We start from the raw sequence: 209,309 nt of genomic DNA on the forward strand, positions 1-209,309 counted from the left end.
TGGCAAGACAAAGAAACGAGAATAATGCTTTAGCTTCTTTTCTATTCACATTCAAATTTATAGAACTTTTTTTTAACACGTTGCCTGTGAATCGACGAACTGTCCTGTAGTGTAACGTTATACATATTACGCTTCTGTGTTTTCTATTTTACGTACGCAAGGCCTATTAACAATTCAATTTACAATTTTATTGTAGTCTTTTAAAAATATAACTATTCACACTTTTAGGAACTTTTTTAATCAAAAGAAAATATACAAATTAGGCCTCCTAATGAAAATATTAAATGCTGACTTTGATAATAGTTCATTCTTATATAGCGCATATAAGCTCTCAATGCGCTGTACATTATAAATCCACCCCTCCCCTCGCCATCCCCTCCCCCTTCACCTCTCCATTAAATATCATTTTTATTATCGGAACGGGTAATTGCGTTTCGTGGTGGTGGTTATGGGAGCGGGTTGTGGTTTCGTTAACATGATAACTTTTATTATGCCTACGTTTATTACATAACACTCTGTGTTTTGTGACACAGCACGTTCTTAAATAGGACGTTCTTTTAAAATATGGTTTAGTAAAGAGCGACACATTTTTTACAACATTTTAATGTCGTTGTCTCCATCTGGATTGCATGCCCGGTTGTTTTTACATATGGGTCGGGTCGTCCAGGCTAAAAATCATCTACAGCCCCGAAGAATTTATATTTTATGATTTACAGGCGGTCTCTATTTCAGGCAGGCCTGGCTTAGCACCACGCTGTCTTTCCTAATTTTAGGGCCAGATCATATAAAAATAAGCAGATAATCAATAATTCCAAGACAGTGATATTTTATTTCAAATAATAGTCAGATGTGTGGTGGTAGTTTTAATAGATATAGATCCGGCCAACGGTGGCTAGCTACGTGTTTTAGAGACAGTCTCCGAGAAGGTTACGCCTATAGCCCTCAATCAATCCAACTGGGAGGACTATTCTTCCTCTCCAAAGGGGGTGAGGCCACCCTACACACCGGGCTAGATATTTAACGTAGTAAACGCAATATTGTTCGTGTTCATCACGTGATTCGCCTTTTTATCCATTTTTCACAATAGAAAAACACCTGGCTCTAATATTTATTAACGATTTGATTTTGAGATGTTATTTTAGTTCATTTGATACAGTGTCCTGTGGAGATTACGGTATGAATGAACAATGAATTAGTTGAAGTTTTAGGCTTTCAGTTTATTTCAAAGGCAATATTGCCTTCTGAAACATTAAACATTTGTTTTAAAGATATTGTCACCTGAAAACATAATTTTTAAGTAATTTCTTTTTTTTTTCAAAAGATTTCCAAGCAAATTCTATTTGAATAGGTTCATGTCATTTTAATGTAAAGGTTTTATTTTCAATTTGACGAAAAATTAGATCGCAAAATAAATTATATTATTATTTTATTACTGCCTGAAACCCCCGTTAAACAAGAATTAAGCCCATTCTGCTGGAAGACGCATGTTTCTGTAATCGTTTTTGTCTTTTTATAAGCAAAATCAATGTTTTTGTTTTTATTGGCGAAAATTAATTTTATTACAACTACAAAATTATCTATTCAAAATTGATTTAATCCATTAGTCAGATACCAAAACAAACAAACATACGGGATGAAAAGTCACGGTGAAGGGCAGAATTCAAGTTGTGTTAAGGTATGGTTTAAAATAGTTCTCTAGACAATATACCGGTATAATTACAACCACTGGCATTGGCAACGATAGCGGCTGTAGCATCAAATGAGGGGTTTTAAAACAAAAACAAAGGTTACGTTTCACACGTTTTCTTCCTATTCAAACTATTTAACAAGCGTACTTTTCATTTTCAAATTAAACAACAAAAATATTTTATTGTATAGGTACAACAGTTAGGAACTTTATAAATAAAAGTTGGGTTTAACTGATAGCAAACATCCCAATATTAAGCCTAATAATATACTACGGAAATGATTGAAGTTAGTAATTATAGAGGGCGCCCGATCATTAAATCGTGTTATGTGATTGAAATTCGTATTACGGTTTTAACTGAGTGATAACTCACGAACTACATACAACCCCTTTCCGTGCCCGTTTCATTGGGCCAGTCACCTCTATTAAGGAACACCTTCCCGTGAAACAAACGAGGGTAAATATCGTTTTTAACACTACGACAAATATTAGGGGACACTTTATGCACCGATTGGATGCCGAGAGGTGTCCTCTTTATTGGGACCCATTTATTAATAAATGTATCTATATTAATACTAATATTGAAACATACAAATGTGTGTGGATATCTTTTGTTGTCATAACATAGGCCATACTTTCCACCAGTTAAAAGCAAAATTTATATCTTCAAAAGAATCATCGAACTGCACTTTTTATTCTTTTAATATGACCGTAGCCCATATGAGCCTAAACCCACCGTAAAGGTCCCACCGAGCGCATAAATTGGCCGTATTCAACAATAAGTGATTATTTCCTTTAAATATTAAGATTTCACTTAACTTAATAAATATTTAAGTACTGTAATTCACTTAAATTGTATTCACTTAGAATAGGATATATTTTTAATTAAGTGTGTCTAAGTAAAGGTGAATACGGTCACTACTTCATTAAATATATGGATGTTATTTGAATGTTATTGTTAATGTACGTAAAGCCATGTCCACACTATCAAACTAGTTTGACAAAAATATGCCGAAATATGGTAGGGATATGCCCAAATATGGTAGTGACATTATCATGTCCATATATGGTAAGTCACATTTTGTTTTGATAGTGTAAACACAGCTTTAGAATCGCAATCGCGCCAATCTCATAATAAAACCACCAATTGGTATGTAAAGAAAACGAAACTGTCACGTAACATGTTTATTCTATTGTTAACAACTGGTACCAGCTAATCAGCTAATTGCGCATGCGTATTTTTTAAATCAATAAATTGGTTGTGTGAACAATATTAATAAGAATACGTACTACGATAACTATTATATTCCGTATTTCATGTGTGAAACGTTTTGTACATGAACAACGTTATTTAGAATTAGAATGACTTTTTGTCATTTTGAGAAACTTGGCTTCAGGGAAAATCATGTAGGACTCACTGTATAGTTGAAGGATAATATATATTTGTAATGATCATGGAGTAAGGTATACTGATGGTGTGGACTTTAATCTCGGCGGTGTTTGTTAGTCATGTCCAAGCTGAAAACATGCTTTGATACTTGTTATGGATTTTATGAACGAAAGGTATGTCAATGTACTCTTAGCCCGCCGCCGCCGGTATACAATGCTATTTTACCCAAGTGGTACATGCCGCCGCCTGTTCCCCCAGAAACCTCAACCAACGACAGCAATATACTTGTAAGGATTTTAGTTCCGTTATTTGTATTTCTTGTGTTATTAGGAATAATGATTATAATGATCATAAAACGAAGACGAAAAAAACAAGGTTCTTACAATATAGTACCACCAGTTGAAAAGCAATCGGCTGATTGTCATGATGATCTTTATGATCATCATGATGATGATACGAATCAAGAACAGTCAAATATTAACGGACAATGCCGCAAAGAAACGAAAATTTGACCAAAGACTAAGAATGTCGCCCATGTAAGCAGTGGTCAGTTTCTTGTGTATACATATATTGACAGAACCGACCGTTGTTGAGACAGTGATGTGGTGGTCACCGTACAGTATGTTAAAGCATGGAGTTTTATACCTCCATGATCAAAATACTTGTTCTAGTTATAACATGACCGAGATGTTTCACAATCCATATCAACATTAATATATGATCCGGGTCTTTTCATTGAATAACAATCATTTTATAACAGTCATCAAGCATCCGTGCTAAAAATATAGAAAGGACTGGTGTGAACAATACGTTAGCCAGACATGTGGAATGACATCATTATGACGTGATCATCTTATGCCATCTTGCCTGAAATAGTGTACATACACATCGGTGGCACATACATCAACCATGGATAGGCCTAAATACACGAACATACGTTTTTGTACTTTTCTATGTAAAGCCCTGGAACACAAAGATAATTAATGTATAATTCAAATGCACCATATAGGCCTACCAGAGGGACGGAACTAGGAGAAGGGTAGATTTTTTCCAGTCATCAGCTAATCGTCAACGTAGGCCTACAATACAGAAATATTATTATCTCTGTTTACAAATATCAAAAATGTTACTGATGAAGTTGATGAAATTGTAATGACATTAGGAATAAACAAATTGTGAAAAATAATATGATTTTATGTGATGACATGAAAGATAATAATGAATGTGAATAAAGGCTCTGTAATTAAGTGCTGTCTGAAAAAAACCCGAATGAATCAATTGTTTTCAATTTATTCAAAACGAGATGGCACATATCATGAGTGACGTTTTTAACGATCCATACAATAAACAACGAACTTAAATAATAATGTTGCGTGTTTTTAAATGATTATGTATAGTAGGTCTGTGTACCAGTTTGTTAAAATTAAAGAGCATTATGACACGATATAAACATTTGTAATGAAAAATAAATGTATATTCATCGTCTTAATCATGAGAATGATTTTACTTGCCTTATTTTGTGCATTTCAATGTTTAGGCATACTGTAACAGTTTAATACGTTATAATAATATCCAATATAATATAGTACAGTACCTGAAAGCAAAATGTAAATCACGCCCTCAATATTGAGCCATATCTCCCCGACGCCGCCGCCGAACGTGCATCATTTCAAATGTGCATCGACAGAGAAAATACAGAAACCGATCTGCCTAGCCTAGGCCTAGTAATGTTTGGTAATTTAACTTTGCAAAAAGTCTGTTCTTGTATTTGAAGTTAAGAGACAGTTTTAATATATTTCATTGTAGACAACCATGTCTTTAAACTTGGCTGACAGGTCTTATAAGTGTATTTTATAGCGTAAACATGCTTGTCGCTTTTTCTAACACGACGAGGTCGAGGAGGGCCTAGCCTAAGCTATAGTGTAGTAGGTAGGCCCAACTCTCGCCGCCTGCTGTGCTTATCGAGTAAACTATCCAGGCTTGAGATAATATTATTCTAATTGAGTTGTATTAGTAGGAGAATTCTATTCAAGACTTATTTATAAACCAAACACTGAATTCACGCAGTTTGCTACTTTCAGACAACATACTTTTTAAGGTCAACATCATTGTTGTTTATTTACTGCTGCTGTAGACTGTACACACATGTTTGTGGTTGTTTTTATGTTTATTATGTATGTAGGCCTAGCTAGGGCCTAGAGAGGATAAAGTTTTTCATCATAAAAGTGTTTTTCAAGTCATAATTTTGATGTGCTACAAGCTGAACTCATTATTTTTACTACTTATATTTGAAATCATCGCATTGGATTTATAATGTCTCTACAACGACCACAGTATTGTTGGGATGTAGGTAGAAGTGGGCTGAAATGTACATGTTCTGAACCACCACCGAAATTTAGTGTGAGCCTACCACCAATCCCACCGAAGCCTACATCAAAATTTCCTAGTATTATTAGTGGCACTGCTAGTAGTAGTAGGCCTAGTAGCAATCTACCTACAACATTTACTAAGAACATTGATACGGTTACTGGAAATTTACCTGACGCGAAGATATTTGGATTAATAATAGGACTTGTGATAATACTACTTATTTTATTTATTTTTTTAATTTGTTATTTCTGTAAACGACGTCGAGATACAAAGACTGTTAACAATGGAGATGAAGCTGTGGTGTCACCGGGCCGAGGACGTTTAAAATTAAGCCCGTCAAATTGTTCGCAAAAACCTTTACTGCGGGTATCTGGAGTTGATTTTATTGTAAATCCACAACAAACAAATGGAGAACCGATGGCAAACGATAACAAGCTGGATGTTCCAGTGGTTGGCGCTAATACAAGTTTTACCGGGGGAGATTTAGTTATACCAATGATAGATGAGATTGACAATGAACAAGAAGAGGAAGAAGAGGAGGATGATGATGCAGTTATTAATAGGATAATGTTTAATGAATCATCCTGTTAAAGCTGCATTCACACCAAGACCAAATTTGGTCCATTGACCAGTCGAAAATATTCTGTACAAACATGTGTATACATTATGGAATTTAAGAGATTGATGTACCTCCTTTTTTATCTCTCTCCATTATACAGTTTTACCTGATAGATTTTGCCAAATAAACATGGAATTTAAGACCGATTGATGTGGATGCCACCCTTTTTTTCTTTCTCCATTATATCTGATAGATTTTGGCAAAGAAACATGGAATTTAATACAGATTGATGTGAACGCCCCATTCTTTTTCTCTGTCAATTATACCTAAAAGATTTTGACAAAAAAAGTTTGTATGCATTAATATCAGTACTATTAATCTATGACAAAAAGAATGACCAAATGTCTGTGCAGTTGAATACTACCCACCAGGTGCAATACATTGATTCACGTGCTCAGACATCATTGGAATAAAAACATTAAAAAATTATTGCCATAAAATGATGTCAAACACTAATCTAAGCATCTGTTAAATTCTCTTACAGAATGCTGATAGTACAGTAGTGTTTAAAAAAATTTGCTCTGGGGTTAGAGAGACGACCTTATATACACTTTGGTCTCCTTTAAGTCTAAGTTTATTTTATTGAGTTGGTACATAGTAAAAACTTAATTTAAAAATGTGTTTTTAGTTACAGACCCTATTACAAATGTGTTATGGTATTATTGTTAACTCAACTATATTTTTAGTTCAAAATAACTTTAATAATTTAAGAAATTTGTTACAAGTTTTGGTTTTTAACACATGTTGTATTTAAAAGTTGTAATGGAATTGTATTAATGTGGTTCATTTAAAACTTATCAATGTACACAGTATTTTGTATAAAAAATAGTTAATACTTAACTTACTATTTCCATTGTAAATCAAAGTTGGTGGTGAAAATGATATCCATTGAAAAGCATTCCAATATAAACTATAAAATAGCTTTAAATGAATATGCACAGTTTGTTTATGATACCACTGCCAACAAACACAAATGCCTTGATTAAAAACATATTGTATGATTATCACTGAACTGTCAAAGTAAATGTACAGTACTATAGTATGTATTCACTGGGCTTTATCAAAATTGTCTACACTACCAAACTTTATATGACAAAAAAATGTGATGTGTCGTGTCCATATATGGACATAATGATGTCATATCACTACCATATTTGGGTACATCACACATTTTTTGTTAAACTCGTTTGATAGTGTGTAGACAGAGCTTAAGATAGTTACAGATCACACAATGTTCAACTTAAAGACACTTTCCCTGCAGTTTTTGACGTTTTGTTAAAATACTGCATTTACTTTAAAAATATTTAAACCATGTCATTCCTACAGTAGTCTTAAATGTATGTTTTGTGGTTAAATATGATAAAAAGTACAATATCCTCCTGTACAGTAGGCTTTGTTTTTTAGGCCTATCTACAGTGGTAATGTATGAATGGTCGTATCCTATATCGACTTATTTTTAACTGCTTAAAGGCAACAAAATTATCGTAATAAAGTCCATATAGTATTTAATTTTACATAAAATTCAGTTAGTTTGTGACCTTAAATTAGATTTTAAAATGTAGGTAAAGTGTCTTTAAAGCTCTGTTTACAAAAAAAAGTGTGATGTGCCCAAATATGGTAGTGATATGACATCATAAATGGGCACATCACATTTTTTTGTCACATAAGTTTGACTCTGTTTAAATCTACAAACAAGCGCTTGCAAACATAGCAACCTGTAATGTAAAGTTTGATGGGTTGATTAACCATTAAATCTCTGGTTAACCTCTAGGTTCAAACATTAATATGTTGTCTGTCTAAGATTAGGTGAAGGTGTGGTTTGGGTGAATAACCTGTAGTAGTTAATATACATTGTGGTATTTGGATTCACTGACATGTCTAGTTTATAATTGATAACAGTGATGATAATTGTAACAGTTCTTGTGGTAGTAGGTAAGGAGAAACATGATGTCATGCTCTAACTGATAACAATTAATTTAAGGTGCAGTACGCAGTAGGTTATTATCTTTGTACTGAATGCTATATCTTATACTGCTTTGTATACTGTACAGCTATACTCTGTACTGAACATGTTCCTTAATGACATTGTCCCTTGATAACAATGATAGTATTGTCTGGTGTCCATGTGACTAAAGCTCTGTGTACACTATCAAACTAGTTTGACAACAAAATGTGTGGTGTGCCAATATGAACATGATGATGTCATATCTGTCACTACCATATGTGGGCACATCACACTTGTTTTGATAGTGTAGACAGAGCTTTACAGATGACAGTACTGTACTGTAATAAAATCACTAATGTTATTTAAAATGACTCATCTATTCTATGAAATGTCACCCACTTCAACCACAACTGTCATTTTTTTTTAAGTGAATAGTTAAGATTTTAATTAATGCAAACTCTGTTTTGAAACTACATAGTTAATTTGAAAAACATAAACCCAACAATCAAATATGTGACCTTTAATGTGATTTGTAACATTTTAGGAAGTAAGACAGTCACATATTTGACAATTTGCGTTGATATTGCCATAGTTTGCCGTGATTAAAATTGAATTTTCTATGCAGACCAATTAATGGTAAATTTACCTGTAAAACAAAGATTCATAGTGCCTTGTAAATCAGTTGTTGGTGATCTGCGTGACAAAGTTAAATTCAATTTTTTATGAAATAAATAATTGCCTCGAATAATTCACATTTTGATGTTGAAAAGAAAAGTTAACTTCTACAGCTAAGTGTATTTTTAAACCACAGGTGTTCTTATAATGTTAATGCATTTGTATTTACTATAATTCAGAGTTTCAAAGAAGAAAATTCAAAGACTTTTTATATTTGAAATATTTTACACAACTGTAATTGTTCTTACTGCCTACCACATGTTATTTTTTTCTTTAAGTAAATCTGTATTTTTAAAAATAAATTTGCAATCATCTGATGATAATAAAATAATTGAATCTGATTTGAAAGTGTTAAACATTAACAATTTGGATGTTGTAAAGCTCTGTCTACACTATAAAACTAGTGTGATGTGCCCAAATATGGTAGTGAAATGCTCAAATATGGTAGTGAAATGCTCAAATATGGTAGTGATATGACATCACCATGTCCATATATGGGCACATCACATTTTGTTGTCACATAAAGTTTGATAGTTTAGACAAGCCTTAAGAAAGAACTTTGAGTAGATCCATATTTTGATGTATGAAGACATCAGTCTGTCCACACTATATTTACAATATAACCGGGCTGACTTTGTCATTTATGAGAAATGTACTGATTCCATGTAGTGTGCTCAGTGGTCACATGATTGACTTTTAACATCAGGACTCTGGGTTCAAGTCCTCAAATAACTCCTTAATGAAACAGCACTACCACCAAGTAACAAATCATTCAGTTTGTCTATATTCTATTTCACATATTATTCAAAATAAAGTACAGTAGTGCAAAAATTGTAAATGTAGTGTGAACAGAGTCTAAATGACTGATATACAATACCATTAATGTACAAGTAGTGTGAACAGGACTATTAATTGTTGGTTGAACTAAATGTTTCCTCTAGGGTGATTAACAGTAAAGTATAATACAAACACATGTACAGGAATTAAGATGATTGTATATGAGAATATATTTTTGTGAGATGTAAAAATCATTTAAAATGTATCTAATTTTGCACTTTGTAATTGCTTAGCAATCATATTGTATTTCTATTTATTAATTAAGATAGAAATAATTATAATTGAACTTTGAAAAATCAGTGTGAAATGTTATTTATTTATTTTTTGTCAAAAATAAGAGAATAAGTTGATTGTGTAGGATGCCGTTACGTCAGCATTTTAATAATCTTATTAGTGAATTGTGCGAGGATATCCTCCATGGTGGGTGGACCCAGGGAAGACTGAGTAATACTAATACAGTACTCTTCCCTGGTAGACCCTTGAAGCTCTGTCTACACTATCAAACTTTATGTGACAAAAAAAATGTGATGTGCCCAAATATGGACATAATGATGTCATATCACCACCATATTTGATCATATCAATACCATATTTGAGCACATCACATTTATTTGTCAAACTAGTTTGATAGTGTAGACAGAGCTTAATAATTAGCAGTGTTCTTAGGTATGCTAAACCCCCACAAACCTAAACAAAAATGGCAAGGCCTAACCTGCCACTAATAGATAAGTGTTATATATTATTTTCTTACACCTAACCATTTTGAATACCGATTGGAGCCAATTTAAACCGGTAAATCTTACTGGCAAACCCTGCTTCGAGAGAACACTGAAGGAATGTATAATAGACTCAAAAGTAGTATACATACACAATATAGTATTGAGAATTTAGCTGATGTGATCTATTGAATACCAATGAACAAATTCAGGAAAACGAATTATTTGAAGCATATTATAATTGGCATGCATGACCTTATCTATATATTGTATAGTAAGTTTTATTATACAATATTACACGGAAGAAGTCAATAGTTGATAGTTCATCCCATTGTTTAATTGTTGCAATATACTCCACACGATAACAATATGCTGTGTTGTATTATTTTTATATGCTATTCATAAAAAAAAAGATAAGATAAGAAACGTAGGCGTGATTCCACGCAAGGCAATCAAACACCTTATTCCAGGTACATGATATATAAAAATAAAATAATGACCGGCCATGTCGCGTGACTAACAAAAAAGGCGTCGATGAATAATGTTGTTGGGAGGGTGGAAATCTGGCATTTGAAAAAAAACCCAGTATATTTATGTATTACTGTATACTCTTTTATTGTCTTTCTTTCTCAAATATACATAAACAATAATAACTTAAGACAAAAGATGACTTCGCTTATCGAGTTTTTTCCTTTATTGAGGATGTTTGCTGTCGAACAGCGAGTGCCTCAGGATCGGTGTCGTTGTTAGTAACAAGTAATGTAACGATGAATTGGTCAGTATTACTGTACCCTGTGTAAATAGATCATGTTTTTTTTAAGTTATCAGGAGATAACTATTTTTGCCATCAGTATTTTAATCTCTCTTTCGATAATATGATCGCATTTTTAAGCACAAAACAATGTTTGTTTAATTATGATTTTCATAAAGCCCATTAAAATATGAGTGAAAGGATGGTTTGTTCGCATTGTGAACTATAACAAATGGTATATTATTGACGTATTATTAACAATCAGTGCAATTTTTACCGGTTTAACGCTATTTCTATAAAGTTTCGGCCCTCATGCGCAAAATGAGTGGCGTGCCATACTCGTATTCAAAATTTATTCCAATTATGTGTAATTACTCTATTATCGACCATGATGATTGGTGTTATTGATACACTAACAGCTTTTCCTCCAATGTAAAACCACATATGGTAGGGCCTACTGATAATCGACATTTTTCGTGGTAATCCATGTTTATTCCATCGAAAAATTATCGTTTTTTGAGCAATACGGCACTCCCCACCACCAACGATTGAAAATGCTTATATCATACCTAGTCTATAGGTTCTAGACCGAAACTAATAAAAAGATAAATATATTGGCACATGGCGTTCCATACGTATAATAAGTATATTTTATATTTTTTTTATATATTTTTATAATAAAAGTAATTTGGTTTGTGCCGCTGTTGCAAATGTGTCAATACAAATAAGTTATTATTGGAAGAATTTCATCTGGTTGTGGAATAGGTATTAAATAAAATTTCTTTTGAACAACCAAAAATAGTATAAGCGCTATACCAACTCATCGTCGTCATGGAATTAACAACGCTAGACGATGAAACGCCAGTTGAGAATGAAACCTGATAGGTTTCGAAACGTACTGTAAGTTCGCTTATACTATTTTTGGTTGTTCAAAAGAAATTTTATTTAATAAAGTTATTATTATTAGTACTTGAGCTCATACAGACTTGTATTGGGGCAAGGGTAGTTGTATCCTTGTATGCCATAAGAAAGACAGTTGTTGATTCGATTGTGAATAGATACGTAGATATCGTGCCGTACTTGTGTAGAGGGATGTTCACACAATAGCAATTGAATAATATATGGATCCATCCTGTTTAATGAACCTAAATTCCGGTAAATCCGGCAATACATTTCCTCTGTATATACTGACCACCAACAATAGTGATTCAACTTATTGTATTGTTTTCCTTGTTGACCAAACACAACAGAAGCCTACTAAACCTACCTAACACCATAGAGATATTATAACTGAACTATAATATCTCTATGCCTACACACAGGGCTGTAATATTACACAAATCAATTTTGTTTTATTGTTTTGACCAAAAAAATTTAACAAACAGAAAGCGAGTGATTTTTATATTTGTTTATGTTCGATGTTTATTCATATTTTAATATGTTATTTGTATTTTTGTATTCATGACTTTTTATTATATTTATTGTTTGAGCTTGTCAACAAAACGAATTTCCTTTTTGGACCAATAAATATTCTGTATTCTGTCTCCAAGCAAAAGACATTATGACGAACGCGTAGGCCTATTTGTTATGGATGGTATTATTTAGTCAGATTGTTAGACGAAATTCAACTAACAGCTAGATGAGTGACTACAAAACAAACAATACAATTCAAAGGAGAACAAATAACAATGCCCCAGAGGAGCAAGAGAGTATTATACACTGTTTACTAATACTTGGTTCCCACTAGAGACGCAACACAAGGACGTAACGCAACGTAAGTGATTTGACCAATCACAAGCGATGGATTATTCAAACTGTCGCTTGTTATTGGTCAACACGCTTGCGTTGCGTCTACGTTTTTGCGTTGCGTCTCTAGTGGGAAGCAAGCTTTAAGGTTTATTCTTAAAAGTTAGTGAGAAGTAGCCCTGGTCCTGATGAATTGTGTCTAGTATTTTCTACCTTATCCACTTCTTGAAGATGCCTTGGGCATTGATTTTAATCTGGTGAGAAAATTGTTTTTTCTAAATAAACGTTTCCTTCCTATACACCGAACACAATGTTTCAACATACAACCTCTGGTGGATTTCATGTGGTTAATGTCAATGAATTAATTAGAAATATCCAATAAAAATTGACATAATTTTAGCAAAAAATAACATATATATACGGTATTTGACAAAGTTTTTCCTTTTGAAATCACTGTGAATATAGGCCTAAATATAAAACCCTTATAAACATTGACTCTTGTCATGTTTATACAAAATGAGCAATATTGTAGGCAGCCTTAGAAGTCATTACGTTTTGTTTATCGCAGCGATTTGCAGACGAAATAATGCTCATTTAATGCTTTTATGACAACTGAATTGTTCTTCGTGCGAACATTATTTTGTTTTTGAACTTGTTTGCTATTGCTGCTGAGTTAAGTCGCTTTCGGCAATGTGATAAGAGGTCTGACATCCAATTAACGAAACGATGCATTCCGCTTGCCAGCCGCTATGCAGGCTGCTTGAACGGTTTATAATAAGGGAGAGTAGCAATTACTATAATGAAGTTCAACACTAATAATAACAATATAAAAACAAACTCTGCAATCAGTTGTCGTACTAGCGTTGGTTATCGTACCAATCATAATTCTTCCTGATCATGGTCACAATTCTTTATTGCCGTCGTCACGATTCTTATCATCGTCATCCTTATCGTCGTCGTCACAATCATATCGTCATCATCATTTCTTATCGTCGTCAACATTTTTTCTGCCGTCGTCACAATTCTTATCATCGTCATCCATAGTCATCATTCCTTTATAATCCTTATTGTCATTATTTCTTATCGTCGTCGTCATAATCCTTATCGTCATCATAATATTTGTTATCATCGTCCTCACCATTCTTGTCGTCGTCATTCTGTCGTCATAATCATTGTTGTTATCATTGTATTTATCGTCGTCGTCCACCATTCTTATCGCCGTCGTCATCTTATCGTCATCGTGGTCCTTATCGTTAGCATTGTCCTTATCTCGTCGTCATCGTGTCGTCGTCGTCATAATCCTTATCGATATCATTGTCCTTATTGTCGTAATCATATTTCGTCATCATCCTCTCGTCATCATCATACTCATCGTCAAAATCATTATCATATAATATCATGCATTCATGATGGGCTTTTATCATAATCGTACAACAACTAGGCCATTGTTTTTTACTTTCTTATACTGTACTTTACCAACAATACGCTAATCGATTTCTTGTGCTATAAAATTTAATTTTTATTATTGCAGTCGATATTATTTTCCATAACAATATTTTAATGCGCGACACGACTACAAGGCAACCGCTATTTAATCCTTCTATAACATCAAATCCTGGCTAAACAAAAATGAAAGCTCAAAGACCTTGCGCTAGAAAAATAACACAAGGCATTGTGGATTATGGTTACAATATCTAATAATAATCATAATGTATGTTACATGTAAGCTGTTATATATGAAATAATATTCATCCTTTATTGAAATATATACATGTCTTGTGAACCTCTGAGGGTCCCTAATGATCAGCAATTGATGGATGGATCACCCTCATTAAATATGGTAAAAAACAACAAACGAAAACCCTCCATTTGGACACTTTCCTGTGAAAACGAACATGGGGAAATAGGCCTACATGTTTCAACATTGTCAAGTGGACCCGTTGTCGAGTCTCGAAGTGTCTCTTAATAGGGGCTCTCTAAAATATATAGGCCTACAAAATATCATGATGTTGTCGACAGTATAAATTGTGAAAGTATAATTGTGTTCATCACCATGTCTAAATGACGAATTAACCGACAATAATTGTGAAAGCATCAGCCAAATTTCAAAGCTTAGAAATTGGTCTAAACCATGGAGTAATCCATGTCTAAACATACGTTTACAACTATTTTATGTAAACAATACATGTTACCGCATTATTAACCACTTATTTCAAAACACAAATAAAACCACCAACGTCTAAAGATCCATAATTCAATAAACAAATCATTTTATCCGGATTTACACATCTCATCTCTTAACCACAATTCTCTGTTACAAAGTCGTTAAAGTAACAATTCTATAAATTGGTAACTATTTGTTTCGTTTCTACGATCAGATACCGGTGGAATATTACTTAGAGGACACTTCCTTTCCTTTGAATTGAAATATTTAATGATAGTTCATTCTTATATAGCGCATATAAGCAAGCTCTCAATAAGCTGCACATTATCACCCCGGTCATTTTTTGGATCACGTATGGAAACATACTCCCATAAAAATTCAGCTAGTAATCAGCGCAAAGTTGTGTCTTGATCCCGGTCTTGATCTATCTATCCGGTAGGCCTACCCATTTTATACACATGGATGGAGAGAGGCAAATGTACCAAGAATACAAGCAATGCAACGAGAGTTGGATTCGAACCACGATCTCGCGATCAGTAACCCAACGTTTCAACACACTGCGCCACACGCCAAATCAATTGGAGAAATACATATTTCACACCACGACCAATTCCTATTCAAGAGGCATCTCTAGTATTATTATTAAAGGGACACGCTTGTTTTCTAATGGGGTTAGTGATATTTATAATAACAATATGCTCTGATGATGGCTGCATTTCCATGTTTACAATTTTCTTTTAACCTTAGCACCTAACCTGTTAGCGTTTAACCTGTATATAACGACACTTGTTCGTCAGTAAGTCTTATCTGGACTATAGCCAACATAGAGCTAAGCAGAGCTGTTGACATTACGGGAAACTTGGCTTCTCAGCTTCTCAATTCTCGATACGATTTGAGGGATTAAAATATGGCTTGAAGGACCCCCAAGAGTAAATAATATCATAGCAAGTTGTTACGACTTTCGATCTACTTAAAACAAGATAAAGATATAAACTGAACCATTGAACCTACGAGGTTGCAAAAAAGATTATCTCACCAACTTGGTAATTTAAAGTAAATTGTACAGTCGTATTTTCATTTTTTTTTTCATTTTACAATTTAAATACTACTAAACAAACAAATGCCGTGACATAGTATAAAGAACGACGTTTATATTAAAATAGGTCAGTGGCATTGCCTTTTGTTAGCCTGGTTTGCCGGGCTCTGAATGAGTTTCGCGATTCTTCGATATTAGTATTGTAATTTGATATCAATTCGATAATTTGCTAAATCATTTTTGTACAATACAATGATAAAACATCACACTTTGATATACCGCATAACTGCATGTATAAAACAATAAGAAACTGGCACACAGTCTAAAGTTCTAAATTTTATGCGACAAAAAATGTGATGTGGCCATATGGACATGATGACGTCATATCACTACCATATTTAGGCATATCACTACAATATTTTGGTACATCACACTTTTGTTTAAAAACTAATTTGATAGTGTAGACAGAGCTTACAGCTCGTCTACACTATCAAATTTTATGTGACAACAAATGTGAAGTGCGATGCACGATGATGTCATACTACCATGGGCACATCACAATTCTTTTTTTATCAAATCAAACTAGTTTGATTCATTCATTCATTAGTGGAAATCATCATTTCCTTTTATTCTCATTTGAATATACAGTAAAACAAAATATATACATAGAAATTGATATAGTGTAGACGGAGGTTTAGATAGCAAACAATTGTTCACCCATGGAGGAATTTACACAATGACTAAATTAATAAAAAGTATCCGATGTGGTCTTAAATGCTGGACTTAAAATGGCCGTGTTAACCACAACCACCACCAACATTAACATAAGTCCATATGTAAACGACAGGACGTCATATGGTAATAATTGCCAAATTTATATCTCCGAAGAAAATAAAGGCCTCTACTATAATATTCGCATATTAGATTTCATTCCCTAATGAAAAACAGCCTTTTCACGAACAAAAATACTATTTAGACCTACACATAATCATATTAAATATTTTAGTAACAAGTGAAACATTATTTGTACAAGTAAAGTACAATTTTACACAAATTGAATTTAATATGATTTACGATGTGTTTTTTTATATCGTGACAGTTTTAATTTCTCGTACAAAAGACTTTTCACGTCATAAATGACTGAATTTTATCCCAGAAAAAAATGGTGCTGAGTTATCGGAGGGCGGAAGAACGGTTCTATGGGAACACTTAAAATCGAATCGTTCTCCATCCACCATCATCTTTCATCTCCATGGTGATTTTTCATCCGCCGATCGTCAATTTTTTAATCAACTATAATATATAAACTATAAAACTAAAGCTGTCTGTAGACAGAACTTTTACTCATAAGTTTCTTCAAAGATGTATAATGATTGAAGATTGAAGTTTCAATTGCAAAGACTGGTGACGTATGGAGGTACCTCCGCGGGTGACGTATAGGCCTTGGCCTAATTTTGTTACACAGATACTTGCTATAGTGGTTTTAATTCTCAATATGAATATGGTCTCCTATATCACCACGTCATGCTGATTCACATTTTGGGATAGGCCTCACCTAGAAAAAGACCGAGAAAAAAATACTATGTATTGCAACTGGATCTGGAAAAGTGCCACAGTAATTCCTATTTGCAAGCCGGTGGCCTATATCCGATATTGTTTTGAAGATGATCAATTCTAACCAACATTTGTCCCCTAAGCCTACTTATGTTAATGTGATTCCAATATTAAGGAAGTAGGCATAAACCCACTTTGAAAATGTGTTTATAGTTTTTCTCTCCTCAAATAATATTAAAATAATACTCAACTTTAACGAAAACTCCAAATGATATGAATGATTATGCACATATATGACCAATGCCATTCAAGACAAATTGATTGACAAATTCATTATAAATGATTACGCAAGCAGTTTAATGTTACGTATTATGATGACGTCAAACCGTTCCACTTTACGGCGTCGTCGCGTATCATAAAACGCTTAATAATTTCTCTGGCAACGTTTGTTAGAATTGGGCAAATGTTCTGTTACATCACAACATGGCGTATAATTATCCGCAAGGCGGAGCTCCACCTCCTCAGGTAAAATAGATAATTACCGAATATTAGTAGTATTATCGTATATACATTAATTCTAAAGTTTTTTCATTAGATTATGGTATTTGTTTCCAATGCCTCCATTTATTTTAACAAAAACCATAAACCGTTTTGTCTCGAAATAAGTTAGCCCCATTCTTGTCATTCTCGCCTTTCTTCATCTTCTTGTTTTCACACGACGCTTCCCGCCTGCTTCTCCACCAATACTTGCGTCAGCCGTCGAAATGTAGGCCTAGCATACTTAGGCATTCGATTACAGTATCATGCTCGTCTATTTTGGAAAGCTGATTTAATCTACGTCACTCACAGCCTCATAGAGATATTGTTATAATATTTTATAAATAAAGATTTTAACAATATTTAAAAAAGCAATAGGCCTAACCTAGGCCTAGGTTATAATAATAATAAATGGCCTATGTTTATGTTTTTATGCGCAATTTGAAATGGCGAGAGGATCGCTCTTATATCAATGTGCAAGTGTGTCATCATCATAATCATAATACTAAAATATACTACTAGTACTATTTAAATAGAGATAGGCTAATCAGTCCTACATAATATTGAAGAGTTATTATGCAAAATAAGATAACTTACTGAGTTTTCACTTCCTTTAGAATCCATATGGGCAACAAACTGGGTATGCTCCTGCAGGAAGAGCACCAGCTTATGGGCAACAACCACCGCCTGGTGGATATCGACAACCACCACCACAAGGCGCTCCAGGAGGATATGGGCAACAACCACAAGGTTACGGAGGTCAACCACCTGCTGGGTATGGAGGTCAACCACCTGCTGGTTACGGTGGACAACCTCCGGCGGGATATGGGGGTCAGCCACCAGCAGGCTATGGAGGGCAACCCCCTGCTAGGTATGGTGCACCTGGTGGTCAGCCATATGGTGGTGGTGCACCTTATGGAGGACAAGGAGGTATGCACTTTATTTTCCTCACAATTTAGGATGAATGAAGTAGACTTTCGTTGTCGTAGGCCTCACTGGCTACTACTGATAGTATGTATACATTTACAAGTTATGTACTTTGGTAAAGACTGAGCACAGCAACATGTTGCCATATATAGCTCACTCGCTCCATGGTTCTGGTGGTAGAACGAGTATTCTCGGATAAGAATAAAAACATAGGTCCAGTGTACACATCTGGCTCATGTGCATTTTAAAGAACCTAGTACATCTTTCGAGATGAGTAGGGGAGTTACCACGGTGTACTAGTACATCACAGCCACTGATCATAACTGGGCCCAGTCTTTAACTGAAGAGGTTACTCAGTATAAATAAATAATAACAAACACTATATAGTATCAGTAGCGTAGATTTTGTTGAATCGTCATGAGCTGTATTTAATATTGTTTTTATTTTGTTCGAAGGATGTCCACCTGGCATGGACCCTACAGTCTACTCCTGGTTTGTAGCAGTTGATGCTGATAGGTCAGGCAAGGTCACGGCAACAGAGTTACAGCAAGCTTTGACAAATGGGAACTGGAGTCATTTCAATGCTGAGACGTGCAGATTAATGATAGGTAATCTGTCTACACTATAAAAAAAATGTGATGTGCCCATATATGGACATGATGATGTTATATCACTACCATATTTGGGAAAATTAGCTATGTCTACACTATCAAACTTTATGTGACAAAAAATGTGATGTGCCCATATATGGACATGATGATGTCATATCACTACCATATTTAAGCATATCACTACCATATTTGGGCACATTACACTTTTTTGTCACATAAAGTTTGATATTGTAGACAGAGCTTTAGATGAAAATATTCTCTGTGCTGTTGTAAGATTTAGGATGTGCCCTTTGTACAGAACTTGCATTATTAAACCTGACCTTTGTATCCTATAGAAGAGAGTCTTTAAGTAGATTGCAATATGTTGTTTGATCTAAGTTAAATAAACATAGTGGTTAGAAGCAATTTACAAACAGGATTTCATCAAATTTAAAACACACAGGAATAAAATATATAATTTAAAAATTCCATTTTATATTATAAGATTGTTAATAATATTTATGGAATGTGTATTGTTTTATTTAATGTTGTGTGTTTCAAAATTTTTATTTATTTTATGTTTAATATTTGTCCTGATATACATTATTATATTTATTCAATTTGTTGCTTAGCAGTTTAGCTTAAAGGCTATTTACAGGAACGAGCGGTAACTAATAATATAAATATAGAATCCATGTTATTCCTTATGACCTGCCATTTACACAAAGCGTGGAGCAGACGGACGGTTTCTGCTGTGGTTAGATTGTACGTGGGACAAGCTACGCATTTTTTTCCTGCTTATCGTTACTGCTCGTATTGGAAATTCTAAAATAGGATTTCGTAGAACCACTGTAGCTTGTATAGGAAAATCTTCACTAAAAATATGACGTTTTTTACACTAATTCTATCTAGTAGTTAGTATTCATTCGCATACTTTATTTATTATTGTAGGCTTATTCGATAAGGACCACAGCGGTACGATAGATGTGAACGAGTTTGGTGCTTTATGGAAGTATATACAAGATTGGAAAGGTTTCTTTGATCGATACGATCAAGATAGGTCAGGACGTATTGAGTCTAACGAGTTGAGTAGAGGTAAGATAAGCAACGATTACACTATTGAAATCAACCATTAATAATTACTGTCCCCCAAAAACATGAAAAATTAAGATTAATTAAATCAGATTTTGAATAGGTTATTGTGTAGTTTTAATCAAGTAAATCACTTGAACTTCCATAAAAAAAATGGGAAAAAAATAATGCTTTCACTTATAAAATGACAAAATAAATGGTTAAATTCAACCACAAAAAACCCATTGGTTGGCAGCCAATTTGACTATCTTTGCTTTAAATTACAGTTTTTTCAGGTAAATAATTTTGTTTTTTCAATCCAATTTTTTGTCAAAGTGGATAACTATTATGTGACATTAAAATGGCATATTCAACAAAAAATGTTTTAAGAATTACTTCATCTTTAACAATTTTGAATTTATCCAACCGCTTACTTCAACCATTTTTGTACAAATTTAATTGTTAGTGTTTTCTATGGAAGTAGCTATCCATGGCAAGTCAACCATGCCAATGCACGGTTAATTTTGCCGATAGGAAAGAATTAATTTCATGAACAGTACCAAGTATTAGCCACCAGACTGACCATATTGACTATTGCCACAGTTTACCTTGTTGTTAGAAACTTTACTTGCACAGTTGACTGTTGCAATAGCCTCATCTCTTTCTAATACAATATGCTATTTAACCTTTATTCAATAACCACATCTATACAGTAAACTCTCCAAGTAGAAACACTTCTTTGTCTTTGCTAATTCAATTATTTTACAATGACTTTATTATTCATGGTTTGTATTTTAAAATTTTAATAGCATTTTCCGACATGGGATATCGTCTATCACCACAGTTCTCGCAGTTGATCGTGGTCAAGTTTGACACCGTTGCGAAGCGATCGCTTAAACTGGACGACTTCATTCAAGCGTGCGTGATGATGAAGTCATTAACCGACGCATTCCGGCAACGAGATAGTAACATGAGCGGTTCAATACAAATCAATTACGAAGACTTCATGTCACTTACTATTTTGAACAGACCATAATTATTTGAAAAAATGATAATAATTCTTCCAAGAAAATTTGACCAAAAGCAGAGAAGGTATTAAAACTTGTGGTTGTTGTCATAATGATATTTGAAGACCGAAATTGCAATTTATGGAAAAGGAAAATATCCATTGGATTGATCCATTTGGGATGGAGGGGTGATTTGGAACAGGAAAACGAACGCGAGGTACTTTGATAAATCTAGTCTATTTTTTCACATCAACTAAGATAATGAAACATGTCAAATTAAAGAGTAGACAAGACATAGTATTAATTTATGCTGAAAGCAGTGTACACAGCCTTAATATTTAAAATCCTTTTCGTATGCATTATTGCTTTTATGAAAATAATAGAAGTGCAAAAATAAAGAGAGCACAAAAATTAAGGATGTTTAAAATTAAATATTGGATGATTGATGGATTAACGCAAATTTAATTGGCAACTGTTATCAACATTTATTTCACTTTGTTTATAAATCCTCCAAGTACATCCACACTTTACTGACATTTGTTTATAATACTCTGGATTCTTAAATAATTTGTTTATTCCATACAGCATGTCGAGAAAAGATAGCTACATTTAGTGATTTAACCTAAGCAGGAGGCTATTGCATTCTTTAGCTGATCCTCGGTCGTGTTATAATTGTCTAGTACCATTCTGTGAAACAATGTCACATATGTATCACATGTGATGTATGTTATCCTAACCTTATCATAATACAGGCATCACACCTGACAGGATTGCCTATGATACTGATTTATTGTTATGAAGAAATAAGAACATGTTTAAATTTATTTAAATCATGCAGCATGCACTGAATGAATTTGTTCTTTTATAAAAATCATGTCTGCCGCCCTCTATAATTAGTTCATTTAAAAATATTTTTTAAAGTAACCAAAATGTGCTAATGCATAACATGTAATAGAAATGATGTTTTAGTATTTATTTGTGAATAAATGTGTCTTTTTCCAAAAAATGAATAATTGAGGAACAAAATGAAATGTCAAGTACTGAAAATTTCTGAATTTAAAAATGCATACTGTAATTAGTTGCTTTCTTATTAGTAGAATAGTGTTTAATGGTGTAGGCTATGCTTGTTTACTTAAACTTAATTTTGATATGTATATGTTAATGATTTTATAAGATGTATTATAATTTTCAAATACTTGATTATCATTATCGTGGCAAAAAGGATAGAAATAAACTACTTTATTCTAGTCCAATGGACTGAGTATGCAAATTGTTTTTGTTTCTTTTACAAATGCCAGTAAACCACATACAACTCCTTAAAGGCAGTCCTCCCAAGTCCTTTTGATAATACAGTAAATATTATTTGAGGTACATTTCGTCGATGACAGTGTACCAGAGTATCAGACAGATGCACTGCAGAGGCAGATCCAACTTGTAATGCAAAAGATAGGACATCAAATTAAGTTCAGCCCTTCATTTCACCATTTTTAGGCCCTGGGCCCCCATATTTCAAAATCCTGGATTTGTGCACACAGGCCAGAAGTGTTACACTGGACCTCCTTTTTGTTTACTGTTATTTTAATATCATTACAATACATATAATACATAATAATTATAAATTTCAAATTGATGGAATGGTGTTGTATTTTCTCTGTCTAGACTATCAAACCAGTTTGAAAAGGTGTGATGTGCCCAAATATGGTAGTGAAGTGATATACCCAAATATGGTAGTAGTGATATAACATCATCAAGTCCATATGGGTACATCACATTTTTTTGTCACATAAAGTATAATAGTGTAGACAAGGCTTTAGTATTGTAAAATTATTTTCTGGCTAGCAATAAAATAAAATGATGAAAAGATTATTTTGATTAAAATTTGCATATTTGTACCCAATATTTAATATACATATTTACTGGATTTATCAGGAGTTTTCGTCAGATTTATTTTCTTCGTCATTTAAACGTTCTTTTCTCGCTGTTTTTACTATATTTTTTTTCCAGACTTTTTCTTGGACAAAGTTTGCCCAGTTTGGTACGCCAGCCGGCAATTTAATACCAGACATGGCTGCTTTTATTAAGTCATCATTCGCCATAAGTTCTCGTCTTTGTTTTAATGTTTCTGGTGAATCTGTGTGTGTAACAATTGTTGACTTATCAGGTTTTGGCATTTCTTTTGGTAAACAGTGAGCAAGTTGTGCGGATATTTCTGACTGTCGACTGCTTTGCGCACTTGCTGTAGCATCTAATGAACAATCGTCGTTTATGATTAGCTGGGAAAAAAAACAAGAGAAAGAATTATCATTTATTTTTATCTTTTTATTCTATTTCAACTACATCCAACAACACAAATCGCCAATTAAGGATGCCTTAAAAATAATTAGATATAAATATATACATAAAAACACATAAAAAAAAAATGAAACATATACATTTGGCAAAATTAAATAGCTTTAAGAACTTTAAATCTAAAAATTTACAAAAAAACACTGATGTTAAAAATTACATTACTTATTATTATTACTGTCTTCACTATCAAATTTTATGTGACAAAAAAATGTGATGTGCCCATATATGGACACATCACACCTTTTTTGTCAAACTAAGTTGATAGTGTAGACAGAGCTTAACAGACTGACGGTTGTTTAACCAGTGTAGCTAGTCATTTTCTGTTAAATCACCATCTTCATCTATCCTGAAGTCATAGCAAATACTGTATCAACCTACATCTGGTTCCTGTGATAGGAGTTGACACCCTTGTTGATCACCTTCTGGTTCCTGTGATAGGAGTTGATACCCCTGGTGATCACCTTCATCACTACTATCCTCGTCGTCACTATCTGTTGCATCATTCTCCATCACTACAAAGCCTGGTTCCATCAATGATTCATCATCATTACGACCAGGATCACTCCTATCCTCTTTAGGTACGGGTCCCATTGTTGTCAATAAATGAATCAAATCTAGATTTTAACAATAAAAAATAAATGCATTTGCCATTAGTGATGCCACAAAGTGCCATAAAAACAGCATTGAGCAAAAAACATGGTTTTTAAGTAGAGAAGTTGTTTTCATTAACAATTTATGAAATTATCCCTATTTGCGCAATATTTGAAATTTAAAAATTTAAACAGTATACTTTACTAGCTAGGCCTACTACAGTACTAGGCCTATATCATATATAGTATGGTCTTATTATTAATATATCTACTAGGCTAGGCCTTTTCTGGCTAGCCTAGTAAAGTAGTATAATATTACACAAGGTAGGGTATTCCTATTACAAAGTCCTCGGCCTAACGGAGCCTTTTCTTGACTGGGCCTAGGCTAGTTAGGCGGGCATATATAGGCCTAGGCTAGTTAGGCCGGCATACATAGGCCTCTAGCTAGTAGGCGCGGCCTAGAGCCTCCACTCCCTAGACTAAAAATTAACACACCGTATCCCCGTAGCGTAGCCTAACCCTAACCTGTTCTATTAGGCCTACCCCTAACTAGCTAGACCTAGATCTAGCATATAGCCAGGTAATTCTCTTTTAAATGATAAAATCATTATATTGACAAGCTTACATAATTATTAATTTCAGTACACAGTTCTGTATAAAAATAAAAATAATTCTTTAAAAACCCATCATCATAAACTAGGCCTAGTCTCATTCACCAGTGGTGTTGTTTTGGTGGTGGTCAATAAACAACTGCAACATAACGGCTGGAATTCTATAGTCTATAGTTCACACTAAATACGTACGTTTCACATAGGGGTACACAAATATTGGTGACGTTTTATGTCAAAATAAGGAAAATATACCAGCTAGACGTGAACGAATTGATTACGAGAGAAAATAAAACAAGACAAAATTCAGTGTTGCTTAAATTCGGTTTAATGCATATTGAATGAAACTGACCTAAACATAAGGTGAGATCTTCGTTTAATTTAGAATCACAATAATGTATAATTTGCCTAGTTATTTTTTAAATAAAAGTGAGTGATTTGACTGCCGGTGTGAGTTGTATGTATTTGTGTGTACTGTGCGCTGTGTACACTGTGTGTAGACAGGCTGCTTGGGAGGAGGGTGGACCCTGACTGGCCTGGTAGTAGCCCTGCCTGTTCTGGCTGCAGGCAGCAGGTGCATGTTATGCTTGGAACGTTCTTATATTTAGGCCTAGAGACTTTTGAATGGTAAGGTGTCATAACTGAGGTGTAGCCTAATTATAATATAATTTGTAAATATTGCATAAGATGAGACTAAAAATAAATCATATGGTTTATTAATTATTTGTGTTGCCTTCTTTATTTTGATCATTTATTAATATTTTTAATTTAAAAAGAGAGTATTGTGATTACAATGACCAGCAATTGATGGAGTTTGCTAATTTTTTTAATATTCAGGCTACATTTGTCTTTTTGCAATTATGTGTAGTTCAAATGACAATATCATTATCAATTCTTTAATTTAACTTATATACACCTTCCTTTCCAGCAGGGCTACAATTGTATTTTTTTTGGGAATTTTACAGTATGATGGACAGCATGACCCAGTACAATAAATTAACACGACCAATTAAATAAACAAACAAATACAAGCTGCATACTGTATATAGCTCAAAACTCAGTAAACTCTTCAAAGAGCAATTGGTTGCTTTAAATCATTGTCATAAATAGTTGCAAATGATATTTAAAATTAATAATATAATAATGAAAACATTTTAGTTTTTGTTTCCAGTAAGATCACATCTTACTGTTTTACTTTTGCCCCTAAATCTAATTGTAATTGACCCATAGCAGATATAGGTCACAATGGCTTATCTTTAGTCCAGATTGCTATGGCGCTTTGTTAATTAATACGCCAATTAAGACAAAAATATTAATCTTTAATTGCAAAATATTTAATTGCAAATTTAGGATACATTTCATGTACAGGTATTGGCATTGCTACAGTATGCATGTATTCTTTACAAATTGTAAATTTTACTGATTCTATTTTGAGGAATAATTATCTTGAATGTTTATTTATGGTTTGGCCCTTTTATCATCTTTCTTGTTATTAGTCAGTAAACAATGTTGTCATGACCGAATCTGATTTAACTTCAATTGAACACATAAATTGCTTGACCTGATTACTGATAGGCATAGTTCATTGATCTGCTTTTAGTTCTGGACAGCTGCCACAAATAATTTAAATGATAATTTAGCAATTCTTTCGAAACTAATCAATGTTAATAGCACTGTTTTTCAGGGACATAGCTAATAATCCATGTGTTGTTGTTAAACACTAGACAGAGGGAGACTCTACTGCTGTTAAGCTCTGTCTACACTATCAAATTTTATGTAACAAAACATGTGATGTGCCCATATAAATAATAATAATAATAATAGTTCATTCTTAAATAGTTGTGTCTTGGTCTAACCGGGTTCCCAATTATACACCTGGGTGGAGAGAGGCAAACGTAAGTAAAGTATCTTGCCTAAGGATACAAGCAATGCGGCGAGAGTTGGATTCGAACCTCGGTCTAACGATCAGTAGTCGAACGTCCAACACAGCGCCACACGCCCTCACATGATGACATGATGATGTCATGTTACTACCATCTTTAGGCATATCACTACCATATTTGTGCACATCACACTTTTTTTGTTAAACTAGTTTGACAGTGTAGACAGAGCTTAAGCCAATGTTATGCAAACTCTGAGATAAACTACTGACTATGACATATTCCTATGATTTTTTTGCATATCTGTCAATCTGTATTTTAAGCATCAAATATATGGGTGACAAAAACAGTAAAAACACTGTTAATAAATATATTGAAGTTAAATACGATTTCTTGGTTCAAATCCTTGATCCATGCTTGCCACTTTTGCACTATTTTCACAATTATGTCTAACTGTACACTATCAAACTATTTTGACAAAAAAAGTGTGATTTGCCCAAATTTATGGTAGTGATATGCCTTAAAAATATGGTAGCGATATGACATCATCATGTCCATATATGGGCACATCACATTTTTTTGTCACATAAAGTTTGATAGTGTAGACTGACCTCACATTCAGAAGTGAATACATTTTTAAACACCCATTATTTGATTACAGTAGGTACTGTATTGTTGTAGGCCTACTTCTACATTATTTGCTTATCACTTATCTTAGATTGACTGCTTTTATTTTATTTATAAATATTGCGTTCACTAATCCAGTCGTTATTTAATATTAATTTTCAGTTTTTAAATCTACAGGCTATTTACTACTAATTTTTATTAATTAAATGACAAAATGTGTTCTTCTTCAATACCAGTCCCTACAGTAGTGTGTATGTTCTGTATCACTTATTGACAAATGCACTCTTTTAATAATATAGTTTTAATATGACTTATGAGTTACAATTTTCAGAAATTCATATCTTCGGTTTCAGTACATATCATCTACAGTATGACAGTGTTCATTCAACAATAATAAAATGGCCTTTTAAAGAGAAAAGTGGTGGAATTATACTTGAATAAATGATTTGCATTAACATAGAGTTTAGCAAAGTCTTGTGGCCGAATTTAGCCTAAATTAAGGGGTAGGATTATACTTGGATATATTATTTGCATTTAACATTATAGTTTACCAAAGTCTTGTGTCCAAATTTAGCCTAAATAAAGGAGAGGGATTACAGTATACTTGGATATATTATTTGCATTAACAATAACATTAAATGTACAAAGTCTTGTGTCCGAATTTAACCTAAATTAAGGGGTGGGATTATACTTGGATATATTATTTGCATTTAACATTATAGGCTTACCAAAGTCTTGTGTCCGAATTTAGCCTAAATAAAGGGGAGGGATTACAGTATACTTGGATATATTATTTGCATTAACAATAACATTAAATGTACAAAGTCTTGTGTCCGAATTTAACCTAAATTAAGGGGTGGGATTATACTTGGATATATTATTTCCATTAACAATAGAGTGTACCGAATTTAGCCTAAATAAAGGGGTGGGATTATACTCTGCATGGGATTATGCTGTACCCAAGCATGGTATTATATCCCAGGTCACTACGGTATTGTTATTGTTGGTCTTTTATAAAGTGTAATATTTCTCATTAATATTATGAATAAGATAATACAGTAAATACATTTAAACTTAAAACTAATTTTTTATTATATCACAAATTTTTTCATAGTTACTGTATCATCAGTATTGTGTTGTTTTGATTTTGACCTTTTTAAATACGTAATTTGATTTGCAGAAGGGCTTTGCCCGTTGATTGCAAATTGCGAGAATTACAGAAAACCAAATCAATAATTATTTGCGCTGCTCTTCATCTGACCAAACCACTTGACGATACATCAACGATATCGTTAGCATCAATATTCTTCATGCACATGTTATTATTATTAAGGGCCCTTTATTGTATGGAAGGCAATATATGTCAAAAACATTGCATTGCGACTGTTTCATATATCATCAGTGATGTAATTAATTATCAAAGGAAATACCCATATGTATGGAAGGCAATATATGTCAAAAACATATTGCGAGTATTTCGTATATCATCAGTGATGTAATTAATTAATAAAAGTAAAGGATATACCCATATGTATGGAAGGCAATATATGTCAAAAATATTGCATTGCAACTGTAAACTTCTATCATCAGTGATGTAATTAATAGGAAGGAAATACCCATATGGATGGAAGGAATTTTTTTCGAAACTACTATTCATATTGAAATGAAATAACATGTCTTTAGCTTTTGCATTGACTATATTTTCAGAGTATTCACAGAGGGATATATGGTTTTTAATTTAAAAAACATCAATCATTACTCTATAAACAAATTCATTCAATTGTAGTTGAAAACAAGTTTTACTTCAAGCAATCTTAGTTGCTGTAATGTAGGCTAGGGTTTGTAAATCCATAATAGATACTTTAGCGTATAAGTGGCAAAATATTAGAGGTATCCAGTATTTTATTAGTGTGACAAGAGATTTTCACTGCAAAATGTAACAACTTATAACAAGTTGTAATGTAACCAGGTTTACATAGTGTGAAGACAATTTTGTGGAAAATCTCCTGTCGGGAGAATAATACACTGATGAGAGCCTGTTTTTGCTCTGAGATATTCCGAGTTTTTACTGCGTGTGTTTGTGTATTGTCCTGGTATTAAACTGACCAATCAGTAAAATAGTGCGCAACTACGCTTTCCTTCCGAGGTTTCTCGGGGCTCGTGTATAATATGAAAACGTGTAATAAGTCAGGAGATCAAACCTGGTTGCAAGCTGTTAGAAATTGTAATACATTTATGCAGATATGTAAAGGGTATACAGTAAGTAACATCTATCTAGTCTGTCCATCAGAACCTACTTGCTACAGTATTGGATGAAATCACTCATCAAATTCTTATCATTTTCTATTAAGACCTTTAAAAAGGGTGATAATTTACTGATAATATTCAGCTGAGTAGTTGAAGTACTGTAGATTATTGATTAGATGCAAACTATGATGATAGCATCATGGTCAACTACTCTTTACAATTATTCCTTGAAGTCTGGTTAATAATTATAGAAATTTACCCTACAGTATTTTAAATGTGTACCCAGAAAGTGCAGTGTGATTTATGTCAATTGTCATTGAGTAATAACAAAAGCATGATTTTAAATATAGGCCTTTAAATATACAGGCCTAATATACAGTATTTATGTCTATTTTGTTCCTACAGTAGCTTACCTGGATAAACTGACAATAGCCCATGCCCTCCAGAGGGAAGGCTTATAATAGATACGAAAAGTTAAAGTTCCTATGATGACGGTGACGTTCCCACATAAAGGCGTGGTTGTAGTCCATTATGGTCCAGTAGTATTAGGAACTTTAACTTTTTGTATCTAAGCCCTCCCTCTGGAGAGCATGGGCTATTGTCGGTTTATCCAGGTAAGCAGCACTTATAGACTACTAACGCCACTGTTGGTTTGTGTATTTTTACTAGGTTTTTCTATAGTCAATCTACTGTTTAGCTTGTTCTGTGGATATGTTAAAACATGTACTTTATTACTTTTTAAAATTATAATAATGACTGTAATAAATACTGCAGCAGAATCAGCTCGAATAAGTACTATGTTTAAAGCATTAATTTAAAGTACTGCAATATACATTAAATAAAGACCAACCTGATATTTCAATCATGTTTTTAGAAGAGCACAGTTTCTGACGGTTTTTTGACTTAAATTGCATTGTGACATTTTGATCTCTTTATTAATTTTAATGCACAAATATACTGTAGACTTGAATGTACTACAGAACACAACATTGAAAATCAGTTTTTCAATATTAGTTTTGGCAAATGTTTAGTATTTATCCAGACTGGTCAGTGATATCCAACCATTTTTAAGCAATACCATATCTGTAGATAATTGTTAAATTAATGTAAACTATTAAAGTACACGGACTAAAAATAACAACACAACAAAATGCAAATTTCCTTCATTACAATGTTCAACTTAAACTTGAGGTGTACTTGAATAGGTCACGGCTAAAAAACAGGACTTATTAAAATACACAAAACAAGAGACCTTGATGAGGGCATTTAATAGATTACCCATGATGCTTAGAGATTAGCTCCACAACAACAATGAATAACAGTGGACTATTAATAGTTTAACTGGCATTGGAACTAGTGCTTGAAATGCTGTTGTTGTTTCTGCTAAGGGAGTATTAAATGCATTTTGAGTTTAATGAATACTGTAGGATAGCCATAGGAAATAGACAATATGGTGAACACTAAGCAACAAGATTCAGGCTACCATTTCACAATACGGTAAGTAAGAAACAACACCACTTTTATTCTAGATTTAAAATTCGCTACTACCTGTAGGCAGGCTATTTGTCATCATTCCAAATGTTCATTTCCAATCTGTGTATAGCAAGCCTACACATATATAACATTTAACAGTTCAGCAAATACCAGCAAATGTTTGATTTTACAACAGCTGCTAATATGAACTTGTATTGAAGAAATAAATCGTTGTACAGGGAACAGTAAAGACCTTTCTTTATACCATACAGTCTTTATTATAATACTTTACAGTAGTTAAAAATTGTTATTGCAAAAAAGTCACTTATTTTATATAAAGTTAGCTATGTGTACAGTAAGGATGTGTTGACCAACTCAACACACTAAAGGAAACTTGATGTTGGCTGTTGCACAATATGTTTAAAAACATGTCCTCCAACATCATGCTCTCCTGACATCACTACTTTTCCCTAACATACTGTATACTGGGAGTTTAATTATCAGGTTTCATCATTTGAATGTACGTGTAGCCGACCAGATCTGACTGATTATTAAATTTAATTTGATATAATTTGGTTTTAGGATCCCCAAAATGTTAGCAATATAGTCGGCAAACTGGTTGAAGTCTGTAAGCTGTGATTCAGCAAACTTGAGTCGGGGGACACCTCTATTAAGGGGACATTTTGTTGGATTTGAAAGATTTTTTCTTAAATTCTCTACTGTAATTTGAAAATTCAATGAATATGGATGGTACAGTATACTAGTGTAGTTTTAAAAACATTTGATGTTTTCATTAAAAACTACAGTACCTTCATTTGATTATAACATACTAAGAGTGTATTTTTCACACATTTTTTCTCCATTTCAATTTACTGTACAACATTGAGAATTTTTTTTCACAATTAACATGGTCTTGTCGTTCCTTGAATTATTATCATTGCAATGTTTCTACTGGGGAAATCTTCTCACTTTGAAATTCCAAAAGTGTTTGATGATATGTCTCAAGAGAAATAGAAAATATCAATATTAAAATTGACTTGTTCATGTCATAAAAATAGGAATAAGAAGTAATAATGTTTAACGATAATAATACAATTCAGGGTTCAATTAATACTAGGCCAGAATAAAATGAGAAGTTTGAACAAAATTGGAATATTCAAATTTTATCCTTCTATTCTATTGTATATTAACAACAAAAAAACCAAATGGTTTTGTAATGTAAGCTAAAACTGCTGGCAGGCAGGCATAACAATTGTATGTTGTACTGTATAAAGCTCTGTCTAGACTATCAAACTTTATGTGACAAAATGTGATGTGCCCATATATGGACATGATGATGTCATATCACTACTACCATATCTGGGCACATCACTATCATATTTGGGCACACTTCAAACAGGAAGGTTTGAAAATAAAAAAAAAATAAATAGAAATTTAAAATATTGCCTGAATCTGCTGTGAACAAAATATTCCGATAAAAAAATAAAAAAGTGCGTAACTCATCTCAAATTTCTTGGTGGCAAAACAGGACAGATTTTCAATAACCATTAAATGGCAGTCTGATAATATTAAGATTTAATATTTAAATAAAAACATCCAAATTGTAAAGTTAGATTTAAATAACATAAGTACTTAAGTTATAATATTATATTAATAATAGCATGTTTTTTTCGCGCCGTGCTAATGCTCCTGAGTCCTACCTTGGAATATGTACATATACTGTAGTATAGTTTATGATTATATTTTTGTTCTGTATAGTCAGTAGACCAGATTTTGAAGAAAGAACAATAATTAAAACAGCGTTTTTTGTAAGAAATATTTCTTGTTTTAAACCTAAGTTCACAGCAATACTACTGATACATTCTTAAATACTGTTAACAGAATACAGTCAGACATGGCAGTAATGACAGATAAACTGTAAACAAAATCATTATGTTGTCTCACAGATTGACTCTATCATGTGAATGACATGCTTTGGACATGTGCATGGCTTAACTTGACCAATGGTTATTACAAATCCTTCAACAAGATCTTACTGGCCCCTGGATATGTGGTGAGCTCATTTAGCCCATTGTGCAGACAGAAGATCTTACTGGCCCCTGGATGAATAGCGCTAATGAGCACATTGATTTTTACATGTAATAGAATTAAAGGCATCTCAAATAAAATAAAAAATGATTCATTTATTCACAATTTAAACAGATTTAACTGTATACCCTGTTGTAAAAAAATGTAAATTTTACATCTCTGTGTTATTTACTTGCCACTCCAGTATCAAAATGACCTTGACCTTATTTTTTATTAATGTCAAATATTAAGTATGCTGAAAAAAAATAATTTTTATCATGACACACAATCATTTTACACGGAAGTTAATAAATATAATATAACATAGGTAACAAATCTAATGCTCTGTCTATGATTTTATTTATTTTATTTTATTTATTTTATTCAATTTTCAGGCACAAAAATACATGACAACAAGCACCCTGAGGATTGCCATGAGTGCAAAGCACTATCGAGATGGCTCTCCATATACTGCACTTGAACATATAAGTAAACAATAAAAATACAAAGATATAAAAATTTAAAAATTGCGAGGCATCAAATTGACCAATCGTTAAAATTGAATCTAAAAAATATATATATATATATAGATATTATGTACCTAGATAAAAATGATTGAAACATATGTGACAAAAAAAATTGATGTGCCCATATATGGACATGATGATGATGATGATGACTACCATATTTAAGCACATATTTGGGTACATCACACTTTTTGTTGTCAAACTAGTTTGATAGTGTAGACAGGGCTATACTGAGGTACTTTGTCCTGTTGTAAAGCTGTGTCTAGACTATCAAACTTTATGTTACAACAAAATATGATGTGCCCATATATGGACACAATAACATTATTTTTAAAATTTTTTTTTAGTTAAACTAGTTTTTGATAGTGTAGACAGAGCTTGAAACTTTCAAAACTTTGAAAAATACTGTACATTAACAATATGGTAGCAACCAGAGTAAAATATTATTGTACCTTAGATATTATTAAGCCTATATGAAGGAAGTGTATATCCTGGGATAGGAAGACCTATACTTAACCTCAAAGCCTATACAATACTTGGAATATATTTTTATCAACCTGTGTATCTACTCAATGTGAGTCATTAGATATTTTCCAACCGCAGTTGTTCCCTATTATTTCCTTTAATTCAAACCTCTTGCAGTTTGTGACCATATTGAGCACAAACTATATTGATTACTTTATACTAAGTGATAATGGCAGGGCATGTTATCAACTATCAACCAAGGACTTAGACTTCTTTTCATGCTCAGATTTTCTCATCTTTATACTAAATTATTCAGCATTTTCAGTGGTATGCCTTAATCCACTAACTGTAATAAAAAATGTATTTATCTTGGCCAGATTTTATGTTAGTATGAATGTTTTTGTTAAGTTTTTATGTTTTTAGAAATAACATGTTTATTACATTGCTATTCTTAACAATGTTTTATATGATCATAAGCCTGGTTTCCATAAAATCGCTACAGAGTTTCCATTGAAATCGCTACAAGCGCAGATGTCGCCGACGCGCATCGGGGAGGTCTCCCCGATTCATCGCAGACAAATCGGCAAAGTTCAACCATGTTCAACTTTGCCGGCGATGAATCGTATACGTGTGTACCAAAGAATATTTAGCGCTTGTGTACTAGATCCCTGATAAATTCTAGCGTTTCCATAGAATCTCTATGCTCTGTCGGCGACAGCAGTCGGCGACACGGTGTAGCGATTTTATGGAAACCAGGCTTTAGAGCATACTGTTTATGTACATCAAGATCTAAAATAAATCTTTCTATTTTATCCCACTTGCATTAAATAAAATGTATATTTTTGTTTAATTATCTTTGTTGCATGTTTATTTATTTTGAATAAAAATAATTGTTGCGGACTATACCATTTTTTGAGAAGGGCCTTTTTTTTTTACATTTTAAGTTATAGTAGTTGTTATATCCAGGTACTTTGAGCCTATTTTCCACTAGATGAATTTGTTCGCGCGAATCGAAAGCGTAGAGAGGGATTTGGAAAATAGAAACATGAATACGCATGCGTATAAGCTGATGCTTGTGATTTGCGCGAACAAATTTGCCTAGTAGAATATCGCCTTTTTTTAAGTGGCACTCATAGACTACCAATACCTCAGTTGGTTTGTGTAATTAACAAATAACAATAACAACAATTTTTTTTCTTCCTTCATAGGAACGGTGTGTTTACACTTCTTATTAAGAAAGATGGCTCTGAGATTTACCTGCCTATAACCATGGAAACGGTAGATGGTGCTGTAGCTTCACGCCCATTACCCATATCATCAAACCTTATTGATAGTAGAATCCGCCATGCTTCAGGTGAGACATAATAAAATAAATAAATAAGCATATTATACAAAACATTTTATACAGTAGAACACCTATAAAGCTCTGTCTACACTATCAAACTTTTTGCGACAAAAAAATGTGATGTGCCTGACATGATGATGATGATGTCATATCACTACCATATTTGGGTATATCACTACCATATTTGGGCACATCACACTTCTTTTGTCAAACTAGTTTGAAAGTGTAGACAGAGCTTTAATTAAGGAGACACCTTTGGGACCCAAGAAAGTGTACTCGCTAATAGAGGTTGACCTTATTGCAGTGTCCCATTTTAACAGTATGGGTGTCTTCTGAATATGGGAATCAAAGGAGGGGGTCTGTGTAATGGTACAAACTATGTCAGATGAGGATTGCACAGCGGACCTTTCTGGTTATATGAGAAATCCTGGTAGATGTATATTTAGCCATGAAGCATAGTACACTACTACTTTACATTCTAGCATAAAAGTGGTCATAATCGATCAATGAATATTGTTTCAGCATTTCTACTGAAGGGTTTTTTGACAAATAAAATGTAATACTACTACTGTAAAATACAAATTTAAATTGTTGTATAAATGAATTTTCTTAAAATTGTTATTGTATAATTTTCTTATTTTCAGATCCAGGAAAGTCAACCCGACCACCTCTATCAAAACGAAGAAGTTTGATTGATCAGCCGAAAAATACAATTGAGCACACGGTAAGTTGTCGACTTCTTGCTAGCAGTCCTTAGTATTCTCCTTCAACCATTAGACCTAGGTCAGGTCAACTCCCACAATGCCTGTTACAGCAGTACCATGAGCATGCCAAAGTAGTAGACACTCACTAAGAGTCTGTAAGTAATAAGGTTTGTAAATACAGAGGTTCATTTAGCATTAAGATGCCTATCAAATTTTCACCGACCATTGGATACAGAATCGATGATGCATGGGATATTCAGCCTCCTCTATTGTCCCTAAGGAATTATGTTAATCAAGCGGCTAATGCAACATAGGACCAACCACTTTGCAAAATACATCACATTCTTCCAGCACTTTATATTCTATATCTATTAGTATTACATATGAGTATAATCACATTGAATATATGACAAGAAATGTTTACCCAGAAGTAGCTTCATGTATTGGTCATTAGTACTGTACATACTTAATGTATAATAGTATAGTATGTTAATGCTGTGAGTGGCCAAGCGGTTAAGACAGTGGAACTGTAATACCATATTAACATCGGCAAGCTTCACTCGCTCCATGGTTCTGGTGGTAGAACGAGTCTTCTTGGATAAGGACTATAAACCGTAAGTCCAATGTACACATCTGGCTCATGTGCACTTTAAAGAACCTAGTACATCTTTCGAGACGAGTAGGGGGTTACCCCGGTGTACTAGTATACACACAGCCACTGTCACTCATCAAGAGGGCCCCTTGATTGTCAACATACGCTGTTTAGGGTCACCCTCTATAAATAAGGTGTAATAAAAAAAAAATGACACAAATGAAAAGCACATACAGTACAGTACCCATATTATAAAAAGGGTGAAATACCCATATTATATTATAAAAATGGTAAAAAAACACCTATTTATACATGCAGCAGTTTTGAATCGAGTGGGTTACTCACACACATTGTAATAAGTATACCCATGGGTACTGTGTAAAATGCTGCACTGTACTAAAAACCAAGCGGTCAGATAGCTACACTATGCATAGGTAATAAGTTATTAATGAGTCTGAACCTCTACAGACATATTACGTGTTATCAGGAAATCCTTTCATCTCATTGATATTAATCAATGCAAATGGAATGAGGACTTTATGCTAATTATCTCATTATTAAATGTTTTATTTGGATATTTATGTACATTGAAATTGATAGTATAATTTAGTGCTTAGCATGTCGATAAGCCGACATTATTAGACTCATTATTTCTGAACCTACAGTACAAACAATAATTGAAGTTAATTAATACAGTACATAGTTTGTGTATTATTACTGTACATCTGAACCTCTCAAAATAAGACAAAAGATTTAACTGTCAGCATATAATGTTTACCAACAATCTATGGTCCTGTTTCTTCTGCAAAAAATAACCGGTTGTTATTTACCGTGTAAATAAATTAACCTCAATTTCTTGGCAGCCGAAACGGGAACAATTTTGAGTCACCAGTTAAATTAAAGTCTGAAAATAACTCTTAAAAATACCCAATAACCCAACACGTCATTTAACCGGCAGCTTTTAGCGGCAACGCAAAATAACGGTTATTTGACTGACAACCGCTTACCTTTAGTCAACTACATTGCAGTAATGTTTGAATTATTGCATTTTGGGTAATGCTAACGATTTCTGTCAACGACCACCCACTTATTTAATCGGTTATTTAGGAGCAAAAATTGAGCAGAAATGCAGCCAATATAAAAATTATATTTTAAATCTATTTTGAAATAAACTGTTTATTCGGCGCTATGTAGCAGAAACAGACCCTTTGCATTTTCAACCAGTTAACTATGGATGTAAAAACATAATTTATTTTTTTCCTCCATGAGTTAACTAATGTACTCTGCATACCCAATCTTGTGTGCAGTATGGCAGGCATTTTCGTAAAAAGCTGTTATTAAATTTAGCCTTCAGCAGGCTGTGATGACAACTATAATATTCATTAAACACTTTGCCATCTTTCTCTTAGCATGGAAGGACCTATAATAGGTCTTAGGATAGCATTTCAGACTGTATTAATAGGAAGGTTAAATCAGTTTGATAATAACTATAAAATGTGTTGTTTGGTGCCTAATGTACAGTAGCAGGCGAAATTTATGTTAATTAATCTAAAGTGAGCCCTCTCTAGGTGGGCCTGATTTTTGCAGTGTATAATTAATGAAGCATGAATAGCCTACACTTTGTTATAAACTAGTATTATATTGTGATTTAAAAGTTTTTTACAAACATAAAGAGAAATTGTATACTGTAGTTATTCCTTGTTATTCCAAATGTATATGGTTACATTCAATGTAAGCAAGAAGGACAATACCTATCTCCCTGATAGTAGAAGATACTTTGTTGAAGAACTGGTCCATTGCATTTCTTTTGTGTGAGAACAACACATTCACATTAGCTATCCCTAAATGGAATATTTCACACTTGGAATAAAGTAAACAAGATCGATTTTCCGCATTTTTAGTTTTTTAAAGTTAATGTTCAGATACAAACAGTACTATTTTGGTACTATTTTTGGCTACCTATTATTTAGGCACATATTATGTGACCAGTATTAAAAGAAGTGGAGGACTAGTAAAAAACCAGTAAGAATTAGTCTAATAATGTCGGCTAATCGATATGGACCAGTAAAAATTGTCCTCTTATCTAGTTAAAAAACCAGAGACCCCTGCTACTAATGTCTAAACGTTGAAAGCTTTGCAGGAGAGTAGGCAGAATTCTAAAAGTTACCTAAAAAAAACCAACACAGTAGTACCTTCAATCACAACCTTCAAACAACTTAATTTAACTAATATATTTTTTTTTCTTCTAGTAATGTTAATGAATTTTAATTAAATGCGTTTATCTTTTTGCATTCTAAATATAAAAGGAATTTTCAAATTGTATCCATTTTATAAAAGGCCACTACACTCAAGCCGACATATCATTTTTTTGTTCAACAATTTTTCTGGGTTCGGTATGACCCTGAATAAATAGTTTTATTGTGTTTGAACAAGTAATTTATCTCTGTTTTTGTGGGCGTAAGTTAAAGCTTGATGCAATTTGCCCTCAGCTGACAATATGAATTAATTTTCAACAATAGAATAAGTTGGCTTTATGACTAATAATACAGTTCCACTCTATTTAGTTATGGATATATTCCAAATAGACTTCAACAAGTTTTTGTGTGTTGTCAACAGACAGAGTAGATTGCCACCCTTTAATAGCAGCTTCAGATGTTGTACGGTAATACTGTGTGAGAGAATTTGAAGAGTGAAAAGCTTTCTTGATGTGTTATTTTTATTTTGCTGTTTGCTTTGAAGAAGACCACTAAAAATCTGGAGATAGATTTTGTAAAATTGTTGGAATTATATAAGAAAATACATGTCAGTGACTAGTGTTTTGTTGTAAATTGTGACCTGTTAAGGATTGCATTGAAAAGGGATATCCAACAGAAGAGTAAAGAAACAGACCAGAATCGCGTTTGAATGTTGTGTTCTGTATTCACACAGTTCTTATAGAGTTTGAGCGTCGTGAGGTAGTTTTACTGTACTGTATGTAACTGTACTGCCAGAAAAGGGTTATTATAGCAAATGCATAACCCAAGAACACCTGCTTAAACTCTCGCTCACTTCATTACAAAATGATGGATGATATGGTGTATTTTTTTCCTATTTTTTTTAGCCTTTATATATTATACTTGTTGTTTCTGCGCAATAGATTTGTAACTATGGAGGTGAATCCGAAATAAAAGCAAAATTTAATTGAATTGATAAATCGAATGTATATCTTTGCTAGTACTGAAGCTTAGCTTCTGTTTCAACTTTCAATTGAATACAATGTATCACGTTATCAATCCTTTCACGTCGTAACATCTTTACGTTACGAAAAGAAATGATGATGGTGGTCTGTTGGAACGTTCTCACATGAGGGCGTGGTTGCAAACTAGTCCATTATGGTCCAGGAGTGTTCTAGGAACTTGTACTTTTCGTATCTAAGCCCTCCCTCCTCTTGAGAGCACAGGCTATTGTTGGTTTATCCAGGTAAGCGGCACTCATCATAGACTACTAACACCACTATTGGTTTGTGTACTTAAACTCTATGATGTTACAGTAGCAGTCTTATTCTTACAGTAATTTGTTGGCCTGATATTCACATCTTTAGAAACAGTATTACAGTATGTATTTGATTTTCTTTGTTTTCATCTTTGAGAAAACTCTAGCTGTGTTTGCTGTGTTATGTTTACATTTACATCAAGTATTCTTTTCTTTGTTACATTACTGATTTTAATAGAATTATTGCTATTGTTGTTACAAGGCTATTAATATTATTAGTAGTAAACCATCATTAACAATCTAGTACAAAAAAAACAACTTATGTCAACAGGGCCGTAACCAGGTTTGACGGCGGGGTGGATCGTTAAGTTCTTTAGTGGAACTCAGGGGCGGATCCAGGATATTGAAATAGGGGTGGCGTAGCTTTGCGAGCGAAGCGAGCAAACATTGGCTGGGGGCCGATCCGCCACTGGAATCATACAATCGAATTTTTTTTCTCTATAGGCCTATGGCCGCAAAACGCATTTCCGGCTATTCTCTTTTGTTTATGAACTATAAGTTGGTGTAATTTCCAGCCCACAAATTTCAATTGCCGACCTTATATTGTCAGAGGACGGCATTCTCTTGCCGACCGAAATTAGGCTAGATCCCTCCTCCTTTCAAGCCTCCTAGCAACAACATGGTACATTAGGGATCGTATCATTGAGACTTTAACAGGCATATTCACCATCATGTGGTGTTTAGGTAAAAAACCATGGAATTAAGATGATCTCTGAATTCACTCAACCGTTGCATCTTGCACTTGCGTGTGAGCTGCATGCTTTCTCTATCAAGCAGCTGGCTGGGCACGTCACACGCACGCGGAGACCTGTGTAGGGGAATACCCTGTTATGTCAAGCAAACAACTATGCTCTGTGTACAGCTCGCTAGAGCTCCAGAACCACGATGTTAAGCAGTTATCAAATAGAACTTATCTTGTAAATTTTAGTGTTAGGTTTTTATATTTTAGTTAAAATATATATATATATATTAATTAAATTTATTAAGGCTTGACTAGGCCTGTAGTGAACAATCGTCGTGTTGTGTTAGTATGCCCAGCAAAAAAAAAGTGGGAGGCCAAGCGGAACTCGCTGTTCAGCGGGGGGATCGTACGATCCCCCCGATCCCCCCCTGGTTACGGGCCTGGTCAAAGATTTATACTCTCGTATATTTGCATGGTTAGTTACAGGTCCAGAAAGTTTTTTTATACAGTACACTAACTAGCAAAACATTTGCTAATTGTACAAAATCTAACCAGACAACTCCCTGATCTAACTTAGCATAACAACTAACACACAAACAACAGTTTTGGTAAATTAATACAGTACTACTACAGAAATTGTGGAGCACTGTGGCGCAGTGGTTAGAGGATTGGACTTGCAATCAAGAGGTTGTCGGTTCAAGCCCCGGCTCGGTCACTGCAGTGTTGAGTCCTTGAGCAAGATTCTTTATCCACATTGTTCCTCCCCACCCAGGTGATAGAAATGGGTACCGGTATGTGCGGGAGGAGTGGCGTACCCCCCACAAACATACACACTTAGTGGAGTCTGGCCCAAACGCTAAAGAAATGAAGATGGGCACCATGGGCACCACGGCCGTTAGCATTAGCTTAGATTTCGACTTTACCTTTACCTTTACCTACTACAGAAATTGCCACGCCTCAAGTTACCATTTCTTTAAAAATGACCAACAAACAAACAACAAATTTCAAGCCCTGATTTTTAATAGGCACAAACATGCAGAAATGTCAAATTTAATACCAAATAATTGGCAATACTATATTATGCAGTCGCCTTATAAAAAAGGTAATGATTTCTTTGAAAGATTTGTAAAATATAAGATATGATGTCATCATCTTGAATCAATCTTAATCAATACTCATCTTTTGATACCTTTGAGCTAAGAATGTTCCCTGTAGGTACAGGATGTCCGCATGGACTATGTTCTGATTCAGGATATTGACTTGTGCTCATTTTAAATAGTTATATTTAGATTATAACTACTTAATGTATTTGACTAGATCCTCTTTCAGATAAATAAAAAAAAATGATTATATACTTTACTGCAGGTAATGCAGTAATTAAAATGTATGTGTACTGCAATAATATGATTTCAGTTTGTTTCAATGAAGAAATTGAGGTATTCGCTGTATGTAATATACAGTGTGTATATGCTTATTATTATAAACAAGAAATATTTACAGTATTACCAAAAACACTGCTTATCTCACGATAACTACCGTCTTCATGCATCTCAATATTTATCAGCAAATGTTTTCATAGACTCTTTTTTCCAATTTTTTTTTTAAATATGCCATTTTAATGTCACATAATTCAATTTGACCAAATACTGGATCGTCTGTAGACAATGGTTTCTGGTTAAAATTAAACGTTTCTTATGTCTTTTTATAAGTGAAATTATTTTTTTTTTTAAAGAAGTGAATAACTTTATTAAAACTTGCCCATTTCCCCAAAAATTGCCCATTTAAAGTCTGATTTTAGTAATCTTCATTTTTTGGGGGACAACAATACATATTTAATATTAAAATCTAAAATGTTAGTATTCTGTTTTAAAAATGAATTTTTGCATAATAATTGCTTAGTATTTGTTTTGTGTCAATTTGTTTCAGTTTTAGTTTCTGTTGGGTTCTATTCCATTGCTTCAACACATTTTATAAAAATGTTTAAAAACTACAAAGTGAAACCAAAGTATACTGTTAACAATTTTCATTACTGGAGAAAGAATGGAATATTTGTTGTAGACAATAATAGCAACTGTGCAGTATTTCTTTAATCTTAGCCAGTTAAATCTGCTAAGCAGGGAATTCCCCCCGTTTTAAGTGTTACTAAAATCTGATTGGGAAATCGTTGATACGGATTTGAAAAGAAAGGATCACCTCAGTGAGCACGAAATATGTGCTGGTGAATACACAGAATTGTTAGCGTTTTTAGGATGGCACAATTGAGCTATGGACAACAACTACAGTACTATAGTGTATTGTACATATCGCTAGAACAAAATAAAATGTGTTATTTAAATGCCTTATTTGTGAAATCTTTATCAAAGGTAAGATTACTGTATTTGAGTGTCATTGTTCTAGTAGCATTTTGGAAAGCTTTACTGTATATTCATCCACATTGTGCGGGAGTGACTACTGTATGTGTGCCAAATACTGTACACAATAATACTATTCAGTCATTAATATTATTATGGTATACAGTATGTATATTATTTTTCTCTTTCGTTGGTGTAGCCCACTTTTATTCAATCTATCATTCCGTTACAAAGATATAAACAAATTTTAAAAACATGTGTTTATATAACAAGTATGATTTTTTTTTAAACATAACATAATTTGTTATATAATATTATATTGTACTTATTTGTTGTAGGTTTGATGTGTTATTTTCACAAACTCTAGCAACAATTATTTTATTGAATAAATGCACAGTAGTGTTATTTTCCTAGTGAACTGTTTTACATTGTCAAACACGTAAAAAATCACTCAGAATTTCAATGTATAGTTTTCTGTAATGTTTGATTTTTTCTCAGTATATTAATTTTAATACTATAATCAGGTTGCACTGTGTTAAAGGCCAATTTACACAGACGAGCAGTAACATTTTGTTGTCACTCATAAAGTTTGATAGTGTGGACAGAGCTTTAAAGTTGTTAAGGTCACTCATAGAGTTTGATAATGTGGACAGAGCTTTAAAGTTGTTAAGGTCACTCATAAAGTTTGATAGTGTGGAGAGAGCTTTAAAGTTGTTAAGGTCACTCATAAAGTTTGATAATGTGGACAGAGCTTTACTGTAGCTACTGAAAATATGTCAGCAAAGGTGTGCCACATACTCCACCCACCTTCTCTCATCCCCCTCTCCCTTCTGTTTTTCTACTACCTGTTTCCCAGTTTTGCTATACATTTTATTTCATGCCTAGTTTACCTGGATAAACTGACAATAGCCCATGCTCTCCAGAGAGAGGGCTTTCAATAGGAATTGACAAGTTACACGTTGTGTAATATTGCAAGAAGAAGTCGCCAACCAATCGAACAATATGACAATACATGTTTTTATTCTCAGGTATTCAGTGCTGTCGTCTAGTTTGATCTCGGCTTGTAGTTTAATCCATCCAACATGACTTCTAAACTGACTATGACAGTTGTAAGTCTTATTTTGTAAAAAACTATTTATATTTTTTGCGTGGAGTATTATATCTGTAGTGTGTTTTTCTTTTCAGTTCAAAATATTACCTATTGTAGCTGCTTGCTGTCTTATATTATTCAGGGCTTGATTTATACACTAGCCCGGTGTATAAAGCCTAGTAAATTCTAGTCAGGGCTAGCCAACCTAAATGATCTTTGCGGAGTTATTAAAAGAAATATTAGTTAATACCACTTTGTATCTATAATTCTCCATATTGTGTATAATAATTTTGTTCAACAAAAAGTGCTGTTTTAGTTTGAGCATGGTTTGGGCTAGCAAATTGACATTGGCTAGCATAATGACATGGGCTAGTTACATTTAAGCCAACTAGCCTGAATGGCTAATAAGCAATGTATATTAAATCAAGCCCTGTTTGCTTAGTGTTTTAGTTGCAGCTTAGATAGTAATATCTAAATCTTAGTGCTTTTTAATTGTGAATTCAACCTTTATTGAAATTCAATTTACTGTAGCACATTTTATAATCTATCATAACATGTGAGTGAAAATTATGTTATTTCTAATGAGTGTATTTTTTTTAATTTACAATAAATCTTTATTTAATCTAGAAACTATACTAACTGTACAATGTAATGTTAAGTGATGCCCAGACAATGGTTTACAGAGTTGGGGAACATTAAAATAATAAATACAGTTACCTTTTTAAGATGTTAAGAAAACATTGAGTTAGTTTGTATCAACATTAAATTGAAAGGTGGTGCTGCCCCAGTAAACTTCCCTGCATTGTATTCAACTTTGATAATGCTAAAAAAAATCCTGCATTTTCACACGCTATCAGTTATAGTCCTGAAAACCAGACTCATTTAATAAAAAATAGAAATAGAACAATGCATTGATGAATGTTATTCCCTCCTCCTCCACAACTCTATTGAAGTGTGAAATTCCCAAATACATGGTAGTGATATGCCCAAATATGGTAGTGATATGCCCAAATATGGTAGTCATATGACATCATGTCCATAATATGAGCAAATCACATGAAGTTTGATAGTGTAGACAGAGTTTAAAGCTCTGTCTACACTATCAAACTAGTTTTACAAAAAAAGTGTGATGTGCCAAAATATGGTAGTGATATGCAAAAGATTGTAGTGATATGACATCATCATGTCCATTATGGGCACATCACATTTTGTTGTCACATAAATTTGATAGTGTAGCCAGAGCTTTAGAATAGTGTTCCACAAGCAATATTATAGGTATCTCTTGAAAACCAGACTTGAATATTCTGTGATGAAAAAATGCATTGATTGCAGTTTAAACATATAGATGGTTAAATGTGTTGCCCTCCTCCGATCTCTACTACATTGAATTAATCTGCAATAATGCTAAAGATATCCTTTTGAATGACAACACTGGCGCATTGATTACGTTTCAACATGTAGTGATGATTAAACATGTCATCTACTCGGCTCATATTATCCCTGTTGTTAGAATTCATTTTCTTTTTCATATCAGGTTCCATGGAACAGTTGCACTGATTGTAGACACCAATGTTAAAGCTCTGTCTACACTATCAAACTTCATGTGACAAAAAAATGTGATGTGCCCATATATGGACATGATGATGTCATATCACTACCATATTTGGGTATATCTCTACCATATTTGGGCACGTCACAAACTAGTTTGATAGTGTAGACACCAACATTTAGTCTAGCTTGCTTTAACATGGAATGAAACCGCTGCAATGCAAAGTTTCTTTCTACATTAATAAATAAAGTATTATGTACAGTATCAGTGTTCTTTAAATGTATATCACTATGTTGTACAAGTACTGAAGATGCACAGAAATTCATAAACCATAAGATCTACACTATCAGTATCAACCTTTATATGATATTTTAAAATGTGAAGTTCCCATATATGGACATGATGATGTCATTTCACAACCACATTTGGGCACATCAATTTTTTCGTCAAACTGGTTTGATAGTGTAGACAGAGCTCTACTGATCTTAAGAAAAGAAAAAATATATTTTCATTCTTTTTGCTTCTATATATCAGATACCTACCATTACAATACATGGCATTCACTGCAATGAGTATACTATACAGTGTAGTACTGTAGATACTGTAGTTTACTAATTTTTAAACAGTGCCACTGAATAATGCTCTCCAATTTTGTGAGGCCTATTACATTAAATTGATATACACTAAAACCCCAAGAGAGAAACTTTAAGAACAAAAAAGGTGTCTTGCCTTATATAAGGGTATATCTCCTAAATATGGATGTCCCCTTATCCCCTGAACAGGGTTTGGTTGTATGTAGTGTTAATGTATTTTTCCTCTTTCATTTCATGGGAAAGTGTCCCCTTTACAGGGTGTCCCCTGAATAGAGATGTCCCAAAAGACTTAAGAGAGGTTCTACTGTATATAATTTGATTAACACTTTTTTCAACAAAACCTTGTAAGAATCCAGGTGAAATCACTTTTAAAATATTCATTGGAAATCATTTCAACTGACATTAATTAATCTCTTTGTATTTCAGCAGCCTCTTTTGTAAAAGATGTAATAACTACTTAAGTATTAAGGTTGAGGTTATCCTTATTCATTCGCTACATTTAAATATTCTCCATCATTTTTTTGTCTCATAGGTCAGTTCCAATGATTCTTTGGATAAGATAGCTGTGAGGTTTGGTATCACAGCGTCAGAACTGGTACGACTCAATCATCTCAATTGTCGCATGATCTTTCCAGGACAGGTAAGCTAAACTTTAATCTCCTTTATCGTAATTTCAAATCCTTCTTGAGAAGATCATGTTTATTTTTATTACTGTAGGCATTTTGTCTGTAAATGAATGTATAAAATTAAATACGTTTTTTAGAAAATATAGAGACACCACATAAAATAGCACAAATTTTAATTTAATCATGTTCACTGATTTACGAGAAGTACTGTATATCTTTAAAAAAGTTGAAGATATTATGAAAGATCCTACGCACCCGCTACATTACTGGAACAATTTTAATAGATCTAGCATTAAACTAAGACCCCTAAAAGCCAATCTATGTAGAACTAGGAAGTCCTTTATTGTAAATAACATTAATGTACAATTCTAATGTTCAACGATAATTCTTTGTTGTAATTTTTATTTTCACTTTTAATCGTTTTAACAGTATTTTACAGAGCCTATGGCGTTTTTGCAATCTGCATTTTTAATAGATTTTTAACAGTATTTTAACATAGGCCTATAAATAGTATTTTAACATTACCTTTTGCAATTTGATTTATTTTTCTTTGTTGTTTTATTGTCTTAATTATGGCAAGCAAAACGAAATTCCATTTTAAATTGGACCAATATAATTTCTTGAATCTTGGAATATATCCTCTTTTTTTTCAGATTTTATTTGTGCCTGATCCAGATTCAGAGGAACCAGTAAGTCTGAGTCCAACATCTCCAGTTGCTAAAACGCATGTACAGGTAAATTTAATTTATTTTCTATTTCTGTATGACCATCTTGTCTTCACAAACTACTTATCAATAAGTAATGACTACTTTAAGCTCTGTCTACACTATCAAACTTTATGTGACATGTGATGTGCCCATCTATGGAGACGGTGATATAATATCGCTACCATATTTTTTTTGTCAAACTAATTTGATAGTGTAGACAGAGCTTTTAGACCTACCAATGTACTACCTAGTATGTGTTCTCTGGCAATATCAATATATTGCATAGCATCGCAAGTAAAGTAAAGGCACTGGTCTCCTTGCTAATGCTCTGTCTAAGTATCAAACTTTATGTGATGACCCCATATATGGACACGATGATGTCATATCACTACCATATTTGGGCATATCACTACCATATTTGGGCACATCACACTTTTTTTGTCAAACTAGTTTGATAGTGTAGACAGAGCTTTAGACTCAATACAAGAAAGAAACTGTAACAAAAATACAATTATACTGAAAACTACTTTCCAAATATATACAGTATATTTAAAATAAATAGTAATAAAGTTTTAGTTTCCATATTATCTCATCATCAACACATCTGTACAGGTATTTTGTAGTTTATTGTAAGCTGTCAAACAAAACTGGCTATCGACAAAATATTGTCCTATTATCAGTATTTATTGCAGACAACTACGATATATTTTACTATTTAAAATTTCATTAAAGCCTTTAAGTTTAAACAATTTAAATCGACCATTAGGACTTTGTGTTAACAGATCGGTAACAATTTTGTATCTTTTAAATTATATATTGATGTGAATCATAATCTGGTAGATATAAATCTAAAGCTTTAAAAACAGGTGTTTTTTGTAGACTATTAATTATGTTTTCAGCTTTAAATAACAACTTTTTAAGTTTAAGTCTATAGTAGTCCTAAAAATCACTAATTTTGGTGTCAATCCCTACCCCACATTAGCCTAAAAAAGGACAAACAAATTTGCTACTGTATGTTGAAATTCTCTTTTTCCCTTTTAAAATGTCGGCGAATCATGTAATAATATGCACCCATTTTAAGACTTTTTCAAAATGAAATCTTCTAAAATAATAAAAACAAAAAGAAACAATCTCAAAAAAAGATGAGGCAAGCCATTATTATTTAATATTTCAAACATTATTTGTTCATCTTCAGGAATAATTTTCTTTATATATGTTATTTTAATTAAATAGTAACGGATATCTCTTAACATAAGATTTGTACATCCTTCCTGCTAGTATTAGCTACCACTACCAGGTACACAGTATCTTCATGGCATTGTAATTCTTAAGCTTTCTATTTATTTAATCTGAGTATTTTCGCGCCGCGCCTTTAGGCAGTTATTTTTTTTTATTATGAGGACGGAAACATTAGGAAACTGTATCACGCAGAAGCTTTAAGTTTACCAAGGCTGAAAAAAATGGGAATTTGTAGACTCAGAACTTGGCATGCGAAAACCCCAAAGCACGTCTGGGATAAGAGAGTCTATGTATGAGATGTATGAAGACAGTAGTCTGTAAGACCTGTTCAATAAACAATGTGGCTATTTTAAAAATAAATATTTAATAGAATATCAATAAAAAAAATCATCATTTAATGAAGAAATAACAATTAATTAACTGTTATCAAAATTCGAGCACATTTCTGGTCCAAAGAATCTCATTACTGTATCATATTTTTCTAAACAATTTTTATTTAAAATTTTTCAGGATTTACCTGTTGTACGTGAGAAGCCGATTGATGTACCAGTAATTATGGCTAAAAGTAAAAATGATAAAGTTCCGCAATCAAAATTAAAAAAGTCCAAAAGTAAAGATGACCACCTATCCAAAAGACAAAAGTTAAAGTCGTTCCTTCGCAAAAATAGTGATCCGAAACCGGGCAAAGTGGTACGTGCTAAATCGCAAGAATCGGAGACAGAGATCGGAAGTAAACAGTTTTTAAAATTAAATGTGAAGTATATAACTGACGGTGAGGTAAGTGTTTGAAATATACAGTATTCATTCTAATTCATAATTCAAGAAACATTTATTGACCAAAAATATTATATTATAACATTGGTTGGCATATAATATATATAGTCGAGAGACTACAAAAGGCCCAATGGGCCTGTCGCTGTAGTCCCTCTTTACATTATACAAATAATAATAATACAACACTTAATTGTAATTGTAGTATTCTCAAATGTACTTAGTATAAAGTACAAATTACGTCAGAGTAGGGCAAAAACATCTAATTACACAACACTTAATCTTTACGTACATTATATAAATGGAAAAAAAATAGAATACAGTATCTTAATTAATTAGGTTACCATCTGATGTATACATTAATAAAAGATATTCTTTAACGGACCTTTTTAAACTTTTGCCATGCTTATGCATCATGTTTGGAATTTTATTACAGAAATAATTCTAAAGTTTAGGCCCATTTATATGAATAAAGTATTGGCCGCAAGTTAGTCTTGTAGAGCTTTCTATTAAGGGGATGCCTCAAAGCATTTTTCAATAAATAGGGATTTCCATCAAGAGAGTTGGCAGTAGTGTTGAAACATCTAGAGTATTTCTTGAGAAGAAAGTATCCCCTGATTAGGCTAAGGGTTGATTCTAGTGTTAATTATTATATTATTTTACCTGTTTCATTTCATGGGAAAGTGTCCCCTTTAGAAGAAAGTATCCCCTGATTAGGCTAAGGGTTGGTTCTAGTGTTAATTATTATATTATTTTACCTGTTTCATTTCATGGGAAAGTGTCCCCTTTAGAAGAAAGTATCCCCTGATTAGGCTAGGGGTTGGTTCTAGTGTTAATTATTATATTATTTTACCTGTTTCATTTCATGGGAAAGTGTCCCCTTTAGAAGAAAGTATCCCCTGATTAGGCTAGGGGTTGGTTCTAGTGTTAATTATTATATTATTTTACCTGTTTCATTTCATGGGAAAGTGTCCCCTTTAGAAGAAAGTATCCCCTGATTAGGCTAGGGGTTGGTTCTACTGTTAATTATTATATTATTTTACCTGTTTCATTTCATGGGAAAGTGTCCCCTTTACACATTGTCCCCTGAATAGGGCTGTCCCCTTATCCCCTGAATGGTTGTTGGTTCTAGTGTTAATATATTATTTTTAATCTTTCATTTCATAGGAAAGTGTCCCCGTTAATACAGAGTGTCCCCTAAATAGAGGGGTCCCAAAATAGAAGTTCTACTGTTGTTTATATACACTATATTAGTTTCTAAAGATGTTTTTTATATATAATATAGTTTTAAGCTACTCTGTGCGTAATGTTTGTGTCTCACATGTCTCGTATTCAAAATCTCTTATAAATTGTCTGGCTGATAATGAAATTCTTGTCTTGTTATTATCACATGTCAATTTCCTGTTTACTAAAAATAGTAAATAATATAAATGCTTCCTTTTATTTGTAGGGTGTTGTGAATGGGACTATGCTAGTTACACCAAATGCAATAATGTTTGACCCTAATGTGTCGGACCCGCTGGTCATTGAAAGAGGTACAACACCTTATGGAGTTTTATCACCGATGGACCAAGTACTAGGAGCTGCTATGTACAGAGATATAGCACCAATGATGAACAGGTTGGAAAACCACAATAAATAAATCATGTATTGAAAAATGTCTGAAAACAATAAGGAAAATCCTGCAAAATAACTTATTACTGATCTGAATTACAGCATAACCCCTATTGAGTGGGACAACTTCTGGACCCAACAAAGACAGTGTCCCCTGAATAGGGGTAGGCCGTAGTGTTTCAAGAATAGGGAAAGCCAAAAGGAGTGATTATACCATAGTTGGTATTTCTTTTTCCCTTCCATCGTAATAATAATCCTCTCTTTCTTTTGATTTTCCCTGGTCCCTGCTGTTTTTTTATTTATTTTACTTAACGTCTTAGATATTAATTTATCTAACCATTTTTTTCTTTATTTTGCTATTTTAATTTTTATTCAATTTTTTTTTTTTTTTACCGTCATTTATATTATATTTATATTATATTTTATTTCTGTTAAAGGAAAGTCTTTAAACAGTGATTGGGTTCACTTTTGACAATCCTGGCTTTTTGTTTCACTTTGTATTTTATGTATTCTGTTGTAATTGTAATGAGCCGATATTGAATAAATCAAATCAAATGATGTCATATCACTACCATATTTAAGCATATCACGACCATATTTGGGCACACTTTTTTTGTAAAACTAGTTTGATAGTATAGACAGAGCTTTAAATTGATTCCTAAAACGAACAATTGATATGTTTTTTACCTCATCTATACATTTATCTCACTATTCTTAGATACATTTATCTCAATATTCTTACAGGGATGGAAATCATGAAATCTACTGCCCTATGCACAATGAGCAGAATCCACTTGACCAAATGAAAGACCGCTCAGAGAGTGTCTGTTCATGCGGCCCAGAATCGGTGAAAACACCTGGCATTGATTCAACCTTTGACCCATTACCTGAATTATTTTCCGACCAAAGTAAAGAGCACGGACGTGACTGTACGAGGTGTCCCGATCACGATATGAACATCGAAGGAGGAGGACACTCACAAACTCTAAGTCATTCTGAAGGAATAAATATTGAAGAAAATAGAAAAACTACAGAAGATAAAGGAAATAACGATGGAATGAATACATCAAACGGCGTAGATGATCTTACCTCATCATCAAGCAATGTTTCTTCTAATGTTGTTGAGCCATTAGAACAATCACCAGACACTTTAGTTGATTGTGCTGTAGACATGGTTATGAAAGAGATATTAAACGCCATTGAGAGTAAAGAAACGACAAATAGCGATATTGGAATCTCTTCTCAAACCGATGATGATGATAAACTTTCAAGCCAAAGCAAGCAATTAGACTCTAATATGTGCACACATATCCTGCCATCTCAGTCAACCAGCCAAAACTTTGTCAATTATTCATCGCATATTTTCGTGACGGACTGTCGTCGGTGTTCCATGGTACCCGACATGAAGGAATGTATTCACGATACGTCTGCGACAGAGAAGGAGTTACACGAGTTGGAAGAAGTCGGGAAAGAGATCCGCAGCGGATCGACCTCGGAAGACAACTGTACAAGTCCGACTATCATTCCAAGATTATCACACATTCCTGGTGGGTTTAAAGGTAATTTGATTTTTATTTTCTCTTTTTTCAGTTTCTTACATTAAAGATATATTGTCCCCCATAAAGATTTTTTGTTGAATATGCCATTTTATTGTCACATAATTGTTATTCACTTTGACCAATAACTGGATCGGAAAAAATAATGTTCTACTGAATGAAACAAATGTAATTTAAAGCAAAAAATACCTAAATTATGGTTTTCGGTTAAAATTAACTGTTTTTTTGTCTTTTTATAACTGAAATATTTTTTTTTAATTAGACAACACAAAGCAAATTCCCTTAAAAAAATTGTTTAACTTAGAACATAATCCCATCAATGTAAGTATAGGAAGGAAGGAGTGTGTTTTTAGCGACAAATAAGGAAAATAGTAGAAGATAATAGTTAATACTGTATCCATCCTGTCTACTAAATAATTGCCTTCATAATTTACCTTAAGTTGCTATACCATTTGTGTCTATTAAGGTGGAATGTGTTTTTGATGTATCTTGCATTATTGCTGTAATACAGTGTATTAAAGTAACGATTCTAAGGTGCCTGTTATTACTGTAGCATGCTATCCCCGTTTTAACAGCATCCTTAAAATGATTTTACAACCAGGCCTTTGGGATACAGCACTTTTATCTGCTGTATGGATTACCTCTTTGAATGATTTTTTTTCTCTTGATTTATAAACAAATGAGGGTTGTCATTCAAGCATCATAAGCAATAATGATGATGGCCAACCAATGAAGTTTATATCAAATTGTCATCATAAGTTAGAGTTACATGGATAAAAACAGCTGTTTTTCACAAAGTATCATCAGATGATATGACTCAGTGTGTCGGTGAAAATATTACATTTCTTCTCATTTTCTGCTGGTAGTTTTTAAATTTTGTTATCGTGGCATTGTTTGTAAATAATGCGTTGTTTGTTTATATTATGAAGTGGAAACATTTGGTATGTTTATTTTTATTTATTTTCATTGATCCAGGTATTAGCTATTACTGTTATGACTTTCGTATACATTAGTTCAAAGGGACCTAATTATGAAATATGTAGAAAATTAGGGGGTTGAATTATACTCAGATTGTGAGTACACCAAAGTCTTGTGTCCAAATGTTTCTAAATTAAGGGGTGGGATTATACTCCGGTTGCGAGTACACCAAAGTCTTATGTCCAAATGTTCCTAAAGTAGGTGGTGGGCTTATACTCAGATTGCGAGTACACCAAAGTCTTGAGTAAAAATGTTCCTAAATTAAGGGGTGGGATTATACTCAGGTTGCGAGTATACCATAGTCTTGTGTCAAACATTTTGCTAAATTAAGGGGTGGGATTATACTCAGGTTGCGAGTCATAGTCTTGTGTCCAAATTTTCCTAAATTAGGGGGTCAGATTATACTGCGTAATATACAGATTTTTTTTTTTAAATACAGTTTTAAAAATCTGAGCTGTTGCTTGTAAAGAAAAATTAGCTTATTTTTTGTCGAGTAATTAGCAATAACATAACTAGTTTAGTAATTTTTAAATTGTGTTAATGGCCCATTCAGTAGTGTTGTTTACAGATATAAGTGGCTTTACGTACATTTGTAGAATTAGCTGTAACGTAATGAATTTAGCTGAGTGACGCTGGATAGTCACACCATATGGACAATGTGCTGTAATATTAGCTGTACACTTTAATGCATTCAACGAACAAAGGGATTTAGTCTGTTATAATAGTTATGTCTAATTAGTAATTTAATGTACTATCATTCACCAATACAGTAATCTTTTTTCACTGTATATTTTTTTGATATCAAAGTAAGATTTAAGTATCCAGCACTCACCTCCCCACTTCCCCTACTATACTACCTTACAGTATTGCAAACCTTATTTGGCAGTAATTGTGATGTATAAAGCTCTATCTACACTATCAAACTAGTTTGGCAAAAAAAAGTGTGATGTGCCAAATGTGGTAGTGATATGCCCACATATGGTGGTAGTGATGCGACATCATCATATCAATAGATGGGACATCACATTTTTTTGTCACATACAGTTTGATAGTGCAGACAGAGCTTAATTAGACCAAACAACTACATTTCTTATCTAGAGTATATACAGTAAAGTACTGTACTGTACTCATCTTCCACACATGACATACTCATCAATTCTTATTGTTAATAGACTGTGACACCTGTATATTGTTAATAGACACCTGTATATTGTTAACAGACACCTGTATATTGTTAATAGACACCTGTATATTGTTTATGAATGGATATTGCATAAACATGGATGAGTGATTATATTAATAAGTGTTAGTTTAACTACATGATGTATGTAATCATGTAACATGAGTTCCCTTGAGTAAGTGCTTACTTACATGCAGGTTAATGGATGGTATAAATGCAACTAATGGATGTAGAACCAATCAAGGGCTTTAATGTCTACATACACTTATATAAATTATAAATAGAAGATTTAAGACATACTAATTTACTAACATTAATGATATATGCACTGTAAATTGATTATGAGTTCCACTATATTATTATTATCATAATCCATCATCCATAATTGATTATCGCCAAATATTTCTGATTATCATCTCCATCCTTCATCAATGTTATCACCACCATCATTATCGCCATCATCATCACTATCATCACCATGATCACTATCATCATCACTATCATCACCATGATCACTATCATCATCACTATCATCACCATGATCACTATCATCATCACTATCATCACCATGATCACTATCATCATCACTATCATCACCATGATCACTATCATCATCACTATCATCACCATGATCACTATCATCATCACTATCATCACCATGATCACTATCATCACCATGATCACTATCATCATCACCATCATTATCATCATCATCATCACTATCATCATCATCACCATTATCATCATCATCACTATAATCATCATCATGATCAGCATCACTATCATTATCACCATCATTATCACTATCATCATCATCATTATCACCATCATCATCATCATCATCATCATCATTATCATCATTATCATTATCATCATCATCATTATCACTATAATCATCATCATGATCATCATCACTATCATCATCACCATAATCATCATCATCACTATCATCATGATCATCATTATCACCATCATCATCATCATTATCATCATCATCACTATAATCATCATCATGATCATCATCACTATCATTATCACCATCATCATCATTATCACCATCACCACCACCATCATTATCATCACATCATCACTATCATCATCATTGTTATCATCATCATCACTATAATCATCATCATCACTATCATCATCATCATCATCACTATCATCATCATCATTATCATCATCATCACTATCAACATCACTATCATCATCAGCATCACCATCATCACTATCATTATCATCATCACTACCATCATCATCATCACTATCATCATCATCACTACCATCATCATCATCACTATCATCATCATCACTATCATCATCATCACTATCATCATCACCACCATGTCAGCATCATCACTATTCTATAGTATCTTTATCTGAAAATTTATTTTAAAAAAAAGTTCTACACTTTGGAATGACTCAGTTGTTTACAAACCTACCCAATAATTATTTTTACAATCCCTTATAAAATAAAATTTTACTGTCCTTTAGTTTTGTTTTATGGAATTTCAATTTATGGTGTTTGTTTTTTATTCAGAGTAAAGTCCTTCATTTTTATTTTGTAGAGGAAATATCGTAATATATTATTATTAGGAAAAAAAAAATATTCAGTATATTATTCTGTCCATATTATCATAATGATAAATTAAACAAGTATTAAGTAATAACTACATTAAACTAACGGCCTGTATTTAATACAATTTGTAGATTATGTCACAATTTATCTTCAAGTGTATTTAATCACAGTTTGATTGTAAAATCTATGTTACATTGTAATGTGTAAAGTGTTGCTGATTACCAATGTATTACTAGTGCTACTACATAATCCTTCCTGATATTAGAATCACAGTGGGAACAATGCACTTTTGTTAAAGCTTTAAAATCAATACAGATTGTACTAGACAACTCAGCTAGGATACAGTACAATTTACATTCAATTGAGTTTGCAGAGAAGAGAGTACCATTGACAAAACAACAGAGTTGGTTTAATCTACTATTCAAATAAGTAAATGCCATTTTGGAATAAATTATGAAAATTTATATTTTTGTTTTTCCGGTTTCCAAGAAGGTAAAGGTAGTTTCATCTCGGCATTCAATTTCATCAATCAGTCATTCCGATATATTTATGATTTTAAGTGTCACATGCCTTTTTGTGGGTAAAAGTGAGATTATAATTTATTGCAAAATTCTATCTGCTCTTTAATTTTGATTAACTCTGATCAATTCTTTCTTGGAAGGTAAAAATGATATCAAACACTTAAGTATTAATCTTTCATTTTGAAATATTTGTCAGACTATATTTGTTTAATTCTTGCATAATTTCTCTTCCTATTTATTTTGTAGCTTTTGAACCGAAGCCATCTAAACCAAATGACAAGCCACCTCTGTACTTATGTCTAAAAGTTTATCGGCCCATGCAAAAGACGTTTGAGGCACAAAGAGATTCAGAAAGCAATAAAAATAGAGGAAAGATACCCGAGTATTGGTTTGCAATTCCACGTGACAGGTTAGTGCTACCGTTAGTCAATGTTTAGTTCTCTAAATTTTACAACCTTTTTATTTATTATCTTAAGCTCTGTCTAAAATATCAAACTTTATGTGACAAAAAAATGTGATGTGCCTATATATAGACATGATGATGTGATATCACTACCATATTTGGGCACATCACTATCATATTTGGGTATATCACTACCATATTTGGGCACATCACATTTTTGTCAAACTTACTACACTATCAAACTTGATGTGACCAAAAAATGTGATGTGCCTATATATGGACACGATGTCAGAGCTTTACATTGGAATCAAATTGTTAAATTGAAACAAATATCTTCTTTTTTTTATTTAGAGCCGATCTCCTTTATGACTTCTTCCTCCAATGGTCTCCGGAAGTTTACGGCAAAGAGGACGTATATCACAATGAGAAGGGCTTTGAACTGGTCAATCAAGAGGACATGTGTATGAATATTGTTGAAGACTTCTTCCATGACCCTATTGAAAAAGACTGGGAGGTATGTACATGTACAACTCAGCATACTTAAGCTCTGTCTACACTATCAAACTAGTCAAATATGGTAGGTATATGCCCAAATATGGTAGTGATATGACATCATGTCCATATATGGAAATCACATTTTTTGGTCACATAAAGTTTGATAGTGTAGACAGAGCTTTGGAAAAAAGAGTCTATGAAAACATTTGCTGATAGATATTGAGATTCATGTAGAAAGTTGTTGTGAGATGAGCGGCATTTTTTATAAGAAAGATTTCTCGTTATCTATATCTTACTTCTTTGTTAGATCGTTACCAAAGATGAAGCAAATCGTCGACGCATGACCATCCTGGAGTGTGAGAAGGACCTCCCCCTCCCGGCCATAATCGGAGAGAGCCGACTAATAAATATCGAACATATACGTCAGGTATGCAATTAAACGCACTAATTTTGATTTATTTCAGGATTTTGGCAAGTCGGTTTAGATTTTTTCTTTTTTCTCCTAAAGTTTGGTTCCCGATAGGATGCAACATAAGGACGTAAGCTATAATGCAACGAATTGACCAATCACCAGCGACAATTCGAATAATCCATCGCTTTTGATTGGTCAATTTGTTTGTGTTATGGTTTACGTCCCTACACTGCATCATAGTGGGAATCGAGCTTTACAATCATTATAATAATAGTAGTTTAAATTCTGTGGACGTCGACTTATCGGTTATAGGTGGGTCAGAAATCACAATTTACATTCTATTTATCCATACAGTTTGTTGTTGGGAAGCATATGCCAGCACGCATCGAAGGCCACTCTTGGTGTTTAATGTTTTGTACAGAAGAACATGGTTTTAGCCTGAAAAGTCTTTATCGTAAGATGCAAGGCACAGAAGGACCAATGTTAATTGTTGTTAAGGACACAGATAGCAGGGTAAACATTGTTACATCTAACAGTACAATTATCTACTCTAGGGCCTACATTTTAAGCTCTGTCTACACTATCAAACTAGTTTGATTAAAAAAAGTGTGATGTGCCATATATGGACACATCACATTTTTTTGTCACATAAAGTTTGATAGTGTAGACAGAGCTTTATATACTTTGAAATGTACTGTATACCACTGTCTTCATCCTTCATACTTTTTGTATAATTAAATTCTTTCCATCTTTACAAACTTTTTATTACTTCATATTGGAAAGCAGCATATTAAATATTTATTATTCTTGTTTCATCAACAGCTGTTCGGTGCCTTAACAAATTCCCCGATGAAAATCAGTGACCATTTTTACGGTACAGGGGAGACATTCCTCTTCAACTTCCTGCCAGATTTGACCGTTTACAAATGGACAGGAGAAAATAATTTCTTTGTGAAAGGCGACATTGATAGTTTAGCCATAGGCGGTGGAGAGTAAGTACACTATGCTTATCAGTTATTTTGAAGAAGACATGGTATAAAGATAATTTTTTCAGCATTTTAAATCTTGGATTATGTAGTTTCAGTATTTGTGAAAATCTCAATTTTGAAAATTCCAACTTATGTCTGAGTTCCCTTGCATGTGCCATAATTTCTGTGAAATCTTGTACCAACAAAATGCTATATTTGTAGGAAATTTAAAACATATTTTTACTTTTTCAGTGGAAAGTTTGGATTGTGGTTAGATGGTGATTTATACCATGGTCGTAGTCATTGTTGTAAAACATTTGATAATGAAGTATTATCACAAGAAGAAGACTTTACCGTTGGCAACTTAGAAGTATGGGGTTTTTGTTGTAACTGAACAATGTTTAACCAGAAACTAAGTAGCATGAATTATCGAAAAAACAAGCATTGTTTTATTACCCAGGGCGGTTATACTGCTCTCTCTGTCTACAATATCAAACTATGTGTGACAAAATAAATGTGATGTGACCATATATGGACATGATGATGTCATATTACTACCATATTTAAGCAAATCACTACCATATTTGGGCACATCACACTTTTTTTTTTAAAACTAGTTTGATAGTGTAGACAGAGCTTTTCTAAACACATCATGTTTGGTGTGAGTCTTATTGGATCATTTACAGTAAGGTATAAATATTAATGTATCATATGTAGATTGTGAATAAGTATATTGAGACTGTTAGTGTAAAGATTTCCTATTGTTGTAAAAAAGAGACATGTAAAGCCCTGTCTAGACTATCAAACTTTATGTGACAAAAAAATATGATGTGCCCATATATGGACATGATGATGTCATATCACTACCATATTTAGAATATCACTACCATATTTGGGAACATCACACTTTTTTTGTCAAACTAATTTGATAGTGTAGACAGAGATTAATATTTGATTGGACTTGTTTTGAGAAGTAATACCCCTAAGTATTCCAAGATGGAACTTGTAAAATTAATAATAATAAATATGATTACCAGAGAAAAATTACAAACAATTTATTTTCTGTTTCTAACCCTAATTTTAAGACCAAACTTTCTTTTTAATCGTCGTCATCCATCATGTCGTGATTGGTCAAATTACTCGACCCTTGCATCCTATGAGAACCAAGCTTTAGGTTACAAACATACTTCATATAATCTAATTTCGAATATTAAAGATGTATTGTCCCCCTGAAAAAATATTTTTGTAAATTTTGTTGTTGAATATGCCATTTTAATATCATATAATAGTTATCCACTTTGACCAAAAATTGGATCGAAACAAAAATTATTTACCTGAAAAAAATGTAATTTAAAGCAAAAAATAGTCAAATTGGCTGCCAGCCAATGGATTTTTGGTTGAATTTAACCATTTATTTTTGTCATTTTATAAGTGAAAACATCAATTTTTTCGGGTTTTTTTTCTATGCAAGTGATCAACTTGATTAAAACTACAAAATATGCTATTCAAAGTCTGATTTAATTAATCTTCATTTTTCATGTTTTTGGGGGACAATACATCTTTAAAATGATAAATATTTTTAATTAAGTTTATTGATAATTTGATGTTGCTTTCACGCTCAAACTAAATTGTAACAGAGATTTTAATTTTATTTTAAAAGAAAATCTCAAACGTCAGTCTATCCAATACTGATGGTGTCATTGGTGTATTATATATAATTGGAGTTTATCCCATTTTTGACATTAGCATATTAAGATTTTGTAAATTATTTTTAACTTATATAATTATGTTAATATTTATAATCCTTTAAATTATATACAAATGTCATGGCTGAGTTCTTTATAAATAATTTTTTTTTTAAAATTGATATAAAATTGTTTCTTTACTAAAGGTATTTTAAAATAGTGTAACGATTGTCATATTCCATACAAAATGTAAACTATTTTTCGAATTTTGGATTTTTTATTTTTGAAAAAAAATTACTTACAACAGCTATTGAATGCTGCCATCATATTTTTTGTGAAAAACTTTTGAATTGTTTTCAGTTTTAAATCTACCTTTCTCCTTTTCTAATTCCAATGACCAAATCCCACCAGAGATTTCATTTATTTAGAAATATAAATAAACAGTATTTCTTCTATTCCATTGTGCCTGTCATGTAGCCTACTTCTACTTCTGATTTCTGGCCTAGCTCACCAATAAAGGCCTATTTACACTAGGACGATAACGATCGACAATAAAAAGATAAATATGCATTTTTCATACCTAAAACAAAAGAATTGTTAAAAGTTTTCATCCTAGAACTATATGATTATCATCTATGCTGCCTTTGATGAAGATAATATTTCCACACGTCCAATCAAATGACGTCATGATTAGTAAGAGCAATAATATCGTTACAATACAACGATTTTATTGTTTTTATTGATCATGACGTCATTTGATTGGATTTTCAAAAATATTATTTATATCAAACACAGCATACATGATTATCCTATAGTTCTAGAACAAAAACTGTTCTAATTTCTTTAGTTTTATCAAAGAAAAATGTATGTTTATCTATTTATCGTCAATCGTTATCGCCTTAGTGTAAATGGGCCTTAAGACTGTCTTCTGTTTCGGTTTTTTCCACTTAAGTTTACGCTTTGATGTACCCCCACTCTCCTCCCATGTGAAGCTCAGCATACAGTATCATCACCACATTTACATATTGTACATTTTTACATTAGATTTTAATTTAAGAGAACTTTATTTTAAATTATCATTGAGGTATCCATAAACAAATTATATTGTTCAATAAACATTCTAGCATGTTATTATGTTATTTATTTAGTATCGTAATACAATCATTATTGTTAGTAATAATATTATTTAGTAATCATAAAATCATATGTACAAAAACCAGGAGAAAAAATTGGCGCACAAAAGTCCATGAACAGTGGTAAATATTGATAAAATTGCAATGGTTCATATTTCATAGTTTAGTTATTTGAAAAACATTACTTGTATTATTTTACCTTTGTAATTTGCCTATACTGTATTCATGCGTAATGTGAAAATTATTGAAACTTAGATCTGAGAGATGTTGACTTTCTCACCAAGTTCGGTTAACATTCTAAAGATCTGTCTACACTATCAAACTAGTTCGACAAAAGAAGTGTGATGTGCCCAAATATGGTAGTGATATGACATCATCATGTCCATATATGGGCACATCACATTTTTTGATATTATTATTATTATTATTTTATTTATATAGCACTTTTCCAAATTAGTGTAAAATGACCAAAGCGCTTTACATCAGCAGACCCAACAATGAGTTACTTCTTAGGAAATAGATGTGTTTTGAGGGCTTTTTTAAATTTTAAAACCGTGGTTTGTTCCCGGATCACAGATCACAGATAGTGTAAACAGAGCTTTAGATTGTTTCTCCCTCGTCGTTCAGTACCAATGGGCTAATAGCAATAATGTTGACAGAACAGTACAGATGTAATAACACTATTTAACCACTTTGTAGAACACTACATGAATTAGTTATTGGAATATTGCTATTTAAATTATTGTGATTTCAAAATCTTAAAGCTCTGTCTACACTATCAAACTTTATGTGACAAATAATGTGCCCATATATGGACAGGATGATGTCATATCACTACCATATTTGGCAATATCACTACCATATTTAGGCACATCACACCTTTTTTGTCAAACTAGTTTGATAGTGTAAACAGAGCTTACGATCGTTCTATTGTATTGAAATGGATCTCTCTTATGTATAAAACATCAGTGGTAAATATATTACTGTGTTAATTAATTGTTGGAATATGAATTAAGTATTGAATGGGTCATGAAATGAATGCATTGTGTTTTCACTAAGGAAATTAAAACTGTTTTGTAAGGTCCAGTGTTTTAACCTAGTTAGCTGGTAACTAGTTGAGGTCTTGACCCGGTTAAGTAATTAACCAGGCCTAATTTACTATTAATAGTATTTTAGCCTGATTCCTTGTGTTACTAAAGTTGAAATGTTAAACCTAGTTAACTATCGGTGAAGACGTAAAATTAAGTTAAATATTTTACCCAATTAAACTTGGTTTGTTGACTAATTAAAACCAGTTTAGTTTACCTACTACTACTTTTTAACCAAGTTTGTTACTTAAATACCAAAAACCAAATTGAGTAATTTACTCAGTTTTATTAGGTTTATTGATTTAACTTAATATTACAAGTATGAACTTAAACCTAGTTATGGTGATCTACAGTAACCCGTTTGTGTAACTGTAATCATTCTTGTTAGTTAATAGTACTGAAGATATAACCTGGTTAGCAACTTCTTAACTTGGTGTTTAAAACTTGTTCTTTGGTGAAAGCATACGTATACTATACAGTAAAAGTTTTCTTCAAGAAGTTCCAGTACGTTAAAGCGAACATATACAGTATTTGTTAATAAAGAGAGAGCCTTTTGAATATTGGTTAATATCGCGTCATGGTGGTTTAGGCAAAAAGTAAATTTTGTTTTGTGAGATTTTGTCTAATAATAGCAATGTAGTTATTATTATATTGTGATTGCTATCCGCTTGGCCTGAGTGGTTTATTTATCTTGTTAATAGATAAATGAAATGTTTTATTTCGGAATTTATTTCTCGAATGACAAGTACAAATAAAAAAAGTGTATTTTAATTAGGGTTGTACGAGGCATGTTTTAGTGAATGTTAATTAACCAAATCTTGGCCACAAATTCGTATATGGTAATAATAATACTTCAACTCGGTATAGGCCTACAATAATTCATTCGATAAACATATATTATAAATAGTGAATAATTTATATATTAGCAATTGTTAGCCATATATATATTTGACCCTCTGTTACTGAATGTAAACAAAAAATGTAACATACGATAAGTTTAGTGGTTAACTTCGTTACGTCATCAGTTTAGCGCGGGCGTCATCACGTTTTATGTGACGTCATGCGTTGTATACAGTTGATTGACTGTGTTTTATAACCTCCGTTCAGACTACTTAGTTTTGATGGTTTTTGTGAACTATGATCATTATGATGTTGTTCAATGTCAGACCTCAATAAACATCATCATTTGTCAAATGTGTTTATTCATAATTTTAATTTGAATTCATCTCCTGTGGTGTGGTTTTTTAAGCATTTTGTAGGCCCATGACGAATTCGTAACAGCGTACTAATTTAATGTTAAAGCATGTGCGATAACTACAGTAGGCCTACTTTCACAATCGATTGTACTATGCTATTTATTACACTCTTTTATGTTGATATATTTCTTCGTAACAAAAAAACTTTCGAAACTTTATCGATTTTTTAACAACAAAGAAAGTTTCCACGGCGGAATTATCAACGTGAAATTGTTCAAACCACGGGGGGTTCCCTTATAGTCCCTGTGTACCGTTTCTATAGCGACAGTTTGCCCTATTGTGCGACCTCTGTTCTGTGTACACCACACATTGTATCCGTTAGTGGTTGATATTCCATAATATGTACAGTAATGTAGTATATTACACTGCATAATGTAACTTGTCCACAATCAATGAATGTGTATGGCGTGCCAAGCTGTCATTTTTTAGTTTAAAACTAAGATATCTCAATAGAGATCTCTATTTACAACTAAGATATCTCTATTTAAAACTAAGATATCTCAATAGAGATCTCAATAGAGATCTCTATTTACAACTAAGATATCTCTATTTAAAACTAAGATATATTAAAATTAAGATATTTTATTTAAAACAAATATTTAATATTCATGGTCGAGGTGTTATACGGTCGACGTGTTGTGCACACATATTATTGTTGATTTCAGTACACCCGCGTCGCTTTTGTCTCCTTAACCATACAAGTAAATTTACACAGGCCCATTCCAATTAGGAGATAACAGTTCCAATTGTATTGTATTAACTTACAGTTTCGGTCAATAAAAGAGCGCCATCTTTACCAGGACCGACCACCACCGAGACTCAACGCCGTAACATAGGCAACGGATCGGGTGTGTGTGAATAGCTATAGGTGAAGTTTGGACTCTATTCAGTTTTACTTGGCCATGAATGGGATTAGTAATTAATGGTCGTCCGTATGAATCGGAATTTTTACGCAATTGTTCAATGTTCACCGTATTGGAATACTTTCTGACGCAACGAACGCTCGAGTTTTAATAATATTCTCGTATGGGACATCGTTACATTTAGACGTATGCCTAAATGGCGATCTTACTTTACCGGTGTTGGTATTAAATAAAACTCATTCGGAATAAAAACTATTGTTTTAGACGAGGTAATGTAAGGCGTAGCATCGAGAGAAGTTTATTATTAAATAATAAGGAGATGTTGGTAGGATATGACAGCGGCAGTTCCATTAATCAACTATCCTGGTGGATACAATGATGTGGTAGATTCTGGGGTAGCAAGTGAATGTGATAGCGTATTCAATCCAACAGCTGTATCTACGTACTCCGAAACAGACCACTATGATACCAGTGGTCATTATGATACATTTCCTTCATCGGAAATTTGCAGTTTGAAGGATAATGATATCGGATCTCTTCGATTTCCTAGTGTTGTGACTATACACGGAACACACCCCCGAGGTGTGAGGGGGAGACAGGCGAATCCCCTACTTGATAACTGCTACCAAAATGCGATCACACGGGCTAAGGAGAGGTTACTAAAAGGAGAAATACTTGATCAAAATGGCGAATGGAGATTACCTGGTGCACCTGTTCCAGCTAGGCCGGATTATTCGAAGGTTAAGCCCACCAAGAAAAAATATAAGCACAGAAAACATAGAAATAAGCATCAACGAAGTGAGACATTTCCCCAAGGAGTATTAAAGGTAGAGTATAGTCTGCTACTTAATAACTCATCATCATCCATCCTTCCTGTCACGTCCGATGTCGTAGACCTACATACAGTTCAAATTACAAATCTGTTAATGTCACGTTTAAACATTCAAAAAGTTTTCTCTCAGTTTTTTAATATGTGTTGAATGCATAGTCAAATATTAACTATGGTAGATAGAACAAAACAACCCATCGCCCCTTCCCCCGCTCCCCGATTCAATTTCAATCAAATTGCTTGATATCTCCAGATATACCGACATTCCTTTTGAAATCCGATTTAAATGAGTTCTTTTGTAGCTGTTTTTAACGTATTTACAACATAGACCGGCCTTGATACATTATTTTTATTCAACATTCATGTAAAGCGCACAGTAGGTTCAGATCTATTTCAGAACACAACAGCAGTTACTTTTAATCAAATAATTATAGTAATTTAATAAAGAAATTACGTTTGATTTCGTTGTTTCGTAAGGTGATTTCTTCGAAACTTTAACACAGTGAGCCCCTTTGTGCTGATTTTAAGTCTTCTAATTGCCATGCACGCATAACAATCGTCTGTGTGTAAGGCCCGGTGTAAGGTAAGCATGGACAATAGCCCTCCTTGGCGTGTGAGTCTCTATTATTTCTTCATAATAGGCCTACCAATGCAAAGTACACCCCTACAGCAGATTTACCTTCTGCAATCTGTGGGAGTTTATATAATGTTTGCATTGTCATCTTAGTGATTAAGGCACAATCTAGTGTCCTTTTATACCTCACATGTGGTGGTCAATTTGATTGTTGGTCGCGCTTATGTGCGTCACTATTAAAGTAGATTAGATGGGAATTTACCATTTTCACTAGAGAACTGCCCCACCGGAGGTGCTGACCGGTCGTGGGCGACCAATGTTGTTTCTTTTTTTGTTTTTTTTTGTACATCATTTTTGTTGAATGTTGTCTGGCATCATGTGTACATTTAAATGCATGCAAATGGTTACCATGACAAGCACGCTTCTTTTGGTATACTATTCATTTTCATTAATTTTTTTATTTCGGAATATCATGGTGACATAATATTATATCCATAGCAAAAGAGAGAAAAAAAAAATCTTAATCTAACAGCTCATAGAACAAAAACAAAGATATGTAAATATATAAAGTCAATGCAACAAAGCATTCCATTGTATGTGCATTCTTGACACATTAAGAACGTGGCTATTAAATATTGTAAATGTAATTGTAAATTGTGAGACATAAATGTCACATGGGACTTTAATAACTCTACAAAATCCTCAGACTCAAATATATATTTTTTGTAAGCATACGTGGATGTTATTTCTTCATGATTGCTATGCCGCACCGCACAGAATGAGAGGGCTTTAATTACCCGAATGACGCGCACAAGGCCCGGGACTCGACAAGGTTCAATGGAAGTAACTTTAATTATCTGTAAATGGAAATCAAATATCGACCAGCAGATGTAGGCCCACTCACAACAAACGTATCAATTAATTAGTATATCTTAATTTTCGACCTTTACTCGAAGCACCGCAACTGTAATATCATCGGTATGCCATTAACCGAGTAAAATGATAAATGTTGCTAAGGAAGGGATGCCGGCTAATTCCAATAGTACTGTACGTGGCCACTACGGCTAGAGACGCAACACAACGACGTAAGGGATTTGACCAATCACAAGCGATGGATTTATTCGACTTTCGCTTGTCATTGGCTCGTTTGCGTTGCGTCTACTTCCTTGCGTTGCGTCCCAATGGGAACCAAGCTTTACGAAAAGTCGTTTAAAAATAAACAAATCGTGGCCAGAATACTATTGACCAATCAGATCATTGGAAGTTTGTGGAAAGGGTTTTTTTTTTCTTTGTAATGTGATTCAATAGGCAATGTTATAATGTTTTAAGCCTAGTCTGACCAGGAAAATCTGGAAACGAAAAAAAAAACCCGAAATTTAATCATCGTGAAATCGAAAAGTGACACGTAGACCTACATCCTCTTAGCATAGATAAGAACACCGCTATCTATATCGATTCTTTTAAACCTGTCTATAAATTACTATACTATTCATTTTTGCTAGTGACTGGCATAAACAGTAAATGTGTGAATATCTAAATGTAACTTCTCCAATAGTTTAGTTAGCCTAAGTCTAACCAATCTTCTGTTCCATTCTTTAATTATGTCACCTTGGAGAGGTGGCAGCTACACCAATCGATCAGAATCAAATGACACACTTGGACAAAATGATAGGCCTAACAATAATAACCCGGATCGATATAAGTGCCTGTCCGTACGGACGAAAGCAACCCCGTCTTGATGATTGACATAATAATAACAGATAGCAAAATGACACAGTTTTTATTCATATGGTGTTCAACCAATGTAACTACTGTACAATCAAACGTTGGTTGCTACGATAAACTTGTGACAAAAAAATGTGATGTGCCCATATATTGACATGATGATGTCATATCACTCTACCATATTCAAGCATATCACTACCATATTTGGGCACATCACACTTTTTTGTCAAACTAGTTTGATAGTGTAGACAGAGCTTAAGTGAAATCGTCCAATCAATGTTTTAAGTCGATGATGAAAGACTATCAATTTAGGCCTACATTTTTATTTAGTAGGCCCTATATAGATCTTCTATTGGAATAGTTACCATAGGTACGCCTAACCATTGGACCATTTTTTAAACAATACAACAAATATGAATACTTCTAAAATCAATGAAACAGGATCTAACAATAAAATGAAAGTATAAGTTTCCGTGGAAACTATCAAAATAGTTTCGCTTGAATAAATACTGTGGCAATAGGGAAATTTGGTAGAAACCTCTTCGTTTTCGATCAAAACATTTCACTATGTGTTGTGGCAGAAATATGGGGACTCATGTGGCAGGTTTTAGAGGAAATAAGTACAAAGCCAAATTATTGCCTCATCGTAAGCCGCTGGTGTCTGCTACGAATTTCGTAGGGGGTGGATTCAGGGTAAGTTAGATCTTACTGTACCTTCAGAGGATTGGCCTAAGAGGAGGGACCTAGACCCGGCCTAAACCGAGATAGCTACCGTACCCTTGGCACCGAAGGCCCATTTAGGCCTAAATATAAAACAATAAGTTGCACACTTTGCATTAGGCTTTTCCCAATAAGTGCATCGATTACAATAACTGTCGAGTGCATCGTCGACATACTGCGCGTACTGTTCTTGTTGTCAGACTCATCAACTGTGTATCAATAAAGTCCATTTAGTTTGTTTGCTAAACTCTTCCTTGATTTGCTTAACAAATTCAGCACTACTTCGCAATGAATATTATATCAACTAACCACGAAGTATAATATTGACTTGTCAGGCATTTGATACGTTCATCCTACTTTTGCTGTATAAAACATTGGCATTGGCGGCCCAGTCAAAACGAAAGTGGTGATTTAATCGTATATTTATAACAATCCTTTGAGTTCAATAGATTTGTTGAAAATAGATTTTAAAGACTTTCGGATTTTTACAGTTCGTTTAAAATAGCATTGCATTAAATATGGTATGTTGATATACAGCATCAGTGATACCTAAGAGAGTAGAGACCAAACAACATTTGATGTGTGCGTTCAAAAGATGATAGCAAGCCTACAGCGACTTTCGTCGCGTGCATTAGGCGAAAATCTTCCTTCGACGCGCGCGTGATATCACTTTTATCAATGTATATTTGGCGTTTTAAGTTTGCAATTCAATAATATTTTAATGAACAATAATGGTTGAATATTTTGTTTTATTTATTTATTTTTTATTTTTACAGGAAAAACATGGATATGTAGACTTCAATAAAAGCCGTGTGACCATCGATGCATTAAACTCTAGCCAACCAGCACCTTCGAATGTTTCTGACATCGGAGCGGACTACGTCGGCAGATCGTACGTCCAATTCACGGGAACGGCTTCGCTAAACCCCAAGTACTTGAGCGCCGTCGATATCAGAACAAAGAATGAAGACACTCCAAATTTGTGCTATGGATGTCGGTCTGATGCTGGGGGTTACGGTGAAGGGGAACTTGTTAGTATTTACGGGGGATTGGGAGACGGTCTAGTGGAAAGTTATAATAGTGCAGAGGGCTCTGTGAACACTGATGTGACATTCAAATATCAAGGTGATGGCATATGGGGACGATCCAATAGCAACGCAAGATCACATACCTCCCAGTAAGTCGGTAACGAGTCTTATTAAGGAATTATGATATAATGTAACCGTTATTTGTTATGTTTTGAACACATACTAGGTGGCCGATACGATACAGGTTGTGATACCTTAGCGGACTACAATGATAAGGTTGGTATGATAGTGGTATGATAGTGATGAAAGGTGTTATGTTTTCAGTGACAGCGAATGTTGTGATGTGGATCCAGTCGTAAGCTCTGTCTACACTATCAAACTACTTGGACAAAAAAGTGTGTGTGCCCAAATATGGTAGTGATATGCTTAAATATGGTAGTGTTATGACATCTTCACTAAATCGAGTTTCTTTTTCAGAACTAAAAATTCAAAACCTCGTCGAGTAGGCGGAGGCTTTGTGTTCTACGACAGTGAAGGAAAACCTGAAAGTACCACTTTGCCAAAATGGGTTCGCATAGGAGCTGGTGAGCATTTACCATTTTTAGTATTTCAAAATATTGTAAATGTATAATTTAATTGGATATTTGTTTAACTTAACTTGACGAGCGATAATAATAGAGCCTTAAGCTTGGTTCCCACTAGGACGTAACGCAAGGACGTACACGCAACGCAAGCGTGTTGACCAATGACAAGCGACAGCTCGAATAATGCATCGCTTGTGATTAGTCACAACTAACTTACGTTGCGTTACGTCATTGTGTTGCGCCTCTAGTGAGAACCAATCATTAACTTGTGCGGTTATTATTACACCGTGTTTCTTCTTGTCATTTTCGTTGTTGTTCTAAATGCAATTAAACTAACATTAATCTTTTTTCTTATAGCTGAAACTGTATCGAAAGAAAAAGATTTCTTTCACGTTGATAAGCTAAAGGAGCCGGATGGACCAGTTTACGCACCAACAATTCCGCGCGAGACGCGCTCACCCGTGCCGCAATTTTTACGCGATAGGCAAGTTCATGGACCAGACATGGTAAAACCAAGTATATATGAAAGTAAGTAAGACAAAATAAAACGATTAAGAAAACCAAGAACAATCAACTTTACTTTATTTATCAAACTAATTTCACGCGACATTATTCGCACATTTCCTCAATTTAGGCGATAGGAATTGATATCAACTATCGATTTTCGATTTATTGATTACAATGTCCACGCATTGTCCACCACCTCATAAGTAAGTATGCATAATTGTTAACTATTGTTAAATTGCTGTATATAAAAGGTTGGTATTTTACTGTGTCTATACGTCTTTACGGTTAAACAATCTCAAGGAAAATGTAGCCTACATGTTTGTAAAATGTTAACATTTTTTACTGTTATATAAAGAATAAATGACAGAAGAAGGAGCGTAATTTTATCTTTAATAATTTCTTTTAGGTAAATGTATCGCTTGTCAAAAAGGTGATGATTTTATTAAGATTTAGATATATTGTGTAATTTGTGAGATGCATGCATTTCGATTTGCTTATGGTCAGTGGATTGGCTAACCTTTCAATTAACACTCTTTCCAAGTCCACAGCAAACCATGGAATAATGAATATTCATTAATCCATGGGCAAACTAATGTGTTCGCCCTTTATTCTTGGTAATCTCTTCTTCCTCGGTCACATTTGCTTAGACAGCAAAATATACTTAACCTAACCCTCTAAATAACATTTCTCAACTTTAAAAAAAAACCACGCTATTGGTAGACCTCGAACTCAGGGTTCCAGTGTCATAGAGTAAACACTTTACCCCTCGACCAAACATTTCGGTTGGAATAGTTACGTAAATTGTTGATAGCATGGTTGTTCAGTTTAGTGTGACCGTGCATTCAAATGAGGAAATGTGACCGAGGAAGAATAACTTACCTCAAAAACTTCACTCGACCAAACATTTCGGTTGGAATAGTCAATTGACTATGATAACATGGTTGTCTAGAGTGACCGTGTATTCAAATGAGAAAATGTGACCGGCCGAGGAAGAATAACTTACCTTAAAAACTTTACCCCTTTTGTATACATTCTTATAACATAGCTAGCTGCATAGCAGCCATTATAGCCACTTACACCCCCAAGCAGCCGTACCCCCAGAGCCCTATCTGTACACCCCCTCACCAAGCAATTGTGTATCACGCTTTTTCATAATTAATTGTGTGCGGAATCGTTTGAAAAAGAAGCTATTTTCTTGTTAAATTATATATTTGTGATATTAGCAATTGGTGTTTCTGTCATGTATATTGAGTAATTAAAACATTTCTGTCTTTATTTTCTTTTTAAATATCAAATATTCGCTCATCATTAATTTATTGACTTGGTTTGATCTGACTAACAAGCAAGATTTTTGTTCTTCATTTCAATATCATAAGCAAATAAACTATATCACATCATCTTTTTGTAATTGCATTAATAATGAATGATTTTTTTTGCGTTATCAATTATTATGTATTTGATCATTTGCTACATGTCTTATTCGAATTCAAAGTTGCATGATTAGTATTAAGGCCAACTCAGACAGCGTCATACGGCGAGTCCCGACGACTCATCTTGTCGGGAGAAAGTTAAACATGTTTAATGTTCTCCCGACGACCTAAAAACTACGCCCGACGCTATCTCAATACGACTCATCTCGTCGGGAGAAAGTTAAACATGTTTAATGTTCTCCCGACGACCTAAAAACTACGCCCGACGCTATCTCAAGACGACTCGTCTTGTCGGTATTCAACTCAGACAGCACCGACGGGTCAAGACGTTTCGTCGGGCCTTGTTGTACGACGCTGTCTGAGTTGGCCTTTTTAGTTGTTATTATTGAATAGATATTTATTATTGTATGAATCAACAACCAGTTTTTTTGTTGTATTAAACTTTGCCTTAACAGCTGTAATGAAGTACAACACGAATAAAGGTGACCATACTGATGACGAGTCTTCTATGACGTCAGGACTCGGGACATCAATTTGCTCAGAAGGTTACAACTCCGAATCCTTTATCTAACATTTTGTTGTGCTGTGGTGTCCACTAACGATGTTGTTAAATGTGTCTTGTTATTAATTGTCAGTTTGCATGGTTTTATGATCAGATATTTGAGTCATCTCTATCTCTTTGTTGCATGATTTCAGCAACAATCGAGAAAAATCAGTTCAATCCAGGAAAGAGTGAATTTACTCTTAATTAATTTCACTCTTCCCTGGTTCAATCCGTAACCTATGTATGTTGTGTCTACTAATCATTTTTGTTACGCATGCACACAGGAAACATGCCTTGGTCACTTGATATTTTGCAATTGGCATCTAACTGTGTACATTTTGACTCTTAGTTCTACAACGGCAAAGAGATGAGGAGAGAGAAGAGGCTAGGCTGAAAGCAGAGGCAGAAAGAAGGGCACAAGAAGAGGCGGCTAGGCGAAAAGTCGAAGATGAGCAACAACGCAAGAAAGAAGAATTACGGAAAGACCTTTACAAGGGTAAGGCGTACTTATGTGTGTTATTATGACAAGACACAATGAACGACAAGCAGCAGTAAAGCTCTGTCTACACTATCAAACTAGTGTGATGTGCCCAAATATGGTAGTGATATGACATCACATTTTTTGTCACATAACGTTTGATAGTGTAAACAGCCATCATTCTTTGTCTATCTGACAACAACTTTGTTATCTGTTTTCAATTACAGCTCCAAAAGCATTTAAAATCAAGCCGAATGAAACAAAATCGACTGTGGCCATTGATCCGTTCTCGAAGAATCGCTCCTATGACATTCCGCAATCCAAAGAGTTCGAGATCAAAAAGAGCTCAAAATCAGTTACACAAACACAGGAATTCAAGAGACGTGACTCCGATTGGAAAGAACCAAAAAAGTTTGAACTTAAAAAAGATACTGATAAGAAGACCACGGAGTTTTGGGAACCTCCCAAAAAAACTGAAAAAGCTAAGATCCCAGTTATTAAATCGAAACCTAAGCCGGTTCCATCTATTTCCCCGTCTCCTCCGCCTTCTCCTTCGCCGTCTCCATCGCCTTCACCTTCACCTTCTCCAATTTCACCAGTAGAAGAGGTCAAAGAAGAATTGTTGGTTGAAGAAGAAAAAGAAGAGGAACCAGAGGAGCCAGTAGAGTTTAGTCCTGAACCACCGTCACCACCACCTGTAGTCGTTGAAAATCGGGAAGAAAGCCGTGAACCCTCTCCAACTCCTGTTCAAAGGTAAAATATTCTAAAGCTCTGTTTACACTATCAAACTAGTGTGATGTGTCCAAATATGGTAGTGATATGATTACATATGGTAATGATATGACATCATCATTTCCATAAATGGGCACATCACATTTTTTTTGACACATAGAGTTTGATAGTGTGTAGACAGAGCTTAAGATATCTATGGATTTGCAGACACTATGATTAGCAAAATGTTATCGGTTGTTTTTAGTTGTTATTGGTAATTATACTTACTTTCTATTTTGTATGTTTCACAGCATTCCTGATTCAGAAGAAAAAGAGGAAGTAAATTTTCATGACGAGCCAGGTAAATAATCAACGTTTTCATATTGTCATCTACACCATAAAACCTCATATCAATTGTCCTTTTCAAATATATTATATTATATCATTTAATACTTTCTTTCCTTTGTTTTTTATCATTTTCGGATTCACAGACTTACTTCTTATATTAAACACTTATCATTATTATCTCGAAATTGAACTTTTTATAAACTTGTTATTAGCCGATTTCCTGATCTTTACAATGCGTTAAACAATATAGGCCTACTGTTGTCTTTATTAATATTTTGAATTTTTTTAGATTTATGGAATTGGAACTTTATTAATATCTTTAATTATTTTAGATTTATAGAATTAGAACTTGTAGTTTCTTCGTCACTATTTCTTTATACATAGATATTGAAACAAGGGTACCTTCTTCTACAAGCTCAGCTGACACACATCATAATGAACAACCCCCTACTCCAGATCGCTATCCAACACCAGACTACCCATCCGAAATCCCACGGCCACCTTCTGACAATGAACCAACTCCACCACCAGAGAAAGAACAAACGCCGATACCCCCGCGTGAACCAACACCACCACCCCCAAAGGATCCGCCACCAAAACCTCCTCCACTACCACAAATCGACGATACCAACCCAAGTAAGTCATCAAGTAAAATCTGGGTTAAAATCATGGAAAGTGGAAAGCTAATTTGATTACCAAATAGATGTTAATTATATTGTTAGCAACATCATAAAGAGAACTCCTTCACGTTCGCGTTCAAACGCTGATGTTTATTGTACGACTCAGACACAATGCTGGCGCGCGCGTGTGACTGTTGTACGCGCGCGTCAACATTGTGTCTCTTTGTTGAATGATTTCACAGAAAATATCTACTAATTGCAAAATCTAGACTATATTATCATAACTTCACTTTATTTTCTCTTACAAACATATTACGGCTTTTTAGATCACGTTATTTGTAGATATTTGCATTTCATATTTGTGTATATTAATTACTATCTATTTTGAATATTACAATTATATCATCATGACGTCAGCAATACAATCATTTCCTTATATCACTATCATAACTACTGTCATTAATATTACCAATCAATTTGTCACATTTGTCAAACATCTACTACTATCTTCGTCACCATCATCTTCATTTACAAAGTCATTCTTATGTTTTCATCTTTGCTTAATCATCTCCTATTATAGTGTTAGTAAAGCCAATCAAAAAACCAGAAGAAAAACATACTTTAAAAGAACTGCCGACTCCCAAATTACCGAAAGTAGAAAAAGCACTGAAACAGCCAGGTAAATGAGTGAACTAACACCATCCACCTATCCAGTAATCTCATGACCTTTGACGCCGGAATGAGAGACAATATATTGACAAGCATTTGTCAAAAGATGCGTCTCTCCTCTTTTTCTATCATTTTTGTTGCTTTTTAACTCTTTGGTGGCATTTAGACGTATTATCCTAATGAGGTTGTAACTAATTTGTGAATACCATTACAGTGAAATAATTTGGTTTAATTGGTAGCTCTATGGTTGTACAACTTCAACGAAATAGATTACACAACAATGTTATACAATCTGAGTAGGGAATTATACTCACTTGTAACGTGGATTTATATTAGATTTGAAGACTACAGTTAAAGAAACAAAACCAAAATATCAACAAAAGAAGATAAACAAAAGAAAGAAGATTCCTCCAGTTAAGAAGCCTAAGCAGGTATGGTATATTCATACAAGGCCTATATAAGATATTTGCTAACTATTGACATAATACTACTACATACACATACATACATATACTAAGACAGATAATTATGATAATTATTGTATTTCTCGTTCAAAATGAAAAGGTTGAACTACCAAAACTACCAATAGTACCAGAACGAATACCACCCGAACCAGAACCACCACCACCACCACTACGAAAACCAGTACAGGAACCGCTGGTGCTACCTCCCTTACCAGCGACGCCGATCATTCAGCCGAAAGAGGAAACACCCCCGCCCCGGACCCCAACTCCAATTCCCTTGCCCTCTCCTGTTGCTCCTAAACGAGAACCAATCATTTGGAAGCGTAAAATGAGGTAGGGATGATCGAATTGTATGCCTAACTGCTTACTATAGTGTTTCCTTTAGTTTTAGGCTAGTACTGGTAACTTCTATTTGTTTCTTTTCTAATTTAGAAAACTGAAAAAGTCGTGGAATCGTCCCAAGCGGACTTCCCTTCCAGAAAGCCCAGACCCTATACTCAGAGACCCCCTAGACTGTCTTGCCAAATATTGCATCGTTCAGTAAGTGTTTATTTATAACTTTTCTTTTCATAATCACCAATAAAATGGCATGGACAAAGTTGACGCGCGCGTAAATGACGTCATTAATTATCGATTGTGACGGTGTTTGAATTTTACTTCTAACAAAAATAAACCTGTTTCTAGAAGTACCGGGATGGTGTCCGGCGGGGGATAGTTTCACCATTTAGTTTAAGTTCTATTTATTTGTTGTTAGCCGAAACCGTTCAATTCATTTCAATGTAAATGTTTTTTATATATTTTAGGCATACAAAGGACAATAAATTTACTCACTTAATTTATTTTTATTGCCAATTTTAAACAGGAAAACACGAATCGGCTTTTATCAACGAGTTTTTGGAGAGTTTACAAATTCAAAGAAAGATAGTGAAGAATACTTTGAGGAAAATACATGGGACAGTAGTTTCTCAACTGCAGACGTTACAGCACAACCATCGTTCATTAGTTCCTCAAGTAAAAGTAACGACTTTCAGAACACTTTTGTAACTAGTACGGCAGAGTCACCAAATGCTGAAGAATACATTAGTCCAACTGAAATAGCAAAAGCAGAGCCAGACAATAGGAAAACATCAGACAGTCCAACTAGCGACCTTGAGCAGTCTACGACTCTTTCTTCAGGGGTTGAACCAAGTGAAGATTCCGTAAGATTCTTCTTCTTCTTCAGTTGCACTAATCAAAAGTAACTTTTTAGGCCTAGTTTTTAGTGTTTTTTTCAAATGAATACTGTTACTTTCTGATAAAAATTGTTGTTTAACTTTGTTTTGTAGATTTTGCTTCAAGCTCGCCTTGATAAACTCAACTTCATTCTGGACAACGTTTACTCCAAAATTGAGAAACTGTATGCCCAAATTTACGAGCACCAAGGTAACGAAATACTATACAGCAACTAAAGATCTGTCTAAACTAAAATGTGATGTGCCCATATATGGACATGGTGATGTTATATCACTACCATATTTAAGCATTTTACTACCATATTTGGGCACATCACCCCTTTTTAAAGTTTGATAATGTAGATAGAGCTTATAAGTCTGAGGAAATCTTTTAAACATTTAAGCACATTTTTTTTCAGAGCAATATCAAACGAGAGTTAAGCAGCTAGCTCGAACTGAACTTGAAAAGACAGTGAGAGAGCAGGAAGGTGCTGCAGCACAGAATGGAACTGGCAAGAAGAAGAAAAAAGGTAGGCCTAAGTAATACGGTACCTCTTAATAGATTCTTTTTGGAAACTAGGAGAGTATACTTCTTACGTAATAATTATAAATGTGTCTTGCATCTTTAGGAGGTAAAGGAAAGAAAAAAACTAAAAAAGATGACAAAAACCATTCAACAATCACAGTAGGTGCGACTCCTGAAGCAACACCTCGTGGTTCACCTCGGGCAAGTCCCGCCAAAATGCGTCAAGTTGACCTAGAACAACTAACAGATGATCAAATTGTTGCTCGCACGTCGTCTGCAACCATGCGTATGGTAAGTGTTATGTAAAGTGTATGGAAAATATGGCACTCGCCTCTTGAAGGCTTATAAGTTACCGTATTTTGACATTTTAGGTCTATTCATTTATATTTTTCATATAGATTGAAAACGATCCAAATGTCAGAAAAGCTAAACTTGCTCAAGGGCGTGCAAACGAGAAACTTGAGGATATGGAACGATGGCTGTCGGAGTTGAAGGAAGAGAGTTCATTAATTACTGCGCAAGTTAGTGAACAGAAAAGGCGCGAAGAGGTCAACCGGGCAGCGGCCAATCCTGAGTTTAGGCGCGCACAGAGTGGTCTGTATAATAAGATGAATCCGCTTGAGGTGAGTTTGGTTCAAAAATCATATAGCGCCACGTGGCGCTAGTATTTTTGGTTTGGTTCAAATCAAATATTTCAAACGATGACGTCATATACTGTGTGAAATGTTCATTCAAACAAATGATGCCGACTCGATAGTCGCGTAGTCGTACGTGAAAATGTCGGCGTACGTAGATGACGACCTATACCTACTCTATAGAAGATTGTATGACCTGTTTTTTTCTTTACAGGAACATGACATGAACATTTCAGACATTGAACCGCTGTTACAACAAGTGAACGGACAACTTATCACAAAGAAAGAATGCCAATATGTGTATCATGTGAGTTATGCAAGATCATATTATAATTATTATCGTTAATCTTAATCATACCAATGTTTGTATAATTTTAAGAGAATAATTTTTCTGTAAGTGAGAAACAACTAAGAACGCCTGGTGGGTATAAAGCTTGGTTCCCACTAGCGACGCAACGTAACGAAGCCTACGCAACGTAAGAAAATGCCCTTCCAATAATTGTGTTTTCCCCCGCCTGCGTGAAATCAAACCTAAAGATTTTTGCAGCACTGTTGCGTCGTCGGTTCCCACTTGTGATTACGTAATACATTACTTTGCGTCAATACGTCGCTGTGTTGCGTTCTAGTGGGAACCACGCTTAAGGACGTGTCTAAGAAAGCTTTATATCTCTACTTATTTATTATTATTTTTAGGTTTTAAATTTACCACAACGTCACAAGCTAAACTTCAAACTGTTTACGGTTGTAGCTGCCTTATCAGAGAAAGTTTCCAGACTAGAGTAAGTGAAAATATGTTTTTTAAACCATGACAATTAAGTCTGTAAACCGTAACATAATGCTACCTTTACATTGTGTTAAGACGTGTATCGAATCCGCACAAGGACGTAGACGCAACGCAAGCGAGTTGACCAATGACAAGCGACAGTTTGAGTCATTCTTGTGATTGGTCAGTTCGCTTACGTTGCGCTTACGACGTCCTTGCGTTGCGTCTTAGTGGGAACCAAGCTTAAGGATGTAGCTTATTTAGTTTGCACTGCAGTAGGCTTAAGATTAAATACATTTTCCATTCATTTTTACAGACCTTTCGTGAAGAAAATGATAAATAAAATGGATTTTGAAGCTCTTGATGTCAAGATGCAACGAGCCAAGGTAATTTATATATCATTATTAATTATTACTTTTCCCGTCGGAAGCAAATTCATTCACAGACTTCCGTGCTTGTATTCATGTGGTTGCTTTATACGTCAACCCATATGCCGTGGTTGCTTTTACGTCAACCCATACGCCGCGGTTGCTTTTATTCACCAGCCCGTCCGCCGCGGTTGCTTTTATTCACCAACCCGTCCGCCGCGGTTGCTTTTATTCACCAACCCGTCCGCCGCGGTTGCTATATTCATCAACCCGTCCGCCGCGGTTGCTTTTATTTACCAATCCGTCCGCCGCGGTTGCTTTTATTTACCAACTCGTCCGCCGCGGTTGCTTTTTCGTCACCGTCCGTGGTTGCTTTTATTCGTCCACTCATCAGTGTACTGTAAACTTCACTATTGATATATTATTTTGTATTTTGCAGGAACTTTTTCAACTGCTGGAAGATGAGGATGACGAGACGTATCCTGGAGAGGTTACCATCGATAGTCTATCAGTTGAGTTGCAAGCAGGAGGACTAAGCAAAGACAATATTAAGTTTGTACGTTTGCTATTTTTTCAACGATTCCATCGAGCCTTTTTATTGCTTTAGTATTTCGTCAGTCACTTATTTCGATCTATTTTCTTCTCAGGTTGTGAACAAGTTCGGTCGTGAAGGTAATGGTATTGTTGACTTCCTTGACTTTTTGACGTATCTTCCGTTATTTATTGACATTCATGGCAATATAATCAATGATCCTCTCAATCAAAGTGTAATGCACGTTTAGAGTAGGCCGTAGGTATGAACTTCATGCATTCAACGTGGCTGGAAATACAGGTCAACATACCCGCCGTATACCCGGGACGTTTGGGCGAAGTATTATGAATGGTTTAATGAAGATAGGCCTAAATATTTGAAATTCAATTATATTTGTTAGTTACATTTACTTGTTCACAATTATTAAGCAAATCAATTTAAATAAGTTAAAATAGCTTAATTATAATGGTTATGTAAAAATGAAAGAACAGAAAATTACGTTTATTTATCTGAATTTATTTATGTTATATAACATAACAATTAAGAATGTAATTTGTAATCATAAAAATAAATTGTACAGAGAATAAATTTATTGTTGTTTTAAATGTAGTTTTGTGTGTGATTTTTCAGTTATTTTAGCTCTCTTATGCTGTGTATCCGCGTCCATAACAAACAATTATCAATTATTTTGTTCAACCAATCAGATAATGATTTAAAAAAATGAAGTTGCATGATCAGTCATTATCGAACAACCAAGTGCCCAATCAGGTGAATGGTTAAAAAATAAAAACATTATCGCATTTATCCGATAATTATCTCATTTTAATGAGATAATTATTGGTTTATGTTTCTCGAGTGGAATCGATTAAAACCACAGGATCTTTATCGGTTAATTATAGGTTAATTGTTATCGTTAATTATCGGTTAATATAATTTGTGGGTGTTTCAAATCCTCACGACGATTAGTTTCTTCTGTGATTTGATTGGTTTATCCTCCGAGCACGTGGTTATAGTAGCAGACGATTCGAACGAACTACTGACCAATCACAGAAGAGCTGCATCAGCGGTGGTGGTGGTGGTCCGGCGCGGACCGGCGGTAAAAAGTTATCATCCAGTCGCGAAGTCGAGTGCACACACATTAGCCTACTTATCAATGAAATATTTACTGGACACATTTGTAAGTGCATCAGGATATATTTCTTAATACGTAAGCCTTTGCCTGGAGTTGGTAGGCCTATGCTAGTAGGCGCCCTTAGCCTAGTAGGTAGGCCTACTACTAGGGCCTAGCTAGGCCTAGACCTAGGCCTAGGCCTGAGCCTATAGCCAGGGCCTAGCTAGGCCTAGCCTAGAGTAGGGCCTACTACTAGGCCTACTAGGCTACTAGCCTAGGCTAGTAGAAGGCTAGGCTAGGCCCCCGGCCTGAGGCTATATCTTCTTTTGTAACCGTCTAGCATGTATGCTATGAACGTGTAGGCCCTATAGAATAGGCCTCTAGGTAGAGTGACGTACTTACCTTACTACCTTAATTAGGCCTGGGCTAGGCTAGGCCTAGGCCCCCTATATTATTAATTTAATTTTTTATTTTATTTTATTTCAATTCGCAATCAACAGCGCCGTGGCGGAGCCCGCTATTTACAGACTGGAATACATAAAACAAGACAAAAGAACATCGACAAGGTCCAAAAGAACCAATTACAACAATTCTTAATTTGGGTTTTAAATAAAGATAAACAATTATAATAGTGGATTCAATGGCAATACAGTATATGAATTAATTTAAGTAATCTCTGTAATCTACAAAAACAAGTAGGCCTATCCGTTTTATATTGAGTCTAGAAAAAGGCAAGTTCCTAGGCCTACTAGGCTATTGATTTTAAGTAAGGACAATGCTTTTTTTAATACTCTTATTAGGCCTAGATCATAAATGTGTTGGCCAGGCCAGCCTACTAGGCCTAGCTAGATTAAGGATTGGCGTAATATTTAATAAAATTTCCTAAATGTTAACTCTTTTTAAAAAACTCTCCTCTGATCCTAAATAATTTCGCTTTGTCGCCCTCAATATAAATATTCACATTTTTCCGGTGGTCCGTCGTCCATGCCAAACACGAAACCACAGTGTGTAAAGTGCGACGTGGACTCTTGTCGCGACTGTGTCACACCGGTGTTTTCCATGTATACGCTGACGACCTGGAGGGAGAAGAAGATCGACGAAAGAGTGATTGATAGATAGGCTGGATAGATAGTCTTCAAAAGAGAAATCTTCATTTATAATATAAAAAAGGACACAATAATAAACCATGCCACCTAAAGCAAGAAAACGTATTAAGGATAAAGCTGGTAAAGGTTAGTGAACCACTTTATTTCAACTCTTTTTCTAGCGTCCCTAGGCCTAGGCCTAGGCCTTACTTAGCTAAGCTAGTATCTGGCCTCAGTTGCCCGGCCGCCAGATGCCCTCACCCGGCAGGGCCCTATGCTAGTTAGGCCTACTAACTTAAACTATTAGGGAAAGGCTAGGCCTACCTAGAATACATGGCTAAAGACTACTACTACTATCGTTTAGTAGGCTATGCTTGCTAGGATTTGTCATAATACTATTATGACAAATATAGGCTTAATAGGCCTAGTTTTGATGAGTAACAATTTTGAAATTAATCTTAGGGCCTGACTATTTCAAATGAATCTTGAATCTATCAAAATGATTAATAATGATAATACATTATACAGGCTGGGCTGGGGTATTATAGTGTATACCAATCCATACCAATTATTTTGTGTTTTGTAACTGTAATTTGAAGTATTTTGTATATTTTAGGAGATGCAAGTAATTCACAAAATGGCAAGAGCAAGACAGCCAAATCTGACAAAGACAGTACTTCTTCAAGTAGTTTGACCAAGTTTGTAGTATTGCTCATTGTGGCTCTTATTGTCGGGTTTGGTGTTGCGGTGCATCTTGGTTACATTGATATTCAGCAGCTTCAACAAGGTAAGTAGAGAAACTTGGTCATGTATATCTCGTTTTAGATGGCAAAATGACAATAAATAAATATTATTAACATACTCTTTTAATAAAAATTTTATAGTAAAAGAATTATGTAAGAATTAATACAAATTTACAATGTATTTTGTTTCAAACTAAAAACATATTCGGTGTGGGTATATATTTAATAATATAATTTTAAATGCTGATACAGTGATAGTGTTGAAATATGTGCTTTAATAATATTTAGAATTTAATGGAGCTAGTGATTCAGAAACTGACAGAGTGGTGAAGGATACAGAGAAGGCACCAGAGCCAAAGAAAGAGAAAATCACAGAGCCAAAGAAAGAAAAGAAATTAGAGCCGAAGAAAGAAAAGGCACCAGAGCCAAAGAAAGAGAAAGCACCAGAGCCTAAGAAAGAAAAGAAGCTAGAGCCAAAGAAAGAAAAGGCACCAGAGCCAAAGAAAGAGAAGGCACCAGAGCAAAAGAAAGAGAAAGCACCAGAACCAAAGAAAGAGAAGACACCAGAGCCAAAGAAAGAGAAGACACCAGAGCCTAAGAAAGAGAAGGCACCAGAGCCAAAGAAAGAGAAGGCACCAGAGCCAAAGAAAGAGAAGACACCTGAGCCTAAGAAAGAGAAGGCACCAGAGCCAAAGAAAGAGAAGGCACCAGAGCCAAAGAAAGAGAAGGCACCAGAGCCTAAGAAAGAGAAGGCACCAGAGCAAAAGAAAGAGAAGGCTCCAGAGCCTAAGAAAGAGAAAGCACCAGAGCCTAAGAAAGAGAAGGTGCCAGAGCCAAAGAAAGAGAAGGCACCAGAGCCAAAGAAAGAGAAGGCACCAGAGCCTAAGAAAGAAAAAGCACCAGAGCCAAAGAATGAGAAAGCACCAGAGCCAAAGAAAGAAAAGGCGCCAGAGGCTAAGAAAGAGAATGCAGCAGAGCCAAAGAAAGAGAAGGCACCAGAGCCAAAGAAAGAAAAGGCACCAGATCCAAAGAAAGAAAAGACATCAGAAGCAAAGAAAGATCCAAAAGAAGATAATATACCGGAGTTAAATGAAAAGTTGGACAAAATGGAAAAAAAAGTACCTAAACCAATAAAAGAATCTGAGTCGAAGGAATCAGAAGGTCAGACACCAGAAGCAAAGAAAGAGAAGGCACCAGAATCTAAGAAAGAGAAAAAACCTGAGCCAAAGAAGGAAAAAGAACCTGAGCCAAAGAAAGAAAAGGCACCAGAAGCAAAGAAAGAAAAGGCACCAGAGCCAAAGAAAGAAGAACAACTGAAGGCTGAAGAAGAAAATAAAAAGAAACGAAAGAAGAATACAAAAGAAGAAATACTTTCGGTTGGGCGAACCAATACTTACGATAAAGCCATTGAAAAAGAACTGGATCTTTGTGAAGACCTTATTGTGCAGGTTTGTTCATTAAATTTCTTAAGCTCTGTCTACACTATCAAACTAGTTTGACAAAAAAAGTGTGATGTGCCCAAATATGGTAGTGATATGACATCATGTCCATATGTGGGCACATCACATTTTTTATTACATAAAGTTTGATAGTGTAGACAAAGCTTAAGAAAATATTTTTAAATGTTAGAAAACATTTCCTTAAAACGATGATTGTGGTCATTTTTTTATCTGAATAGAATTTCAAAATCCTGGATTATTGTCATTGAATTTGAAGTTCAAGAGTGTCAAAGGTCAATGACTCATAATCAGCTAATAACTGACCTTTGTTATTTAGCAAAAGGCCACGTAGAGTTGATGAATATGAATTGGAAAAAAGAACAAAGCCATTTAAATAATTTGTAGATAATCTTTTTTTTTTTTTTTTTTTTCACTAGAAAAAATATGAGTCTGCATTGAGACGATTTGAGAAGCTTTTAACAACACACCCAGCTAGTCCACGAGCACGTCTAGGTCGTGCTAACGCATTGTACTACATTGCTGATGAGCAACGTAGTAATGACTTATTAAAATCGTAAGTTGGTTAAATGTTTTTAGTCGCGTGGACGCGACTCTATAGTTCACTGTCGGTCGGTCTGTCCGGTATCACTATGCGTTTTAGCACGCGACTTATGGCTGTTGGCCTTGTTATCTACGCATACAGTGGCGTAATGCAGAGGCTTGAGGTTTAGGAAGCCTAAGTGGCCCTCCAAGTTCCAACGCTGGAGTTTTTAGCTTTTTTGGCATGTTTTAATTCCAGTCCTAAGGGCACTGCTCAGGTAGCCCCCATAAGCTTTGTGGCCTCTGGGTTTAGCTAGTAAGTGCTCATAGCCGTTACTATTGTTTTTATATGTCTTACAATAATACAGTAGTTTTCATATTGCCAAACATATTAGGTTTTGTTTTTAATTTATTACAAATTTTAATTTTTATAGTTGTATAAGTGCTTATGATGAGGTAGCCAAGGCACCAAACTGTCCTAATGAAGTGTTGAAAGAGGCAATGATTGCACAAGCAGACAGGCTACGTTTTCTAGGTAAATCAGTAATGATGACATCATATAATATATATATATATATATACAGTATAATGATTGTCTAGAGATACTACATACACAATGGCATTAATACAAACAGACTAATGGCCTCAAATGTACACAAGATCCTTCTTTCAGTTCTATTTACAATATTGATGCAATATCCCGGTTTCCTGTTGAAGGTGCAATTTCTCCTGGGACCTCTGTATATTCTGTTTTTAATGCTTGTCTCCCTTTCCCTATTTAGCTCCTATGTTTTTAAAAAATGTTACAGCACCTATTCATCATACTTATTCAGAGAAGGACTAAATCTCTTAATATACTTTATTATAATAGATTTTAAACTTATCCTCCTTCTTTAAAGTATAAATTATAGAATAAAGCTCTGTCTACACTATCAAACTTCATGTGACAAATTAATGTGCTGTGCCCATGGACATGATGATGTCATAACACTACCTTATTTGGGCATATCACCACCATATTTGGACAAACTAGTTTGATAGTGTAGACAGAGCTTAAGAATGAGATACCTATACTAATAAATTTATTTTTTTATTTCAGGAAATTCCATGAAATCAATATCTGTATTGGAAGATTTAAATAAAAGAATTCCAAATGATATTAAGGTTTTACGTGAACTGGGAGTTACATATTTGATAAAAGGCAACAACAATGCAGCAAAACCAATCTTTCAAAAGGTATTATTTGTTAATTTTCAGCCATTTTTCATTATACGACATTAGACTTTTTGTGTCTAAATAGCAATGCTCACTACTTGAATGTAAATTTCCTATCTGGTTATAATTTTCATTCCACACAATAATGTTCTAGAGTATTTAAATTAGAAACAAGATGATAAATAACAATGATAATAAATATTCCATATAAATATTTAGCAGCCTTATGTGGTAAAGGGTCCAAAGAGAATAGGTATAAATATTATTTTCATCAAAGATGTGTATAAATGGTTATCCTAACTGTATAGTTCTAGGATGAAAACTTTTAGAACTTCTTTTGATTTCTGTATTTTTATCTGTCTGTCGTTTGTCATCGACCTTCCTAGTATGAACAGGCCTTAAGACCTTTTCTTGCACTTGGTTCGTAAGCCGACGCAAGTTAGGTGATCAATCACAAGCAATGGATAATTCGAACTGCCGCTTGTCATTGGTCAACTAGCTTGCGTTACGCATACGTCACTGCGTTGTGTCTCTAGTGGGAACCAAGCTTTAACCGTATGTGTATATGTAGTGTATGTACTGTAAAATATGTATCTGTTTTTTTAACAGTATTCTCGACTTGTATTTAATTTTGTATACTTTTTGTCAATTGTTTCTCAGATTCTTGAAGTGGTTCCCAGTGACGGTCATGCTAAAGTCCATCTTGGGTTCATCCTCAAATCAGAGACAAATTATGAGGAAAGTATTCCACTGTTGACGGAGGGAATAGCAACGGAAGAAGAAGGAACGAAAGAAGGAAAATACTACTTCCATCTTGGGGATGCGTTATATAGACTGGGAAGAGTAGAACAGGTATTAAGTCAATTTGGTTTTTCTTAATTTAGACTAAAGCTCTGTGTACACTATGAAACTAGTTTGACAAAAAAAGTATAATGTACCCAAATATGGTAGTGATATGACATCATCATCTCCATATATGGGCACATCACATTTTTTGTCGCATAAAGTTTAATAGTGTAGACAGAGCTTTAGCAATACTATATCTTTGAATAATGTTTGATGATGATAATATTCATCCTCAATTGAGGACAATTGGATTAGGTTCTCACGATAGACGCACAGCAGCCACAATGCAGACCTATTATTAACGAAAGTGGCTAAGATGGAACAGTACACCTAGGTAACCCCTACTCTTCTGAAAGGTGCACTGGGTTTCTTTAAAGTGCGCACGAGCCAGATGTGTATACTGGACCTCTAGTCCTTAACCGAAGAGACTTTCTGTCTTTTCATGGTCGAGCCTTGAACCGTTTGGTCAAAATAAATAAATGTTTATTATTGTTTCTTTATAGGCTTACGAAGTATATAGTTCAGCTGCAAAAAAAGGCTTCTTTTTGTCTAAATGGCAACGGTCACTCTACAATGTGGATTCTTTAACAGCCAAGCCATGGTGGACCCCACATTCTGCAAAGGTGGCCAAGTTTGTCAAAGTAAGTGATTTCATATCATTTTTATGTTTTCTTTTATTCTAGGCTATGCTTATTACTGTAAATGACCAAGTATAGTCACAGTATCAAATTTGTGGGGGTGGGATTATAATTGCATATCATTAAGCTCTGTTTACACTATCAAACTTTATGTGACAAAAAAAGTGATGTGCCCATATATGGACACGATGACGTCATATCACTACCATATTGGGGCACATCACACTTTTTTTGTCACATACGGTTTAAAAGTGTAGACAGAGCTTAAGGATAGTATCAAATGTTTATTTTGAAAAGTTTGCAACAGATTATTTATAATAGTTGTTTGTGTGTGTTTAGCTTCTTGAGGATAATTGGCAAGTAATACGTGATGAGGGAGTTGCCAACATGGATCCTAAAACCGGCTCTTTCGTACCTGAGGTTGAGAACCTACGGGAGAGTGGTGACTGGAAACAGTTTACCTTGTACACTCGAGGTAACTAGATACAAGAAACTTTATTTGTCTTCATCAAAAATAAAGAAATGTTGGTTGTCATCAAATCCGATTAAAAGATACGTACATAAAACAGACTAAAAAATGACAATAAATGGTAAAAGTATAAAAGAGTAACATTAAAATCTTTAAAAGGTTAAATATAATTATATTATTTTTAATATATTTTATTTTGAATCGTTTTTGTGAGTGGAATCCTGATTTGAAATCATGAAATTTCCTTTTCTAAAAGATAATCAGTCACAACTATAATATACAGTAAGATATTTCTATAGAAAATTGAGAATTAAGTCAATATGGATAGGATGTCGAGTCAGCGTAACCAAAAATGGTTTCATTCAAAGATTATCCAAGCTTTTTCTATTAAGGATAAGACTATCGATATTTTTTTTTACACTTTGTCCAAATTTAAGTCTAAAATTCTTAAATCGATTTAAGTTTGCCATTTTGTATGTTTCATGTTTTGTATTTTAATGTGCTTTTAATTCTATATTTATATCTAAAGAGTTTTTAAAGGCATGTTGGATGTGCTTGAAATAAAGAAAAGAAAAATAAGAAAGTCCCGAAATCTTGAAATAACCTAGGTTAAAAGCAGAAAATTTTCCAAACCACCATTTTTGATGTGTTTGTCATAATAATAAATGGAATATATGTACTATTTATTATCGTAATACAACCGTCTTAATAACTTGTATTGAATCCTGATTGATGTACTGCTATTTTTCACTTTTAACAATAGGTAAACGAAACGATGCTAACTGCAAGAGGGCACCAAAAACCTGTGAAGTCATTGATCAGATTCCTATGGCAACTAGTAACAAGCGAGGTCAAGTGAAGTTTTCGGTATTGCACCCAGGCACTCACATATGGGCGCACTGCGGGCCAACCAATTGCAGACTGCGCAGTCATCTAGGGTTAGTGGTACCAGACGGCCTTAGCATACGGGTCAAAGATCAAACTAGGTAAGATTATTTAAAGCTCTGCCTACACTATCAAACTATTTTGACAAAAAAACTGTGATGTGCCCAAATTTGTTAGTGATATGCCCAAATATGTTAGTGATATGCCCAAATATGTTAATGATATGCCCAAATATGTTAGTGATATGCCCAAATATGTTAGTGATTTTCCCAAATATGTTAGTGATATGCCCAAATATGTTAGTGATATGCCCAAATATGGTAGTGATATGCCCAAATATGTTAGTGATATGCCCAAATATGTTAGTGATTTTCCCAAATATGTTAGTGATATGCCCAAATATGTTAGTGATATGCCCAAATATGGTAGTGATATGCCCAAATATGGTAGTGATATGCCCAAATATGGTAGTGATTTGCCATCGTCAAGCCCATATATAGGCACGTCACATAAAGTTTGATACTGTAGTATACCTGAATAAGTAAAGTAACTATATTTAGTTTGTAAACTTTTTTGTATTATAAGACAAAACTCAGATTTTTTAGATTTCTTATAGTGTAATTAACATGTTATTAGTTAACTAATTTGTTTAGGCTAAGCAAAATTCCATTTCACATTACTGCAGTGTCACTCTGTGGAATTGTATCTTTCAGCTTTAATTTAAACATTTTCTTGTTTTATAGGAAGTGGCAAGAAGGCAAGATGCTTATATTTGATGATTCCTTTGAGCATGAGGTTTGGCATAATGGTGACAGCTTTAGGTTAATTCTTATTGTAGACTTCTGGCACCCAGAACTTACTGAATCACAGCGTAGAAAATTAACAGCCATTTAAATCTCAGAAAATTAAATGACATCCATTTAAATAAAAAATAAAATGAGAGCCATTTAAATATCAGAAAATTAAATGACAGCCATTTAAATAAAAAATAAAATGAGAGCCATTTAAATATCAGAAAATTAAATGACAGCCATTTAAATCTCAGAAAATTAAATGAGAACCAATTAAATATCAGAAAATTAAATGAGGGCCATTTAAATAGCAGAACATTAAATTACAGCCATTTAAATCTCAGAAAACAAAATTGGCAGCCTTTTAAACAGGTTTACAAATTGATTGACAATCGTTTGTTAACCTATGACTTCACCATTACAATTGAGGGCGCTAAAACATTTGTTTTGTGTATTCAAAATATAGCAAGCCACAATTAAAATGCAAGGTATAAAATACTATAATGCATTACCATTGTAACCGTAATAATAAAAAAAATTTGTCTTCCGAATACTCTGAGTAGGAAGAGTGACATGAGAACTATGCTAATGTAAACATAGAATTAAAAAAAATATGTTTTACTGTTTTTAAACAATTTTTTGCAACATTAAGAAAACAAAATTGTAAAAAAAATATTCACTTTATCTTGGGTTTCTAACAGTTTGTGTGTGTTTGGTTGCTATGGTAGCCAATTGGCCTATAAATGTTACCTGATTTCATGATCATTTAACAGGGTGATACCATTACAGTGTAGGTAGTTTTAAGCAATATTTTGTTGTTGATTTACAATATTTGTTTATAATAATTTTGTATTTTTTCCCCCTTACATTTTGTTTAACTTTCATATTTGTGTATTTTAGGCCTGTATCTATTTTTATCTATTTTTAAGTTATTGTATTTTATTGTTTTTAGCCAATAATGTGTACTAAAGAAGTATGTAATAATTTAAATTTAGGAAAAATGTTTTAAAATAAAACGTATAAAGATTAAGATATAACAATAAGAAATTCATTACTTAATCATATATAACAAGAAAACAATGTACTAGTAGTTTTATTATGCAGCTAGTGTAAAAATGTTTAACAATGAATGAATTTCAGATACAGACTATTCCAATAGATGCACTGATTATGTTTAAATAACACACAGTAGTATAAAAACCTGACTTCAAATAACGAGAGGCAAGCCAATTTAATTTCACTAGCATATGTATATCTTTTGCTAACCTTAACTAATATTATAATAATAGTTATTGTGTATTGCTAAATGATCATGTCAATTTTCAACAACAAAGGCAGACTGACTAGCCTAAAACAGTGGCATAACGCATAGAGCAAAGACTCCTAAGGGCCCTCCAATGCTGGGTAGTTGCATTGGACTGCTCATTCTCTGGGGCCCCTTGTGTTTGGGGGCCCTGGGTTTAGCCAGTGAGCACTCATAGCAGTTACGCCGCTGGCCTAAAATTGTTTTGGCTAAACACTATGCAGTGGACTTCAGTTCTGAATTGTTACCATGAGAGGTACTAAAAACAAATACTCCTGTGTTTGAATTTATAGTTAAGAGTTTTATAGATTAATGTTTACAAAGAGTGCCTACTACTTACATGGCAACTACTTAATAATGAAATAAAAAACTATGCCAATACATTTTGATATTTAGTCCCTTCATCACAGTAAAACTGTAATTTTTAATTAACACATTTTAGTACTTAACATAATGTTTAATTTAGTCCATGTTACAGTACAACTGTAATTTTTATTTTTTAATTATTAGTTTTTTTAAATTGTTGTATTTAAAAAAATTATTCTTTGTGTTCTTTTTTAATGTTCATATTTTCTGTGTTCTTTTTTAATGTTCATATGCTAATGTTCTTTCTTGTTGAACCAGAATCCGTTCATGTATATAACATTTATTTCTTTTAAATACCGTATTTTGCTTGATAGTGTGCATTTCTTTAAGTAGCTAAACTTTATTCATTATTTCCCAGAATGCATTGTGTAAGTGTAGAATACTTGCCTAGTATTATTTTCTCAACATACTGCATACTGACTTGCCAAACATCTGCATATCCGTATGTTAAAGAGGTATTGTGTTCCCCAAAAACATGAAAAATGAAGATTAATTTAACAAAGATTTGGAATAGGCCATTTCGCAGTTTAATCAGTTTAATCACTTCCATAGAAAAAAAAAATGTCTTTTTTCAGGGGTACAATACATCTTTAAGTTTATATGCAAAAAAGGAGCGGAACTTAAATTTTGAATTTTGGGAAATAAGGTATATTGTATTCATAATTTTTTATTATGATATATTCTTGCGTTGTTTTATCAATATATTTGTATATTTTTTCCTTATGTAATATGTATACGTCATAGTGAGTGAATTGGACTTATTTTGTTACTTTATTCAAATTTTATTCATTTTTTTTTGTATAAAACTTGTTAATTTACTTATTCAACAAAAACATTTAAAAACATTTTCTTCAGAGAGACAATACAATTTTAAATTTATACACAAAAAAGGGACAGAACTTAAATGTTGCATTCTGGGAAATAAGGTATACTGTAGAACATATTCTGGCGTTGTTTTTTAAATATATTTGTATAGCAATACATTTTTTCTTATATAATATGTATCGTCATAGTGAGTGAATTGGACTTAATTTATTCAAATGTGTTACTTTATTCAAATTGTATTCATTTTTTGTGTGTATAAAACTTGTTAAATTACTTAAATCAACTCATTAAAATAAACATATATACGTATAGCTTAGTTTAGAAAAAATATGTAGTTAGAACTTAATTACCAAAGTGCCTCAAAAATCAATTATGCCTTTATAAACTTTCTTTTCATTTTATTAGTGTTCTATTTTAGCCTATCCCACCCATTAGTGTGTGTCCCCACCTGTTAGTGTGTGTCCCCACCCATTACTGTGTGTCCCCACCCATTAGTGTGTCCCCACCTGTTAGTGTGTGTCCCCACCCATTACTGTGTGTCCCCACCCATTAGTGTGTGTCCCCACCTGTTAGTGTGTGTCCCCACCCATTGATGCATGTCCCCATCCATTAGTGTGTCCCCACCTGTAAGTGTGTTTCCCCACCCATTTATGCATGTCCCAACTTATTGGTGCATGTCCCCACCCATTAGTGTGTGTCCCCATCCATTACTGTGTGTCCCCACCAATTACTGTGTGTCCCCACCAATTACTGTGTGTCCCCACCCATTGATGCGTGTCCCACTCATTAGTGTGTGTCCCCACCCATTGATGCATGTCCCCACCCATTAGTGTGTGTCCCCTCCCATTGGTGCGTGTCCCCATCCATTGGTGCGTGTCCCCATCCATTGGTGTGTGTCCCCACCCATTGGTGTGTGTCCCCACCCATTGGTGTGTGTCCCCACCCATTGGTGTGTGTCCCCACCCGTTGGTATGTTCCCACCCATTAGTATGTGGTGCGTGTCTGTTGCAGTGGCATAATGCAGGAAAAGGGCACCTGGTTCAGCACTCCTCCAACGCTGGGTAGTTGCATTTGACTGCTCATCTTCTGGTCCCCAGGGTTTAGCACTCCTCCAACGCTGGGTAGTTACATTTGACTGCTCATCTTCTGGTCCCCAGGGTTTAGCACTCCTCCAACGCTGGGTAGTTGCATTTGACTGCTCATCTTCTGGTCCCCAGGGTTTAGCACTCCTCCAATGCTGGGTAGTTGCATTTGACTGCTCATCTTCTGGTCCCCAGGGTTTAGCACTCCTCCAACGCTGGGTAGTTGCATTTGACTGCTCATCTTCTGGTCCCCAGGGTTCAGCACTCCTCCAACGCTGGGTAGTTGCATTTAACTGCTCATCTTCTGGTCCCCAGGGTTTAGCACTCCTCCAACGCTGGGTAGTTGCATTTGACTGCTCATCTTCTGGTCCCCAGGGTTTAGCCAATGAGCGTGCATAACCGTTACACGCCACTGGTCTGCTAATGTATCAGTTCTCAAGATAACTCCTAACACATTTGTATTTTTAACAATTGATGCTCAGAATTGTCTCAACATTTTTTTTTTATTTTATGCCTTGACTTTCTTATGTTGTCTTTGTCAAGTTATTCACATTTTGGTGATAATACTGCAAATGTTAATTATATCATTAATACATAATTGAATTGCAATTAAAACAGGTTTTCAGCCAAAATCTAGTATTATTATTTGGTTTTTTTGTGTCGTCTTAAGTAATTAAAAGTGAGGAGAAATGATATTGTTATTAATTATTGGTGTAGGATGCTAGCATCGTACAATATAATGATTTTGTGAACATGAAAAGGTAAAAATCAGGTATGTTAGTTTGATTAACGAAAGGAACCCGATTCTCAGTGCTGTATCATTCAGTATCACATCTGTATCATGTCTTAGCTATGATACAGGCACCATATGCAATACGTATGTATCACAGCCTATGAAACTGTACAGCTTATAGATACAGTGGATGTATAAAATTATAGGTCCATGATTATAGTGAATATTTATTAATAAAAATAACACACACATTGAAATTAGCTAAAAATGTTTATTGCATGATTCCAAATAAAAATTACAACAAATGTTAAGAATAAAATGCTATTCTAAAATGACAAACAATTTTAACAAAAGTGATATTTTTCCATAGGTACAGGAAGAGGTGCAGTAGCAGTATTTTAGTTAAGGATTTTAAGGTCACCATGACTCGACTATGATTGCACCATTACTAATTTTCGGTAAGTATTTATTAGTTGCAATATAAACATGTTACAAAAACAATTATAATCCAGTTGCTGTATTCATATTACACTTAGGCTAAGGAATTGTTTCACTCTTCCCTGGGTAAACACACTTAAAAATTCACCTATCTAAATAAATACCACTTAAGTGAAATCCTTATATTTATTAACTTATGTGAAATCAAACATTATAAATACTTTAAAAAAGAAAAATCTCACTGAAGAGCCATTGATTAATATTATACAGATATTGCCAGTTTAGAGGTTAAATATAAGATTTTACATCCCCGAGGGAATGATATTTTGTTCGATGGATTATATTTCCCGAAGCACAAAGGCTATGTAATATTGGGTTTTAAAACTAAACACATGGAGAGAAATAAATAAGTACTGTACAGTCTTATTTCATAGTTTATTTATAATACAGTAAAGTACTAATGCCCACTAGTACATTGGTAAGTTTAATGTTCGCTCTTCGCCTCATTTTATCTCGAAAAGATGTTATGACGACAAGCATAATACTGTACTAATAACTTTATTCTACTGTAGAAATTAATTTAAATTAACTAGAATATAATTTTCAATTAAAAAAAAATATTGTACTAATAAAATATGTATACTTACTTACTAAATATTAAAATGTGTACACAATAATTAAATGTCATTATGGTACAGACTTATACATTTCTAATAGGAGGGCAGGGAATAAATTTCAGACAGTACCAAGTTTATAAATATATTTTTTAAGCTTCATTGAATTTGAACAATTATACCATAACATGTCTAATGGTTAGGACATCTGCATATTATGCAGGTGGTTAGGACATCAGCATATCATGCAGGTGATTGTGGAAGCTTTATCTTGCAGATTTCCTCATCTTTCTCATTTCTAAATTAATCAATATATCACAGGGCGTTTCAAAATTTTTCTGTGCCTGTTAATTTACCCTTTATGTTTGTTCCACTATTTCGTGCCATTCATTTCTGTCATGGTCATGTTTAAAACTCTGTCTACACTATCAAACTAGTTTGACAAAAAAAAGTATGAGTGCCCAAATAATGGTAGTGATATCTTGTCCATATATTGGCACATCACATTTAGTTGTCACTTAAAGTTTGATAGTGTAGACAGAGCTTAAGTTAGAGCTACATTATTTCACTGTAAAAAAGGGTACATAATATTTATTCAACTGCATAATTCAGTCTTTATCCAATGAATGTCTCAATAGCTTCTTGTGTAATCTGTATTCCTCTACCAAAGTTCATTTGTCTAAACAATTCATTTAGATTTTTTAGTATTGAGGACTTGTCGAGGTTTTTATCACGTTTAAAGTACACATCAAGAATCTGTTTGGTAGGGCTGTAATCAGATGTCCTAGCTTGCTTATCTTCTAACAATTTAATTTGAGAAGAAGTGAGCTCCAATGAGGTTGCTAGGCCTCTCCAATCATTCAAGCCTGGGTCAGTAACATCAAGTGAGATACAGAGCCCCTGAAATTGCTTGGTGGTTAGGTACTGCTGTGATACCTCTGATGGCAATGCTTCTGTCAACATGTTGTTCAACTCTTCCGAGTAGGAACTACTTATTGAGCATCCTTCTCCTGAATCCTACAAACAAAACAAAAAACACTAATTTATTTGTATAAATGGCAATTTTAAGCAAACTAGTTTGACAAAAAAAAGTGTGATGTGCTCAAATATGGTAGTGATATGCCCAAATATGGTAGTGATATGACATCATGTCCATGGGCACAGTTTTTTGTCACATGAAGTTTGATAGTGAAGACAAGGTTTTAGAATATTTGATAGGGAAAATGGGATGGGGGAGCAGAGAAAATTGGGTTAGGAGAGCTGAAAAAATGGGATGGGGGAGGGGCAGGGAAAATGGGATGGGAACATCGGGTGTCTAGAAACTCAGATTTAGAAAACTCAGATCTCAGATATATCTGAGTTTTCTAGATCTAGAAAACTCAGATATCTGAGTTTTCTAGATCTAGCAAACTCAGATATCAATATCTGAGTTTTCTAGTTCCAAAATGGAACTAGAAAACCCAGATCATCAAATGGATCGTTCCATTATTATTAGAGGGTAGCTTGTTTGAAATACTACAGTGGACGTTTTCTTACTAATAATAATAATAATAATAATAATTATTGTAACTTGTAGTAGCAGCCTACGACTTAAATCATAAAGAAATATAGTATACACCTTTTAAAATGTAGGCTTAGCATTTAGGCCTAGCCTAGCTAAGCAAACTCAATTCAAGGCTCAACCAATCATTTGATGATCTGAGTTTTCTAGTTCCATTTTGGAACTAGAAAAGTCAGATATTGATATCTAGAGTTTTCTGGATCTATGAAAGTCAAATATATCCAAGATCTGAGTTTTCTAGACACCCGGGAACATCATATGTTTTTATTTGCAGTGTACATATTCTTCAAAATTTACCAAAGAATCAATCTCATAAGCTGGTGGTGGTGTAGCCACAGTGCCTTGAGCTGACTGGAAGCGGCAATCTTCTTGACTTTGTTTGAATATACGGGTATCTGTTTTTATTGATTTTTTCATCACATGTTCAAAAAATTCTTCATTATATTTGACATTAGCAATTGCAGACATTTCAAATGGAAGTAAACTGGAGTCACCAAATAATACTGGGATAACATTTAGAGATCTTTCCTCAATTGATTTTATTAACGCAATTTGTAAACGTTCCACAGCCCAGACATCCTCTTGAAAACAAGATGTGATTAAAACAACGATGTATGTACTATGATCAAATCCACGTTTAAATGTGGCGGATCGCCTCTCCCCCAATAACTTTTCCATAGATGGAAGGTACACTTTCCACTGTTGTTTACGACAAAACGTCAAGAATAAATCCCGTTCTTTTTTTGCTCTTTCACTGCAAATAAGGACAATGTCATAAAACTCTGCGTTCTGTTCTGATTCAGAAAGTGATGACAAAGAACTTGTAGATCTAGACACAAGGCTGTTGTAGGCAAACTCGCTATTAGAAGTACTGCTTGCCTCCTCTTGTGAAACTGGTCTATGAAGGCTGTCATAATTCCTAGAGGAACCATACAAACTGTCACCCATTTTTTACAAATTCCTGCAATAAGAAATACTTGAACTTTTAAATAATAGAAGAAAAAGGGGAAAATAATAATTTAAAAAAAAATGTGCTACTATATGGAAGCCATTCTGCAGAGATGAAAATCGTTGCGACCAGCCATGTGTCATATGAGAAAAAAATTACTGCACATGTTTGTAAAAAGCCTACATAACTGTATGATTTTTAAGAGTGCTAACATTTTCAGATTCACAAATCAATGTCAAAATTTAACTATACAGTGAAATTACTGTTCGTAAAGGATTTTTAAAAAATAACAATTTGTTTCATATCTCCTATTCCTATAACTAAAAAATTCAGGATGACAATAAATGTATTTAATTAAATTTGACTAATAAATAGTAAAAGGCATGATGATAAAATAAATCTGTAAACAAAATTAATTAATTAACCCTAGGAATCATTAGTGGGCTGTTCCTACAGTAGCCTAGGCCTAGCGTATTTAGCTATCTAGCTGAACTAAACCGTCCCGCTACCCACTCCTCCTTTTTCTAGTAGAAATACAGCAGCTAGCAGTACACTGTTTAGTATACTAACTAGCAGCCTAAGATTTAGAAGCCTGTGCATTGTCAGCAGCACTAAAATTAATGAAGAACACACACAAGAATCACAGAACTTACCTGTGATACTAGACGCGCCTACGTGTGTCGTGATATATTAAAAAGAAAAATATGAGCAGGCTAGGCCTATAGGGTAGGCTTACTTCTCTCGTTCTCAGACCGCGATTTGTGGCAACGACACAGCCGGCGCTCCGGGATATCCTACACGACGGCAGGAGGCTGGCTAGGCCTGGTGGTATGGCCAATGGGGGCAGTAGTGTAGTGCACGTGAGAGAATAAAGTAAAATTGATAAATGACACGAACCAACACGACATACATATTGGGAATACAAAACTTATTGCGATAATTACAATTTAATTGATCAATCTTACAAACAACAACTGCAACAGTTCCCTACACCACAGCAGTCAACAGTTTCAACCAAATGTCACACTGCCAAAGAACTCCCTGGCCAATGTAATTTAATTTTAGCCTATTGAAAATTGTAATCCTACTAATTGTTTTGGTGTACTGTAGGACTAGGCCCTAGGTTGTAACAACCATTATGAAATACTGGAAAGAGGCAGCCTCTCTCATTGTGGCTGCCAATAGAAGAAATGGTATATTCCATCCATCTAGTAGCAGCATTGCTGCAAAAGAACAACTGTCAAACAGAAACAAGATCAGAAATATCAATGATGGCAATGTTAGGCATCATCGTGAAAGCGACTTTTCGATTTTGTTAATGCAGAGAACACATTCGAGCTCCTTTTTTGCAGGAGCTGAAGTCTTTCCTGGAGGTGCTCTTGATAATGCGGACACTTCACCAGATTGGCTTGAATTTTTCGAAGAAGCAGGCATCAGTACAAAAGACTTTGGAAAGATGTTATCAATTCAGGGTCAAAGACCATTAGTTTTCACAAATAAAGAAACCTCTCCATTACCAAGAGAAGTTGCCTTCAGGATTTGTGCCATTCGAGAAACATTTGAAGAAGCCGGTCTACTCTTGCTCAAGTCGTTCAAAGATATCCCACATAAAAAAACAGAAGTGACATTTGCAAAGAATTACGAACATCCAAGTCTTTCAGAAGTCACTATCGATGAATGGAGACGCCGTGTACATGGAGATGCAAGTCAGTTTATAATGCTGTGTCGTGAGCTTCAGTGCGTTCCTGATGTCTGGTCTCTGATGGAATGGTGTGATTGGTTGACTCCAGCTACTAATAAGAAGAGATACGACACAATGTTCTTTCTCTGCTGTATGAATGATGTACCGCTAGTGAAGCATGATGCACAGGAAATGATTCAGACAAAGGTTAATAAAAAACATTACATTATGCCAAAATATGGTAGTGATATGCTCAAATATGGTAGTAGTGGTATGACATCATCATGTCCATATATGGGCACATCACATTTTTTTTTCATATAAAGTTTGATAATGTAGACAGAGCTTTAGTACTCATTTAATGAGAAAGATATTGGAGCTGGAATCCAAAAGGGTGGTGATGTCTCTTCACAAATTAATTTATTCATTTCCATTTGTATAATGCCAACAATGACTTTCAACCAGATGCCTCTCCCCTAAGAAATGTCACATCATGTCAGTCCTGCTAATTCTAGCACTCTCTCAACTGTCCTGACAGAGTGGCTTTGTGAAATTACAAGTCGTATTATACTGTACTATGTGATTAAGATCCTTTCCCAACCATCTATTCGTTGCTTGAATGATTCTATCATTTCAACTTTGTACTGTGGTGAAGTTTAGTGTTAAAAATACCACATCCCTCTTTTCATTCTTTGTTGAATAAGATTTATTCATTTTTATTATGTTCAGTGGTCATTACCAACAGAAGCTCTGCAATCATTTCAAGACAAACAGGTGTATCTACCACCTCCTCAAATATATGAACTAAGTCGTATTGAGAATTTTAAGATTTTGCAAGATCTGTTTGATTTTAGTTCTCAACGGGCATTTCTAGGCTGTGAAACTACATTTCCAGTTTTATATCTGAGTGAGGATGGTAAAGTAGTATCGGCATATCCAGGTAAGAAGGCAGTAGAGTATGTCAGTGTGGTTATTTTTTAGTTGAGCACATCTAAATCAAAAAATGTAATTCTCTAGCACTCCTCAATAGTCTTGAACGCTTGGAGTGGATTCTGGTCTGTTTTTCAAATTTCTTTGATGCTCTTGATCTCCATGCTCAACTGAGCCAGCCTCGCTCACTTTTGAGTTCATGTGTTCACTGTACAGTATCATGAGAATTTTAAGTCTTCTAAGCATGGTGAAAAACTTTAAAATAAGAATTCAATATCCAATATTAATTATGCAAAGCAGCCTTTTTATTCACTAGATTAGATTACGTACACCATTTTGGAAAAAAATATATATACTGATATGATATTACCAATAATATATATATATATACCCTCCTCTCATATTACCTGAAATTAATCCACTAAGGTTTATAAAAAATGATATATTTACCAGAGAAATTCTTTTTATATTTAGGTGATGATATTTATCCAAAAGTGCCAGAGTTTAAGACAATTAATGCAGGAGAAATGGCCGTTCTAAACAAAACTGCAGAACAATCATTAAAAGAGTCAAAACATGTAAATAGAATGGTGTTCATAGACTCAACAGAATGTTCTCTATATTATAATATTATACCAAGGTTTGGTCATGTCGCTCCAGCTCTATTTAATAATCCAGATAGTGATGTACAATCAAAGCTGTGAATAAATATTATAGATTTTATAAGCCGGACATAGTTTTTTAAACTACTGTACCATAAATATCAGCACATATATAAATATAAAAAATATAAAATAATAGTAAATTAAAATAAACAAAGCTAATATTAATACTGAACATCGTTTTTAAACTACTGTACCATAAATATCAGCACCCTCAAATAATACCAGTACATTAAAAATATATGCAACTACTGTACTCTGTATTACTACATTTCAAGCCGTCTGTCTAATGCTATCTATTATTGTTGTCATAAATATCATAATATAGAAATTGATTTTTTATCAAACTAGAAAATTAGACAGTTTAGTTGTTCCATGCATGAAATTAGACAGAATTGGCCATCCTAGAGGTCAGTCTGTCTAATTACAGCTTGCCATTCTGAAGCTGTTCATGAGTAACAAAACAGTGAAAAAGACCTATATACCATATTTTTTAAATATTTTACCATTGGTTTGAATTGATGAAAAATTAATTTCTATTCATTTAAAGGCCAGGTGCGGGCAAAAAATTTCTATTGATCATACATTCCAATAATTATCGATCTATAGTTTCCCCTATGTTTCATAATTTTTGGGATTTTATTTGTGTTACACGAGCTTGTTGAAAATAAGCACTTTCTTATCAGTGGGGGGATAGTTCAAATTACACAGTAAAATCTCTATTCTTTTGTACACAAATTTTGTAAATAGAGAGGCATTTTAAAAAGCTATGAAAAATAAACGGTATGGTAAAAAATGTTATCAGATGACTAAATATAGGTAATATAACTTGAATTTTACATTTCTGGTATTTTTATTCAACTTCAGATTTTTATTTTCATGCTATAGCAAAAATTATCCACCGTATATCCACCATCTTTTTTCACCTTCTAGGGAGTCATCAGACATGTTATTACATTAGGTTAAACTACCTAACTACTGAAAAAAAGTCTTCCTGGTTTTTATGGCAGAATTTTGCCAAAATTTGTATTTGACCATATTAGGGGAAATTCATGTTTTTTCGTCTTGATTTCTGTTACAAATATTTGATTTATGTACAATTAACCAGATATTATATTTAAAATTCATGCCTGTACCTGAGCTTTAAGATTACAAATAAGGGGACAATTAAAATTAATTACATTATGTTTTTCCATATCACTACTATGATTAATATTGAATATGATAGAACGACACAAATATTAACATATTATCATTATTACTACAATTCTACTAGCCTACAATTATTAGTTTTAATTCTGTATTTTAATATTTAAATATTAAAATAATACTCTGCTACTTCTATCATACACCATTCTACTTGTGACTACCACTGTATTGTTATTATACTTTACAGGGGTAGATAGAACAGTCGAAGATCGATTGTCAGTACGTCGTAGTCAGGGGTGCATATTTTATTTTTTATGCTCCAGTTTTTGCAATAATTCTGATTACATAATGCATAGTCCCACGCCCTTCGATTTTCCGGATGCAGATGTATGATTACTTCTAATCAAAAAGTATACAGTAATCATAATTTGAAGAAGTTAATAAAGAATAATATAATACCCTGGATTTATAAAGTACCTAATGCTGTTCAAACCTCTTTAGCTCTGTCTATACTATCAAACTTTATGTGACAAAAAAATGTGCCCATATATGGACATGATGATGTCATATCACTACCATATTTGGGAATATCACTACCATATTTGGGCACATCACAATTAGTTTGATAGTGTAGACAGAGCTTAAGCATACAAACTGAGGAGAAAAAAGGTTATCCTTTCAATATTGAACAAGGTATTCTGGGTACATTTGATCATTATCAAATATGACAAATATGCTGGGGTCAATTGTATTATCCACACAAGAATCATAAAGACTCTTTGAATTGCCAGCCTGGAGTTTTTCTGGTGGTCGTCTGTGGCTTGTCTTTCCCTTTGTGTATTCTCCTACCAATACTCTGGCGAGGAACACAAATTTGTGACCATCATTTGCACAAATTGCATACTTAGTTGAGAACTTGGCATCACGGGCAAAATAGCTTCCTTGTCCATAGGCTGTTCCAAAGCTTGACCCACTGCATCTGAAGTCAAAGTTTTGTTGACAAATAGCCTGGGTATGGTATTCTCTTGTTCCATGCCAAAGTCTTCTTTCAACAGTTGTTCCAGGTGGTAACTTTTTGATCATCCGTTCTTGTTTTCTTTGTGAATAAAGATAATTGTACATGTACCTTAATCATCTATTTATTAAGGTTTTATCAATACTACTACAGTACTACTTTGGTCTGGTACTGTTACAATACTCTATGCTGTATCTCATACGACAACAAATTTCCAAAGATTTAAAATTTTTTTTAAACTAACCTTTGATAGTCTTCCCACAATTCTTGGTTTTGAACTCGTTGTATCTTTAAAATCTTGTGGTTACAAGTTAGTTTGAAAAGAAGCTTTACTTCATTGTACTCTGTACAACCAACTTTTACATCTACTAACTGAAAGGATGCTTGTGGGTCAAACTGTTCTACTTTCTCCCACCAAATGGGCAAGCGCGTTGATGATGAAGCGCCAGCAATGCTGGTTGTAATCCCTTTAGAACTAAACAAAACAAATTATTAGTTTTACAGTGATTTGAAAATTTTTAACATAATATTCTTGGTAGAACCTGGTAGAATGATTCTGACATTGATAATGAACTCTACCTACCGGTTTAACTTAACATCCATCTTGTATCTCACTATGTCATGTTTGGTGACTAGTTTGGCAGGACGTCGGCGAACACATCTAATGGTTTTGAATGTAAGACTTTCTTGCTCCATTTTGTCAAAGTATAATTTGTATTTATGTGGTCCAACATTGAAAGTAATCGTAGAAAAACTTGAATCTTCTAAAAACATTTGATAACGTTTTTCTAACTCCTCACTGTCTGTATCGGACACTGTTTCAGCGGTGCTCTGTAATCAATAATTGTTGTTTTATAAACAAATCAACATTATATACTGTAGTGATGTACACAAGTATAATTTCAAAAGGTGTAATATTTGTATATTTATGTGTACTGTTTTACCTCCTTGTGAAAATCATATAATTATTCATATTTCTGAATTTAAGTAAAGATAATGATAAAAAAACACTAAAAATGAAATCTTTGGTTGTTTATCTCATAGGCAGATCCAAGTGGTAAATGCAATGCAAAAGATTGGACATTAGGTCATGACTTCATTTTAGAATTGTTAATGGCCCTCTCTCATACTACCTCACAATTTATATAACCTGGATTTGCCACTGTATCTAGCAAAGTTCAGGCAACCATGTGTAAATTAGGGAAGATTGCGAACTGCGTTGTACAGTGTACACTTTACACAAGTATACGAATATATTTCCCAGGAAAACCAGCTAGAAAATATTAGTACTCGAATGACTGTTGGTATGATGCATGAGCATTGCTCTATTCTAAAGACTACAGTATAACCTTTTGTGTGTATTCTCTCCAGTAACTCTTGGCATTGACAGAATTATCTTGCCAGTACCACGTCCATTTGGTCGTGAACGGATGGTTTGGTGGCTCGGTTACGCTGGATGATGTCGATAGACGTACAAATTTACTGTCCTTTCCCATCTTATCAAAATAAACTGTGACTTTTTCACTAATTCAAGGAGAAAGATTATTAAACTTACAGTCTTGGCATCTTTTCTTTAATGAAATCGTCAAGTTGAAGTTATTACATTCACATAACTGATTTTGTTAGTATTAAAGCAGTACCAAAATAGTATACTGTATGTACTTACTCCTTGTAGTGCCTTTTAGAAACATTACAGTACTCTTCTTCCAATTTAGTTTGAGTCTCTTCTGTGAATGGCTTCCACATCAATCTGTCCATGTAGAACCACTGGTAAGGCAACGTATGATGCTGTCGGATGCAGCTTTCATTGTACCTACATTTTTCTCGGATGTTATAGGTACAAATTGCTTCCTTTAGACTTGTGAGTTGCTTTGAAGGAGATATTGGAGGTGACATTGGTCTTGGAATTTGAAATAATGTTTGAGGTGACATTGGTCTTCCAGGTAATGTTGCAGGTATAGCTGATGGTGCTATGGTAGTGTTAGGCATTTGAATGTTTTGTTTAATATCTTGTATGATTTCAATAGGTCTCTGATCCACACAAATGCCATGCATTGACAAAACCCTTTTACAGTGAGTTGTAAACACATCATGGTTATACTTGCAGAAGGCTGCGCATTTGGTATCAACATATCGTCTACAAAAATAAAACCAAGCCATCAACTAAATAACAATTTTACTAATAAGAAAAAGAAAAATTACATGCTGAGCGTTTTCAAACCTGAATAAAAACTAGATTAATTGTAGATAATTTCCGGGTCTGTAATCTATATATAAATTATGGTTAATTCTGACATAGGCGAGCACAATGGAAAAACTTCAGGATAAATCTCCGCCTGTAACTGTAGATTTGATAACATTAGTTTCCACTATTACATATTTCTATCTTAGGAAGATGTTATAAAGGGTTTTGAAACAAAATTTCTGATTTCATCAGTAGATTTTCAACTGTGCGCTAGAAGTAATTTCCAGGTTCACGGTGAGTCCAGGGGTTCACCTTGCAACTTCCTACCAATAAACACTATACTTTAAAATTTTATTAATCATCTAAGACACTGTGAAACAGAGTAGGTTTAGTTTTACGAATATCAAGCATTTCAATAATGGTAACAGAACGTCCAAGCCAAAACGTTCTTCTAAAACCTTTTTACCCAAAGTCATTGTCATTCTGAGAACCATCGTCTACACTTCCTAGAGGGGGAGCGAGTGAAGCGTGCTCACCCTCTAGTAATAAGGAATTACAGTAGATGCTTACCTGCAAATGTGCAAGAAGTTGCAGTGATCTGAATTTCTACAACCGCGTTCACTGTTGTAGAAAGTGCAGATACTGAGTGATCCTTCTTTGAAATGAATTTTGAGAAAAATATCCTTCATGTCAACATCTTGTAGCCCACGATAATTCAGGTAAGAAGTATTACTGGGACTTGAGAGATCATGTGGGTGGGGGCATCTGACACCCTTTGAGCATCGGCCTAAAAAACAACATTTTAGACATTTCTATACTACTTCTATACTATTCTATTCAGTCAATATAATTGACCTCAGGTCGAGATCAAACTTCATGATAACACTGGATGGAAGGAAGGGAGACATAATATTTTAACATGCAGTAGTCATTTAGGTGCGAATACCCCACTTTTTAAGGGAGAGGGCTGGGTCAAAAATCATGATTTTCTTAAAGAATAAATGAGTGGAATGTGGGATGAAGAGAGTTTTCAACACATCGCCAGAACCACCATGGTAGGGGTGGCTTGAGACAATTTTGAAAATGGAACTGTATATGTTCCTGAATTTGGGCAGGAAGTGGTCAGACACAGAAAAGACTGATGGCTAAGCTTGAAGCAAGGACCTCTCAACTCTCTCGATAATGATGGAGTCTCCCAATATTTTGTCATCTCCCCATCTCCAACTAAAATACAATTAATTTCTCCCGACATATAAAAATAGATAATATATATAACCATTTATAATTTATTTCTACTACCTCTAGGCTCTAGCGATATTGATAATAGATTTAGAAAACATAATATTGTTCCATAATGTATAATAAATTCATGCATTGATTTATGAGTGAAATATGAAGTTGGTACCACACGTGCACTCACCCTTAACAAAAAATGTACAGACGTGACATGAAGTTTAATGCAACTGGGTCCTTGGTTGCAGTTTTTGCGCATACATACTTCTATATCGACAGGTTTGTACTTGCATATTTCTCTTCTTCCATCACGAACAATCCGCAATTCACCTGGATAACGATTAACCAACCTCAGTAAATGACTAGTACTAGTTATAATGCGACCTTTATTTGCTGCAGCAACCCTTAATTCTTCTACGCTTATCGAATTGTGTTTGAACAAAATCGCGACAATTGCACTCATCTTCGATGTTTTCTCCTTTGATTTTCCTTTGTACTTCTTTCCAGTATGCAATACTGCACTGTATATATCCAAATACAGGTACAGACTCTTTACACCAGTCGTTGTATAGTAAGGGTATTATATTGCATTACACATTTTCTCAACATAGCTAAGCTGTCATGTGATCTAATCTGTGACATCAATTCTCCATAGTGACATAAAAAATGTCATGAGATGTATACAATACAGTAATTATAGTTGTGAAGTAAGTTATTTTATTGATATATATAATATATATTTATACGCAATGAATGACATTATGTGTTACCCACCCCACTTTTTAAACAAGAAATATTTCTTACAAAAAAACGTTGCTCGACATTTTAAAATTAATCATTGTTCTTTTGATTAATTATGATTAATTATTAAAAAGATGTTCTTTAATCGCAAAGATACATACAAATCACAGATAGTTCTTTAATTATGAATCACATGCCTATTTTTTCAGTTTTTATTAGTTAATTGTCTACACAGCATTTGAAAGAAGACATGTGTACCTTTCCAACAATGTATTATTTGCCAACAAATATTAATCTACTAATTCAAAAATGGCATTTAAGAATGGTCAATTTTGAACTTTAATGTGCTGTAGCCTGTTTGTCTGTGACCTCAACCTGAACTGTATGCATGCAACTGAATACCCTCTAGAGACAACGTGACTACTTCAAGTTGGCACAAGTGGAAATTCTTCCACAATCTGTTAATTGGCGTCAACCAATCAAAGGGCAAGAATCCAAAATCGTTCAACCGTGAGCTCTCATAGACTCTTTTCCCAAACGTTTTTTGGGTCCAGCAGCTGGGACGTATAAATTATAGTGGAGTATGCATTTTCGCAAAAATGTCAGTCTCACAGTACTAAAGCTGCTGCTTGCTTTATATCTGATTGCGTCATCTCTTGTGACGTAGCGGGCTAGAGCAGCAGCGTGAAAACATTGTACTTGTCTGAATAAAACTATAGGCAGAGTCTTCATCAGATGGAATCTCATCCTACTTCCTGTTTTTATGTAACCCCCCCCCCCCCCCCCCCCCTAAAAAAAACCCCCAGCATTGTGCCAGTGTACTGTATTCATTACAATAACATCATTTTATTCACTAACTTAGAGTACAATGAAATCATTACAGGATCGATTCCATTGTTTAAACAAAATATTGGTACTAGATTGACAACTATTGATAGAGTTCACAGTGTAACATAAAAGCAACCTTGTAAAAATTTAGTTTATAAATGAAAAACATGTTCATGTGTCCACCGTACAGTATCATGCTAATTTGAAGTCTTCTAAGCATGGTAAAAACTTTAAAATAAGTATTCAACATTCCAATATATGCAAAGCCACCTTTTTATTCAAAATAGATTACAAACTTTTTTTTCAAAATATATACCCTCCTCTCATATTATTAATCCACTAAGCTAAGGTTTATAAATTGATATTTACAAGAGAAATTCTTTTTATATTAATTAGGTGATAATTTTTATCTGAAAGTACCAGTTTAAAGACAATCAAAGCTTTACTCAGCAAGCCTGAGTATATAATACCGTATTTTGCATTCTAAAGTCTAGTATTAAAGCATGGGTTCCACTGGACGTAGTGATTGGTCAAATTACTTGCGTTGTGCTTACGTCCTTATTCTGCATCCTTGGGAACCATTCGAATTTAAAACTGAGGTCCGAAAGCACAATATATTTCTAATACTAATTAGCTGCACTATGGAATACTGTACATATTAGTAGTTAGAAATGTGAATTTACCCAGTTTACTGCTTAATCTAAATTGTTTTAGTTTTTTTATGAATGCCTGTACATCAATTTAAAAAACGTAACGTAAAAAATGTAATTCTGTCTAATAATACCATTTAGCATGGTGGTTGTCGGAATTAAGTTTTTTTTAATATATTAAAATGTACGGTACTGTACAATTATTAAAAAAAATTCATTTGTATTACCAATTATTTCATTTATGGTAAAACACAATACTACTGCTGTACTATTTAAAAATCAACACTACTTCAATTAATTAATATTTATTATGATTATAGTATATAAAATATAAAAAAACATTATTGATACTATTCTAGTAAACCATTACCTGTAGAAAATAATATAATTCTCTTAAAATTGTAGAAGGTATTCTGGGTACATTTGATCTTTATCAAATATCACAAATTTGCTGGGGTCAGTTGTATTATCCACACAAGAATCATAAAGACTCTTTAAATTGCCAGCCTGAATTTTTTCAGGTGGTCGTCTGTAGCTTGTATTTCCCTTTGTGTATTCTCCTACCAATACTTTGGCAAGGAACATAAATCGGCGATTTTTCGAAGGAAGTGCATAATTAATGGAATAGCTGGCATCACGAGCAAAATACATTCCCTGTCCATAGAGAGTTCCAAAGCTTGACCCACTGCATCTGAAGTCAAAGTTTTGTTGACAAATAGCCTGGGCATGGTAGTCTCTTGTCCCGTGCCAAAGTCTTCTTTCAACAGTTGTTCCAGGTGGTAACTTTTTGATCATCCGTTCTTGTTTCCTGTTTGAATAAAATAATTGTAGATATGTTGTCCTGGTATGTATATATGTTGGTATGGATCCTCTAATACATTTATAAATTGAGAATTGACGAAAGAGAACCAAGACATTTGCATGTTAACATACAGCTCTAAGAGTAGTAAAGTGTTTTGGTCACAACAATATCATATACTGTATTAGGCCCTAAACCTGGATACATCTGTACTGTAGGTGATATGGTATAATATGATAATAAACTTACTTTTGGTAGTCCTCCCACAATTCTTCATTTTGAACCCGTTGTATCTTTAAAATTGGATTGTTACAAGTTTGATTAAAAAGACGCTTTACTTCATTGTACTCTGTGGAACCAACTTTTACATCTACTAGTTGAAAGGATGCTTCTGGATCAAACTTTTCCACTTTCTCCCAGCAAGCAGGAATGCTTGTCGATGATGAGGTACCACCGACACCTGTGGTAATCCCTTTAAAACTATATAAGGTGATAGATTTTTATACTTTGATATTTCTTTAGAAAAAATATTTGGAAGACTAAGATATAAAAGGGGACTGACATGGTTCTAAAGCTCTGTCTACACTATCAAACTAGTTTGACAAAAAAAAGTGTGATGCGCACAAATATGGTAGTGATATGCCCAAATATGGTAGTGATATGACATCACCATATGGGTACATCACATTTTTTTGTCACATAAAGTTTGATAGTATAGACAGAGTTTTACATGATAAAAATATAAATCCAACCCTACATACCGGTTTGACTTGACTTCCATCTTGTACCTCGCTATGTCATGTTTGGTGACTAGTTTTGCAGGACGTCGACGAACCTGTCTAATGGTTTTGAATGTAAGGCTTTCTTGTTCCATTTGGTCAAAGTTCAATTTGTAGCTGTATGGTCCAACATTGAAAGTAATCGTAGAAAAACTTGAATCTTCTAAAAACATTTGATAATGTTTTTCTAACTCCTCACTGTCTTTATCAGACACTGTTCCAGTGGTACTCTGTAATCAACAATTAATATTCAAAGATGTATTGTCCCCCAAAAATATCCAGTGGCATGCTTATTAGGACCGGTTCGTATACCTTCTATTAACTTTATGTCATAGTCTCTATTACAAAATAGCAGAGATCAGGATTGGCCAGTTCAGCATAAAGTGTAATGCGTTACAATTAGGTATATCAATGAATCATAAAGGCACCCTTTTGTAAATAAATGTGGCCAAAATGAAGAATATGTTTTTCTTCATCTATATGCTGCATGACTTTTTTACATGGTATTTACTTCAAATTGTACCTTTTGTGTGTATTCTCTCCAATTACCCTTGGCATTTACAGAATTATCTTGCCAGTACCACGTCCATTTGGTTGTGAATGGATGGTTTGGTGGCTCTGTTACGCTTGATGGAGTCGATAGACGTTTACTGTCCTTTGCCATCTTATCAAAGTTTACCGTGACTTTTTCACTAAATCAAAAGATTTGTACAATATATGTAACCATTCAATGAGACCTCTTCAATGCAGAGCATTTTGTAAACAAAAACACCCAGTTTGAATTGATGTGCTCATGTTTGATGAGTAGTCTGATTGGCAGTAACTGCCATCTCATTTATTGGCTTTCTGTTAATATTGGTATCTATTGATTGACTGCATATAACTATGCAAAAATCTAAATTAATTAATTAAAAAATGTCAGACAATGCAATTTCTCTACATTTTATTAACAAGATTTGGTGGTTCAGTAATATGATTTTCAGTATATTGCAAATTATAAAAAACTATCCAAATAAGTCTATGGCGTGTCCACTACATTTGTTCAAGATGCACTGATTTTAGGAATAATAGGCTTTTTGTCCATGTGCCGAGGTTCCAATTAAAAAGGTTTACACCATGAGAGGCAAAGATGCTTTGAATTTTATCAATATATGACGATCTGTGCTGGGGAATTGAGGTGGGTGATAACAATTTTTAATGTTTGCCTCATAGTAACTGGCAACATGGCCCTGTATACAGAGAGGTTTGACATACTTACCTCGTGTAGCTCATAATAGAAACATTACAGTACTCTTCTTCCAATTTGGTTTGAGTCTCTTCTGTGAATGGCTTCCACATCAATCCGTCCATGTAGAACCACTGGTAAGGCAATATATGATGATGTCGGATGCAGCTTTCATTGTACCTACATTTTTCTCGGATGTTATATGTACAAATTGCTTCCTTTAGGCTTGTGAGTTGCTTTGAAGGTGGTGGTGGTGTGGGTGCCGGTGTTGATTTTGGTGGTGGTGATGATGTTGATGCTGGAGTTTGTGGTTTTGCTGATTTTTTGTGTGTTTGAATCTTTTCTTTAATTTCATCCTTGATTTTGACAGCTCGCTGATCCACACAGATGTCATATGTCTTCAACACCCTTATACAGTTAGTTTTAAAAACATTATGGTTATACTCACAGGACTTTGGACATTTGGTAACAATATAATTTCTACAAAAAAATAAAAAGGATAAAAATAGTATGTGATACTGTACATGCCTACATACTATAGATGTTCCATTTCTTAAACAGAGGTTTGATAGTGCATCTAAATTCAGCATGACAACCCTGTCAACTCGAGTTACCCCTCAGCTTTGAATACTGCCACCACATCAACGTGATAAATGAAAATAAATTACAATCAAGCTCAAACTTACAAATTGCAACTAATTCAATTCAACTAAACATTTATTCTTTTCTTTAAAAATGAAAATGTGTATTTAGTAATTACACTGAGAGTTAACAAATTTTAATTACCTGCAGAAAATCTAAAGGTATGACAGGAGTGGATTAAAATTGGAATGGGTAGCCTACTTCTATAAAGCTCTGTCTACACTATCAAACTAGTTTGACAAAAAAACTTTGTCACATAAACTTTGGTAGTATAGACAGAGCTTAAGGCACTGCAATTGTGGAATAGCTGAACTTTATTACCTGCAAATGTGTAGGAAGTTACAGTCATTCCCCTTTCTACAACCATTTTCATTGTAGTAAGAGCAGATAGTAAGAACCGGTCCCTCTTTAAAATGAATTTGTGAAAAAATATCCTTCATTTCAACAGCTTGTAAACCATGCTTGCACACAAAAGCAGTATTACCAGGGGTTGTGAGATCATGTGGGAAATGACACTTGTTACCCTTTGAGCATTCACCTATAAAATTAAAACAATTAAAGTAAGTTTACATCACACACACCTTTAGATTGGTTCCCACTAGCGACGCAATCTACGCAACGTAAGAAAATACCCCTCCAATAATTGTGTTTTCCCCCGCCTGCGTGAAATCAAACCTATGATTTTGCAGCACTAAGAACCGACGACGCAACAGTGCTGCAAACAGCGCAGGTTTGATTTCACGCAGGTGGGGCAAACACAATTATTGGAAGGGCATTTGCTTATGTTCCAACTATTACGCAATACATCACTTTGCGTCGGCGCGCCGCTGCGTTGCGTTCTAGAGTGGGAACCACGCTTTAGATGATAAATAATTGACGTTCACGATTATGTAATATCACGTTTTACATGCGCTGACGCAGTAATATACGACACGGTGGTTTGTCGTATAGGCCTATGTGTTGTGCCACGATATCGTAGTCCTCGTAGTAGGTGGGACAAGTGGTAAAAATGGGTGTGGCGTGTCAAAATTATTATACCCATACCCAGCTTCATTCAAGAAGGATTGTGTTTAAACTTTACAATATTTGTTATTTTATAACACCATCGATGTACTCACCCCTAACAAAAAATGTACAAATGTGAATTTTGCTGCAGTCGAATCCCAGTTTGCACATTCCCGTTGTACTATCAAGTGGTTTTCGCGCACACACTTCAATATTCAGTTGGTACTCGCATTTGGTTTCCCCGCCATCGGTAAAAATACGTACTTCTGGATAATTATCGACCAATGTCTTCAACTCGTCAGTTCCAGTGATAGTGTAACCTTTATTCAATGCAACAGCCTTTAAATTTTCTAGACTTATCAACTTGTGTTTAAACAAAATCGCAATAATCTCGCTCTCCATCTTGATGCTTTTTATATTTTCCTCAAAAAGACCCACTCCTTTCCGGTTTTTAAAGTCAATACACTTTACTGGATTTTCCACTTGTAGTCTACAGACTCTTTAACCAGACGTTTAATTGTACAGTAAACGTCACGGTCTGACGTATGTGTATAGGCCTACAGTACCCGTATAATGTAATCGTGCATTTAACAATTTTGAACTACACACAAATAAAGAAGTTGATTCAAAATTTCAAATAGAAAGAAAAGCATTTTCTACACAAAAACAGTGAACACGAAAAGGGGAAATCCCACTATTGGACGCACTGGCATACGCGCAACGCATTTTGACCAATCGCAGCGGCATCTGGGATGATCCATCGTGTCGCGATTATTGGTATAATTACTTACGTTGAGCTCCAATTCCTTGTTTGCGATCAAACGTAGGATGCCATAGAGGTGTAGGCACCCTCTGGACTAATACCACTAAAACTCCGGAGTGTCTCCGGAGTTTGGCTTTTGGTGTGAAAGGGGTACTATTTATTTGTGTCTCCGACAATAAATCGTTGTATTTATTATTATGAAGTTATTCAAAAAAATGTATTGCCCCCCCCCCCCCCCGCTGAAAAGATAATTCTTATTTTTTTTTTTTTAATATGCCATTTTAATGTCACATAATAGTTACCAACTTTTACCTAGATAACTGTAATTTAAAGCACAAAATAGTAAAATTGGCTGCCAACCAATGGATTTTTGGTTGAATTTAACCATTTATTTTGTCATTTTATAATATAAGTGAAAACATTAATTCTTTCCGTTTTTTTTCCTATGGATGATTAACTTTATTAAAACTACAAAATAATTTAATCAAAGTCTGATTTTATTCATCTTCATTTTTCATGTTTTTGGGGGACAATACATCTTTAAATTTTAATTACAATATTTGAATTTATAATATACTTGCTAGTGTAAAAATAACAATAATCAGTACAGTTACATTGTGATACAATGCATTCATACGTTTAAATGTGTTTATTGATAATAACAAGATACATTTTTTTTTTTTTAAGAGAGAATAAGTTTAATTTTAAGTAAACATACAAATTGTAGATTTATGACAAAAGTTGTTAACTACTGTACTGCATCCTATTTCAAGAGGAGAAGCTGTCCATATTGTGGCAAAGTGATACAGTACTTCAGTAAAACAGTGTGAATATTTTTGAATGAATTGGTGTAGTTTTGATGGATAACTACTGAATAAGAGGTACCCCTATCCAGTGATTCATCATACATATAAACCGTTTGTATTATTAAACATAGCGATGATCAAAATAGATACAATATAATCCATGATGAGCATAATCTATGCCTGGAATATTTTATGTAGAAAATCTGAACTCACAGCCTTGCTTTTATGTTCATTAAATGCTTTTGATAAACTATGTTTCTTATCGGTTTTTCTTTGTTTAAAACTCCTCATTTTACTCGTCCATTCTTCACCTTTCTTTCTTTTCCTGTCTTCCAATTTTTCCAGCACTTTTTTCTTTTCAATATTTTTTATGAAAAAGTTTGTTTCTTTCTTGACTTGGCTAATTTCAGTACGCATTCTCTGATCTCTCACTGCATTCTCATATTCTAACCTCTCTACTAGATGACTCCATTGAAATCGACTTAAATACTTCATGTTCCAGATATCGTCATATTGTCTGCTAGTCTTCTTTCCGCCTATTTTTGTGTTGTTGAATGTCGACGCTACCCTCTTAGCAATTTTCTTGTTTTTAAATTCAATCCAACCTTCGGTGAAAATTTTAGCGCGTGAACCGGTTTTCTTCTTGCGGTGATTTTTTTTGTACTTTTCTGTAAAAAAAAAAAAATGTTATATTTATTAGTCGCATGCAATGGGACTCTACAGCTCACTATGTCGGTCGGTAAACACTAACTCAAATTTGCTCATGTGACTGCAGCCATGTATATGGCCTTGTATTTTGTAAATAATACTATTAATTAAAATATTCATTTTAAGTACTGTACAATACGGTGTAAATCAGTAAAAAATAATTATATATTATTATTATAAAACAGGCTGGTTTGGGAGGTTAGTGAACTAAATTTTCAAAAATCGAACATATACTACCAGATCAAAAGCAATTATGCTATCCATGTCTGGTGGTGTCCTTGTTTTTAAACTGTTCAAACAATCATAATAAGGGGTTTTTTTACTTTCCATAGGCTGAACTCTTCTACCACAGTGGGCCCAGATGATGCAAGTGCACATGACCCCTACCCCCTCCCCGGCCTATGCCAATGTTATTAAAGTAACAAACCTTCTGGTTGGAGGTAGATTCGGCCCAACTGTCCGTATTCACTGAATATAATTTTTAATCGATTGGGTCGCATAAACATTGGAATTCTACTAAGATAAACAATTCCAGGATTTTCTTTTTTATTTTGCTGTCTTTTCAAGGAAGCAGACAATATTTCTTTCTTAAACAGATTGTCCTCTTCATCACTAATGTCTTTTTCTTCATCATCTTTTCCTTCATCACTGTTCTTTTCTTCATCATCGTCGTTCTCTTCATCACCGTCTATTTCTTCATCACTGTCTTCTGCTTCATATTCTTCTTTTTCAATGACACTGTCTTCTTCATCTATTTCATCATCTTCAAAACACTTTTCATTGTTTTTATCAGACATGATAACAGCTGCAAGGAAATAAGATAACAAAGTTAAGTTTACAGTAGCTGCTACCTAGCCTATACCATAGTGCTGGCCCTTAGCCTTTACTCTGGCCAGCGTCCGTTTCTACGGTACGCCGGTACCTACCTACCCTAGGCCTAGCTAGTAGTACTAGTAGCAAAGATAGGCTCGAACCGCTCGAATTACCGCCTACTCTCTGCCACTGCTAGGGCTAGGCTAGGCTTAGTATATAGCTAATATAAGCTAGGCCTTCAATAAGTAGCCAAAACACACTACTACTTCAACTTGCAGTGACAGAATTACTACTGAACTTACCAAATTAAACTAAAAACATATCACTTGAAAACATTTATATGTAAGAATTTGTAAACAATGGTTTTTCACGTTTCATATACCACCACATCAAAGATCTTTCACCACATGTCAATTTCCGTCCGAGATAGACCTTTAATCGCTCTGTTGTATAGAGGGCTCACTTTATTCTAGCCATGTTATCATAACTCATGGCTGTTTGGAAGGTCATGCATGAATAAATAGACCCTCAAGATTCAAGAGGATACAGACTTTGCTCCCTGTGTAGTACTTCAGCTAAAGAACCTATAACATATGCTGTGGGTTCTTTGCTTCAACTGGTGAGGGGTTAAACATTGATTTTTAGAGCTAAACCTAGTTTTTTGAACGACAGAGTGTTGACTCAAGAAGAAGTCATTCAGCCAGTGGGTTGGCACCAGTGCACATGACTTTTTATTCTCATAAACTAAAAGAGTTCTTTGATAAATGCTTATTATATTTCATTTATATCTAACTAGGGCCTAGATCTATACTACTAGATTTTAAAAAGTGAAGAACACAAATCTGACTATGGCAGCGGAGAAGCGGATGCTTTTCGTTGGACTAACCTGCCTTGATATCATAAATGTGCACGACCATTACCCAGAAGAGGACACAGATTCAAGGTGAATAGCATAGGACACACATCCCTAGTCTCATCTCTTCAGATCCAATAAACAATAACTTAATCAATATTAATAATAATTTTCTAGAACTTCTTTTAGCCTGTTTATTAAAGATATATTGTCTCTCCCCCTCCCCCTCCAAAAAAATAATTTTTTTTTTTTTTAATACAGTATGTCATTTTATTGTTTTTGGTTAAAATTAATCTACAGAAGTGAATAACTTTATTAAAACTGCAAAATGACCTATTAAATGTTTATGGGAGACAATACATCTTTAATTAACTATTTCACTTTCTTTTCATGACTAAAACACAATCCGCATCAGATCAACTGAACAGTTTTTCAACCGAGGTGGAAACGCAAGCAATTCAGCAGTGGTTGCATCTCAGCTCGGAGGTTGTGTTGAATACATTGGAACTATTGCCTCCCATATTTTATCGGAGTGAGTATCAAAGTCTCTGACAAAAGAGGTTTGGCATAAGACCATCTTCCCATGAAAAATAAGAACTTAAAACAATTGTGAAGTTTTGTCCATGGAACGATATGCTACTAATAAAGGCCAATTTACACAGACGAGCAGTGACGGTAATAAAAAATGTTATTCCTTATATGACCATTTACACAAATGGAGTATGTGGACATGTGTTTTCACTGACGATATACCGATTCTACGTGGGACAAGCTAAGCGGTTTCCGCTCACCGTTACCGCTCGTCTGTGTATATTGGCCTTAAGTAGTTTGTGCCTACTTACTCACTGAACCTGTTATATAATGATACAGTTACCTCAGTCAGGAATGTTGAAATAACCAAATCAGTATACAAATAATATTTATTATAATCTTTCTTTGTTTTATTTTGACATCATAGACTTGACTATTTGCTTGGTTACCAAGACGGTTGATAAATGCATTCATTTTCAATCATTTCACTTTCAACAGAATAATAAAAGAAGATTTAAATAAACACCAAGTAAAGTTTGAGAACTGCTCTTTTCATGACGACTATCGGCCACCAACATCATGCGTTATATTAAATTCAACAAATGGTCTACGAACAATATTACACGCAAATAAGTAAGTTTTTTATATTTTTTATTTTACTGGTACAGTATATAAAATGCTCAAAGACAACAAAAGCTGAAATGAAATGTTCACAAAGATTCAGAATGAATACATTATGAAATGCTCTACATGATTAAATGTTGCCTCTTTAGATGTTATTTTATTTGGTGTGACTATTGTCTTAAGACCATTAGATCACTTAATGTTACAATAATGCTGTGCGCTGTATACTGAATATCTCTAGTGCTTGCCTTTCAATCCAAAGTCCAGGGTTCAATCCTAACCTAGTGCCAGGGTCGTAACTCACAACTCTTTCAACTCCACTCCCTAAGCCTCAAATGAGACTTAGTTTATAAGCACTACAAGTGTCCGTCCTGTAATTGGATGCCTAAATATGATAGTGGTATGACATCAGCATGTCCATATGGGCACATCACATTTTTTTGTCACATAAAGTTTGATAGTGTAGACAGAGCTTAAGATTGCATTTTTCATTTGCAACTTATTATTGTTTACATTATAATTCATGTTTATTTACTCTTTTAGTTCTTTACCTGAACTCAGTTTTGCTGACTTTTCAAAAATTAATTTAGCACAATATAGCTGGATTCATTTTGAGGTAATTTTATTTTGTACAAAGTCAAAAATAAATACAGAAATATAGATTTTTGTATCAGCACAAATTCAACAGGGACTTGCTGCTTACATATGAAACTTAATACTTTTTTAAGTACTGATTTAAAAACCACCCATTACTTTGCCAGAGCCAGGGTATATTCATATATGAAAAGTAGACATATTCTTATTTTTCTTTGTTAAAATTTAACAAAAATAACCGTTTAACTATATTTTTGCAGGGAAGAAATATACCAAATGTGTTAAAAATGATCGAACTTGTTGAAAACTACAATTCTATGAATGATGACATCATTAAAGTATCTGTGGAACTTGAAAAAGCAAAGACTTCAGATATTGAGAAACTTCTACCATTAGGACATGTGGTAGGTTGATACTAATGTACTAACTGTGACGTTATTTCCCCAATTAATCGTAAAATCAAAACGGTACTGGGTATGTTCAATTAGAGTTTATGCGCTCAACAGAACACCCATTCATAGAAGCACTGATGAAGACTATCTAGTTGGTCATACCCAGTACCGTTTTTATTTTACGATCAATTACTAACTGCTAAGGATTGACCCTCCCATTAAATGTTTCCTCAGGGTGTCAGTGGCTTGCACGCCAGCTGCATCTTTATTTTAAATTAGAAAAAACTACAACTGAATGTTCTATCATTAATTTATAAAAGTTAGAATGAATGAAATTAAAATCTGGTACTGAACAAATCAAATTTGTTTACATTCAAATGTTCATTTATTTTGTAGGTATTTGTGAGTAAGGAGTATGTCATGAATCGAGGCTATACAACATCGGAAAGTGCTTTGCATGGGTTACATGATGGATTGAGAAAAGGGTATGCAATCATTCTACTTCAGTTACTGCAGTAATTATACATTGTTGCTCAGCTATGGTGGACCCAGATCTGCTTTGTAGTCTTTTTTACGAACATCAAATGTCGACTATCCTTATATAATTCTTTACATTATTATTCATGAATACAAACGTGTGCGACTTTTCAACTTCTTTTCAACAAATCTTCATCTGGCAATGACTAGATATTAGTTGTGGCTAGGAGTACTGTAGCTTTGCTAGTTGTAAAGCAGCGCCCCCTATTTGTAACATATAGTCATTGGCAGATGAAGACTCGTTGGAAACAAGTCGAAATATCGCACACGTACGTATTCATGGTTTAACGTAAAGAATTATATACAGATAGTTAATATAAAAAACCAGATGAAAACAATTTTCGAAGATCAAAATGTCGGTCATGGAATCAACTAAATTTTTTATTTTTCTTGTATATTTACAGGGCTGTCTTGATCTGTGCGTGGGGTAGCAGTGGGGCCTGGGGGAGAGACGTTGATGGTACAATCTATCATGCTCCAGCTTACAAGCCTGAACAAGTAGTAGACACACTGGGTGCTGGGGATACCTTTAATGCTGGAGTTATTTGGGCTTTGAACAGAGGGAGAGTTTTATCAGATGCTTTAAATGTTGGTTGTAAAATTGCTGGTCGGAAATGTGGGATGTACGGCTTATCTGGTGTAGAAGAACATGAATGAACATGTCGAATCTTAAGCTCTGTCTACACTATCAATCTAGTTCAAATATGGTAGTGATATGCCGAAATATGGTAGTGATATGACATCATCATGTCCATATATAGGCACATCACAGTATTTACTTTGAACCAACTTTAACAAACATGATTAACACATGATTAATAATTAGTTAAAAACAAAACAAACATACTGTAGTTTTGTTCTTAGTTGTCTCAAACTTACTTGACAAAAATGTCTTTAAAATCTTTGACTGATGTAAACACATTCACACTCAGTACTCAAAAACATTTATTATAGTCCCTGTACAATTCAATGCTAGAAATACATATTTCGTATTATTTATTTTTTAGCCAAAGTGAACATACTTGAATCACAATTATTAAGCTCTGTCTACACTATCAAACTTTATGTGACAAAATGATGTCATATCACTACCATATTTGTGCACATCACACTTTCTTGTCGCATAGTTTGATAGTCTAGACAGAGCTTTAAAGCATATAAACATGTATAGGCATTATAAGAAATTTTAAACCGTTCGGTTATATACTGAATATTGATTAATCAATTGGAAATGATAAAGATGAGGAATTCTGTGAGAATGAGAAAAAGCCGCCTCAACCCAAATATTAACACATATAAAACAGACCGGCACCACAAACCACAGCCATAATATTAACAAAGGCACTCTTCGGCCATAGTTCTAGTGGCAACTCTGCATCGATAAAAATACAACTGGCTTTTGTGCACCTTTCAGAAGTAATAATAAGTAATGACTAAATAGAACTATACTGACAGGCAGTGAAAGGGGTGTACAATACGCTTTTATTGCAAAGGTTTTTGGCAGAATAGCACTCATTTTAGCGAAAATAAAAAATATATATTTTTATTTACTATATTTTAGTATTAATGTAGACATACAATTTTAAAATGCAATAGGTCTTCCAAGCTTTTTGTAATTAGCCTGAGAGATACTGTAAACAACAGTTAATTAAAATGTCATCTTTTTACCATGAAAAACGCATTGATAATATGAGAATTTCTGGAATTTTCTCAACTGTTTTCACAAGGCATGTCAGGCATTGGGTTTAACACGGCCACCTTCATGGCATCCCGGATAGCGTGCACAAGACGATAAACATCAATATACCTCGAGTACAGAGGAACTGGAGCAAAGCGAAGCACGTCTGGTTCACGTTTATCACTCTAAGAAAATATAAAATATAAGTAAATATGTAAATTGGTAATAAAAGCATAGTAAACTGTTTTCATTGTGCATCTACAACCAAACTTAGTCTATTGTTTACACGTTTGTTTTACTTAAGTGTGGTTCCCACTAGAGATGCAACTCAAGGACGTAGACGAAACGCAGGCAAGTTGACCAATTAGAGCTTGAATAACCCATCGCTTGTGATTGGTCAAATCACTTGCGTTGTGCTTATGTTCTTGCATTGCGTCAGAGTGAGAACAAAGCATTACTAATAATTATTTGTAAAGTTAACAAAAAAAAAGAAAAGTCGTGAGTCATATCAAGGTTGTAAAATTTTAAACAACCTTGACACAAACATGTTTCAAATTTAAATTTCTGTAAATGAGTTTACTATTAACATAAATTATCTGAATTGTGTTTCTGTGAATAGAGAATATTACTATTATAAACTAGACTTCAAATATCCTAAAACTCTGTCTACACTATCAAACTGTATGTGACAAAAAAATTGTGATGACATCACACTTTTGTAGTTTGATAGTGTAGTTAAAGCACTTACTGTAACTCCTCTCTTTTTCAGTTCTAGCTGAACTTGATTGACAGGGATCGAGAAGATCAACGACAACTGACATCCTCTTTGCTTCGGATCGGATGGTGTCAGGATTTGGATGTAAGGCTTTCCTTGTTCCACTACACTCTTAACTAACATCGTATTTAGTAAATACTCAAAATAACCAGTTAGAAGCACCTGTTTAGCAATGCAATTTGACATATTTGTTTTATTAAAAACCTGCAAACGAACAAAAAATAAAGAAACAATTACAAATTAATTTTGGAGATTTTTTTGTAAGCTCCATTACAGTATGTTGATTTGGGTTGAAATACAGGTGTGGTAGGAATCCCATTGCATCAAAGGTTACTAATATAGCATGTAAAATGTCAAACAATTACTAACCTCAAGGCTGGCCTTTATAGGGGCTAATGCCATAATCGAGGGATTTGAAATACGGTAGCCCTCAATTCCTGGCGACAGCTCTATATCTATCAAAAAATATTATGAATTATTTTTTTAATTTATTGAATACACAAGTTATTAAAATACATATAATTTTATATTTTTAAATCATTATAATATGTGGTAGCCCTCAATTCTAGGCAACAGCTCTATATATATATACAAATATTATAAATTATTTTTTTTATTTATTGAATACATAAATTATTAAAATAAATATAATTTTACATTTTTTAAATTATTATAAATCCCCTGCGTTGCCTGTTGTGTATTTCTGTCTATTCTAGTCTTATTTTAATGAAACTGTTGCTTTTAAGTTTTTAATTAGTCCATTATGATGTGACGCACTATTCATCAATATTATTACAATTTACGTCAGTAAGTCAATATACCTATAAATAGATATTTCAAGTGTGTAAATATGTGTTACGTAAAAAACCTTTTTTTTTTTTTTTTTTTCAAAATGTATTTTATCCGGCCACCAGAGCGAAATCTTGAAACTGTTTGAGTTTCCCAATACTGGACACCTTTGGGCTGACCAAATATGTCTGGTTTTCCGGAAAGTCTGGTATTCAGAATGTGTTTTTAATGGTAAAAATGAATTTGGGACCTTTTGGTTCTCAAGAAAAGTCTGGTATTGGGAGAGATTCCGGTTTTCAGAGAGTCCAGTATTGGGAGAGTTGACTACATTGTTCCAGTATACCAGGGAAGAGTTAAATTACAATTTAACTCTTCCCTGAGTATACACACACTATCACATACATTTTTCTGATGGTGAAGAATGTAGCACTAGTCTCAAATCAGATACACATAAACAAACAAAATAACAAAGCAACAAATAATGTGGAAATACATTATTTACATGTTGTTTACAACTTACTATTACTCATTTGAAATCTTGTGTCTTTTCGATGACTCCACCAACCATTCAATCTACAATGAAAAGAAAAATAAAAGATTAGATAATAACAGAAATACTAGAATACAAGAAGTAAATGTAGTAAAATTAGGACCTAACAAATAAATGTCCCTTTTATAGGAGTTGGTCATATAAACATATATTTGTTCATTTCACAAGAAACTGTCCCCTAATAAAGGGGTGGTAGTGGTTAATATTCCCTTTGTTTATTTCACAGGAAAGTGTCCAGTTAACCTTAATATGGGGAAGGGGTGCCATAGTGGTTAAAGTGTCCAAGTCATGTCAGGATTGACAAATTACAACTCCACTACGAAAGACTTATAATAAGACTTTGTTTATGTAGGGCATTTTGTGCATATATTTGTGGGATTGCCACCTGTTTTGCTTTATGGTTATCCTTGGCAATTTGCCTAAATATATAAAAAAAAAACAACAAAACAAAACTTTCCAAAGATAATATGGAGAATAGCAACATAATAGTAATACTGTATTTTTAAGAAAACAAAACCCTAGCAATGGAGTTAGATTCATACTATAAAAACAACATGCTAAACTAAACAAAATTCCTTATTATTATATGTAGTAATTCTTTATGAGTATAGATATAACCTTTACTATTTCAAAAGTATTTCAGTTCATCATAAAAATGTACACAAATATACGTACAGTAAAGACAGTATTCAAACAATAAAGTTATATTATAACATAAAACCATATCATTATACATATTATTTGTTAATGTTAACAGTGTATATGTCTATACTTACTTTGTTTTGTCAGTTTGAGAATGTTTTTCATGCATGAATGCACCGCCCAGACAACCAGCCCCGCCATTCATATACTTTAGCAAAGACAAGCAGAGAAATAACACATCAACATATTTTGGCGAAATATTTAATTAGCTGGAATAAAGCCAAGTTTATACATAAATATTTGCCTATAAACTTTCAATACTTTTTGTATATCTCAGAGCAAACATAATTTCTATGTATATTTTATATGCAATGACAATAAATGAAAGTAATTTTCCACTGATGAATGAATGAACATAACTAAAATGTTGATCTTGATCATCATCCATAAATCAATGTTTCACAATTTCCCCCCATTTTTGTCAACAAATCCATGATAAAAATTGGGTATAAAACAACAACTTCAAACTTCAGTGCCCGAAACTCTGTTTCAGGATTTTCTCTTGCTTCAAATTCTCTGTTTTTGTCTCTCCCCCACCCCCAACATTAAAACACAGATAGGCACCCTTGTTCAGGTGCAAAAACAAAACAAAAACTCACCTTATAGTTACACCAAGCTGCAAAGTCAACATCCCAATCATGAAGATGCAGCTCCACATTCCCAGCGGCATGTGCGAGATCAAACCCTACGATGCAACCCTTGAAATTGATGAGCAAAGGAAAAACATGAACAGACAGATGAATGTGTACAGTATATGAGTAATTATATATAAGTAATCCAAGGTTCCTGGATTCAAGTCCTGTCATATATCAGGATTTTTTTCTAATGACAAATTACACTCCCAAAGACTTGTAATAAGACTTTGTTTATTTAGAGCATCTTGTGTATATGTCTTGTGAATGGGATTGCCACCTTTAAGAAGGATAATGAATGAATTCCCTTATGGTTATCCTTGGCAATTTGCTTAAATATATAAAAACAAACAAAAAACAAACAAATATATGTACAAATCTGTCTTAACTAAAATTATTAATTAAAATTAAATTTTTTTTTTTTTTCTATTTCAGCTATAAATTTATTCACACGTTGTAAAATAAAGCAATGCTTTTACTGTTAAACCCTGATACTGAGCAACAGCTAGGAAGTGTAACCCAAGACCTTGAAACTGGTAAGCAAAACAGTTTGGCCCATCCACTCCATAGTAATTATCAATGGTTAAGATCTGGAAGGCGATTGAGGACTGCTTTTAGGTAGAACAAAACGCCTCCCCAATTCTTTTATTCCACATGCTATCAGGCTTTTTAATCAACTAAGTTAATTCATTGTTTATCAGAGTAGTATTGTAGCTCTGTTGTATATTTCAAATATTATTGTCTTTTTCTGTGTTACTAACCTTCAACTAATTTCGAACAATTGTATGTCAACTTGAATTTCCTTTTGGACAAATAAAATGTGATGCCTACCTTACTATGTCCAGCTTTTGTGATGGCCTGAATGTCAAATAATTGACCAGTATAATACTGGACACCACAAAACATGATTGTGGCAATCTCTGACCCATGCTTCTCAATTAATGCCAATATATCCTCCATTCGTATGTTATCTTCTCCCTAGTGTTAAAAAAAAAAAGCCCAACACTAAATTACAAAATACATACTTACAAAATATTGCATATATGCAAATTTAAAAAAAGATGTAGTGTCCCCCTGAAAAAAATATTTTTTTCAAATTTTTTTGTTGAATATGCTATTTTGATGGTAACAATCATTCACTTAAAAAAAAGTCAAATTGGCTGCCAGCCAATGGGTTTTATATGTGAAAACATTATTTTTAAATTTTTTTTTCTGCGAAGTGATTAATATTATTAAAACTACAATTTTCATGTTTTTTGGAGACAGTACATCTAACCTAAAACAATATCAAACCCTTATTTTGCTATATTATATTTAACAGCATTTATACAGTACCTCTCTTGGGCTTGCATAAATGATACAATCGTCAGGATTTCCACCGTGCAGTTTTATTTGGCTTTCAATCATGTACTGCAAAGAAATATATTTACAAAACATTTGTTATGAGCAGAAGAATTATTATATGTATAATGTGAGAATGTAAGAAGTAATGAATACAAAAGAGGGGTAATAATAAAGTTGGGTTGTTTTCACAAAAAAAAAATTTGTTTTTAATTTGTATGCCAATACTGATACATTTAACATAATTGCTGAATATGAGTTCAATGTGTAGTTAGAGGCACAAGGATTCAAAACTAGAATCCTGTGATTAGTAAGAAAGCCACCAAACTAATTAATTTCAATTTTGATCATTACCTGATCTGAAGGAAATGCCTTTGATTCCACTAAGATCTTTTTCCGGGTTTCTGTTGGTTTATAAAATGAAATCTACAAAGGAAAAACATGTTTTTTTATTCAAGTTTCAAGTTTATTGTTTCACACAATACAATATACAATATAATACAGAACATAAATTAATAAATATAATTGTGTAAGGAGGACGCATTAAGCCAAGGCTTTAAATTTGGTCCTCCAGATAAATAAATATATATTTAATTATTTAATTTAAATGAGAGAAAAAAAACCACTAATTTCTTTCGTCTTTTCGTCTTTTGACAAATAAAATTAAAGAAAAAAATAAATTTGGCAGAATCATCTCTTAAAAACGATACAAAAGTATACAGACAGCATTCAAACATAAAGATAGAAGAGGATTCATAAAAGTTAAAATTTTCAAACAGATTTTTTTCAAAATATAAATATTTTGGTTTCTTAATTTCACTACTAATAACTTTACATCCATACCACCTTTGGAAAACAGACTCTTACATTATTGAGAAAAAAAATTATTATTAAATTGATACTTACCATTATTAAGTGGAGATTGACGGTCAGTGCGTTCATCACAGCCACTTCACTGGTCTTGGCACCTAAAAATATATAGATAAAATCATGAGGCTTTAACATCACAGAGCAGTTGAGTAGCTGAGGGGTTAAAGCATGGGAACTGACATCTATAGCCAAAAAATTGGCCTCTGTCTGTCTGTACAAAGGCGACACTTGACAAACAGAGATATCAACCATATTGAATAATAGTATAATTTTATCATGTTAATCATTTAAAGCTTGCTTGCTTGCTGCGGCATCCCATTTATATTTCTTTTCTTGCATTTATTATTAATATGTTCATTATTGGTTGTATTTATTATCTATTATTTGTTGAAATTAATTATTATTAATTATTGCATTCACCACTTATTACCACTGTACAACCATATGTACATTTGTATAAATGAATTCATTATTTATAGCATTACCAACTATCCTGGCCATGTCTGCCTGTATTCTTGAATCACATTCAGTCCATGGTAATTCACCCATAAAATGTCCATATACACCTCTTCAATAATTCAAGAAAACATTATTCTCAAGCTCTGTCTACACTATCAAATTGTATATGAAAACAAAAATGTGATGTGCCCATATATGGACATGATGATGTCATTATTATCACTACCATATTTAAGCATACCACTACCATATTTGGGCACATCACATTTTTTTTTGTTAAACTAGTTTGATAGTGTAAACAGAGATTTATTTATTTGATTTTTAAGAGGAAAATCATTTGACCTAGTTATTAAAATATTATACTACAGCATAAAGCAACTGTAAATATGTCTAATACAAAATTATTTGGCAATACCAAAAAATGGTAGATAACTATTTTAAATTTTAAATAATCAGGTTAGAACTATAAAGTACCCGTAAAAAATAAAATTCTTTATTTTTAAATATGATATATACAATAAATATGAATAAAACAGAAAGAAGCGATACACACATATGGTAGATAATTATGTCCATTAAAAAAAACCAATCCGATTAGAATTATAAAGCAACAATACAATATGTCTAAATTTAAAATTCTTTAATTATAATGGTTGTAATTAAGAGGTTTTTTTATCTCACCGTGTGGTATCAATTACATTTTTTCCATTAAAAATTGATCTTTAATTATTAGTTAACAAAAGACAAAACACTATCATTGCTCATTCCAGTCAGAAAATATACCAGCACGTTTCAGGAATTGCAAATTATTAAATTATTGAATGTTTTAAACGCATTTTATGCAACAAATAAAGTTTTACTATGTCGCTAAGCTAGAACAAATACTAAAACTAGATAAAAAATAAAATTAAAAAATTACTGAGAAAAAACTCAAAATATTTAAGGCTGCTCTAACAAAACACTTTATTTCATGTCATGTATAGTTTTATTTGTTTAATTTTCTTGTATAAGGTTTATTTTGACTGTTTGTATTGTATGGAGTGAATGCAGAATATGTTTGGGCTTTAAGATAAGATAATAAGATTTACAAAGCGCACATACCCACAAATTTGAAAAAACCAGTTAACCTGATTATTTTTCATTGGTGACCAAATAAATATTATTATTAAAATTAATATGTTCCTCATTTTCTGGTTCACCATAATTGTTTGTATGATTTGTTTAAATATTTGGTTTACTTATCAAGAGGTCTTGAAACAGCTGCTAATTTGGATGTAATACACTCACTGTTCAGGAACCCTTTGTTACCAAAAATCACTATAAATATATCATATTCAGTGCCGGTTTTAGTAGGCAAAATGGGCGCTCACTCTATCCCAGTCATGTAATTAAAAATTAGCAAATTAGGTGGGAAAAATTACACTACTTACACATTAGACCATTTGTCCAGTTCATTGTTCAGATAATGTCTTGCCATATTAGGCATTAACCCTAATGAATTACCACACATGTAGATACAATCTTCTTCTCCATCAACTAAAGATAGGTCCACTGATAAAATAAAAATTTGAACATTTTGTCTATTAATTATTATTTTCAGTAAATCCCAATACCGGACTCTCTGAAAACTGGAAACTCTCCTAATATTGGACTCTCCCAATACCGGACTCTCTGAAAACCAGAAAGACATAATATTAGGCTATAGGCCAAAGGTGTCCGGTATTGGGAGAGTTGATTGTATTATCATTTGTCATGTCAATTACAGATTGAAAACTTCTAAACTGTATCAGGGGCGGATCAAGGATTTTTTAAACAGGGAAACACTAACATGATAGGCCTACTAATAATATAATAATAATGTATAATACTTTAAATTTAACTTGTTTTTTTAAGGTGGAAGCCAACGTAGAAGTAGATAAATAAATCAACACACGTGGTGGAGGCTGGGATGATCAGTAACAACTTACCTTCAGGTAAACCTTTCATTTTTGGAATCTTGAATTCTTCCCGTAGGAATGCCATGGGATCCTGCAAGTCCATCTTGAGTGGGAACTCCTTATCAGTCACTTTGCATCCAAATTTATCCGCCTTTTCTTGGAGAAGATCTGATGGGCTGTCTTGGATAGACGTACGCTGTCTCTTAGTAGGTCTCTCCCCATTTTCAGACATTTTTGTTTGATTTTTGTTGATGATGAATTTGAGTACGTGCTACTAGAGGAATCTGACAAAGTTTTTGCAAAAGAAAAATGTGAATGGTCGATTAAAAAAAACAACTATACAGTTGATGACTTTGTTTGCAGAGAAAGATGAAACAAGATCACAACCTTAGCAGGAGGAGATCAAAATGTTTGTGTTTTCTGTTCAGTGCCAGAACCCTAAGTGTAAAAAGTTACTTATTATCCAGCATTTAAAGACAACACCTGGTTTGAACTTGACCTTAGTAAGTAGGTCACGGTCGTCGTGTCAACAATTATAATGATAATCTATTGGGCGTTTAATTTCTTAAGAAAGAATGGTATTTGTGCATCTGGTGCCTTATTAGGCCACGATGAGAGAATTTCTGTTCATTACAGATTATTAAAAAAAAAAAAAGTAATTATGGTTTTCTGTGCTTACAAAATTACATATTAAAAAAACTAAAGAATTATGATTTTCTGTGCTTTACAGTTAATTACATATTATTAAAAAAACTAAGTAATTATGATTTTCTGTCCTTACATTACCGTTAATTACAGTAGAAAAACTAACTACCGTAATTATGATTTTCCTGCCTGTACATTAGTGGTTTAGGCCTATTAAGCCTAAACCACTACTAACAGTAAACAACACTAATAAATATACACTTTCCTACAAAACCATAAATTAATAAATTTTATCCTAGAACTAAACGATAACCAATTTGTTGCTGTCTTTTCTAGCTAAATCGTGATCAATAATTTCAGATATACTTTTTGTTTAGGGAACGAAATTTTTTTATTTTTACATTATTTTTATACGTGAACATATTGCTTAATTTTAGTTAAATGTACAAGTTTAACAAAAGAAGAACAATTGTATTGCTCTGACTGATCATGACGTCATTTGATTGGATTTTTGAAAATATTATTTTTATCAAAGACAGTATGAATAGTAGGCCTATATTCTTTAGTTCTGTGAAGAACATTTTTCTCATTTCTTTAGTGTTTTCTGTAGAAAAAAAGGTGTATTTAATTATCCATTTATCATGGTTTGTAACATCCTAAACAGATTTTAAGAAAGTGGAGTGTCTTACGGGTCTATTTTAGGATCTCTTTTGTTTTTATGTATGTCATTGACTTATCTAATAATCAAATAAAATTGATGAAGTCTGCAAAACGATACCAGCATCAGAAGAGCACAAGAATGTTGCAATCTTACATAATGATCCTTGCTATTGTATTATGATTGTCCTTGTATTTGTGATACTTTCAAGATGGTTTATATCTAATTAACTACAGTTAATTTATATTAAGGTCGAGGTAATGGTTTTTGATAAACTTTTATTATGTATTAATGGTGCCAATTAATATTGTAACCGCCATCATCTTAAACCAACTTTGCTTCTGTTGGCTTAATTTCCTTTAATTTATGTTGTCTTTTTGGCACTTACTAGGTGCTCAGTTGACAGGCGTGTAAAGTCATTTCCTTTAAAAGTATGGATTTTATGCATTAATGGTGCCAATCAATATTGTAACCTCAACCAATAAGTCAATATTAGTGATTGAAAAGAAGTCATACATGCACTGTTGACCATGCCTATAGAGATTATTATTATTATTTATTCAGGCAAAAGATACATTTTACAAAATATAATACAAATCAACAAATTAAACAAGCATGACGCAAGAAGAAATATAAAATCATAGTCACTAGCTGCCAGGAAAGCACAAAAGTAGTCTAAGCCACTGTCACCAATTTGGTGATATAGATTTAAAACCTGCAGCACATGATTAATTGTGCAAATCTAGCCTATTTCCTTCATAAAAATGTAATTTCATAAAATCATGATTGGCCTACCAGTACCCTCAATTCAGAGATGTAGAAAATACCTACTTACATCCACATGCCTCTGCACTCCATTCAAATAATAATTTAATATTATTAATCATAAATCAATAAAGATTTAAATATAAATTGTACCATTACATAACAAGTGATTTAATTAATAATAATGATAATAAAATGTCCCAAATGTTTCTAATGCCTTTGAAAATGAATGAATCTCTAATTAATTTCACACTCACCTTTACAACAGACTACAATACAGTAGGTCCTCAATACAGAGTGGTGTCTCAACTCTGAATAAAAGTAGGCCTACTGTAAATGTTTTTGTTTTGATGGTGGTGGCGCTGACGTCACACAAGAAATCGAATCTCCCATTAGATAGCGCGCCCTCAATTTGTTTTTATAAATTGGAAAAAAAAAGATGATAAACAACAACATAACAACTAAAAAAAGATAAGTAAGAAAGAGGGGGTTCTTTGCAAAATTTGAAAGGTAAGTACTAGGCCTAGCCTATTTGTTTACCTAGGCCAAGTCTGCTATTACTATTTCATTAGCGTTAGCTAGTTAGTAGCCTAGGTAGAGGCTTAGGCCTAGCCCTACTACTTACTCTAGCTAGGCCTAGCTAGGCCCTAGCCTAGGTAGGTAGGGACACTACCTACTAGGCCTAGTAGTAGTAGGCGGGTATTCGTAGTAGGCCTATCCCACCAGCCCAGCCAGGCCGCCTAGGCTAGCTAGCTAGGCCCTAAACTAACTATTAAGTATTATCACAGTATCATCAGGAGATAGGCTACTCTAGGCTAGGCCTAGTAGCTAGTAGGCCTCTATCTATTCCCTTATACAAATCCTATACAAACGAAACTAGGCTAGTGGTGGGCTGCACAAACAACACTAGTAGTACTAGTAGGCCTATAATACGGCTAGGCTAGGCCTATATTTATACTGTATACATTTATAAGATAGTTCATTCATACTTGTTTTGCTGTTTATTTGAAGAGAGGCTTTAGATTAGAATTTTTTTAAACCCAATAAATTTAAATATTAATTAATACGCCTGAACAAAAGGCCATATGTTAATCATCAAATTAATTCTAATGATTCTCCATTGTCTCGATTAATTTCAGATTTATGTTTAAAAATAAAAATGAATTAATTAATGGACATGTTAATTGGTAGAACAGGATAAAACAATGAGTAGTTTTGGTACAACAACAGGACTCCTAGAATCCGGAAGAGATTCAAATCGATCTTTCACAGGGAGAACCACACCTGTCAAAAAAACTTACAAATACCGCAAAGTAGCTGAACAATCACAAGTTGATGAAACACTGTTTAAGGCATCTGCAGTAAAGCTCACTCCAAAATCAGACATTAATTCAAATGGCAATAATCAGTTAACCGTGACAAAAAAAGGTGATCAAACAAAAGTTCCCACAATTAAAACACCTTTAAAAGGAATGCCTCGGACACACAACCCGTACCGTATTCATAAACACTCGCCATCGTACGTGGATGAGACGCTATTCGGACCGCGGTTACCGACGCCAAGCTTTCCCGCACCGTGGGAAAAGGAGAGTACAGTCAAAGGTCAAATACTGATGTGGAGTCCGCCCGTTTCTGGCAGTATGAGTATGACAACTCAAGGGTCAACTAATCGACCTTTTTCTGCAGGTTCAGCACGACCTAGTTCCGCAGGGGGAAAACGACCAAATTCAGCAAGACCAAGTTCAGCACGATCAAGTTCAGCAAGACCAAGTTCAGCTGGTAGTACTAGACAACCTTGGAAATGAATAAATGCATATTGTAAACATTGATAGAGGTCCCCACGGCGGGATTGAGTTTTGAGTCCTCATGACTGCATTTATTTGTAAATAATGTTATTTATCATTTGTATGTGTTTTATTGGAATTTAAGAGGGCCGGCCCTGAATATTAACTGGCATTAATTTGTCCAGCTGGAAGGGTTACCCTCTATAAATAAAGTGGGGAAAAAAATGAAATGTAATAATAATAAACCAATTTAGCAATTATATGAACAAAGCCAAAATTGTTGGATCAAAAGATTTCGTTGGCGATTCAATTTATTGAACATCAGTGGATTTTTTTGTTGGTTTTAACGCAGTTTAAAGCTCTGTCTACACCACCAAACTAGTTTGACAAAAAAAGTATAATGTGCCAAAATATGGTAGTGATATGCTTAAATATTGTAGTGATATGACATCATCATGTCCATATATGGGCACATTACATTTTTGTGTCATAAAGTTTGATAGTGTAGACAATGCTTAAGTGTCACTTTGTGGCATCACAACTACTTGGTTTAACCATGTTTTTAATAAGCCAAGAATCGGTATTTTAAATTTATTTTGCAGTGGATTTATGTGTTTCTCTACAAGATTATGTATTCTATAGATTTTCTACAGGGGTTGTTCAACTCCTTTGTTTAGTACATACAATGAGGAAAATGTTTTAAATATTTACTGTACACTAATTCGATTTTGCAATTAATATTTTAATTTTTTTTCAATAAAACTATTTATTTGAAAAACTGCACTTCATTAATGATTGCTTCCATGAAAAAATAAAAATTCCATATACAGTATACAACAAACAATACAAAACAGAAAATGACACTAAAATAGGATTTTCTCCAATTTAGTGATGGTAACAGATAGTTCGTAATACACCTAACAAGATCATTTTCAATATTCAAAACTCTTATTCTAAAAACATAGACGCACTTGCGTACATGCTCGTAAAAAGAAGGAATTCTCCTCGCGGCAAACATGTAATACTAGCACTACATTATGAACATAATTATTTTATATTTTAGTACTCCACTAGTGGGTACACTAATACTCTTCATTATACAGTTAATAGTTTGTTTGTTTGTTTATTAATTCTTTTCCACACACATCAATATACATTTTTAATTAAATATTTAGATTAAAAAAAAGTATGATGTGTGTGGAAGGTGACCAAATAAGTTGAAAACTTTAGGATATGGTCACCTTCGTTAATCATCAGAACGGTATTTAGTTTGGATACCCAGACAAGCACACGGGAGAAAAATTATCACTTAAACAGTTTATAATCTTCTCTCTTAACAAATAACTTGGTCTATTAATTGAGAGTTTTCAATTGCGAAAACGTAGAAATTTTGTGAGCATGCACACGCTTTTGGTGTGCTTTTTTTGTCTAGTTTTAACCGATTCTAGGTCCGAGAAATGTAATGCATTACAATTATGATAATGCCTTTAAAAGTTGTCACAAATTGAAAGCTTATTAATATTATTATTACATTTTTTATTATTATATTACTGTAAATATAAAACTATTTATGGAAGACTGCACTTCATTATTAACACATATTGTGTATTTTAGTACTCCACTATTGGCGATATTGCATAAAATACATTTTTAAATATATTTAATTATAAAAAATAATAGTAATGATTATAAAAAAATATTATTGCTAGGTTCTCATACCATAATCTATTAATTATGATATTCTTCTAGTACTTATTATTTATTTTAAACATTTTAATGTCTTCAGTTTACTATATTACAAAATATTTTCTCACAATTTGACCATCAGATATAAAGTTTACCGTATTTACAACTTGTATTCAACTTTAAATACTTGTCAAATATATTCATACTTATTTTCTTTAAAAATAATAGGTGTCCTGAATAAAAGTTGGCCCTAGTGTTTAAATATCATTCATTTCATGGTAAAGTGTCCCCTCAATAGGAGTGTCCCCTCAATAGGAGTGTCTCCTCAATAGGAGTGTTCCCTCAATAGGAGTGTCCCCTCAATAGAAGTGTCCCCTCAATAGGAGTGTCCCCTCAACAGGGGTGTCCCCTCAACAGGAGTGTCTCCTCAATAGGAGTGTCCCCTCAATAGGAGTGTCCCCTTAATAGGAGTGTCCCCTCAATAGGAGTGTCCCCTCAATAGGAGTGTCCCCTCAACAGGGGTGTCCCCTCAACAGGGGTGTCCCCTCAATAGGAGTGTCCCCTCAATAGGAGTGTCCCCTCAATAGGAGTGTCCCCTCAATAGTGGTGTCCCCTCAATAGTGGTGTCCCCTCAATAGGGTGTCCCCTCAATAGGGTGTCCCAAAGAATGTGTTCTACATTGATTTATAAAGTACAAATTCAACTTATTCAACGTAATAATATAAAGTATGTTTTCAATTTCAAATAATTTGGAAAAAAATTATTTACATTACCTGATAAAAAGCAGGAGAAGAAGCCTTAGTCTAGAAGTCAATGTGTCTTTGGTTAAATTTATTATTTATTTTGTCTTTTTTTAAAGCAGATTAATAATTTTTTGTAATTTGTTTTTGCTAAAAAATGAATAACTTTAAAAAAAACCACAAAATGGCATATTTAAAGTTTTCCTGTTTTACGTGACAAAACATTCTTAGGCTCCTTCTAGGCCTGTGTTGGTTTTGTTTACTTCTAGGCCTGTGTTGGTTTTTTTTTCTTATGTATTATCAAAATCGGCCTTCCACATTGCAACTTTTCCATCCTTACTTCCCGAACCTGTTAAAATATACTGTTTGGCTGCCATGCACATGGAGCGAATAGCGTCCTCATGGGCTTCTAGAACTTTCTCTTCTCTGCGACATGTCTTGGTGTTAAATAAATGAATTTTACCTTGTTTGCTGCCAGCCCAAATCTAATTTTGAGAAAGAACACATGTATTACTGAAATTACAGGATGGGAAACAAAAGTTTGGATAGAGGTGTTTTGGCCACAAGAAAATCCTGGTAGTACAGTGTTGTACTGTATTTCAACCAGGAGATTCAGTCATGTTAACCATACAGTTTCAGGGCACATTTACAGTATCATTGTGGAGTTAATATATTCAGTTTCAGGCTCCAATTACTGAGTATCATTTTTTGGAGTTAATATATACAGTTTCAGGGCCCAATTACAGTATCATTGTGGAGTTAATATATTCAGGTTCAGGGCCCAATTACAGTATCATTGTGGAGTTAATATATTAAGTTTCAGGGCCACATTACAGTATCATTGTGGAGTTAATATATTCAGTTTCAGGGTCCAATTACTGAGTATCATTTTTTTGGAGTTAATATATACAGTTTCAGGGCCCAATTACAGTATCATTGTGGAGTTAATATATTCAGGTTCAGGGCCCAATAACAGTATCATTGTGGAGTTAATATATTAAGTTTCAGGGCCCAATTACAGTATCATTGTGGAGTTAATATATTCAGGTTCAGGGCCCAATAACAGTATCATTGTGGAGTTAATATATTAAGTTTCAGGGCCCAATTACAGTATCATTGTGGATTTGATATATTAAGTTTCAGGGTCCAATTACTGAGTATCATTTTTTTGGAGTTAATATATACAGTTTCAGGGCCCAATTACAGTATCATTGTGGAGTTAATATATTCAGGTTCAGGGCCCAATTACAGTATCATTGTGGAGTTAATATATTAAGTTTCAGGGCCCAATTACAGTATCATTGTGCAAGGCTGTAGCGATAGGTTAAAAATAGACGAGGCAAAGATGCTTTAAATATAATTATTTATACAAAATATGATGATCTGTGCAGAGGAATTGGGGTGGTTGGTGAAAATTGAAAATTTCAGACAAGGCGAGCGCCTGCCTCATGTAGGCTACGGCCCTGTTGTGGAGTTAATATATTCAATTACAAAAATGCCATAATATATATTTTTGTTTGTACTCCCTTTCTGCTTTTGAAAATGACAATGTCTAGGCCCCATCTCCCACTGATACAGATACTTTGGTGTAGTTTGTATGCTGAAAAATCAATCAAATATACAGACAGTAAATTATATTTTCAAAACTGACTTACCCTATTTTCCACAGCAACCAGCTTGCTGATACCACGGCAACTAACGCGTAGTGTATCCATAACTTCTAAGGTCTCTTCATTAAAGATTAAAAGTTTACCGTTGTTTGACCCAGTACAACCTACCCACAACTAGCAACGTAAAGAATGGAAAAAAATTATAAACATCCTAACTGATTTAACAATATACTGTGTATACAATAGTATATACAGAATATAAAATTTAAACATTAAGATATATTACTTTCATTCAAGTGTAGGAAATGGTTGTCTAAGAGTCTAAAGCTCTGTTCTACACTAGCAAACTAGTTTCGACAAACAAAGTGTGAAAAGTTCCCAAATATGGTAGTGATATGCCCAAATATGGCAGTAATATGACATCATCATGCCCATATTTGGGCATATCACACTTTTTTTTTGTCAAACTAGTTTGATAGTGTAGACAAAGGCTGTGATAACAAACCTTGTCCTCATATGTAAGAAAACAATCAAATTGTACAGGAAATTTTTTCTCATCCATATATACTGCCCTCTTGAGTTCATCACCAGTTGAGGGGTCAATGACACGGATAGCTTCTTTTGTGCCTGTATTTAAGTACAATGAGTAGAACATCTAGTAAAAGCATGTGACATGTGACATGAGTATCGGCCACAGGGCCGTAGCCACCAGTACAGTTGGTAAGGCATCAACCTGACCACTTTTTCACAGAGGCCTTAATATTTATTATTAGAAATTCAACACAATAGCAATACATCAATATTCATAGAGAAAAAAGAGGAATGGAATAATAATAATGATAATTATAACATGGAATAAAGATTCTTTACTCCATGATTATAACCAGGTTAATGGTGTGTCCAGAGAGAATAATGGGCTGAGGCCTTTGACAACGCAGTGGCTTGAACACAGATTGTTCCCTTTGCTTGCGAAACCTGGACTACTTTATTTCTTGTGAATACATCACTCTGCCATATATTTTAAGTTGACAAATAACATGGCCTGTCAGATAGGTGGTAATACCTCTGGGACTGTGTACCAGTTTACCGGAGTAAACCCCTACTTGTCTCAAATGATGAACTAGAGGTTCTTTATTCTGTGTACGCTGAACCTATGGTTGGTTTAGCTGGTTTATAGTCCTTATCCGAGAAAGAAGACTTTTTCCACCATCGAAACTAGAAGCGAACACATGCCGTTATTGCTGACTCTGTAGCTACAATAAATCGGCGCCTCTGTCTTAACCACTCGCCCAGAAATAATCTGAGGTGAATGTTGTCAAATTGTTAGCATGCGTACGCTTTGTAAAGAAAATTACCAGCCTAAAACTGTAAAGCGCTTTGTGCATTAAGAGCCATATAAGATCAATGTTTATGATTTACTTTAAAAATAATCTTGATATTGAAAATGTGTGTAGTTGGTCACTGTCTTGTAGATGCTTTTATTGTAAAATGTAATTTGTTTTGGTTTATTTCTGTTCTGGGTTGACCAACTAGCATAGGTGTTTAGCACCTGTTTGGTCTTTCCTTGCCTTTTATTTTGTCTTCTTTGTATTGTATATGGCAGAAAATTGAATATAAAAAAACGTATTATTATTATACTGTACTTACAGCACCATAACTTGCCGTCTTTCCATTTGATTGATGTTAAGCTCCTGCATTCAGGCAGTTTGATTGAGTCCTGCATCTTTTCTAATGTTGTCGTATTCCATATCATAATCTCACCATCCAAACTACATGTGTAGGCAGCTCTAAAAATGAAAGCACTCGGAAACTGAGTGAAGTATATTTCCACAAAGAGGGAGCATGTTGTTCTTTGCTTTAGGTAGCTTTACCTAGATTGTTCAAATCCGGTATTGCCTTTCCGAAATCAAGATTGACCACACATGAGGATAAGTGTCCTGGTTATGTCTTAATTATTCTGAGATTTTTTTCTTACGTTTTATTGGCTGTGACAGTCATATCAGAAACAAAATCACTGTGATCGCAAATTTTCTTATTGGCTGTGTATGTATCAACATCAATAATGTAAATGTTGGTATCAAATGAACCAGCCCAAACACTACCAGTACCAACTGACATTAAACAACACTGTAAAAGAACAAGAACACTTTTATATCAGTTTAATGCTCTGTCTACACTATCAAACTTTATGTAACAAAAAAAAAGTGATGTGGCCACTACCATATTTGGCCATATCACTACCATATTTGGCCATATCACTACCATATTTGGCCATATCACTACCATATTTGGCCATATCACTACCATATTTAGCCATATCACTACCATATTTGGCCATATCACTACCATATTTGGCCATATCACTGCCATATTTGGCCATATCACCACCATATTTGGCCATATCACTACCATATTTGGCCATATCACTACCATATTTGGCCATATCACTGCCATATTTGGCCATATCACTACCATATTTGGCCATATTTGGCCATATCACTACCATATTTGGCCATATCACTACCGCATTTGCTTATTGATTGACAAATTGTATAATTACCACTCGGTCCTTGGCATCACAGAATTCTGCCTCCTGCATCCAGGTTCTCCCGTCAAATATTTTGACTTTACCAGAAGCCATACCACACCATAGCTTACAGCTGTCACTATCATCAGATGTACTGCCATCGCTACTGTCTTGAAAAACAAAAAGATAGTGTGATTTATATCATTATAGAGATAAGTCATTGTTTTGCACCTGAATGTACAGTACAAAAGCTCTGTCTACACTATCAAACTATTTTGACAAAAAAAGTATGATGTGACCAAATATGGTAGTGATATGACATCATCATGTCCATGGGCACATCACATTTTTGTTGTCACATAAAGTTTGATAGTGTATACAGAGCCTAAAAGACAGAATTACCAACTCACTTCCAGGAATGTAGATCATAGCTTCAACAGTGCTTTTCATAGGCTCCGAGAAGGATGGGTTTATTCTATGTTTCAATGCATTGGGTGACTTGATTTTCTTAGTAGTACTATGTGTAAATTGGGACAGGTGCTGGAGAAAATAACATTTTAATGTAAGAAACAGGCTTTAAATACCAAGGTCCATAAAAAAGCACAACCCTTATTTTTTGTGGTCTGTGTTTCATTACTCACAATTCTTTTGTTCATATATTATATCTGGCTTGCCCGCCACAAGTGTCAATTAGACTTCTAGGACTCTAGCCTCTTCTTTTTAGCATATTTTAAAAATTTTATTTGCTTTTTTAAATGAAAAGTATATTAATTATTGGTTATCCGCACTTGGCGGATAACCCCTTGTTATTGTCAGGATCTTTTTTTTTTTTTTTTTCTCTTTTTTTTTCTATTTTCTTCTTTCTTTCCACGAATTTTGTTGGTCGCATATCTCTAATTCTGGGCAACATATGATTGTATAACTTTTTCATAAGATTGACCTGTAGCTGTAGATGTGCAAGAAACTTCGTTTTATGATTTTAGAGTTGCGCAACGTGACTTACGCGCCATTTTATGAATTTCAATGATTGATCATATATTAAAAACTAGAAGTCATTTTGTTTTGAAACTTAGTGAAAATTCAAGTCATATCAAGCGCAAACTTTCTATGGATTAAAAATGGCATGTTCCACAGAAAGTTACGCGCGCACGCGCGTTTAAAATTTCAAAATGCGAAAAATCAATTTCTAATCAACTTTCTACGCGTTTCATGGCATTTTAAACATGTCAAAAATTCCCATGCGCGCGCAATTATTGTACGCGCACGTGCGCATGCAGCGCAACAATATTATTTTTTCGCGTTATTTATGTTTTTTCAGTCTTTTCTAGTAATTTTACCAACTTTTAAACAATTTCGACTTAAAATTACGTCATACGAGCACGTGGAATTGGAGAATTCGCACGCGTTTTTGATAAAAAAGTTCAAAAATTCGTGAAAATTATGCCTTTTTTAAAAAAGTCATAGATTCTAAACTACGTGGTGAAATTTTTTTAAATTACAGATTCTGGAAGTTGATAAGTTGTAGATATTGAATAATGAATCGATATGGCTAACCGGACATTGTGACGTCATCGTATGGCCACTCGAATATAAAATATAGGATTTTTGTCTCTTTCGTCATAGCTCATCACATTTAATAGAGCGCATCTCCAATTATCCGTATTCTATTGCCCTCCATTTTTTTATATTGTCTAGGTCAATCAATTATCTTTCACATGATTTACCATTTTTAAAATTGTGATGACGTCATCATGGTCAAAAGCGTCATTAACTTTGGTCACTAAATTTTCACCTATTCTTAACTGTATGTAGTACGTATACAGTATATAGTGTTTCCTGTATATACTTGCAAAATAGAGAGCGCACTAACATTTTTTTCAATAGCATAATCGTTTTTCTGTGCGTAATATTCTAACGTATGACGTGCACGTGGCTTTTGGGCTGCGGATAACCTAACTCGTCCGTAGTGACGAGTTCAAATCTAGTTTATTTTAAAACTTTTTTGTCAAATGTTAACATTACATTTGAAAGAAGAAATAAATGTTACTTGAAATGTACTATACTAACCCCAGCAGCACTCTCTACGTGTCTTGCATGCGAAGCATTCGGTGTCTCTGAACTCCGGATGACAGCGTCCAGCAGCATCACATTCAGTGCTGCTTCCGTTATTACCTAAAAATAATGATGATACAGTAATAGTTTTTCGTTTCAGTGTTAAATCTAAATTATGTTCTGGTGTTGACATGACAGGCTTCGAGCAATTCAGACATAGCATGCTAGTTCCTCACATCATACTCTCTCTGTCTCCCAATTAGTTCCTTTATTCATTTACCTGATCATCTTTTTGTGCATGTGACACAATCCTTCCATTCCACATCTCAGTTATCAACAATTGCCAGCTATTACGTTCAGATTTTAAGTTTACAGTATATGGTTTGTCTCCCTCTTCAAGAATTATCAGAATGCAAAAGTAAAAACATTTAATAAATCACACAGAAACATCAATTAAATTACAGCTGGCAAATATATTCAAATAAGCATATTCCTAACTTTGTTACACTATCTTTGTTGCTATGTATCCCTACCTCTGTTGCTATGTATCCCCACCTTTGTTGCCATGTAACACTACCTTTGTTGCTATGTATCTCTACCTTTGTTGCTATGTAACGCTACATTTGTTGCTATGTATCCCTGCTTTGTTGCTATGTATCCCTACCTTTGTTGCTATGTAACACTACCTTTGTTGCTATGTATCCCTACCTTTGTTGCTATGTAACACTACCTTTGTTGCTATGTATCCCTACCTTTGTTGCTATGTATCCCTACCTTTTGTTGCTATGTATCCCTACCTTTGTTGCTATGTATCCCTACCTTTGTTGCTATGTATCTCTACCTTTGTTGCTATGTATCTCTACCTTTGTTGCTATGTATCTCTACCTTTGTTGCTATGTATCTCTACCTTTGTTGCTATGTATCCCTACCTTTGTTGCTATGTATCCGAAGAGCAGCAACATATAGTGTCTTGAGAGAGGTAAAATGTTCAATTTTCTCCATATGTTTAATATCTGTTAAATTTATGACATCATGAAATTCCTGGTTTCCATTCTCTAAGAACACTAACCTAAAATCAAGAATATGTTTACTAAATTATACAGGGAGGTCTTGACTGTAAATTGATGGAAATATTGTGGATATTTGTTTTCTTTCTTTAATTCTACATTATTCTGAAACAACTTCTAAATTGTGTCGAATCTTCCGAGACGTTAAATCTTAAACGTATTTATATGATAGTCACAACTACTTAGAAATGTTATCAGTTGACTGTGTCCATGTTCAACTATCTTATAGGTAAATGAAACCAACGTTTATCCGGTTATAATATATAATTTCACAGTCTCAATAGAACAGATTAATAATTTAACAAAAATTATATGAGGAATTTAATTACCTCTTTTGAGTTAGTACCAATCGTCCAGACCCATTTCCTGATGATATCAATCCAGATACCTTTATTGGACACTCTTCTCCTTCCTTCAAGTGAGCTTGCAGATGCGGGTAGATGGCGTCTGTTTCAGTGCCATTATCTTTCCAGCTATCAACAAAACTTGAAAATGTGTCTGACAGCAACTCTGCAGAAGATAGAATGACAGAAAACAAATGATTTTCACAACAGTGCAGATACTTCTGTTTTAACATAGCTCTGTCTACACTATCAAACTTTATGTGACAAATGTTATGTGCCCATATATGAACATGACAATGTCATATCACTACCATTTTTAAGCATATATAAATATATTTATAATAAATAATAAAGCTTTGTCTATATATCAAACTTTATGTGACAAAAAAATGTGATGTGCCCATATGGACATGACGATGTCATATTACTACCATATTTGGGCATATCACTACCATATTTGGGCACATCACACTTTTTTTGTCAAACTAGTTTGATAGTGTAGACAGAGCTTTAAGGTGGGTCGTGGTAACCAGCAGTGTAGCCCAACTTTACTGCAGCCATGGAATATTACTCAAGCACAGTTTAAATAACAGGTGAGGGAGGGGTTGGGGTGCTTACCATCATTTCCAACTGTGAGAGCTTTAAACAACCTTTCAATCACGTCTTTATCCATAGCAATCTCCATAATCTGAATCCGTTTAATAAAATCCTCCAAATCTTAAAAGAAAAACATAATTATGGTAATAAGGTTGTCTCCTTGTTCCTACTCAGCAATTTACATGCCCTTCATTGAGGTACAGTACATAGTGAGGTACAGTACATGCTAAGTACTATTTCCAATACAATTCACAAGGTGGAATTTACATTAAATACATAAAGTAAAGACTTTCAAACACTATCAAACTTTATGTAGCAAAAAAATGTGATGTGCCCATATATGGACACGATGATGTCATAGCCCTACCATATTTAAGCATATCACTACCATATTTGGGCACATCACACTTTCATGTCAAACTAGTTTGATAGTGCAGACAGAGTTTAAGATAAGATATTGTACCAAGTTTGTCTGGTAGGTTGTCCATGTCAAACTCTTTGTAATGTAGTCTTTGCTGTCTCATACAATTCTTCTGTTCAACCTTACTGAGAAATTCTTTGCTTCGATAGAATGGATTTCTCTTGACAACTTCCACGTCTGATTGTGGCAAATCCGCTATCACTTTTGCCATGAAACTTTAAAATGTTAAAGAAAAGCAATTAGCTGGCAAGGGGCAATGAAAATACAGGTACATACTCATGTACTCATGCTGGTGGATTAGTGTAAAGCTCTGTCTAAACTATCAAACTAGTTTGACAAAAAAATGTGATGTGCCCAGATATGGTAGTGATATGCCCAAATATGGTAGTAATATGACATCGTCATGTCCATATGGGCACATCACATTTTTTTGTCACATAAAGTTTGATATATAGACAAAGCTTTATTATTTATTATTATTTTGATGGTTTGAATATAGCTTGAAAATTTACTGTCAAATATTACAGCCAAGCCTTTATTAGGCAGATACCTATACTTGTATTAAGGCCATTTTGGGTCCTAGCCCTTCACTAAATAGGAGCATCTTTACACGTTTAAATGAATAACACAGTTGTCAAGCCTTATTAAGCAGATACCTATACTGGTATTAAGGCCATTTTGGGACCTATCCCTTCACTATATAGGAGCGTCTTTCCACTTTTAAATGAATAAAGATCTCATACTTAATAGGCATGATGGATAGGTCAACTGTGTTCAAGTTGCATAGATCCTCAAGACCAGTTATAAAGTGTGAGTTAGCAATATGAAACATTCCACGCAGATACAGGTATGATGCTTTTATACTTGTGTTACGCACATTCTGGAAGAAAAGTGAACCAAATATTACATGATATATGGTGGCAGGCAATGTAGTGGGGTGGCAGGGGCAGATCCTGGGGGGCCCAGCCGGTTTGTGAAACTTTTGGGCTGATCCTCATTTCATATTCGTAAAGCGTATTCGTGTTGACAAATATCGCCAGTCATATTAGTAACTACAAAATGAGTATAGTTTTTGATCTACAGTATTTTGCACATTTTGCATTTGAATCAGGAATGATTCATGATTATAATATAATTATAATATAATCACTTGCTTTGATGTTACGCTAGGCCTAGGCAGCCAAGCAGCACGCACCCGCATTTCGTTCAAATTTACTGCTGTCATATTTTTGACGGCTTAAACAAACGAATACCTGTGCGTGATGTATCAGTTTTCGTTATCGTATTCATAGTGCTGCGAAACCTCTCTATTAACTAGAATGTAAATACATTAAGATGCTTACTGACAAAACGTCTGTTAGTTCTGTGACACATTTATCAAAGAAAACTTGTGCTGTCAATTGCTTTGATCCTAAAGAAATTTGAAATAAGATAATATCAATTTGGCATAAAAATTGAATATTCTAAATAATTATTCATATCTACAAAGCTTGTACATACTGCAGCATGCAATGCGAATTTTCCTTTTCTGTTTGTACGTTTGTTGATATGGATGAAATATTCACGAAATAAAAGAAATTGAAATTGAAAACAAAATGTAATTACAACCTAAGATTACTGAACTGTACCTGTAACTGAAGCCTCGTCAAGTGACCAATCAAAAGACGGCAAGGTCAGGTGCGTGTGAGGGGTAAATTGTTGCTTTATGTTATCGGTAGATGCTGAAGATTTACGTCTCATTGCCATGGCTGACTGGACACATGTCGATGGGTGGTATCTATAAAAAATAATTTTTTCATTATTTAACGTCCAGTTACATTGTAGTGTAATCATAAAGCTTGGTTTCCACTAGAACGCAACGCAAGGACGTAAGCCGCAACGAAAACGAATTGACCAATCACAAGGAACGGTTCGCATAATCCATCGCTTGGATTGGTCAATTCACTTACATTGCGGCTTACGTCCTTGCGTTGCGTTCTAGTGGAAACCAAGCTTTACTGAAGTAGTTGAGGCGTTCTTATTTCCCCAGCATCAACACATCAGTTTCGTACATAATCCACGAGGGGAGTTATGAGCTGAACCACTAATTTTAATTGTTGTGTTTAACTCAAAAGCTCTGTCTACACTATCAAACTTTATGTGAAAAAAAAATGTGATGTGCCCATATATGGACATGATGATGTCATATCACTACCATATTTGGGCACATCACACTTTTTTGTAAAACTAGTTTGATTGTGTGGACAGAGCTTAAGACCCTCTAAAAAAACAATGTCGTGATGAAGATGACTGGGGGACACAATACATCTTTAAGTGAAAGTTAAAGATTTTATGCCTGTATGTTCCCTTTCAAGACCCTCAAGTCAAATGGTTGTAATTATTATTAAATATGTAATTATAACATAATATGTGATGTGTTCATGCATGATTCTGTGCAGTATATATGTGAATAAATAAACTGTTTACACCAGGAAAGAGTGAAATTCACTCTTTCCTGATTTTACTTCGGTACAGTGAGGTGTGTTAAAAAACAAATAATGAATGTTTTGTATTTATTAAATCGGTAGAATATTTTTATTCATTGACCGTCTGACTGTATTTTACAGTCAATCTTACAGTCAACTTATGAAATATTCTCCCCAATTCAATGCATAACATTAGTATTTGTATACTATACAGTATTTGTGTGAAGTGTAAAAGGTTAGGCCTCATGTGTAAAACATATACGTAAGTGAAAACAATATAGGGAGCATTGGTGACAACTAAATAAACATATATAAATGTGTATACACAAAAAAATGTATTAAACTCCCCAAAAATCTGTTAAAATTTATTTTAAATTTACAAATTAAAACATTGAGAAGAGTTTTTAGGGAATTCATGGATTTTAATTTCATACTTACCTAAAATGTATAATAAATAAATATGTTTTGATAATGATGTGAATACAAGATAAAAATTATTTGAAGCATGTGAAATTTACCCATCTTTACCAGTGACATGGCACACAGGTAGCAAGGTGTTTACATGTGGCACTCTCCACCTATGGCCCCCGCTTCAAAGGAGGATAAAGAAGCAATGATAATGTACAGTAAGCTTTTATTACACCTCAATTGATGAGTGGTATAATGAGCCTAGCTTTCGACATTTGATTCAAGGTAGAAGCAGTTAATTAATTATATAGAATTAGAACATTGTGCGTGTTATAGAATAACTAATGAATGTTTTGTATTAGTATAGTGCGATAGAGTTTCCATTCCACTTTAAGCATTTATTTGTATATTCCATCAGGTTTATAACTCCAGGATTTTAATTTCATGATCAGGGCCGTAGCCAGCATGAGGCAGACGAGGCAAACAGATCGTCATATTTTATAGTAATAATTATAGTTAAAGCATCTTTGCGTTGTCTGTTTTTAACCTCTTGCTACGGCCTTGATAATTTTACGTAAGTTGTAAAATTAATATGTTAATTGATAATGTAAAGACATTATAAATATGATATGAAGCAAGTGAAATTTACCCATCTTTAGCAGCGACGTGGCACACAGGTAGCAAGGTGTTTGCATGTGGCACTCTCCATCTGCGACCCCCGCTTCAAAGGAGTACAAAGAAGCAATGATGTATTTTTTTATACATAATTCGATGAATGTTTTATATAACGGTATTGATACATGATGTATTTTGCCTTTTTCAACAAATATTTCTACTAAAGCTCTGTCTACACTATCAAACTGTATGTGGCAAAAAAATGTGGACATAATGATGTCATATCAATACCATATTTGCGCATATCACTACCATATATGGGCACATCACACTTTTTTTTGTCAAACTTGTTTGATAGTGTAAACAGAGCTTAAGATTAAAAATACAAATATATTGCAGTAAACGTTATTACATAATAAGTTTAGTCATAAATTATGTCTATGCAAAGAACAAGCCTTTTGGAAATGTTTGAAGCATATGGTTCTTTCTCCTTCTTAAACTTTAGAGATGAAGCATTCAAAGACAGTTAAAGACCTTTTAGAAAGAGACAACATGACACACCATGACCATGTATATAGCACTTTTAAAGCACAGCAGTATTTACCTAGGAAAATCTGAAAATAAACCAATGTTTGTCGAGCTTTGCGGTCTTGTCCTTCTTTCCAATCTGGTGTAGTAATCCTGCTTTTTGTCAAGACGATCATCAAGAAACGTCTTGAACATTTGTTGTTCCATAATCTAAAAAAGGTTAATAATATATTATATTTATTATAAAGATACAGAGTTTCTTCAACTGAAGACCTCTCCAAGGAAGGACACCTACAAATCGAGAACCTCGACTCCAAACCTTAAAAACTGAAGTGAGGATAACACCTCCAGTATGATAAAGTAAAGACACTTACAGGTAAAGGTCATTACATTATGGTAAATTAAGCGTCATGTTACTCTCATGTTACTGTATACAGTAAAGTGTTTTAATAGTTGTAGAATATTTTGCATAAATAAATGTTCACCTTTTTGTAGAAATATCTTTCATCCTCTGGTCTTGACATCACAAAATCCTCTTTTTTGACACACTGAATTTCAGGACTGATGAAATCTTGAACGTCTCTTTAAAAAGATACATATAAAATGAACATCTTATATAGTTATGAAGTTCTTGCAACATGTCATCCACACATGAAAAGTTCAGCCCAGCAGGATTGCAGGATATTCCCCCACATACACTAGGTCCTCTAGGATGAACAGTCTTAGACTAAGAGACTACTATCGTTTGATAGAAATTAATAAACATATTTTACCTGAAAAGATTGGCCATAAATTCTAAGAAATGATTTTGTATTTCCAGTTGAAATTTTCTATGCATCTTGTCTGTGAAGCAGTTGGCAGACTCAAGACTGGTATGGTCAGGCCGTCCAACCATCATCAAGTCTACCATATAACGACGCACACTGCTAAAACTGAGGAATATATGGTAATGTGATGCAGTGCTGAAATAATCACTACCGTATTGGTAGACAAAAGTTATTTTTCTTAAAGTATGGAAAGAAAGGAGTTTTTGTCTCAAATTATGTTTCCAAAGTTGTGGACTTCACCATATTGGGCCAACTGAGACAAGTTTACTTTTAGGTTGGTCCTCATGGTTATGCTCTGTATTATTTGTATGGCATTTAAACAAATATTTGTTGAATTATTTTGTTTTTATTTATTTCATAGGTATTTATTGGTTTTTATATGACAATCATTCTTACTTCTCCATGAATACTGACACAGGTTGTTTTGGAATTGTTGGTACCTTAACACTTTTACAAACTTCAATTGAGCCTTGATCAATGTCAACAACAACCATGCCTTTAATCTGTTGATAGAAAAATAAGTGCATATTTATTTATTTCATACGCATCCAACATCGACTTACTTGCCAATTACAGAATGGATAAAGTATTTTATAATTTATTGTGCTTATAAATCAAGTCATATTTGAGGCTTAGGGAGTGGAGTTGAAAGAGTTGTGAGTTACAACCCTGGCACTAGGTCAGGATTGAACCCTGGACCATGGGATTGGAAGGCAAGTACGTTAATCATTAAGCTACAGCTCCATTTATCATCCTTAAGCCTTGTCTACACTATCAAACTTTATGTGACAAAAAAATATGATGTGCCCATATATGGACATGATGATGTCATATCACTATCCTATTCGGGCATACCACAATCATATTTGGGCACATCACACTTTTTTTTGTCATACTAGTTTGATATTGTAGACAGAGCTTTAGAAAGGGGACCAGTTCCTATTTACTCTCAATTCTGTGCAATACTGTATATTGATATTGCCAGAGAACAAATACTAGACACCATTGGCGGGCCTAAAAGCTCTGTCTAAACTATCAAATTAGTTTGACAAAAAAAGTGAGATGTGCCCAAATATGGTAGTAATATGACATCGCCGTCTCCATATATGATCTCCTTTCTAATGCTCTGTCCACACTATCAAACTTTGTGACAAAAATGTGATGTGCCCATACTGTATATGGTCATGCTGCTTTTTAACATAAAGTTTGATGTAGACAGAGCTTAAAACTCATGTTTTCTCAGATATGCACCCATGTCATCAGAGTCAATAATTTCCCAAGGAGTATGGTCTACTGTACCTCTTTGACAGACTTGGAATGTTCAGAGTGGCATCCCATGAGGAATACACCAGGAGCTTCAAGAAGGTCTAGCAACATAGTAGAAACAATGGGCACGTAGGTAAAAGGCCACTTAAATGGCAAGATAAACACCATAAAACACTGTAAAATAAAAAAAAAAAAAACCAACAATTGCAATTAAGTCAGAAATAATACAAGAAATATTTCTTACAAAAAATTGACAACCCAAACGAAATTTATTGAACAGGTCTTACAGACTACTGTCAGCATACAGTACATCTCATAGACTCTATTCTCCCAGACTTGCTTTGGGGTTTCCGCATGCCCAGTCCGAGTTTACAAATTCCAATTTTTTCATAAGCTTCTGTGTGATACAGTTTCCTAATGTGATACAGTTTCCTAATGCTTCCGCCCTCTTGAATATAACTGCCTAAAGGCAATCAAAATGATAAGCCTATTTTTTTTTTTTATATATTCTAAAAATAGCTAGACATACCTCCATTACATGAGTTAACAAGGCATAATTAGATGCTATGAAGATGATTGGCTGCTGCATGAGGATGAAGGACACAATCCTGAGAGTGTCCATTACGTTAAAGCTCAGAAACGGAATGTGAAGCGCTATGTCCACCACAGGCTTATCTGGGTCATCCGGTGGCACTACAACTATCGACACGTCGTTGATTGAAAATTCCTGGTTAAAAAAAATATTATTTTTTATCATAAATAATTAATAATATATAAATATGCACACATACTGTACTAATTAATATAATATTTTAAAATAAAATACAAATGAATGACAAAATATCAGCCCCTAGTGAGATTTGAACTCACGACCCCTGGTTTACAAGACCAGTGCTCTAACCCCTGAGCTATAGAGGCATTGGCTGATAACAGTAGTAATAATAGAAGTGTAAATAGTAATTTTACTATAAATTCAATAGTTGGCATCTGTTACCACTGGCATTAACATCCAAATGTCTGACAATCATTACTAATCAATTGTATGCATATTAATTACTATGTCTAATCAGGGAGTTGTAATTATTGAATTAGTTAATCTAATTAAGACTCCCTGGTCTAATTAATGATATATTGTCCCCCTTATTTTTCCCAATTTTTTGTTTATTATGCCATTTTAATGTCGCGTAATAGTTATTCACTTTTGACCACAAACTGGATGAAGAAAAAAATTATTTACCTGAAAAAATGTAATTTAAAGCAAAAAATACTTAAATTGTCTGTCAGACAATGGTTTTTTTAGTTCAAATTAACCATTTCGTTTCATCTTTTTATGAATGAAATAATTATTTGTTTTTGGTTTTTGTTAAAGTGAATAACTTTATTAAAACTGCAAAATGGTTAAAGTCTGACTTTATTAATCTTCATTTTTCATGTTTTTAAGGGACAATACATCTTTAAGTATTAGAGTAGATAATAGGCATAGGATCATTAAATCCAATTCAATAGTTTTCTTTTTTGTTTTTTGCTATTTTGTGATTTTAATGTTTGTACAGGAAGATAAAAATCTAATTTATTTGTAGGTTTTCAGACATATTAGCAACACTTCATGTCTTTTTCTTAGTTTGATTTCAACAGTGTAAGGAACAGGTCAAACAGAAACTGATCCAGGGGGATCTCTAGGGGCACGCTCCCCTTTATTTGACAGCTAAAATTAAATTATGAACTACGATTGATACTAACTATTAATATCATATGTTAGCAATATCATATGTTAGCAATCGACCCCTGTTACAACTTTATCAACTCCCTTTCAAAAGAGACAAGAGTTTGTTAAATGCGCTTACCACAGATAGGTTTCCTGGCGGCGGCATAGGAACCATGGCCACATAATACAACATATTTTTTAAGGATTTTAATAGAAGTTGCTCTGATTGCTGCAAATCCGGAAGAAGGCTATGATACAAAAGAACAAATATTAAATTATCATAATTTTACAATATTACTTTATTAAAAAAAAAATAAAAAAGTAATAAATATACATATTTTAAGAAAATCGATACATGGCTTGATTTTCGTATACAAAATACAAAATATATTTATATGCAATTTTATTTATTTACAAAGTAGTTTATCATTATGTTATTGTATTATTATAGGATGGATTGTGTATTATATGTATGTTATATTGTGGAAATAAATTGAAATTGAACTAAATTGATAATAGATAATGTCTTGACACAATGACAGATAAAAATATAAATATAAGCAATAAATCATTTAAGTTGAAGTTAATATCAAAAGAAAGTCAGTATGTTAATAATAGGACCTAAAGAAAGGTCGAGTAATAAAATAAGGTAGAGAGGATTCGAACCCAGGACCCTGGGCAAAAAAGCAAGCAAGTTTTTTTTTCTCTTTGTTAACCACAGACCAGCAGTTATGAGTTCATGATGACTAAATTAACAAAAATCAATTTTATGACATAATCAATAACGATGACATCACAATTGTACATCATGCAACAGGTGTCAGCACCTTTCAATATCAAAACCAATTACAGAGGATATCCCACAACAAATGCCTCTATAGCTCAGGGGTTAGAGCACTGGTCTTGTAAACCAGGGGTCGTGAGTTCAAATCTCACTAGGGGCTAACTTTTTAATTTCTTTTTTTATCATTTATATAAGTACAAGAAACGCAGTTTGATTCTATAGATGCAGCACAATTCTGGATTTGTTTTTTTTTTTCTTTTGTACCTACACATAATTAGCAACTCTCTCAGTGAGTGAAATGTTTTTATCATGTATTTTATTTAATAAGACAGATTTCTACACTATCAAACTAGTTAGATGTGAAAAAAAGAAGTGTGATATGACATATATATATATGGTCACATCATTTTTTTGTCACATAAAGTTTGATAGTGTAGACAGAACTTAAGACAAATAGATTTTCCCTAATGTGTTCTGCTGTGACAAATGCCAATCAATCAATACAATTGACATACTACTATTTATCAATAGGGAAAGTAAGATTAATATTATTATCATGGAGGGATCACAATGGTAAACAGGAAGTTGTGGTCTATTTATGTTTCTCTTTGAAAGTGTGATGGTAGTAAACAACCTTCAATTCTTTCTGCAGCATTGAACATGATAATATATTCATGTTGTAATATTGAAGCACTAAAGCTCTGTCCACACTATCAAACTAGTTTGACCAAAAAAAAGTGTGATGTGCCCAAATATGGTAGTGATATGCCTAATTATGGTAGTGATATGACATCATCTTGTCCATATATGGGTACATCCAAGGAAGAGTTAACTCTTCCCTGGTACATCACATTTTTTTTGTCACATAAAGTTTGATAGTGTACCTGTGTAGACAGAGCTTTAGAGGCTTTGAGCATTAAGTACTATATTATAAGAACAACATATTATTTTAAAAAAATCTCTGGTGTTGTTGTTATCAGATTAATCCATACAATAGTTCCTCCCACACACAGCTTGGCGATTCTTCTGCCTGCTTTTAATTTGTTTTCTTGTACTAATTTTTGAAAGCATATTTGTTTTATAAAAGAAAATTATATTTAATTATAGCAGGGTAAAAGAAATCATTGTCATTTGAAAGAATGGAAGACTTAAGCTCTGTCTACACTATCAAACTTTATGTGACAAAAAAAAGTGATGTGCCCATATATGGACATGATGATGTCATATCACTACAATATTTGAGTACATACAGGGAAGAGTGAAATTATCACATACTTTTTTCAAACTAGTTTGATAGTGTAGACAGAGATTTATACTATTTTTTAATTGAATGATTTTAAATCACAAAATGTGTGAATTCCTCCATCTGGCTAAATTTCATCCATATTATTGTGTAATAGATTTAAGAATACATTTGTGCTGAGTTTCTACCATACAAACAAAAACAGATTCACACTTCTAATTACCCCCATTTGTAACCCCAGCTTGTGTTCATTGTTCTATCTCTATTGTTCTTATCTTTCACAAAGACATGCACCACCCACATCTGGAAGAAGCTTTGAATTCCCTTTCAACAATCAAAGAATATAAAACAATGACACAAAGATAATAACAAAGATTGTTAAGTACTATACCAGGAACAGGATTGTACGAAATGCAGATAATCATACAGATTGATTTAAGAAATATACCTTGATAAAATTTTCTTCATTACGCCAAAGTATGGTGCTTGTGTTATGAGACAGATGCATTTGGGAACCCATCGAGTCGTCTCATTTTTCTCATAAATCTCTGTTCCTTCTTTTAGGTCATAAAAACCTGGTTCTCTTGATTTGCTCTGAAATATTATTATTTTTTTTAAATACATCTGAGCAATTCATCTTAAACTATTTTATTTAATTCTAAAGGGAAAAAACAACTATACCACAATTACATCTTTAATACACTAAAAGAAAAAATGATTGAAAAGAAATAAATATATATATATATATATGTAGATATAATATATTTATTTTCAAATGTAATTAGGATCTGCAGTACCATAATAACTCACTAAAGCTCTGTCTACACTATCAAACTAGTTTGACAGAAAAAGTGTGATATGCCCAAATATGGTAGTGATATGCTCAAATATGGTAGTGATATGACATCATCATGTCCATACAGTTCATTCTGCTTTTGAAAAAAAACACATTTTAAACAGTAGGAACATGTTTGGGACCTTGTTTTAGGAGGTCAGTCTCACAATTTAGAGGTTGGAATCCTGTATTTTTACTGTTGAATATTACCTGTTGTATACTGTATGGCACATGAAATGATAGGCATGTAGCGTAAGTCCTCACGCCTGTCATACTTGTCAGAACAAGGGTATGGATTGTTTCTTGAATACGATGTTTTGATTGGGATATCACATATGCCTCATCTGAAATCATTGATTTATTGATAGTATTAAATGTTAGTATTGCTAAATCTTTTGTATTATATGATCAAATATAATGCCATGCTCAGGTATAATCCCACCCTTAGAATACAACATTGGTTAACATAGTTAATGTAATCCGACTATAATCCCACCCCTTAAGTTTGTACAAATGTCATGCCCCTAGGACTATACATAGTTTAAATCTCGGTTTGGGTGTCTTTTTCTCATTCACACAGATTTCCTCATCTTTATCGTTTCAAATTAATTAATTTTCACCAGGCAAAATTTCTTCTAATGACTGTACATGTTTATTATATACATGTTTGATTTGATTTGATTTTATTCAGGTTTCAACATAAAATTACAAGACAAAGTTTAAAAATACAAATAGAAACATGTAAAGTATTGCACAGTACACAAGAAACCTAGGATAGCCCATAAAGTTGAAAAAAAAACCAACTTATTTCCAATGGGGTCCTAAACAACTTATTTCCAATGGGGTTCTATGTGGTACTGAATATTTAAATAAAATATCCTTCACCTGGAAAACAAAGTGGAGGAAGCGAATTGACCATCTCATGGTTGATGGATTGTGGGATAGCTTGACTGTTACTTGAAATCATCCTCATGATATGATGTCTAGAGCTTGTTCTTCGTAGCTTTTTCGGTGATATCTTAGGGGTTGTCGAGTCACTTGCGGTCACAGGGTAGCGTGGATCTATTTGGATAGCCTTTGACTGTGGATAGTAGGCACTCTGTGGTGTTATTACTGCAAGGACTTGTGTGTCCACTGGACCAACTTCATCTAGTGACTCAAATGGGTCAATTGCTGGATCCTATAAATATGAAATACATTTTATGATAGGCCTTCACTGCTAATAGTACCTGAACTTGTTACGAAATCTTCCAGGGTACTTAGCTGGATTTTATTGTAGGCATTTGGGTTCAAATTTGAATTTATATGAGTTTGCCATTAAAAATGGGAGTCAGACACTTAGAAATAGGCCGCAGACATAAATTCAATTTCAATGTTTTTAAATATGAATTATGTCGTTAACCTAGTCAATTTATTCTACCTGTGAAAAATCCTTTATTTTCAAACCAGTGTCCTCGTCAACACCTACAAGAACACACATCTCAACTAGGCTGTTATGTAACTTCGGTTTCGACACCACTGGTGGGGTAGAATTCATGTTGAATTTTCGAGGCGAAGAGCTGCACCTCCTCGTCTCTTCGAATCTAGGCCTAGGATACCCACCGAACGAATCCGTTTCTTCTGAAGCACTAGCTTCACTATTTGCCCTTGACATGATTGTTAAATTTTATTACTATTAATAATTGTTATTAGCTAACGATAATGATACCCAGAAGTAATTAAGAAACCGAAGTCCAAGAAAGACTTAAATTTTGTTTATTGTCTCGCGCATGATCGACTGCTGAGAGAGAAAAGGGGGTTTCCCTTATTGAACTTTTCCAAGGAGAGCGCGCCACCTACGTAACTATACTATGATCGTCCATGCTTGAGTCAAATGTTTAGAATAATATAATAATAACTTTACAGAATTTATTAATTATTTTAAAAATGCATATAGATTTATATAATGCGATATCTAATATCGACAATTTATTTATTTCAATCATCAATTCAAACATATGGTTCAAATATTATTATAACAAAATAAGTAACTTATTCTCGGCGATAGAAATGAAAAATTTAAGGCATCAAAATATTAAACGTTAGATATGTAAACGTTTAAATATGTAAACATGAAAAATCGACCACTAAAAATAAAATTTAGGTTTTTATTTCTAAATCAAATCAAATACAACATACAGTATATTCCATTCTTAATTATAAATATATGAACAAATTTACACATTTAATTCCTTTCATTTATATTGTCAGACAAATCAATAGGTCGATATTATTGAAAACCATAATTGAAAGGGAAAATATAGTAAATAGGAATCCATTTTTGGTTAAAACAATTTCCAATTTAACTGTTAATTTAATTGTCTCTTTTATAAGTGAAATCATACTTTTGTTTTCATTTTTTTTTCGCCAAACATCGGAGTAACTTTAGAAGTAAGCTAGTCAAAATGTTAATTATAGTGCCTATTCAAATATCAATTATCATCATAGGCTTTTTTTTAAATGTTTTTTTAGACAACCAACCTATTTCAGATAAAAGTAATCTAATTAGATGACATGTCTTTTAATTGATTTTAAAATATTAATTCCAATTTTTTATAATCAACGTCCACGTTTGCGCAGTTCACATAAATGATGAAATACCGGAAGTACTATACAACGAGAGTTAAGTACGAATTGCACAACACTCGGATCGCTCAATATGGTGGATGGAGGGATCTATGAAATGAATAAATGACGTCATTACGGTATACCCTATCTGCAGTATATATACCACGTGATCATCCTTTATCGGCCTTTTTATTCGCGTGGCAAAACCAAGGTAAGAGGTGTTTTTTTTGTCTTATGTTTAATCGTATAAAATCAGTAAAAATACTTTGCATCGTTAAGACATAATATTTTGTATGTATTCTATTACAAACTTTACATATCAATATGTTGTTATATGATGTTATTTATCAATTGGATGTTTGAATATTTAATGAAAAATTGTGCTGTACCATACCACTACATAATGCCGGTTGTTCAGTTTTCTTGAACAGAAGATTTGATTAAACTGTAGCAAAAATAATTGATATTTCATTCAAAAATAATCATATGTCTCTCTCTTAATTTCTTATTGAATAGGAAGCATATTTTTGTAGGCCTATTTTTATTTTTTAGTTAAAAATGTAACCACATTTCTGCCACTCCTCAACAATTAACATAAAGAGAAAGGGTAGCCTAAGCCTCTCTTTATATATCGAGAATGCCTACAATCTTGCATTAAAAAAGGCCTAGCTTAGGCCTATAGTAGAGATTGCCAGTAATAGTAGGGACAATTTTGCTATTTGATTTTAGCAAAGGCATGCTACACACAATACCACTTATGGTATTCCAATCATTTTGGTCGAGTTTCACATGGGTCTGCTGTGGTTTTTTTTTCATTTTGGTCACTGACTGTACCACTTGCTTGATCGCATGTTATTTAGCTAATAATATGCAGTGCTGTTCGCCAATATAATGGCTAGTGTTGCATTTTTTATTTGGTAAACTACAGTATTTATTACGTTCTCGATAATTAAAATATTATTTATATATCATTCCATCAGAAATATTTATTTTGAAAGCAACTTTCTGTCTATACGTTACGCACACATACTTGTACTTTAAAAATGATATTACAATGTCGACTGTCCTTGGTTCCTCTTCGTAAGCATTTTTACTGAGATTTCCCTTTTGCATTTCTCTTGCACCAATGGAAGCCTATGGTTTTCAAAAAAGCATGCCAGAAACGCAGCCAATTGTAATGATTTGTAACCTACCCTATGGCTACACATGGCCTAGCCAAAAACTCCATGTACTATTTTCGTGATTCAATTCTCATTTAGCATGCCAATAAATACAAATAATTTAACTACTATATTTACTTTTACTTATCGCAAATGACATTGTTGTAACTACATCTACAATCCTAATGTTGGTGTGCTTTCCTTAAAAACGTATTAAAATTCATTCATTTTAATTATCAGAATCACTTCAAAAAATCAAAATGCCTAAAGAAAAGATCCATATCAACATCGTCGTCATTGGACATGTCGACTCCGGTAAGTCAACCTCAACCGGCCATCTCATCTACAAATGTGGCGGCATCGACAAGAGAACAATTGAGAAGTTTGAGAAAGAAGCTCAGGAGATGGGCAAAGGATCTTTCAAGTATGCTTGGGTATTGGACAAGTTAAAGGCCGAGCGTGAACGTGGTATCACTATTGATATTGCTCTGTGGAAGTTCGAGACTGAAAAATTCTGTGTAACAATCATTGATGCTCCAGGGCATCGTGATTTCATCAAAAACATGATCACAGGAACATCTCAGGTACAATATTTATTCTAGATAACATTTTCCCCCATTTTAAATGTACTACGTTGCCTCTTTTAATATAGATTTACCAAAATTCAGAAAACAACAACAAAATTCTGTATTAATCGAACCCTATAACAAAATTGTAACCATGGTTCCTCACAGTGATCTGATTTGCATTATATTAGTTTATGCAAGTTTAAATAGAATATGGACAGCTACAATACCTATTTTTTTTTGCCTTTAAGAGGGCTTCTTCAAGTAAGCTGTACTGTAGAGACCCTCATAGAGCTACCCTTGTAAAATAAAGTTAAATAACTTGCTATATTTCTGATGCTGAATGTTATCATTAGTGACTTTACCAAATCTGTTGTTTTCAGGCCGATTGTGCAGTACTGATTGTTGCTGCTGGTACTGGTGAATTTGAGGCAGGTATCTCCAAGAACGGTCAAACAAGAGAACATGCACTGCTTGCATACACTCTTGGTGTCAAACAAATGATCATTGGCGTCAACAAAATGGACAACACAGAGCCCCCATACAGCGAGGTAAATATTATCTTTATTAAATAGTTATACCTTGTTTAACAAGGCCAACAGCCATAATTCGCGTGCTCTCAGAAAAAAATGAACTTTCAAAAAGTAATGTACTTTAAAACTTTTCTGTACATCAAAACAGTTCAAAAAGTACCGAAAAACGATAAAACGCATAGTGATACCGGACAGACCGACAGTAAACTATAGAGTCGCGTCCACGCGACTAAAAAGGGTTAACCCTAAACAGCATGTGCTGATCATCAAGGGGCCCTCATAAAACAAGCATATATGGAAAAACAAAAAGGACTATATAAAAATATATATATATTTGAATATTTGCTTATGTAAAAATAACAATAGATAACTAATAAATGAATACAATTATTGGAAAATTTAGGTTTTAAATGGTTGGGGTTTTTTTTTTTGTGCTGTTATTTTTTAATGTACTGTTGCTTTTTAATTTTGATTGTAGGCTCGATTCAAAGAAATTGTGAAAGAAGTTACTGGTTATGTAAAGAAAGTAGGTTACAACCCCAAGGCTGTTGCATTTGTCCCAATTTCTGGTTGGCATGGTGATAACATGTTGGAAGCCTCTAGCAACATGCCCTGGTACAAGGGATGGTCAGTTGAACGCAAGGAAGGCAACGCAAGTGGAAAAACTCTTTTCAATGCTCTAGATGCTATTATTCCTCCAAAGAGGCCAACAGACAAACCTCTTCGTCTACCACTCCAGGATGTCTACAAAATTGGAGGTAAGCTTTGGTTTAAAAACCCAACCTCACCGCCACGCGTGTGCGCAAAAAAAGATCCTACAGATGAACATTTGTAGCAAATTAGACTTGCTTATCTCAAAAGTAAAATCCTAACCATAATCTCGCGAGTTTCAGTTGCGTTATACAGCATGCGTTTTCTTTTTTCGTGTATGGCAAACGCATATGTTTTTACCATGATTATTTTTCCCAGGGTTTGCCTGAAAAATAAGGTCCCTTAAATTTGTCAATTTTTGTTATAGGTATTGGAACAGTGCCAGTAGGCCGTGTGGAGACCGGTATCATCAAGCCAGGTGTTGTAGTTTCATTTGCACCTGCCAACATCACAACTGAGGTCAAGTCTGTTGAAATGCATCACGAATCCATGGCAGAGGCTTTACCTGGAGACAACGTTGGTTTCAATGTCAAAAACGTGTCCGTTAAGGAGATCCGTCGTGGCAACGTTGCCGGAGATTCAAAGAATGATCCTCCAAAAGAAGCCAAGAACTTCACCGCACAGGTATAGTGGCATTTCTTTTTTTTAGTTGTATTTATATGCAGGTTTATCTATTAACTTACTAGATATCATTAAGTTATTGTGTATTATATGTTGTTGTGGAAATAAATAGAAATTGAATTGAAATTTTCAGTTCAAATATGCACAATCATGTTGCATGCTCCAGTGTTACCTCACCCCTGTGAGAAGGGAAATCTCCTTGAAAATGATCCTAAATCTTCAATTTTAGAGATATTTAAATCGACTATTATCTTCTTCTAGGTTATTGTTCTTAACCATCCCGGTCAAATCAAGCAAGGATACGCACCAGTCTTGGATTGCCATACTGCTCACATTGCTTGCAAGTTTGCAGAACTCATTGAGAAGATTGATCGTCGTTCTGGCAAGAAGCTCGAAGACGCGCCACAATTTGTCAAGAGTGGCGATGCTGCTATTGTAACACTTGTTCCAAGCAAGCCAATGTGCGTTGAAGCCTTCTCCGAATACCCACCCCTTGGTCGATTCGCTGTCCGTGACATGAAGCAAACCGTTGCTGTAGGAGTAATCAAATCTGTCGAAAAGATGGAGAAAGGCCAGAAAGTAACAAAATCTGCTGCAAAGGCCACCAAGAAGAAGTGATGTCTGGCAGACCGCCACAAAGGTTTAACTGATGCATACTCCATAGCAATTCGATCATGCCTCATCACCTCTATAAACTCTATCATGAATATATGTTTAAGAAAGTGGCTGTCCTCTACAAAAAGTCACAGAAAATGTTTCAGAAGAAAAAACGAGTACAGTACATGTAACTTTAATTTAAATATATTATTTTAAACATGCATTTCATTTATAAACTCCTCATTTAAAAAGATTTTAATCCATAAGAAAGCCAGGATTTCATTTTCAGTCTTGTATGTGTTCCATGTAAAGTTGGCAGTAACAATAAATTCAATATTTACAATGTACATTGCTTACGTATTTTCTACATTTTGCATATAATAGACGATTTACAATAAAATTACACAGCCGGTTGTTATAAGGCTGCAGAACATGTATAGTACGACTACACTAAATGGTGGGAACGAGTAAGATGCTGTTGATGTGGTTTTATAAGGCTAGGAGATCATTACATGTGTGCGTACCTTGTATTAGGGACTTAAATTTGAGTGATGTTCGTGGATCGTAGTCTACTATACGTTTAAATTAATACTTTCTAATCGGGTCTTTCACACGGTTGGTTCTGTTACGACGAATTGAACATTAATGTGACGCTCCACACGGCTATCGATATGCGCGAAAACTAAACATTGATGTTCGATTGGATTTTCCGGCTCTTCTAATAATTAAAGAAACGTACAAATATAGAATCTGCGATTGACGGGTGGTTTCCACTGAAATACACTTCTCAGAAAATGCCTTGTTGGCATTCAGCTTGCACATATAAAAAATGGCGTTCATAGGGTAGCAGTCAACATAAAAAGTCTGAGTCAATTTTAGTACAGTATTTTATGTGTGCCGAGTCAGTTGTCTAGAACCAAGAAGCGTACAACATTGATTTTAACAAATTCACAAAAAGAGCAAAATTCTTTTTTTTTCTTTTTATTCACCAGTTTAACTGAACTTAAATGGTAATTGTTTTGTATATGGTATATTAGAATGGTTCTTTTAAGATGTTGCTATTTTATTTCTTCGGTATTGTGGTTTCTAGTTTGAAAGCGGGTACTAGTTATACAGGATACTAACGAATACTAAACTTGCATATATGTTATACTATATGGCTCAATGGTAATAATTTGAGCCGATTATTATCGATAACAAGTTTAAGATTCCCCTCCAAGAGTTTCCTTGTCGAAGATGTACTCTCCAAGGCCTGTGCCAACTCTCTTCAGATTAGCAACGTAGTCGGACAGCTCTTTAATGGCTTCAACTTGCTCAGTCAAGAAGTTTGCCTCCAAGAAGTCGCACATCTGAAATAAAAGCAATACAATGATAAATTTGTGGCAAATTAATATTTATTGGATCGACACTTTTTTAACAGTGACGCACATGTGTCCAAACAAATTACAAAATTACTTAAAATCTATACAAAAACAAGGACTGAAATGATAGAGCAAAGTAAAACATTTTGTATGTACCTGTTTGTCGCCATGTTTGTCAGCGATGTTGTGCATCTCCAGAAGAGAGTTGTTGACGTTCTTCTCCAAGTCGAGAGCGGTCTGCATTGCTTCCAAACAGCTTCCCCAATCATCTTTGTCCGGTTTCTATTAACAAAGATCAAATAATATATTGATATAATTTATAAAGCTTTATGTGACAAAAAAATGTGATGTGCCCATATATGGACATGATGTCATATCACTACCATATTTAGGCATATCACCATCATATTTGGGCAAATCACACTTTTTTTGTTAAACTAGTTTAATAGTGTAGACAGAGCTTAAATCATGGGGTAAAAAAAAATTTAAAACAAATTGATGAACCATTTTACTATTTTAGTGACTTTCATTGCAACACTTAAAATGTTTTAATTCTTACACAGATGTTCTGCAGAACAACTCGTCCACCACGTTGGTTCTGGAACTTCATAAACTTTTGAGCATGCTCATTCTCTTCTTCGTGGTTCTTCTTGAAGAAGCGTCTGAACCCTGGCAGAGCAATGTCATCCCGGTCAAAGTGGTATGCCTGACAAAATTTATTTAAATTAAAGGATAACTAAATAAATAAATTGATACTGTAATTATTATATCTATTTACTACCTCTACCTAGTCTAAAAAAGTAATGTAGCCAACATCGATTGGCGGCGCTATACAATTTTTGCACATTACTTCATTCTCGACTTAGTAACCCGGATGTGCTTATGACGTTTTCGCCTCGCACACAGTGTGCTAGGCCTATGAAAGACTCAAGAAAGCGGCGCGCGGGAAGCCATTCTACTCACCATAGAAAGGTACACGTATGAGGCGTACAGTTCCAAGTTGATTTGCTTGTTGACAGCAGCTTCTGATTCAGAGTGATAGTTTTGTCGTGGAAGAGACTGTGCCATGGTTAGCGGTGAATTGTTTAGAATGTTATGAAATTATTAAAAATATCAATACTTTGCAGGGTAGAAGCGCCGTTCCGTTTCGTCACTGCGAAAGCAAAAACAGGATCACTTCAATGAGTTGCTAAACCACGGGATAGCGTTCTTTTATACCGTTCTGGCTATTCCATCAGTTTGACATACCCCTTTAATGACTTGCAAAAATTTGTCATCAAATATTATATTATTCTGTATGGATTACGATTTATTCATTTTTTATTGAAACATTATTTATACATTTAATACTAAATAAAATTACACTTTCAATCAAAATGAAAATTTTAAGTAAGTAATATAACCGTACGTAGTCGAATTAACCGATAGAAGGTAGGTAGTCGCAAATGATGGAATGTCAATAATATATTGCGCAATATATAAATTAACAATGACTGACCATGATCGACAATCTATTATATATCACAATCACGAGATCTTTGCTCACGTCACTATCTTTTTTGTCACCATTAAGCGCTTATCGTGGGAGTGAATCGGTTAAACAAGAATTTAATTACTTAATTTGCCGCACACAAGGGCGGGCCGCCAAATTTATATCGCGCGCGTATAGTGTGACGCAAACCTGGTGGGTTCATACCAATCAATAATATAGGCCCTAATATCCCCCAACCCAAAATGACCAAAGGTGCATACATTATTGTACCCTGAAGTTTTCTTAACAATTGGTTTTTAAATTGGTGAATGTTTGACAAAAGTTGGAGCTCCAACAAAGACATTCAACAACATACCGGCCGTTTAATAGCACTATAAACAACCAGGGAAGAGTTTCAGTAGGATCGGACCAGGAAGTTGTAATTAGAGTTGTAAATAACAACTTCCTGATAGGACACAACTGGGATATATTTGCTACTTTACATATTTTTGTTTTCCTTCATTGCTATGTAAAACAATGTATTTACTTTTTACTCATGAAGGTACGTACAAACATGGATTAAAGAATAGTACAAATAATGGTACAAATAACTATAATTTACTGATGCGCGCGCTTCATCTTTCTCTTCTGCTTCTCTCTAAATTTCCTTTTCCCTTCTTTTTTCCGTTTCTTCTCTTGCTTTAATTTTCTTTTTCCTCTCTTCTTCTTTCCTGCAAATTTGTTTGTGAATTATCTTAGTTTACAATATTTTGTTATTTCCATGATATGATAATACGTAGATATCAATAATGATAATACTTACTTAGATCTCAATCTCAGTCACGTTTATGACTCAACCTTTATCTAGGCGTTCCATAAGTGTGTTGTTGTGGTTATGGATGAATGAGTTTTACTCACACTTGTTTCGTCACGCACAGTACAGTAGTTGAATAGAAGTAGTCGTAGTATTTGTACGTTCATTCATTGTTTTCTAAACAATAATATTTCTAAATTGTAGACACTAACAAATAGAATATTTAGAATGTTCCATAGCCTTAATAAGTTGAAAGTTGCACGTAACTTAGCTAGGTCTACACAACTTACTAGTCACTACAGTCAAACAGTAATCTAGAGTACTAGTAATATTTAATAAGTAAGCCTATCTAGATAGACTATTTTTATAAGTACAGATAATTATAGGCAGGGCGGCCGCCCTCTCTGCCTGTCTGGACCACTACTAGGTCCCCTACTACTAGCCTGCCTATATTATTAATGAACTGTAGTAATTGCATAAACTGTACACAGGTAAATCTTTTACACCCCAGCCAGGATCATTGTTTGCTGTGCTGATATAATAAAATAGGACGATAAATACTATCTAGGCCTATTTAGTATTAATAGATTAATGCATAGAAGTGTAAAAAATAGCTAAATTACAAACTTTGCATTATTTTAAAGCTTTTTTATGTCATCAGTACATATATATATATAATAAAAACTAAACATTTTAGATTTTCTGCCTGGTTTTGGTCTTGCTGTACACAAATTGTATCCAACAGAAACATGAATATGTTTTTATACTGTACATTATTGAACTTTAGACTCTGATACCAACTCCACCTAATTTTTCATTTACTAATGTGAAAGATAATCATCATGATCTTTACTCCATTGATGAATTCCCAACATTCCGCATTTATGCTCGTAGTTGACGCCTGTTGGAAATTTATGTGATGTGTCTTATTTGTATTTTTTCTATTGTTTGTGGATGCCGTATGTTCTTAATATTATTTTGTTATATAATACATAGGCCTAGAAACAATAGAGATTCATTATCTCTATGTGAGTAAACTTAAAGCCCACCAGACTATTATTTGATTACGAACTTCGAACTGTACTTACATAAGAGTGATATAGCATTATCTCATGCATTGTGTGTTTTGAAACAGCTCAAACAAAGTATAAAGATTTAGTATTTTATATTAATTTTGTTTTTCGTAATTTATTTCTAAGCTTTGTATTTTACTGCATTTTACAGGTACCTTAAAGCGTACAATGGGAGGAAGCGCGTCTAAAGGTAAGGCTTCAACGATTTAACGTGAACTACAGGAGCGCTGCTGTCAAATAAACACCCTCTTTAAAACAAGCAGATTCAGGGAACAGGCTAGAAATAGGTGCACACTCATTTGGCAGCTAAAATGAAATTCTAAACTACTTTTTGATCTATTTGTTACTATACAGTAGTATTAATATTACTGTATGTTAGTACTTTCTCCTATTCCCGATATGCCTCTTGTCAATCAGGGGACAGGGTAGAAATAGGTGCACATTCATGCACCACCCATTTGGCAGCTAAAATGAAATTCTAAACTACTTTTTGATCTATAATACCAAATATAATCAATCACCCTAAATGCTTAAAATCACATGCATGCACTGGCTATAGGTTTTCTTTTTTATTATTCCTGTGTATAAAATAGTTTATTTCAATTGATTTTTGCATACAGTAATTTTATATCTTGTTTTTCAGAAACTGTGTTCAAGTCTAGCTACTGGAGCACACCAACATATCGGTAATTTTAAAGATTTAATTGGATTTATTAGAGATCATGTCAACATTATTCTACTGCAGTAGCTGCAGTAATTATAGCATATTTTGGATAATCATAGATACACATTGTTTTTGCAGTGACTAACTTTAAAAAGGGAATTTGCAGTAACTTCAGTAAAATGATTTTGCCATAATCCTTTTTTTGTTCATTTACTTTTGCCCTTTATAAATTTTAAAACCCCAAATACAGTCCCATACTATAATGCTTGGTCTCAAATTGTTTGTGGTCTAAAGGCTTTCAAACTTTATTTACAATTTTGTTAATTTCTTGGGGATTTCTCCCAATTAGCATTCCAGCTCTGGTGTTCCAGGAAGACCATTTCTTGGCGTTTTCTGAAAAGCGACTAACTGGATCGAAAGACTATGGACCAATGAAAATGGTAATTAAAAGAAGGCTCTTAAAAGGTGACAATGTCAACTGGAGTCCTGAGACATGCTTATATCCTGTAACAGAAACTGGAAAAAGGTTTGGTATTTTTATTTTAAGTCATTTTATACATTTTGGTAAAACGGCGAACATTTTGTAGTTTATATCAGCTGCTGCTTTTACAGATTTTTTCGAGAGCTTTCCCAACTTTCATAAGTCCTTGATTGACACCGAAGTGTTAATTTACAGTGTTCTGAAACTATTGGTAGCTTAGGGTGGAGAAAATATAATTGTTAAATTAAAATAATGGAGATGAAAGTTCACCAATACAAAGATATCAGACGTTCATGTTAAGAAAAACAATAAATAGATAAATATACATATTTTTCTACACGAAACAAAAGAATTATAAAAGTTTTCATATTAGAATTATAGAATAATTCTGTCTTTGATGAAAATGATATTTAAAAAAATCATTGTTTATTGTAGGGGTTATTACCCCGGGGAACTGGTTCACAAAATAGTTCTGGGGACAGGAAAGGACAGTGAATAATTTGCTTTTGGTAATCCTTGGCCACATGTGCCTAAATACATAAAATAAATAAATAAAATTGTAGTATTAATACAGTAGGCTTTTAGTCAGCTTTATGACTTTCCTTTTCTGACACATTTACATTTTCTCAACTGTACATTTGAATTGTACATTCTTATTTAGAACCCCTGTGAGTTTAGTTTTCAAATGAAAGCTCGCTGAAATTAATGTTCCTGTATCTCTCTTTTCTTTTTTTTAAAAGGCCAATGAATCCCGTTCCTATTGTTATCGATGAAACTCACGTCATCTTACTGTTCAACACTTTCCCGGAGAACATGCCGCAAAGTGACGTAACAAATAGTGACACCCGCGTATGGAATTTATTGATCACACAGAGTCATGATGGTGGAGAGACTTGGAAATCTTCCCGTGAACTGCCGGTTGACAAGATCTTTTCTAATTTTGAAAGTGGGATACCATCTTATTGCGCTATTGGTATGTTTATTTCTTTTCCAGTCCAATCAAAGATTTGTCAATCGTGGCTATCTGTTAGAATGTAAATAAAGTTGTGTTTTGTCAAGATAAAAACGAGCAGTTTAGTTGATAATAGTATCCTAATAATCGCAGAATTTGGCCTGATACTTCAACTATGCCCCTTTTGGTTAACTAAAGCCAAAAATGTCCACAATGCACATCAGCATATTTGGAAAGTGCCTGGCTTTAACTATGTTTACAGTATGGTACTTTCTTAGATGCTGATGCCCAGTATTGTTTAACTTGGAAGTGATTTTTAAAAATGTAAATGCCCTCTACATTTTTGCCTAACCATTTGAACGTATCCCATACAAGGTAATTTTCAGGTCACTGAATTGCACTTTTTGAGCATTTGACCTTTGACCTAGGTCAAAAAATAAAAATGCAATTTTTCGGAATGCCAAAACTTTTCACATAACAATAAAACCAACAATTTCAGAAAGTTACAGTCATAAAAATGTATTTTGCATTTTTCCTAAACCTATTAAAAATACCTTATTTAGCCTCAGTCACTTGGGGTAGAAACCTCACGTCTTCAAAGGGTTAAGTTTCCTGTTTAAAAAAATAAATGTATAGTACCAAATAATTTTTAAACTACGTACACAATTAATTATCCTAATGTATTATTATACAGGACCTGGTCATGCTATCAAGCTAGATTCAGGAAAGTTAATTGTGTCTGGAAATGTTGGATGGCCAAAATCCAAAAATACAAGTAAGTTACAGTGGTGTGCTAAAAATAGAATGTCATTCGCCTATACAGTTGACCCCAAAATTGACCTCTTTCTGTGTGTTTCCAAATGGCATATATTACAAATACCTTCATTGTGATTTACAGTACATTGTACATTATGCATTGCAAGGCCGTTGCGAGAGGTAAAAAACAGCAAGGCACAAATTACTATTAGTAATTAGTAATATACAACTGACGATCTCTGATGGGGAATTGTGGTGGGTAGTGAAAATTTTGGACGAGGCGAATGCTCATCTGCCTCATGCTGGCCACAGCCCTGGTATGCGTAAGCCCTTGATACTCAATCCCCAGTTTTATCTTGTTGCTTATATTAATTACTTTGTAAATCCAATATGGGTCAAAATTTAATTTACAGAGAGTCAACCATTTGCTATCATAAGTGAAAATAATGGAGAAACATGGCATATGGGAGGTTTAATTCCGTTGCCTGAAATTGATGGAAAGAAAATTTCAGCAGGCGAATGTCAGGTACCAAAGATTGAATTAATTTTCAAGGATTATGTAGAAAGTTTTGTCATTTGTTGTTTATGAGAATGTCAGACATATTTCAAATACTTATTTCTTTTTTTCAATTAAAATTTAAATCACTTATTTCTACAGTAAAACGAATTTGATTTCTGAATATGTTCATATATTTTTTCTTTGCCCCATTATTAATAATTTTTTTTTCTTGATGCATAAAGGTCTGTCTACACTATCAAACTTTATGTGATGTGCCCATATATGGACATGATGATGTCACATCACTACCATCTTTGGGCATATCACTACCATATTTGAGCACATCACACTTTTTTTGTCAAATTAGTTTGATAGTGTAGACAGAGCTTTAGTTAAAACTGTAATTATTTATACAAATAATTTGTTATTATTTGTAGCCAGTTGACATAGGATCAGACAATGTTGTGATAAACTGTAGGACTGGAGGCACCTATCCACGTTTCCAGTGCTATAGCTCTGATGGATGTAAAACATTTAGTGACTCACAGGTGATGGAAACATTAATTGAACCGAAAAATGGTTGCCAGGTTAGTTTTTTTTTCCACCCATTTCAGGACTCCACTTACTACTATACTATGTCTAGTAAAATGCATTCAACACACAGATTATGTGCCTGATTGCAACTAGCTGGGGCTAAATAAAATAAAAATTTATCGAGCGATCCCATTTTTGGAGTCTTGCGGCAAGTCTACCTTGTACCCTGCACAGCCGTGAGCTGATATTTCCATGCTCAAAAAGTCTGTATTATTTGATTTGGCCACTACCAGTGATGTAGCCACAAGAAATAAATGGTCCGGTTTTCGCAAAAAAAAGGGAACAATCTCTGTTCAAGCCATTGGGTTGTCAAAGGCCTCTGTGAAAAAGTTGTCAGGTTGAAGCCTTATCAACCGTACTGGTGGCTACAGCCCTGACTACTGCTTAGTTTCCCAAGTTACATAGGGCCTAGTTTTTAAAATAATGTATGTATTACTTGTAGGGGAGCACTATTGGTTTTAAAGCAACCGATTCGAAGCTTCCTGAAGACCCTGAAATGAAAGACCTACGCTGGGCACTGTTTAGTAATCCAGATTGCAGACTATTGAGGAGGAACCTTTCCGTGCGTTTAAGCAAGGACAAATGCCAGACTTGGTCTGACCCTCCAATCAAAGTCCTCGAAACTCTTGGTTGTGCTTACTCGGATTTGGCAGCATTCATTCAAGACGGTGAGCAAACGTTTGCGTGTCTTTTTGAACGTAACAAGACATTGTTACGAAATATTGAGTTTACGACCTTTACACTTGATGACTAGCCAACCCTTGCCCTTCTTTCTTGACCTCATTTACATACATAAATACGTCATTGCACAAGTTTGACCTCATTTACATTTTAATTGGACCAATCAAGACATATTTGTCCAGCACATACAGTATGAAAGACGTCATTGCACAAGTCTGGATTGTAAGTTTCTGGTATTGTTGAAATAACTCTGGATATATTTGTTACTCTTTAGTGAATCTAGTTACTCTTTAGCTGACCCAGTTACTCTTTAGCCGACCTAGTTAATCTTCAGCAGACCCAATTACTCTTTAGCTGACCAAGAATGCCTTCTTGCCCCAGTGTATTGAACCCATGAAAGGCTAAATTATTTAAGCCTGGAAGTTTACATTCTTGGATGGTTGTTATACAGTAACACAGCATTGTTTCTTTGTTATTTTATGTTGTATATTAATTATACAATTATTTTAGCTGACCTAGTTAATCTTCAGCTGACCCAGTTACACTTTAGCTGACCAAGAATGTCTTCTTGTCCCAGTGTATTGAACCCATGAAAGGCTAAATTAATTTAAGCCTGGAAGTTAACATTCTTGGATGGTTGTTATATACCAATCACAGAATTGATTCTTTGTTATTCTATGTTGCATATTAATTATACAATTATATTAGCCGACCTAGTTAATCTTCAGCTGACCCAGTTACACTTTAGCTGACCAAGAATATCTTCTTGCCCCAGTGTATTGAACCTATGAAAGGCTAAATTATTTAAGCCTGGAAGTTAACATTCTTGGGTGGTTGTTATATACCAATCACAGCATTGATTCTTTGTTGTTCTATGTATATTAATTATATCATTATTTTAGCATTTAAAATGACAGAACTGGAATGACATATATTTATTTATTATTTCTGGACAGTTTAAACTTATATAAGTTGTATAATTGTACTTATCTTGCAATTGACTAAGTTGATATAACTACCTCAAATTGGACATCATGTATCATATTATTGTTTGACTATTTAAATCAAAATACACTTTAATTACTAGTACTTATTTTTGTTGAAACTAAATTATGCAGTAAGTAAATTATGACAAGCAGAAATCATGTTATATTTTGATGAAATTAGACTTATTGAAGATGATTTACATTGAAATAAAGATTAATTATGAACATGGTTAGTGTTATTATTATTTTTATTCCAGTTGAGAATTTCTCACTTCAATTGAATCTTGTTTTATTTTGCACTATGTTGGTGGACTTTGATGTTTGTTTGTGGAAATTAAGTAAAAATAAACAAAATATTTTTTTAAAAATATTTACCTTTACAGCAAATATAATTTGCAATACAGAATATAGCTTTATTATTACTTACTTATATAGTACTGTATTATACAGGTATTAAAATTATTGAAATATAAATTGCAAAAACATTATTGAACACCAAAAAGTGTTTATATTATTTCTAAAAAATATAATACATATTCCTTTGCACATAATTATAAATTAAAAACTATAAAATCACTACCTACTAGTATGGTATACTCTAGCTATAGAGATTTTGTTGATGTTAATAAATGTATATAGCACTTTTAACAACAGATTATTTTAAATTAGAACTAAAAAGGAGTTTTTTAAAGGGTTTTGAAAACTTTGATATAAGGTGAAAGTATGTTTAATAAAATGCTAGGCACTTTATTTAATATGGTCCTCTTACTTTCTAAAATTAAATTTCTAAGCTTGTTTGTTTAAGATGAATGAAAGTACAGGAGGTATAAGGCTCTTCTATACACTTTATGTGATGTGCCCATATATGGACATGATGATGTCATATCACTACCATTGGGTAGATCAAGATCACACTTTGTCACATAATGTTTGATAGTGTAAACAGAGCTTAAAGTTCTGTCTACACTATCAAACTTTGTGAGAAAAACATGTGATGTGCCCATATGGACATGATGATGTCATACCACTACCATATTTAAGCATATCATACCATATTTTGGCACGTCACACTTTTTTTGTCAAACTAGTTGTTGATAGTGTAAACAGAGCTTAAGATCCGAAGCATTGATATTACTTCAAATCAAACAATATTAACAAATCAGCAAACACCATTATTACAAGTGATTCAGAACATCTTGAAGAAAAGCCCATATGTAAGGTAGAGGTAGAAATAGATGGTAGATCCGAAGCGATGAAGCGTGACTTACAACCTCACTATAGTTGCCTGGAGACTGTAGATGTTTCTGTTGCTTCAGACTACATCGTACACATTGTGGATACAGTTTCTGTTGAACCTTTGGGTACCGCAACAACCCAAGTAAGTACTTCTTTGTCTTATTGTTACGTGACAACTATAAAAGAATATAACATTATTATTATGATTAATTTATTCACTTTTTAACTTTTACTTTATCCTCTCCCCCTTCGTCCACAACTCAATCGGCCTACAGTATGTTCACTTACTGATAGTGGGGGTTGATGATCAGCAATAAATGATTTTATAAACCATTTTCTTCCACATGTGTGGCAGCCAAATTTCTGTCCTATCTGCACAATCTTTTGTCTTTGACTTTTGTGGGCGTATCGATGAGAACCGACAATTCCTTCATTTGCAAACGCACCTGAAATGAATAATAAGTCGTAAATTTTAATTTATCTATATTTTAAATAAATGGAATTAATCATAAATTTTCAAACTGTATTTTAAAGTTTTTTAAATGTTTGTGTGCATACCTGGAGATTTGACAGTACTCGGAAGAACAGATGCAAAACGCCCTCTAAAAACTTTGAATACAATAACTGTTCCAATAAAGTACGCAGCCAACAATTTCCAGTCTTTGTCATCAAGGATGTATGGTTTAGGCAACTTGAAGATGGCAGGTTCATCTAATGAGATTAAGAAGAAATGTTTTGTTTTATTTAATTTATCGCCATCATCATTTAATTTAATAAAATATTAATACCAGTATGTATTATTAAATAATATTCATAAATAAAATGCCTTCTAAAATTTGAGACTGTGAGTCTGTGAAAAGAAGTAAAAAACATTTAAAAGAAAATGGATCGATTTAAGAAAATAATATACAAACCCAAACTCACATACCTTGCCAATAATAGTAATTCGGTTGTTTTACCCGGAGCCGGTAAGAAGCCTCAGTCACGGCGATGGCCGAAGCGCATCCCGATAGTCCCACAGCAGCTAGGCCTAGAACAGGGGCCAATAAATGCCCATTTGCTATTGAAATTGTCCTGAAAACAATGTGTTGAATTAAACCCAGACTTACAGGGAATACAAGCGCACCGATAGATGATGAATATAAAACTGTTTTGCTGTCGTACGACCATAAATCAACGACCTTTTTTGTCGCTGAATAAACATCTTGAATTCCCCTCATTTTCCAAAAAAACATAAACACAAAAATTACACAAAACATTGAGGGCGTAAATTGTGAACAAAAAACGTCAACATGGCGCATCCAGGCTCCCTTGTACACAAAAAGAAAGAGTTTATTAACATGTCTGCACCTTTGGGATACGTCCCAGGGTTGGGCAGAGGGTATGTATAAACATAGGCTATAATATCAGACTTTTTGATAAAATCTAAATCTCTATTTTACCTTTTATTTTGACTCAATAAGCTAGGCCTGGCTTGCTGTGTGTTTCAGTCATCTCGCTCTCGACTGACGCCGCTGTAACGATGTGGTGGCGCAATCCGAAGAGAGATTGCACTTGGCCTAGCCTAGTCACGTCTTTTTTATTTTTGTACTTGTTGGTGGTGTGTGTTGAATAACACAATATTTTAATAATAATACATAGGCCTAATATGTATTTGTTTATTTTCAGTGCGACGGGATTTACTACACGGTCAGATATTGGACCAGCTAGAGAAGCCACAGACATCAGGTGAGTTCACACTGTAAAAATCATTGCATGGAGTCCCATGGTCATATATTTAAGGTCAGCACCTCACAAAATAATAATAATATCAATTTTAATATGCTTAAATATACTTTACTTTTAAAGTGACGATCGCCATCCTGCTCCGAGAAAGAAGAAAAATAATGATAGTGATGAAGAAGATTTAAATGACAATAATTTTGATGAAGTAAGTACATTTTAGCAGTTGTTTAACATGTTAAAGCATTTATGGATCATTTCCTAAGCTCTGTCTACACTAGCAAACTATTTTGACACATCACAGAACTTAATACAAGTTTTTTCTGTTATCATATTGCTAGTTCAATGGTTATTCTGGTAGTCTGTTCTCAAGAGGACCTTATGAAAAAGATGATGAAGAAGCTGATGCTATCTATGACGCAATAGATAAAAGAATGGATGAAAAGAGGAAGGAGAGAAGGTTGGTATAATGACCTTTGACATTTTAAAGTTTGCATATTTTGTCATTTATGCATTTATAATTATATTATGCTAATATTGTAGCTTAAAATGTTCTATTATAATGCTTATTTCCCACTACGACCAATCACAAGCGATGGGTTATTCATGCTTCGCTTGTGTCTACGTGCTTGCGTTGCGTCTTTAGTGGGAACCACGCTTAATTATATAATATATTATACTTATATTAATAATATTTTTTATGAACTTATAGGGAGAAGAGGCTACGAGAAGAAATTGAAAAATACCGACAAGAGCGACCGAAGATTCAACAGCAGTTTTCAGATTTGAAGGTAGAGAAGTTAAATATAGGTTATGATAATAGAAAATTAATGAATGTTTATGAGTTAAATAAGGAGACTATTTTAATGAATATACTATTTTATATGAAAATACTACTTAACAAGATCAAGCAAAACAAAACCTGCTTGGAGTTGTGGCTTGGTGGTTATAATGCTTGGCTACCAATCCAAGGGTCCTGGGTTCAAGTCCTGTTAGTGTCAGGATTTTTTCTAATGACAAATGACAAATTATAACTTCACTCCCAAAGACTTGTAATAAGACTTTGTTTATGTAGACTATTTCTAATAATCTTATTACTTTTTAGCGTAAATTAGCCGAGGTGTCAGAGGATGAATGGACAAGCATTCCAGAAGTCGGTGACGCTAGAAACAAAGCACAACGCAGCCAACGTGCTGATAAGTAAGTCTTATAAATAATGTATCCATTGAAACTATCTGTGTGATAAATCTAGACAGTAAACATTAAGCTCTGTCTACACTATCAAACTAGTTTGACAAAAATGTGATATGCCCAAATATGGTAGTGATATCATATGACATCATCATGTCCATATATGAGCACATCACATTTTTTTGTCACATAAAGTTTGATAGTGTAGACAGAGCTTTTGGGATAAATCTAGACTTTTTATATTAAACTTAAACTAAAGTTTAAACCGTAACAGAAAAGTAAAGCAGCACAATGAGTATCATTTGGACAACATTTTTATCCTCCCATATGTTATTTTATAACCTTTTGATTGACACAATTTCCATCATTTCCAGGATTACACCAGTACCTGATAGTTTTCTTGCCAAGCATTCCAGTGGTCAAGATCATCACAATGTCCTAGACCCAATGCAACAGGTAACAGACAACAACTTGATTTAAAATATAGTTTACTTATATGATATGATAAATATTATAAGCATGCCATATTAGTAATATAATTTGTAAATTGTTTTTACCCTAATTTACCTAGAATATTGAGCTTTTGATGGCATACCTAAAACATCGTATTTACTTATGGCTGAAACTTGTTGCTAAGGTCCCTGCTTTGTATAAATTAATTGACTTGGCTTGCACTAACAGGTTTGGTAATTAATTCCATTGAACTGTAATGTTCTGTTTACACTATCAAACTTTATGTCACAAAAAAATGTGATGTGCCCATATATGGACATGATGATGTCATCACTACCATATTTGGGTTCATCACCTTTTTTCAAATTAATTTGATAGTGTAGACAGAGCTTAAGAGATCTGCAAACATTTAAAAGAGCTTGATATTCTCCAGATGATTGAATATTTAAAAATTTGTTGTTTGAATGAATATAGAATTATGGAGGTTTTCAAACACCGTACCCTGGCCTGATGTCATCTGGTTTAATGACGCCATCTGGTGAATATGATTTGAGAAAGATTGGAGAAGCAAGGAACACACTGATGGATGTACGATTGAATCAGGTAAACATTTAAAAGACAAAGATCGTTTGCAATTAACACTTTCCCCATAGTACTTAGCAAGCTGCCATCTTGATGGGCAAACTTAGCCTTCACGATGGCTTTTTGTGTTCTATAGAGGGAGTCATCAAGATAGATTATTCTTTTTCTGTTTACATCGTTTGTTAAAGATGTTTTGTCCCCCAAAAAATGAAGATTAATAAAATCTTTGAATATGCCATTTCGTAGTTTTAATAAAGGTAACCACTTCTGTAGAAAAAAAAAAAAAAATAATGTTTTCACTTATAAAAAAGACAACATAAACGGTTAAATTCAACCAAAAATCAATTGTCTGACAGACAATTTGACTATTTTTTGCTTTAAATTACAGTTTTTTCAGGTAAATACATTTTTTTTCTATCCAATTTTTGGTCAAGGTGAATAACTATTATGTGACAGTAAATTACATATTCAACAAAAAAATATAGAAACATATTTTTCCTGCTTACACACAAATTGTAGTTACTGCAGTTACTGCAGTTTGTAAGCTGCTTTTGACTTGACCATATCTATTTTAACTGTTCTTAATTTAGGTGTCTGATTCTGTGAGTGGTCAAACTGTTGTAGACCCTAAAGGCTATTTGACAGACTTACAGAGTATGCTGCCCTCATACAGCGGTGACGTGGCCGATGTCAAAAAAGCTCATTTACTTTTGAAAAGTGTTCGTGAAACAAATCCAAAGCATCCTCCAGGTACAGTATGCTTAAATAATATAAATGTTTTACATTTTAAACTTGTCTGGAATTCCGCAAATAGCATTTAAGATCTGTCTACACTATCAAACTAGTTCAACAAAAAAAGTGTGGTGCGCTCAAATATAGTAGTGATGTGCCCAAATGTGGTAGTGATATGACATCACCATGTCCATATATGGGCACATCATATTTTATTGTCACACAAAAATTGATAGTGTAGACAGAGCTTTATGCATGGTGTTGATTAACTATTGATGCCTGTATAAGCAGCATACATGCAGTAAAAAGTTGTTTGCAAAGTATGTTTGATATTAAACTGTGACCCTAGGACTACACTGCTGACCTACGTCTAGTACAGTTCATTTATTTTTATTTTCTTGGAAATCAAGCCTTAATTATAGTGAGGATGTATAAATGGTATTTTAGTATGTGACTGACTGCCCCAAGGAGGAACAGTCATATGAGTTAAGTTTACACTATCAAACTTTGATAGTGTAGACAGAGCTTAAGCCTTTATGGATCTATAAAGTTGAACTGAATGGGATAAATGCAAAGCTATTTATACTCATAATTAATTTAAATATTTACTCATTTTTTTAGCCTGGATTGCATCAGCTCGTCTTGAAGAAGTGACGGGCAAGCTGCAGGCAGCTAGGAACATCATCATGAAAGGCTGTGAAGCCTGCCCTAAGAGTGAGGATGTATGGCTGGAGGCTGCTAGGTTACAGGTAATTCAACTAAAAAGTTAATGAATATTGTATTGTATAGAATAAAGTGTAAAACTTATATTATGTTTTGTAACACATCCAACTACAACCCACCAAATTACATGATGGGAAACAAATCCAAATCTTGTATGAGAATAGTGAAACAGTTACAGCTATAGGCATGAGAAAGACTCATTCAACAATTTTAGGGGTGTTTTTAGTTGGTTCTCACTACAGATTCAACGCAAAGGACGTAGACACAACGCAAGCGAGTTCAGAGTTTTAACAATCTATCGTTTGTGATTGCTCAAATCACTTGTGTTACGCCCTTTTGTTGTGTCTCTAGTGGGAACCGAACCAAGCATTGGTGTGAATGATGAATACAGCCACTAGTACAGAGCCAGGACTCTCGGATTGATATAATTATAATCAATCGTCTACATTCTTGAGTTGAGTCTCAATTGAGAACTGAGGTTAAAGTTGACCCAGCAATATTCCATTCAGGTCCTTGTGCTAGCGGATTGGGCAGTCATCTGAAGATGTGATATAAATGTATACAATACAATTACAATGTCTTTGATTATATAACGCCTAAATAGATTCCAGTCATTTGATTGGATGATTTTGGGTCACATGGTGTTTGATAGACCATCCTATTCAATGATCATGTGATAGTACTGTTTTAATCTTCATTTTATATATAAAGCCTGGTGATGCTGCAAAGGCTGTCATAACACAAGCTGCTAGACATTTACCACAGTCAGTCAAAATTTGGATCAGAGCTTCAGATCTAGAAACGGAAATTAAACAGAAAAAGAGAGTCCTACGTAAAGGTATGTTGAACACAACTTTGCCAAAACTATTTGTGAATCCTGTACCTGCAAAATAATACGATAGAACTCTCTTATTCAGGCGACCTTTCCTGTCAAACGAACAAGGGGAAATGCTTGTTTTACCACTACAACCAACCTCTATTCAGGGGTCATCACTATTAGAGAAAACCCACTAGTTTGTGTCCACAAGGGGTTCTCTAGAAACTCTGTCTACACTATCAAACTAGTTTGACAGAAAAAGTGTGATGTGGCCAAATATGGTACAGTAGTGATATGACATCATCATGTCCATATATGGACACATTACATTTTTTTGTCACAAAGTTTGATAGTGTAGAAAAAGCTTTAATAGGGTTCTGTTGTATTACAAAAGCAAGATATTTTTGTATTGTATTGCATACAGATACTTTGTCTCTTTTTTGTCTCATATAAAATATTTTGATGAATAGGACTTGTTTGTTTACAGCTCTTGAGCACATACCAAATTCAGTAAAGTTGTGGAAAGCAGCCGTCGAGTTAGAAGACCCTACTGATGCTAAGATCTTACTTAGCAGATCAGTAGAATGTTGTCCAACAAGTGTTGAGGTATGTCCATAACAGTTAGTTCTAAAGCTCTGTCTACTCTATCAAACTAGTTTGACAAAGAAAGTGTGGTGTGCCCAAATGTGGTAGTGATATGCTCAAATATGGTAGTGATATGACATATGACACATAACGTTTGATAGTGTAGACATAGCTTAAAATGGTATAGCATATTTTGTTTTACACTGCATTATGATTTGAAAAAAGACAACTTAGACATATATAAAATAGTTTCTTTATTTTGATTTTTGTAGTTGTGGTTGGCACTGGCAAAACTGGAGGGTTACGACAACGCAAGAAAAGTTTTGAACAAGGCACGTGAGAATATTCCTACTGATCGACAGATCTGGATTACGGCCGCAAAACTCGAAGAAGCAAATAATAACTCTCAGATGGTAGACAAAATCATTGACAGAGGTACTATATGGTAGTAATATGCCCAAATATGGTAGTGATATGCCCAAAATTAGTAGTGATATGCTTAAACATGGTAGTGATATGACATCATCATGTCCATATATGGGCACATCACATTTTTTTGTTACATAAAGTTTGATAGTGTAGAAACAGCTTTAGCCCTACTTGTATCCACCTGTGTTACCTTCCAGATCATCTAACATTGAAACTTTAAAATTATTGACATTTGATAATACAGAGCTTTCAAATTGTGATCTAGGGCAAATGCATATTGTGTCGTTGGTTTTTGTCTGGACCTACAATCCGCCAATCAAGTCGGGTAGCACATCCCAATGTCCCTGTACAATAAATCAAAATAACGTTTAACAACCTCCTATATTGTTGAAAATCACAAGAGCCCTTAGTATAATCAGTGACAAATGAAAGAGTACAGTATACACTTAACTAATCCCTTTCCTTCGACCTTTAATATTCTGTTTTTTATAATGATAAAATAATTTTTAATGATGTAATAATTTGGTTTTCAGCTGTGAAATCACTAAGAGCAAACATGGTAGAGATCAATCGTGATCAGTGGATAAAGGACGCAGCAGAGTGTGAGAAGGCGTCTAGTATATCAACATGCCAGGCTATCATGTTAGTTTACCATTTCAAACTACCTTTTTATAAATAACATATCCTCTTAACCTTTGACCCCAATATATCCCACCACCCAGCATAATCCTGCTTCCTGCTATAAAATGGAAGATATATAAAGTTTGATACATCTGAATATTGAGCTAGACGTACCAAGCTATTATGCTAGGTACAGTTTATAAATAACATATCCTCTTAACCTTTGACCCCAATATATTCCACCACCCAGCATAATCCTGCTTCCTGCTATAAAATGAAGATATATAAAGTTTGATACATCTGAATATTGAGCTAGACGTACCAGGCTATTATGCTAGGTACAGTTTATAAATAACATATCCTCTTAAACTTTGACCCCAATATATTCCACCACCCAGCATAATCCGGCTTCCTGCTATAAAATGGAAGATATATAAAGTTTGATACATCTGAATATTGAGCTAGACGTACCAAGCTATTATGCTAGGTACAGTTTATAAATAACATATCCTCTTAAACTTTGACCCCAATATATTCCACCACCCAGCATAATCCGGCTTCCTGCTATAAAATGAAGATATATAAAGTTTGATACATCTGAATAGTGAGCTAGACGTACCAGGCTATCATGCTAGGTACAGTTTATAAATAACATATCCTCTCAACCTTTGACCCCAATATATTCCACCACCCAGCATAATCCTGCTTCCTGCTATAAACTTGAGTAGCGAAAGCTGATGGTCTTGTTATATTTCTTAATGAAGTTTTATATTATGTTATGAGAGTGACAAATAAGTATTTACACATAAATGGAGGATATAACATTTTCTTTCAACCTTTGACCCCAATATATCCTTGTTTCTTGAACCAGAATAATCCTCACCTATTCTCATCTGCTTCCTGCTATAAAATGAATATGTGAAGGTAGATCAAAGTAGGTAGGTGGTAGAATAAGAGGGGGTGGCCTACGATGTATTTCCCAATATGGGTGCAGCTTAAACCCTGTCATACTAATTAATTGGACCCTGACTGAATAAAGATTTGTTGTTTTTTGTTTTGTAGACGTACAGTGATTGGCGTTGGAATTGAAGATGAAGATAGAGAGGCCACATGGATGGACGATGCTGAGAGTGTAAGTACTGTTCCATATAAGGACATTTTATTTGAACAAATTTATCCAGCTCTTTAAATACATATTTATTTTATATATGAACCAATATACGTACAATAGTATAAATAAATTTTGATTAATTTATAATTTTTTTGTTTAGTGTGCAGCGATGACCGCATATGAGTGTTCACGTGCGATTTATGCGTATGCCCTATCTGTGTTCCCAAGTCGCAAGAAAATTTGGATTGAGGCTGCGTACTTCGAAAAGAATCATGGGTCAAGGTATGTTATGTAAAATATGAAAATAGTGTTCATTATATATATACACACATTTTCTGAATTATTTGAGAATCTACATTTAGTTATATTATCTATAATCAATAAAACACCTAAATAAATTCTTGTCATTTTCAGACGATTGTGGATCACATGGCGTGCAATAGTACGCACTATTGAACTGTCATTCAATACTACTTTTTTTCGTGTACGAACAAAAAAAATCTTTTCTCGTTTGGAAAATATTTTTTTTTATACTGTTGCTATACAGCGCCACCTATTTGTACTGATTATTCATCTCATGCCATTATTTGTACCATTACACGAATATAAAACATTCATTATTTGTATATCATTAAACACATATCTGTTTACAGGGAGTCATTGGAAAATTTATTACAAAGAGCAGTAGCTCATTGTCCAAAAGCAGAGGTGCTTTGGTTGATGGGAGCCAAGTCCAAGTGGCTAGCAGAGGATGTACCAGCAGCCAGAAGCATCCTGGCATTAGCTTTCCAAGCAAATCCAAACAGTGAAGAGATTTGGCTAGCTGCTGTCAAGCTTGAGAGCGAGAATAATGAAGATGAGAGGGCTAGGCTGCTGTTGGCTAAGGCTAGAAGGCAAGCTCCGACAGCTAGGGTAAGGGGATAACAATGTTATCATTCTGACAATGAGAAAGCTAGACCTTTTCTGACTACAAAGGCAAACAATTTCTATAAACAAGTTTCATTCATTTACATTTATTTTGTTATTGTTTATAATACAATTAAGAGTACATAATTAATGGCAAGGATCTTGCACATAAAGATTAACAATTCTTCTTTGTATTTATATACAGTAGAATCCCTCCTTTTGAACACCACTATTAAGTGGACACTTCGGAGGGTCCCAAAAATTTTTTATTTTAAGTAATCTTTAGTGTATTTTTAAAAATGTTTTTTTAAGGTAATGATGAAGTCAGTGAAGTTAGAATGGCAACTGAACAACGTGACCAAAGCAAAAGACCTTCTTGAGGAAGGAGTGAAAGCATATCCAGATTTTGCTAAAGTTTGTTTATTACTTTACTTACTAATTACTCCATAATGTGTTTAATAGTATAATAATATACAAGTTTCCAAATTCAGTATGGTTTCTGAACACGGGTTACAGTTGATTGCTTGTAGTTGTGTCATAGTTGTTTGCATAACTAAATAACTTTTCCAAATCTTTTTCAGTTGTGGATGATGAAGGGAGAGATTGAGGAACAGTTAGGGGACAGAGAAATGGCACGAAAAGCATACCAGCAGGGCGTGAGTTGACTTTGACAATTACATATGTAAATGGGGGAATAACCTGTGACCTGTAGCCTGCTGGGCTGAATTGAGCACAGGTGTGGACAAACATACCACAACTACCTACTCCCCTAGGGGTCCCTTCGTGTCGAGTGCTGCGACCAAACGGCACCCGTTCGTCTGTGTACATATTTAAAACATATATTTCTTTTTGTTCTGTGTTTTGTAAAGTCCAGAAATTTATTGACAAGGTATTTTTAAAAGAACTATTTACAAATCTTTTTCATCCACCAGTTAAAAAAGTGTAATCATGCAGTTCCACTGTGGATCCTTGCTGCTCGATTGGAGGAGAAAGTTGGTAATTTGACCAAAGCTAGGGCCATCTTGGAGAAAGCCAGGCTGTCCATTACAAAATGTCCAGAAATTTGGTAAGAGTTCCATGTACATGCAATTAGCCAGCATGTGCTATTGTAGTGAGTGGCCGAGCGGTTAAGATGGTGTAACCGTAATCACGTAGCCATACATTGGCAAGGGTTCAAGGCTGACTCACTCCATGGTTCTGGTGGTAGGACAAGTCTTCTTGGATAAGGACTATAAACCGTAGGTCCAGTGTATACATCTAGCTCATGTGCACTTTAAAGAACCTAGTACATCTTTCAAGTCGGGGGTTACCCTGGTGTACTAGGACATCACAACCACTGATCATAACTGGGCCCTCTTGGAGACTAATCTTTGACTGAAGAGGTTACCCAGTATAAATAAATAAGAAGTTCAATTGCATTTCTTACTGTATGTTTTTAGGTTTAAGTTTAGCAAACACACCTTGCATAAATTTAAGTGGCGATTCTCAGTCAGGAATAACCTGTGTCCATTTGCCACTATGGTTTGGGAATCTATTGTACTGCATTACCTGAGTGGCAGTACTTTTGTAGTACTATTTCACTTAAGCCTATCCACAACAAACAAGTCATTTTTCTACCTTAAGTGTGGTTCCCACTAGCAACACAAGTTGAAAGGGCATTTTCTTGTGTTGCGTAGGTTATTGCGTCGCTAGTGGGAACCAACCTTAATGATCTAAATGAATATTGTTTTGCATTTTCTTTCTAGGTTGGAAGCAGTACGAATGGAAGAGAGAGCAGGCAACAAGAATATCGCACAATCAACCCTAGCAAAAGGTATCACTTTGTTTGAATGTCCATATAATAGGAATTTCACCTCATGTGTCTATGATGGAAATTTACCTTAAATTTGCCTACTATAAGGATTTCCAAATAGGAATTTCCCCTCATGTACCTACAATGGGAATTTCCCTGATATGCCTAGGATAGTATTTTCCTTCATGATAGGAATTTCCATCCCTTTATTTGTCGATGATGATGACTTTCTCTTCATGTGTCTAAAATAGGAAATTGTCTTCATGGCATTAATAAGAGTATGAGTATATCAGTATATTCTTTAACTATTATTTATATCATATTTTTCTATAGAAAGCAAACTAGCATAATCCATCATGCATTTTTTAAAAAATAAATACATCAATATTCTATTCTATTTAGCAATGCAAGATTGTCCAAACTCTGGTATTCTATGGGCTGATGCCATCTTTATGGAAGCGAGACCGCAAAGAAAAACAAAAAGTGTTGATGCATTAAAAAGATGTGAGCATGATCCTCATGTTCTCTTAGCTGTCTCACGGTAAATAATTAAAAACAAGTTTTTAACTTTTACATTTTTATTTACACTGTTTCTGATAACCAAAAGGTATGGCATTATAGTATCAAAAATAATATTCAATATTCAATGATAATCAATGCCAAACAACAGTGCATGTGAAACAAAGCATTTGATATGAATGTTATGATTGCATTTGTTTTGTAGACATGCACAAGTAAAGCTCTGTCTACACTATCAAACTGGTTTGACAAAAAAAGTGTGATGTGCCTATATATGGTGGTGATATGACATCATCATGTCCATATATAGGCACCATACATTTTTTTGGCACATTCAGTTTGATAGTGAACACAGAGCTTTACAGATTAGCATTTGGCGTGCAAATTAAGTTATAATAATAATAATAATATTTATTCGGTCATCAATGTAAAAATAACCAGGAATGAGAATAGGCTAAAGCCCAAACAGATTCTGCACTCACTTATATTTAATAAGAAAACGCTGCATTCATATTTAATTGAATATTTCATTTGTTCGAAATATAGATTGTTCTGGACTGAGCGCCGGTCAAACAAAGCAAAGGAATGGTTTGAAAGGACAATAAAAATCGAACCAGATCTTGGTGATGCATGGGCGTACTATTATAAATTTCTACAGCTTCATGGCACTGAAGTAAGTTTATTTCTTAAGCTCTATCTACACTATCAAATTGATGTGACAAAAAAATGCGATGTGCCCATACATGGACATGATGATGTCATATCACTACCATATTTGGGTATATCACTATCATATTTGGGCACAACACACTTTTTTTGTCAAACTAGTTTGATAGTGTAGACAGAGCTTTAGTTTCATTCTGTTTAATGTGAAAGCATAGCTTATAGGCCCACCCTATTTGCAACATGGGTTCAATAGACACATTTTTGTCTCCAAAGTTAACCAAATTATAGTAGAATTGTACTTTTGGTTGTTTTTTTAAGAACCATTGATTCATGTGCTTGTCATAGCTTGGCTATATTGCTGCCCTGACACTTGGATTATATGATCGGGACACTCTCCCATCTCATAAAACTACAAACTAAAACATACACAATAATTCAATAATTATACAAATGTTTGCACTGTATTTCTGTTAATCATATACTTTTACTATTATTGTTAATTAAGGAACAGCAAGAAAACCTTAAGAAGCGATGCGTTGAAGCGGAACCACATCACGGACAAATCTGGTGTAGTTTCTCAAAGAACATTAAAAACTGGCGACTTAAAACGGACAAGCTTCTTCCAATGGTTGCTGCCACGGTTCAATATAATATTTAATTGGAAAAAGCAACATGCATTAAATCCAACTATAAAGCTCTGTCTACACTATCAAACTTAATGTGATGTGCCTATATATGGACATGATGATGTCATATCACTACCATATTTAGGCATTTCACACCTTTTTTTGTCAAACTAGGTTGATAGTGTAGACAGAGCTTTAGGTTGGATTTATGGTGGTAAGCCATATTTCAACTAACTTTTGACGACTTTTTGATTTCATGAAAGTTAAAATAAATAATACAGCAGCACATACTTCAAGTTAACAAGCGATTATTCTAAAACTAAATATTAATTTGAAGCTTCTGTGGTTTTCTTTTGTTCAACATGGATGTAATTTAATGCAGGTGTAGAACAACTTGGATGTACAACACACATTATTTTGAAAAACATAATCACACCATAGGATCATGAAATATATTTCAATATTATCACATATTTTGCGTATTAAAATTAAAATACTAAGCAAGTTTTGTTGGCATGTATGTGAAAAGTATGCAATGTATAGTGTATGAAATACAGGGATTTTTTTTAAATGGCCAAAATTCGACCCTTTTATTTTTCAACATAACTAGTTACTATGCCTCTATAAGATGCTGATAATGCAATATATTTGCATATATGGCAATATTATTGCATAATAAGTGAATTTTAAAAAGTCGATATTTTGGCCATTTTTGAAAAAATCCCTGTACTATAATAGTACAGGGAAATTTTCGAAAAATTACCAAATTTCGACCTTTTTATATTTTGAAATAACTGGTTACTATGACTCTATAAGATGCTGATAATGCAATATATTTGCATATATGGCAATATTATTGCATAATAAGTGAATTTTAAAAAGTCGATATTTTGGCCATTTTTGAAAAAATCCCTGTACTATAATAGTACAGGGAAATTTTCGAAAAATTACCAAATTTCTACCTTTTTATATTTTGAAATAACTGGTTACTATGACTCTATAAGATGTTGATAATGCAATATATGTGTATATATGGCAATATTATTGCATAATAAGTGAATTTTAAAAAGTCGATATTTTGGCCATTTTTGAAAAATTTTTCGAAAAATTACCAAATTTCGACCTTTTTATATTTTGAAATAACTGGTTACTATGACTCTATAAGATGTTGATAATGAAATATATGTGTATATATGGCAATATTATTGCATAATAAGTGAATTTTAAAAAGTCGATATTTTGGCCATTTTTGAAAAAATCCCTGTACTATAGTACAGGAAAATTTTCGAAAAATGACCAAATTTCGACCTTTTTATATTTTGAAATAACTGGTTACTATGACTCGATAAGATGTTGATAATGCAATATATGTGTATATATGGCAATATTATTGCATAATAAGTGAATTTTAAAAAGTCGATATTTTGGCCATTTTTGAAAAAATCCCTATATAGTACAGGAAAATTTTCGAAAAATGACCAAATTTCGACCTTTTTATTTTTTTTAATAACTGGTTACTATGACTCTATAAGATGCTGATAATGCAATATATGTGCATATATGGCAATATTATTGCATAATAAGTGAATTTTAAAAAGTCAATATTTTGGCCATTTTTGAAAAAATCCCTGTACAGGGAAATTTTCGAAAAATGACCAAATTTCGACCTTTTTATTTTTTTGAATAACTGGTTACTATGACTCTATAAGATGTTGATAATGCAATATATGTGCATATATTGCAATATTATTGCATAATAAGTGAATTTTAAAAAGTCGATATTTTGGCCATTTTTGAAAAAATCCCTGTAGGCCTACAGGGAAATTTTCGAAAAATGACCAAATTTCGACCTTTTTATATTTAGAAATAACTGGTTACTATGACTCTATAAGATGTTGGTAATGCAATATATGTGCATATATGGCAATATTATTGCATAATAAGTGAATTTTAAACAGTCGATATTTTGGCCATTTTTGACAAAATCCCTGTACTATAGTACAGGGAAATTTTCAAAAAATAACCAAATTTCGACCTTTTTATATTTTGAAATAACTGGTTACTATGACTCTATAAGATGTTGGTAATGCAATATATGTGCATATATGGCAATATTATTGCATAATAAGTGAATTTTAAAAGTCGATATTTTGGCCATTTTTGAAAAAATCCCTGTACTATAATACAGGAAAATTTTCGAAAAATGACCAAATTTCGACCTTTTTATTTTTTTTAATAACTGGTTACTATGACTCTATAAGATGCTGATAATGCAATATATGTGCATATATGGCAATATTATTGCATAATAAGTGAATTTTAAAAAGTCGATATTTTGGCCATTTTTGAAAAAATCCCTGTACAGGGAAATTTTCGAAAAATGACCAAATTTCGACCTTTTTATATTTAGAAATAACTGGTTACTATGACTCTATAAGATGTTGATAATGCAATATATGTGCATATATGGCAATATTATTGCATAATAAGTGAATTTTAAAAGTCGATATTATGGCCATTTTTGAAAAAATCCCTGTACTATAGTACAGAAAAATTTTCGAAAAATGACCAAATTTCGACCTTTTTATATTTTGAAATAACTGGTTACTATGACTCTATAAGATGTTGATAATGCAATATATGTGCATATATGGCAATATTATTGCATAATAAGTGAATTTAAAAAATTCGATATTTTGGCCATTTTTGAAAAAAATCCCTGTACTATTAGTACAGGAAAATTTTCGAAAAATGACCAAATTTCGACCTTTTTTATTTTTTTTAATAACTGGTTACTATGACTCTATAAGATGTTGATAATGCAATATATGTGCATATATGGCAATATTATTGCATAATAAGTGAATTTTAAACAGTCGATATTTTGGCCATTTTTGACAAAATCCCTGTACTATAGTACAGGGAAATTTTCAAAAAATAACCAAATTTCGACCTTTTTATATTTTGAAATAACTGGTTACTATGACTCTATAAGATGTTTATAATGCAATATATGTGCATATATGGCAATATTATTGCATAAGTGAATTTTAAAAAGTTTTTGGCCAATTTTGAATAGTACAGGGAAATTTTCTAAAAATGGGCAAATTTTGACCGTTTTATATTTTGACATAAAATGTTACAAATCACTCAAAATTCAAGTGAAATAGTTACTTTTATTCAATCATAGTTTATATATAATTTTTGACAAAATCCCTGTACTATAGTACAGGGAAATTTTCAAAAAATAACCAAATTTCGACCTTTTTATATTTTGAAATAACTGGTTACTATGACTCTATAAGATGTTTATAATGCAATATATGTGCATATATGGCAATATTATTGCATAAGTGAATTTTAAAAAGTTTTTGGCCAATTTTGAATAGTACAGGGAAATTTTCTAAAAATGGGCAAATTTTGACCGTTTTATATTTTGACATAAAATGTTACAAATCACTCAAAATTCAAGTGAAATAGTTACTTTTATTCAATCATTTTTGTCTTTTGAAAGCAGAAAACTATACTAATAATACATACAGTACACCAATTTACAAAGCCAAGGAAATACAATTTGCAAACAAAAAAATAAAAATAATACCATTAATAATGGGTGGACCTTACCGGTGTCCGTACAACAATAATATGCATTGTATTACTATGAGGTGGTTTACGTATTACACCTCTATTGTTTTTGCTACAATAACACAGTTTCTTGAGTATAAATAAAAAGAAAAATGTCAATATTTACAGAAAAGTTGAAAATGCACTGTTTTCTTTGGACATTATTTTAAAAACTAAATCTGAATAAGAAATATCTGATATGGTAGGTACAATATGAGATGGTTTGACAAATCTTCTACCAACTATAAACGGCTGTACTGTATTTTCGCACCGATTGAGGGTTTGGTTCAAGTCTCAACCACTGATCAGCATTGCCTGAACCTAACCTTAAGCTGTCTACACTATCAAACAATATGCGACAAAAAAATGTGACATGCCCACATATGGACATGATGATGTCATAGCACTACCATATTTGGGCACATCACACTTTTTTTTTATCAAACTAGTTTGATAGTGTAGACAGGGCTTTACAGATAATCTCAGTAGGTGCGAACGTACAGTATCACCCTATAAACATACATTTGTACAGTGTGATAACACTCAAACATTTATCAAGGTAGTACAAGTGAATAACTAATATGGTACACTTATCTATTTCAATTTAAACCGAGTTGAGTACTACTATGTGATGTCAATACATCATTTTACTGATAATGAAAAACACATTTTCCAAGGTTGTACAAGGGAAGAGTTAAATTATAGTGATTTCACTCTTTCCTGGTTGTACTAAACTCTATGTAAATGAATAAAAAGTGTGCTATATATAGTTACTATAAGATCTTGTTGCATTTTATATCAATACCTTTAACATAGATATTTTATTAACCAGTCATATAATGATATTGCATTGTCGCCCACCTTCCCTTCAAATTTGCATAAACACAAAAACACATGCATATTAATCACAAATGCATAATTTATATCCTGAATAATAAATTGATTTACATGATTAAATGAATTTGTAGTAACCATGACAACAATGGCTATAATTTGACCAAAACAAACAAGTATTGCATTATGTTTGTATAGTACTTGGAATTTAAGAACAGGGTTTCTTTTTTTTAAGTATAATGAGAGAATACTGAAATTGCACAAAAGTGTTTTAAAAAAAAACAACAATCTTTAAAAACCACAATCTTGCACAAGAAAAATTGAGAAAATACCCAAATATATTAACGGCAATACTGTCCCTATAAAGACAAAAATAATGTGCAATAAAATTCTGTTATATTAAAATACGTACGGTTGGATTTATGCGGTGTTCACATTATCGGTAAAAACATCTTTTTTTAAGCCACTAACTACATCTTCTAAAAAGTGGTAATAATACAACCAAATTCTCTACGAACTATATAAATATTATGAAAACCCAGCGAAGAAAAACAAAATTGCATTATCATAATTTATTACTACATTTAAATGTTGTGTTGTAAGATAGGAAACGTTTTCCTGCACCATTTTAGTAGTACTAGTTTAAATGAATACTGTGTACTATATTTGCACATAATATGCTCCTTGTAAGTGGTAGATATACAGTTTAGATTGTTTGCGTAAGTTTAAGTAGAAATAGTAAAACTGAAAATAATGGAAAGTAAAAACACTGTAGTTCCAAATGAATGCCAACACATTGAAACAAGATATCCAATTGCTTTGACAAGATTCTAAACCTCTGCAGAAAACATGCAGGTACTGCAGTAATTATCCATACTATACAGTAAAACTAAATTGTGAAACAGTTATTACAGAAAGACAATTGTTACTGGAGCACATAGTTACTGCAGTAAAGCATGATCGTTTTGCAGTAACTACAAAAGACAACTGTTACTGGAGCACATAGTTATTGCAGTAAAGCATGATCGTTTTGCAGTAACTACAAAAGACAACTGTTACCGCAGCACATAGTTACTGCAGTAAAGCATGATCGTACTGCAGTAACTACAAAAGACAACTGTTACTGCAGTAAAGCATGATCGTACTGCAGTAACTACGACATAAAAAAAGACATATTATTTCACAATAAAAAAATTAAATATGAGAAGTCTTCTAAAAGAAAAAAAGCATTTTTTAAAATCAAGCAATAAAAGCATGCTACTAAAGTACAACACATTTAGGAGATATAACATGATTATTGTACATACCACACTGTATCTACACCACTACACAATAGTCTATACAGTACTTAAATACACAATGCACTTCTGAAAAATATGTTGATGAATTCTGTGCGTTCCTAACAAGTATATTTTCAGGTCATAAAGATTAGTTTGCTGTGTAAAACACATATTATCAATTATCAATAGTTTTTTAACATTTAAATGCACTGTAAAACCTCCGGCATAAATTACTGCATTCAAAATTGCAAAGAGTCTATTTAGTAGAAAAATTTAGTAAAACATAATTTCACCTGGCAAGTTGTATTCGTGTCTGGGAGGTATTAAGTGTATATAATTACATATAATTTATTATTGGCAAATACAAAGGACCGTCTTGATATGCATAGGATAAATATTGTACTTTTAATATTCTTTTAAATACTGTACTTTGCGAGAAATAATGATAAATATTACATCACAAAGTTTAGGTATAAAAGCATTGCACATATTACGTCTGGTGGATTGGATAGGAAGAGTTTTACAAAATATAACTCCTAATAATAAACAGTTATTCAAATGTTTTGATAGATAAATGTTGGAAAAAAAATCCAAAAATAGTATTAACTCGCAAGAATATTCTTAGTAGTAAATTAGTAGTAGTAGAATTACTATTATCACTATCTTTATGTAGTTAATTGTATTGGAGCATAAGCTTTTTTTTTTTATCGTTTTCTACGCACCTACATTAATTTTTATGACGATGGAAGATGATCGCGTTTGTACAATAAGCGTCCTGCGACCACTGCAGCATTTACGCACCATATTTGGCCTTAAAATCGATTTACGTGTTTTATTAGCTTTTTAAAATTTCTTTGAAAATTAATATTTTGCTAAATGCTTGATATAAATCAATGCATTCAATAATTAGTTTGTTTTTAGTCAGGGAATTATATTTTTCTGTAATTTTCTAATTATCTCAATGTGTGTTATTCACTTTTTAAAATTGAAAATAAAAAACAATATGTTACAAACAGTAATGGAGAAAAAAAATATATATACAATATAAGTTAATTAAAATTTTTGTTCCTGACTAAAATAATTTTATTTAACCTCAATTCTTTTTCAAAATTAGATTGAATTATCCAACACACTACTGGTTGAACAGAAACCTGCCGTTTAAAATGAAGTTTTTATTGAAGCTGTATAATTTAAAAACCACAGCCTAATAGCCTAAAACCACAGCCTAGGAATAGCCTAAAAACACAGCCTAGGAATAGCCTAAAACCACAGCCTAATAGCCTAAAAACACAGCTTAAGAATAGCCTAAAACCACAGCCTGAGAAAAGCCTAAAACCATAGCGTAGGAATAGCCTAAAACCACAGCTTAGAATTAGCCTAAAACCACAGCCTAGGAATAGCCTAAAACCACAGCCTAGGAATAGCCTAAAACCACAGCCTAGGAATAGTCTAAAACCACAGCCTGAGAAAAGCCTAAAACCATAGCCTGAGAAAAGCCTAAATTGCAGCCAGGATAGAAGCCTAATACTGCAACTGCAAAGAAATAGGTAAAAACTGCAGCAATGAAATAGCCTAGCACATCAACCATACAATAGTCTAAACCTTTTTTACTGCTTACAGACCAACTTATAAAGTGTTTTGACACATATATATATATGTAAGATAAATATATTCTATTGGAAAAAATATTGATTGATTAAGTTGACATTCTGCGGCACAATGTTGAAAGTACTGAGACAATACGAAGGCAATGTTTATACTGTTACCACTAAGTAACTGTAAATGAAACAATACAACAAACAGAATGCTGTTGGAATCAAGAAGCACTCATTAACCAGGTTAAGCAAACTGACATAATCTGGTTAGGCAGCAACACTGACCAGATCAAAAGCTGCTCAGATATTAACCAATGATATACCAGGTTAAGCAATTAACTAAACTGATATAATCTGGTTAGGCAGCAACATTGACCAGATCAAAAGCTGCTCACTCATTAACCAATGATATACCAGGTTAAGCAAATAACTAAACTGACATAATCTGGTTAGGCAGCAATATTGGCCAGATCAAAAGCTGCTCACTCATTAACCAATGATATACCAGGTTAAGCAAATAACTAAACTGACATAATCTGGTGAGGCAGCAATATTGACCAGATTAAAAGCTCACTGGTCTAGGCAGCAACATTTACTAGGCTTCTAAAACAACTTACTAAAGCTGAAATCTGTTATCTGCACTTACAATGGGTGAGAGTTAACACTAAGCATGCCACATACTAACAAAACAGGCGTTATTAGGTTTCAATTCTCATAATTTAAAATACTGTATTCATGTCCAAAATGTAGAATTTCTCATAAAACCCATTTACAAGTTATATATTCCTGTAGAAATTACTGAGCTGAGAATGTGCATGTTGGTCGGCATCGACCAGATAATACTATAAAATAACTATTTTTATCAATAATTTAAACCACTATTCAAGCCCAGCAGAACACTGTAGAGGGATGCATAAATCTAATTTTAAATTATATCATTTTTCCTAAATAAATATAGCCAATCAAAATTAAATGAGAGGCTACCTAATAATACTATGTTTTCTATATTGTTAAATTATTATGAAGTACATTGTCGTTTATGTGACCCAATAAGCAAAAAGTTATTTGTACAAGTTAGTGGGACCAGATCTTTTTCACTTAAGACAATTTTGAAACTCATTTTAGCTTTTTGGTAGTATATATGAAGCAGTTAAGTAAAATGATTTGGGTAAAATTTGCTTGTTCTTAAGTCAAAATGATTTCAACATTGCGTAGAATGTAGATAGATCTTAAGTGAAACTAAGTTAAGCATTTGGATAGAACTTTTGATGCACTTACGGAAAAATGGAAAGCTTTGGATAGATTCATTTGCACAATAAAACTAAGCACACTTCTATGATCAAGGTCCCTGTAGTATTTACATCTACAACCTCCGTTTACATTGCATCGGTTTGTCCACACACATAAGTCTCTTAAGCTCTGTCCACACTACAGCATTTTGTAACATTATGTAATTGAACTATGAACTCCATAAAATGTTCTAATGTGGACCAATAATCTATAATTTCTCACAAAAAATAATGTAATAATATATAACATTATTTTCATGTTAAATAATAACTTAATGGGCTCAAAGGCACAAAAAATGTTGAAGTACATTATGTAATAAAAATACTAATATTAAAACTACAAATGAGGTGTCTTTTTGCCTGTACCTCATAAATTTTAGATTCTCAACAAAAAAAAACTCCTTCATTTCTAATTTAAAAATTCTGGCTTAAGCTTGAAAGATAACGGTCATTTTGGCAAGTTTTTGGCTTTCAACACCGTTTTTAGCAACTGTGAAGAAAACATTAGGCTTTGGGTTTGCTAGCAACATTCACTAACGAATAAAATGCACCAAAACGGCTCTCATTCAATGCCTCATTTGACCAACATACACAATTGATGGTTACAAACGTGTCGTTAACTTTCACTTTTATGCGTTTACAGAATTACGTACTGTAAACTATTCTAACTTTACATAATGAGGGTTTATGTTTAACACAATGTTAACTCACAGAGAGCTTGTACAATCTTTAAATACAATATTATTCAAAGTAGTCCATGCCACAAATTATTCTACAACAAGTATTATAACTGCATGTTGTGAAATCTTGCATACTGCTGCATGGACAAATGATAAACCCACATAAATTGTTACTAACAAACCAATTTACACGTCTCTTATGCAAAGTACATCACTTGTAGCTGGTCGTCGTGAACCTTGATTGCTCGGGCCATGTCTACAAAGTTTCTACCATTGCCGCTGTGTGAATGCTGGCTTCCATTACCACTAAAAAATATATAATAATAATATTTATTAGTTACTCTCCTTTAAAACGGGGAACACTCTCGTAACAAAAGGTTCGACCCATACAAAATGTTTACAAAATATAGTGATATACAGTAGAAGGTTTTTGATTCATGTCACTGTGGACAAACTAAACCTGGTTTCCCACAATAACACACTGTAATTGGTCCAATTATTTGCATTCTTCTTACATCCGTGCATGTGTCCTAGTGGGCTTTAAAAACACAGTAATTGCCTGAAAGTCACATTAGCATTTAAAAATTAAATTAAAAACAATAAACAATGACATACCTGTCTCCACCACTACCAACATAGCTCCCATTACGAGACTGGCTTGGGCTGTAAATAGAACATTTCAAAAAATGAAATAATTTTCACAAGATTTCTCAATAGCTAAAGCTCTGTCTACACTATCAAACTAGTTTGACAAAAAAAGTGTCCAAATATAGTAGTGATATGACGTCATCATGTCCATATATGGGCACATCACATTTTTTGTCACATAAAGTTTGATAGTGTAGACAGAGGTTGACTTGACTACAAGAAAAGACAAACCTTACCTGTCATGGTCTTTCTCAACCAAGTGATATCTAGCCCTGAAGGCTACCAAGTGTGCATAGTAGGCTGGGGCTGGAATTGAAACGCTGCGTGTACAACGCACATACGTGTGACACAACTGATACGTCAGAGTCTGCAACTCATCAGCAGAGAACGAGTTGTCATCCCACAACACATGGTAATGTGACGGTCTGCTGGTGCCCTAAAAATACAATCAAAATTGAATAATTGGAATAAAGTCTGTTGAAAATATCTCACTCATGTGCACTTTAGAAAGTGCATCTTTTGGAGCAAGCAGGGGTTATCCCAGTGTGCTGTTTCATGTCAGCCCTGCCGTTTGTCACTGCATTGGGCTAACAATCCTACCAGTTGAATCACTTTCTTACGGAACCACAAGAGTGGCCTGTGTGTCAATGGGATGAAAAGGGATTGCTACTCTTATAAACAATACACACATGCATATCGGCATATCACTAAAATATGTACAAGCATGTGTGTCTTTATAAAAAATTATTCTAGGATGTTTCTCTTGGAGTGGAGTTATATCGTAAAACCTCAAAAAGAAGCCCATGGGCATGGTTTTATGGATTAGCGATTTTTACAAATTTGTCAAGGAGGCAGACAAGAAGATACAAGATGCAATCAAAGTACCATTTGAAAAACAATACATTCTAAAATAAATTGATTGTTGAGATAATTAAGTGTTATAAGGTCATAAATATCAATAAAACACGATCATACATTTCTATTCCTTTGACATTCAAACAAAGTCTATCTCGAAAAGAAGCCCATACTATCTCAGGCTTCTTTTTGAGGTTTTACAGTATGACAACATATGATATTTCTAAACCATGATGTTAACTACATACCTGTATACCGGCATGACTGCACAGGTAGAAATCAAATTCAGTGGGATGAGTGATGCCGACATCTACGGTGGTTCCTGCAGGAATGTTGCCACTACGACCAACCTGCTCCCGTTTATCCGAGCAGAAGAGTCTAGTATGATGGCGCTTCTGCACAACAATTAACGTAATACCTGGCTGGTAGCCGATCTCAAGTGAGGTGCACGCTTCACGTATAGCACGCAGTTCATGTGCCAGAACCTTACATGAATAAAAAATGTTAAAAAAAATAAAAGCATAGATATTTCACAAATACGCCTTTGACTGCTCAAATAATAATAGTTAATTCTTATATAGCGCATATAAGCAAGCTCTCAATGCGCTGCACTTATTACCCCGGTCACTTTTGGGATCAAACATGTATGGAAACATACTCCCATAATAATGCAGCTAGTAATCAGCGCAAAGTTGTGTTTTGATCTAACCGGTACCCATTTTATACACCTGGGTGGATAGAGGCAAATGTAAGTAAAGTGTCTTGCCTAAGGATACAAGCAATGCGACGAGAGTTGGATTTGAACCAACACACTGCGCCACACGCCCTTACATATGAAGTAAATCCAATAGTCAGACTAAGCCGAATTGCAATTGAGATCTGCAATCACTCTGAAGCATCAATGATAATTTCATTTGAACTCACCTGAGGGAATTGGCCTTCACTAACACCGTCTCTATACATGATAATTCTACAGGGTTTAAATTGCGTTGAGCGGTAGAATTGTACCAAGAGATCCCGCACCATTCCGCTTAAATCATTAATAATTTCTTGACGGTGTTGTTGAACACGTACTGTAGCTGCATAGCGACTTGGATGTGCATCCATACTGCCAACGACCTGAAAATGTCAAAGTTCATACGAATTTACATTATTGGCTTTTTAATACAATAGCAAATGTAAACATACATTTTCTCATGAACTTTGAACTTACAGCTGCTATAGAGGGCTTCTTCTCATCACCAGCAGGAGGATGCGTAACATCAGCACCAAGGAAAATGATTGGCTCACGGAAGACAGGTGGTCTAAAGAAAAATATGCAAATTAAAAATTTAGAAAAATGATAAAAGGTACAAAAGAACAAGTTAACCTTTAAGCCTTGTCTACACTATCAAACATTATGTGACAAACAAATGTGATGTGCCCATATATGGATATGATGATGTCATATCACTACCATATTTGGGCATATCACTACCAAATGTAGGTACAAATAAAAACATACCTTATTTGAGGAAGTAGAATGTTATTTACACCTCCTAACTTGACGTTGATTTTGAGACAGAGGTTTGAGAGAGTCTGCGGTGATGTCTTGTTCACGTTTTTCACCTGCACACACTGTGTTGCGATCCCAAGTAGTGTGTCTCCAACTCTCTTTACTTCCGCTATAAAATGAAAAAATCTTCTCATGAAAATTTTGAATGAATGTCTAGATTTGTTGAGGATACCATCAACCGTGTGTTTAATTTAAAGTCGACCAAGCTCCTTAACTGTTGGCCCAGAAAAATCAGGTACATGTTGTCTGTGCCGATATAAAACATTACACTAGAAGCACAGTCAATCGTACCGAAAAAAAATATATTGCACTTTTATCTAGACTGAGAAAGGTACCATAAAAACTGATTGTGTTTTTTGTTTCTTTTTTATCTGTTTTTGTATTATGTATGGTATTGAAATAAATCAAATCAAAGGTACATACCATAAACTGGTGTTTTGCCCGGTAAAACCACAATGATTAACTGTAGCCCTTCAAAAGTTGATTTCAGATGCCTGAAGATAGGCTCGACCTGGTCAGCTCCGCTGGCATATTTACAAAAGGATGGCTGGCCTATGATCGGCATACCAGCGTCGTTTGAGATCTTCTGGAGTTGTGCGGTAAACGATCTGTTAAGAAAATATGGAAATTAATGTGCTATTTACAGTGGCATAACGGCTATGAGCACTCACTGGCTAAACCCAGGGGCCCAGAGCACAATGGGCCCAGAGAATGAGCAGTCCAATGCAACTACCCAGCGTTGGAGGGCCCTTAGGAGGGCTAAACCAGGGCATTTGTACCGTGCGTTACGCAACTGGCTACATAAACTTCAAAACATTCCTAGTATTGTTTATTCAAATTTATCATTTGTACGGTCACATCTACAATGTACAGCATGGTGCAGCTTACCTTAGAGACTCCTCACGACAGGTGTGTTGAGGTGCAAAGCATGCTATTGCCCAAATACGGATTTCTACCCCTGAATGGAACTGCTTACCACGCATGTCCCAAACACCACTGTTAGGCACTGCTTGCTGACGAGTCTATACACAAAAATTAACAAATTAAAATATTATCTCATTTTATTATTCCACATAAAATAATAAATAATTTATGTGTGGATACTCAAATAAGTCGGAAAGGAGTTTTCAAAGTATAGCGGTACAAGTAGTGCCTTTCAAGTAACCATTTTGGTTTCCCTTTCTGACTAGCTAAGGGCTCTGTAATATTAACAGGAATAGCATAGCATATAGCATCAAGTTTACGCAAACAATACAGGAGATTCTCCAGGTTTGGGACACCCCTATTCAGAGAATAGACTATTCCATACACAGACACCGTGTAATATATTGTAACAATATGCGCAACACTTAATATGGTATGCCCTTTTAATAACTGTTTTATTTTCACTGAAATGAAATCAGTCGGGGGAAAAATGGCAAAAGGCTTCCTATACAATATAATACAGATTATAGTACAATATAAAAAAATATTAGTAGTGAGTAATGGGGGTTATACTTACACTCACTCTGCCCCCATATTGCAGTTTAGGCGGGTTTAATACCCGTCCATGTATCTCTGTCATCTCATTGCTGATACTGATACCAAACTGCCGCATGTACGGGTCCTCGTTGAACTTTGCTCGTTGGAGAAGACTATTAATTTCACGCTCTCTGTCTGGCGCGGATCTTGCTGTGGCCTACGCAAAATATGATCATAGTTAATGTAACTTTCCATTTTAGTTATAATAGTTTATCATAGCAGAAGTTATATTGAAGATATATTGTCCCCCTAAAAAATGTTTGTTGAATATCATTCATTTGACCAAAAACTGGATAAAAAAAAAAAATTTACCTGAAAAAATTGTAATTTAAAGCAAAATATACTTAAATTAAATAACGGTTTTTGGTTAAAATTAACCTTTCCTTTTGTCTTTTTAAAAGTGAAATCATTTTTTTTTTTTTTTTTAACAGAAGTGAATTACTTTATTAAAACTGCAAAATTGTCTATTTAAAGTCTTCATTTTTAATGCTTTTGGGGGACAATGCATCCTTAATGATCATATGGCTCCTTCCTTATAAAGTAGTTAATACGTTAATTTGCATATGTTGGTTTGCATATGTTGAAAATAAACTGAAATCAAAACCCTTACCTTAATCATTGTAGAAGTTTGGTTGTCGGTGAGTTTTTTTATACATCTTTGTCCAGCAACGATATTACACACCTGTTACAATACAAATAAAAAGCTGTCTTTACTAAATATGGTAGTGATATGCTCAAATATGGTAGTGATATGACCAAATAGGGTAGTGATATGCTCAGATATGGTAGTGATATGCTCAAATATGGTAGTGATATGACCAAATATGGTAGTGATATGCTCAAATGTGGTAGTGATATGCTCAAATATGGTTGTGCGATGACATCATCATGTCAATATATGGGTACATCACATTTTTTTGTCATATAAAGTTTGATAGTGTAGATATGAGCTTAAGGTTCATTTAACAATACCTTGTAAAAAATATTCTGGACTATTTTAATATAATTATGTAACATATTTTTTTAATGTATTCTTATATTACAAGAGAGAGGGGTTGTATGTTACACACATTGTTGCTATTGCATGCAATCACACGCATAGGGTATCAAAATAACCGGACTGGGAATACAGCCTAGGAGTGGGCAACCAACATGGTGGGTACTTTTTTAGTTATTCATATAATATAATTATACTTTGAATGAACTTACTTCTAATGGGAGGTAGGTGTGTCTTTGTTCTTGTCCAACTTGTAGGCAAGGTAAAAACGGATAACTGACAGAAAAAAAAAGAAGAAAATATATAAAAAAAGGAAGACAAGTATTACGTGATTACTCTCAGAATGTTGTCCTCCCATTTAAGATCCTGGCTCTACTACACTACAAGAATTGTTCTCTTTACTTATTTCTTTTTAAGGTATTAATTTATACACAATTCATATTGAGTTTTGAATGAAAAAAAATACAGATCACTGTGTGTTTTTTATTTTTGGAAAAAAGAGTTAAAGCTAAACTTACTGCAACTTCATTCTGTATTTGTCCATAAAATACTTAGCCACGGTGCAGTCTACTGTTTGTCCATTCTCTAACTGAAGGGGGAATCTGTAAATAGAAGTACATCAAATATAATACCAGTACAACAATAACAGGTAGATTAAAAAAAGAAGCTCTTTAAGCTCTGTCTACACTATCAAACTAGTTTGAAATTGTGATGTGTCCAAATGTGGTAGTGATACGCTCAAATATGGTATTGATATGACATCTTCATGTCCATATATGGGCACATAAAGTTTGATAGTGTAGACAGAGCTCACTCACAATACCAGCAGTAATGGTTACTGTAGCCGTCTTCTTCTGAAGAAACATGGCCGTCATTGACGGATACTTAGTATCATTTGACTTCACTGATGGTGTACTCAAGATAAGATCTATGTTTTATATTTTAATTATTGATTTATATAACATTAAGAATAAGAACTATAATAAAATATTTATATAGTACAGAATCACCCATAACCCAGGGTGAGACTCTGACGGGTATTCTCCCTCGGGTCAGGGGATCCCGGAGCTCAAATGTAAAATCCTTCAAATGTAAATATCAAAAGTAAATTAATGTTCAATTTTAAACACTATACTATTACTGACAGTTTACTTTTTAAATCTACTGAATATTTTCAGTATGCTCACGTTAAAGTTTGTGCTGGTCTCCTTGTTACATTGCACACTCTATATTTTCTCCTCATATTCCCACAGTGTGTTATTTCAATCTTCAGTCCTGTAAAAATTTGTAATATTCAAAGTCACATTAAATAAAGCTCTGTCTACACTATAAAACTACTTTGACAAATGTGATGTGCCCAAATATGGTAGTGATATGCTCAAATATGATAGTGATATGTCATGGGCATATATGGGCACATCACATTTTTTTGTCATAAACTATGATAGTTTAGACAGAGCTTCAGATTATTTGTCAATTTTGGTTCAGACAAGTCACTGCCTTTCAGAACTTTACCCGTTTACCTTATACAAATCTTACTATTAAGAAATATATAGTACCTCGTATTTCTTTGGTGAATTTGACACGATGAGAATCTGAAAGAGGTCGTCGGTTCTCGTGCAAATCCCGGATGTCCAACACTTCGCCCATGAATTCAATAACAGGTTGAGCTTTGTAAAAAGCGGTTGCCGAAACTAGAAGACAGAAAAGATAACAAGGTTAACAAGATTAGTCCATTTATTTTATTCATTTGTTCATCAACTGACTCTCTAGTTCTGTCTACACTATCAAACTTTATGCAACAAAAAAATGTGTTGTGCCCATATATGGACACGATGACATCATATCACTACAATATTTAGACACATTACACTTTTTTTGACAAATTAGTTCGATAGTGTAGTGTTTTTCTCACTAGAGTAGACGAGTCATATCCTTTTTTTTTTTATAAAAAAAGAAATTTGATAATGAAAATGTCATTAATATTTCGTTTTAACATTCTTCTTTTGTGTAAATAAAATTATCTTTGCAATATACAGTAGTTCTAATAACCCTATGCTATTCATATTAGCATAGAAACAAGTCACTCCTAATGCTTGGACGTAACGCAACGTAAGTGATTCGACCAAACACAAGTGATTATTCGAACTATTGTCATTGGTCAACTCGCTTGTGTTGCGTCTACGTCCTTGCGTTGCGTCTCTAGTAAGAACTTTTGTGTATGTGGACAATGAGGGACAGAAGATTAAATATGGTATGGGCAATCTGCTTTAGTAAATAATACAAAATAGCATAGAAAAGAAGATAGGCCTACCATCAATGTTCAGCATCATTTTCCACATCGAAGGACGAACACTTTGATGAAACCCGAACCAAACCTCTCTGCCACCTCCTAATGGATGGTAATAGTTTTCAGGTGCTGTGAAGAAAGATCGTCCAACAGGTGTATATCTGAAAGGGAAAAACAAAGGAAATCAATACAAAGAGAATTGTACACATACAGTTACATGACATATTAATACTTATTTTTTTTATATCCATAACAAATATAAATGTGAAATAAACATTGAAGTGGCTTGCAGTAAGCACTATCAAACTTTACGTGACAAAAAATATGATGTTTCCATCCCATATATGATGTCATATCACTACCATATTTGGACACATCACACTTTTTTTGTCAAAGTAGTTTGATAGTGTCAACAGAGCTAAACTAAAATAAATGATTGGGATTAAGTTAATGAAGTTAATGTTACATCTATTGGGACAATTTATTGTTAAACAAGCAAGGGGCAATATGCTTTAAAACAATGGTTAACCTCTGTTTAGGGACACCCATATTTCAGAGACATGCCTATTCAAGCACTGCTCCAATAAGAGGACACTTCATTAAGCTCTGTCTACACTATCAAACTACAGTAGTTTGACAAAAGTGTGATGTGCCCAAATATGGATAGTGATATGACATCATCATCATGTCCATATGGGCACATCAAATTTTTTTGTCACATAAAGTTTGATAGACAGAGCATAAGATCCCAAACAAAAGTGTCCCCTAAAGGGGTTCTACTATATTTGTACACCACTTACGTCATTGATGGCAGATGTCTCATGATGACATCCAGGGCTTGAATTGCATCAAATGGGACCAATGCAATCTGGCCTTCTAATGCTGCCTGCAGCTGAAATAGGCTCACCCTTGACATGTATTTGATAGACACTTTAAATGATCGGTCACGCCCCTCACCAGGTAAGACTACTTCTAGATCAACCTGTGAATACAATGAAAGAATTATTGAAATGTTGAATAAGTACAGTAGTGGCACAGTAGTGGTAACTTGTGAGACTATATCATTTTCCAGAGAGAGTTTATTCAAGCCATGGCTCTGGAGATTAGTAAGAATGGGCAAAACACAGCTGCCACTAAATTGCATATTACAAAAATTGGTTTAGAGATCAATTTTGATGCTGGATATGTGCTGAAACAAATTGTGAAAAAAATAACAAACAAGAAGGAAAACCTTTTCATTGCCGATGGGGAGAGGCTCACGACTGTACAGGTTTTTCCTACCATCAAATACCGGCTTCTGATTGGCAAATACCTTTACGGAATACACCTTCACAAGTGTTTCAATAACCTCCCTATTAAAAAAAAAATAGATATTATGGCTCCTTGTTTTACCTGACAAAACAGTGTAATGTTAAATCTCTGTCTACACTACCAAATTTTATGTTACAAAAAAATGTGATGTGTCCATATATGGACATGACACTCCAGAGTGGAGTTGTGGCTTGGTGGTTATGATGCTTGGCTACCACTCCAAGGGCCCTGGGTTCAAGTCCCATCACATATCAGGATTTTTTCTAAGGACAAATTTACAACTCCACTCCCAAAGACTTGTAATAAGACTTTGTTTATGTAGAGCATCTTGTGTATATATGTTTTTCTTGTGAACCTCTGAGGGTCCCTAATGATCAGCAATTGCTGGATGGATCACCCTCATTAAATATGGTTAAAAAGTTACTGCATTAATGCATTAAAGTTGGAAATTAATGTACAATATTTTTTTTTTTTAACCATATTTAATGAGGTGATCCATCCAGCTATTGCTGGTCATTAGGGACCCTCAGAGGTTCACAAGACAAACATATACACAAGATGCTTTACATAAACAAAGTCTTTGGGAGTGGAGTAATTTGGTCCTTAGAAAAAATCCTGACATGTGACGGGACTTGAACCCAGGAGTGGTAGCCAAGCATCATAACCACCAAGCCACAACTCCACACAATATAATATTATAGGTAAGTATTGAACATGCAAATCATGGTAAACAAAAATCTAATGTTATGGGTTTGTTTACCCAACATACATTCATAAACCAGGGGCTTATACCAGGGCCAGCATGGTCAATAAATAAGACTGTATACCTGTTTACCCTCCTAGGGCACTTTTCTGGTGTAATATCAATATCATAATGATACACATCTTCCTTCGGCATCATAATTTTAAAATGATTAGCTCGGAGTAAAATACGCCTTCCTTCGGTGCCGATGTTCGGTCTCCTTGGCGATTCAAAATGTGCAAGTTCCAATCCAGGTACTGCAGAAGCTCCAGCTTCCGTTGGAGTAGGCTGGACGAGTTGAGTCTGATGAGGTGGTTGAGGCATTGAGCTTGTAGGGATTTGAGTTTGCACAGGTGGTGGTGGGCCACTTGGAGTCTGTGGTGGTTGCTGTGACTGCTGTTGTTGCTGCTGCTGTTGAGGCAGGGGTATATCTGCAAAGGTACAATACAATATATTTGAATAATGATTCAAACTTATTTTTGAATTGTTATTTTCTCTTTAGGTCTACAGGTAGCTTACAGTATTTTTGTCTCTCTCCAGACATAATAAAAATAGTTAGGTCTAGGCCTACTCAATGGTATTATAAAGAATAATATATAAATCCAAAGGCAAATTACTGAAAAAATGACGATGCTGTTGGTATCATTGGCTGTATCTCAATGGAGATACAAAATAAAATAAGCAAAATCAAAACAATAAAGTAAAACAGCCAAAGTGTAATATATATATACACTAGGCTAGGTATAAAATGCATCTGTCCTCGAGTAAGCACTGTTAGGCCAGGCCTAGGTCACATACAGTACAAGACCGGATAGACCAAAACAAATAAACAGGTGTAGGCCTAGGCCAATTCTTTTTCTCTGAGTGAGTAAATACTGTAGGCAAGACAAGAGAACAATTACATTTTTAAAACTGATTTTAGATCATAAATTATTGTTTGTTTTTCGGTCTAAAGCCTAAGCTACATACTACGTTAGTATATTAACAGCAAACCCCAATTAATGGTAATTAAACATTACCCAAAAGTCCATTTTAAAAAGGCGGCTACAGCTCAGGCTGGCCTATAGTACAGTAGCTAGCCCGATCAAGGCCAATCCATTCTCTGAGGGTCCACGAACCATGGCCTAGCGTCACAATCGCTTCCCGGGACTTATTGTTACAACAAACATACCAAAATCTATCATTATTTTAATCATTTATAACCATAATTGTTATTCAAAAGATACTTACTATGTTGAGGATACATCGTGTTGTGAGGCTGGTACATTCTGAACGTGTATTTGTGTATAAAAACAAGGAATAAAATCGACAAAAATACACAAACCCTCGTCTTTCATTACACGCTATTGTTTCCTACCTGTATAATCAAAGATAATAACTATAGGGGGCGCTAGTCGTAATAGCTTGCTCTCTCTTTCTGATTTTCACACAATAATTTAATTGAAAAGTTTGTAGTAGGCCTAGATCTTATCTTCTGAGATAACAATAATATATATCTGTTCTTTGTTAGTCCACACTGTAATAAATGTCTTCATCAACGGTCTCAAAATAACAAATGTTGTTCAAACAATATACATTCTCGTGCTTTTATTATTTACTATTGGAAATACAATTGGTAACAAATAAAAAACAGTAAGATTTAAACTCAAAAATCATATTTTAAGCATTTAAGTAATTTATTACGATTCATAAATATTATAATAAAAAAAAATAAACAACTTTGAAATTGACAACAAACAGATTTGCATGTTTAAAGCTATTAATCTTTATGAGTATAGTGGAGGTTTTATTAATTATCATAAATGCAATAAATACAGTGACCGTTAAATTAAAAATATTTTTAAATGTTCCCAATTGTAGGATAAAATAATAACAATAACTATTATAATTTAAATTTAATTATTTTGTTAAAAGTCGGAAAAGGAACAGAACAATGGCCTTCCTTTACTTCGACTCGTGTCAGACTGCACAAAACAGACTTCAAAAAGAAAATTC

The 209,309-nt window shown here is 33.8% G+C and overlaps 20 protein-coding genes, 1 long non-coding RNA gene and 2 other non-coding genes across 31 annotated transcripts; 12 read left to right on the forward strand and 11 right to left on the reverse strand.

Moving 5' to 3' along the window:
- The first annotated feature begins 17,973 nt into the window (after positions 1-17,973).
- Positions 17,974-22,033, forward strand: LOC144840035 (programmed cell death protein 6-like). The gene is made up of 5 exons (XM_078695663.1): positions 17,974-18,015; positions 18,645-18,957; positions 19,410-19,562; positions 20,496-20,639; positions 21,425-22,033. Exons 1-5 carry the CDS (start codon positions 17,974-17,976, stop codon positions 21,649-21,651), a joined length of 879 nt encoding a protein of 292 aa, XP_078551789.1. The 3' UTR covers positions 21,652-22,033.
- Positions 21,999-25,299, reverse strand: LOC144840036 (uncharacterized). Its single transcript, XM_078695665.1, has 3 exons — positions 25,187-25,299; positions 24,350-24,585; positions 21,999-23,895 (listed from the first exon to the last, which is right to left on the reverse strand). The coding sequence occupies exons 2-3, from the start codon at positions 24,560-24,562 to the stop codon at positions 23,548-23,550; spliced, it is 561 nt and encodes a 186-aa protein (XP_078551791.1). The 5' UTR covers positions 24,563-24,585; positions 25,187-25,299; the 3' UTR covers positions 21,999-23,547.
- Positions 25,300-25,382: 83 nt separating this feature from the next.
- LOC144840384 (nuclear receptor coactivator 7-like) lies at positions 25,383-64,725 on the forward strand. 2 transcript variants are annotated; one of them, XM_078696188.1, is made up of 14 exons: positions 25,383-25,532; positions 35,664-35,809; positions 36,445-36,524; positions 47,425-47,532; positions 48,172-48,252; positions 49,975-50,241; positions 51,686-51,855; positions 52,594-53,408; positions 57,910-58,072; positions 58,418-58,580; positions 58,869-58,988; positions 59,328-59,486; positions 59,796-59,965; positions 60,194-64,725. In XM_078696188.1, exons 2-14 carry the CDS (start codon positions 35,725-35,727, stop codon positions 60,333-60,335), a joined length of 2,523 nt encoding a protein of 840 aa, XP_078552314.1. In that variant the 5' UTR covers positions 25,383-25,532; positions 35,664-35,724; the 3' UTR covers positions 60,336-64,725. The 2 variants fall into 2 exon arrangements, with proteins under 2 accessions (XP_078552314.1, XP_078552315.1); XM_078696189.1 differs by lacking the exons at positions 25,383-25,532; positions 35,664-35,809; positions 36,445-36,524 and adding an exon at positions 44,634-44,769.
- Positions 48,616-133,155, reverse strand: LOC144840394 (kynureninase-like). Its single transcript, XM_078696200.1, has 15 exons — positions 133,069-133,155; positions 130,774-131,027; positions 130,237-130,357; positions 128,833-128,915; positions 128,384-128,445; positions 127,832-127,903; positions 127,472-127,546; positions 126,968-127,114; positions 126,104-126,202; positions 125,579-125,652; positions 124,773-124,825; positions 123,833-123,918; positions 123,437-123,667; positions 122,116-122,873; positions 48,616-48,657 (listed from the first exon to the last, which is right to left on the reverse strand). Exons 2-14 carry the CDS (start codon positions 130,973-130,975, stop codon positions 122,721-122,723), a joined length of 1,458 nt encoding a protein of 485 aa, XP_078552326.1. The 5' UTR covers positions 130,976-131,027; positions 133,069-133,155; the 3' UTR covers positions 48,616-48,657; positions 122,116-122,720.
- LOC144840378 (uncharacterized) lies at positions 65,788-81,809 on the forward strand. Of its 4 annotated transcripts, XM_078696174.1 has the most exons (24): positions 65,788-66,793; positions 70,591-70,991; positions 71,320-71,426; positions 71,784-71,954; positions 72,340-72,363; positions 73,819-73,908; positions 74,257-74,403; positions 74,613-75,138; positions 75,408-75,457; positions 75,829-76,080; positions 76,645-76,743; positions 77,070-77,164; positions 77,298-77,530; positions 77,630-77,737; positions 78,060-78,396; positions 78,523-78,619; positions 78,828-78,938; positions 79,038-79,225; positions 79,333-79,557; positions 79,784-79,876; positions 80,263-80,348; positions 80,649-80,718; positions 81,140-81,256; positions 81,348-81,809. In XM_078696174.1, exons 1-24 carry the CDS (start codon positions 66,299-66,301, stop codon positions 81,480-81,482), a joined length of 4,257 nt encoding a protein of 1,418 aa, XP_078552300.1. In that variant the 5' UTR covers positions 65,788-66,298; the 3' UTR covers positions 81,483-81,809. The 4 variants fall into 4 exon arrangements, with proteins under 4 accessions (XP_078552300.1, XP_078552302.1, XP_078552301.1 ...); XM_078696176.1 differs by lacking the exon at positions 76,645-76,743; XM_078696175.1 differs by lacking the exon at positions 72,340-72,363.
- On the forward strand, positions 83,354-95,745 carry LOC144840383 (uncharacterized). Of its 4 annotated transcripts, none has more exons than XM_078696187.1 (12): positions 83,354-83,575; positions 84,045-84,215; positions 84,460-85,619; positions 86,048-86,184; positions 86,585-86,685; positions 87,250-87,386; positions 88,026-88,217; positions 88,715-88,852; positions 89,189-89,324; positions 90,082-90,304; positions 90,947-90,998; positions 95,674-95,745. In XM_078696187.1, the coding sequence occupies exons 1-12, from the start codon at positions 83,530-83,532 to the stop codon at positions 95,692-95,694; spliced, it is 2,514 nt and encodes an 837-aa protein (XP_078552313.1). In that variant the 5' UTR covers positions 83,354-83,529; the 3' UTR covers positions 95,695-95,745. The 4 variants fall into 4 exon arrangements, with proteins under 4 accessions (XP_078552313.1, XP_078552310.1, XP_078552309.1 ...); XM_078696184.1 differs by lacking the exon at positions 95,674-95,745 and adding an exon at positions 91,215-91,274 and having other exon boundaries at positions 90,947-91,100; XM_078696183.1 differs by lacking the exon at positions 95,674-95,745 and having other exon boundaries at positions 90,947-91,274.
- Positions 95,561-99,623, reverse strand: LOC144840410 (uncharacterized). Its single transcript, XM_078696220.1, has 3 exons — positions 99,519-99,623; positions 98,214-98,877; positions 95,561-97,372 (listed from the first exon to the last, which is right to left on the reverse strand). Exons 2-3 carry the CDS (start codon positions 98,862-98,864, stop codon positions 96,971-96,973), a joined length of 1,053 nt encoding a protein of 350 aa, XP_078552346.1. The 5' UTR covers positions 98,865-98,877; positions 99,519-99,623; the 3' UTR covers positions 95,561-96,970.
- On the forward strand, positions 99,482-102,205 carry LOC144840405 (acyl-coenzyme A diphosphatase NUDT19-like). The gene is made up of 3 exons (XM_078696214.1): positions 99,482-100,753; positions 101,276-101,486; positions 101,951-102,205. The coding sequence occupies exons 1-3, from the start codon at positions 100,004-100,006 to the stop codon at positions 102,178-102,180; spliced, it is 1,191 nt and encodes a 396-aa protein (XP_078552340.1). The 5' UTR covers positions 99,482-100,003; the 3' UTR covers positions 102,181-102,205.
- On the reverse strand, positions 101,760-108,204 carry LOC144840392 (protein mono-ADP-ribosyltransferase PARP12-like). Its single transcript, XM_078696197.1, has 7 exons — positions 107,908-108,204; positions 107,058-107,274; positions 105,969-106,439; positions 105,652-105,826; positions 104,886-105,133; positions 104,547-104,777; positions 101,760-104,383 (listed from the first exon to the last, which is right to left on the reverse strand). The coding sequence occupies exons 2-7, from the start codon at positions 107,174-107,176 to the stop codon at positions 103,966-103,968; spliced, it is 1,662 nt and encodes a 553-aa protein (XP_078552323.1). The 5' UTR covers positions 107,177-107,274; positions 107,908-108,204; the 3' UTR covers positions 101,760-103,965.
- LOC144840386 (protein mono-ADP-ribosyltransferase PARP12-like) lies at positions 109,547-114,935 on the reverse strand. The gene is made up of 7 exons (XM_078696191.1): positions 114,503-114,935; positions 113,706-113,922; positions 112,776-113,222; positions 112,041-112,209; positions 111,500-111,747; positions 110,988-111,218; positions 109,547-110,747 (listed from the first exon to the last, which is right to left on the reverse strand). The coding sequence occupies exons 1-7, from the start codon at positions 114,789-114,791 to the stop codon at positions 110,333-110,335; spliced, it is 2,016 nt and encodes a 671-aa protein (XP_078552317.1). The 5' UTR covers positions 114,792-114,935; the 3' UTR covers positions 109,547-110,332.
- Positions 115,774-117,935, reverse strand: LOC144840414 (uncharacterized). Its single transcript, XM_078696225.1, has 3 exons — positions 117,782-117,935; positions 117,094-117,471; positions 115,774-116,626 (listed from the first exon to the last, which is right to left on the reverse strand). Exons 2-3 carry the CDS (start codon positions 117,461-117,463, stop codon positions 116,133-116,135), a joined length of 864 nt encoding a protein of 287 aa, XP_078552351.1. The 5' UTR covers positions 117,464-117,471; positions 117,782-117,935; the 3' UTR covers positions 115,774-116,132.
- LOC144840413 (ketohexokinase-like) lies at positions 117,957-121,896 on the forward strand. Its single transcript, XM_078696224.1, has 8 exons — positions 117,957-118,098; positions 118,276-118,422; positions 118,748-118,864; positions 119,362-119,496; positions 120,031-120,103; positions 120,342-120,485; positions 120,870-120,958; positions 121,415-121,896. The coding sequence occupies exons 2-8, from the start codon at positions 118,328-118,330 to the stop codon at positions 121,665-121,667; spliced, it is 906 nt and encodes a 301-aa protein (XP_078552350.1). The 5' UTR covers positions 117,957-118,098; positions 118,276-118,327; the 3' UTR covers positions 121,668-121,896.
- On the forward strand, positions 130,699-150,592 carry LOC144840428 (uncharacterized). The gene is made up of 3 exons (XR_013611914.1): positions 130,699-130,779; positions 149,904-150,031; positions 150,476-150,592. It is a non-coding gene; the product is annotated as an uncharacterized LOC144840428 (long non-coding RNA).
- On the forward strand, positions 133,239-135,483 carry LOC144840419 (RBPJ-interacting and tubulin-associated protein 1-like). Its single transcript, XM_078696231.1, has 2 exons — positions 133,239-133,321; positions 133,951-135,483. The coding sequence occupies exon 2, from the start codon at positions 134,017-134,019 to the stop codon at positions 134,614-134,616; it is 600 nt and encodes a 199-aa protein (XP_078552357.1). The 5' UTR covers positions 133,239-133,321; positions 133,951-134,016; the 3' UTR covers positions 134,617-135,483.
- On the reverse strand, positions 135,352-158,102 carry LOC144840379 (DENN domain-containing protein 3-like). 2 transcript variants are annotated; one of them, XM_078696178.1, is made up of 28 exons: positions 157,736-158,102; positions 157,201-157,495; positions 156,526-156,659; positions 155,929-156,074; positions 153,593-153,701; positions 152,278-152,475; positions 151,782-151,922; positions 150,879-150,985; positions 150,429-150,587; positions 150,141-150,237; positions 149,732-149,865; positions 149,162-149,233; positions 147,268-147,416; positions 146,983-147,050; positions 146,383-146,519; positions 145,682-145,854; positions 145,240-145,338; positions 144,607-144,787; positions 144,140-144,279; positions 143,491-143,603; positions 143,226-143,330; positions 141,569-141,698; positions 141,192-141,328; positions 140,607-140,758; positions 140,279-140,418; positions 139,137-139,258; positions 138,677-138,805; positions 135,352-137,506 (listed from the first exon to the last, which is right to left on the reverse strand). In XM_078696178.1, the coding sequence occupies exons 1-28, from the start codon at positions 157,967-157,969 to the stop codon at positions 137,312-137,314; spliced, it is 3,996 nt and encodes a 1,331-aa protein (XP_078552304.1). In that variant the 5' UTR covers positions 157,970-158,102; the 3' UTR covers positions 135,352-137,311. The 2 variants fall into 2 exon arrangements, with proteins under 2 accessions (XP_078552304.1, XP_078552305.1); XM_078696179.1 differs by lacking the exon at positions 149,162-149,233 and having other exon boundaries at positions 157,736-158,101.
- Positions 152,594-152,666, reverse strand: Trnat-ugu (transfer RNA threonine (anticodon UGU)). The gene has a single exon. It is a non-coding gene; the product is annotated as a tRNA-Thr (tRNA).
- On the forward strand, positions 154,325-154,397 carry Trnat-ugu (transfer RNA threonine (anticodon UGU)). Its single transcript has one exon. It is a non-coding gene; the product is annotated as a tRNA-Thr (tRNA).
- A 904-nt stretch (positions 158,103-159,006) lies between the features above and the next one.
- On the forward strand, positions 159,007-163,397 carry LOC144841250 (elongation factor 1-alpha). Its single transcript, XM_078697511.1, has 6 exons — positions 159,007-159,133; positions 160,323-160,666; positions 161,032-161,199; positions 161,660-161,939; positions 162,200-162,456; positions 162,715-163,397. Exons 1-6 carry the CDS (start codon positions 159,046-159,048, stop codon positions 163,069-163,071), a joined length of 1,494 nt encoding a protein of 497 aa, XP_078553637.1. The 5' UTR covers positions 159,007-159,045; the 3' UTR covers positions 163,072-163,397.
- Positions 163,398-164,015: 618 nt separating this feature from the next.
- On the reverse strand, positions 164,016-165,609 carry LOC144840421 (soma ferritin-like). Its single transcript, XM_078696233.1, has 4 exons — positions 165,375-165,609; positions 164,971-165,117; positions 164,568-164,693; positions 164,016-164,399 (listed from the first exon to the last, which is right to left on the reverse strand). The coding sequence occupies exons 1-4, from the start codon at positions 165,477-165,479 to the stop codon at positions 164,253-164,255; spliced, it is 525 nt and encodes a 174-aa protein (XP_078552359.1). The 5' UTR covers positions 165,480-165,609; the 3' UTR covers positions 164,016-164,252.
- Positions 165,610-166,813: 1,204 nt separating this feature from the next.
- On the forward strand, positions 166,814-173,498 carry LOC144840409 (sialidase-2-like). The gene is made up of 9 exons (XM_078696219.1): positions 166,814-166,853; positions 167,921-167,959; positions 168,413-168,455; positions 168,783-168,959; positions 169,655-169,887; positions 170,561-170,641; positions 171,036-171,148; positions 171,559-171,708; positions 172,158-173,498. The coding sequence occupies exons 2-9, from the start codon at positions 167,938-167,940 to the stop codon at positions 172,467-172,469; spliced, it is 1,131 nt and encodes a 376-aa protein (XP_078552345.1). The 5' UTR covers positions 166,814-166,853; positions 167,921-167,937; the 3' UTR covers positions 172,470-173,498.
- Positions 173,499-173,557: 59 nt separating this feature from the next.
- LOC144840425 (uncharacterized) lies at positions 173,558-175,858 on the reverse strand. Its single transcript, XM_078696240.1, has 4 exons — positions 175,547-175,858; positions 175,177-175,329; positions 174,907-175,064; positions 173,558-174,794 (listed from the first exon to the last, which is right to left on the reverse strand). The coding sequence occupies exons 1-4, from the start codon at positions 175,851-175,853 to the stop codon at positions 174,558-174,560; spliced, it is 855 nt and encodes a 284-aa protein (XP_078552366.1). The 5' UTR covers positions 175,854-175,858; the 3' UTR covers positions 173,558-174,557.
- A 13-nt stretch (positions 175,859-175,871) lies between these two features.
- On the forward strand, positions 175,872-188,603 carry LOC144840382 (pre-mRNA-processing factor 6-like). Its single transcript, XM_078696182.1, has 24 exons — positions 175,872-175,999; positions 176,287-176,346; positions 176,467-176,548; positions 176,682-176,800; positions 177,053-177,131; positions 177,446-177,540; positions 177,906-177,987; positions 178,459-178,587; positions 179,157-179,316; positions 179,920-180,047; positions 180,733-180,859; positions 181,326-181,444; positions 181,696-181,858; positions 182,386-182,494; positions 183,536-183,605; positions 183,745-183,866; positions 184,238-184,496; positions 184,803-184,904; positions 185,072-185,146; positions 185,423-185,556; positions 186,236-186,303; positions 186,685-186,823; positions 187,348-187,474; positions 187,973-188,603. The coding sequence occupies exons 1-24, from the start codon at positions 175,911-175,913 to the stop codon at positions 188,123-188,125; spliced, it is 2,790 nt and encodes a 929-aa protein (XP_078552308.1). The 5' UTR covers positions 175,872-175,910; the 3' UTR covers positions 188,126-188,603.
- A 6,468-nt stretch (positions 188,604-195,071) lies between these two features.
- LOC144840381 (protein argonaute-2-like) lies at positions 195,072-208,659 on the reverse strand. Its single transcript, XM_078696181.1, has 20 exons — positions 208,545-208,659; positions 207,400-207,745; positions 206,493-206,613; positions 206,062-206,243; positions 205,286-205,422; positions 204,531-204,665; positions 204,159-204,246; positions 203,490-203,573; positions 203,184-203,247; positions 202,585-202,656; positions 201,955-202,131; positions 201,342-201,475; positions 200,877-201,061; positions 200,403-200,562; positions 200,112-200,202; positions 199,823-200,017; positions 199,147-199,383; positions 198,280-198,479; positions 198,011-198,058; positions 195,072-197,701 (listed from the first exon to the last, which is right to left on the reverse strand). The coding sequence occupies exons 1-20, from the start codon at positions 208,579-208,581 to the stop codon at positions 197,593-197,595; spliced, it is 2,802 nt and encodes a 933-aa protein (XP_078552307.1). The 5' UTR covers positions 208,582-208,659; the 3' UTR covers positions 195,072-197,592.
- Positions 208,660-209,309: the final 650 nt, after the last annotated feature.

The sequence above is a fragment of the Antedon bifida genome, chromosome 4, assembly GCF_963402885.1.
Source record: "Antedon bifida chromosome 4, ecAntBifi1.1, whole genome shotgun sequence".
NCBI lineage: Eukaryota > Metazoa > Echinodermata > Crinoidea > Comatulida > Antedonidae > Antedon > Antedon bifida.

Excerpts from the sequence above, each read along its gene's own strand:
- LOC144840035 (XM_078695663.1), top strand. The coding sequence starts at position 17,974 with ATGGCGTATAATTATCCGCAAGGCGGAGCTCCACCTCCTCAG. Across the intron at positions 18,958-19,409 it reads ACCTTATGGAGGACAAGGAG|GATGTCCACCTGGCATGGAC; the intron begins GTATGCACTTTA and ends TTTTGTTCGAAG. Across the intron at positions 19,563-20,495 it reads GACGTGCAGATTAATGATAG|GCTTATTCGATAAGGACCAC; the intron begins GTAATCTGTCTA and ends TTATTATTGTAG.
- LOC144840036 (XM_078695665.1), bottom strand. The coding sequence starts at position 24,562 with ATGGGACCCGTACCTAAAGAGGATAGGAGTGATCCTGGTCGTAATGAT. Across the intron at positions 23,896-24,349 it reads TCCTATCACAGGAACCAGAT|CTAATCATAAACGACGATTG; the intron begins GTAGGTTGATAC and ends TTTTTTTCCCAG.
- LOC144840384 (XM_078696188.1), top strand. The coding sequence starts at position 35,725 with ATGGAAACGGTAGATGGTGCTGTAGCTTCACGCCCATTACCCATATCA. Across the intron at positions 47,533-48,171 it reads GCATGATCTTTCCAGGACAG|ATTTTATTTGTGCCTGATCC; the intron begins GTAAGCTAAACT and ends CTTTTTTTTCAG. Across the intron at positions 50,242-51,685 it reads AGTATATAACTGACGGTGAG|GGTGTTGTGAATGGGACTAT; the intron begins GTAAGTGTTTGA and ends TTTTATTTGTAG.
- LOC144840378 (XM_078696174.1), top strand. The coding sequence starts at position 66,299 with ATGACAGCGGCAGTTCCATTAATCAACTATCCTGGTGGATACAATGAT. Across the intron at positions 70,992-71,319 it reads GCAAGATCACATACCTCCCA|AACTAAAAATTCAAAACCTC; the intron begins GTAAGTCGGTAA and ends TTTCTTTTTCAG. Across the intron at positions 75,458-75,828 it reads AAATTTTCATGACGAGCCAG|ATATTGAAACAAGGGTACCT; the intron begins GTAAATAATCAA and ends CTTTATACATAG.
- LOC144840383 (XM_078696183.1), top strand. The coding sequence starts at position 83,530 with ATGCCACCTAAAGCAAGAAAACGTATTAAGGATAAAGCTGGTAAAG. Across the intron at positions 88,218-88,714 it reads GACTGGGAAGAGTAGAACAG|GCTTACGAAGTATATAGTTC; the intron begins GTATTAAGTCAA and ends GTTTCTTTATAG. Across the intron at positions 88,853-89,188 it reads AGGTGGCCAAGTTTGTCAAA|CTTCTTGAGGATAATTGGCA; the intron begins GTAAGTGATTTC and ends GTGTGTGTTTAG.
- LOC144840410 (XM_078696220.1), bottom strand. The coding sequence starts at position 98,864 with ATGGGTGACAGTTTGTATGGTTCCTCTAGGAATTATGACAGCCTTCAT. Across the intron at positions 97,373-98,213 it reads CTTATGAGATTGATTCTTTG|GATTCAGGAGAAGGATGCTC; the intron begins GTAAATTTTGAA and ends TTTTGTTTGTAG.
- LOC144840405 (XM_078696214.1), top strand. The coding sequence starts at position 100,004 with ATGAAATACTGGAAAGAGGCAGCCTCTCTCATTGTGGCTGCCAATAGA. Across the intron at positions 100,754-101,275 it reads AGGAAATGATTCAGACAAAG|TGGTCATTACCAACAGAAGC; the intron begins GTTAATAAAAAA and ends TATTATGTTCAG. Across the intron at positions 101,487-101,950 it reads AGTAGTATCGGCATATCCAG|GTGATGATATTTATCCAAAA; the intron begins GTAAGAAGGCAG and ends TTTTATATTTAG.
- LOC144840392 (XM_078696197.1), bottom strand. The coding sequence starts at position 107,176 with ATGAAGGATATTTTTCTCAAAATTCATTTCAAAGAAGGATCACTCAGT. Across the intron at positions 105,134-105,651 it reads GGAGAGAATACACACAAAAG|AGCACCGCTGAAACAGTGTC; the intron begins GTTATACTGTAG and ends TATTGATTACAG. Across the intron at positions 104,384-104,546 it reads TTGTGGGAAGACTATCAAAG|AAAACAAGAACGGATGATCA; the intron begins GTTAGTTTAAAA and ends TTATTCACAAAG.
- LOC144840386 (XM_078696191.1), bottom strand. The coding sequence starts at position 114,791 with ATGGAGAGCGAGATTATTGCGATTTTGTTTAAACACAAGTTGATAAGT. Across the intron at positions 113,923-114,502 it reads TTGTACATTTTTTGTTAGGG|GTGAATGCTCAAAGGGTAAC; the intron begins GTGAGTACATCG and ends TTAATTTTATAG. Across the intron at positions 112,210-112,775 it reads TCTATTATGAGCTACACGAG|TGAAAAAGTCACGGTAAACT; the intron begins GTAAGTATGTCA and ends CTTTTGATTTAG.
- LOC144840414 (XM_078696225.1), bottom strand. The coding sequence starts at position 117,463 with ATGTCTGATAAAAACAATGAAAAGTGTTTTGAAGATGATGAAATAGAT. Across the intron at positions 116,627-117,093 it reads AATCTACCTCCAACCAGAAG|AAAAGTACAAAAAAAATCAC; the intron begins GTTTGTTACTTT and ends TTTTTTTTACAG.
- LOC144840413 (XM_078696224.1), top strand. The coding sequence starts at position 118,328 with ATGGCAGCGGAGAAGCGGATGCTTTTCGTTGGACTAACCTGCCTTGAT. Across the intron at positions 118,865-119,361 it reads GCCTCCCATATTTTATCGGA|AATAATAAAAGAAGATTTAA; the intron begins GTGAGTATCAAA and ends CACTTTCAACAG. Across the intron at positions 119,497-120,030 it reads ACAATATTACACGCAAATAA|TTCTTTACCTGAACTCAGTT; the intron begins GTAAGTTTTTTA and ends TTACTCTTTTAG.
- LOC144840394 (XM_078696200.1), bottom strand. The coding sequence starts at position 130,975 with ATGTCTGAAAATGGGGAGAGACCTACTAAGAGACAGCGTACGTCTATC. Across the intron at positions 127,904-128,383 it reads TCAATCTCCACTTAATAATG|ATTTCATTTTATAAACCAAC; the intron begins GTAAGTATCAAT and ends TTTCCTTTGTAG. Across the intron at positions 127,547-127,831 it reads AGGCATTTCCTTCAGATCAG|TACATGATTGAAAGCCAAAT; the intron begins GTAATGATCAAA and ends ATTTCTTTGCAG.
- LOC144840419 (XM_078696231.1), top strand. The coding sequence starts at position 134,017 with ATGAGTAGTTTTGGTACAACAACAGGACTCCTAGAATCCGGAAGAGAT.
- LOC144840379 (XM_078696178.1), bottom strand. The coding sequence starts at position 157,969 with ATGTCAAGGGCAAATAGTGAAGCTAGTGCTTCAGAAGAAACGGATTCG. Across the intron at positions 145,855-146,382 it reads CTATCCATCATGCCTATTAA|TTTCATGGCAAAAGTGATAG; the intron begins GTATGAGATCTT and ends AACATTTTAAAG. Across the intron at positions 138,806-139,136 it reads TTCTTACATATGAGGACAAG|TTGTGGGTAGGTTGTACTGG; the intron begins GTTTGTTATCAC and ends TTACGTTGCTAG.
- LOC144841250 (XM_078697511.1), top strand. The coding sequence starts at position 159,046 with ATGACGTCATTACGGTATACCCTATCTGCAGTATATATACCACGTGAT. Across the intron at positions 159,134-160,322 it reads ATTCGCGTGGCAAAACCAAG|AATCACTTCAAAAAATCAAA; the intron begins GTAAGAGGTGTT and ends TTTAATTATCAG. Across the intron at positions 162,457-162,714 it reads CCAAGAACTTCACCGCACAG|GTTATTGTTCTTAACCATCC; the intron begins GTATAGTGGCAT and ends ATCTTCTTCTAG.
- LOC144840421 (XM_078696233.1), bottom strand. The coding sequence starts at position 165,479 with ATGGCACAGTCTCTTCCACGACAAAACTATCACTCTGAATCAGAAGCT. Across the intron at positions 165,118-165,374 it reads CATACGTGTACCTTTCTATG|GCATACCACTTTGACCGGGA; the intron begins GTGAGTAGAATG and ends AAATTTTGTCAG. Across the intron at positions 164,694-164,970 it reads TTGTTCTGCAGAACATCTGT|AAACCGGACAAAGATGATTG; the intron begins GTAAGAATTAAA and ends CTTTGTTAATAG.
- LOC144840409 (XM_078696219.1), top strand. The coding sequence starts at position 167,938 with ATGGGAGGAAGCGCGTCTAAAG. Across the intron at positions 167,960-168,412 it reads GGGAGGAAGCGCGTCTAAAG|AAACTGTGTTCAAGTCTAGC; the intron begins GTAAGGCTTCAA and ends CTTGTTTTTCAG. Across the intron at positions 168,456-168,782 it reads TGGAGCACACCAACATATCG|CATTCCAGCTCTGGTGTTCC; the intron begins GTAATTTTAAAG and ends TCTCCCAATTAG.
- LOC144840425 (XM_078696240.1), bottom strand. The coding sequence starts at position 175,853 with ATGTTTTTTTGGAAAATGAGGGGAATTCAAGATGTTTATTCAGCGACA. Across the intron at positions 175,065-175,176 it reads GAGTACTGTCAAATCTCCAG|GTGCGTTTGCAAATGAAGGA; the intron begins GTATGCACACAA and ends TATTCATTTCAG. Across the intron at positions 174,795-174,906 it reads ATCATCAACCCCCACTATCA|TTGTCACGTAACAATAAGAC; the intron begins GTAAGTGAACAT and ends ATTCTTTTATAG.
- LOC144840382 (XM_078696182.1), top strand. The coding sequence starts at position 175,911 with ATGGCGCATCCAGGCTCCCTTGTACACAAAAAGAAAGAGTTTATTAAC. Across the intron at positions 176,549-176,681 it reads ATGACAATAATTTTGATGAA|TTCAATGGTTATTCTGGTAG; the intron begins GTAAGTACATTT and ends TCATATTGCTAG. Across the intron at positions 181,859-182,385 it reads AGACAAAATCATTGACAGAG|CTGTGAAATCACTAAGAGCA; the intron begins GTACTATATGGT and ends TTTGGTTTTCAG.
- LOC144840381 (XM_078696181.1), bottom strand. The coding sequence starts at position 208,581 with ATGTACCAGCCTCACAACACGATGTATCCTCAACATA. Across the intron at positions 207,746-208,544 it reads CACGATGTATCCTCAACATA|ATATACCCCTGCCTCAACAG; the intron begins GTAAGTATCTTT and ends GTACCTTTGCAG. Across the intron at positions 205,423-206,061 it reads AGACATCTGCCATCAATGAC|ATATACACCTGTTGGACGAT; the intron begins GTAAGTGGTGTA and ends TTTCCCTTTCAG.